Source organism: Gopherus evgoodei, chromosome 20 (assembly GCF_007399415.2).
Source record: "Gopherus evgoodei ecotype Sinaloan lineage chromosome 20, rGopEvg1_v1.p, whole genome shotgun sequence".
Taxonomy (NCBI): Eukaryota; Metazoa; Chordata; order Testudines; family Testudinidae; genus Gopherus; species Gopherus evgoodei.
Window position 1 is genome coordinate 9,595,855 of NC_044341.1, and position 277,996 is coordinate 9,873,850.

General features: G+C 51.6%; 11 protein-coding genes and 1 long non-coding RNA gene across 23 annotated transcripts; 7 read left to right on the plus strand and 5 right to left on the minus strand.

The window, feature by feature from the left end:
• Window positions 1-9,234: 9,234 nt before the first annotated feature.
• PDIK1L (PDLIM1 interacting kinase 1 like) lies at window positions 9,235-19,547 on the plus strand. Of its 3 annotated transcripts, none has more exons than XM_030539158.1 (4): window positions 9,235-9,322; window positions 11,891-12,192; window positions 14,841-15,140; window positions 19,416-19,547. In XM_030539158.1, exons 2-4 carry the CDS (start codon window positions 11,908-11,910, stop codon window positions 19,452-19,454), a joined length of 624 nt encoding a protein of 207 aa, XP_030395018.1. In that variant the 5' UTR covers window positions 9,235-9,322; window positions 11,891-11,907; the 3' UTR covers window positions 19,455-19,547. The 3 variants fall into 3 exon arrangements, with proteins under 3 accessions (XP_030395018.1, XP_030395017.1, XP_030395016.1); XM_030539157.1 differs by lacking the exon at window positions 19,416-19,547 and adding an exon at window positions 15,859-18,793; XM_030539156.1 differs by lacking the exon at window positions 19,416-19,547 and having other exon boundaries at window positions 14,841-18,793.
• A 12,730-nt stretch (window positions 19,548-32,277) lies between these two features.
• Window positions 32,278-43,360, plus strand: FAM110D (family with sequence similarity 110 member D). 3 transcript variants are annotated; one of them, XM_030539390.1, is made up of 2 exons: window positions 32,278-32,397; window positions 39,131-43,360. In XM_030539390.1, the coding sequence occupies exon 2, from the start codon at window positions 39,435-39,437 to the stop codon at window positions 40,500-40,502; it is 1,068 nt and encodes a 355-aa protein (XP_030395250.1). In that variant the 5' UTR covers window positions 32,278-32,397; window positions 39,131-39,434; the 3' UTR covers window positions 40,503-43,360. The 3 variants fall into 3 exon arrangements, with proteins under 3 accessions (XP_030395250.1, XP_030395249.1, XP_030395252.1); XM_030539389.1 differs by lacking the exon at window positions 32,278-32,397 and adding an exon at window positions 33,875-33,930; XM_030539392.1 differs by lacking the exon at window positions 32,278-32,397 and adding an exon at window positions 34,650-34,703.
• Window positions 43,361-46,068: 2,708 nt separating this feature from the next.
• Window positions 46,069-53,435, minus strand: C20H1orf232 (chromosome 20 C1orf232 homolog). Its single transcript, XM_030539134.1, has 4 exons — window positions 52,991-53,435; window positions 50,723-50,809; window positions 48,600-48,697; window positions 46,069-47,182 (listed from the first exon to the last, which is right to left on the minus strand). The coding sequence occupies exons 1-4, from the start codon at window positions 53,075-53,077 to the stop codon at window positions 46,882-46,884; spliced, it is 573 nt and encodes a 190-aa protein (XP_030394994.1). The 5' UTR covers window positions 53,078-53,435; the 3' UTR covers window positions 46,069-46,881.
• Window positions 53,436-59,129: 5,694 nt separating this feature from the next.
• ZNF593 (zinc finger protein 593) lies at window positions 59,130-60,577 on the plus strand. Its single transcript, XM_030538872.1, has 3 exons — window positions 59,130-59,355; window positions 59,855-59,917; window positions 60,370-60,577. Exons 1-3 carry the CDS (start codon window positions 59,159-59,161, stop codon window positions 60,497-60,499), a joined length of 390 nt encoding a protein of 129 aa, XP_030394732.1. The 5' UTR covers window positions 59,130-59,158; the 3' UTR covers window positions 60,500-60,577.
• A 12,342-nt stretch (window positions 60,578-72,919) lies between these two features.
• On the plus strand, window positions 72,920-98,300 carry CNKSR1 (connector enhancer of kinase suppressor of Ras 1). Its single transcript, XM_030538871.1, has 21 exons — window positions 72,920-74,032; window positions 74,923-75,080; window positions 75,376-75,578; window positions 76,366-76,450; window positions 81,009-81,050; window positions 81,191-81,310; window positions 81,407-81,466; window positions 81,983-82,051; window positions 84,269-84,397; window positions 84,862-84,947; window positions 87,159-87,274; window positions 88,459-88,640; window positions 89,304-89,334; window positions 91,141-91,313; window positions 92,480-92,553; window positions 93,178-93,249; window positions 93,652-93,725; window positions 94,928-94,992; window positions 95,235-95,364; window positions 95,958-96,139; window positions 96,228-98,300. Exons 1-21 carry the CDS (start codon window positions 73,981-73,983, stop codon window positions 96,435-96,437), a joined length of 2,313 nt encoding a protein of 770 aa, XP_030394731.1. The 5' UTR covers window positions 72,920-73,980; the 3' UTR covers window positions 96,438-98,300.
• A 1,477-nt stretch (window positions 98,301-99,777) lies between these two features.
• Window positions 99,778-100,377, minus strand: LOC115637777 (claudin-15-like). Its single transcript, XM_030539372.1, has one exon. It carries the CDS (start codon window positions 100,375-100,377, stop codon window positions 99,778-99,780), a length of 600 nt encoding a protein of 199 aa, XP_030395232.1.
• A 1,731-nt stretch (window positions 100,378-102,108) lies between these two features.
• CEP85 (centrosomal protein 85) lies at window positions 102,109-123,136 on the plus strand. 6 transcript variants are annotated; one of them, XM_030539054.1, is made up of 14 exons: window positions 102,109-102,192; window positions 104,319-104,391; window positions 105,413-105,565; window positions 108,580-109,298; window positions 110,849-110,982; window positions 111,831-111,948; window positions 112,391-112,576; window positions 113,979-114,131; window positions 114,383-114,537; window positions 115,181-115,301; window positions 115,809-115,859; window positions 115,950-116,057; window positions 119,473-119,698; window positions 120,285-123,136. In XM_030539054.1, exons 2-14 carry the CDS (start codon window positions 104,337-104,339, stop codon window positions 120,446-120,448), a joined length of 2,343 nt encoding a protein of 780 aa, XP_030394914.1. In that variant the 5' UTR covers window positions 102,109-102,192; window positions 104,319-104,336; the 3' UTR covers window positions 120,449-123,136. The 6 variants fall into 6 exon arrangements, with proteins under 6 accessions (XP_030394914.1, XP_030394916.1, XP_030394915.1 ...); XM_030539056.1 differs by having other exon boundaries at window positions 102,118-102,204; XM_030539055.1 differs by having other exon boundaries at window positions 102,126-102,227; window positions 104,317-104,391.
• Window positions 123,137-127,697: 4,561 nt separating this feature from the next.
• Window positions 127,698-131,261, plus strand: SH3BGRL3 (SH3 domain binding glutamate rich protein like 3). The gene is made up of 3 exons (XM_030539154.1): window positions 127,698-127,816; window positions 129,341-129,508; window positions 130,323-131,261. Exons 1-3 carry the CDS (start codon window positions 127,769-127,771, stop codon window positions 130,386-130,388), a joined length of 282 nt encoding a protein of 93 aa, XP_030395014.1. The 5' UTR covers window positions 127,698-127,768; the 3' UTR covers window positions 130,389-131,261.
• Window positions 131,262-132,690: 1,429 nt separating this feature from the next.
• Window positions 132,691-154,683, minus strand: UBXN11 (UBX domain protein 11). Of its 2 annotated transcripts, XM_030539311.1 has the most exons (15): window positions 154,626-154,683; window positions 153,231-153,322; window positions 151,517-151,554; window positions 150,721-150,831; window positions 150,198-150,298; window positions 149,298-149,352; window positions 146,917-146,993; window positions 145,306-145,420; window positions 142,478-142,695; window positions 142,107-142,184; window positions 139,468-139,588; window positions 138,318-138,421; window positions 136,334-136,404; window positions 134,997-135,143; window positions 132,691-134,141 (listed from the first exon to the last, which is right to left on the minus strand). In XM_030539311.1, the coding sequence occupies exons 2-15, from the start codon at window positions 153,293-153,295 to the stop codon at window positions 133,982-133,984; spliced, it is 1,461 nt and encodes a 486-aa protein (XP_030395171.1). In that variant the 5' UTR covers window positions 153,296-153,322; window positions 154,626-154,683; the 3' UTR covers window positions 132,691-133,981. The 2 variants fall into 2 exon arrangements, with proteins under 2 accessions (XP_030395171.1, XP_030395172.1); XM_030539312.1 differs by lacking the exons at window positions 151,517-151,554; window positions 154,626-154,683 and having other exon boundaries at window positions 153,231-153,316.
• Window positions 154,684-158,264: 3,581 nt separating this feature from the next.
• On the plus strand, window positions 158,265-163,310 carry LOC115637688. Its single transcript, XR_003997325.1, has 2 exons — window positions 158,265-158,437; window positions 162,601-163,310. It is a non-coding gene; the product is annotated as an uncharacterized LOC115637688 (long non-coding RNA).
• A 4,706-nt stretch (window positions 163,311-168,016) lies between these two features.
• On the minus strand, window positions 168,017-199,867 carry CRYBG2 (crystallin beta-gamma domain containing 2). Of its 2 annotated transcripts, XM_030539381.1 has the most exons (22): window positions 199,519-199,867; window positions 198,255-198,342; window positions 191,080-192,272; window positions 181,259-183,671; window positions 179,818-179,865; window positions 179,603-179,721; window positions 178,007-178,163; window positions 177,272-177,411; window positions 176,924-177,050; window positions 176,439-176,474; window positions 175,894-176,030; window positions 175,512-175,638; window positions 174,874-175,016; window positions 174,375-174,501; window positions 173,928-173,960; window positions 173,497-173,609; window positions 172,748-172,877; window positions 172,446-172,585; window positions 170,647-170,770; window positions 169,960-170,118; window positions 169,206-169,365; window positions 168,017-168,747 (listed from the first exon to the last, which is right to left on the minus strand). In XM_030539381.1, exons 2-22 carry the CDS (start codon window positions 198,339-198,341, stop codon window positions 168,659-168,661), a joined length of 5,802 nt encoding a protein of 1,933 aa, XP_030395241.1. In that variant the 5' UTR covers window position 198,342; window positions 199,519-199,867; the 3' UTR covers window positions 168,017-168,658. The 2 variants fall into 2 exon arrangements, with proteins under 2 accessions (XP_030395241.1, XP_030395240.1); XM_030539380.1 differs by having other exon boundaries at window positions 172,446-172,877.
• Window positions 199,868-210,101: 10,234 nt separating this feature from the next.
• ZNF683 (zinc finger protein 683) lies at window positions 210,102-236,410 on the minus strand. The gene is made up of 7 exons (XM_030539373.1): window positions 236,329-236,410; window positions 222,948-223,165; window positions 218,687-218,806; window positions 214,591-214,843; window positions 212,489-213,504; window positions 211,110-211,238; window positions 210,102-210,641 (listed from the first exon to the last, which is right to left on the minus strand). The coding sequence occupies exons 2-7, from the start codon at window positions 223,095-223,097 to the stop codon at window positions 210,102-210,104; spliced, it is 2,208 nt and encodes a 735-aa protein (XP_030395233.1). The 5' UTR covers window positions 223,098-223,165; window positions 236,329-236,410.
• Window positions 236,411-277,996: the final 41,586 nt, after the last annotated feature.

Below are 277,996 nucleotides of genomic sequence, written 5' to 3' on the forward strand. Positions count from 1 at the left end.
TGGCTATTCTCAGTCCTCCCTCCTTAACTGAGGATTTGCAGACTTTTAAAGAGCTCCCCCTGACAGCATGGCCAGGATTAAACTGGACACAGGCAGCGAGAGGAAACATTCGCTGCTTTAATGTTCTCATATGTTGACAAAGCAAGTGTCAAATCACAGTATAATAGACTGTAGTAACATCCCTGCACTAGCTTAATGCAACAGGAACGAAGAGAGCAAAACTGGAAGGTATCTGTTTCTGATATCAGGACAGGATCATCTGTGGCTCTTGGGATCCTCAGCTGCAGGAGCAGCCGCTCTGGGAAGACAATCTCAGCAAAAGCCTCAAGAGAAAGGATGAAAGCCAGAGGAGGCATGACACCCCCAGAAGTACATGCAGGGAGACACTGGCAAAAGAGAATCTGTGGCTAGGGTTCTGTAAGGGTATTGAGATACAGTGACTGTGGGGGACAGCATGAGTGGGTAAAAGAGAAATGCCTGCGCTAGGACAGCATTGCAAAGGAACGTGGCAAGCCAAACCCTTTCAGCAGCATGGGCCAGAGCAGAAGTAGCTCTCAAAGATTCAGTCAGCCTTGTACAACATGGGGATGACACATCAGACAGCCATGATGGCATCACGAGTCTCTCCTGGAGCCCAAGAGTGGAGCAGCGTGACAGAGATGGCAATTACCTGCAATGTCTCGCATAAACTTAACTGAATTAAGTTCAAAATTATTGAATTAATAGATGTATTTTAGGAGATCATTGGATTAAAAATGCAAATGTTTGTTGGAGTGTATGTAACTGGTCTAGGAGACATGACTAATGTGAACCCTGGAAAAGTTATGAGCTTCAAGGAATCTTTTAAACAAAGGGTTAAGACATGAATGAACAATAGTCAAGTAGGTTTCCCAGAAATCTCTAGGAGGAGGAGGAGGCAGTTATGCAAGAACTGAGTCTTTGAAGCTTTGCAAGGAGGTTCGGACCTTTTGTCTGGCTGATTCTCTATTCAAGGTCATGTCAAAGACCCAGTCTGGTTAAAGGAGTGACTCCCAGATTCATGAGCATGTGTGGTCTGTGTGAAAGCTGTCATGACCTTGTGACCAAAGGAAAACCCCGCGGTGGGGTTCAAACAACTGTTTACCACCCAGAGCCCTTGTTGGAGTCAGGGGTTGATCTCTGGTAAGCTTTTCGGCATGTGTGTAGGTTCTTTTATTGTTTTTAATGTTTTTTTCTGAAATGCTTTTGCCTTAAGAATAAATGTGCCCGCTTAGAAAGAGCTGTGTGGTAGCTTAAGTGTGGCAATTACGCTGTTTACCATCTCTGAGGAGGAAAACAAAGCAAGCTGGCATAGGCAGCCAGACTTTGCTGAGGAATTCACTGAGTGAGTAGGGAGCTGGGCAGCCTGCAAACACCCAGCCCAGGAGGGAGAGAGGCGCAGGTCTCCACCTGAGAGAGGCAATGGCTGGGGAGCTGGAAGCCTGAGAGTGGGTGCCCTCACTGGATCACGAGGAGGCGCAGGTACTCTGAATGGAGACAATCAGGTTTAGGCTGTTGGGACGGGAAAGCACCAAGGGACAATCCCAACCTCCGTGCATGCAACAGTGGTAATAGGGGAATGCCATGTGTGATTTCACCTGGATAGCAGGGCCTCCAGGGCTGTGATTCCTCGGGGTGAATTGGACTTGAACACATCCATTACAAAGAGTGGTCACAATCTAACAGTATTGAGAGTATAGTGCAGCCCATAGGAAACGGAGCCCCCATAGTAACTAACCTGAAAAATAACAGATGGTCCCAATTGAAGTTTGTGGTAATGGACGAAAAACCCCACCAACTCCTCCTGGGGAACACAGCAGTACAAGCTGTGGAGCTGAAAGGAAGCTGGGACGGGAAGTGTACCCTACTGTGGAATCTGTGTTCTTACCATGAAGGGAAATTCCAGTGGCACTATTTCATCCCGCATGCCAGGTGCTAAATGTCTACAGAGAAGGAATATCGTAGCACCAGGAGAGGTCAGTACAGCCTGGGTAAGCAGCATGGTAAAGAAGCCGCCAGGCAAATTACACATCTGCACAGAGATAGACTCACAGCCACTGAACTGGGCATGGAAAAGTCTCCATTATACACTGCCCACAATCTGTGATGTGAGGAAGGGGGTTTTGGCACAGAAGCCTGGATAAAAAGGCCAGCATAATAACAACCTTTGAAACACCATTTGATCTCTATAAATGGCTGCGCTTGCCAGCGGGAATAAGTACACCACCAAAGGTGTTGTAGAGAAGAAACTCACCGAAGCCCTGGAAGGGCTGCCTGGAATAAAAATAATTGCAGGTGATCCTCACTGTAGGTGAAGGGAGCAAAGATACCGAAGTGGAACGAGATCATGACAGAAAATGACACGCTTTTCTATAGCAGTGCAGGGACAAGATCATACAACTCAACCCAGAAAAAAATGTGACTCAAACAGTATGAGGCAGCATACAATGGACATCAGCAGATCCCAACAAGATCCAGGCTGGCAGAGACATGCCAGCTCTGTGGACGTGAAAGAGTTACATTCATAGAAATGATATATTTTCTGTCCATACCTGGCTGCAGCAGCAAAACCCATACATCAGCTCCTAAGGCAGGAAGCTAAATGGAACTGAGCAGTTCCCCACAGCAAGCATTTGACACACTGAAACAAAGGATAACAGAGGACCCTGTCTTGAAGTACTATCTGCCAGGAGAGCCACTGATACACCAGTGCGATGTCTCGGAGAAAGGACTGGGCGTGGCTCTTTTCCAGGAGCAGCCGGTCACTGATGCCAGCAGAACCATGTCAGAGGTGAACAGGGATATGCCCAAATACCAAAAGAGCTTCTGGCTGTGGTATTTGGAGTGGAGCTATTCCATCAGTACACCTGTGGCCACCCAAGTGCAATCAGATCACAACCCCCTAGAGACAGTCATGGCAAAGACTCTTCTTTGTGCGCCCAAGAGATTGCAATGCATGTTGATGTGCCTCCAGCGATACCGGGTAGGGATCAGATATTGTCCAGGACAGTTACTGGTGTTAGCTGACACCCTGAGCAGGGCGTATATACCCAGCGTCAGTGAGCTGGGGGTTCAGGATATTGGCTCCATCAACATGCTGCACTATCTCTCAGTTACAACAGGGAAGCCGATGGAAATCAAAGAGGTAATGACATCCAGTCAAGAGAGCAATACTAGCAGGGTGGCCAGAAGACAAAAGCCAGGTACCGATAGGGGCAGAACCATATTTTCAAATTCCCAAGTCTGTGATTGGCACACTTGAAACAGGAGCCCTCAGCTTTCCTTCCCGTTGGTGGGTTATAATCCAACAGTTCCTCCCTGCAGGAGCCAGGCTTGCTCCTTGCACCATTCACCTGCAGCGGCTTCTTCAAGCTTGCTTCAGCTTCCCAAACTTCTGTCCTGGCTAGCTAGAGTGTCACTGGCTCCCACTCAAGCCTCACACTGTCCTAATCTGGCCTCTCCCTTATGTCCCTCGGCCTGGCCTGAGTTAGTCACATGACTTCTGATTGCCCCACAGCCTGTTATATGATGGACCCCAGTCAGTTGTTCTGCAATACTTTAAATACCCTCAAATAGCTAAAACTAAACAAAACGTGTTGACTTGATCTTCCCTTTCAAATGGCAGGAAGGACTTTGGGAATTTAAGGGCCCGTCTGTAATCCAGTTGGCCACTAGATGTCAATACAGTTTCATGCAAGGAGTCTGAGGCACTGAAAGGGAGATTATCCATTTAAAAATCACTGCCTGAATATTTATTTGCTTATTGTTGGTATCAGTAATAATTTACAGCCACAAGCACGTGCTCAACTTTAAGCCCCACTGAAGTGAAACCTCAAAGTGCTGGGTCATACTTTATATGAAGGGTATAGTTACTGTTTATAAAGGGTCAATCAATTATTAATCGATGTTAGAACGACATTTAGACGTGAATAGTACGTATTGGATGGCTGTTAAGCACATTGGTAGACAGTGTTATAGCTGGTTCTAAGCAAGCTATTGACCTCCTGGGCTGTGTAGCAATCTATTACAATTGGCTAAGTGTTTATTAAAATATGGATTGGTCAGTGTACAAACCATTTATAAATGTACCCTTGCAAGCAAGTCTGATACATGAGCACACATAGGTTATGAAGCAACTTGCCACAACATGGTGACATCCATTTTCAGCATCCACTGCCTGACTCTTCCCTGCTCCCACCCCGTCAGTAGAATCATACGCTGCGGTGTCAGATGTGGAGGGATAGAGTGCAGTTTAACTGGATCCTGGAATTATCCCATCCCTACTGCTCATCTCTTCACCTCTCTCTTAATGCCATCAGGGCACTGATGCTTGCTGATAGCTATTACTGTGGACTTAATAGCCAAATTAACAAACCATACAAAATAAACGCTGTCTCAGCTCATCAGACAGGTTTCATCCTATGGCAAAAAAAAATCCAAAGAGAAAGATGTGCCTGCTGTACAACAAAAGCTGACACTCCACCCCCCAATAGATTGTCCATGCTCTGGGGGAGAAATAGACTTTTATATGCTTGGATGCATACATTTCCTCTAGTGGAAACCCCACTAAAGAAAGGGGCTGCGTATGGCATTGAGAAAGCATCTGTGTCTCTGGCAAGCTGCTTTCCTCCCACCTCACAGTATAGGTAGAAGTAATGGGCTGACCACATACAGACAGATGATCCAGCTCAGATAAAACAAGAACCAACCCAGATCAGACCTTTCTTTAATTAATCATATGTGCGACATAGTGGAGTCCAAGCTTTGCTCAGAATAAAATATAACCCTAATCTCTCCTATACACACTGCAGAGGCCATCTACTCCTGCTAGGGCTAGTAATGGCTTTTGTGATCGGTTCGGTCATGGAGACCCCTTTGGGACTGTCACCTGATAAGCTGAGACTACCTCTGAGCCCGTTTTCCCTGACATCTTGGGGCCTCAGTACCCTGTCTTGTTGAGCCAGACATGCAAGCCTGCTGTAACACAGACCCAGGGTCTGAACCACACCCTCAAAGCTGCAAACTTAACTGAAAACCACTCAGCAAGTCTCCAGCACCCAGACACGCAGCTCCCAATGAGATCCAAACCCCAAATAAATCCGTTTTACTCTGTATAAAGCTTATACAGGGTAAACTCATAAATTGTCCACCCTCTATAACACTGATATAGAGATATGCACAGCTGTTTGCTCCCTCAGGTATTAATGACTTAATCTGGGTTAATCAATAAACAAAAGTGATTTTATTAAGTATAAAAAGTAGAATTTAAGTGGTTCCAAGTAATAACAGACAGAACAAAGTAAGTTACTAAGTAAAATAAATCAAACTACGCAAGGCTAACTTAATACACTAAGTGTCAGAGGAGTAGCTGTGTTAGTCTGGATCTGTAAAAGCAGCAAAGAGTCCTGTGGCACCTTATAGACTAACAGACATATTGGAGCATGAGCTTTCGTGGGTGAATACCCACTTTGTCGAGTGCATGACACATGTATTCACTCACGAAAACTCATGCTCCCAATACGTCTGTTAGTCTATAAGGTGCCACAGGAATCTTTGCTGTTTAATACACTAAGGATCTAGTCACAAATACTAACTTCTCACCCTAGATGTTATCTCAGGTACAATCCTTTTCAGACCAACGTTGTAGTTTATGGCCTGGATCCAGCAATCATTCACACCCCTGTAATTACAGTCCTTTGTTCCAGTTTCTTTCAGTCATCTCTTTGAGGTGGAGACAAGGCTGGCTCCAGCTTTTTTGCCACCCCAAGTGGCAAAGGTGGGGGGGGGGGGGGAGAGCCGATCGGTGGCACTTTGGCAGCAGCTCAATTGCGCTGCTTCATTCTTCAGCGGCAATTCGGTGTCAGGTCCTTCGCTCCTCTTCCTCTTCAGCAGCAGCTCAAAGAGGAAGAGAGGGACTGAGAGACTTGCCACCAAAGACCCAGACGTGCTGCTCCTTTTTATTGGCTGCCTCAAGCACCTGATTCCTTCGCTGGTGCCTGGAGCCAGCCCTGGGTGGAGACGCCATCTCTTGAGCCCGCTGAAAACCAAAATGGAGAGGCTTTCACGGCCTTTTATATTCTCTCTCTTCTGGGTGGAAATCCCTTTGTTCTTCTGTGCAAAATCACAGCACCAAGATGGAGTTTGTAGCCACATGGGCAAGTCATATGTTCATGAATGATTTAGTTTTTTGCAGGCCAACGCCGTGGTTTACATGTTAGTTTAAAAGCTCAGATGTGGATTGGTGTCTCCCGAAATCCATTGTTAATTAAGTACTTACAATTACTTGAATAGTCCCGTCACAATACGTTGGCCAAACCTCCCTTATGTGTTTCCTACAACAAACACTTCAAATACAAACATAGAGCCAACTCTGATAATTTCAGATATAAATATGATACACACATATGAATAGGATGAATATATTCAGTAGATCATAACCTTTGCAAAGACAGGTTACATGGCATATCTAGCATAAAGCATATTCCAGTTATGTCATATTTACACTCATAAGCATATTTCCATAAACATATAGAGTGCAACATCACAGCTTTGTTATACCTTTTTTTCAGGAACAGTCCAAAAGGACTGAACGTCTTGGAAACAAATAGAAGATACACTGGGACTGAAGTTCAAATTAGTCCAACCTAGGAAAACCTGCTGGCTTTCTCACGAGCGATCCTTGGCTGTTGTCTTAAAATTACTGCAACCATTATTACTGGCTTTGGAAAGTATCTACCAAGAAAGGTCCAATCTAAGTAGCAAGGCTAGGCTGGTGGACTACTTTTGTTACTAAGTTCAGAAAAGACTATCGCCATTCTCTCTTTTTTAAGTCTACTGTTGAAACCACTTGGGTCATAAACAATGTCATCCAGACATCTGCTACAACAATAGTAGATCTTTGTCCAGCAATAGAAGCTACCCTTGGCTCAATCAGTGATATCCATTGAAAACGTACTGGAAGAAGCAAAGACTTCAGTTCATAAGTTGACTAATGAAGGTACTAATATTGATTCCTTAAGTGAAGAGGACCAAAAGTATTTGTTAAGCCAGGTGAAAAAATACACAGACTTGATTCTTACAAATCTACAATAGCGATTTCTGGATTCTACTCAACCTCCACGTAACTTTTACAGATGCCTGTCTTATAAAACACCTATAGTTGAGTGGAGTGAGGCACTACCAGTAATGGGGCTGCTATGTGATCAGAATAGAGAATTTTGAACACAGAGTGGAATATCATATGATGAACAAATGAAGATTTAACTTCAACCATTTCTTCTTTAAAAAGCAACAAATAGTCCTGTGGCACCTTAAAGACTAACAGATGTATTGGAGCATAAGCTTTCATGGCTGAATACCCACTTCGTCAGACGCATCATCACTAGTATTTCGACCCAATCTTTGTGCTATGTTTCCTGGGATGAAAGAAGTAGGAATTCATCTCTTGCTACTCCCAGTCACAACAGCTACAGTTGACGTGTTCTTTTTCCTCATTGAATAGAATTTTGTATTCTGTAAGAAGTTGCTTTCTGCCTGATCATGAGCATATCATGCAGGACAGGAAGTAACAGACACAGAAGACACCGAAGAGTTGTGCAAAATTACAACAAAAAACCAAGAAGGTTTTAGTGTTTCATAGTAGCCAACTTTAATTTCTGTGATGATTTTAAAACATTAGTTAAATCTAATCAAATGGTCATTAAACATTTTTCAGTTTTTACTATGCTGCTCTACAGCCTACCTTCGTCCTCACAGTCTCAACCCTCATTGGCCCTTGCTCCCCCCCCCATTTCAATTCCTGGGGGAAACACTGGTGCAGCCCCATTCCTGGGGAGAGGCAGGCTTTTGAGAAGCCTCAGATCTGGGCACTTCCACTCTGACTGTTTTTCACAGGCAGGTGCTGGAGAATATTAATGAGGGGTGTAATGAACGCTGATCCCTGCCTGCAAGCCATGTGAAAGTGTTCTAATGAAGCCTGATACCTAACTGTCTGGTGCTATAAAGTCCAGGGGCACTGAACGTTAACCCATTCTGAGATGCGTGCGGTGGTGCTTTTTCTCCTACATTGATCTGGGAGGTATAAGGAAGATGGGACCTCAGCTGCCTGCCACCATCGGTTCTGAACTGTATGTCTTGCAGGTGACATAGTCAGTAAGTGTGTCTTCCTGCTTCCCAGCAGGGAAAAATGCAGACAGTGCCCCTTTAAGGGAAGATACCAATAACCCTGCATCTTCTCGAGAAGAGGGGAGAAGGATCTTACCAGATGATTGCATCCTTCAGCATGCTTGCAGCCCCCTAAAAGGCATGTCCCCATCACACAGTGACAAGGCATAACAAAAGGTGCAATCCTCTTCCCTGCGTGGCAAACAATAAGCTGCAGTCTAAAAGGGCTGCCTTTTCTTTTTAAAAAGGCAAAATAATAGGATTTATTTTTTAAAATGGCAAAGATCTAATTGCAGAAGAGAAAAATGAGAAATACATAAAAATCAGCAGGAAAATCAGCATCTATGAGTGAAAGACACGGTAGGTGTTTGCACAGGGGACGGCAGCAAGCAGGGGCCAGCAGCACCCCCTTGGTGAAGTGGGCTGGGGAGGGCTTGGGATAGAGGGTACAGCCTATGCAATTCAAACCATTACTTCTTAACCGGAACAGAGGTGCTGGTTGGATTTGCAACCGGGCGGGGTGTTGCTAATATATAGCGAGGGAGACTGCGTGATTTCCTCAACCCCCTCGCCCAATGTCTATGACAGCTGTGCTAAGTGGTGTATATTATTCCCCCCCCCCCATTTGATCTGCATCCATGGCACATCATCCCCTCTCCCTCCTTCCTTGCATCCTAACGTGAGCTGCACGAACGCCATATCCACCTCTCGCAAACCAACTCCCCCCAGTCAGGTGCCTTAAGGGGTGCATCCTCGTCTCCCCTAGTCCCTATGCTGCTCTGGGAGCTGCACCAGTGGTGCATCCCTCCTACCACCCCCCGCATCCCTCCCGACACCGATGCATGGAACTGGGGGAACGAGGAGGGATATTCAGCTCCATGCTGCAACCAGAGGCGCGAGCTCCGCGGGAAAGCCCCGCCCAGCGCCCATCCAATGAGAAGCGGCGGCGCGCGCCACAAAGAAGGCGAGGGGGCTCGCCCGCCGCTTCAGCCAATGGCGAAGCGGCAAGGGCAGGGCGCGTGCGGGAGCCGCGTCCCGGCTGCGGCGGGAGCGCGCGGAGGGGGGTGTGTCGGCGCCCAAAGGGTGAGGGGAAGGGAACCCTATAATGGCGGCCGGGCGGCGGGAGCGCGGCGGCGCTGAGGTAACCGCCGGGCGGCCGGCAGGGGAGGGCGGCTGTCCGGGGCGGCGCAGCGAAGGGCAGGCGGCGGCCGAGCGGGCCCGGGGGCTGAGGGGGAGGAGCGCCTGACAGGCGGCCTGAGCAACGCGGCCTCCTGTGGCGGGGGGAGAGGGCAGCCCGAGTCCCACGCTGTCAGGGTGGAAAGGCTGGGGGGAGGGCTCAGGGAGGGGTGGGGGGGCTGAGGCTCAGGAGGGGGCACCTGAGGCGGGAGGAGGGGCTCTGGGGTGAGGCCTCACCTGCCCTGTAGGGGAACGAAAGGGGCTGGTGCCCTGCTGGGGGCTCTGGGGTCTAATTTCCTGCTGCTTCTCCCCTCCCCCCTCCTCCCAGGAATCTTAGGCCAGCGCTGGTTTTGCTGGAGGTCTCCAGGGAGCACCAGAGCACGGGGGGGGGGTTCTGTCATTGGAGGGGAGGGGGGAGCAGAGAGAGTTTCCCACCCTGTCATTTTTCCAGTACTTGAGTTACATGTTGATGAAACACCTGGGCTCGAAACACCAGCGTAAAAATCATTTCACCTGTCAGTCAGTCAGGATACCCTTCCTTTACCTCTCTGATGCTCTCTAGTCATCTGAGTAGAGAATATGTGAAATCTGATATTATGAAACTTGGAGGGGGGGGGGAGGAAGCTTTTTACAAAAAAAGCCAAACAATTAATTTCCAGGGCCTACTCCTATATCCTAAAGACCCCCCCCCCAAAAAAAAAAAAAAAAAAGTACATGATTGGGTGTTTCCTTTGTGGGTCAGCTTTAACCATGTGTTCCTGCTAGCCTCATCTCTGATGGTTGAGTGGGTTAGCACCTATTTAGAATGTCTCTTCTGGGGTGTTAGGTTAGATTATAACATAGGCTGTAACGATATTTGGGAATGTTCTGATGCCATATGAGAGGAGGGACTTGTTGAATCTGGAAATGGCCTTTTTTTTTTTTTTTTGAGAGCAGTGGGAAAGACAGGTGACAGTCTTGATATTTATTTAGCACTGGGAGTGCTTCTGGTACAGTGTACAGTAAACTTATGTTTAAAAGGTAAATTGTGCTCCATGCTCTGTTTGAGCCTGAGATGACCGTGGCTGGGAAATATGTGACTTTCCTTCACAATTATATTCATTTTGTTGGGTTTTTTAATATCAGAATTTGATACTGTTTTTGTGTGCATGTACCTTCCTTTGCGTGTTTTCTAGTTACTTTACCTTAGCATTTAGGCTGCACTATTCTCCATCTGCTTATAACATGATGTTATAGGAGTAGGCTAAATAAATATTACTATCTGAATCTCACATTGTAGTGGCATTTCTGTGGGGAATTTATAGATTTAAATGTAAATCATTCAAGAGCATAAACTCACATAACAAACATGTTGCTGCCAAGTCTCCATATCTTGGCACTGATATGGTCATGACACACATGATATTTGTAATTTATTTTGTGCTGCGAACCTTGTAGATACTTGAAAGTTGCCTGATAATGAAGGTTGCTTCAGAGAAGTAGTCCTTAGTGCATGGTTTACTGCAGTAAATATACTTACTGTGTCACTAACTTTTAAAGATTATTTTATTTCTAATAATCTACCTTGCTATTTTGCCATTTAGTCCATTTATTTTCTCTTTGCAAATCACTCTGCTTGGCCAAACGCCTGGCCAAAGTTTTTCTGTCTGTAATTAGTGTCCCTTTCTGGTTGGCTTGCATTAGTGCAATGCTATTGTATTTTTGGGTGTGTAATCTTGCAAGGAAGATCTTGGGTATATTCCCATGTTTGTTTTTTTGTTTTTGTTTTTAAAATATGAACATACAAATTTTAGTCCAGCCTCTTTCCTTTCTTAATAAAACTACAATTTGACTGTAGAGTGTCTTTTTTTAAAAAATCTTTCCCTATTTAAACTGTCCTTTCATAATAAACTGTTGGAGATGTATTTTAATTTTAAATACAATCTGAACAAACAAAGTACTCCTTTTGCCTCGGTATCAGAAAATCATTTAATAATTAAACTAAAACAGAAAATGCTTACCCATGCTATATGTGACTTTCTACTTAATGCAGTTTGAAACAATGTATAAAATCCCCTAAGTACGGGCTTCAGCCAGGACCTTAGCTGGAAAAATGCTATAATATATGGGGGAAGAAAGCTCAGTGCTCCACTGCAATTGTACACAGGGTTAGAGTAAAAGATGTTGAGAATAAGCAGTTGAGAGAGTATGTGACAGTTCTATCCTGACCTAATACAAGTGAAAGATGATGATGTTGTACCTGAACTGTGAACGTTTTATGATAAAGGCCAGCTAAAATGATAACGCTTGTATATAGTGTATATTATTTGAAAATTCTTCTTAGTCATGGTTTTACTAAACAAGGTTCAGTCTTCTTCATATTGGTGACATCTGAATGTAATGGCTCATTGCAACCTGATTTATATTTGATTAATGAAAATACTGATGATTTTAAGCACAGTGATTAGCCCAAACAATACTGATACAAAGAGAGGAAATGCAGATCAGTCGTCATTCATAGCATTATTATTATTGTTATTGTTTTTGCCCCCAGAATCCTTGACCTTGAAGATGGTGAGTAGCCAGCCAAAGTACGATCTAATACGGGAGGTTGGTCGTGGTAGTTACGGTGTGGTGTATGAAGCAGTCGTCAGGAAGACCTCTGCGCGGGTTGCAGTGAAAAAAATTCGGTGTCATGCTCCAGAGAATGTGGAACTAGCTCTACGTGAGTTCTGGGCACTGAGCAGTATCAAGAGCCAGCATCCAAATGTTATCCATCTGGAGGAGTGCATCTTACAGAAAGATGGTATGGTGCAGAAGATGTCACATGGTTCCAGTTCTTCCCTTTATGTACAGGTACATGAGCCTGGGAGGGGGATGGGAGTAATTTATGGGTATCTAACTGGGCAGGAAGAAGTGGGGAAGGTATAGCCAACTTTTTTTTTTATATGCAGTGTAAACAATGCTAAGAGTTCTCTAGAGCTGTTTGAATACAATGGGTTACTAAACAGAATCCTCTGGATTTTTGGATTTATAGCCATGCAACTCCAGCAGACTTAATGAAAGTCACGCAGCTAAAATCCCATATAGCTCTGACAATAAGGGAATGAAAACAAAATACAATCCAGATACACACTGTTGCATTTTCTGGGTAAAAGCCCTACAGTGGCTCTAATCATGAATGGACATTTCTTAATTTATTAAGACAGACCTCACAAAGATTTCTAAACACCAGCTGTCCTCTGAAGCAAAGATGGTTACTTCCTCTTAGGAAGTCATTGCTTAGGATTCTGCCAGTAACCAGGAAGTTCATTACCAGAGTGAAAGAGAGATTTATTTATTTATTTATTTAAAAAGGGGTGGGGGGCAAATAAACCTTGAGAAAGGTAGCAAAGGTGAGAGGTTATGATAGGAATATATCTGAAAAAGTAAATTCACATATTGTATATAAAAGCACTCTTCAGTGTGTGACTGGCACATCCAGTGAATACTTATCAAATGTTTACTTTATTTATATATTTAATGTGGTAACACATGAGATCAATTGTGTGAGCTGATCAGATATGTAATATTCAGACACTTGTTCCTGTTTTTTGTGTCCAGTGCAGGCCTTCTTTTTTTAAATATTTATCATAATAGTGTTCAATCAGGATTTAGGCCCCATTGTGCTGTACAAACATAGGAAGGCCCCTCACAACTTAGAAGTCTTTTCATTGTCTTTGTTTCATTCATTGGACAATGTTAGACATGACTGCTGGGGAAAATTGTGAAAGTGTCTGGCTCACTGTTAAAGGAACCAGTGTTGTTGACATTTAAACTAAGTGAACTAAAGAAACTTCCTATTTTGGATTGATGGAATAAGGATGATCCACAGGGTACTGCTGGAGTGACAAAGAGCATGGGTTCAAGTTTAATATATTTCTATTTATTATTACTTGTATTATAGCACGTACAGGCCTCAACTAAATCAGAGCTCCTTTGTGCTAGGTCCAAAACCAGAAAATGATACCTGTCCCAGAGAGTTTATAGGTATAGAATTATCTATTGTATTTAGACTTTCAAAGAGGCTTGGGTAACTTTATGGTAAACTTTATAATTATACATGTTAAGATGGGGGCAGTCAAATATCTTGCCCTGTGCCCTACCCAAAAAATAGAACACTACAGAATTGGCCAGATGCAGTATGCAAGTAGTGAAGGGGAGTGCTGCCTTACGAAGCATTTGGGGACAGATACTCAGCTGGTATAAACTGAAGCCAATGGAACTATGACAGTTTAAACTATTTGAGGATCTACCTGTTGGTGTCGTGCCACTGTCAGGGGTAGGATATTGAACTTTGTGGACTAATGGTCTGAACCAAGGTGCTAAATACTAGGAAGACTTGACAGGGATGTATGGAAGAAAAAAATGTACTGCTATGACATATTTCTCTAGAAAGATTCCTCACGACTGCCACAGTTCATCAATTTCGCTGTCATGTGTGGGTAAAATGTGAATATGTAGTTTAAACAGCATTATTTATATTCCTTGCTCAGTCGCTGCTTCTTGCAACCTTAGGAGCACAGCTATATTAACCATGTCACTTTAAAGCTGCCATGTTTTACACTCACTTTTCAGAAGAAAGAGCCTCACTGTGTTGATTCAAAAAGTGTTCCTAGACGGCTATATTAGCAGTTGCTTTGATTTTTGAAAATTCTTTCAAAGTAGCCTTAGTCCAGTGTGTACTGGTAGTATTGTTGTGTGTTAATAACACACATGGTTTGAAATGCTTAGCTTCCAGAATGTGCTGAAAGCCACCTCACATAAGCTGAAGACGCAAATGTACCATTGTGTAATTAGGACTAACAAAGCTGATTAGTTGTTTCGTTAGTTTTCATATAAATCAGTAAATGGAAATTCCTGCTCAAATATATTCCATGCATCTGGGAAAATAGCTAGTTAATAAGTGATTAAAATAACTTCAACAAAAGCAGAAGCCTGTTAGTTTCTTTCGCTGTTTAGCTATGCATATTGATTGTTCTTTGTTAGAATTTATTCATGGATCGTATGTTAGAATTTATTCATGGAGATGGAGTGAAAAGTAAGTTTCAGAGTTCCATTGCATAATATTTCATCAGCAGAGGACAAGTAACTCCTTGGCACTGTATCAATGCTACTTGCTGAAACACTGTATTTGGATTAAAGTTGTTAGAGTGGGTGAATCTAGCTTTGCTCTGGCTGGGACACTGCCCAGATGAGGAGATGATACTTGGGTAGCTTTCAAAATACTGTAATCTGCTCATAGCTATAGGTTCTAAATTGGAATTTGAGCTATGTTTTTCAGGCAGAGAACTAGTAGGATTGTCAAATTCATTGACATTTCAAAATTCATTCTATTTTACATGAAATAGATAAGAATGTAACTTCTCTTTCTCTGTTCGTTTCTTATTTTTTCAGTCAGTAGTTCTCTTTCTGTGAATTATGCTTCCTGAACAGGTATGTGAAATTTCTCTTCCTTGTTGCAGCTTGTAGAGACCTCATTAAAAGGAGAAATAGCCTTTGATCCCAGAAGCGCCTATTACCTTTGGTTCGTGATGGATTTCTGTGATGGAGGAGATATGAATGAGTACCTGCTATCGCGAAAGCCCAGTCGCAAGACCAACACCAGTTTCATGCTTCAACTCAGCAGTGCCCTGGCTTTCCTTCACAAAAATCAGATTATCCATCGTGATCTCAAACCTGACAACATTCTGATCTCACAGAGCAGAATGGATGCTAGTGACTTGGAACCCACTCTGAAAGTAGCTGATTTTGGGTTAAGTAAGGTATGTTCAGCTTCAGGACAGAACCCTGAAGAGCCTGTCAACGTAAATAAATGTTTCCTTTCAACAGCATGTGGGACTGACTTCTACATGGCCCCTGAAGTCTGGGAAGGACATTACACTGCAAAAGCAGACATTTTTGCATTGGGAATTATAATTTGGGCAATGTTAGAAAGGATCACCTTCATAGACACTGAGACTAAGAAAGAACTTTTGGGGAGCTATGTGAAGCAAGGGACAGAGATTGTGCCAGTTGGGGAGGCACTTCTAGAAAACCCCAAAATGGAACTTCTCATCCCTGTAAAGAAAAAATCTATGAATGCCCGTATGAAGCAGCTGATTAAGGAAATGCTGGCTGCCAACCCACAAGACCGTCCTGATGCTTTTGAACTAGAACTCAGATTAGTCAAAATTGCTTTTAAAGACAGCAACTGGGACACGTGACCTCAAATACTCAAACCTCTCAACAGAGCTGCTTCTGTTTTTTAACAATGGTGCAGCCTTTTGTGGCAGCAAAAAAACAAAAGAAGCATGAACTGAGAACTTCAGGGTTTAGTTTTTACCAACTGAATTTCTTTTGATTTGCGTACATTAAAGTAAACTTGAATTGGCCATTTTGTTATAAATACATTTATATGTATATTACTCAAGTGTGGAGGTAAAGATCGTTTATATAAGTTGGCCGAGAAAATTCATGAGTTGAGATGTTCTTGCTTTCCAGAAATATGTTATGGAGTATTGCAGACATTCCAGTTTCCTATACCAGTATTAGGAACTCCCATGGAAGAGGAGGTTTGCATGCTGGTAATGCAAATCCTTGTGCTTTGTAAAGTAAATCTATGTGTATATATTTATGTATATGTGAGTGACTGAGGATGTGAGGTTGCATTCCATACAGAGAAAATGCCACTTTTGTTTAAATTATTTGGTGTGAATCTGGATGGTTGGGATCTGTGAGGAAAACAAACGAAAAGCATACTTCCCTCCCTGCTCCCAAATTAATTGGGTTTTTTTACATTTTTATTTTTATAGCCTATGAACATTAACAAAAAAGGGCCTAAAACTTGACTTTGCAGACAAAAATGCAATGCAAGGGAATCAGAATATTTAAAGGTGCTGAGATGTTTCTTAGCTGAGCATTTACCACCTAGTAAGTTTGTAGCTGAGGGAGTCAAATTACAGATTTATGCAATCATGTGCTAGCTTGTTTGTTAGATCATTAATTATTCAATTTTATTTTGATAACCAAATACTCTAACACCTGAGGCTACAGCTTCCTAACTTGCCTGCACTTGTGCATCTATAATCCAGTAGCAACTACAGCACTTTCGGGATGGTTATTTTATGAACTTGGTTTATGAAAATGTAGATACTTAATAGAGGAATGCAGCAGATAAAATAGTATTCTAAGACTCTTCCCCCTCCCAAAAGAGAGACTGAAACACAATTTTTCTTTGTCCTTTTGTTTGTTACCCAGATCTGTTAGTCACTTGCTCTTCCTTTTTTTCATGGCATTGATACAGTTATGTCACTTAACGTGATCGTGCTGTGGGGCTGATTTAATTAAATGGTGAGCATCTCCATTTTCAAATGTTGGAGAGAAGTCCTAAAATTTAATGTGTGAATGAAATATCGCAGCTTCAGTTGAACCTTTTATGTGGAAAACTTTAACCAATCCTTGCATTGTTTTGCTACATATTAAGAGGTAGTGTTTTATTCCTTTTTATTTTCTTTTTAATCCTGGATGGTAAATCTAAAAGTTTTGAAATAGTACAAGGCTTTTAACCCATCTCCACAAGAACTGATTCATATGTTAATGGAGAACTTCCATGAAGTGTGCATATTCGGGTAGACTAAAACAGCTTTGCAATAGTGTCATGAATGCTCACTAGCTCTGGTTCATGATCTTACTTGCTTACCCTTTAAATTGATCATAATTGGGGGAGGAGACCTGAGACTAAACTTACTCACCCAAATGTCATGTCTAATGGTGAGTAAAATCCTAAAGTTGCAGTGGGCTTGTAAACAACTTTTTTTACAAAACCAAGTTCATGAAATTTTGAAAACTTTCAAAATGAAAAACACTTCTTGTTTGGGTTTAAACAGTCCCCTGGAGTGCTTGCAATCCAAACATTGCACCCTAGTGCTGCTGTGTGAACATCAGAAAGTGAAACTCAACAGTCAGTGTTTACTATCCCCATGAATGAAGTGAAGTCAACACTTTTACCACAAGTGAAAAGTACAGTTTGTCCCTCAAACAAAAAGGGAAGGGACTATGAAGCAGGGTTATTGGTCACTTTACTAAACTTCTAGGAATTTGTAAGAGCCGATTGTATTCTGTCCTTGCACAGTGTAGGGTGATGTAACAGGTTAACAGGGGGCAAGGACCCTGAATTTTATTTTTGAATCACTCTGTCACCATAGGCAAGTTATTTAACTTCTGTGTCTCTCAAGTGAGTATACTTCCATGTTTCAAAGGTGTATTGTATGGCTTATTGGTTCTAAAGCATTTGGAAATCTGAAGATGCTATAGAAATGCAAGGTGGCAATACATTTCAAGAAAAGATATACTGTCATGTTGAGATGTTGATAGAACAAATTGGGCCAGAACCTTAGCTGGTATAAATTGGCATAGATTACAATAGTGCTTTGCTGATTTATGCCAACTGAAAATTGGCCCCAGTCATCTTGAGCAGGCTTATAGTGATATCACTGTCTTTCTTGCATGTGACTTTGTCTATAAAGGTAAGGTTGGGAGTTAAACTTTGTAATTAATAAATGGAACTTATTGGAAGTCATTTGTTCATTCTGTTAATGTTTTATAAGTTGAATCAGTACACCAAAAGCCCCAGATTGCCTTTAAAGACAAGGGCACACCGCAAGGAGGAAGGTAAAACTGTGACTGTGTATGCAGTGTTACTGTACAATGTATTGGTAACATTTCGACATTGAAAAGTTGATGCTTTTTTGAGGGTTATGTAAGATGAAAGATCATGCCCTGCTAGAACTACAAACTCTTGGAGATTTTAAAAATATCAAAGCAGGGATACTAGTTTGTTCACTAATGTACCCTAAAATGTTAGTCTGTCTTGGATTAATATTTAGCACTTACCTTTTTTGTGAATCAGTTAGTCTCCTCTGAAGAGTTTCAAAGGATAACCATGAACCTGCTTCTTAACTTCTGTTGAGAAATTAATTTAAAGCGATAGTTAATGGATCATAAAGTAGAACTGTTGATTTCCCAAAGTGTTTCTTTGCACTAATTGCCACTTTAAAGGCTGAGGGTACCTATAGACCCTCGCATGGTGCTTAGTCTAGTGGTAATGGTGAAGCTGAGTGTTTCAGTGGTGAACACTGAATGCGAGTCCTTGAGGTCTGTGGTTTTTTGTGTGATTGTTAGTTTGTTTTTTTATTATTATTATTTTTGGATCTTTGTAAAACCTTTGATAAATCAAACTATTGTAGCAGCTACAAAGTAATTCACCAGCATGACACAAAGGTCAAGATATTCATCAGCACTTCAGAAAGAAAAGACTTTCTAATCTTTCTTTAAAATTGTAAAATATATTTTATGAAGAATTTATAAAGGGAGAAAATTATTGTGTAATTTATTAAGTTCATGACTGTTTTGAAATAAAATCTGAATTTAAATGAAACCTTTGGAGACTAGTCAGTGTCATTGGGTTATATATTTAACTGTCACCTAAACTAGAGATTTCTTTATCTGTTCAGTCACTTGCTTGCCAGGAAAGGACTATTGAATACTATCAGTTTCTTAGTATGTCATTTTGTTAAATAAATTTAGTGCTTTTATGAAAGGTGCTAGATTGATGTCTTTTAAACCCTGAAGTCTCTTCTCCATTCTTGGCAGAACTCATTTTTTATTCGTTTTTGATAACTTTGACAGATAATCAGTTTAAAAATAAACTGTTTTTTTAAATGTTCACAGCTGTGGGAAGTTATGGAGGGGTCAGACAATAGACATTGAGATTCAAAAAGTTTAAAGCTTTATAACTTTTAAAACACAAATTGTCAAGATCACGTGTCAAAATATACAAAACACTCTAGTAACTTCTTGAGCAAGATTTTTCTTTCTTTGCCTATCTGTAAATTTTTTGTTAATGAAGAAAATATTTTTTTCATGGGTTTGTAGGTGTATGGTGAAATTGATGTCTACCAACATTTACTGATTCAAAATCTAATCCTTCCAAGCCTATCTCTATTCATGGAAGATGAATAGCATCAATAGTAACAAGTTTTCTTTTGGTTTCCCATCAGTGTGCCACAAATCTGACAGCGGGGACTGATGAGACATGAAGATCAACAGCTAATTTTCTTACCAATAGAAATGGGCCATGTCCATTTGGTCCCTGTTCTCTGCTGAGGCTGTTAATGAGGGTCTAAGTCATGGTGGTCTTATGCACAAGTTTTCTTACCATTAAGAATTTATAATGTTAAATATATTTAAAAAAAAATTAATTGGGGGCAGGGGAGGGGTTACACTCAGAGGCTTGCTGTGTGAAAGGGATCACTAATACAAAAGTTTGAGAACCATGCATTAGAATGACCTTTGTACTGTTAACTTATGCTCAAATACACACCAATGGGAGGTTCATCCTAGGGGCATGTCTGTGTTGTGCACTGGAATAGTCAGACTTATTCCAGAACGATGCCACGCACTATTTGGAATGTGTGTGGAAATTGTCACCAGCCCAGCAATGATGTCTTGCAACATTAGCCTCACTGCAAAGGATTGGAGGGAAGCATTAAAGAAAGGTGCTAACTGGCACTTCTCCTTTCTCAGGCATAGCATGTGTGCACTGCAGAATGCCTAGATATGACCTTATTGTTTGAACTAATCTGGTTTTAAGTTGGAGCTGGAAAAAAGCCTCCCCAATCAGAGGGCAGCATCAGTTGCTTAGACAGATACTGGAGCCTGTTAGATGTAATTGACTCTTTTGGGGGAGGCATGTGAAATGACACTGACTCCTTAGCACACTGGAATCCTTGGCTAGGGCTTCTAAGCACTACAGTAATGCTAATAATTATGATAAATCTTCTTTGTGATGAGTGGAAATATTATAAAAATACTTTCCATGATTAATTTAAAAAAAAGTATGAGTGTTCCAGACTGAGTGGATAGTACAACTAGGGTGAGAGGAGTAATGTGTAGAATAGCAAAAGCTGTAAACTTTATAAATTCTATTTCCTTGTCTTCTGACTCCCCTGTCCGTCCACCAAAGAAATCTTTCATCTTTGCCCATGCACCTCAGTCCTGACCTGGGATCCCCCATCTATCCCAGTGGAGAAAATGGACCAGGTTCCCAGCAGTGAAAGACTTGTGTGCTAAAATCAATAAGCTAACGAATTCCTCCCCCTGCTCCTTAAAGTATATATTTTTTGCTACAAGATGAAACTGCTTGATTAAATTCAAGGCAAAAGTAAATTCCTGTCCCACCAATGAAATAGAAAATGTTTTTACTAAACCTACATCAATTCCAAATATGTATTACAGGTTAACGTTTTTAAAACTGAAATTAATTTGAGTGATGGAACTCTCTGGCCCAGTAGTTAGATGCATTGAAGGCCACATTTTTGGTAAGTTAATACAACTACTTTACTTCACTCATTTTGCATTGTGTTAAACTGTAATCTGAGCTTGCTCATTCTGTACGTATTGGCAGGGCGTTTCTCTTTGGTACTGGGGTTGTGAACTTTACTTGTTTTTTGTTTTTGCTTTCTGTGTTCATTTAAATAATGCTCGTCTCTGTGCATCGGCCAATCAGGGCTCCTTCCTAAATTGCAGTGTAATGATAGATGGTTCTTTTGTGGTTTAGATAAAATCCTGTCTGAGGAAACCTACAGTAATTATGCCCCGCCCCTTGGAACATTGCCCTCGTTTAAAGTGCTGCACTTTTTTCCTTCTTAACATTGACTGTTTGTGCAAGCTCAAATGAACCTTGTAATAACAATCTGCATATGAACTTGAGAGGCTTTTGTGTACTGTTTTTCTTTCCTATCAAGGATTGGTGTTCATGATTCTTTTATGCTTGTGTGCGCTAATTAAATGTCTTTCTAAACTGCTACTGGAGAGCTGTAAGAGAGGAGAAAAGGGTAATGAACTTCTACTAGAATACAAAGGATACTGCTTCAAGGTAAACTCTCAAAAGATGTTTAAACACAAACCATTTTAACAGGGCCCCACAGCTTGCAGGAGACACTGCCAAGTAACATGTGCTGTGCCTCATTTTCAGTCATGGAGTGAGCAGCTGATGCAAAGTGCTGGTTATTCTTATAGGTACAGTTCCCACTAGTTATCAAAGAGGGATTTGTTTCACCCCATATTGTATGCCACAAAATGCCTCTGTGTCTGACCTATCTGGTGAATATTTATGAAAATGCATTAGAATAATAATACCCAGCTCTTACAGTGCTTTCCATCCGTAGATCTCCAAAGTGCTCTATGAATGAGATCAATATCATTATCCTCATTTTAGAGATGGGTAAAGTGAAGTACTGAGGTGAAGAGACTTGTCTAAGATCATCCAGCTGGCCAGTGGTAGAGACAGGAATAAGACCATTGGTCTTCAGAGTCCCCGTGCAGTGCTCTGTCCGCTAGGCTGCAGTGCATCCGATTGGCTGGGAAACTGCTGACTAAAACAGAAGATAACTGTAAGGAATATTATTCATGACAAATAGTTGTGCCAATTCTAATATTTACTCAGTACGACTAACATGTTCTGTTAGCTGTAACTTGGAACTTTCAGATGTCCCACTGAGTAATATTGAGCATGGCCACGAGGTGGCACATTATAACCATGATTTTTGCCAGAGCCTCCTTGGGTTTTGAATTGCCTCACATTAGTGTTGATATCTAGCTCGTACCTAGTACTTTTCATCAGATAAAGTATATTTATTTTACTGAAGATGAGAGATTTAAAAAACCCCATTAAATTTACAAAAATAGAAACGCTGGGGGCAGACAGAGCTTACGTTTTTGTTTTCAGTGAGAGCCTGGAGACTGACATTTTCTGTACAGCAGTGTAAGCTTTCCCCCAGGCCACTCCACTTATGTCTCTCCATGTGCCACAGAAAGTTTCTGGGGGAGTCAAGGTAGCATATTCAGTCTATGGCCTCTCTGCTGTTACTGCCACAATGTTCCCACTTGTGATGGTGGCTTATTGATGTGCAGTGGCGTCTCCAGACACCCACGCTCCAAGCACGTGCCTGGGGGGGCAAGCCAGATGGGGTGCCCTGCTGGTGCCTGTGAGGGCGCCAGGCAGCCTTCAGCGGCTTGCCTGCAGGAGGGAGGTCCTGTGGATTCAGTGGCAATTCGGCGGTGGGTACGCCAAATCCGCGGGACCAGCGGACCTCCCGCAGGCAAGCTGCAGAAGCATCAACTTCCTGGACACCATGATCAGCTTCAGCAGTTGGACTCTACAGACAACTACATACAAGAAACCCCCTCATCACCTCACCTACCTTCACAGATCCAGTAACTGCTCCAAGCACACCAAGAAATCTGTTATCTGCAGCCAGCACTCGGATACTATAAAAGAGGCTCTGAGGAGAAAGTCTGGCATGTACACCTTAATACACTTAAAACTGCCATTACTGAACAAGGACACCACCCGAGAAGTAGATCATAGTATGGAATGGATCCCTCTAAATACCTCAAGATAACCTCCTATACCCTTAGTTGTCACCTACCACCCCACACTGGAATCCATACATGGTATCACAATTGCAACTCCTGAAAAGAAATTTCTCTAACCAAGCTCATCATCAGAATCAAGCTCCACCAGATTGGGACTCACCAACTCAAAGTGGCAGCAGAGCCTGCCATAACACATCAGCAAGGTTTTGATCTATCTCCACTGCCCGGAAGATCAATTCTCTTCCTCCCCCCTGCCCCCCCCCCCCCCCCGCACATGCACCTTTCAAGTTCCATGGGACCTATGCATGCCTTTCACAACATGTGACATACCTCATCCAGTGCACTAAATGCCCCAATAACAACTGTGTGTGAAACCAACCTGTATGCTCTTGAATGAACTCGCACAGAAAAATAAGACCAAAACCACCCTATCTTCTATGGGCAAACATTTTTCACCAAATGATCACTCCATATCTAACCTCAGTCCACATTCTCCAAGGAAACCAGCACAACATCTTCAAAAGATGAGCTTGGGGAAAGAGGCGGGGCAGAAGTTAGTCTCGCCAGCAGCAGCCTGCCATGGAAGTCGCGGCAGCCTGTAGCATCGAGCTTCTCTGACCCCACAGGAGAGAGCGGGTGGGGGCAGAGAAAGCCGGGCCTGGGGCCATTGTAAATCCAGTATTGTCACATAGGTGGCGAGTTCCATACCCAGGTGGTTCTCTGGCACCAGCAATATTCAGAGCTCAGGGACCCAGCTCTACCAATATTTAGGGCTGGGGGGGAGACCCAGCCCTACCTGTGGCCCCCCCGGGCCCTGACTTGCTGTCCCCACCCCCCGTTTGCCTTTCCTGGGCTCCAGAGCAGAGAGGCACTGAGACACTGTCTCTTCAGGGCAGCTCCATGTTGCCTCCCTGAAGCAACTGCAGCCACAGAGTGCTAGTGCCCCTCATCTCACTGCCAGGGCAGACTGACTCTGAGCCTGCCCTTCCCCTCAAACCCTTCCCTTTTCCGGCAGGACCCTCCAGCAGCACAGCCGCCCCCCTCCCCCACCGACCCACAGTCACTGCTCCTGCCCCATGCTGGGCAAGGAGGCAGCCCCCTCCCTCAGCCCCAGTGAGGCTACAGTCAGGGGCAACAGCAGGGGAGGAGGTGCACGCAGCACCCCCGGAACCCACCACGGGGGAGGTGGGGGAGATTCCTGGACCTGAGAGAGGCCCTAGGAGCACATGCAGTGACAGTGGTGGGGGTGAATGTGCTGCTGGGGGGCAGGAAAGTGGGGCTTCTCTCCCAGAGCTTGCTGCTGCTGGCAGGGAAGGGCTGGGGGGAGTCGTCCTCTCTGGCCCCTGTCCTGGAGCAGTCTGCCTGCACCCCAAACTCATCCCCAGCCCTGCCCCACCCCAGAGCCCACACCCCAGCCAGAGCTTTCACTCCCACCGCATCCTCAACCATCTATCCAAGTCCTGAGCTCCTTCAGCACCCCAAACACCTTATCCCCAGCCCCAGACAGAGCCCTCACCCCTACACCTCTACTCTTGCCCTGAGCCCCCCCACACTCCAAACCCCTCATCTGTAGCCACAGCCTTCACCCCTGCACCCCACTCCCCTGCACCCCACTCCTCTGCACCCCTCCCTCACCCAAACTCCCTCCCAGAGCTTTGGGCAGGTGGGGGGCAGAGTTTTGGTGGTGCCCAAACTCCATCCCCCCAAATTTCTACAAACCTGCTACTCATGCCCAGGGCTGACCCCTGTGGGATCCTGCTAGGTACACCCACCATGTTTGACAGTGAACCACTGAGGACTTCTCTTTGACTATAGTCTTTCAACCAGTTGTGCACCCACCTTATCGTAATTTCATCTAGACTGCGTTTCCCTAGTTTGCTTGTGAGAATGTCAGGAGAGACTTTCAAAAGCCTGACTAAAAATCAAGATCTATCATGTCTACTGCTTCCCCCTTTGACCCCTCCCCCTGAGTTCTCTTTCCAGCAGCTGATAGGATTTTATACAGCTTCCCATCACTCTCACCCTGCCATTCTTATTTGGCCCACTACAAGCAGAGTCATATGTTCTCTCTCTTGCATTTTGGCTCATACTGTACTCTTCGAGCAGTCAAGCCATTCTATCTGCTAGGAAAAATCTGATATGGCACTTTCGAGTGGCAGGTATATCGACTGTTCAGGAGTCCTTACTAGCAAGTCATCTAACTCTGGTCAGGGAAGGACTCTGAGATGTCATGGTAGTAAAAATACCTGAGCTCTGTTTATGCTCTAGCTTGGTGGTTCTCAACCAGGGGTTCACATACCCCTGGGGGTATGCAGATGTCTTCCAGGGGGTACATCAACTCATCTAGATCAGTGTTTCTCAACCTGGGGTTTGCAGCCCCAGGGGAGTCACAGGGCAGGTTTAGGGGGATTGTGAGTGCAGGGTCAGCATTAGGGATTGGCAAGCAGGATGCCCAGGGCCCCAAGCCAACAGGGGCCCCACGAAGCTAAGTTACATGCTTCAGCCCTGTCTCCTGGGGCTCGGCCTTCAGATAAGTCTCACATGTGAAAACCAGGCTGAAGTACAATGTTTATATTCCAATTGATTTATTTGATAATTATATGGTAAAAGTGGGAAAGTCAGCCATTTTTCAGTAATAGTGTGGCTGTGACACTTGTATTTTTATGTCTGATTTTGTAAGCAAGTAGTTTTTAAGAGAGGTGAAGCTTGATGTACGCAAGACAAATCAGACTCCTGAAAAGGGCACAGTAGTCTGGAAGAGTTGAGAACCAGGTCTAGCTTGCACTATTGCTAGCGCTGGTGGAGAATTACAGGTCAGGATTACAGGTCAGCCCTGAAAGGCCGCCTCACCATGCCCCTTATATAATGTTGCTCTGAACCCTACGGATACACACATGCATCTGTGTTTTTTTTTAAGGGTACACTTTGTAAAATGACAAAATATTCCACCCACAAATATTATAAGCATGTCCTCTCTTGCTCTCTAGAGCAAAACCTTTGTCGCATTATAAGTGCTAGCAGTCTCTCTGGGCAAGAAAAGGTTTGGTGGTGAAGCACTGGAATGGGTCACCTAGGGAGGTGGTGGTAGAGGTTTTTAAGGTCAGGCTTGACAAAGCTCTGGCTGGGATGATTTAGTTGAGGATTGGTCCTGATTTGAGCAGGAGGTTGGCCTAGATGACCTCCTGAGGTCCCTTCCAATCCTGATGTTCTATGAAAGCTTTTGTTAAACATGTAAAATCTTAACTAAGTTACAGGAAGAAAAATTGCATTCATTTTCATCAACGCAGCAAGCTGACAGCTCGCAAGAGAGCCTGTCCTTGGGAAACAAGTGAATTTTCCAATTCTATTCAGAGTCAGAAGATGGCTGTCTTCCAGAGGAGTCAGGATGTCTCACTTTGGGTACGTCTGCCCTGCCGTCTGACACGCGATTGCTGCACAGGTAGACCGACTCATGCTAGTTTCACCCATGCTACCATGGCTGAAAATAGCAGTGTGGGCGTGGCAGCATGAGCTAACAACCTGAGCATGTACCCAGGGTTCTGGGGTGCTGGTACAGCCCATTCTGCAGCCCCTGCAGCTGTGCCTACACAGCTATTGGTAGCTATGCTACTGTGAGTATGTCAACGTGCTGCAGTCACACCTCACATTGCAGTGTAGACATAGCCTGTGTGGCGAGGGACTGTTGCTGGAGATGCTGGAATGACTGGCATCCCGATTGCTTCTGATCACTAAAGATCCCGTCTCACTTTTTGCAGGAATTTGGCTGTAGGCTGGCTGTCCAGGTAAATTTCCATCTCTGGAAAACATTCTCCCTCCTCTCCCTGCAGTCTCGACTGGATGCAGCAACTTTCAGTTCCTCTCCCACATGTTTCTACTCTGTAGCCTTTCAAATTATTTCTTGCCTGATCATCTGGGGTAAACTAGAACTGCATGAAGTCCCTAGTGGTCTTGCTGGACTCTTCCATTCTTCTTCCCTCCTGGTTTATAAGATGCTTTGTCATGGGTTGTAGGTATGTAGATATCCGTGTGTACATATACATACAAACAAGAGAGTCCTTTGCATGTATAGTTGTCAGCATTGCCCACCCCAAATGTTTCATGTGTTGGGCCCACCAAAAAGCATAAGTTTACAAAATAACAAATGTTGGGTTCTCCTGATGTACTCCCTGGCTTTTCAGCTTTTAGAATCCACATTTTCAAGCATTTTTCCTGCCAACGTGAGGGCTGGAGAGCTTGTTTAACCCTCCCTCCCCTGAGATTCTCAAATGATCACCTGACTCCAGGAGCTGGGACTTTAAGGAAAAACTCCACATAGCAAAGCCACATGATAAAACTGCAGGAGTGGGCAAGACTACTCACCACTGCATATTAGGAGATACTTTGTGATGGACGTTTAAGGTAGCTTGCTGCCTCAGAGGTGGCCTCTTGTGAAGGTTTCACAATAACTTGTGTTGCTGCATTGTCAAGCACTTTTGGGTGAAAAGCACACTATATACAGGGATCCCATCGCTCACTTGTGAAAGCAGCCCCCTCTCGATGAAGGAAGATAGCTGTTCTACACTGCAAAGCAATAGTACCTACCTACCCACCCTGTCGGGTAGGAGAGGAAATTCTATGCATCCGATGAAGTGGGCTGTAGCCCACGAAAGCTTTTGCTCAGATAAATTTGTTAGTCTCTAAGGTGTCACAAGTACTCCTGTTCTTTTTGCAGATACAGATTAGTGCAACTGCTGCTCTGAAAAGAGGAACTTGGGATCCAGTCGAAACTGCAAGCGGAATTTGAGATCAGCAAAGTGAGCAAAATTTTCCAAAGCACCGAAGTGAGTTTGGCTGAAAGTGAGGGGGATTTAGGCACTTCTGAAAATTGTTTTCCAATGTGTTTACAGTGGGCTGGAGCCTTACACTGATTTACACAGGCTAACTCCATTGAAGTCAGCGGATCTGTGCTAACTTGCGACCAGCTGAAGATCTGGTTCCATACATATATAGCGTCCTTGGTCAGGGTTTTTCTGGGATGTTAAGGTGTCTGTTGGGGTGATTACCAAGTACTACCACAGAGCATTGATGGGAGCAATTGCAGGGTATTCTTCCTTGGAAAGCGCGTTGTGTTGGTCCCCTCTGGATGGAGGAGGAGGACACCTGAAAGTGGAGGTGATTTTCCTGGAGTCTCTCAGGCAAAGGCAGCACTTATGCTACATTCCAACAAGTGAACTGCAGCCCCTGGACTGCAGAACCTGATAGTCATGCCATGTACGGCCGAGCCAAGCTACCTTTGCTTTACTATAAGAAAGTGAGTGGTGGAGGAGAGAGGCAGTCTGTGCTCAGTAAGCCTGAACCGCCGCTGCTCAGGGCTGGAAACAAGGGCTTCTAGTTCTTTGCGGCTCAGCTGAGCTGAGAATAGAGGCAGCACTTAGGGATTTAATTTAGTAGGGCAGCAAAAGCAGACACACTCCCGAGACTCCAGTCCCGGGAGCTGCTCTCTTCCAGTCTGCTAAGGGAAGCTGGAGCTGGCTGGGATATTGCTGCTGGTAGATGAGGCCTCAGAAACCTGCGCTGTTGCACCTGGAGAGGAATGTTGGCTTATGGACTAGGGCTTTATGGCATGATCCGATTCAGCATGCTTTGTGCATGCTGTTGGCTTTGGTGGGAGCAGCTGGGGGCTATTCCTGCGTGTGCTTTCGTGGGTCTGCCTGCCAGGAAGGCGCAGGCTGCCTTCAGAGGTTTGGTAAAAGGGCCATGCATTAGCAGGAACAACCCCCATCTGCTCGGCTGCTGCTATTACTTACCTCTGTCTTTACCAGAATAGCTGGTGGAATTCCAGCGTGGTAAACAAACTGAGCGTAGTAAATAGTGATTCATGCCGCAGAACTAAAAATAAGAGAGGATGTTTTTAACACTTGGCATTTCCTGCGTGGGACCTTCCTGTCCCAGAAAGTTTGCTGAGGGATTCCTCATTTCCCGCTCTGCATGACCCTCTGACTCCCCCATTCTCACTCTTCACACAACTGTTGACCGACACCTGCAAAGCATGAGAAGGACCAAGCCTGTGGGCCTGGCACTCAGGTGTGAAATAGCTCGCTGGGGTTTTCACACCTCGTCCCATCTGATCTGTGCACAAAAAGCTGGGATCAGCAGTATCTGATTTGCCCTGTTCTCCAGCCCGACCTGCCCAGCTTTCTGCAGTGACAGGAGCAATTTGCTCTTCGCAAGTGCTGTCCACCCCCTCTGGATACCAAAGCACTTTACACACACCAGCTGAGATCACTGCAGCCGGGGATGGGGGTGAATTCATTCCAGAAACACGGACAAGTTAGCAGCCTGATTATTTTTTCCCAGAGGTGCTGGGCACCCTTGGCTCCTACTGCTGTCAATGGGGCTCCACCCCTGTGAAAATCAGCTCCCACGTGGCTTGCCCAAGCCATGCACAGTGACTCTGTGGCAGAGATGTAGGACTCTTGGCTGCCAGGCTTATGTCTCCTTCACTTGTATGGAGAACCACCCAAGTCTGGGGTTAATATTATCTCTGTAAGTACATGGAAAGCGCAGTCTAGCAGTTAGAGCAGGGCCCTGAAAATCACGACCATTGGAGTCTGATTTCTGCTATGGACTTCCCGACTGACCTTGGCCAGGGCCATTGCTCTGGGCAGCAGGTCCCTCAGGAGCAGCAGCAGATTCAATTACTGCATGTTTGGGAAGTGCTATGAGATCCTCTGCTGGAAGGCACTAAAGAAGGGCAGAAAGTTGCTCTCCAGCTCAGCACTTGGTGGTCTCCTGTTGCTACACAAGCAGCTGTAAAAAAGCTCTTAAGAAGAATCATACGGATGGTATTTTCACAGTCCATAAAGGCTCCCACCATCCCCCACAGGGTAGCGTAGCGTCGTTAGCAGGAAGAGCCAGCTCAAAGCTCAGCCATTGCTAGTCACTGTGTGCCCTCCCGATGGCACTCAGATCTCTTCCCTTCCCTGCGAGCTGAGACACTGGCGCCCTGCGTGCAGCTGCCTCTGTCACTTTCCCTGCCGGAAGCAAAGGTCGGACTGCAACTCATGTGTTCTCTTTACCAGTTGCTCCTTTATTATTTCAGAGGGGCTCAACGGAGACTTCCACCCCCGTGATGATGTGCCAGGGGAAGCCAAAGTGAAACACATCCCGTTAGTTTTGCTAAGGCCCCAATTCAGCAAGGCTCCAGAGAATTGGAATTCAGCAGCTGAGTGGTCCCATTGGCTTCAATGGGTCTAATTGTGTCCTTAAAGCTATGCACATGGATAAGTCCCAGGCTGAATTGGGGCCCGATACTCCAGAAGGCCCCAGGGATCCGTGTAGGAGTTGCCTACTGACATGGGAGGTTGTCTTTGATCATTCAGTGCTGAGAGTTTGAACCATCTCCAGCCCTTTCGGGCCTTGTGCATGCTGGGAACAAAATCATTGTCGCTATGACGGTGTCTGAGCAGGGTTGGAACCAGCAGCGTTCTGGCTTGTTTCCTTGAGCCATGCTGGCTAGGCGTTTATCTGCCAGCAGTGGTGCTGATGGTGGAGTTGGCATAGCATGGTTCTCAGAAGATACCCCTGCCCTCAGTCGTCGGGGAAAGCAGACCGAATTTTGCTACCAACACCAGCCTTGTCTGCCGTAAAGCTCCCACCAGAGCTAGCACTGTCCTGCTGGGGCTAGCATCACGTCTGTGACTGTCAGTTGAACTTGCTCTGGGGCTGGAGCCTGTCCACCATGCAAGACCCAGCCACATTGGGACATTTCTTTGATCTGACAAGGACCCCTACCATGAAGCTGTTCCAGTGTAAATGGGCCCTAATGTAGTCTTCCAGTTCACAGGGTCCTTCGGGCCGGGAAGAAGCAGCGGAGACTTGTGTACGACAGGTGCCACAAATAACCAGGCAGAATGGAAGTGAAGTGTCCCGTAGGATAATCCCAAGTGTGAGAAGGGTTCAGAGGCAGTCTTGCCCAGTCACAGCAAGAACAGTGGGAGCTGCCGCGCTTGGGTCAGTGAGAGAGATGTGAAGTGAGCAAGGGGAATGATACAATGCATGCAATAAATGCACCAGGGAGCAGGCTGGACAGATACGGTGGGAAGAGAACAGGGAGCTGGAAATAACTGAACAAGGGCCAGACCTGTAATCATCACTGCTAGTGATTTGCACCAGAGTGGTACCTAAAGGCCCAGCCGTGTTGTCCTGGGTGCTGTCTCCTTGCTCTGTGTCCATACGAGCCCTGATCTCCCGCTCCCAGGCTGCATTTACACTATAGCTATGCACCATGCCAGCATAGCCAGCTCGCGTAGGTGCAGGCTACGGCGACTGGATTTGTCATTGGAGGGACACCGCTTCCCGGAAGGGCGTTAGTTAGGTGGAGGGCAGCCCTCTTCTGTTGACTGGGGTTGTGTTGGCGTAGCTCCGTTAGCCAGACGTGGCTTTTTCACAACCGTGACCGAGGTAGCTATGCCGACAGAACTTTCAAGTGTAGACCAGGCCTAAATACATCCAAAAAACAGGTGAGGGCAGGGAACAGGCAAGGGGGAGCACAAGATAACAATGCGATGATGCTATGGTACTGGGTGAGCTGATGCTGGCTGCTGGCAGTGCCTCTGGCCAGGCATGGGGGAGCTTGGGCTGATCCGTGTTCCTGGCATTGGCTCCCCCTGGGAGCGTGAGATTGATGACGAGGCAGGAAGGAACTGACTCTGCTGGAGAAAGGTGATTGTTGAGCCTTGTACTCTGTTTTGTCTGTGGTATAAACAAACCAGTCTGGGCTGGAGCCCCAGGTGGATTTCCCTTTCCACTTTCCTTCAAGTCACCCTTCCTTTGGCGCCATCGCTTCCAGCAATCATGCTTCGCGGAAACTGGGGGCTGCAGTCACTCGCCATGGGCTGGAGTCGCACTGCGTAGTGACCTGCTGCAACAGCATGCCTGCTCTGTAGGTGTTTCCAGGGCCACCGAGGGCAGGTTCGGGCCCCCCAGCAAGGGCGGACCGGCTAAACAGGGCTGACGAAGCCGGACCCCAGGCCTCCTTCCGGACCGCCAGGCCCCAGTAACTTTTACTGGCTTCCCCCCACTCTCGTCGGCCCTGGATGTTACCAGTGGCCTGCTGAGTCCAGGACAGTGTATGAGCGGGAGCCAATCGCCAAAAAGTGTGTAAGTGTAAAAACACTGTTGCAACTTCTGTTATAAAACAACCCCAGCTTTGATTGTAAACTGACAGAAAATTGAGCGTCTAAGTCAGGGATGAGCCATCTCGGCAGTAAGAGCTGTGGTGCTGCAGGGGTAGGATGTAATGTAATAGTGCCCCAAATGCGCTGGTTTCGATGGGACTGGAATGTTATAAGCAGCTGTGACAGAGCCAAGCTGCAGCCCTGAAAAGGATAGGAGCTAAATGCATCCCCTGGGTGGGATGGCAAGCTAGGCGGGGGGTGATCTCTCCATGGGCTCGATGCCTAATCGCGCTTTTCCATCTCTCGGGTCTATGGTCCTGCCTCTCAAAATGGGTCTGGAGCGTGGAGAACTGAGCCTGGTTTCAAGTCTGAATAAGATGAGAGCAGAAGGAACCAGCTGCCCTGTGTCTGCTTCAGCTCCGCCAGCTGCCCCGAGAAGCGTGTGGTGTGTTGTTTACAGATCTGGTCGGTCTTCCTGCCTCAGTGCTGGGGGGCAGTGGGGGGGCCTTTCCCTGCAGAATGAACAGCCCTCAGGCAGGTCAAAGGGCAGATGTAAAAATAACCCCTGGTGCTCACTTCACCTTCCTGCAACTTATAAACTCCCCAGGAAAGACTAAAGGCACAAACCTTCCACTGGCTGGAGAAGGTTTGGGCAGCTCTTAACCCTTTCGCTGCCAAGGAAATGCACCAGCAGGACTTGTGCTTTCCCTCGGCTGGTTCAGAATCTTGTGTCTAGAACCATTGTAGGGACAGCAGGACACGTCCCTGCTAAGGGACAGTGAGAGGGGAAGTTAACAGAGGATCAGGGCTTGTGGGTGTTAACGGGCCTAATTCCCCTCTGGTGTTGCTTCACTGCAATGTGTGTTTGGGGATGGATCTGGGCCAGGGAGTAAACGCAGCAGATGCAGAGAAGTTCTGGGAACTCTCACCGCTATCCTCCTTGCACTCGTTGCCTGGTACCTGCCAGTCCCAAGGTCTGGTCAGACACAGCCGGATGTCAGCCAGGGGCAGCTCCAGGCCGCAGCATGCCAAGCGCGTGCTTGGGGTGGCATGCCGCGGGGGGCGCTCTGCCGGTCGCCGGGAGGGCGGCAGTCAGGGTGCCTTCGGCGGCATGCCTGCGGAGGGTCCGCTGGTCCCGCGGCTTCAGTGGCAGACCCTCCGCAGGCATGCCTGCGGGAGGTCCACTGGAGCCACGGGACCAGTGACCGGCAGAATGCCCCCCGTGGCATGCCGCCGTGCTTGGGGTGGCAAAATGTCTAGAGCTGCCCCTGGTGTCAGCCCATCAGTGCTCAGCAGGGCTCCCCCGGGGAAGGTGAACTGCAGTCGAATTACTGCTGCTGGGCTGGACCTCAGGCCTCTGAGTAATGAGGTGTAAAATGAGAAACAGCTGCACCTTCCCCCCCCATCTCACTGTCTCATTCCAGATGTGGGACTGGCAGGGAGAGGGCCGAGAGCAAAGCAGCTGTTTGCTGCAAGGGGCTGAGAGTTATCTCCCAGCACAGACAGTGACACCCCCTCCGTTGGTGCAACCTCCCCCCACACATGACTGCCCCAGGCTGCGTGGGGTCAGGAGGGGAGGGGTTAAAGGCCTGGGGGTGGGGAGGAGGGAAGGGGTTAATGCAGGCTGGGTGGGGTGAGGAGGAGAGGGGTTAATGCAGGCTGGGGAGGAGGGAAGGGGTTAATAGAGTCTGGGTGGGGTCAGGAGGAGAGGGGTTAATGCAGGCTGGGTGAGGTCAGGAGAGAAGGGGTTAATACAGGCTGGCTGGGGTCAGGAGGGGAGGGGGTTAATGCAGGCTGGGTGGGGTCAAGAGGGGAGGGGTGAAAGGCCTGGGGGTGAGCAGGAGGGAAGGGGTTAATGCACAGGGAGGGGATGTATATCCAGCAGCCGCTGCCTGCCCTGGCTCAGCTCAGTTCCCTGGGAGCTCTTGGCAGGGCAGGACCAGCTGGTGCTTGCCTGGAGATGCCATAGCCGGGCTGGGTGAGTGCCCTCTTTGCCCTGCCGCTCTGTGCTGAGGCACCACAGCTTGCTGGAGCCCCCGACCCTGCCCTGCCATGGGGCCCCACTGCTCGGCTCAGCAGAATTTCTGCTGCAAGGATGGGGTGGTCCCAGGGCCAGCATTAGGGGGTAGCAAGCAGGGCAATTTCCTGGGGCCCGTGCCACAGGGGGGGCCCATGAAGCTGAGCTGCTTGGGCTTCGGCTTCCTGCCCTGGGTTCCAGCCACTCTAACACCAGCCCTGGGGGGGTACTAACAGGGGGATGGGTGGCTGTGCCAGGCTCTGTGGGCATGGCGTAGTGTCTTGTCCTTTGGGGCAGGCCATGCCCTGCTGTGGGCTCCAATGGGAGCCCTGTTTGCTCTGTGCAGCCCTTGCTAGTGGGTGCCACCTTTGGGCGTCCAGCTCTGGTCCCAAGGGGGCTGGAGGCCTGTGCTGGTTGCTTTTGGGAGCTGAGATCTGGCTGCCCCGTGTTTGAGCTGTCTCTGCCAGGCACGTGCCAGGGAGGTGGGTGAGTGTCTGCCCTGGAACTGCTTATTTAGAGTGCTATGTTTGGGAGGCAGAAGTTCAGCTCTTTGGGCTTTTTATAGCAGGTTCCCCCCTCCCCCCTTGCATCTTAGTGGCCCTGGGATAACATGGGATGGGATCTAAGCTCCCAGGTGGAGAAACTTTGGTCTGGCTTCAGTGCTGTGTTAGGATCCACAGGAGGAAGCCCCCGGGGGGACCCTTCCTGCAGCCTTTACAGCCAGTCTTCCCTTGGTGAGCAGTGCATGGGGTGATCTTTTCAGATGCATGTTTTCCACTCTGGTGCCTGGCAGTGCGGCATCTCGTGCCCTGGCTGCTGCTGTCCCAACTCATGTGGCATGTGTGTGTACGGTTTTCAAGTGCTCAGCTCCTGTTTATAGCCAGTTTTTCAAGGGTATTCAGTCATCCACAAGCTGAGCTCTGCTGAAAATCTGGTCTTTGGTGTCCTAGCCATCTTCCAACTCTGGAACTCTCTCTCTGCCCTGGCAGTTTCACCTACGCAGCATTCTTCTTTTCCTACACCAGCCGTTGGTGTAGTGTTGCTTTGTGCTGGTCAAGACTTGCTGTGTTCCACCCCATAGGTGGGTGCAGTGATTCTTAACTGTCTTTACATACAGGACTTGTGTGGCTTAATCCATGCACGTAAAATGCTTTAAGGATATCCACAAGGTGCTGTATCCAGGCAAAGTGTTGTTGCAGTAGTAGGAACAATCGCATTTTGACTCGGATCTGCTATGATGCTTCTATCTGGAGCATACTGGGGAGAGCTAGTAGAAAACTTTCCTGGCAAAATATGGGGTTGCACTGAAATAAAATTTCCCTGGGGGGGAAAAAACCTGTTCATTTGTCTTGCGATAGCATGTGAGAGGCTTGGTCAATGCACTGGGGCCCATTGTGCTAGCGGCTGTACAAAGTAGGACAAAGATAAGACTGTCTGTCTGCTTTTGGGGGCAGGGACTAAGTATTGAGATGACAGATGGATGCAGGCACCTAGAGCAGCACAAGGGAACCAAAACTGTTGATTTTTTTGTGTGGTTTTGTTTTGTTTTGTTTTTTTAATTGGGAAAATGCAAAAGGAAACGGTTTGAACAAGTGTTTCACTTTGATAGAACACATTTCCTCTCCCAATTTCTCAACTTTCCAACTTTTTATTTCATGAAAATTCTCCCAGTTTTGACTTTTCCTCCTCCTTTGGGATGAAAGCAAATGTGGAAAGTGGGATTTCCTGCAGGCTGGAAATTCAGTTTCCCCAGTGACTCTAACAACCGCTGGGGAGCTGGTCTGTTACCTCCCCTGCTAACTTGATCTCTGCTCTGAGAGCTGGAGTTGAAATTCCTGCACTCAGGACTGATCGAGGCAGTGAACCTTTCCATCAGAAATGCCCCCTGGGAAAGCGGCAGGGAATCCGTGCCTCTATATCGTGCAACCCCTCTTTGTGTGACCAAACTGGGTACGCCAGACCCTGGGCAGCCTCTCCCTGGGTGGCATGAAGTCTCCATGTGAAAGTCTTACTGATCTCCAGCATGTGGGGTCTTTTCCGTGACCGTGCAGGTCAGAGGTGTGTGGTGGGATTAAATGGCAGGAAAGGCAGAAGGAACCAGGCCTCAGCTGGTGGAGGGTTTGGGTGGGTGGATGCTGATCCCTTCCTTACCACAGTATCAGACTCCAGCTGTTGCCTCTTTCTCAGTCCAGACTCTTGCTTCTCGTCTCAGAGGTCTCTGTTAGTTTGGCTCCAGGGAGATCTGGCTCTGCCATAGACTTCCTGCGGGATCTCAGGCAACTTGCCTAACTGCTTCATGCCTCCATTTTCCTGCCTGTAAAATGGGAATGAGACCGACATGCCTCTGGGGGATGTTGAAAAGTTTATTTTGTTCTCATTTGTCATGTGCTTGGAGCTTCTCAGCTGAGAAGGGTGAAGTGTTCCTGTGACAAGTTACCTGGGGGTTTATCCTGCGTGTTCTCTGGCAGGCTGGAGGGGAATTGTGGGGGGCGGGAATCCAGCTCAGAGTGTAGACAGGCTTTTTTTCCAGCAATGGGCAGAGAATGGTGCCTGCCTGGGGCAGGCAGGCTGGTTAACCATTAGCGTCCGATCAGTCACTGCTGGACTGAGGGGCTCTTCAGCGCCATTTGTGTCTCTTCTGTTAAAGGAAACCATCTGCTTGGGGCATTTACAGCTTCTGCATGTGTCTCCAGGCCCCCTGCCCTAGCTGCTGTCAACTTCAGCACCAGATTTACTGCCCTGGTCCCACCCTGGCCCCTCATTAGCCAGCCCCTTAGGCTCAGATCTTGCTTTGTCCCAGTCCTTCCCTGGATGGATGGTCAGTTAGGAGGTGAATAAGAGCCATTATTCCCCGTAGGCTAATAAAGGCTCTCGGATGGTCACGATGCCAGCAGTGACCTCTGGCTGTTCATTTAGGGCCTCCTATGAATTAGGAATTAGTCATGGGGCAAAGCTGGGGGGAATCTTGCCCTTTCTAAGCCCTGTTGGTCGCTGGCTTGTTTGATGTGAATATGAGATGGTTGGGAGCTGAGCCTGCAAAGTTTAATGGTTCTGTGATTGGCCCACCTGCTCCAGGATGAGGCTCTTTGGTTCTGGGACTCTTTATCTTGGGCAACTAGACAGGTGCTTGTTTCTATTACAGTAGCACCTGGAGGCTTTGCACATACACCCAGTCGAGCCAATCCCTGCCCAAAAGAGCTGACAATCTAAACAGTCAAGCCGCATGGGGAAACTGAGGCACAGATACACGGGGGAAGTGATATGCCCAAAGTTACCCTGCAGGTGAGAGCTGGGAGTAGAACCCATGTCTCCCAACTCCTGGTCTGGTGCTCGAGCTGCCTGGCCATATTGCCTCCGTGGGGACTTTAGCCCTCAACAGCCACTGTGGAGTCAGTGTGTCAGTCGGCTGAGACTTGGACGGATTTAAAAAAAGCCTTTTTCTTGTTTTCCTTTCTGAAAAGGGAAACCCATAAGGGAGCCCGTCCCAACCCGGGGCCGCTCAGACGCTGTGATTATTCTGAGCCACACGGAAGGCGAGTGGAGCCAGAAACGCCCTTGTGGCTTTTCCACCTCCTGCCGTCTGGTTCCTCCCCTCCCAGCTGCTCCAACCTGGCTCCCGAAGGTAGCACCGGCAGTGCTGGGGGCTGCCGGGAAGCATGGGTGGCTCTGCGGCACTTAAGGGCCGGATTGTCTTTGTTCTGCTACCGTTGGACACATAAAGATAAGGCTGCTGGCTCCGGTATTTTTTCCTGTTTTAAGTTGCTCTTGGAAGCTCTGCAATAACCCAGGCGACTTCACAGGCTGTTCGGTGCTTTCCTCTTCCTGCAGCGATTAGTCCCACCTACAGGCCTGCTGCTGTCTAGAAAAAGGCCCCTCTCCTATCCTCTCCCAGTCTCTTTGCTGTGCGTCTGAGCTAGCCAGTCAGGTTGGGAGCTGGGCCATGTGCCCTCCTTGGCTCCTACTCGGCCTGAAGCATGGTGGCACTGGCATCCCAGCAGAGATCAGCCTGCGACTTCTCCTTTTCCAGAATCCTGTCTGCTGCCATGCTTCAGAGGATCAGGGGCTGTCACGGCGGGGAGAGGGGGACCTCACACCCATCTGAAAAATGCCCGAGCCCCTCAGCAGCCCGACCCACGCCACTCGGAACTGCACGACGCATCTAGAGGTGGCATAAAAACCCTCCCTGAAACTGCAGCCCTGGCCGGCTGCCCCATTCCTCCAAGGTGCCCCGCTCCCTCTCGTCAGCATCTCAGTTGCGGCCCTATGCGGTAGTTAGGTTTCCTCCTGGGGCCTTGAATGCAGCCACGGACATGGGTGGCTCACAAGGGCATCTAACCCGGCCCCTTTACTGGACAAGAAAATCAAGCTCCTTCCCTGCTTCCAGCTGCCTCCTCTCCTCAGCTCCTTGCCCTTCGCCTGTGCATTCTCCTCCTCTCCCTCTCCTCCATTCCCCTACCCCCATCGTCTTGGGCTCTGGGCTGTCTGGGTGCCCATCTCTGCCATGGTGAGGGGGAGAGGCTCAAACCAGAACCCTCATCTACCCCCATTTTGTGGGGGAGGCATGTCTTCCTCTTGCTCCTGAATCTTTGGTCCATCTCCCATAGAGCCACACAGCAGGCAGCAGCTCTGGGCTGCCCCGTCCCCACTCTCTCTGACTGCGGGGCCTCATCCAAGGGTCCTGCTTTGCTCCATCTCCCGCTGATGCAGCTGAGCTGGACACACTACTGCCCGCTGTGCTGGGTACGGGCCCCTCCTGACTGCCTCCTCCACAGCCATGCGCAGCAGCTGGGCAGCAGGCAGAGTGGAGATGGGGCAGGGCTGTAGCCTGGGTGCCATATTACGCTGGTGGGGAGTGGGGCACCTCTCTGTGCCCACAGTGCCAGAGAGGGGGAGATGGGGTGTGCGTGAATGACCTAGTTGGAGGGCAGCTTCCCCTTGAGATGATGGTTCCTGCTCAAAATGGTCCTTCTCCTGGGGGACACTTGGGTGCTACATTATCCGCATCCCCATTCCCCCACAAACAAACTCCTCCGGAGGTGGGACCAGGTCCTTCCCCAGCCTGGGGATGGATGGCAGCTGCCCATTACCCATGCAGGGCCCTTTGCTGGTGGCGATGGCAACAACTTTCCTATTACTAACCACTTCCCTCCTCTCCTTCCAGAAGCTGAGTGCATCTTCCCTACGGCCACTGAGGACTGGCTCCTGCAGTGGGGCAAGGAGCAGAAAGCTGGCTTCTGGGACTCCTTGTGGATACGGAAGCTGGTGCCGGAGAGCCCCTCTTGCTGTCCTGTCTGGATACAGGTTCCGGCTTCTGGGTGAAGAGCCACATCGGTGTCCTGTGGCCCACTCGAGGGGCTGGCTTTAGAATAGTGTGGATTTGGGGTTTGGGGCTTTCGTGCTATGGTTCCCTTGAGGGGACCCGCATTGCAGGTCGCTGTACCCTGTTCCTGAGAGCCGAGGTGCACATGCACGAGACCATGAGGCCTGTGTCTCCTGCAAGTAGCACATCGCCTCTGGGGCTGCTGAACCGGGGCCCAGAGTATCTCCGCAGGCAGATGGAGGTGGGGAGCGGGGGCCGTACCCCTAGTGCCGTGGAGAGGCTGGAAGCTGACAAAGCCAAGTATGTCAAAACCCAGCAAGTGATCAACAGCCGGCAAGAGCCAGTGCTGCGTAGCTGCCCCCCGCGGCCTTCCCCTCGCAGCAGGAGGCGCCTGACTCTCCACCAGTGTCACGAGATCTGTCAGAGCTCAGAGCTGGGCCGAGACAGTCCCAAGCAGAACGGCCCCAGGAAGCTGCTGCCTTCTCCCCAGTCTCCCGTGGCGCGCAGGGGCAGCAGCAAACGCCTGCTGAGGCCCGACTCGCTCATCATCTACCGGCAGAAACGGGACTGCACGGCCGTCAACACGGAGAACGCCAAGGGCTCCGGCCTGGTCAGGCGGCTCTTCCAGGGGCCTCTGAGAGACAAACTCCCCAGCTCCCCCTCCTCCAGGGGCCTGGGCGATGGGCAGCAGGGGCCGGAGAGAGACGAGACCCCCATGGTGTGGGTGCCGGTGGAGAAGGAGGCTGCTAGAATGCAGAGCCCAGGGGGCGGCATCTTCAGTCCAAACGCGAACCCTGTGGTGCAGCCTCCACGCAGCAGCCAGACGCACCCGCCCAGCCCCGAGTCGGGACCAGGCCCGAAGGAGGCCAAGAGGGAGCTGGGCCGAGGCTGCTCCCTGCCCCTCTCCGAGAAGGAGAGGTTTTTCAACTACTGCGGCTTGGACCGGGATCTGGTGGAGGTGCTGGGCAGGGAGAGGTTTGGACCTGCTGGCTGGGACGTGGCCTCCTCCTTGCTCCTGGGGAGCGCAGGCTCGGCCGGTTCGGAGCATAGCGGGCCGGCCCACTCCAGCGACTGCGAAGCAGGGCCCGATGTGGAGTTGCCAGGCGCACGGTGCTGCTCGACCGTTTCCATTATCGAGCGCAACGCCCGGGTGATCAAGTGGCTCTATGGCTGCCAGAGAGCCTGGGCGATGGCCAGGGAGTCCACGGTCTGAGGGAAGGGCCCTGGCCAGCCTACAGCGGCCCCTTCCCATCTCAAGGGCTGGGGACAGGCGACCTCCACTCCAGCCCAGGTGGTTCCCGGCACTGGTCACGCCCGCCAGTCCTGCCTCCAGCGAAGGCAATGGCAACCCCCCTCCCCGGTCGCTCTCAGTGCGGGCAGGAGGCGGCCTGGGGCATGAACCAGGCAGATCATTCGGCCCCTGGGTGAAGCAGATGCTCGTTGGGGTGAAGGTGCCCTGAGCTGGCTCCTGCCCTGGGTATGTGCAGCTACCCACAAGTACCTTTCTGCACTGGGGCTGCCAACTGGGGACTGTTATGTAAATGGGGGGGGGGCAGGTGCTTCCAGAACTGCATGGCCTAATCCTGCTGAGCTGGGGAGGGGGTGTGGGTGACATTCACCTCTCAGGGCCCATGTGCTCAACAGAGACTTTCCTCTTTTGAATGATATTTTAAAATGTGCCCAGGGAAGGAATTGTGCTGGGGGAGGGGGCTTGGAGCAGCCCCCCCAGGCTGCCCCCCTGCTTCAGCTCCCGCTTGGGACTGGTGCTGGCACCTGAGTGTGGGAGCAATGGACTGGAAGGGGGAGACAAACTGGCCACTCCCTGCATCCCCCTTGACTGGCCCTTTAACCCTTTCTCTGCTGCTATGCTCTCGGCCTGGCCCCTTCACTGATGCAGCCAGCTCTGCGGTGGATGAGGTCGGAAGGGCAGAAAAGGACCCTCTGGCTGCATGGGCTCCTCCCTCACTGAGGGATCCAGGAATGACCAGAGGCGCTGGCGTGATGCTAGCAGACTGGGGGATGTTTAGGTGTATGGCTGCAGCCATGGGACCTGGCTGTACCAGCCCTGGGAGCCCCCCATGCTGTCAAACTTTTTTTTTTTTCCAAGAGAAATTGTTTCATTTTGGCTGGATCTGAAAAGTTCTGAATAAAGCCGGCTGTGTTTTCAATCCTGCCGCGTGTGATCTCTGCCCAACAGCAAGGATATGTCAGAGCTGCATCCTGTCTGCTTTTCTCTGGACTCCCCTCTGCCTTTCCCCCGTGCTCCACGTGGGAGCAGCGTGGCCAAGTGAACTGAGGAGGGCTCTGAGCCATTGACTCTCCTCTTCCCGCTAGAGCCGACAGAGGGGAAGTACCTGGATTGCAGTGGGCCATGCTGGGATCATGGCCATGCTCAGGCTAGGGTACAGAGCATCCCCAGTTCTCCCACCCTCTCCCATCGGCAGAGTTCAGCGTCATTCTGGAGTCTGCTTGCCCGTGGCTGGTGGGCCAGTTCCCTCCTGGGGGTTGCAGGAAGATGCCAACAAGCTCTGCCCTCCTGAGGCCCCTTCCCCCCCCCCCCCACAACAGCAGCCTTTCCTTCAGCAACTTCCACTGGCCCCCATCCCTAGCTTTGGTTCCCCCTCCCAGCCCCCGCAGGGTGGAGCTGAGCTCCCAGGAGCAGGATGATCCTTTCCAGCCTGTGCAGATTCCAGCCTGACAGGAACCTGCCTGAGAATGCTCTGAGGGATGATTTACTCATCCTTTCAGGAGCCCCGATCACCTCCATGACCTGTGCCCTCCTCCTCCAGCTGCACGAGGGCTCTGGCGCCCGCTGTGCTCCAGAAGCTCTGCTGTGATAAATGGCTCCCTTTAATCTGCAGGGGAAGAGGAGTCAGGTTATCTCAGGGGAGTGCTGAACCGACCGACTCCTTTCATGTCCTCTGCTCATCCCCCGCCCTCCACCAGGGCAGTGGCAGCTACCTCCCAGCTGCCTCTTGGGGTCACACCTTCTGCTTGACTTAAAGCGCAAGGTGGGGCTCATGCCGCTAGGACTCTCCCAGCCAGCCCCACCGCTGGCTCTAATAGAAAGGCCTGTAACTGGCCAGGAGGAATGGCTAACAGGAGAGTGGTTCTCTCTGGTGGGCCATGGAAGGGGAGCCCCTTGGGTGTGGGCAGTTAAGAGGCAAGCAGTGCCCTGAGTGGAAAGAGGTGGCGAACCAAGATGGAGCCCCCGCCTCTAGGATGGTGGGTTGAAAGGAACCCCTCTTGTGAATGAGAACTGGAACAGTCCAAAGCGTGTTCTGTGTCTTGGGTTATGAGTTTCTTGGGCCTTGGTATGGTTCATAGCAGCCATGTTTATCCTAAATGTTGCCATAACTAGCTGCCAGGTTGGGAGGCCAAACACTCCACAGCGCTGGCCATCCACGCTTCCAGCTTTGCACTGTGCTTCCTGCTCCCGGTTGGCATGTGACCCATGGTACGGGAGTCCTGTCAACTCCTAGGGCCACATGGCTCGATGCCTGTGGCACTGGGGCCCAGCAGTGCACCAGAGTCGCAGCAATTAATCCGTGTATGGCTTGAGCTGTCCTTTCTTACAGCTGCATGGCACGCACTGTTAGCAAATAACACCTGGATTTACTGATTAAAAATCAGGATCTCACTAGTGTATGAGGAGCTGGGGAGCCCATTCTCTCCACCCCGAAAACGGTCTGGGACAGTCACTGTCTATTCTAACGCCTTTCTGCTTCGTGTTTGGGAGCGGCCTGGCAGCCCTGAATCTGAGATCTTTGAGCTGGCCACCACTCGCCTTCAGACAGTTACATCCTCGCTGGTGCAGCCAAGAGGATCAGATGATGCTTCAAGTTAATCAGCTGGAACTTCTGAACTCTGGTGCTTCTACCTGGCATTCTAGCTACAGCGCTCTTTATACTTACCGAGGCCTCCTTGGAGCGAGGCTAGGCAGGTCTGGCTGGGGAACCACACAGGCCCCCTCTGGCCTCACACTCTATGAATGAAAACTGAGGAGTTCGAGCAGTTCTTTTTAGGGTGCTTTTCTCATGCTGCAGACTTACTGACACCTAGTGGCTTCTCTAGGAAAAACGACCGTGTCAGGGTGACTTTAATAAAAGTTTACCATGTTGATGTTCTTTCTTTTTTGCAGAATTGGGGGAGGAAGGAGGTTGGGGGAGGCTTTATACTGTTAAGGAGAAATTAAAGATGGGGTAGTGAGGATGTAAAATTGGGCCAGGAGCTAATGTCTAGGCTGCAGGATTCATGTGGAATCTATCCCCCTTGCGCTGGGGCCAGCAGTGGGAGTTGAGAGGCGAGGCAAGGGGCTTGCTGGGTCTGGGCTCTGTAAGTGGAGATGGGGCAATACAGAGGGGGTGGAGGTGCTTTTGTAGAACCTCATTGGCCAGCTCCCATGCCAGGAGTTTGGGTGGGATCCCACATCTTCTGAATCTGAAATTGCAGGGGTGGGGCACTACCGGGATCAAGGGTTCCTACCATGTCCCAGGACTAGCAAGAAGGTTAACAAGGCCCCGTGCTACATTAAAGCCACTCCTGCTCCAGGCCCTAGAGATCCCAGCTCCTGCCTGGTCTTTATCCCCCCCACCTTTTTTTTTTAATGCATAAGCAAAACAGACATGAGAAGAATGAAGGCCGGAGAGGCTCTGATTGGTGAGGTGGCTTTCCCTGGCCATATGATCTTCCTCATGTGCTCTGTAAGCCTCGCTCTTTGTGTAGAAAGAAAAAGAAATACTTACACCTCAGTGTCAGATGCAGACAGAAGCACTGCATGGGGCAGGGGGCACATGTGGGGGTTATGTGCCTCCTCCACAATTTCTGCCAGGTTTTATATGTGCTGCCCTGAACACTGCTGCATATCACCAGAACCTTTACGTTGTGTGGCCCACCCCCCTCTGCTGTCAATGGTTCTGAATCATCTCTGGGTGCAGGGAAGCTGAACTCTTCCCCCCAGGAGGACAGGGCTTGTTTGGCCTGTGCATGACTGTAGAGATCTTTGAAAGGCTGCGATGCAACCCAGGCAGGAACTGAATCTGTCTTAAATTTCTCTCGGTAGCCTACTCCCTGATGCCAGACCAGAGACTGAGAGAACCTGGTGGGCGAGTGCCTCGCAGTGTATTGGCCTGCTATGCTGGTCTCTCTCTTTCTTGGGTTCCCCCATTGGAAACTAGCTCAGGAGAGGGGGCTGCATGGGCGGGTTGAGCCTGCCCCTCTAGGTGATCAGTTCTGAGCTGCGGGAGATGGACTATCTCACTGCTAATCCGCTCTGAGATGGGTGGCTCTACACGGCCAACGTGGACTTCAAGGTTGTGTATCTACAGGCCCTGGACATGGTGAACGTTCTCCCTCTGCCAGGCTCCCAGGTAAGTCACCCTCAGGTCAGCTCAGTGCCAGTTTCCATTGAAGCTGTATTGCACGCAGCAGCTTATCCCCTAGGGACTAAGCGGAGAATGATAAACTCTCACTCGGACTCGGGGGGAGGGGGGAGGATCCTCAGTGGGTGTAAATAACCAGAGCTCCACTGATATCGCTAGTGCTATGCCAGTCTCCACAAGCTGAGGATCTGGCCCAGGTTGCCTTGTTTTCCACTAGGGTGTTTCCACTAGGGTGTTTTTCCACTAGACTGTTCAGTAGAGCAAGGGGGCATTTGGCCCTGTTGCTAAATGCTGGCCCCCTGCTCTCAGCTACTCTGCAACCATACTGAGTAAAAATGTGAAGACGTTGCCAGTTGCAAAAGTGTGACTGTCCTGTGCAGTGCAGCCCCCTAGCTTGACTCTGAGCGCCGGAGAGATGCCACAAAGAAATGATCCCAGGTCGAGCCGTGTCCTCGGCTTGTGGAAACGGGGGTTGAGGGAAGGGATCTTTACTTTATACACTTCTACGTATGATAAAGATCAGCTGAAACTCACTGCAAATGACACCGTCAGTGTTAGACAGGCACAGCGGCAGGAAAACACCTCACGCGTGCTCTGCAAATACCCTGGCCAGTCAAACTGCAACCCTCGTCCATGTGTGATGGTGGGTCTGAGACACAGAAATAGAGTTTCATGCAGGGTCGCTTCCCTGCGGCTGGGTGATCCAGGCCTTACAAGGATCTGTGGATCAGTAATTCACAAGCCACCATGAACATCTAATTCCAGAACTCTTCCTGCTGGAGGGTGAGTTCCTGGCACTCCTTAGCCAAACACTAACCCAGAGGCATGAAGAACCTGCTCCTACTTATCCAGCCTTTGGCCAAAGAACGTGTCTGAAAGCCCGGCTGCCCTGGTTACACGAGTTAGGATGGAAGCCACCATGGCCAAGCTTTTTAAAGCGCCTAGTGATCTTTGGTTCTTCATTTTCAGGTATCCGAACTAAGCCACCTTTAAAGAGGGTCTGGCTTTTCCGAGGTGAGTGCTCTGCTCTTTCAACAAACTGGGCCCCTTTAATAGCTCCTAGGCTCGGCACCCACAAGCTCTGCTCACTTCTGAAAGTCTTGGCTTGCCAGGTTTGGGAAATCCCAGTACACAGAACTGCAGCTCCTCAGGCTCTGGGCTTCCTCCCCTGCAGCCATGCAAGGATCACACAGCGCTCTAGGTACATGAATTGCTCTGTCCATGGGGCAGGCCCAGCCCAGTCACTTCACACCATGCCTGGGAGGTAGCAGATAGTCTCTTGCTCACATTTCAAATGTGCAAAGAGCTTACAGGACTTGCCCACAGTCACGCAATTCAAGTCAATAGCAGAGCAGGGACAAGAACCTGGCAGCCCAGGTCCTGCTCTAGCCATTAGGCTGCGAGCATGTTGTATAGTACGGGTAGGGAGTGCTTAGCCCTGTGAGATGTGTCACAGACGGGAGTGATCCCAGAATCTCTCCCTGATGGAGCAAATGGTACAGAACACAAGGGGGGAGCTTAATGGAGACCTCGCTCTGACAACAGCTTCCCTGCAGTGGGAACCTCATCCATACCATGCAAAGAGGCCAGTGCTGCGCCAGGGTCAGCCGGGGGATGTTTTCAGCTGAGTTTCAATGCGTTACCTACATGATTCTTCTGGGCATGATGGGTGCCAGCTGGACCTCCACTGTGTCCCCGAGATGCCCACATGGTACGAGCTACCCCGAGCTCTGCACTCCCAATCCAAGTGCCGCTGTTGGCCCAAGGCGAGGGGAACAAGGCTCCAGGACAGGCTAACCCTGCAGGTCCCTCTTTCAGCATCAGAGCGCTGGATTCCCCATGCCCAGTCACGTTCTCAGGCCCAGCTGGTATCCCAGTGAGCAAAGCCCAGGGCGACCAGTGTCCCTGTGTGAACTGCAGAACTCAGAGAGTGGGAAAGCCGGTGAGACGCTCTAGTCTCTCCACCCCAGGGCAGGCTGGGAGGGATCCCCAGAGGGAGAAGGTATCAGCCGCTGAACAGTCCAGCCCCTTAGCGCACAGGGACAGACTCCAGGGGTGGGAGGCGGGGTACTGCAGCCACGCTGTGGGTGTTCTAGGCTGACGGTGCTGCTGGCTCCTCTGCAGTGAGGGAAAGGGTTAAAATGCTGAGTGTTCTCCTCCCGAGTGAGCGAGGGGCCCTGTGCTGAGGCTGACGGGAAAGGTCCTTCCACTCTAGTTACCCTTGGGGGCATTTTTATTCCTTATCTCAGCCAGTTTGCTGACCAGGAAGCCCCACTTGAAGGTGCCCTCTTCTGGCTCCTGGAGATCGCTGCCGTTGTTGGAATAGGTGGGCTCCTCTCCCGGGGGCTCCCCTGGTGCCCCGCTGAACTCGGCCGCTGGCTCGCTGAACTCAGGCTGGGCCATCTTCTTGTCCAGCGCAGAGGACTGCTGCCACTTGGTGGCAAAGACATCCCAGAACCCTGATGTCATCTTCCCTGCAGGCGGTGACTCTGCTGGCTTTGGTGCCAGGGGGCTGGAAGCAAGAGATGGGGAAATTAGGGGGCAGGGAGCATCTGAGCATAAAGATCCGGACACACGCTGGAGAGGAAAAACAGCCACAGCATGCTGCAGGGGAGAGCATCAAGGAGAGAAAGAGAGAGAGGAGCAGCAAGAGGGAGTCAGGCAGTATTGCAGCATACAAGGAAGAGACTGAGCCTGTATAGGAGAGGCACAGACAGGCACACAAAATGATCCAGGGAGTGGCAGACAGGATGCCAAGTCCTGGTGTCTGGCAGGCTGCTAGAGCACGAGAGAGAGAGGCTGATTTGCACAGATGTGACTGTAGTTTAATAAGAATCCCTGAGCCACAGGCTTCCCTTCAGCAGATGTTACTGAACCAGCCTGGTTGGGAAGGGCGTGGCTTCTCATTAAGGCACGGGGGCTACCTGAACGCAAGCCCCCATTCCTAGGCACAGGGCCAGAACACAAGCATCAGCTCAGCTCTGGGTTTTATAGTCACAGCTGAAGGCATGTGGGCACGGTGATGAACAGCTGGCTGCTGGGCTCAAGGATCACCCTGCCTACGTGACTGGGGGTGCTCAGAACGGGGGTTTTGAACTCTCCTGGCCTGGGAGGATCTGCACATAGAGGACAGGCAGCTTCTTAATGCAAAGCTGCTGGCTCTTGGGGCCGAACCGAGGCTGCCCCGGCAGGAGGCTGGAACGGTCTCCACATAGGCAAAGGAGCACATGGGAACTGGGTCACTTTTCTACAGTGTGACTGAGGCACCTGGTGAATCTCCAGGTCATTTCTTCTCTCTCCTCCTACGCTGGCTCCTGGGCCAGGAAATGCCTCTAGATCTAATCACTTCGCATCCAGGACTGGAATCACCTGGACAGACTTCCACATGGATGTGACCAGGACAAGACAGCAGCAGGGTGTGGTTCTCTTGCCTTCAGCCTTCACCGGCGGCCACCTGAGTGGCCCGTGTATCATGTCCCCTGGCTAGTAGAAGCAGGGGTGGGAAGATAGCCGAGGGGGCTGTTGTAGGACACAGTTTCGGGTTCAGACTCAGCCATGGGATAAGCAGGTGTAGCTCTCACTGATATCAATGGCAGTGGGGTCCATGTACAGCAGGGATGAGTTTAGTCCTAAGCCCTCGCTGGAATCCAGGTCAATGACAACAGGATCATTGTGATCCTGGACTTGAGAGGACCCCTTGCCTGGTTGAGAGCTCAGGTCTCACAGGGCCGTACATGCATCCTTGCTCTGTACCTCACTTGTGCCTCGCTGCCTTCAGTCTCACCCCAAAGCCACCCCTCAGCCTGGTCCTCAGGCCTGTGGCAGACCCTCAGCCCTACCATAAGCTGAGCCATGGCTAGCTGGGCACTGCCTAGAAGGACGGGAGCCCGATGGAGACGTTATGACCCAGACACGAGCGTCAGTCTTACTGGTCAGCGCAGGGCTCGGGGGTCAGCAGCTTGTGCTCATCCTCCCTACTGAACAGAGACGACATGCTCCTCCAGCCTCTGGCGCCAGCCCCCTGGACCTGCAGAGCAGAGAGAGGGAAACCACTGGTCAGTGAAGCTGCCCAGGTCCAGGCAGGAGTGGAGCTAGTGTGGTTTGGCCGAGCTCATGTGGGGCCCTGGGAACATCAACAGGCCCCAAAGCTTTGCTCTACGGGACTGACGCAGCAGGAATGTATTTCCTCTGCCTTCTCCTCCTCCGCACACAGACTAGCCTCAAGGACACACCCCACAAAGCATCACCCTCCTCCTCTGGCAACCTCAGCATCCCCCCCACCCCCAAAAGAGCAGTGCTAGTCTCCACTCCAGCCCCTCGTCCCAAGTTAGGCAGGGGACGGACACCAGATTCAGAAGGGAGGTCTCTGCCCCATTCAGCCTTTTGCATGCCCACTGCCCCCTTGTCTTCCATGCCCCCCTTTGAGTGACCTCACTGGTCATTGTGCAGGTGAGGAACAGCTGGCAGAGACCCCGGAAGCCCACAGGCGAGGGGGCGTTTGCTTTCATCTTTGTTAGGCTGGGTGTAGGCTCTTTGGGGCAGGAACCAGCCTTGTGGTCTGTTTGTACAGCACCTGGTGCCATGAGGCCCGGGTCCAGGACTGGGCAACCTCAGTCATAGAAGGACAGCACAGACATTATGATGGCATATGACAGGGTTCCACACTCACACTGCCTGTCCCCCACGAGACTCAACCACCCCCTCCACATGTTTATGGGCACCTGCCACCCACTGCAGCAAGAAGGCTCCCACGGGGAGTTCTGCCCATCAGGGTGGGAAAGGGGTGAAGGTTTGAGCAGCTCGAGCCGGGATGGCTGGAGACTGATCAGAGCCAATGCGGCTGGGCCAGGGAGGGGATGGCTGACTCTGGAGGGAAGATACAACCAGTGTAACGGATGCCTGGATACAGCTGGGCACCCAGGGCCACAACACAGCACCTAATTTCTAGAGCACTCAGTGCTCTCGGAGTCCCCTGAAGCTGTGATCCGACATGGAAGCAGCCCCCATGCCTGGCCACTGATCAGGGCCTCCAGCAGACAGGCAAAATGCCCCTGAGGGGGATCTGGGCACTCAAATGACGTTTGTTTGTTTTTTTTGTGGTTGTAGATCTGCTGTCCCTTTCTATTATCTGCGACCACTTTGCCTTAGGCCAGACTCTGCACTAGCACTGGTGCTTTGCTGTCTACCTTTGGAGGGGGCTGTTTCTTTAAGGACACGTGTAAGAAAGACCAGGCTACGGTCAAATCAAACGCACCGGTCTCTGCTAATTCACATTCATTAAAGAAATCTGTGGCCAGGGGAACCCTGGTATTAGAGCCAGAGGGCTTGCGTCCTCTTTATAATTGCCTGGTTTGATTTGCCTGCTTTCCCGCAACATGGTATTGCACGTTTAATCCCGCATCCGGCTTTCCCCTCGGAGCACTGCCCTCTCGGCCAGGCGACAGCTCCACTGCCTTCTTCCCAGCGCGGAGCTCTCCTAGCCGAGATGGGGCCCAGGCTGTTTGTACCACACTGTGGTGAGGTGAGCCCCCACGCCCAGGGTTTGGCCTCGCCTCGTTCCACTGCAGTGGGGCCCGCCTGTCCCTTGTCTCCGGGCGTGCACTGCAGTGAAGACAAAGCCCCTGTTACATGCTGCAGCAAGACAAACTGTACTTCAGTGCTGGGCTGCCACAGATCCCTCCAGGATTGGCCGGGAGTCTCCCAGCATTGGCATCAATCTCCCGGTGACTTTTGAAAGCCATCCAGGAGAGTTTCATGGGATATGTTAAGAAAATGACATTATGTTGTGTTGGTGGGGGGAAAAAATCTCCCGGAATAGCTTCAGTCAGAGTTGGCAACCCTACAACGCGGTGGCACTGAGGGGGCGACAGAAAGCCAGGCAAATCTCCAGGGTAGACTGGAACCTACAGAGACTCCTGAAAACAATCCCAGTGAGCAGAGAAGCCCCAGGCTGGTTCGGCTGGAGTGTGGTGACTGGAGCCAGAGGTCTGATGCTAAGAGAGAGCCGGCCGCTCTGGGAGGCAGGTGGAGAGCCTAAGAGGGGAGGCCTTACCCTTCGTGCCAGCTGGGAGATGGGGTTTGATCCCTCCTCCATCAGAACCGAGGCATCTGTGGTTTCCACCAGCTCGGGGTTATCCCCCTGAAACAAACTCACAGCATCAGCCACAAGGCAGCATCTGGAAAGACCGGCTGGCCCTGTCCCTGGGTGAGTGGAATTAGCAACAGGATTTCTCACCCCCTAGGCTCCCCTCCCCCCAGTCATTTTTTCCTCCTCCTCCTCTAGCTGCTGCCTCTGGACTCGGTCTGGTCCATGCACTAACTATTCCCTGTGCAAGGAGCTTCCAGCAGAATTCCTCAGTCGTTTGGCCCTGGTCCTAGCAGGGCTCCTTGTCCTACTGTTTGACCCAGGCTCGGTGTTGTGGCATCTCCTGTCTATTCCCTACTGAACAGAAGCTCCCTTCTGCAGCTCACCTTCTGCAAAGAATCAGGTCAAGCCCTCAAACCAGGGCGGGATCAAAGAATTCGGGGGTCCTACACACTATGGAAATGGGGTCTCCTCACCTGCCTTCACCTAGACAGTTCAGTTCCATTAGAAACTAGCTGTGGGCAAACCAGGCAGCTGCCTAGGGCTTCAGGATCTGTCTAGGGGGGTCTGGGCCAAACCTAAGTGAGTGGTGCTCAATCCTCCCCCACTTCTACCATAACCAATGTTTTTTCCAGTGGTTGGGGAGCCTCTCTGAGACAGGGGCTTTGTGCAAGTACACATTGGCTAATCTGAGCCTGCTTCAAACCACCCTGTGTGACTAGATGGAAGCAGAGAGTCTTGCGTTATCACCTGACTCCAGGAGCTGGCGCTTTAAGAAAAACACCAAAAATCACACCATTTGGCCACACTGAAGATAAAGTGACCAGGCGAGGTCTCTCCATGCCCCATCTGCCATGCTAAAAGAATCGTCTCTGCTCTGAGCTCAGCGACCCCTAGAGCACCGACCCCTCTACCCCTGGTCCTTCTCCCTGCTCTGTAGCAAGCAGTGCTGAGTTGACAGGGGCCAGGGCTCGGTTAGTATTTCGCTGCACTGAAGGACACAAACCCAATCCTGCTTGCCCCACCCCGAGACTCTCCAAATTGCTCGGATCTGATTTTTCTTTTTAACTGAATGATTTGTCAGTACCCAGAATGCAGATCCCAGCAGCCCTGCCAAAAACCGGGGCAGGGTGGGCAAGCCAAGCAGAGCGACTGAAGTGGCTGGCGGCTGCCGGGGCACAAACGCCGGGTGCCAGAAAGTGACTGGCTGCCACAGGCCGCAACAGCCGCAGCAGAGGGAGGAACAGCAGAAGGAGAAGCAGCAGCAGGTAGCGTGGTGGCTGCTGCACTAGCTGTGTCCATAGCAGTAGGGACCCCAACGGCCGTTGTCCTGCCAGAGACTAGACATGGCAGCAGCAGCGGCTGTGCTGTGTGCTGTGACTCTCTGAGTCTGGGAATCAATGAATAAACTCCAACGTGGCTTGGGAAAGGCTAGTGCCAAAGGGATTGAGAGTGTGGAGCTGGGGCTGGGTGGGGATCCTGAGGGCACAGGGTACCAGAGCGGGTGGAGCTGGGGACTGTGTGGGGATCCTGGGGGCTCAGGGTACCAGAGCTGGTGGATCCGGGGGCTGTGTGAGGATCCCAGGGGCGCAGGGTACCAGAGCAGGAGGAGCCACGGGCTTGGTGGGGATCCTGGGGGCTCAGGATACCAGAGCAGATGGAGCCAGGGGCTGTGTAAGGATCCCAGGGGCTCAGGGTACCAGAGCAGGTGGAGCTGGGGGCTGGGCGGGAATCCCGGGGGCTCAGGGTACTAGAATGGATAGAGCCAGGGGCTGTGTGGGGATCCCAGGGGTGCAGGGTACCAGAGCAAATGGAGCCAGGAGTTGTGTGGGGATCCCAGGGGCACAGGATACCAGAACGAGTGGAGCCGGGGACTGTGTGAGGATCTTGGGGGCTCAGAGTGCCAGAGCAGGTGGAGCTGGGGGCTGGGCAGGAATCCCGGGGGCTCAGGGTACCAGAGCAGATGGGGCCAGGAGCTGTGTGGGGATCCAAGGGGCACAGGGTACCAGAGCAGGTGGAACCGAGGACTGTGTGAGGATCCTGGGGGCTCAGAGTGCCAGAGCAGGCAGAGCTGGCTGCTGGGCAGGGATCCTGGGGACGCAGGGTACCAGAGTGTATGGAGCTGGGGGTAGTGCGGGGATCCCGGGGGCTCAGGGAAGAAAAGCTAGGAACCCCTGTTGCCTGCCCCTATGGCCAGCGATAGAGACCGGAGGCCCCTGCCAGGGCCGTCCCTACCTCATCCTTGAACTCCTCCTCCTGCACCTCGCTGCCCAGACTCTGCAGCACTTTGGACTTGTAGACTTTCCAGAATCCCTGAGTCATGGTGGCAGCCAGGAGGTTGGCCCAGTGGCAGCCAGTAGCAGGAGACACCCGGACAAGCAGGTTCCTTGTAGTTTAGGCGGTTCTGTCTGTGTGGTGCCTGGCAGCCTTTGGCTCAGCTCCTGTGCCCAGCATGCCTACGGCAGGGGTGAGGGGCCATTGCACAGCTACACCCGGCGGCTCTGAGGGCTCCGCGGGGAATCGAGGACTTGGCGGGATGCTGGAGAGTGCTGCAAACTCGTACCTGGCACCGGCGGGGGCTTGCTGGGATCTGGTGTCTTCATTAAAATTGCAGGGGCCTCTTTCAACATGCAGTTCAGACCACAAAGAGGAACTTGATCTGGGTCTGACCCAGAATGCCAATGGGTTCCTAGACACAGGGTCAGTGGGCTTGTGGGGAGTTCTCGCCGCCTGATCCTGGAGGGGCTGTCCCCTGTCCTTCAGCTCCCTCCATATCTTGCCCCCAAGAGAAGGTTCTCTCTAGCCCCTCATGCATCCCCTTTGTCTTGTTCCCAAAGGAGGCTCTCTCCTGGGCCACAGCTACCGTCTCCATCCCACTCCTTGAGTCTATGCCTGGCCAGTCAGCATCTATGTCCCTTTGCAATAAAAGTCTGTCTCTTGCCTACCATCTGTTCCCCTGCCCCTGTAGCGTCTTGCAGCTCCCAGGGTGAGGTGCTTGTGCAGCCCCCACCCCCTCCCGGGGCCTGCAGACAGTGTCATCCCAGCTTGGCTGAGCTCTTGCATTACACTTCATTGTTTGTGGCCTGTAACTGATCCCCTCTGAGACAGGGTGCCTGGAACACAGTATCTCAGCAACCAGCTGAAAATAGCGTCCGGCAGCTAAATTATTCCTTAGGAGTCGCCGGCCCTGCAAACCCACCTCTTCTCATTCACGGATTTAGTTTCCCCTCAGGGACCAAAAGCTTTTTGGAGTTGGGTCTATGCAAATTGCTAACGAGGGAGGAGAACTCGAAGCTGGAGTAGCAGCAGAGCAGCTAGCTGCAGTCTATGAGGAAGGGGCTTCTTGCCTGCCACACATGAGATGAAGGGACGTGGAAGCAGATGGCCACTGGTGGTCCAGAGTGGCAAGACCCTGATGTCTGGTATAGGGGTGTCTTTTGTTCTGCCACCCTACCTTAGCTGCACTGTGAATGCCAGAGGTCTGTCTGCCATCACTATGTGCCTGTATGTATTATTGATTCCTAAGCAGAGAGGTAATGTGATCAGAGGTGGCTAGCTGACTGATGGCCACTCCTTTGTTGTGGGTTGACAGATGTATCCAAAAGGCACGACTCTGTAGTTCCTACACTTCATGCCATTAAGACACCCACCTCCAGTGGCGTTTAGTCATGCTGAGAACCCCCCAGCGCAGTGCAGCAGTGACCTCACCCAAAGTGGCAGCCATGCACCTCCCCATTCCAAAGATCACCCTCAGGTTAAAACCCTGCCACCATTTGTGCTGTTTGCCTTTTGAGCCTCACTTTGCTTGGGCAGAGAGAGCAGAACAGGCTGGACCACTGCTTCTCTAGTCAGTATCAGATTCTCCCCTTGCGGGGGAAGTAGAAGGTTGCAGACGCTGCGGGGGAATTTACACACCCCAATCAAACACTATTACCTCAGAAAATCAAAATCCACAACCACATTTCTAGGTTTGCGTGGTGTTTAGATGTTGCTTGTAATTATTAGAACTCAGAGCACTGGCTGTTGGGAGTCTGCAAGGCCAGGAAACAGGAAGGACGGGGGAGGAGTTGAGGAGGCTGAGTGAGAGTTACAGAGGGTGCAGCAGCAGCTTGGTAAAGAGGTTTCCACTGTAAAAATAAAGTCCTGTTGAAGCTTGTTAGGACCTTGCCTGCTTGATACATACAACAGTTTGTTATTTCCTGCCAGACAGGACCCGGTGATGGCTCCATCCCACAAAAGCCTGCTCTTGATTTCACCGAAATGGAAAGCCAAAGTCAGACTCACTGAGTGTGTTTAGCTCTCCCAACGTTTTCTTTTCGGGATTTCAAGATCATTCAATATATGGGTGGAATACTACTACTAACTGCACCTGTCTGTATCACTTTTCATTCAGCCAAGCTGCCTTAAAGAGCTTATTTATAGAGAGCATTCATCCACCATGCAGGCATGCCCACCTCTGGGGTAGGAGGCTACAGCTGTTAATACACAGCAAGGGGCAGGGCACATCATGGTTTCAAGCAGTACCCTGTCTTCCGACAGTGGCCAATGCTTCAGAGGGAATGAACAGAACAGGTAATCATGCCTTTCCTGGACACCGACAAATATATAGCTGGAATTCTTCTGGCTCACCTGTGCATTAGTACTGTTAAAATAGGTATCAGAGTTATAACAATGTGCTTAGTGTTTAGACCAGGGATAGTCAATTATTTTGCCAAGGTCCACATTTCTTGCTTAAGGTACAGTTAAGCTCCGGATTCCAGAGAAACATTTTTCACACTAAGTGCCACTGTTCAATGAACACATACAGTTCTACGTAATATACCCAAGGGCCTATTGCTTATATTTTTAGTGCATTAAATGAAAAATAAAATCAAACCACTGTATAGCCTAAAAATAACCTCCAAGAAAAATGTAATAAATTACATCTGAGACTTTGAGAAAGTACATAGAGAAAATGTCAAATAGATGCAAATATTAGCATTAAAACACTTTCAGACAACTGTTTTTAAGTTTTGAATGTGTTTTGTCAAATAAGATTATTATAGGCATAATATATATATATGTATATATAGAGATAGAAAAACATATTCAAAACTTTTGTGGTTTATTTAATAAGTATCAGAGTATGAAAGAAAATAACACTTAGTACACACAAACTCTTTATCTTTTATGATTCAAGTCTTTCCACATACACACTCACTTACACATGTATTAAAAAGACTCATGAATAATTACTGTGAAATACCTGTTAAAACTGTAGTACTGCTATTGAAAATGTAATTTTATACAGCAGTTCAAATTTAAAATAAAATATGTGTGAATAATGTATAATTATACTAATCGTCATTGGTGGGAAAAGTGATAGGTCCTTTGCTGGACAAGGGCCTTGAAGTTTGGAGTGAGTTCAGTCAATGCAAGATGAAGGCAATTGCACAGATGATTATCAGTCAGAACAGAGCGATATGGGATTTAATCTTGTTCATTGTTGAGAATGCTGATTCACACACATAGGTCGAGCCAAACATAGTCAAAATGTTAAATGCCACCTTCCGCAAGTGTGGATACATGGAGTCCAGCACAAGAATTGTCCAGAAAGTTTCAGCTGTAGTTTCAGCATGCTGCACCCTAAGCACTTCATTCGTTTGTAAATAAGTAAGATCCAGCTATAGTTTCGCTTTCTCAACATCTGGAAAGGATGCTTTTGCTTGATCACACCAAGTGCCATTTGCTTGTACCACAAATGGGTTCCTTACAAACAGGAAGATGTCTTTAATGCTTTCAAATTCTGGGACCCTCTGTGGGAAGTTTTGAGGAAGTCTGTCCAGAGATGATGCCATCTGAGTCACGTCTGCAGAGTCCCGGCAGTTTAGCAGCGTTGGGAAATGCCGCATCTCCCCAGTTTCCAAATCACTTTTGAAGAGACTCCGTTTGTTTTGAAATGAGGCGACGCTGCTGTGGAGATCCACTATGTTGTGATTTTGCCCTGGTAGCTTTAAGTTGAAATCATTTAAGTGGGCTGTCAAATCAACAAGGATGCTTATGCTTGCGGCATCCCTCAAAAATGCATATAGCTCTTCTGTCTTTTTCCCTGGAATGTTATGTACATATTCTTCCATATTAACTCGAATTTCCCATAGCCTTCTTAGTACTTGCCTTCTGCTCAGCCAGCGGATGTCATTATGAACCAACAGGTCATTGTAATCAGCAGATACTTCTGACAGAAAGCTTTTGAACTGTCTGTGTTGCAGTGATGACTTGGACCAAAGGAAGCCGACAAGTTTAATCACCATTGACAATACATTTGCATCCTCATTGCTAAGCTTCGCACAAAGTTCTGTTTGGTGAATTACACAGTGACAGGAAATCAAATTGGGGTTCAGCTCTTGCAGGCATTTCACAAGCCCTCTGTGAGTGTTGATCAATGCAGGAACGTCATCTGTTGCAATTGACACAATCTGAGTTACATCAAGACCTTTATTAGACAAAACAGTTTGAACAGAATTAAAACAAATCTTTGCTGGGCGTGCAACTGTTATACGGTATAAAGGACAACAACTCTTCCCCAAATTTCTCTCCATAAAAAAACGGGCATACAGTGCTAGCTGTGCTGTGTTCCTGATATCATGGGACACTTCCACTGCCATGGAAAATTTTCCCATTTTCAGTTTCATACACAATTGCTTGAAAATGTCTTGTGCCATCATCTCAGTATGCCTAATAGCTGTTGTGTCTGAAAGTGGCAGTTGTCTGAAGGCGTCAACACTGTCTTTCTTCTCCGCAAAACGGACTTCAGCTGCAGTAACCATGTCTGCATCTGCAAAAAGTTTCTTGTGTTTTGTCATTATCTACACATATCTCAGTGATGCTTCAGTTGCCTTTTCCTGAGCACAAGTAGCCTTTGAAATAATATTTGTGCTCAGAAAATATGTATCCTTCAATGAAGCGAGCTTGTCTGATCTTAATTGGGAGCCTAGTGGATACTTGAGGTCCAAATCCACGTGCTTCATTTTGTAGTGCCATTTGAGGTCCCACATTTAACAGTCTCTGTACAAATTAACCATACTGGTTGACCCTTTGGACGTTGTGGCAAAATAAAACAGTAAGCGTCAGTCCACTTTGCTTTAAATGAACGGTTCTCGGTGTCGACTTTCCTTTTCTTCTCTGCCGTGTTTAAACACAGTGCCAGTTGATGTCAAAAGGGATGGAGGTGGGACAACCTTGGCTCACCTTTGCTCCTCCTGCAGTTCACCCCCCTCACACAGGCCAGGGAGAGGAGATGAAGGAGGGAGAGGAGAAGGCACAAGAGCCCTCTCCTTGTCACAGGAGTAGAGGACAGGGAAGCATAAAACTCCCGCAAGCCACCAAACTCTGTCTTCTCCTACCTGCCTCCTGTAAGAATGGGGCCTGCTGGGGCCGGGGAGATTGCAGATCCTACTTCCCACAGCAGCTCTGATTGGCAGAAAAGGAAAAAGCAGCCAATCAGAGGTTGACTGGGCAACAAAATAGCAGATTAAATTTAATGATGATAAATGCAAAGTAATGCACTTTGAGAATCATAATCCCAACTATACATATACAATTATGGGGTCTAAATTAGATGTTACCACTCAAGAGACCTTGGAGTCATTGTGGATAGTTCTGTGAAAACATCCACTCAGTGTGCAGCAGCACTCAAAAAAGTGAACAGAATACTGGGAATAATTAAGAAAGGGATAGATAATAGGACAGAAAATATCATGTCGCCTCTATATAAATTCCTGGTACGTCCACACCTTGCATACTGTGTACAGATGTGGTCAGCCCATCTCAAAAAAGATATATTGAATTTGGACAAGGTTCAGAAGAGGGCAACAAAAATGATTAGGGGTATGGAACAGCTTCCGTATGAGGACAGATTAATAAAACTGGGACTTTTCAGCTTGGAAAACAGATGGCTAAGGGGGTATATGATGAGGGCTATAAAAATCATGACTGGTGTGGAGAAAGTAGATAAAGAGGTGTTATTTACTCCTTCTCATAACACAAGAACTAGGGGTCACCAAATGAATTTAATAGGCAGCAGACACACAAAAGGTCATTATTTCTTGCACAATGCACAGGCAACCTGTGGAATTCCTTGCCAGAAGATGTTGTGAAAGCCAAGACTAAAACAGGGCTCACAGACGGTAGGTCCACCAATGGCTATTAGCCAGGATGGACAGCGATGATCCCTCGCCTCTGTTCGTCTATCCACAGCTCAGCATTCACTCTGGCCCTGTGAATTTCCCGCATGCGCACTGGGCTCGCTCCCCAGACAGCAGGGTGTCGCTCTGTGATGAGGTCACAAGCCCGCGCCGGCCGGAAGCGGAAGCAGGGGAGGACGAGGTTGTTCCGTTTTCTCTCCCAGTCTCTTCCGGGTTCCCCATGGCGCCGCGGAGCTCCCGTCAGACGGGCTCGCACAAGGCGCGCTCCCTGGCCCGCCAGTGGAAAGCGAAGCGGCGGCGCCGGGACCTGGACCAGATCCACGGGGACCTGCGGCCGGACAACGCGGCCCGGCTGCTGCACCAGGAGCCGGACCCGGACATGCCCGGGAGCGCGCAGCACTACTGCCTGCACTGCGCGTGCGTGAGAGTGCGGGGGGGGGGGGATTGCGCGTGAACAGGGGGCTACTGGGGGCGTCCCAGTGGCCCCTCCAGGGACCCCCCCACCCCGGTCCATCTGCCCCTCCTGCTGCGCCTGTCGCGGGGGCGGGCATGGGAGCCCAGCTGCAGTGCATCCACCACAGCGGGCACAGGGGCTGCCCATGGCCTGCGTGGTGTGAGGGGAGTGTTCCCAGGGCCTGCCCTGAAATCAGAGGGCCCAGTCCCCTGAGCTAACTGGGAAAAGGTGCCGGAGCCTGTCTGCCTTCCCCCATGTTTGTACAGCGGGTCCCGGGAGCAAATACTTAACTTCATCAGGCCTCTTTCCCCACCTTCTGATAGAAACAGTGTTTGGTCAATAATGGCCTTCAACTCTGTCTTCAGTCAGAGTCTCCAAAGCCTCCTGTTTAGTTCTTAACTCTTTCATGGAAAGGGCAGGATTGTTTTCAACTGCTTGAACTTCTTTCTTCTCTCCCAACAGGCGATACTTTGTAGATTTGAATAGCATGAAGGAACATTTCAAATCTAAAGTTCACAAAAGAAGGTAATGTAAATTCTGTTATGAGGGCATATTTTTCATAGAAGCCTATTAGTATGAAAAGAAAATCTGATTTATTTGGGGTTCTTATGAATAAGAAACACCTACTCCCTTTCCCCTTCAAAAAGTTACTTGAAAAATCTGTTTTTCCATCTCTTCTTCCCACCTCACCAGTCTTCATGGCTCCTTGAGTCTTCTAAAGATAGTTTAATTCAGCTGGTGTCTGAAAGTGTCCATTTAGTCACAGAACAGGTGGTGTAGCACTGATAGCTTTCCCACTGCTGTTCAATTCGACTCTGAAATTTGAGCACCTGAGACTTAGTCTGGATGTGCCTGGCAATGTCAAATGTGGCTCTAGCTGATGTGGGTTTGTGATAGTTTTTAAAGTGCTCAACTTACAGGGGGAATATTAAAGATCACAACTCATGTGCCTCTTGGGTTTCTTCTTCCTCTTTTAGACTGAAGCAGCTGAGTGAGGAGCCTTATACCCAGGAGGAGGCAGAGAGAGCAGCTGGGATGGGATCCTACATTCCTCCAAAGAAGATAGAAGTACAAACTCAGCCGCTTGAGATGGAGGAATCTGGCTGAATAGGGAGGCCCAGAGGTTGTTCTCTGATCCATTAGAAAGTGCCCTTGATTAAAGCCCCACTTTGTGGCAGCATCTTTTCTGAGTTCAGCAAGTGTCTTTAAAAACACTCACCCTGCAGCAAGGCATAAAAACTCTCAGCTGTTCTCATTAATTTTTCAGCAAGAGCAGACCAGTGGAGACCTTTGGACCCTCTTGCTTTGGCAGATATTGTGCATTATGTTCTCATTGGCAACAGGGACATACAGTGCAGGCAGAGATCCAGGGAAAGGATGAGCTATGTCCTGCTGTGATATTTGACCTGATTGTTACAGCCTTTTCTCTTTGTGTTGGTATTTTAAGCAGTGGATGCAGCTCTTGGCTCAGAGTGTGGCTTCTGTAATCACCCATCTAATTATTTTAACAAACCAGCTGGCAGCTGCTGAATGAGCTGTAGAACATTCCTTGCCAGTTTGATCCAGATCCGGGGGGGGGCGGGGGGGAAGGATAGCTCAGTGGTTTGCTAAACCCAGCTCAATGCTTGAGGGGGCCATTTAAGGATCTGGGGCAAAACTCTGGGGATTGGTCCTGCTTTGAGCAGGGGGTTGGACTGGACACCTCCGGAGGTCTCTTCCATCCCTAATATTCTCTGATTCAGATGAGTTGTAGGGACTCAGTTTGGAAAATGAGCTCAGCTGAAGTGTTAGCAAAAACAGCCCTTTCACCAACTAGCTACCTGGACTGGGGCTAATCCCACCAGCTTGGTTGTTCATTGTGACTGTTTGAATTTAGTTGGTTGAAGTAGCCTATCCTTGTTTGTGGGGTATCTAGAAAAGAGATCTGAGCAGCCTCCATCTTGGTCACTGCTAAATTCCCACTATATTTATTCTTAATTTCCTTTGGCAGATGTTCTCACATCTCAGACAATTTCCTTTCTGCCCTCTTCGTGCGTCTAGTTAACTCTTCCCTGATATGGGAGGATGACTTACTAAGCTGCTTCACTTCTATCAAGAGGCGTCCGCTGAAAGACTGCCACAACCCAGCTGATCCTAACCTCGTCACATTGCTAGGGATGGGTACAAATTGGATATGAAACTCTTTAAAACCCACTGACAGTCATTTGATTGTGGGAGATCTTCCAGCCAGGGAGCTGTTTTGGGTGAGATCAGTCGCCTAAGAGAAGGGACACACTGCTCATAGAGAGGGTAGGCAGAGTCCGCGCTGACCCACTTTACAGGTAGGAGACTAACAAATTCAGCCCTGTTCCACCAGATGTAGGATGATAATGGCTGGTACATGCCAATGTGCTTCCACAGCATAGCTGGGTACTTGGCTTGAGCATCTGTGTTGCATTTTTAGTGAGCCCGTCAAACAGGGAGGTGCTTTCTAGAAAATACATAGCCTGTGTTAGGGTAATCGCTGGATCTGCAGGATGGAATGTGGGGAATCACTATCTGCTGTAAATCCCTGCAAAGCAAGTTCAGCGAATGCCGGCCACTGCAGTGCGTCAGTGAAGATTAAACATCTTCAATTCTTTTTTTTTTCCTCCCAAAGGTGGGGATCCCACCCCAGGTCTTTGTAACATTTTTCTCACCTGACCATGTATACTCTACTGGCCACATGGAGGTGGGCAGGGATTAGACAAGGCAGGTCACTTAATATAAAGGGATTTATTTGACACAGACAAAATTATTTCCTCCATTCTTTCCTCCCCAGGCATAAGGGAAGGTGAAACAGATGATCCAAAATTTAGAAATGTCTTGTATTAATATCTCGCTTTCCCTGTTAGGAGCTTAATCCTAGCAGGCGGGCCACAGCTGGAGAAGTGTTCAGGGAGGTGATGGGTGTGAAGATTAGCCTGATGCTGTCTGAGAAGGTGAAGTGGACCTGTCCCTGGTTGGGGTGGGGGGAAGAGACATGAACTAATCGCTCCATGAAAGTGTCTTCACGCAATTGCTACAATTAAGTAGTTAACGTCCAGACTGGCCGACTTCTTGAAAATCCCCCTTTCTAATCTGTAGTTTAACAGCATGATTTAGGTCCCAGCCATCTCATTGTTTGCGCCCTTATATAACAGCAATCGGCAATGACCTTGTTCCAGCTTGTTTTGCTATCCTATGATGCAGCGCTCCTGGCTGAGCTGGGTTGGGGGAGGAGATGATAAAAGGGCCCAGTCAACCATGTGTAACAGTGTCTCTCGCTGTCAATGCAGCGCATTCCGCCTGTCATACCCCATCGCATTGGTTTAGAGAGGGACAAGCAAGTGCAGCCAGTGAGGTGGAAATTGCTGTCTGGGAACCTCTTGCTGGAAGTCTCGTAAGCCAGGGTGACAGATAAGCTGCCAAGGTGTATCCTGCCCCTGGCCTGGGAGGATGCCTTCTACCCTTTCAGCCTCAGTTCCTACTGTGTATATATGTCCAACCTGTGGGAATGAGTCTTGTCTTCTGCCTTCCACAGGGCCTGAGTCGGATCTCACTTCTGTGTAAAGTGGGACACCTCCCCCTGAAGTTTAGAATCCGGCCTCCCGTAGGTTCCCCAGCCTTCTGTCATGAGCTCTGGTAGAGCTGCAGGGAGATGGTCTAGCCTTTCATTTAGTGGCTTAGGGAAGGGCGGAGCATGGACAGGTGCTGGGGTGGTCAGTGAACAGGGTAGGACTTGGCAATAAAATCCATTGGCCCAAACTGGTGTAACTCCATGAGAAACTCTGCAAGGGGTGTGACAGGTGTGTTTGCTTCACCGACTCAAGGACTCTGGACAGCAACAGTGAGGCTAGGAAAAGTGGGACGGGCCAGAGAGCATGTACCGAGTGCTCCCTTTCAAGCCAGCAGAAAGCAAGTTGGGAGGTGCTTTCTAGCTATCCTTCTAGCCTGGGTCCAGGAGAGCAGCGTGAGGGAAGCCTGTGACTAACCTTTCACTACAGACCAAGGAAGGAGAATGTAGCTGACCCTAGTATGAGAGCAGGACTGGAGCATGATGTCACAGAGCAAAAACCAGAGCCCAAGACCTAGTCCCCACCACCACCTCAGAGCTGCTGGCATCTCCTTAGATCTAGCGCACTCCATCTACATGGCTGAGCCTCACTCTTCTGGTGGGGTTTTAACTGGGTTGGTCATTTGGCGGACGCTGTAATAGGACAGACTTAGCCCCATGATAGCCAGGAATAGAGCCAAGTGATTCACCAGACGGTCTTTAGGTTCGGACTCCAGCCCCCCGGCCAGCTGCGTCTAGGAGAGGAGAAAAGGCAGCTTTTCAGAACAGGCGAGGCAGATTGAGGGGAGAGGAACTTGATCGTCTCAGTGCTTGAAGGACAAGGGAAGCTGGTCTCCCATCAACCCCTGTGGGTTGTGAACTTGAATGGATGGCAGGGGTCTATTCAGTGATCTGCGCCAGTTAGAAATGGCTCCAGTTATATCTGCCATGCATGCTTTCCTTTAGCTAGGGTCTGCCACAGGGGACACCTTTCCTGGTATGCAGACAGCAGGGAACACCAGCTGACCATTCCTGGCTAACGCCCAGTTATGGCCATTCACAGTCACCTCAGGAAATCTTAGAAAGTGTTCTCGGTGCCTGGCTCCCTGAATGACTGGATTTAGTGTGCGAGCGGCAGGTGCTGTCTCTTCTGACCAAGAGGCTGGCTATAAATTCTTCAACTCTGTGGAGTGAACCCTGTTGCTGAACATATCGAGGCATCGCTGCCCCGCTGTGCGGAACCATTGTCTCAGCCCTCGTTAGTGACTGTGCCTCAGATTAACAGCGGATCAGGGTTTCTCTTATGCTCTAGTGGGGGGGGGGGTCTGTTTCTCAGCTGTATTCTCGTTTGGGATGGAGAATCCAGGCCCCTGTGGCCCTGAGAGCAGAGTCTGGGTCTGAAACGCAACCTGCCCATTTTGACAACCAGCTCTTCCAAAAGAGCCACTTTCTATGGTGCAGTGTCAGTGGCAAGGTGGAGGAGAACAGACAAGTTTTCACGGGAGTGGTTCCTTCCCTTTCAAATGGGGGATGATGGGATCAATAACCAACTGCTCTGCAGGTACTGCCAGTGAAGCCACAATAATGCCCTGTGGGGAAGGCATTACCCTGCACTTTACCAGCTGAAATGCTCAGTGCCACCCCTGATCTGGAGCCATTTAGGCAAACGCCCCTCCATTCACTCCTGTGAGCAAAGCAGCAGGGCTCCTAGCCTGATGCTTGCAATCTGAAACCTGCATCCAGCTGGTGGGTGATTGCCACTTTCCGCCCCACGCATGCTTGAAGCCTCCCAAGCCAGGGCTTGCCACCATACACAATGTACCCGTGTACAGCAGGTGCAGTTAGAGTTCAGCGCTGCCCCTAGTCCCACTAGCTCACCGTCGGCAGCGTTGCTTCTCGAAAGCAGAAAGTTCAGCTGCAACCCCACTCTGAGCTATTAACTCCATCCGTAGAGGGTGAGTGAGACTGTCACTGCATCCTACAGCTAGTCGCTGGCAGAAACGGGAATGGGGCCCAGGAATGCTGACTCCCAGTCCCCTGCTCTAACCACTAGCCTGCGTTTCTTGAGCTGCTCTGAGTTGTCTTCTCTTGCTGGAGCAGTGACTAACCAGGGCAAGACAGTGACGGTGCCGTGCCTGCCTGTCTGCGTAAGGCTGCATGCTTGGGATGGACTAAAGGAGGAATTGGCAAACGCCTCATCCCAGCCACTGGTATGGACAGCAGAGAGCAATTCCCTCCCCTGCGTGGTGGTGCATGATCAGTGGTGCAGGAACATTCGCTCTCCGCTCACGTGTCTACACAGAGTGCCCTATGTAAGGCATCACTGCTTAGGTGGCACAGCGTGCCTGGCACACATCGAGCCAGCGTGGACAGCCTGCCTGTTGCCAGACCTGGCTCAGGATAAGCTGATGAGACGGGCAGGGCAGCCTTCTAAGGGTCGGGGGGAACATCTCACATTTTGATTTGCCCCGGCTGGGCAGCGATTGCCACTGAGTCTGGGTGATGGAGCCCAAGCTGCCTCGGCACAGCGGTGAGCCCTGTACCTGTAAGTACCGTTGTTCTCAGAACTATAAGCTGGGGGCTGGGGATGGCTTAGCGGCCTAAACAGCAGGGCTGAGATGTTTAAAATGTCCTGGACCCACAGGCACAAATTACAGCAGGCTCAACTCACTCAGAGGAGTTGGAGGCAGCTTAGTGGGTGTGGGCCCGTCAAATCCTGCCTATTCCATGTGGACATGAACACTCCCCAGGCTCTGTTCAGAAGAGCGGGGAGTTGCTCCAACCTCCTTGATTATAATTTCCCCTGTGTGGCAATCAGCTGCCTCCCTCTCCCCCAGAAGAGGCTCCAGGGATTCCTGTAAGCACTGAGCTATGGGCTACGGAAATGCCAGATGCTGATCTGGGACAGGACAGGGAGGACTGGTGCACTGGATGAGAACTAACTCTCAGCTTCTTGTCTAAAACACCAAGACAGACTGGAGGAGAGAAGCAAAGGGATCACCCTATCAGAGCTACAATACAAAGTGCCCCAGGATTGCTCTGCTTGCTGGACAAGAGAGGGTTCAGGCCCTGGACCTGGACCCCAGGAAGATCAGTGGGGAATAGGGGGAACAGAGACATTGATAAAAGAATCGTGGACTGGCTGGAGCATCCAAGCAAACCGACAGCCCTGCTGAGTGGGAGGTGGGTGTTACCTGAAGCAGGCGGAAGTACCCTGGGGTTAAGTGCCTGAGGCGGATGATCATAGCTCCCAGAAGGAGGAGGGGTGGATGTCAGGTGCTGCCTTCTGCTTGTAGTCAGGCAGCTTCACAGACTTCCCTTGACTGCCTCCGGCTGTAGGAGGAAGATGGGCAAAGCTGAAGATCAGGGAGGCTGTTCAGGAACCGGGTAGCAGAGAACAGTCTCAATCCAGATGAACAGCCGTAAAGATGTGTTCTTTGACCCACGGAAATCACTGAGAAACAGCCTGCCCCCCTCACTCGCCCAACCTGCTCCAAACCAGTGTTTCTCCCCAGCCCAATGGCTGAGCACTCCATCGTTAGGCCGGTATTAGAACCACATAATTAGTGTTTCCCCTTAGATGCTCCTTCCAAGTCCCCAGCACTGGTACTTATACCCTAAGCTGCAGCTAATGGCTTTTTCCCAGGCTAGGGGTGAGAGGAGCATGTGTTTTCCACACCCCATTTTGGGAGGGGAATCCCTATCTAAATCCCCCTTCGCTCTGAACCAGTTCCTGGACCCCAGCCTGTCCTTCCCCCAAGAGAAACAATTTCCTCTCAATGCAATGGGGTTGGCTTTCATTGTTGATCACTTACCTGTGTTAGACTCCAGTCTCTGAGTGCCAGGCAGCAAGACTGCCAGGCAGCTGTGTTGTGGCGCTTTTAAATATTATATACACACACACACACACACACACCCTCTGATGACGATCCCAACCACAGCCAGCCCCGGGAGCAGCTGTCACAAGAGATCAGCGCCCGCTGCTTCGCCGAGCGCATGTGAGAGAGACGCTGAGAGGGAGAGGCATCTGCTGGGCAAGAGAGTGTGTCATACTGTATATATCATTCTGCAATCTCCTCCAGTGCCCGCTAAAGAGGGGCTGAGGCGCCAAACAGGAGGGAAGCAAAGAATCACACTGGGCACAAGAGAACGGCTGGGGGCTTCGCTCGAAGGGTACAGATCTGGAGAGGTGAGGATGGAAACATCTTACACATACCAACGGGGCACCCTTGCCTGGCTGGGATCCAGCTGCCTGTGGGAAAGATAGGTGTAAGATGCAGGATGGACTGGAGCTGTGGTTAAAGCACTGGGCTGGGAACAGGGATCTGGCATGGAGTCTGAACCTTATGGTGAGCTGTTGGGGTGGGATATGCCTGTCCAGGCCCCAGTGCATGGAAACTTTCTGATCACGCCACCAAAGATGAAACTCGTTTTCCGCCCCGCCCCAACCCCCTGCTGCATTCCCCATCAGTTTAGCCAGCTGGAGATTCTCATGAAAACAATCCCAGCAGTAGACTGGGGTCAAATTCACAACAGCAGCAGCCTTAATCTGAGTCAGCATGGGAAATCCAGAAGCACGGTGGCAGATGCTGATAATCCGGCCTTGCTCCCTGGGGAGGAGGGGCAGACAATTGAGGCAGGACAGGAGGAGCTGTGTATGGAAGCCCCGGATTGAAGGAACGTGGAGAGGTCATCTTCCCCTCCAGGCCCAGGAGAGGATGGAGCCTCCAGGTCAAGGTGAGAGTCATTGGTCATGTGCTGGGGTGGGAGATGCGTGTCCAGAACTGGATGAGTATCAAGAATGAATTCCCCTTTGTCAGTGAAGAGAGAAGCAGCTGAAGACTGAAGTCCTCGTCCTTCCAATGGGGCGATGGCTTCCGAGAGAGGAGCAGTCAGCTTCCCAGCATTGAAAGAACATGGGGCGTGAAGGAGACCATCAGACAGCTCCAAGGGCTGTGGGAAAGCGTGAGGAGCACAGTAGAAGCCGGGGTGGGTGGAAGGAAGTGTGCTCTAATGGACTGGACACCACATGGGGCTCAGACAGACTTCGTGTGTGACCATGGGCGAGTCACTCGATCTGCAGAGCCCACATGGTAGTGCCGTGAGCCTTCCTCGCAGAGAGAGCTCCGTCGGTGTCTGCGTCACAACAATCACAACCGCACCTGGCGCTAGCGGCTGCCTGTGGGTCTGGGCAGCAGAAAGGCCAAGGACTGACTGAACTCCCCTCTCACCAGCATAGGAAATATCAGCCACCTGTCTCTGTCCGTACTGCACCTTCCACCAGCATCACCTTCCCTTGAGGGGAACTTCTAATAATAAAATCTAGTACTTCTCATCAAAGGCCGTCAGTGTAATTAGCCCCATTTTACAGATGGGGAAACTGAGGCACAGAAAGATGCCCAAACTCACCCAGCAGCAGAGCTCAGCATAGAACTCACCTCTCTGGGGTCCCAGGCTAATGCTTTAGCTGCTGCTACTCTGAAGAGAAACAAAGAATACAGCCAAAGCCGCCTCTCTGATTAGAAAGATTTGGAAAATGCCGCTGCAGATACTGGAGTGCGGAGCTGGACAATCAGCCAGACGCCCAGCCCCTTCTATCCCTGTCTGATCCTCCCTTTGTATTTGCAAACTACGGATGCAAAACCTGAGCCCAGAACAATTGCTTTAGGCCAGTTCTCAGACAGGGCTCCCAGCCTGCAGTGGTGTGGGTGGGGAAAAGCTCCCTGCTGGAGTCAGCATGGGGAGAAATGTGGGTGTCTCCCCATAACAAGGCAAGGAATGTGCCAGCTAAAGCGGCTGAAAGCAAATTGCCTGTCAGCATGTCCTCAGGAGGCTCCTAGGGTGTGATGCCCTGTAGCGATGGGCTGTCGGCATTTTCTGTCCTAGGGCTAGTTCCTAAGGAGCTGGATCGTTAAAGGTATTTAGGTGCTAAAAATCTGGCCCTAAGGGACTGAGAGCCACAGTTCTAAAGCATCTGTGAAATGGGCTCCCTTTGCCATGGTTTGTATTAGTGGAGCCTAGCGGCCTCGGCCAAGATCAGGGCTTGTTTGTGCTGTGACCCGGAGGAAGAGACGGTCCTGCGCCAAAGAGCTTGCCATTGAAATAGACAAAGGGCAGACAAAAGTGTTGTGAGTCCCATTTGACAGATGGGGAACCCGGAGACATGGAGGGAGGAGGTGACAAGGTCATGCCGGGGAGTCTGTGGCAGAGCTGGGAACCGGAATCCCAGCCCAGGGCCTTACCTACAAGACCATCCTTCTGTTCTGGGGAACACCCACGAGGAACCCCCACCACAAGAGGGTATTTATGGTGATTTCACCCCCTCCTTCGTTCCTCACCTGACTACAAACAAACATCTCCTCCTCCCCCTGCAGATCTCGCCCCACGTGCACGCTACAAACAGTCTGTGCTCTGCCTGGCAGGGTGTCCAGTATCTGCACCACCACCAACCACACTGGAGGGAAGATACTGCTGGCTGAGTGCTCAAGGGGTCTGTAGATGAATTCCTAGAGGAGTCATGTGGCTCTTCCATCCTGGATCCAGTCAGTGACTGGCGCTGGCGGCAACAGCTGGATCCTGCAAAACCTTTGGAGAGCTGAGCTGACTTCAGTGGGGCCTGCTCAGGTGAGGAAGATCAACTTGCCTGGGAGAGGCTTTGCAGGGTCATGTGCATCTCTGTTGGCGCATCTTGCAAGCTGACCTGCCCCTTCGTTCAACAGAGCAGCAACGTTTTCCGAAGGGTAAAAGAACAGAAAAAGTGAGCAACTCTCCCTTCCTCTGTGGGACTCCCGGGCTGGCCTGCAGAGCCCTGAACAGGGCTGTGGAGCTGCTAAGGGGAAAAGCTTCTGCACTTCCCTCATGTAACTAAGAGATCTGGAGACCATCAGGGCAAAGAGCAGAGTGAGTGGGTCGGGGGAGAGGCACTCCTGGGGGCAGGGAACTCACTGGGAGGGTGTGTGCATGTGGGAAAGGGCTTGACAAGATGGGGTGTTCTTGTACTGTGGGGGTGGGGGACGAACTGGAGAACAGAGTTGAGTATTTTGCAGACATGATCTAGGGACTGTCATTGACTTGGCACAGCCAGGTCTAACATGGCTGAAGCCTGTACGCCTGGGAAATAGGCAAGTATTATCTCTATTTATGGAAGGGGAAACTGAGGCACAGAGAGGGTGAGTGATTTCCCCAAGGTCAAAGAGGAAATCATTTTCAGAGCAGGGATTAGCATTCCTAGCACCCAGTCCTATGCTCACATCAGGCCTCTTTCCTGAGCGGAGATCCTGCCTCCGAGGGGGCTGTAGAACAAAGAACCCAGTGAGGATCTGGGGAGGGGTGATAAAGGTGGAGGCTATGTGCATTGCCGAGGAGGGTGTGTGTGGGGGGAGGAATGTGCAGTATCCAGGGTACTAGGAAAGAGGTAACACGCCAGCCCTTCGAACCTGTGCTGCAGAGGGGAGGCTAGACCAAGCGTCACTACTCAGCGCCATGTTGCAGCCCTTCAATTGGAACTCCCAATGCAACTAGGAGACTTGGACTCCGGGGGGCGCTGCTTCCACAGAACCAAACACTGGCCACAGAAATGATTCAGGTCTTTCCCAATGCTTCAGCTAGAGAGTGGATTTAACATTTGTCCTCCACTGTCCTCCGCTGTCATGCTTCACTAGGATTGCAAAACACTTTTCAAGCAGATACAAACATCTCGCAACGCCGTGTGACGTGGGCAAGTATCGTTATCCCTATTGTATAGATGGGGAAACTGAGGCCCAGAGGGGTGAGTTGGCCAAATTCATATTGGTGCCAGGAACAGACGTCGTATCTCCTGGTTGACAAGTCCTAGTGCCCTAACCACTACACCAGGCTACTTCCCCATTCCTCACTGGTGTGTTTGGTTTTAGATAACCTTATATTTTAAAATGCACTGGCCCCAGGATCCTTACAGGACCCCCCTCTTGCTCCTGGGCAGGGAATAGCAGCAAACAGGTTACATTTGTTTCCTTTAGAATCAAGAATTTGACCTGCAAGTGTGAGCAAAGAGTCTGCAAGCCAGGCCCGTCAGAGCTGTCTCCCGCAAAGGGGAATCCAGAATGGTCACGCTAAGTCTGAGCAAGAATCCTTGAGTCTGGGTCATCCTTGGGATTGTCTAGCTTAAACCTGCTTTCCTCACCAGCCACTTCATGGCAGCTTTGTGTTACAGGCAGAACTTCATTGGCCTTTTGTCCATTGAGTGACAAGTTTCTTTTGTGACGGGAAGATTTGGGCCTAAGTTCTCTGAAGTGGCCTCTGATTTTGGACACCTGACGTGAGACTCTTCACGCCTGATGTTCCCATAGTGGGGAGGGGAGGGGAGAGCAGTACTGGGAGGGGGAATGTAATCCATTGCATGTAGGGTGACCAGATGTCCCGATTTTATAGGGACAGTCCCGATTTTGGGGGCTTTTTCTTATATAGGCTCCTATTTCTTATATAGACCCCCATCCCAATTTTTCACATTCGCTGTCTGGTCATCCAGAGACATCGCCGCCGAAATGCTGCTGAATTTCAGCGGCATTTCGGCGGATGCTCAACTGCTGACCATGATGCGGGCGCATTTAGATGCCCCCACGGGCGCCATGGCACCTGCGGGCACCGCATTGGAGACCCCTGGCGTAATCAATTGCACAAATACAAAATGAGAAATGACTGTCTAAGGAGGACCACTGCAGAAAAGGAGGTGGAGATTATAGTGGATCACAAACTAAATAGGATTCAACACTGTAACGCTGTTGCAAAAAAAGCAAACATCATTCTGGGCTGGATGAGCAGGAGTGTTGTAAGCAAGATATGAGAAGTAATGCTTCCGCTCTACGCCACGCTGATAGGGCCTCAACTGGAGTACGGTGTCCTGGTCTGGGCACCGCACTGCACAAATTGGAGAAAGTGCAGAGGAGAGCAACAAAAATTATGGAAGGTCTAGAAAACATGATCTCCATGGAAATATTGACAAAATTGTTTAGTCTGGAGAAGAGAAGACTAAGGGAGGACATCACAGTCACCATGTATGTAAAAGATTGTTATAAAGAGGAGAGTGATGAATTTTTCTCCTTATCTACTGAGGACAGGCCAAGAAATAATGGGCTTAAATTACAGCAAGGGAGGTTTAGGTTGGACATTAGGAAAAACTTCTCAACTGACAGGGTAGTTAAGCACTGGCACAAATTAGCTAGGGAGGTTGTGGAATGTCTGTCACTGGAGGTTTTTAAGAACAGGTTAAACCAGTGATAAACAGACCTCAGAGCCACGGTAGTGGGAATTCATTGTTTCATTTACTATTTATATATATATATAAATAGTAAATGAGGCTTTCACTATGTTATTAACCAAGTGTAGTTGATAAAATAATGATACTGGGTCAGTATCAAAATTATATATATATAATTCTCACAGCAAAATGACTGACCCAGTATCATTATTTTATCAACTACACTTGGTTAATAACATAGTGAAAGCCTCCTGATTGGTTAAGAACTTAGATTGGTTAATAATTAAATCACACGGTGTTTTAATATCGTGTGCTGCAAAGAGCCGCAGGAGACACATTAAAGAGCCACTTGCAGCTTGCGAGCCTCACTGCATTAGACAAATACCTGTCAGGGATGGTCTAGGTCAGTGGTTCTTAACCTGGGGTGCACATGCCCCCTGGGGCTGTGAGATGCCCTTTCTGGGGTGGGGGCGAGACATGCCAGATTCTTTTTAGAAGGTAAATCATCAAAAACACAAATGAAGCACAGGCACGTAAGTTCAACTACTTTGTTTCATCAAACCTATGTATTTATTAACATTATACATTTTTTAACAATTACTATAATATACAAACAAAAAATATATCTAGGTTTAAGGGGTGCGAGAACATATTTTGATTTTTGGTAGGGGGTGCGAGAACATATTTTGAGAACTAAAGGGGTGCAGGCTGCAGTAAAGGTTAAGAACCACTAGTCTAGGTGATAGTCCTGCTTCAGTGCAGGGCATAGGACAAGATGATGAGTCGAGGACCCTTCCAGTCCTACATTTCTAAGATTCTGTGCTCTCCAAGTATTTACCAAGGTGAATCCATTTTAGAGAGAGGGAAGCTGAGGCTAAATGCCGTGCCCATGGTCACGTGCTGAGACAGTGGCTGGGTATAGAATCCAGGAGTTTCTGTTTGCCAGCCTCTGCATGAACCGGTAGGACACGCTCCCGGATGATATGCAGTCAGCAAGGATGGTGTTTGCTTTAATATTTAGAGTGAGCATGCAATGTTTAGCCGCACTATGTTAGTAATAATACTTTGTATTTTTACAACACATTCCATGTAAGAATCTCAAACCACTTTACAGACTTAAACTCCCCCTGGGATGAGCTGGTAGGCCAGTTGTACTTATTCTCATTTTACAAGTGGGGAAACTGAGGCACAGAATGTCACTGGTGAGCATGTCTTACAGGTGTCGGAGCTGCAGAGGCTACCTGTGACAACCCCTGCTCGGGGACCTTGCTTCTTTAGCTCAAGTTGTAGCCGCTCCTGCTTTTAGCTCCGCAAGTCCTCCTTTCCGTGCCAGGCCTGTCAGCCGAGATAGCAGGTGTTGTGTTAGTGACTCGCCTATGATCAGATGTGGAATCTGGTGGAATTCGGAGCTCCTAGCACCCAGTCCTGCCCGATGCCCACTAGGGAACACTCCCTCATTGGCCAGGGCCGCGGTAAACAACCTCCTGTGGGTCTGTGCCTTTAAGAGAGTCAGGAGACAGCCTGGGGGGACTGGGTGTGTAAGCCTGTTGAATCAGTGAGACTGGGGGGCGGCGGGGAGTTGGAGGCTGGGCAGAGCTCTGAGCTGGGTTGCTAAGAGCTTGGAAATCCCCCTGGGGAGGGGAGCAAGGGTCCTCCAGAGGGGGCGGGCCTCTCCCTGCTGAGCGACAGGCAGCTGCACCAACCCCAGAGCCGGCTGGGAGTTACCTGGTGGGGCTGTCTCAGCTCAGGTGTGTCCGGGAGTCCTGCCCCTGGACAGACTTTCCGGGAACAGAGCTGGGCATGGAGCCCATCGGCGCCTGGAGCCCTGGGCAGGTGGTGCAGTGGCTGAGAGGTGAGTGGGGAGGGTCCAGGGCTGGCAGAGTTTGTATGGGGGCTGCTGAAAGCCATTGAACCAAACTGGAACGTAAACCCTGTGTATGATGGAAACCACTTCAGACCAGGGGGTGTGGGAGCACCCCTAGTTCCAGCCCCAATGGCCAGGGGGTGCACTCCAGCCCCTAGGGCGGGCAGGGGGGCTGCCCACTCCCAGGGCAGAGTCTGGGCTGGCAGGAGGAGCTGTGCAAGTGCTGCTGGGAGCAGGAGCGACTGAAACCTGGGGGCTCTGGCCGAGGCGGGTTAGACTCATGCTGGCATGGCGTGGCTGGGCACAGCCCGGATCCCTGCCCTGGGGGAGGAGAGACATTCCTGGGGGAGGATATACAGTCCAATGCAGGGAGGTGCACATACTGGTGGGGGTGGATATGCAGCCCCATGGGGACTTGCCAGTAGGGAGGAAGCAGATCTGGCAGCCAGGGAAGGTAACTGGTGTTACACACTAGGTGGGATGGGGAAGAAGGTAGATCAGAGGCTCTGTTCTTCCAGTCTCTGGACAAGGGGCCAATCAGTGAAACAGAAAGGGGACAAACTCAAAACCTACGCAAGGAAATATTTTTTCACACAGCATGTATCTAGACGGTGGAATCATCGCCACAGGATGCATCTGAGGCCAAAACCTCAGCAAGACTCCAAAGGGGTTTGGATGCATTTGGTGGATAACAAGAGTGTCTGGAGTTAGATGAGTTAATGCTATTCTGGAAGGGCTGTTAAAACTCATGCTTCAGGGCTTAAGCCCTGGTGAAGGCAAGAGGACAGGAAGGCCTGGCAGAGCTGTCAGCAGAGAGGGAATCCAGGCTGAGGTCTGGACATGGGCGATCTGGAAGCAGCTGCGATTTCCCCTTTCAGGCCTGGACAAGGCGCTGCAGCAGTATCCCTTTGAGACGTGGTCCCTGACCGGGAACGATTTGCTGCAGCTGTCCTATCGGCGCTTGGAGGAACTGGGCCTAAGGCGTGTTGGCCATCAGGAGCTCATTCTGGAAGCTGTGGAGCAGCTGTGTGCGCTGGTGAGTGAGTGGCTGTGAGGCTGGAGCAAGGCCCTCTCCCAATCTCCAGCACCTCCTGTGGTGAGCGACGGTGTGAGGGTTCCCTCCTAGTGTCTGACCTGCAGCCTTGCTTCCCAGATGGAGGGAGCTCTGGGATCCAGGGGATGGGTGGGTCGGGGATCCTGCCCCCCACACCCAGCAGTTTCAGGGAGCAGTGCAGGGTTGTGGGATGTCTGCCACCCTCAGCCTTCGTTCTGAGCTGCTCCAGGGCTGGAGCCTCTCTCCTCGGCTTAGTTAGTCTGGATTGTTCTCGCAGAACTACGAGCTGGAGACCACCAGCCTGGGGACACTGACAGAGAAGCTGCAGCAAGTCGCTCGGACCACCCAGACCCTCATCCTGAGCCGCAGGAAGGTGACCGTGTATGATGGAGAGGCCATCGAGACGCCCTCCCCGGACCTCCTGGCCTGCATCGCTGAGCTGATCACGGCGGCCAAGGGGCTCTTCTCCTGGCTCCACAGGTACTTGCTCCCCCCGTCTGCAGAGGCCGGGGAAAGCACGTGGGGAGGCTGGAAGGCCAGGGCCATGTAAGGAGGGATCCCACATGATAAGGAAGGGGATCACTGAATGGCACAGGGAGGAAGCTACAGGACTTCTGTGTCTGTGGGGTTTGCACACACAGTCTTTGCAGAGGCAGAAAGAGACGACGGGCCAGTGCTGCCAGGACTAGATGCAAGGCAGCCAGTGTCTCCCTGGCCAGAGGAGGATGGTCTGTTAGCCCAGAGGGACAAGGCTCCACTCAGTGACTGGGGACGGGAAGGCGGTGCTGTGACCACACTGTTCTTGGTGATGGTGAAAACAGCAGCATGCCAGCCCGGAGCCTTCTGTGCCGAGAAGGGGCACAGCATGGGCAGTGGCTGGACAAGGATTCCCTGCCCATGTGCCTCTTCCCTGGAGGGACCCCCTCTTGCATCCAGAGGGGAGTTCCATCCCCACAGCCTGCTCACTCCTTTGCTGAGGTGGCTCTATGGGGTGTGAACAAGATCGAGATTCCCACCTTGTTCCACGCTGGCCAGGGAGCGCCTGGCAGCTGCCCGCTGCAGGCGATGAGCTCTGTGTCCTATCGCCAGTGCTTGGGCCAACTGGGGCCCCTTCAGAAAGCACCATAAAACCCTGGAAGATTCCTCGCTTGTGTTAAGGCCCTGGCCCAAGGGGAGGACGGTGCCTCAATTAACTTGAGGCTCATTGGGCCCTCTCCTTTCCTGCCTTCCTTTGACCTGACGACTGTCTCACTCCCGCACTTCACAGGTATCTCTTCTCTCACCTGAATGATTACCCAGCCAGCCGGGACATTGTCTCACTCTGCGGAGAGCTGGCCCAGATCCTGCAGAAGGTCAGTAATGAGGGTTTTAAAAATCCCAAGAAACCAAAGCCAGACTGTGGCAGGGTTGGCGTGTTTTGCGTGTTACCCCCTGAGATGTGCAGGGGGCCTGTGGATAAGGGCAACATCTCTTCAGTACTCGTGTCATGCCGGGGTGTCTCATGACCTAGGAAGTGAGAGAAGGAGGGGCAGAAAAGGAGGGCTGTCCAGATACCATGGTGATGAGCACAATGTAAGGACTGACCGACACCCACATGCCACACACACGTTTTTCTCACTAGCAAACGATCAGTGAGATGTTTCCCAAAACTTCATCAGGATCTCCCCCCTCCAGAATGTTCCCCCTTGGCTGACGAATACCCCCATATCCCAGGAGAGTGTGAGCTCCTAGCGGGACTGGGGAATCAATTTCTTTGTTCTTATTTCAATTCAAAACATTTTCTCATAGTCTCAGCAACCCTGCACGCTGTCAATTTAACTATTGTGTTAAAACGGTGTTACTAGCCCCTTGGATTTTAAAGCTTTTCTTTCTCATACTCTTAATTTGTCCCTCGTTGTTTGTGCATCTCCCTCAGTTCCGAGAATGAAAATTGCTCATGTCTGTTGCTCAGAGTCAGTTGCATTTTGGGACAGGCCCCTGCTGCAGTGTTTTGTTACTAACGCTTCTGGCAAATGTTTTTTAATAATGTGTGTTTTCATTACAATTTAAATCTGTACTGGAGACCTTCCTATTGCTCTTATTGTGTCCATATATCTAAACGTTGGGCCATTTCTGAACAGACAAGTGAACCTTGCACTGGTTATATAGTATATATTTTTCAAGGATAAAGTCGAGAGTATTGATAGACCAGCCCATGTCCAATTTGGAGCTTGTCACTTATAGGGAACCCAACTATATCCTTCTGCATTATGATTCTGAGCCGTGCAATATGGTTCATTTCGTAGGCAAACCATTTGTCCTTCTGAAGTGTTTTTACTGGATGTGGGGCACTGCCCCCTCTGGCAGGGATGGGTTAGCAGGTAGCTGAGTCAGATGAATGGATATTGGTGGAAGACTGTTTAAAAGAAGGAACCTGACTGGAGATTATAAACTGTCAGATGATGGAACAGAGAACTATACACTGCCTTTCAATAGCACCTTTCCCCTACAGTTCTCAAAGTGCTTTACAAACCCAAATGAAGCTCTATTAAATAAGTCAGGGTCACCCACACGTGTAGATGGGGAAACTGAGGCACAGAGATTAACTGACTTGCACAATGTGTCAGGGCTAAAATGCCTGAATCCTGGCTCCGAGTTTCCTGCTCTAATCACTAGACTCATGTCTATAAGCAAGTTGCTGCTGGCGGGGGGGAGGGGCTGTCGGAGGGGTGGTATTTGAGTCATGGGAAGGAGTCCTGTTAACTACCTTCATCCTCCAGTCCTCTGTTTGCTAGTCTTCTGCAGTGCTCCTTCATCTTGGATTCGCTGGTTGCGAGATGGTAAAAGCAGACTCAGGTCTCGACATGGCTTCTAGCCAGCAATGCCTTTGTAGTCCACAGTGTTCTGACTCCTCTAACACCTCCTTGGACCCCAGCAGGGCTCTCCAGCTAGAGTAGACGGTTATCAGCAAGAGGTACGAGTGCTGCCAGTTCAAATCCTAGGCATGCATCTTGCCTTCAAGAACCCAATTTAGAGGCAAGTCCATGGGGAGCCTGGGGAGCCCATCAAGGAAGGGTCAGGGAGGGACTGAAGGTTTTAGTGTTGCAAGCACGCTGTGAAGGCTTCCTGGAGCGAGGTCTGGAAGTGGAGAGACCGCATTTTGCCTGGGGCATGTGCGATCTGGTCACCTGAGCCCATGTCGGTATCTATCTCCGGAACGGCCGCGCTTTACAGAAAGGTTATGGCAGTGATTCAAAGCTGGCCAAAGGGGCGCGTGTACCTGAGCTGCCCAGGGAAGGCTCGGTGCCTCTGAGGTGCTGCCTAGGGGGAAGTGGGCAATAGGAGATGAGAGCCATGGGTGGGCGCAGCTGCGATCGGACCCTCGGCTTGGCACAGCTCAGTCAGCTGCAAAGAGGGGAAGGGAAAGAGAAAATGACTGGAGTGTGAGCAGGGAAGGGACCAGGAGATAAACAACATCAAAGGGGGGGTGGGGAACTGTTCTTTATATAACCCTGTGATTCACCCTTTGGGATCAGGTTCCGGGCTGGGGGGAGCTCAGTTGTCCATGAGACTCAGCTGAGCGAAAGTCTCTCTCCTCCCTAACGGGCTGAACCAGAGATTCGGGGGCTGCTGCTCGGCTGAGCCACAGGTACTGGGAGCTAATCGTTCCCTGAAGATCCTGGCCTGCTCAGGGGGGAATGCAGAGTCCAGGACACCGGCAGGAGAGGGCGCGTCTGGAATGGGCTCTGGGGGAGGCTTCTCCGGCTTTGGAAACAGAGTCTGGAAGCGAGGAAGGGAAGGGTAGCTGTGAGGTGGGGGAAGGGAGATTGTGACATGGAGAGAGATGGAAAAGGAGACACAGGGAATCCTTAATGGCTTGTAAATGAAGGGGGTGGGTGGAGGGCAAGGGGACAGGGTCTGGGGGAGCAGGGGCAGGAGAGGGGATGGAGGACAGGGGACAGGGTCTGGGGGAGCTGGGGCAGGAGAGGGGACGGAGGACAGGGGACAGGGTCTGGGAGAGCAGGGGTGGAGGGTCAGAGGAGAGGGTGTGGGGGAGCCGGGGCAGAAGAGGGGGTTGAGGATAGGGGGACAGGGTCTGCGGGCAGAGAACCCGGGGCCAGGGTCTAGGGGAGCGGGGGCAGGAGAGGGGGCGGAAGGCAGGGGGACAGGATCTGGGGGGCGGGGGCCGGAGGAGGGTGGAGGGCCAGGGGACAGGGTCTGGGGCAGGGCCGACTCTAGCAATGTTGCCACCCCAAGCATGGCGGCACGCCGCAGGGGCGCTCTGCCGCTCGCTGGTCCCGCGGCTCCGGTGGATCTCCTGCAGGCGTCTCTGCGGAGGGTCTGCTGGTCCTGAGGCTCCAGTGGACCTCCTGCAGGCGTGCCTGTGGATGCTCCACCAGAGTCGCGGGACCAGCGGACCCTCCGCAGGCACGCCTGCGGGAGGTCCACCGGAGCTGCGTGCCACCCTCCCAGCAACCGGCAGAGCGCCCCCCGCGGCATGCCGCCCCAGGCACGCACTTGACACGCTGTGGCCTGGAGCCGACCCTGGTCTGGGGAAGCAGGAGCCAGAGGTGGTGGGTTTAGGGCTGTGGGGCAGGAAGAAACTGACCCTACTAATAACCTAAAAGTAGAGCCACGATCCACTGGTGCCACGTGCAACAGAGGAGAGCTCAATGCCGCGGCTGCGCTAACTCGCTGTGGTTCACCCCTTCCTCTGCCATGCTAAGCAGAGAGGTCCCTGCCATTGTGCCCTGGGGGGTGGGTTCCTTTCTGATCCCAGATCCAGAGGCTGGTGTAACTCTGTGTGTGAGCAAGAATGGCCTCAGTAAGGCATCTCTCACCCACTGCCCCCATCCCAGCAATGGATTCTTCTCCCTTGGGGAGGGGGCAGAGCCGACTGCCCTGTGGACAGATCCCCCTCTGTGCCTAACCCAGGGGCTGCCCCACATTCTAGCCACCTGGGTTGACAAGTTCATTCTTATTTCCTATCCCCAGAGTGTTTTCCCCACTCCCGTCCCCCAGCCTTCTCCTTTTGTTGGAGTCACTCTGATTTTCTAGTGAAATTCACAAGAAGAGGCTGGATTGTGGCCTCGGGAACTCATCCAAAGCCCCTGGAAGCCAAAAGGAGTCTCTCAAAGGTCTGTCCTTGGAGCGAGGAGTAGCTCCGAGAGCACTGCCAGCTCCCCTGCTCCTGGATCCTTTCTCCATTGCTGTGTGGGGTTGTGTGAGGGCTCAGTACGATCGCCCAGTGACTCCTCAGACAGACTGTGTCGCGGAGTCGTGTGCTGCCTGGGACGCTTGCGCTCTGTTTGTCCCCATCTGGGCTAAATAGCAGAGACTAAAATGACCTCTTGGCAGAGTACCCATCTCTGGGAGCATGAGCACCATCAGCCGACCTGCAGGGGCCAATCCCCCTGTCTGTAGGGGAAGGGGTGGTGGTGCCTCCCCACAGCGCCTGCCCTCAAGGATCCCAGTGTGCTCTCTAGGCCTAGATGTGATCGGCCAGGCCTTCCCTCCCCTAAACACAGGCTTCCCTGCAACATGCAGCCGCTATCTGGGAGGAGCCAGGCGGCGCTGACGGGAATGAGTGAAGAATGGCATCTCCATTGGAGACAGCTGGAGGAGTTGAGGCTGGTGGAATGTAACAACCTGCCCTGGAAGCTGGCCAGGGCGCTGGGGTTAATCCTGCTACTGCTCTTAAAAACCAGGGCTGAGAAGTCTTTCGTGACTGCACAGCCTCAATGTTGCGTCTCACTGGGCGTTGGGAGTGGAGCCACCAGCACCACTACTGCAAGCCTTGGGGCTGTGTTGCGTGATTCCCCCATCCTAGCAGGGTCGTCATGATCTGCTCCTGGCCAGGAAGCATCTCGGGGGGTTACAGCATGTAAAGCTGGATCAGCCTAAATTATTGCATGTCTCTCATTCTTCTAGGACTGCAGAGTGTCTGAGAGAGAGAACCAGATCCTGCTGATTGTAAGTACCGCTCTGTGTGTGTGTGTTCAGTGCAGAAGAGCACATATCGGGGTTTGCCTGAGGTCGCTACTGCCCTTCTGTAGAAAATGTGAGGACCTGGCAGGTTTCCTGAGGAATGAGTCTCTCCTGCTGTCCTTCAGTGCAGGCACCTCACGGGGATCTGTGAGAACATCTCGAGAGGCAGCCCGGCAGCCCTGCTGAACCAGACCGCCATCTTGGAGAGCGTAGACCTTGTGCCCACGGAGCCAGAGGACAGTCTGGTGAGTCTGCTCCTCCGCCACAATTCTCGCCTCTGCCTCTGGCTCACACTGGGGACCCGTTTGACATTTCCAAACTCTGTCTGTCCCTCTCTGCAGGGCATCGAGATCAAATCCACCAACTCCTGCCTCCACTTCATAGCGGGAACCGCCACTGAGGTGAGAGATTTGGGGGAGTGGGAGGGGAAGATGGCTTCTGATTTGGTCTTTCCAGCCTTCAGGTGCAGGGAGATGGCTCAGAACTGGTGTCCCAAACCTTCCTACCCTGGTCCATGAGGAGCAAAATCTAGTTTGGGTATCAGAACTCCCTGGGCTTGTTAAGGTGCTAAACCCTCTTCCTGAACCAGCTCTAGGACATGGGCTGCATTGGACAAGACTTGGCTCAGTCCTTCCAACTCAGCTGACTTGTGGCCATATGTCACGCTAACCTTGGCCAAGGCTTCAGCCGTTGCCTTGGTTCAGTCATCTCCGCCCGCACGCCTGTAATCTTGCGGGAATCGCCCAAAAGATCAGGACTGCAAGTTAATGGTTAATCCCCCTTTTCTGAGCCCCTCTGACTTACATCAGCCTGCTTAACTCTGATTAGGCTCAAGCCACTTGTGCTGCCGCCTTTCTCAGCTTCCCAGCAAGCACGGTTCTGACACCGTTCGGTCTTTTCCTTGCCTTTCGTCCTAGTGTCCAGCTGACCACTGCAGCCAGATCCTGCCAGGGGATGAGATTGTTCAAGTCAATGGGCAGGTGGTGGTAAGTATGGCCCTGTCCTCACTCCCGTTAGCATGCTGGTCTCTTGGGACAGCCAAAATCCTACCAGGAAGGGAGGCCTCTGAATATAGCTGCAATCGTGGCTGATGTGTAAGGTCTGCCCTGGGGAAGAACGTCACACTCGTCAGAGGGTGCTGCATGGCCTCTGGTTGGAGTGGGGGCTTGGGGTTCTAGTCCTGACTCGCTGTGTCACCTTTGGCCAGTCACTTTCGTTCTCTTTGGGTCTGGTGGGGCTCCCCACATGCGAGGCTTTTTCCCAGCAGAAGGTGTGACCCCCGCCCCAAAGGGACCAGGCTAAAATTCACTTCGATTCTGGGCCTCGCGCCCCCCCTCCTGACAAGGGGATTATGCTAGCTCCCCCTTTATAAAGGGCTCCGAGATCCTGGAATGACAATGCAACGTATCCTTACTCATGTTTACTAAGACTGGCTGGTTCCCACTTAACCGCTCTGGACCCTCATGGCTGTAGGCATCTGTATGACCCAGATAGCGCTGGGATGCTAGCATGGCTAGTTTCCTTTATTAGAAAGCCTGGTGCTTAGCTATTTTTTCTCTCCTCCATCCCCTCTTTGCTCTCTGACTCGCCTCCGGCATGGAGGAGAAGCAAACACCACCAAAGCCTGCCTCTCCTCTCCCTCCCCGCTCCCATTCTAAACACAAGCACAAGGGCACACCCAGGAATCGCTGTAAGGAACCTGGGTGTTTCTGCCCTGACTCTCTGTCAAACCACATGCTCGACAGACTGAAACCAGAAGAGAGGGGGAGGAAAGGAGGGTTTCAGGCTCTGTCCTGGGAGAGGCAAACACCCAGCACTTGGCTGAGCTCTCCACGTGCTTACAACCATCAGTTAATTTAGCCTCATAAATCTTGACTGCCCAGCCAAGTGGGGTCAGAATCATTTTCTCCATTTGACAGTGAAGGATCTGGTTAGGTGGGCGACTGTTTGCTCGAGCTGGTTGGAAAGTGGGTCTTTTCCTGTGGGAAGAAAGGTTGACTTTTCAGCAAAAAAATCAAAACCTGAAATAACTGGGTTCAGCAATGGTGCTGTGGTACCTCCTGGGAGTTGTTGTTTGGGTGCTCATGTGCCCATTCTTCTCTAACTGGGCTCCCTGGCTGGACTATAGCTCCCATGATGCACCAGTCTCACTTCTTGGGGAGAGCAGATGGTGCATGATGAGTGTCTCTGGGTGTGATGCAGCATGGGATATGTAGTCTGGCTGGAATGCCCAGCTGATAGAGGAGAACAGGGAGATGAAGCAGCTGGACTACAACTCCCATGAGGCACCACAAAGTCTAGCCAAAATTAAACATTTCAGTATTTGAGCAAAACCTGAACTCTGTATGGGCATTCAGGTTTGCAGCAACAATAAAACCAATTTCTACAGAACTCAGATACTTAGTGTAAAAATTGTTCCATTTAAAACCAGTTTTCATGGTGACAGGTTTCAGAGTAGCAGCTGTGTTAGCCTGTATGAGTAAAAAGAACAGGAGTACTTGTGGCACCTTAGAGACTAACAAATTTGTTTGAGCATAAGCTTTCGTGGGCTCGGATGCATGCAGTGGAAAATACAGTAGGAAGATATATACACAGAGAACGTGGAAAAAATGGGTGTTGCCATACCAGCTATAATGAGACTAATTGAATAAGGTGAACTATTATCAGCAGGAGAAAAAAAAACTGTTGTAGTGATAGTCAAGATGGCCCATTTCAAACAGTTGACAAGAAGCTGTGAGTATCCTGCTGACCCTCTGACAGGGAGGATGGCCAGCTGGCTGGCTGCAGGCTATTAGCTGAATGTCTCTAACTGGCCGGTGGTGCTGCAGAAATGGACAGTGAAACGAGAAAGGTGTGGGTGACTAGCTTACAAAACAGCTTTGATGGCCGGGTGTTTAACTGGTTTGTAGCATTGTTCGTAGCGCACCATGGAGCTGTAATTGAGACAGGTGTCTAAACCCTGACCATTGATTGTACCAGGTGCCTAGGGAGAGAACATCCCCCTTCTGAAATCCTGTGGCTAGTGGTGCTTGCGCTCCAGAGTAATAGTTACCAGACACAAGGTCAAACCGGTGACCTTACCAGCTGACTGAGCCCATGTAACAGAGTAGACTGACCTGTGAAGTTGCCTGTTTCAAACAACCCATTGAGTGCGATTCAGCCTGTGCTGGCGATGAGCATTGATCTGCTAATCCCACACGCAGGTGGGTTGGACTCGAGTGAATCTAGTGAAGAAAATACTCGAAAAGCCAAACCAGGTGACGTTGGTGCTGAAGAAGATTCCACTAACCTCTGTGGGGTCCCCGTGTTCCCCCAGGTCTCCGTGCCATCAGGTAAGCAGGACCCGGTACCCCCACACCCTCAGCATGAGAACTGAACCTTCACTTGCTGTGCTGAATAGGCAGTGACTGGGTAGGAACCCAGTCGCGCTGGGCTCAGCGCATGCGTTCGGAGATGGATCCCAGGGCCCTCTTTGCCTGGTCCCCAGGGCTAGCTGTAGCTGCATCGGTGCCTTTTGGAGGGGGCACCAGTTCCCATCCGCACCCAGTGTGCTCCCAAATCCTCCTTGTGCTGGCTGGAGACTCCTTCCTGGGGCTTCACAGTTCTGCAGCTTCCCTTCATTCCAGTCCTTCTCTCATGTCAATGCTTTTGTGAAGTGCCCAGAGTCTGGTCTTACTCAATGCTGAAGGCATTGTCCCAGCAGCATAGAAGAATGGTAGTAGGGTGACCCTGCTCTGCTGTGTGTCTATTGAGCTCCAGTGGTGCGCAGGATGGAAATTCGCTGACTGTTTTATAGGCACCTGGAAGCTTCTTAGATGCTGCAGAATCTCCTGGCTTGGAAAACAATGACTCTCCAGTAAGCTTGGTCTCTCTGCCTTCCAGGTAAGAGCCCAGAACCTTACTCTGAAGTGGCTTCCTGTTTGCTAGTCTTTCTCTAGGCCTCTCTCATGGTTCTGCGCTTGCCACTGTGTTGGGAGGAGGGACTAGGCATTGTCTGTTACCCACAGAAGGTGGGGCAGGCGGGGACCTCAGAAGTCTAGTCCAGCCCCCTGTGCTGAGGCAGAAGTAAGTAAACCTAGAACCAGCGTTTCTCAGATGTGGCCACCAGGAGCTTTTCTTGTGGCCACAACCTGGGGGTGGAGAGGGGGAAGTAACAGCCCCTCCCTCTCCCTGTTGCTCCTGGATGCACCACCTTGTTGTTGGTTGCTGGGGCCGCCAGCAGGAGTTGGGCCCTGTCCCCCTCTGGAGACACCTGGGGCATAACGCTCGAGGAGCAGGCAGCCGGTGCGTTCCCTACCTTCCCGGGGCGGGCTCAGGCTTTGGGCTTCAGCCCTGGGGTGGTGGGCTGGCAGGCGCTGGCAGTGGGGCTTTGGGCTCCTGGGTGCCAGGCTCTAGCCCCCCACTGCCACCCCCAGCCCCTCATTTTAGGCTTAATTTGTCCCCAGGTTTGGCAGGGCTGAGTAAGTCTACGGTGAAAAGTGATACACCTCTACAGCGATATAACACTGTCCTCAAGAGCCAAAAAATCTTACCACGTTATAGGTGAAACCGCGTTATATCGAACTTGCTTTGATCCACCAGAGTGCGCAGCCGCGCCCTGCCAGAGCACTGCTTTACCGCGTTATATCCGAATTCATGTTTTATCGGGTCGCATTATATCGAGGTAGAGGTGTACTTGTGTGTTTTGTTAATTTCACTTTTCATGACAGACTTACTAGCCAGCAGTAAATCAAGTACAATGATTTGGACGTGGTGTGAGAGTGGCCACCAGCAAGAGTTGGTGGTCACTCTCTGAGGCCATCAAAACATTTGTCCGGAGAACCCCTGACCTAAACTATTCTTGACATGTGTTTTGTCTGACCTGTGCTTGTCTGATGAGGGGGATTCCACAACCTCCCTAGGTAACCTGTTCCAGTGCTTAATTATCCTCCAAGTTAGAAAGCTTTTCCTAATATCTAACCAAAATCTTCCCTGCTACAAACCAAAGCCAATTACTTCTTGTCCTACTCTCAGTGGACTTGGAAAACAATTGAGCATGGTCCTCTTTCTCACAACCTTTCAGGTGTTTGAACTCTGTTATCATGTCCCCATGACTAAACAGGCCCAATTCATAGGTCGTGCAAGTCAAAGACCCTGCTTCTGTAGGTTTGCTCAGGTAGACGGTAGATCTGGTAAGATCACGGTCACCAGAGAAAGGATCCTGTTTTCAGCCTCACATGCTAGGGAAATTTTTAATGTTGTTGTGAATTAATTATAAGCAAAACTATTTGTTTCCTTAAGGATCTTCTGGTGGGAGGGGTGGGGAGGTAGAAAAGATTTAAAAACATCCCTCCTCTCTCCTCCTCATCCCATCCTTCCCCAAATACAAAGGTTCCTGATTCCAGAGAGGAAATGTGGTCTAGTTTTTTGGATCAGACACTGGGAGTTGGGACGCTGGGTTCCATTCCTAGTTCTGTCATAAATTTGCTGTGTGACCTGGGCAAGTCACAGCACCTCCATGCCTCAGTTTCCCCATCTGGAAAAGGAGGAGGAGCTGTCCCTTCCTCACAATGGTGTTGTGGCCTTGCTAGGCAGTGTTTGCCTCATGGATAGAGCCCTGGACTTCAACTCTGGAGACTGGAGTTTTATTCCTGGCTTGGCCACTGGCCAGCTGGGTGACCTTGGACAAATCACTTTTAAAAAAAAAAAAGTCTGTGTCTCAGTTTCCCCATCTGGAAAATGGGCATAATTTATGAAGTGATTTGAGATCTATGGCTGAAAAGCACCATAGAAGCTCTAGGCAGTACTTATTTAATTTTTATCTGGAGTCTCACACTTGTTTTGTCCCACTGACTTTTCCGTGAGGTAACATTTTGTGTGGGAGAGGAAAACGATGCAGAATCAGCTCCTAGATCGCACATGTGGTGCCAAAGGTAAAAATAGCCCACGTGACCAGCACTAACAGGCGATTCTTTGCTGAACTGAACTCTGATGAAACGCTCCCACCCACACACCGCTGGGGCTTGCAGGGCAGAGCGATTCTGCTGAATAGCAAACCTGCTACAGGGTTAGTTTGCTGTCAAGTGCTAGTTAATGGTTTCTCTTCCCCTGAAGCGTGATCGCTGGGCTGGACTCTGCGCTTGATCTCGCCACTGGTGAAGAGGAGGTGTTGGACTCAAGCCACTCCAGAGAGAAGACCAGGGACTTCCTACAGCGGCTCCCCACTGAAGGTAGGAGAGAACAGATGCCCTCCGCATCCTGTGAAAAGCAGCAAGCCCTCCTCTGAAAGGCTTTCCACACTGGGGTGAGCGCTGCTTGTTGCAGGCTAGTGGGATGGGATTGTGGGCAGATACTTGGCTGAGATTCCTGTGCAGAGCAACACCGGGACCAGAGGTGCTGGCTCCGTGGGTGATCTGAGGCTCTAGCACCTGTGGGGGGGGGGGGAGGGAAATAAGGGGTGCTCAGTACCCACCAGTCACAGCTATTCAGCAGGGTCCGGGTGCTGCCAGCAGAGCAGGGAGCAGCTGGTGGAAGGTGCTGGGAGAGGGAGGAGGTGCCTTGGGTTGGGGTGGGAGGGATGGAGAGGAGGCGGGATCTGAGGGCAGAGCGGGGATGGAGCACCCACCTGGGAAAAATTGTCAATGCCTGTGACTGGGACTCCTGTTATAACTGGTCCCTGCCCCAGACATGCTGCCTCCCGTACAGCGCTGTGCACATTGGAGGCCCGCTCTGATCCTCTTCATGCTACTGTAATATAAGTAAGTCAGAAAAGGGACCAAGCCGCCTGGAGTCAGGGCAGGTCTAAAGAGTGCTGCCTACTGCTTAGAACGGAGGCCTGGGTATCTGGTGTCTCTTCCTGGCTTGGCTGCTGACTCACTGTGCGACTTTAAGCAGGTCCCATAACAGCTCTGTGCCTCAGTTTCCCCAGGTGTAAAACAGTGCTGATAGCACCGTCCTTGCAGGGCTTTTCTGAAACTTTAATCAACTAAGGTTCCCAGAGCACCTGGAGATCTCCTGAGAGATTATCCACTGCGTGATGTGTGCAAAGGCGCTCCATGTAGGGCATATGCAGAGCATGTGGTAACACTGGTCCTGGAGCACCAGCTTCCCTGCCGAGCTTGTTTGGTTTGCATGGCCATGGGGTGGGGGATGTGAGTTGAGACTACAGTGATCGGGTAAAATGCGGCATGGACCATACTGTGCTTCACGCCTTAAAGGGTAGGCCCCTTACAAACCTCTGGGCTTGAGCAACTGGAATGGCGCTCGTGTTACAGAATAAAGGCTTTAGTGGGGCTAGCAGGGGATCTGGCCCTAAATTTTTAACCCACTGTCTGACCTCTCCGTGCAAGTGAAATACAAATCACCACGTGGCTCAGAGGTGTTGGCATCCCCCTGATCGGTTTGATCTTGGCAGACGCTTCAGCAGCCCCTGTGTTGGAGAGCGAAGGTTTGGGGGCAGGATTTGAAGGACGCAGCTCCCCCGTTGCTGTTGCGCCAGCCAGACCCAGCACCTTGGACCTCAGATCGAAGGAGTCCCCAGAGAACGGAACTGGGAGCAGAAGTCGGGGACTAGAATCTCCCGCCCTTCCAAAAAAGGTGAGAGGAGAGCAACCGAGCCTAGGCCAGTCTCTTCCTGTGTGTCCGTATAGCGATAACCCCCTGGGACTGAGGTGGCTGAGGCCTCCAGTGCAGCACACAAGACTAATATAAACATGGACGGGGTAGAGAAGGTCACATGGGCTCCTAATGCCGCTGCCCTGTAAGACCAGAAGGAACTCCATTAGAAATTTAACAGGCAACAAATGTAAAACTGAGATGAGAGGGGGGAAAAACCTTTAACTTTGGGTGTGGTTAACTTGTGGAACTCACTGCTGCAGGATGTCTGACACAAATAATTTAACAGGACCCTCAGTTTCATCCTTGCAAATGATAGGCTCAGGGCTGGCCTAACTGCTCCCAGTGAAGTCAGTGAGAGTATACCCTATCCTGCAGTTAACATCACCTGGTGGGCAGGCAGCTGCATGCTGAACTAGCTAGGGCCCTTGGGTGCTCTAAATAAGAAAGCGTTGATCGCCCAGCCATTTCCCACATACCACAGCCAGCCAGCGAGTGCATTGTCTGCTCTCCACCGGCAGGCCAGTGCCGTAGATAACGGCGTCTCCTTCACTTTATCGTCTGCCTCCCAAAAGCCTCGTGAGTTGCTTGCACGGCCAGGATCTTTCTAACCACATGTATCTGGGTCCTTTTCATCCCTTTCAGAGCGGCACCAAGAGTTGCTCCAGGCAGAAAGGTGAGTGGCCTCTTCCCATCCCCCTGTGGGTTTGACAGTCGTGAGCTCCAGGTTAACCAGGGGATCAGAGCGTTTCCTCCCCTTCCACAAAGGTTTGTTTTTCCCCAGGCCCAAGGCGCATTCTTAGGTTGCACATTAACTTGGCCACAGGGCCGGTGGCCCAGGGCAACCCGCCAAAGAGGGCACCGTGCGCAGGTTAGCTGAGTCCCACCTGACCTGCTGTAGCTGGGCTGATCGGGTGAGCAGCAGCATCTGGAGGGGGTGGGGGACCCAGGCTGCAGGGGGGCAGTTGGACGACCAGCCAGGTGACTCCTCCAGAGCAGGGGTGCCCCTCCTCCCTCCTGCTCCGCTGCTGCTCGGGACTGGGAGTGTCCTGTTTGCTGTGCGGGACAAGTCTGATGTCGGGGTGTCCCCCTCCCCCTGCCCATGCACCTGGTCTCAACAGGGTGGGGGTGACAGGGCAGGGGGGAATCTGTCCACGCTGCTGCCCCTGTGGGTCCCAAGACAGCTGCCTATGTCTGAATGAGCTGGAGCGCTTTCTTAAAGAGACCGCGCGCTCATACTCAGGCGCACACACACTGTCCCTCTCACACACTCCAGCAACCGTGCGCGCGGGCTGCCTGCATCCAGGTCACTTTCCACACTGGGGCTGTGCTGTGAGGTGAGCTTCAGGAGCTGCTGCTCTCGTGCCTTCTTCTTACCCAGAGCAGGTGGGGAATGTGACCTGGCTGCAGGGAGCCCTGACGTCGCTCCTCGCTCCCCCCGACACAGCACCCTAGGGGTGTGTGGGGCAGAGGAGCCGCAGTTCTGTGTAGGTGGGAGCAGCAATGCAGCTGCTCCGTGCATCCAGTTCAGTTCCCCCCCAGGGTGCCGGAGGGGAATGCAGGGGTGTTAGGGGTGAAGGGGGCACAGTGCAGGGGTTGGGGGGAAGGGAGTGTGGGGATCCCGGGGATCCCATGAGGGCAATGGGGGGGCACCATACCCATGGGGGCCAGGGCACCAGGGTGCAATTTCCCTAAGGCCGGCCCTGCTTGGCCACACAGCCAGGAGGAAAGAGGGGTCTCGTGGGACGTGGCTCCCCGGCGTTCTGTGCCACGTGAGCATCAGATGCAGAACGTGCTCAGGCTGCATAGACCTGGAAGGAAGGCCCAGATGTAGTGCTTGGGGCTGCAGAAGTGGTGTCTGTGTACCGGGGAGCAGAGCACGGCACAGGCAACCCTGCGTCTGGTGCTGCTCCTCTTGGCTGTGGAGCAGAATCCGAGTGTTTCTGTTCTGAGCCTGGGGCTGGGAGAACCTGCTCCGAACCTTTCTCTTCTCCCCACCCCCCCTTCTTCCCTCCTCTGCTCCTTGGTGAGCTTCTGCCACGGAAGTGAGGGGCTCAGCACTGGGCCGAACCAGGCCCTCTTTCCCCATCTCCTCGCTGCCGGGTGCCAGCAGCTGCAGTCCATAGTGGTGTTGGGTTATGGAAAGGGTCCCTCCAGGGTCTAGGCTGAGAACCACCAAGCTTATTTCCTTTGTGACCAGAGGCAGACGGGGATGAATGGCTGGTGCATTAACGAGTGTGGGCACCCAGGGCCCAGGCTCCCCGTTGTCATGCACCAAAAAGGAGGGATTTTCCCCACTACCTACAGGGCTCTTCCGTGTCTCTGCTGTTCCCTAGCAGTGAGAGGGTGCAGAGGGGTGGGGATGGGGGAGAAGCAGCTCCCAGGCCCCACTGACAGGACATGGTTGCGGCAAGATCCATGGGCAGCTGGTGGCTCCTCTGTTGGAGAGAGCTCCCTTGCCCCGTCTCCTCTTTCCTTGCAGGAGTGGCTACCAGGCTGAGCCGCCGGCGGGTGTCCTGTCGGGAGCTGGGCAAGGTGGACTGCGATGGCTGGCTCCTGAAGAAGAAAGACCACGTGGGATTCATGTCCCAGAAATGGAAACGCTTCTGGTTTGTGCTGAAGGGCCACGTTCTCTACTGGTACAACCAGCCCAGTGTGAGTGCGTCCCACAAGCTCTGCTGGGGATTAGTGGAAAGGGGCAGGTAGGGGGGTAAGCAGAGGTGCCGTGTACTCAGGGGGCTTATGGTGGGAGGGAAGGGGGTGTTGGCTGCTGTATTCCGGAGATCCTGAGACAAATCTACAGGGACTGTGTAAAGTGAGACAAGTTTGACTTTGCTGTGCTCAGAGCCCAGTGGACTCCCCCAGGCCTAGGTCAGCCCAGCCACTGGAATCGGAAGTCAGCTTAAGAAGTTTAGAGTGGAGGGTAAAGATTTCTGTCCCTCTCCCTCCCGTTAGCAGTGGTCCTCGCTGCACCTTCTCTCCTGGCCCAGTTGGTGCATGTCCCCAAATGAGACTCCTCTACACTCAGATAACTCAATGAATCAAATTCAGGGGTGACGTGTAAGAGGGGTGGGTGGGTGTAACAGCCCCACAGAGAGAGCTGGAAGAAGGTGGATCCTGCACCTGGTTTGTGGGCTTTTCCCCACCTTCTGACTCCACCAACCCCATTTATAAGGAGGACCCTGATCTCCTCTGTAAAGCGCATTTAGGCCTATGTGCGGAAAGGCTAGATGAGAAGAACTGGGGATTATTATTTTATTGTTATAATCAGAGAAGATCAGGGTTGGAAGGGACCCCCTGCTCAAAACAAGACAAACCCCAGACCCCTAAATGGCCCCCTCAAGGATTGAACTCACAACCCTGGGTTTAGCAGGCCAATGCTCAAACCACTGAGCTATCCCTCCCCCCCAGGAGGTCCCCAAGGACAGCCTGATGTTCTCGGAGTAAGCCGCACGTTGTTGATTTACCTTCTTTGCACAAGTATTGGGGTAGCCGTGTTAGTCTGTATCCGCAAAAACAACAAGGAGTCCAGTGGCACCTTAAATCTATTAGTCTTTATTTGGGCATAAGCTTTCTTGGGTAAAAAAACACTCTTCTTCATGGAGACATCTGAAGAAGTGGGTTTTTTACCCACGAAAGCTTATGCCCAACTAAATCCATTAGTCTTTAAGGTGCCACTGGACTCCTTGTTCTTCTTGGTACAGTGGCTCTCTTGGCCACAAAGTCCCGCGTGATGCCCCAAAACCCAATGAATCTTGCTTCTAAATGCCAACAGCATCAAAGCCCCCTGTGTGTGACATGCCCCTTGTTTCACCGCCCAGGATGAGAAAGCCGTAGGCCTGATCAACGTGTCGACCTATGACCTGGAAAGCACCCGGGAGCAGAAAAAGAAATAGTGAGTGTGTGAGATGCTGGACAGAGACCTCAGCTTCGGGAGAGGAGAGTGAATTTAACCTGGGAGAGGAGGACCCTGAAGCACCCAGGAGCTGCCTGCTGCTGGGGATGGTGTGGGAGCATACTCCGTAGGGTAGCGCATCCATCAGAGTGCTTGGCGCTAAGCGGACTAGCTGTACGCAACGGTGCAGGAGCTCTGTGTGGGGAGATGCTCCCAGCTGCTCCAGTCCCCGCCTCTCCAGCAGGAGGCACTGAATAACGGTGCAGGGGAAACAAGCAGCCCTCCCCCAGCAGGCGGCGCTGTAGGGCGTGGTGCAGGAGCGCCATCTACCAGGTGGAAATGTAGAGAACTGCCTAGAGGGAAAGGCTCTGTCCAGACTGCTCATTGTGGATGGGTTTGAATTTGATTAATTTCGGAGGAAGGGGAGGGTAATTTAAAAATCCCAAACAAAAGGCTCTGCAAGTTAAGGGTGAACATGTGTTTCAGCAGAGCCCAGCTAGCCCTGGGGGAGGCTGGAAATGGAGCTAAGAATTGGACACTAGCTTCACTCTGAAGAGTTACAGCTGCCCGCTAATACTGGAGGAATTTGTGGAAAATGTAGCCACGTCCTTGTTCTTCTTTCAGTGTCTTCCAGCTCTGCCATGAGAAGTACAAACCTTTCATCTTCGCAGCAGAGACTCTGGCTGATCTGAGCATGTAAGTAGCAGGATTTGACATTGCTAAGTAAATACCCTGTGGTGATCCATGACTGGCTACGAAACCTTCTCCTTGCTCGCTAAATTACCTGGATGCAGTTAAGCTCCAGAATTCTAGGGAGGGGCTGAACCAGCCTGAATCTACAGTCCCTGTGGTCACTGGAGGCTGTGTCCAAATGGCAGGTACGATTCAGTGAAGGCAGACTGTGATTTGTGGAACCTGCCCTGAGGGTTCGGGCTGCCAGGAAGGGAGGTGGCTGTGGAAGAGGGCTGGATCTCTGATTCCCAAAAGCATTGGTCTGAGATGGCTTTCCCCACGCGTGAGGTGGTTCGTGTGATGGAAGGGGCAGTGCCTGGGAGGGGATCTCTTTGGCGACTGTACGTGATCTGTTTGTCTTCCCAGGTGGGTGAGTGGTTTGATCGCTGCCAAAACCAAATACAAGCTTGCCCAGGAATCGCTCCCGCACAGAGAAGAAGGTAGAAACCAGGCACCTTGCGAACCAGTTATTATGTGCCACGTCCCTACAGGGTGACTCGATGAGCCCCTCCCAGCATCCTCCTGACTCCAGCGGGCTCCACTCCCGTATCTACATAAACTGGGGCAGGATAGTTAGCTGGGAGGGGGGCCAGTGCTGCAAGTGGTCTGAAAGTGTATGTGTGGGGGGGTCTCTTGTAATCTGGGAGCAGCCGTTTCAGGAAGACAATGCTTAAAATGCACCCCTCAGGACACTGCTCTCCTTATAATTGGCTGGGTCTGTGACCTCCCCCACTGTGCGCCCCCCCCCCCACCCCCGGACAGGTGCACATAGACATTTAAAGTACTGGTGGGGAACCAAAGCTCTTGGACGTTGGAGCCCAGTAGTCCTCATTAGGGGGAGAGAGGAAAGTCAGTTGCCTCTGGCTTGGGGGTCTGAAGCATGGGCCCCGTGGCACAGAGCGTCTCTTCTCCAGAGTTCTGTGTTCAGCTGGTGAAGGCCCAACTGCACGGTGAGTGAGATCTGAAAGGAGGGGCACACACGAGTGATTCACGTGAGAGACCTGAAATGTGGCAGGATCCATCGCACTGGCACTGGGACTTTTATAACCTCAGCGCAGTGACTGCCGACGCACATGCCTTTTGACAAAAGCGAGGGGACCCCAACTTTGTGTGCAGCGTAGGACCTGTGAGACTAAATGAGGGACACCCCTGAAAAAGGTGGTGAGTCTGGGGTAGAGGGGTCAAGGAAAAGGGTTCCGCTCTGCACTGACTGCAGGTACCACCCCCTTAAGACCAAGAATCCAAAGGTATGGGCAGGCCAGGCTCCAGTCCAGCTCCCAGTCTCTTCTTTCCTGGCCTGGGAGGAGCTTGCTGCGCTGTATGATGAGGAGGGGGTGAAGATGAGAATCCTGTTGCTGAGCCAGTCAACAAGTGGCAGCAGGGCTGGAGCGAGGTTGGGTGAGGAGACGCAGTGAGGCCTAATGGTTAGATGACCAACTTGGGGACCAAGAGGCCTTGCCCCACCTTCCCACTCTGTGAGGATCATCCCCAGCTGGTAGGTTGGGCCCCTTCTTCTCACTAAAGTGCTGTGAGATCCTTGGATGGAAGGAGCTGGAGAAGGGCAGCGTGCTGTACAGGAGCGAAGGTCCGTGGCTGGTTCGGGCTTTCCTGCTGATAGTCCCCTCTGTGCTTCTCCTGCCAGACTGCTACAGTGAGACGGAAGCTGAGGATCCTGATGATGATGCTCCCAGGCCTGGATCTGATCTGGTGAGTGTCTTCGGGGAGGAGGGCGGATCCTACAGCCCAGCTGGGCAGAGCCCTGGCCCTGTGTGATGGGACATGGGGTCAGCTCTTGGCCCTCCCTTTGCGGATGCTGGCGGGCGGTGCTGCGTCGCGGGTGTCAAACGCAGCTCGGCAAAGGGTGAGAAGATCGTGGCTCTTCCCAACCTCCTCGGGAGCTGGGATTCCTTGCTGTCGGGGGAGGTCTCTGAACAAATGTTCTTCCTCAGCTGCCGAAGAGAAGGGAGCTGCTAACCACTCTGGAGGGAGCCCAGCCCGGTGCTGCAATGGGGAGCCCCGACTCCATGGGCCCCCTGGGGAGCCCCGTCCCTGGCAGTGGCAGGCCCTGCTCGCCCCTGGGTAAGTGCTAGCGCTGCTGTTCTGAGACCAGGCCTGGATTGGGGCCGCTGAGCATCACCTGCGCTCAGTGTGGCCCTCTGGTGACTGGTCCAGGTATAGCAGTTAATGAATCCTCTGGGCTGTGTTACACGAGTGGGTCCTTTCTGGGGCAGGTGGGCATTGGATAGGGGGGTGCTGAATGGAGGGTGGGGGAAGGGTTGTGTCAGGGATTTTCCTTTGTTGTGAAGAATCTCCTATGACCCTCCCCATCCCCTTTCTGTTCAGCCTGCCCCCGGGATCTGGTCTGGTGTGTCCCAGTACGATTGGTGTTAGAATGTCCAAAGGGCCATAGCTCATGCCATTCTGTGAGCTAGCCACTGTGTCTGGGGCCTGTCGTATTTCTCCGGCGCCTTCTGTGGAAGTTTTCTTAACCCTCCTGACCACAGAGTACCAGGTTCCTGAACTGGCTGTAGTGTTGGGGCCTGATCTGCTTGGGGCCATCCTGGCAGCAGGCTCCACCTACTCCCCACAAGCCCATCGCCCTGGCACGGAGGCTGTTCCAGCCCCACTCTAACTCTATCTGCTGTGTGTTATGTCCCCCCCTCCGCATGCAGACTCCCCTGGCAAAGAACTGGAGTCCCTGATTAAGTGTCTGAAGCAAGGTGGGGTGTCTCTCATCGGCACGCGCCAGCTCCTGACCCACGAGCAGTACCGCAGATCCTTCATCAAGCGCAACAAGAACCCCCAGATCAACGAGAGAGTTCACCTGGTCCGAGCCCTGCAAAGCACGCTCAAAGTAGGTGAAACGTTCAAGCCCTCTCGCCGTGTAATGCCTTCTGATGCACAAGCACTGAGCAGCCGGGAATATTCTTGTTCTTTTGCAGGCAAAGGTGGCTGAGCTCCAGATCCTCGATCAGCTCCTGAACGACTCGGAACTGACCTCGGAGAAATTCAGACACTGGAAAGAAGAGAATCAGGAGTTATACCAGGAAATCCACCAGTGGTGGGTGCCCAGGCCAAGCCAGGCTGAAGGTCTAGAAGCAGAACCTGGCGCTGAATCCAGTCCACAGGAAGCTGCCGGTGCGACGCCATAACACATGGGAACGGGGGAGATCCTGGGCAATAACTTTCCTTTCATAAACCTCCAGCGCAGGGAATAACACGTCCCTCTCTCATTCCGGAGAGAGATTCCTGTCGTCTCTGTCCCAATAAGAAACGCGATGCTCTGAGAGCAAGGAGGAGTGGTGCTCGCTCACAGCACGCAATGCGTCAATTTAACTGGAATGTGGGATGCGTTTTAAGGACAGCGTTTAAGGCTCTCCCCTGAGAGCAGGATTTTATGCAGGGAACTACTTTTGACAAAGCCTTGTAATTCTGAGGACCGAGGGAGGAATTCTCAGAATGGATCCTCGGTTGAGTCTAGAGAGAATTGCTTGTTTTAAAAGAACTGCTGTTTCCATTTCCCAGTGATGCTTAATGAATATGCATCCATCTACTTCATTGAGTAACTGAACCCAGCGCTGTGAGGCCAGAACGGTCTCTCTGGAGATAATTCTGAGATTGGGATATTCAACGTGTTGATGCCTTGGCATTTCTCATCACTCGACATCCATCCAGAGCCGCATCAGAACCAAGAGCCCGTGTGATGGGTAGAAGAATCTTTTATGGATAGAAGGATCAGAGAAGTGCTGCCTGGCCCCCTCTGGCTCTGCTTGCAGTGGTAGATATTCATTTGATAAAGAGAGAAGCTGGTTTTCATATACATACAATTAATGTGTAACAGTATTTGTTAGTGGACAGAGTTAGACTCTTAAGTGCCATTCTCTGCTCTGCTGCTAACTCCCAAGTGTGGCCTTGGGTGATTTGCCTTAGTTTCCCTGTATTTAAAAGGGGATAAGACTGATCTGCCTCCATAAAGCTGCTGTGTAGTTTGATTCATGTGGCCAAAACTCTTTGAGATCCTCTGCTGCAAGGCCGTGTTACAGATGTCGGCTGTCAGTCCGTTTAGCCAGGGTAAAGATCTGATCCAGCTCCCCTCAAAGGTGATGGATGTGTTGCTGTTGAGTGAGCTCTGCTTTGTTCTGGACCTGTCTACACTGCATTGGAAAACAAGCCTCCCCACCAACCTCCCCAGATGTGTGCTAGCAGGGCTTATGCTACTGCTCTAAAACTAGCGGTGTAGATGTCGCTTTTAATGTTGCGACTTGGGCTCTCGTGCCTTCATCCCCCAGTTGTCAGAGCCGAAGTGCCAGCCCGAGCCGCAGTGTCCACACGGCTATTTTTGCAGCACTAGCACAAGTCTGAGGAGGCGGGTTGGGAGGCTCACTCCTGATGCAGCGTGGACAGGTTGACACCAGCTGGTTCGCTGCAGCCCTGCCAGTAATTTTCAGTAAAATATGCAGCTGTTTTCTAGCATTTTAACTTTCCATTTTTGTTTTGTTTATGCAAGTGCCTGATCCCAAGTCCCCTTCCTTTGCTGACAAATCAGTTCAGGGCCCGTTCTAGACAACCTTGACTCTTACAGGAACCAGGGTTTGCTCTAATGAAATGTACCCACCCTGTCCCCCTACACATGAACCTGAAGCTGCCTCTGGCTAATGGCAGTGAGTTAGCAGGGCATTTCCTTGGCAGCTTAGGGCAGGAGAAGGTTGAGCCTCCATCATCTCATTATCTTCAGCAGCTGCCAGGGCTGGAGTCCAATTCGAAGCCTGGTGAGAGTCTTCCTCTTGCTTGCAATAGGCTTTGGTGCCTGAGCTTGCCTGCACCCTAAAGTTACCATCCTCGCTGCTTGGTTCTGCTGCCCCAGCTTTCTGGACAGCCAGAACTGGCTCACCGCGCATGAAGCTATTCCCTTGCTCACCCCCTCTCTGTAATTCAGGGGTCGGGATAGCTCAGTGGTTTGAGCATTTGCCTACTCAACCCAGGGTTGTGAGTTCAGTCCTTGAGGGGGCCACTTAGGGATCTGGGGCAAAATCAGTACTTGGTCCTGCTAGTGAAGGCAGGGGGCTGGACTCAATGACCTTTCAAGGTTCCCTTCCAGTTCTAGGAGATAAGTATTATAATATACCTCCAGTCTCAGCTAGCTTGGGGGCTTGTTCCTGTTGGGAAGGGGGAAATCCCTTATGAGCTTTTGGGAAAGGAAAGTAGACATTGTTATATTTTTCTATTGTCAAAGCTGTTTTAATTTTTTCTAAGCACTCTCCCCTGCCAGAGTTGTGTACAGTGGAGGATTAGGTTTTTTGTATGATCAAACCACTTCTCTGTTCCATCCTCAATCTCTCTGCATCTGGCCACTTCTAGCTGGAATAGACAGGGGTTGTTTGAAGCAGGCAAGGTTGGTTTTCTTGGGGCATGAATAAAATTGGGTTGATGATAGGTCCAGCTTTGCCTCCTTTTCTTGGATTTTAAGTTTCGGAATAGCAGCCTGTCTCTAAAATGCAGGGAGTAGCTAGCTCCAGAGAGACAAGATCCCACCCCCTACTTCAGCCCACCCCAAACCTCTCTTTGCAATAGTCTCTCTCTATCCCTCTTTCCTTGCTTTCATCTCACTTCAGGGGCTGCCCTCTCCTGCCCTGAGGGATATTCAGCCCCTCTCGGGAGGAAATGAGATGACCTCAAAGAGAGGGACTGTGCCAGGGTGCTGTGGAGGTGGGTGATATCATCATGTGCTGTGTTTATCTGAGCACTTCCATGGCCCAAGATCAGAGAGCAGAGCCCCATAGCCCAGGGAGAGCAGCTGAGCACTGCTGGCTTCTGCCTGAGGGCCGGAAGCATTTGCATGTCTCCTTCCTACCCTCCCGCAGCAGGCACCATCCCACCCCTATCAAATTTGTGCTCAGAGTCCCAACTCTGCTCCCAGCTGTGCTCCTCCCTTATCAATCTCCCTCAGCTGGATCACCTCTGGGCCAGCCTCCACTGCCAGTTCTCCACCCCAGGACTGCCCTCACGATGCTGCCCCCTGCCCCTTACAGATGTGACACAGCTGGAAGCGTGCACTCCCCTTCTGCTGCACCCTCCCTTAGCCCCTTCCCTGGGTTGGCGGGGTGGGGGGCAGTTTTCAAGTAGCATCAGGGACACAAACCTACAGACTGGTAAAACCACAAAGCTGGCAGGGCCCCTGAGACACTTCATTAGGGAAACGATCATCAGCCCATCTTTAAAATTGGCTTGACTGTGTGTGTGTGGGGCGGGGGGAGCGTGATTTTCCCTGCCTGGCCAGCCCGTATATCCCTGTTACCAGCAATGCCAGTCCTGCGGGGTTGAAGATGTGCAGCTTGACCCTAGCGCAGCAACGTAAAGACACAGTCATGCTCAAGCAGCTACAGCAGGAGACCCACGTGGACTCAGTACACAAGGAAAAGACAGTTGTAATCCCCCAGAGACCAGTGCCCAACTCCCTGTTTCCTCTCCCAGCGCTAGCCTGGGAGTCCCTCCTCAGTAATCCACCTCGTAAGGAGCAGCCACATTCCCTGTGCTGCTTTCCTCCTTCCTTTGGAAATTGACGGCCAGGCAGATCCCAGCCAAGATCTCAGCTACTCCGCCACTCCAGCCAAGGTAGAGACAGGTCCCAAGCCGGAACTTGTCCCCCGCAGGGGTCTGGGGGTTGGCCATGTTCTCTAGGACTTTGTAAGCCATGTAGGATGTGGCACATAGATACATGGCTCCGGAGAGAACCAGCAGGAGTCCAGCAGTTCCCGTAAGCTTGGGGTTGGGCGAGTCTGTCCACCAGCGAACCCCCACATGGCCTAGAGAGTAGCTTAGGACCCCTGTAAGCACTGAGATGACAGTGAGTGCTCTCAGCATCTGCATGGGCCAGGAGATGGCAGTCTCCTGGGGGATGGCTTGGCACGCCCTGCCCGGCACGCTGATCACCTCCACGCAGCTTTCCCACAGACCGTCACTGAAGGAAACGTCCCGCGGGAAGCCGGGCCGCCTGGAGAATTCTCTCCACCGCGGGGTCACCGTGGCTGCCAGCAGCAAGACCCATCCCATGGGAGCCACCACCAGTCCAAGCACCATGGAGCCAGTTGCCATGGTCTGATGAGAAAGGGCCCTGGTCTCTTAGCCTCTTCAAGGGGGCTCCCTCGGGCTGGGATGCGGAGTCGGGCAGAGACGTTGTGCAATCGGGAAGGCGTTTTCTGGAGTGCGCCCAGCCTGGAGCAGAAAGGGGAAAGTCGTCACTCGTCTCCAGGTCGCTCTCGGGCTGGGCTGGAGGCTGCTGGATCCCAGGTGAAGCCGTTGGTTATGGTTCTATTGTCCGCATCACCTTGACTTTGTAAATCCTCTGTCGCGAACACATCTTCCTCCTAACATTTCAAGCCTGTTGATTAAATGTTAAGTGACTCCCCCATTCCCATGCCGCCTGGTTACACATTAACGTTGCCCCTCGTTCTGCTCTGGGCCTAGTGCGTGGCTAGACATAACAAAAGGCTCTAATCATTAGTATGCACGAGGAAGGGCCCCAGTGAGCAATGCTCTATTGACCTCCACCAGGGGTAACTGCACGGAGAGCGCCTTAAGTTTATGCTGCGTGGATCGCATCAGCCCCAACATGACGCCTCTGACTGTACCAGGGATGAACTTGGCCCAATAGCTTCGTGAAGGGCAAAGAGGTTGGAGGCTTGGGGTGGGGGAAGGGTGTGAGAGAGAAACGGAGAGGGGTGATGAACGCCAGCATTTGCGTTGTGCAAGAGGGCACGTGTCTGGGTGGAGGATGGTTTTAGGAGAAGGGGTGTGTGGAAAGGGGACCTGGGAGAGATTGGGTGGTGGGACAGGGGCGTTGAGTGTGTTGGGTTGGCTGGGAGTGTACAGGAAGGGGAGCTCTGGAAGACTGATGGACGTCACGGGAGGGGAGACTAGAATCACTGTGCAGGTGTCAGTGAATTGGCGGCTGCAGGCTCCAGGTTCTCATTGCTATGGAAATGTGCCTTATAAAAGATGCCGGGTGGCTCCATCCTGTGCACTGTGCCGTACACAATGTACTGCACACACTGCCCTTTACACTGTATCTAGGCAGTGGTCTAACATCCTTCCTCAGCTACCCCAGCATGAACCTAGTGTAACTCCAGAGAGGTCATGGCCATTACTGTAGATTTCCCCCCGCATGACAGAAGTTGGTGCAACAGAAACTGAATCAGCCCAAGTGGGTTCCAGGCCTGGCTCTGCAATGGGCCTTTTCCCCCTGCTCTGCTCTTCTAGCCTCATGTATTTAAAGGAGCAAGGTGCCAATGCTGGTCTTCCCAAGGGTCCTTATTTCTACTTCTCAGACGTTGCCAGGTGTGGGAAGGCTGCTGAGCAGAGGGCAGGAAACTGGTGCTCTGTGGTATGAACAGTGGCTCTGAAGCTGGAAACGCTCAGAGCTTCCCTCACCCCCTGTACAGGTCTGCTGGGGAGAAAGCACGTGGCGTGCAAGGGGGCGGGGCCTATTGAGGGGGCGGGGCAGAGGCTGGGGGTGGGACCTGGGGTCTGAGAGGAGAAGGGGCAGGGACGGGCTAGGGGTAGGGGAGGATTGGGAAGGGGCGGGGCAATGGGGCGCCAGCCCTAGGCCACGCCTCCTTTCCTTACGGGTCGCTGTGGCAGACATTTCTCCCTCATGCGCTGCCGTTATTCCGCGCCCCCAGCGGCAAGGCGGAGCTCATGTCTCTTGGGCGGGGAGCGGATCCTGCGGGCCAATGGCGAGGGACGGGGAGGGCACGAGGCGGAGCCGACGCTCCGGATAGGCTCGGCTCGGCGTGGGGGCGTGGCTATCGAGCCTGGTGCCCACGCCCCCGGCCCGGCTGTAACGGTCGCTGACGCGTTCGCGCCGCGAGACAGGGAGGCGGGGGGAGCTGGAGAGCCGCGCGGAGCCAGGTGAGGGGGCGGGTAAGCTCCCTGTGTCCCCCCCCCCCGGTAACTGACATCCCCCCGGCCAGCGTGAGCCCCCCTGCCCCTCCCCCGGGGCCCGCTCCCCCCCACGCCTAGCTCCGACCCTGCCCCTGGCTACGCCCCCGGGGGCTGGAGCCCCGATCCCCGCCGCTCTCCCCGGGGATTGACCCCTCCCACATTGCCCCGCTCCCCCCCCGCCCGCTACCTGCGCGAGGTGCTGCCCCCTCCCCGGGGTGAACCTGCCCGCCCCGGGGAAGGGCGCCGGCTGGCGGCTCGAGGCCGCCGGTGTAAGGCAGTAGCCGCCGTGCTGCCCCGCGCGGGGTGGGGGCGAGACAGGCTGGGGGACGTCACGGTTGTTTCCATCACGTCGTATCTCCTGCACTCTTCAGCGTGAGGCAGGACCTGGGCTGCTCCGCTCTGCTCTGGCTAGCGGCTGCTGGGCTGCTAGAGACTGGCCTAATGTCGGTCAGCTGCGTTAAAGAACCAGAGACTCTGGTCAAAACGCACTGGAGCCCTGCCAAATTCACCAGCGTGAAAAAACCTGTCTCAGATGTGAAATCAGACTCTGTCTGCGAAATTGGAGGGGAGGGGCTGGGCTGGGGTGCCCAGCGGGGGCTCCTACCATTTCTCCAGCTACTAATCCAGTCCGGGCTGGGGAGGGACGAGATTTACTCTTCCCCTGCACAGCCACTTCTGGGTACCTGGCCTGGGTAGCAGCCCCAGGGCTTCCTGCAGCTGCAGGAGATTGCCAGAGGTGGAGATAAGTCTGATCTCCCCTTTGCTGCTAGGAGTGCCCTGCAGCTGGGGGAGATTCCCTGAGGGGGGGGGGTCTGATCACCCACCCCTCTCCCAGAGCAGGTGTGCAGGGGAAGAGCAAGTCCTGTCCCTCCCCAACTTACAGCTAAGAGCCCCCAGCTGGGGTGTTCCCAGCAGCACAGAGGAGATCAGACCCATCTCTGGGAGCTGGCTGCAGGAAGCCCTGGGGCTGCTGACAGCACAGAAGTGAGGGTAGCAATCCCATGGCACCCCCCACACCCCATTCCTCCCTCACACTGAACAGATTTGTGACCCCTCCATGACCCCCTTTCTGGTCAGGATCCTCCATGATTACAACACTGAAGTATCAGTTGTAAACATCTGAAAAGATTAAATTGACTAATTTTCAAATCCTATGACTGTGAAATTGACCAGAATGGACCTTGAATTTGGTAGAGCCATACACATAATCCATTAACCTGAGTTAACCACCAAGTTTTGTTTCTCTTTGCTCAGAATGGAACTCCACTTCTCTTTTCTTCTCCTCATATCTCATTGCATTCCCTACTGTCTCACCATGTGATTGCTGCCAAATCATTAGCTCTTTGTTTTCAAAATAGAAATATTTTCCATGAGGACTTTGGATAGCAAAATTTACGTTAATTAAGTAGGGCCTGCAAGGAGTGGATAATAGGGAGTTACTATTTCACAGGGTTGAAGGAACTGAGAGCTTGAATTTGATAACAAAGAAGTTTGCAAATGCTAGATATTATAGTCATGCTCTGGGCAGGAGATTCATGTGTTTGAGATGATTTCATATGTAATAAAGTCAACCAAAGCTCTGGATAGAGCAGTGCTCGTCGCTGATGGTGTAACATCCCTTATGACTGACTGACCAGGTTTCTGGGTGTAGCTGCATAAAGTAATCTTCAGAGGGGCAGAAATGAACTGGCTAAGTGCTGAGATTTGTAAAAGGAAATTTTGAATCATTATAGATATAGAACAAATACCTAGCTACCATGGTGGCTGATGTCCTATAAATAATCGAGATAGTATAACACATGGCCAGGTTTTATGCTGAGCACTTTGAGTGTTACAAACCAGAACATTTTCCATTTCTGAAGAGTGTGTTAATTCAGAATAATTGCACTTCTTGAAGTGTTAACTGCTGTTCTATACTGGAAAAGAGGTGCTAATTAAATGTGAAACACAGTATTAAAGAGAAATGTTTCCTTTAGCAAAGAGTAGCTGTAGTATTTATGTCAGTGTAGGATTTGTATACTTGCTTGGCCAGTGGCAAAAATGGATTGGATTATGCTGATTTAAAATATGGTTCTGTTTTTTTAATTTTATAGTTGACTGGAATAGCTGTGATGGCCACCCTTGAGAAATGCCCAGACCTGAGGTTCCAGCAGACCAGTCCAACAGGTTTGAATTATGAATTGTTTTCCTTAAAAGTCATACTCCTGTCATATCCTGGTGGGAGATTCCTTATGAAACCCAGGAGGTGGCTTATTTACCAAAAGCTTTTTATGAAAAATAAAATCTTAAAACATTTATTTGATCTGTTAATATCCTGTGCCTGCAGAACAATTGCCTGAGTGTCCGGGGACAGATAGTCACTTACACGTACACCAACCTCTCTTAAAATACAGCAAAGGGGGAGTTCATAGTGTGATAATATTGCAATGCATCTTTCCCATCACCAGTATTATCTCTGTACTTCTGTATGCAAACACTGTCACTCTGCCGCCTCTTCAGTGTCGGAGCACATGCATAGTGATACCAGTGAGATATGCATTGCATTCTTATCTTCCATAGTGGTGTCCTTTCGTCCCTTGCTGACTTGGTTTAGGTCCTCTGTGCCTATTGCTAGAAGATTTGCCATAAGGAAAGAGATTTCACAAGCAGCAACATTTTAGAGGAATCAAACAAAGAACAATTCATATCCACACAGTAAGGAAATGTGTGAATACAGCTTAATCCTGATTCTCAAGCAGTTGACTTGCTGATCATTCTGGAGAGATCCACTTCTGTTTTTTTTAATGAATTTAAATTAAACTGGAAGAATGATTTTGTAACCAAAAGTTCAAACTCCATTTGATAAATTAAATTGGCTTGTTGGTAAAATTAATTTCTAACATTTCCTCCGTTCACCCCAGCAGGGGCAAGGATAAGGATGGGTTTAACAAGTCTCTTCCATTTGCAGTCTCCTATAAATAAATCTGAAACTTGATTTCTTTGAAATCAGTTGCAAAGTCATCTTGTTCATTTATTACCTTTCAGTCTCCTTCACTGGCAAATATCTCTGAGCAGGTGGAACAGGCTGGGGATATTTTCCCCTCAGTGTAGAATCTAAAGGTTGATCTTTTGGGAACACACTCTCAGTGTAATACCGATAGGTAGTGCTCTGAATTATATATATGCCCACAGTGTGACTCTTTTCCAGACTCTAATACAGGTCAAAAGAGCTGTTCTTTGGAGACCAACTGGAAAACCCCAACTCTGTCTGTGAAGTTCCAGAGTCGCTTTGGTCACTGTTCAAGTATGGCTGACAGTGGGGATACAGCAATCGGGGCCTCCTGCTCAGACAGCACAGAGGGTGAGTCTGAATGTCTGATCCTTGCAGTAACACTGCAGAATTTTTTCTAGTTCTTCTTACAACATAAACCAAGTGTCAAGAACCTCCCGATACAGAAACAGCCCTAGCATATGAAATGGAGGGGAAGATGACACATTCTGCAGTGAGAATATTATACACTTTCACACTTAGCCATCAGTTTTGTAACCTAAAATGTAAACAAATGTATATTGTTTGAGAGACTCATTATCTTATCTAAATCTTGAAAGGTGATGAGCCAAACTGCATTACGATTTCTAGCTTCAACTGTAGTTACAAGTTTGTCAATTAAAATGACTTTTGACAGAGGTAGATTAATAATCTTGAAGATGCACAAGGATTTTGAGCACCTTGAGCTGTTGACCTTCAGCCTCTGCTTCATATTAATATACTTTCCAATAGAAAGCGTGTGAGGATCTCACTCTCCACAATATGCTGGACAAAACTATTGCCTCAATATTCCTCTTTACCTGTATCTTGTAAGAATTATAGTCAGTTTATTAAAATGGATAGAGACTGGTATATTTTGGCTCTTGAGCTGCAAACAGAACAAGGGAATTTTTGTATAATAGTTCTCGGTGATATCTAGACTTGACTATTTTGATTGTGTAGTGAGATGCGTTCTGCGAGGTCACTTTGCATATTGCATCCAGTCCTAACTAGGGGATTGTTAGCTTGGAGTTCTTGCAGCACAAGGCTTCCCAAGAAGGCCATGACTTTAAGAGCATGGGGGACTGACATTGATATCAATGGGGCAATAATCATGTTTTTGCTTTTTAATGGGGGAGAGAAACTGTTGTCATTGACTTTTAACTATGAGTGGATCCACTTTTTGTCCTTCTGTTGTTTGAATTCAGGCTTCTACGCTTCCACAGCATCATGCTGGCTTTTTTAATTGTATGCAAGTAATGTACTCTACAGCAATATAGGAAACTGCATCTTCCCTCGTGCTAGATGAGACAAACTCTTGTGTGTGTGGTCTGAGGCAGTAGTGAGGCTTGCGTAGGACAGTGGTTCTCAACCAGGGGTATGCAGAGCTCTTCCAGGAGGTACATCAGTGCATCTAGATCTTTGCCTAGTTTTATAACAGGCTACATAAAAAGCACTAGTGAAGACAGTACAAACTAAAATGTCATACAGACAGAATGAGAAAGTAAGCAATTTTTCAGTAATAGTGTGCTGTGATACATTTTGTATTTGATGTCTGAGTTTGTTAGCAAGTAGTTTTTTAAGTGGAGGTGAAACTTGGGGTATGCAAGAGAAATCAGACTCCTGGAAGGGGTACAAGAGCCTGGAAAGGTTGAGAACCACTGGCGTAGGACACTGCTTGTTAACCTGAAGCTTCTTTCAGTCACAAATAAGGAGGGTTTACTTGTATTGCTCTTTAGAAGGAACACGGCTTGTTCACTTTCCCATTCTTCCTCGGGTGTATGGTACCTTTTGAAACTTGCCATATTTTCTAACAACACAAGAATCAAGATCAAGGTGCTCTTAAATAATTTTTTCAAAGTATTGTATGCCTGCACCTTGAGGTTCCCCTTCTAGTTTTTCTCAGCACAGGAAAATTTCCAGTTGCACTCAAAGTGGGGTGGTATTGTCGATAAAACCACAAACATATAGCAAGACAATGTCCCTTCTCCGAAGAGCTCAGATTGAGCTTGCTATACTGATAGTTAGTAGAATCATACTTTGACTTTTAAAATCAGCGCACCTGTTGTAAGATGCCACTGACTGTGGTGACCATTCCCACGCTTCAAGGGACTGATTCATTCCCAGTGGAGTCCACTGCTAGTGGCTGGAACTCAATAGCTCCTGACCATGATGCTGCAATTTAAGTTTAGGAGACTTAAGAGAAGAAATCGGCACTGACTCTCCTTGGTCTGTTTGAAACATGTTTTCTTGTCTATTTGGAGGGCTGTTTCCTCTTTGAAGGAGTCGTAGGTGGAGCTGATATCTGCAGGGGTTTCCTCCTCCCCATTTGTTAACATTGAGAGATGACGTTCCCTCATATTCACATCTTTTATGTAGCTTGAGACATTTGACAGGGTCCTGCATAGTTCCTCATTCCAGTTACTTTAAAATTGTGACTTCATTCCTTCTCATAGCAACACTCTGATGTTAAAAACATGTGGGAATGCGAGCTCGCTGTCCCAAAGCTAGGCTGGAGAAATAGCACATCGGGATGGGCTTTATGCCAATGCACTGAGAAAACAGGCTAGCCCGAGGAAACATGAAATTGGTGCCCGAATATTTGAGGAAGAGGAAAAATCAACACATTGGAAAAGAAGGCTCTTCAGTGTTTGCCCAGTTGAGCTCCTGTTGTTGCTCTATTGAAACCTGAGAGTTACTAAGAATAACTTCAGACTTCCATGCAGTCAGGTTTGGTAGCTGCGTGAGATGACGGATCTGCACTTTGTCTCATTTCCTGTGACTGTGGGACAGAGCCATTACTTTGAGTTCTAGGAACGGCTGGTTTTGTTGCCATGTTCCAGGGGAGTTCTAAGGTCAAGGGCTCTGTGCTGTGTGTTGCAGTTTATCATGGGCTTAGCAAAGGCTCCTATTGCTTTTGGTTACAGTGCAGAGTCGCTGTGCTGTGGGACGAGCAGAATGTTACCAAGGTCTCAGTTTTCAGTTCTTGAGTAAGTTTCAGCTTTTTACTCAATTTCAGGATTTATTTCTAAGTGACTAGATGGATACGTTTATCAATGAAGTTTTGATTAAAGAATTTGAATGCCAAAATGTAATGATCTAGGATGAATGATAGCAGTTGTTGCCCTTTTGCAGTTTACTCTGGCAGATAAATATCATGGGACTCCTGGAACTTTTAATAAAGGAAAAAACAATTGTGCAAGTGTGCCCTTGTCCTGCTGCTGTGTATGGTCTCCCCCAGCCCCTCAACCGTAGGAAACGTTCCTAGCAGGATAAGAAAAGGTGACAATTGTCTTGTAATTGAAAAGTGTTGCTTTAATTCTAACTCCCTGAAATTCTTTCCCTAGAATTTTGCAATTCCAGTAGCAGTTCCTCGTTTCAGCCCATCAAAACCCAAGTGACCATCCCTACAGCCCATGTCATGCCTTCTACGTTGGGTACTTCACCCTCCATGCTCTACTCAGCAGGTGAGCCAAGCTCTTTGCAGAATGCACCAGTTTCATCCAAACCAGCCGTCCCAAGATCGTCCACTGAAAATGGAGGGCTGACGAGAAGTGGAGATTTTACTGCTGCGAAATCCTCTCAAGTGGATCTCTTGCATCTCTACGGGACTTCTGGGGAAAATGGTTTTGAGCAGTCCTGGTTTCCTATTTCTGATCATCTGAGAGCAGAAGACACTCGAAAATTTGACACGCCTGCCGTCGAGCCGACCCTTAATCAGTCTGTTTTGCTGGATACGCTGTACGCTGACTCGGCCCACAAGTTCCAGGATCCAAGCTTGATTTCCACTTACAAAGGAAAGGAGTCTTACAAAGTGCTGCCGGAGACTAAACCAGTAACAGCGGGCAGTCAAGCCTGTGAGCCACAAAACGGTCCATGGCCCACTGGGAGCAGACTGATGCCATTAGGATTTCAGCCCAATAACGTCTTTTCGAAACCAATGGCGGCTCAGTCTCAGGTGTGGAGGCAGGAGCCTTGCACTTTGCATCCACATCAGAGGGTCTGTGAACTCACTGCCTGGAGGCAGCAGCTGGACAACATACGGTTGCAGGTAGAACAGATGCAGGTAGAAAAAGATCCACTTACAAAAAACCCTTTGAAATCGCTTTCTCCTTCCCTCTCCACCTCTCTCGGAGTTATATGTAATGTAACCACAATTCCTGACTAATGCAGTAAGGGGGGGGCAGGGGGGAGTCTTGTGCTTCTATTACACATTTTTATACAAGTTATCTCAAAACTATCTACATATACATGTCATTCCTCACATCACTGAAATGTGGCAACCATGTAATCATTTTTTCCTATCAGGGGCCACTGATCCACAGAAAAAATCAGTGGTGGGCCACACGCAGCCCTGTTGGGGAATATGGAGGCTCGGGGCTCCCCCCCACAGTGGGCAGGCCAGCGCTCGAGGCTCCAGCCCAGGGAGGGGGAGGGCACAGAGGCTCAGGGCTTCCTCTAGGTTCCTGGGTGGGGCCATAAATGAGGGGTTCAGGGTGTGGGAGGGAGCTCTGGGCTGGGACAGAGGGTTTGGGTGCGGGAGGAGGTGAGGGCTCCAGCTGGGGGTGTGGGCTGTAGTGTTGGGCCTATGGTGCAGGAGGGGGCTCCAGGCAGGGACCAAGAGGTTTGGAGTGCAGGCTGGGGCAGAGGTTTGGGGTGCAGGCCAGGGTACAGGGTCTGGGAGGAAGTTAGGGTGCAGGGGGGGTTCCGACCTGGGGCAGGGGGTTCGCGGTGCAGACTCTGGGTGGTGATTACCTCAGGTGGTGCAGTCAGGCTAAGGCAGGTTCCTTGCCTGCTGGGGCTAGGGATCTCTGCATGGTGCCTGCTGCCCTCATGCACCGCCCCTGCAGCTCCCAATAGCCGTGGTTCCTGGCCAATGGGAGCTGCAGAGCCAGCGCTGGTGGCAGCATGCGGAGCTTCCCTGATTGCCCCTTCTCCCAGGTGCCACAGGGACATGCCGGGAGCTGCGTGAAGCCGACTGGACTTCTGGCAACCTAGCAAGCCAGTGCTTGTGGCTCCAGCCCTGCAGGAGGGCACCGCAGCTCAAGGCTTCAGGCCTGCGGCACAGAGACTTGCTGCTGGCCGGATGAAATGAAGCAGCAGGCCGGATACGGCCTGCGGGCTGTGATGTGTAGCATTTCTGTGTTACAACAGTTTAAATCAGGTGGTGATTACCCTTTCCAATGGGAAGTGCAGGGGAAATGTATGCAGATAGAAGGCGGTGGTTATCAGTATTTCAACTAGAAGACTAACCTCGCTCCTTATATAGACTTATGGAACAATTAAGTAGATTTTTATAAAAATATCAGTCTTTCACTGGAGGGGAGCCATTTGTTTAGTGAGCAGTTGGTGGGTAGCAATATTAGAAACTAATGGCCTCAAGTGACACAGCACAGTGGTCTAAAATTATTCAATAAACTCATTGCCTGAGCTCAGCCAAAATTACTTGTTCCCAGAGCCCAGACACAGGCTGGAATAGCTCCATACTAGATGAACTTTCTGCGTGCTCACATGCCAGATGAGCACACAGGGTACAAAATAGCCCCAGCAATGTTGCAATTACCTTCTGTGAAACCTAAGCTTCACCTTCCTTCTCTTTCTCTCTCTCTTTTCCAGTTACAGAATGGAGCTGCTTGCCACCAACCTTCAATGTATGCTACCTCACTGCACTCCACTGATCCAGCCCAATGGGTCAGTATCCTGAACACCAGTGAGAATTTACTTAAGGAAAAAGAGATCCTCATTGACAGGTAGGAGGTATTTCAGGAGAGAGCAATAAGGGGGAAAAAAAGAAATGTTATCCTGTGGGTTTTTACTGACACTAACAAATAACATAGTAATTGTAAGAAAACATTTGAAGAAATGCCCTTTTCTTCCATGAGATTTCAGAACGATTCCCATGGAAGTGAATAGTGAGGAAGTGAGACAGGTGATTCCTTAGCAGCAGTGGCTAACTTAGAGAATCTGCAAAGGATTTTTAAAAACTGCGTTTGTGCTTTTTCCCTGCTTTGTGATGGAGAAAGAAGAGCTAAAAGGTTTTAAAATGTGTTCTCCTGTTTGTTTACATGAGATGCATTTGGAATGCCAAGTCTGCTCTTCCTAGTTTTGCTGGAGGGGCCTCTATGGGATCTCAGGGATGTTTATTTTGGGCTGGTGAGTCTTCAACAAATCTCTCCTTTCTCCAAAGTGCTTATTGACTATTGATGTCAGGTGCTAACACACACGAAGTTTTAAACATTTGGACTAAAAGTCCCTACCCACGTCATTTGCTCAGCTTGACTCTTCTGACATGTGCAATTTCACCAGTAAATTCTCCAGTCACTGTAGACACTTGCAGGGCAGACAAAACTTGAATTTTTAATGTGAAAAACAAGCATGTTTTTGACAAAAACGCTTTCAAGTCTTTAAAAATTGCTATTCCTTTGCAGGCTATTTTTAAGCTATGTAGTTGTGGTTTTTGTCATGATGGCCGGCCCTGACTGAGGAGAAGTGTGTTTTTTGACTGTATTGGGTTTACATAGCTGGCAGAGTGCATTGTCCTCTGGGCTAGGGCAACAACTATGGGGTATGTTTGAGAAGGATTTTTTTTTTTTTGCAGGCAGAGGCAGCACATCTCCCAGTTGGAGCAGAAAGTGCGGGAGAGTGAGCTGCAGGTTCACAGTGCTCTGCTTAGCTGTACTGCCCCCTATGGAGATATTTGCATGTTGAGAATGCAGGTAAGTAGGAACAGCAAGAAGTCCGTGGAAAATAGCATGCACTAAACCCACTTGCTGCAGGGTGCTTGTTTTAGCAGGTTATTTCTGCATAGGAGGGGTGGGCAAGGTAACAGTCCATTCCAGGTGTGTGTTCTGGTGCCAATTCATCTGGCCCACCTGGTTTTTTCTGTGGTCTTGACATTTAGAGCCTTTGATTTCTGAAGAAACCGCAGTGGTCATGCTACTAATGTCGGTGGCCAACAGCACCAGCCAAGCAGTGTGGGAGCTGATTTTGCAGGTGCATAAGAGGTGCTGTAAAGATCTTTGGGAGCTGCGAAGGGTGGATAATACATCAGAGTTGTAACCGCTGTTCTGGAGAACAGGGTCTGTTATGTTTTTAACAGGTGGGTTTAGTGGACAATGGGAACCCTTATGCTGGTTGCTGGGTGTCCTTTGTTGGCAGGAGCTGCAGCGGGAGAACTCGTTCCTGAGAGCACAGTTTACTGAGAAGACTGAATCCCTCAGTAAGGAAAAGATTGAACTGGAGAAGAAGCTGGCTGCTTCAGAGGTGGATGTGAAACTGATCCGGGAGACACTGAAGGAGACCGTGCAGAAGCATGTGGAGGAATTGAAGAAACAAGAAGAGAGGGTATGACTGTCGGTGCTCTAGAAATGTGGCAATACATTCCCCCTCCCCCCCCAGGGGGGTGTTGGCCCAGTGACTGGCATTGGCCCGAGGAGCCATTCCTGGCACCACTACCTGTTGTGTGGAGCCATTGGGCCTGCTCTCTTCTCTCACAGCCCCCAAGCAAAGAGAAACCTCAGCCACTATCAGGCTGTAGTTGGGAGCAACTTGCTTTCAAAAGGAAGCAAAGAAACACCTGGAGGGACCTTTCTTTTGCCCCTTAATTTTCTTCAGTGTATATCACTGTATCATCAGTGACTTGTCTAGACCCCCTCTTAATTATAATTAGCAAATCAATATAATTAGGGCTTCATTGTGAAGGAGAATTTAAGGGTTAGTACAAGAAATAGGTTGGACTCCCTCTTTTGACATAAGTCCTTCCCCTGCTCGAGGTAAAGTCTGACTTATGGATCCACGTTTGTGTCACATGGATCACACTTGGCACTTAAACACGCTGAAACGATCTGTTCAATGGGGAATGATTCTTGCCTTAATTAATAAAATGTTGTGTTTTGAGGCTAAACTGTTACTTATTTTTCTTGTGCATTCTGGAATATAAATGTCACCCCCTGAGTAGAACTGCCTGTTCCATTCTTGCCTAGTATCTTCTCTTGTTCTTCTCAGTCCTATTCGTCCTTACTACATTTACAGGGAACGATCCTATTTACAGTTCTAAAAACAAATGATGCATAGATCTGCAGTTTGTGGGGAGTGGGTTTAGGCGAGCCCAATAGCTTTCCTAAAGTGGGAAACTTTCTTACATTGTTGCACTAGAGGTTTGTTCAGTCAAAGTGGCATCTCGGGTTCCTCTGATTATTTGACGAGAGCTCAGAGGACAAGAGCACCCACACATTGCAACACTAAGAACCTTATGTGCAACTTGCTAAGAGTCTGAGGGCTGTTTAAATTGTGTGTGTGTGTGTATGTATCTAAAGCCAAGCAATGTGATGTCATTAATTTATTTTTATATTTCAGAATTTTAACTGTATTGTTAATTGTGTGCAGCATCTTATAAGTGTGTGTGTGAAGCGCTAGATAACTTTTAAAATCCAAGCGTATTTTCTCATCCTTTCTTTGAGTACAGAAACTGTTCCTTGTTTGGGTTCACGAGCAATAAAAACCTGCAATTACAGAGGGTGGCTTAGGAGCTCCTGTGCTGACCAGATAGCTAGCATATAACTTCCAATGGATGAAGTTCACTTTCGGATAACAGTGAAAAGAAAAGCTGCTGAGATGCGGCAATTTGATATCTTGGTGATGGGTGCTGCAGAAATGCTTCGTTAGACAAGCTGGAGAGAGGGGCAGACACACACGCATGGAAATTATAACATAAGCAAATCAAACCTTCAAATGTCTCTTCATGCAGATAAAGGGAAGAGACAAACATATTAACAGTCTGAAAAAGAAATGCCAAAAGGAGTCTGAGCAAAACCGGGAGAGACAGCAGAGAATTGAGACCCTGGAGCGCTACCTGGCTGATCTGCCAACACTAGAGGATCATCAGAAACAGAATCAGCAGGTAAAATGACATCCTCTGTATAGGGCTGAGTTTGAGGCATTAGCCTGAATGCCACAATTTACTGCTGCCAATTATCCACACACTAGGCTAGTAGAATTGCAATCTGTCCTTCTGAGAGAGAGAGATGTTCTGAGCTATGGCTGTAAATTGCCACGTCGGTAGTAGAAATCCCTGTCAAGTACTAGGCCTACTGTGGCACCTGGCAAAGGATCTCTAGACTTGCTAGTGCTGAGCACTGTTCTCTGTTCCAGTTAAAGGAATCGGAACTGAAGAGTTCTGCTCTGCGGGAAACCGTGACAGCGCTGAAAGGAGAGCTTGGAGATGTCCGGGCTGCCTGCAGAGAGCAGGAGATGCAGCTAGAAACACACAAACGCAAAGAACTGGAGCTGCTTTCCACTGTGCACAGGTAAAGCCCCAAAGATGAAGGCGAGCCTGACTTCTGCCTAGGAGCAAAGGCCGATAGCTCTAGAATCCTGAGTACAGAGAACAGAGAAGTGGAATACGCTAGAGCGCGTCTTTCTGCTGCGGCGTAGTTCTGAACGGGGCTTGTGTTGAGTCTCTGGATATTGTGCTCAAATGTAAATTCTAGATAAAATTGAATGACCATAACTTGTGGCTGTTCCAAAATGGAGGTATGGCTCAGGGAAATGCATGACGCCTTTCTGCTCCAGGTCATCATAGGCTACTGGAGCTATGTGAAACCAGCTTGTGGACTCGGACCAGTTCCCACTGGATATGTGTCTATATCTCACATGCTACAATTGAGCATCCCATTGTGACAGCCTCAGCAAAGAGGGCAATGGTTGACTGGGTCATGGAGGCTGATCACCCTCCCCACTCCCCCCCCCCCGCTATTCCTTAGAAGTAAATCACCTCAAGTCACATGGAGAAACACTGACAGGGCAGTGGAAAAAGCTTTTCCCATGTGTATCTGTTCTGTGGCAGAGGACATCAGTTTCTCCTATTGTCTCTTTTAAAAGAGAACCACTGCCACATTACGTTGAAATTTCTTATATTTGCTGGTTCATTTGATGAGCTGTTTATCTCAGCTTGCAGGATAGGGTGCAGCAGTGTGTGAAGAGTGCAGGCAGAGGATCACCTGTCCAGGAAGTGGAGAAACAGAAATCAGAAAATGATTCTCTGCAGAAAGACTGTGATTGTCTCAGGAAGGTAACTGAATATACAACTCAGACATGGGTGAGACTACCCCACACTAACTCGGATTTCTCTCCTTCCTTGGACTGTTCCACATCAGGCATTAAAACAAGGGTTCGAGTTTAACATTCAAACTCTTATCATGCACTTTACAAGTGCTATGCGCTAGTAGTTCTCAGCACGCCAAGCCTGGAGGGGTCTGATAGCCATTCTTGGTGTGAATACTATACAATTCTGTAGTAGTCACTTAAACATGAAAGTGACGAGAAACTGAAGAATCCAGAAAAGGAAGGAGGTGGGGAGGGGGAACCCCAAGAATGCAGCTTCTCCAGTCTTAGTACATAATTGCTATTCCTACTAGCACCTTCCACTAGGGAATCTCAAGCACTTTACAAACCAGGTTGTAATTTAAAGTGATTAAAATTGATTTGTAGCTGTTTGATCAAAGGAAGAATCCCAAGTGGTATTACTGAGTATGTTTGATCATGTTCAGCTCTTAAATGCATCTGCTTTTGATTTCAGATTGTGGAAAAACAGCAGAAGAAGATGGAACAGTTGTCTTCACGAATAAAGGTGAGAGGTGTGAATGCTGAAGATCTGGGAACTCTAGAGCATCGATTATACGATATGTTGAACTAACTTCTCTCCCTGGGTCTGCTCCAGAGCCTGGAAGAACAGGTGTCTCAGGAAGAGGGGACAAGTCAAGCTCTGAAGGAGGAGGCGACACGAAGAGAAAACGCACTGCAGCAGCTACGCACAGCTGTGAAAGAGGTCAGAATTGGAGTTTGTGTATGAACACGGTAGCTGAATGAACAATGGAACTGTCTTGTAGGAAGTGGAGTTGCAGGTTCCTCCTTCACTGCATCTTGTCAGAGTCTGCTAGCTGCCCTGACTATGCTCTAGGAAAGGGGTTCCCTTTGTCTCTATTTTAGAACCATGAGTTCTCTTTTTCATCCATCTCTCCACCCAGTTGTTGCTTTTGTAATGCCTGAGATCTGGCTGTGCCCAGCGGCTTATCTCCCCAACTCCCAGTTTAGTGTGGATTGTAATTGTAGTTACTGACATGGCCACCAGGGTGCAGTAAAGAAGCCTTATTCACCGCAGCTAGGTACCAGCACTTCATAAGCCCTGAGTGAAAGATTCTAGGTTGAGTTCCAGCTGATGTCTTAAAGCAGGCCTGCACAACTCGTAAAGCGGCGAGGGCCACATTACTCCAAAGAAAACAGCTGAGGGCTGAAACACCCGGCCCAGCGGAAACACTCCGCCCCAGCACCGCCCAGCCCTGCAGAAACAAACCCTCCTTTCCCAGTGCCGCCCCACCAAAACAGCTGTGGGCCAAAAAGGAAGGTTGGGGGTGGGGAGGTGATACTTGATTTAAAATCAACCAGGGGCTCCCAGCTGAAGAGCTGGCTGGGAGCCCTCAGGGTCAAATTAAAGGGCCCGGGGCTCCAGCGGCTGCGGGAACCCAGAGCTTTGTGGGGCTGGGGCAGGGATTTAAAGGACCCAAAGCTCCTGCTGCTGAGGGGAGCTCGAGCCCTTTAAATCCCAGCCCCAGTGCATCCGCTGGAGCCGCTGCCGGGATTCAAAGGGCTCTGGGCTGCCCGTGGCGGCAGGGAGCCCTGAGCCCTTTAAATCTCAGCCATGGCCGAGAATCTCTGCGGGCAGCTCAGAGCCCTTTGAATCCCGGCCGTGGCTGAGATTTAAAGGGCTCTGGGCTCCCCATGGCTGTGGGGAGCCCAGAGCCTTTGAATCCCATCCGCAGCTGGCAGGGCTGGCTTTAGGAAGGGCGGGGCCCCGGCAGGAATGACTGAAAGAAAAAAAAAACGTTAAAAAAAAAAAAAAAAAAAAAAAGCCTTTCATTTCTTAGCAACCGGTTCCCTATAAAAAGTTCTGCCACAGTATATATTTTTTGTACCAGTAGGGTTACCATATGTCCGTATTTTCCTCCTGGATGGCGATTTAAGATCCAAAAAGCCTGACGTGTCCAGGAAAGTATAGATGTATGTTAACCCTACCTAAAGTTCTTTTTTAAAAAGATGTGTCTGAACTAGAAATGAGCTCTGCCACTCCCTGAGGGTGTGCTAGGGTACACGTGTGGGTCCCAGCTGCTCCCTGCCCACCTCATTGAAGCAGGCACCAGTAGACATGGGGCTGGTTGGAGGAAGGGTCTGGCTGCAGGCTGGGCAAGGGATGTGGGGCAGGCTGGAGACGGCGTGTGGGATGGGCTGGTTGGCTTCAGGCAGGGCCACAAGGGGGGTGCGGCATGGGTTGGCAGGACTGGCTGGCTTCAGGCAGGGGGGTGTGGCAGGGGTTGGCTGGAGACAGGGAAGGGGGTGCAGGGTGGCTGGAGACAGAGGTTGGTGCAGGGCTGAAGGCAAGGCAGTGGCTGAGGGGCTGGCTGGAGACGGGCTGGCTGTAGGCAGCGGGTACAGGGCTGGCTGCAGACAGGAATTGGTGCAGGCAGGGCAGGAGGTGCGGCAGGGGTTGGCTGCGGGCAACTGGTGCAGGTACAGGGGGTACAGCCCATCCTGTATGGTGAGTGCCCCCTCCTCCTGCCTCCCCCACCAGGGTAGCAGTAGCAGCCCTTGGCTCAGGAGCTATTTAAAGGGCCTGGGGCTCCCCTGCTTCCACTGCCCCAGCCCTGTAAATAGCTGCAGGAGCCCTGGGGAAGTGGTGGGGCTCCAGGGGCTATTTAAAGGACCAGGGCAGCAAAGGCATCCGGAGAGCCTCCCCCCCACTACCCCAGGGCTCTGGGGGCTATTTAAAGAGCCCACAGCTCCCCTGCTTCTACCACCCCAGCCCTGTAAGTAGCCGAGGGAGCCCTGGGGAAGCGGTGTGGCTTCAGCAACTATTTAAGGATGGGGGTGGCAGAGGCAGCTGGAGCCCCGGCCCTTTAAATAGCACCCAGAGCCCCCTGCTACCCCAGGGCTCTGGGGGTATTTAAAGGGCCCAGGGCTCCCCTTCTACTGCCCCAGCCCTTTAAACAGCCACGGGAAACCTGGGGAAGTGGTGGGGCTCCGGTGGCTATTTAAAAGGCCGGGGCGGTAGAAGCGACGGGAACCCCGGACTTTTTAAATAGCCCCCAGAGCCCCACAGCCCTACCCTAGGACTCCAGCAGTGGTGCTCTGGTGGCAATTTAAAGGGCCTGAGAGCCACAGGCCTTTTAAATTCCCCCTGGGGAAGCTGGGCCACCCCGCTACAGTGCACTGGCTTTTGCCAGTACACCGTACTGGGGCTTGGGCATGTGGCCCTCTTAGGGGTGGGCTGATTCAGGGGAATTGGTTGAATTGGCCTAAAGCCAGCCCCGGTGGCTGAGATTTAAAGAGCTCTGAGCTCCCCGCCACTGCAGGCAGCGCAGAGCCCTATGAATCCCGGCCACGGCTGAGATTTAAATGGCTCTGAGCTCCCCGCCACTGCAGGCAGCGCAGAGCCCCATGAATCCCGGCCGCGGCTGAGATTTAAATGGCTCTGAGCTCCCCACTGCTGCGGGCAGCTCAGAGCCTCTTGAATCCCGGCCGCAGCTGAGATTTAAAGAGCTCTGAGCTCCCCGCCGCTGCAGGCAGCTCAGAGCCTTTTGAATCCCGCCGCGGGCCGCACAGTGAGCCTCTGCGGGCCGCATGTTGTGCAGGCCTATCTTAAAGTGACCCAGGTACTGAGTGTGTCTCCTGAAGGAGAATTCACCCTGCATCAAGCTGGGCAAAGAGAAGTGGGAAAGAGCACAGGCATCTGTTGGAAGCCACTGCATTATTATCCAGACTTAAGGCGCCAGGGAGCTAGTGGGATAAGGCGCTTTCTGTCCTGTTGATTTTTATATTCTTCCCTTTTGAGAGAAGCTGGCTCCTATTTAAAAAAAACCTGGTGGTGTGGTGTTTGGGCCCAAAATTTGACCTTTAAACTGTTCGAGTTGGGTTTGAATCCAGAGGGATTCTTAATATAAACCCATCCTTCTGGTCACCACCACCACCAAGTATCTACACTGCTAAAAGTATATACCCCTGCTGGCAAGACACAAAGTTCCAATCCTGTGAAAAGAAAACCTCCTGATTCAGAGAGCAGTGTCTGTACAGTACACAAACGTATAAATGCAACAACGGTCTGTAAGACCTGCTCCAGCTGAGGGGCCATTAGAATCAGAGGCTTAGCTGACATAGTTAGGACTTAGCTAACGTTACTTTTCTTTGTTCAGCTTTCAGTGCAGAACCAGGATCTGATTGAGAAGAATTTGACCCTACAGGAGCACCTCCAGCAGGTAGAGATGAACCAACCGCTTCCTGCTGGGACAGCACATCTCGCCCATGAGTTACATAGTGAACTGGCCAGCTGCCTACAGGATTTGCAGTCTGTCTACAGCATTGTGACTCAAAGAGCACAGGGCAAGGATCCCAACCTTTCCCTGCTCCTGGGCATTCACTGTAAGTATACGAGGGAGTGATGGAATCTCCGAGTGTGGGGCGGCCTTTGGTTCATGCACTGGGTGGAATAGAATAATTTGTTTATATCCGTGGTCCCCAAATGTTTTTTTCAGGGTCAGACTCCCCATCTCCACCCGAACTGGGGCAGGAAGCAGGGCTGGGAGCAGAGTTCTGGCTAGGGCAGGGGTCAAGGCAGAGTAGGGCTAGGTGGTGCTCCCTCCTTGTCCCCAGGCTGAGCCTGTCTACTGCTCCCCACGCCGCCTGAACATTTCTCCACGCCCCCTGGGGGAGGGGGCACCCTACAGTTTGGGGACATCTGATTTATACTGTAGATAGAATGTTCACCTCTTGGGTTTAAGAACAATGAAAAGTCTGAAAAGCCAGCCTGCCTCTCTGCTCTGTCGTTCTATTCAGATCTCTGATTCACAGGCTTTAAAGATTTGAATTCCTTGTCCGTATCTATTTGGTGTTAACTAATGCCATGTACTGTGGATAATTTTGTCTGGCGTAAATTGATATATTTGCTAATGCATGGCTCCTGTTCAGGACTGTGTGTCTGATGTGATTTCATTCTCTAACTATACAGCTGTGCAATCTTCAGTTAAGGAGAAGGATGACTTGCTGAACCCAGACGTGCTTGCAAAGAAACTGATGGAGGTGAAACAGCTTCACAAAGAGATCGAGGACTTACGGACTGCAATATCTGACAGATATGCACAAGATATGGGGGACAACTGCATCACGCAGTGATGGATCAGCTCTCCCCAGGATAGCATAGGAACAACTGGAAATGAACACTTGAAAACCCGAGGAGATTAGAGCCCATGTAATGGAAAAAACTATCAAGCACCTTATCTCGCTTCCAAGGTACTAAGATGCTGGTGCTTATCCACAAGAGGAAATCGGGGATTCTGATGTCAAGGTCATTCAGATGCTGATTGCCTAACTGGAACTATTTAGGATCTTTGGTGTTCATCAGACTTTGCAGCAACTTGGATCCTTTGGAAGGTGTTATGTTGGATTTGGTGCAGTTGCTGATTCGATCTGGTGGGTGAGTTACTAGTTATCTTCCAAGTATGTCAAATACTGAACATGGAAACACAAGGATTCAAACTGACATGAAAAGGAAGCAGATGCCATGGCCTCTGTCCTTTCTGGTAAATAAACAATCCAAGCAGATTCCTTCTGAATATTCTGGCCTTACTGATTGCACAAAAGTGTTCAGAGGAAGTCTGTGGCGTTCATAGACAAGCTGCTGTGCCATAGCACTGTTCAGTTGTACCTAGAAGTACAGTGTTGCAGGCTTATCCGCAACAACCATGTATATGGCTCTGGCCCGGATAAATAGTGTGTGGTCATTCGGGTAACCAGGTCTGCATTGCTCAGGTATAGGCTACTGAAAGATGTCAGTTGCCAACAGGCTGGAAAAAAGGTGATGCTAAAACTGGGTTCTGAAAATGCTAGTCTTGATGAGGCCTTAGGATTTTATCCCTTTAACGATGCTCTGAATGTGGACTGCTACTGAAGTGCCTTAATCCTCTAGAGAAATTTCCTGCCTACTTAACTTCATCCCTAATTCATCGGCTGGTGGGGTGGGGGAACTCGTCTTTCTCCTCGCTGCCTTTATAGCCATAAGCCAATCCCTGCAGCAGCGTTAGGCATACGTACACTCTGCCTGGCAGGACAGCTCACTGCAAGCAGCAGAGAGCCTTTGCAGGCCTGCAGCAGTGTTCTTGCACAAACACTTGCTGCCTCCCTGTAGATGTTTAGTGGGAGAAATGACAATCTGATGTTCAGAATCATTGCATGGGGATCCTCAGTGTGCTGCTGTCTGGGATGTGAACAGCGTTTCCCCAAAAGACCTGCAGGGTGGTGACCCCCTTATATGTCTGCAGTGCAGTCACAGGGAGCCATTGCCACTCCCGTAGACACACCTGCTAGATTACAGCTAGCTCAGGACCAGAGCAGTGAAATTGCAGCAAGATACGCTCAAGCCGCAAGTAATTACCCAGGATTCCATGTTTGCACGTACAGCCTGCACGGCCGCAGCTTTACTGCTCCAGTTCCTGAACTAACTAGATTAAAGCTTGCTTGGTTTTGTGTCTGTGAGCTGCAACCGCACCCTGTGAGTGTAGTGATGTCAAAATAAGCAAATGAAAATTCTTTTCCATTATATTTTGTCAGCTCTCAGTCTTAGGGGTGACTCTGAAGTACTAAACGTCTGCTTAGTTGGAAAAGCACCAAGAGGCTAATGAAACCCGCTGGCTGGTTCAGAAGCTAAGTCAGTTCAGTCAGATGAAAACCCTGCTGACATGTTAACATTTGGCTGGTGTAGGTTTTCATCCTTCTTTTGGTGCTGATCCCCAGTTCTGTGAAGATGCTGTTCCTGGTGCTTTTTTGTCAGACTTCATTGAAACCAATAAAATCTATTTTCGAAATCTGGCCAGCACAGTGTGTGTTTGTTCTGGAAACCACCTGACTAATATGCTACCCATGGCTAAGATCAGAAAGTATCTGATGGGTGGCTTGTTAGCTGGTGTATTCCCTTCCTGGAGCATCTGGTGTGATACCTGGTGGTGTAGCATGGATCACTGTTATAATCATGACATCTCTCCACAGGTGCTGCCTCCAGCCAGCTCCCTTGCTGAGTCACTTAGACAGGTGGGCCAAGATAATTCCTTGAAGTCAGTTGCCCAGACTATTGAGAAATACTATGGGCATGACAGGGCCAGCAGCACCAAACATGAATGTTGCTGGGTAACTGGAAATGTTGGTGACCAGAGCTGCTGTTAGCCTGCCAGGGAACCTGCATTTAGCCCCTGACTTCTAAAGCAACCTCACCCACCTTTCCATTTATACCCACAAAACACATGCAGGGAAGAAGAGAGGGAGATAGCTGCATGTCCCCAGCGGCACCCACAGAATGATGGGTGTAAAACCAGAGTCTAGGTCTTAAGAAATGAAGAAGGGTTAAGAAATGAAACCCTTATGTATTTACGCTGATACAGAGCAGGGCACTGCATTTCTGTGCTTGGGGAAAGAGGTGATAGGCTCCTATGTGTCATGGCGCTTGGGTAGCATATTACTGTGCCTGTGAGAGAGAGAACGAGCTTCATTTTAATCCTTTTGCAAAGGTTTGTATTTAAAAAAAAGTTCTTTGCACACCTTATTGTTAAAGTAACTTCAGTTATAGCAGGTATCCACCAGCTTTGGTGGCTAGAGCGCCCAAGACCCAGGTATCCAAAATAACCATGTACTGTGGTTAGTCTCGTTGCTTACACAGGACGTGTTTAAATAGTTGCCTTCTGCCTTGGGCCTGGTGTTTTCTTGTACAGTTAAGCACAGGTATATTTATATGAATATTTGTCTTTCGCAGTTGTTTGTACTGACTATTTTGATTATAAAATAAAGCTGCTTTGTTCCTGTTGTGCAGAGCAATTCGGTGTATGACTTTCCTTCTCAAGGATGTGGCAGAGGCAGATGGGATTTGACAGTATTTCATAACACCGCATTGTTCCTAATGACGCTTGTGCTTTGTTGAACTGAAACCACTTTCATTACGGCTATAAACTGTGACTTCGGAATCAAGCCCCATATTCTGCTTCATCTGTGTGTCACTCCAGTTGCAACTAGAGTTGCTCTACTGAAATCAATGGGAGTTTCGCTGCCATGCAATGATGAATCAAGTCCTAGGATTCTTCACTGCACAGAGTTACAAATCCAAGCTACTGTTTACAGTAAAACCTTAGATGTAGGGCTATGAAGGAAACTGAGGGCAATGGAAAGCAGAACAACTCTCACCAGTAACCAAATAACACATCAACATATGTTGCAGAAGACTTTTTTTTAGAAGTTCCTACTCTGTTTGTATAGGGAAGTACAAGCTGACCATGCAGCACTTAAGATCCAAATAGCAGCTCAAACTGGGCATAGAACTGTGCCTTCCTTTTAATCACGTGCCTCCAGGAGGACAGAGTTTGATTGCAACTGCTAGTATTTTTCGTTAAAGTACTGCAGTGCTTACTACCTCCCTTCTGTGGCATTCTGAGCTAGGTAATGGCATACCCTGAGTGCTCAGATGTGTGTGCCAGTAGCTTCGCTGTGCTAGTTTGCAGGATGCCCACTGCCTTCATGAGGGGCGAGGCATGAGGCCAGAATGCCGTACAACTTAACGGGAGCCTGCTTGAGTGATTACAACAGAAAGCTGTGGCTGGGGGCCTCTGCCTCCCAAGGATACTTTTCCTAGACAAGCATTGGGAATGGCTGATAGCAGAGGAGGTTATAGGGATTTGGGGAGGGTGGGTGCTAACTGAGCGAGTAATCTGGGCACAAGGCACAAGTTGGTGCCTTGTTCCAGGTTCCCTGTGGCTCCCAGTTCCCTATTCAAAGGTTAAAATTACTTGAGTGAGATGAAAATTCAACAAATATAATAAATGTTTCAGTGTGATTACAAATTTCAATTAGTAACTACTTCATCAGGGAGCTGGGCTTTGACTGGCTGTATGTGACCAAGTAAGTCTCAGATCACCCAGTGGCCAGACTGTTCTGAAAGAGCTAGGACGTGCCACTTCCTGACGCAAAGCTTCCTTTTTGTGCGCCCTCAGACCACTTCCACAGTGGGTTTGGCTCTCTGATAAGGAGCTGGGTTGTGGCTGGCTGTACGTGACAATGTCTCAGTTCGCCCCCAAAGGACACATCCCTGTGGCAGTTGTTTTGAGATGGAGAGGCCGCTCCCAGAGCTGTGAGCTTTTATTTCTGGTCTGACCTGTATTACCCTTGTTTTTATTTTGTTTTTCTTGGTTGTAAACAGCAGCAGCTTGGTTTTGGGAATTTCAGTGGAATCTGGAGAACTTGACCTGTGACTACAGTATCTCCCTCTCCTTTCTTTTTTTACTTCCAAGCTTCCATTACCAAATGCCAGCTCTTAGATTGATCAAGGTTATGGACACCTATAAAATGGTTCCCAGCGTTGTATCTCAACAGCCTTGTAGCTAGAATGACAACCCATTATATAGGTATATCTCAAAATTATATCTCCTAGAACTGGAAGGGACCTTGAAAGGTCATTGAGTCCAGCCCCCTGCCTTCACTAGCAGGACCAAGTACTGATTTTGCCCCAGATCCCTAAGTGCTCCCCCTCAAGGATTGAGCTCACAACCCTGGGTTTAGCAGGCAAATGCTCAGACCACTGAGCTAGTCCTCCCCCCCCCACCTACTGTTTATGCAAATAATTTTGACTTCTATTGAACTGATCAATATTTGAAACATTTTAAATATTAATACTATACTCAAGTTACATGGAAAAGGACTACAGCCAGGGCAACTTTTCTGGCGTAGGGGCATTTCATTGTTGGCTGAATAGTCAGTGAATGGTATGTGAAAAGATGCAGATCACCACTTTTGAGATGCATCCATCCAAATGCATCTTGTTTTCTTTCAAATTACTTGTTGTGCACAGAAATCTGACAGAAATAACTGAGCATCAAATTTTTGAATCTTTCAGTGCTCGGACTTAGCTACACATGTGATGAGTAAGAGTCACCGTGAATGAAAGGACATGTACTCAGTTGATGTGATCCTTTGCCCTGGATCACTTTGACTCTGAAATTGTAAGAGAAGTTACCATTGTAACAGAAATATTAATTGAGCATTTGGGGCTGTTGTGCATAGTGCTGATCGCTGGTGCCACCTAGACGTAAGCACCCTCAGGATTTGTATTGCTTCCGCAGAACTTCATGAAGAAACTTCTCTTCTGTGCATCGACTTGCTGCGTAATTTGGTGTCTGTCTCTCCATGCAGAGGTTTTTATGGTCTGTAAATCTTAACGTAAGCAACTACAGTGCCTGAATTCCCATATGGAGGGGGAAACCTTGATAAAGGTGTATGTGTAGCTGGGCTACTAAAAGGGTTTCACAGATTCAGAGGGAACCACTGGATCACGTAGTCTGACTTCTTCTATACCACTATAGAACTTCATCCAGTTACCTGTGTACTGAGCCCAGCCACAACTTGTTTGACTAAAATCCATCTAGAATGGCATCTACTCTCGATTTGAAGCCAGCAAGAGAAGGAGCATCCACCCCTTCCCTTGGGAGTTTGTTCCAAGGGTTAATCAACTTCACTGTTAAAAAATTAGGCACTGTTGGTTTGTTTTTTAATTTGAATTTGTCTGGTTTCAGCTTCCAGCCACTGGTTTTTGGTCTGCCTTTTTCTGTTAGCTTAAAGAGCTCATAAATACCCACTGTTTCTCCCCTTGAAGGTATCTGCACACCATAATCAAGTCACATCTCCGTGTTCTTTCTGATAAGCGGTAAACAGCTTGAGCTCTTTGAGGAGATAGCATTTTTGTCAGTCTTTGAATAATTTTTGTAGTTCTGCTCTGTGTCTTCTCCAATTTTTCAATATCCTTTTTAAAACATAGACCCCAGAACTAGATGCAATATCCCCTCAGCAGGGCCTTAAACAGAGGCAAAATCACCTCCCTCCTCCTATTCATTTTTCTTGTTTATACCCCCTAGGGTTACATTAGTCGTTGTTGCTGCAACATCATCACCCTGGGCGCTCAGGTTCAGAGGCTTGTCCGCTTCATTAATGACTGGGATAATGGAGTGGCGTGTACATACATAACACTTACAGATGATGCCAAACTGGGAGAGGTTGCAAGTACTTTTGGAGGATGTTCAAAATGACCTCGACCGATGGGAGAATTGGTCTGGATTTCACAAGATAAAATTCATAAAGACAAGGGCAAAGGATGTTACTGGCAAAGGAAAAAATCAACTGCACAATCAGAAACTGGGAAATAACTGGCTAGCCGGTAGGACTGCAGGAAAGGAGCTGGGATTATAGTTGATCACAAATTATATGAGCCAATAAGATGATGCAGGTATAAAAAAGGCAATATTGTTCTGGGGTGTATTAACAGGAGTGTTGTATGTAAAACTGAGGACGTAAATATTCCTCTCCGCTGGGTGTGGCTGAGGCCTCATCTAGCAGACCGAGTCCAGTTTGTGTGCTGCACTTTAAGAAAGATGGGGACAATGAGAAAGAGTGCAGAGAAGAGTAAACAAACTTATAAAAGTTTAGTAAACCTGATCTGTGAGGCCCGGTTAAAAAAAACAGGCATGTTCAGTCAGGAGAAAGAAGATTAAGAGGGGATCTGATAAGTCTTCAGGTATGTTAAGGGCTGTTACAGAGAGGAGAGGGAGCAATTGTTCTCCCTGAAAGAAAGAGAAGAAACCAGCTTAATCTGCAGCAAGGGAGATGATTTGTGGATAAATATTATAAAATACTTTCTAAAGGCGAGTTAGGTACTGGACTAGGTTAGCATGAGGTTGTGAAATCTCTGTCAATGGAGGTTTTTAAGAACAGGTTAGGCAAACACCTGTCTGGGATAGTCTAGGTTGGCTTGGTCCTGTCTCAGCGTGGGGGGGATGGATTAAATGACCTTTCAAGTCCCTGCCAGCCCTTCCTTTCTGTGAGTCTTCAGAAACGTGATGGGCACGAGTACTGCTGGTCTTTTTGCAGTCACAGGGCTGTGCCACCTGGGGGGGCCCCAAGGCTTATTTTGCCACGTCCACACGCAGAACCCCCCTCACAAGGAACGAGTCCTGTCAAGGTGGAGCCCGGTCCAGCCCATTCATTTGATGCCATTTCTGAACATTTCCCCTCTCGCGGATACAGGGGGAGAGGATTTTGGCCCGGGACTATGGAACTGGGAGCCAGCAACGCCAGGCTCGGGGGCGCGGGCCTCTGCCCAGCGCTGCTCTGCGGGCTCCTTTACCTGGGCGAGCAGCGGGGGGCACCAGGCTGGCGCTGGAGAGCAGAGGGGCAGAGAGCGGGGCAGGGGGGCGAGGGGCCGCCTGGGGCCGGCGCCCGGGACACCCGGCCAAGGCTGGGGCCGCCCGTCTGCAGGGAGCCGGGCCCCGCGGCTCGGCTCGGCTCGGCTCGGCCCCGGGCAGGAGGGAGGGGAAAAGCCGCCGCCCGCCCCATTGGTCCCCGCAGTCACATGCTGGGCGGAGGCAGCAGCCAGCGGAGACGCGGAGAGGGAGCGGCCGCGAGTCCAGCACCATGTCCGGCCTCAAAGTCTACAGCACCTCGGTGACCGGCTCCAGGGAGGTGAGCGGGAGCGGGGCCGGGGCCGGGGCCGGCAGCGGGGAGGGGCCCGGCTGCAGCGTCTCCCCCGGGGCTGCCCGGCCCCGCCGCAGAGGGGCTCGCATCGCGGGGCGGGGCGGGGCGGGGCTGCGGCACCTTCCCCTTCCCCTTCCCCTTCCCCTTGAGCGGATACGCTCCGGCTTTTGTTCTGGGGGGCCGGGACTCGCTCTTCTCCCGCCCCCCGCTGTGATATTTGCACACACCCCAACGCTACACCCCATTGTAACCCCTCCACCCCGCTGTGATTTCTGCACCCCCATTGTACATCCCAATGCTACACCCCCTCATTGTAACCTCCCCACCCCGCTGTGATATCTGCACCCCTTATCATAGACCCCAACTCTGCACCCCCATTGCACACCCTAACCCCCACCCTGCTGTGATATCTGCACCCCCCCATTGCTACACCCCCTCATTGTAAACCCCCCACCCCATTGTGATATCTGCACCCCCCATTGCAAGCCCCCCCACCCCACTGTGATATCTGCAGCACTCATCATAGACCTCAACTCTGCACCCCCCATTGCACACCCTAACCCCCCGGCTGATATCTGCATCCCCATTGCACCCCCCAATGCTACACCCCCCATTGCACGTCCTACCCCTGCCCCACCGTGCTGTGATATCTGCACCCCCTATTGCACACCCCAACTCTGCACCCCCATTGCACTCCCTAACCCCCCATCCTGCTGTGATATCTGCACCCCCTATTGTACCCCCTACCCCCTCACGTGATATCTGCATCCCCCCATTGTACACCCCAACTCTGCCCCCTATTACACACCCTAACCCCCCCTACCCTGCTATGATATCTGCACCCCCTGTTGCACACCCCAGCTCTACACCCCCCATTGTAAACCCCCCTCATTATACCTGTGGGGCCAGGTCCATCTCCCAGATCCTGCCATGATCCCTGTATCCCCCTCCCAGATCCTGCTGTGATCGCTGTACTCCTCTGTTATACACCCTAACCCCCACTCCTCCCACATCCTGCTATAATCACTGCACCCCCCATTATACACCCAAACTTCCCATGGGGCCGGGTCCGTCTCCCAGCTCCTCCTGTGATCGCTGCACCCCTCCTCACCCCATTACACACCTTATGGGGCCGGGTCCCTCTCCCATATTCTGCTGTGGTTCCCCATGGGCTGGGTCCTTCTACCTGATCCAGCTGTGATTCTCTCCTCCCAAACCCATGGGCCAGGTGTCTCCAGCTGGGATTAATTCCCCTCCCTGCCACTCCCAATAGGGCTCAGACATTGCTATCCCTGTCCAGGGGTGACTGACTTCTTCCCTAGATGCCCTATTTCCTGTGGGGTGTGGTCCATATCCAGCCATGACTCAGTCTCTCTCACAATTCCTGCCCCGAGTCACCATTCTGCACACACCCGGTTTGTGTATGTGCTTCTGGAAACTTAAAAATCTTCAAACATTTAGCCTGTCAGACACAGGGGAAAGTGTAACCTGCCTTCTCCATCTGCATTTCAGATCAAGTCCCAGCAGAGTGAAGTGACCAGGATCCTGGATGGGAAAAATATCAAGTATGAACTGGTGGATATCTCCCAGGATAATGCCCTGCGGGAGGAAATGAGGACCAGGTCAGGCAATCCCAAAGCCATTCCACCCCAGATATTCAACGGAGACCATTACTGTGGGGTAAGGCTCAGAATCCATGTAGATGGGCTATAGGGACCTCAGAACCCAGAGGGTTGGTATTGACCAGTGTGTCTCAAACTTTTGTGCTGGTGACCCCTTTCACATAGAAGCCTCTGAGTGCGATCGCCCCTTTATAAATTACACTTTTTTATCTATATTTAACACCATTATAAATGCTGGAGGCAAAGTGGAGTTTGGGGTGGAGGCTGACAGCTCATGATCCCCCATGTAACAACCTCAAGACTGCCTGAGGGGTCCTGACCCCCAGTTTGAGAACCCCTGGGATTCACCTGGATCTCCCAGCTTGGGTGTGCAAATGACGAGATGTGCCATGTGGGAAGAGATGTCGACGTGGTGCTGCAGGCCCTTGTCTTTAAGTTTAAAGGGCATATGGCCATGAGAAGGCTAACGAGCAAACGGCATTGTGCGGCTGTCATAAGGGGCCCTGGCGTTATGGGGGGTACTGCTGGACCTTACCATTGCCTTGCAGAAGCCTTCTGCGTATGGTCCTGTCACTGCACCGTTGGCTGCAGTCATCAGTTTTGAAAAGTGCCAACGCATTTGCTCTTGCGCAACACGTTCTGGAGGAGTTTGAGAGGTGAAACTGATTCCGCTGGGTACTGAGTTGAACCCACCCTACTTGCTTGCCCTGACCCTGAAGGGAAAGGCAACTGAGCTGAGACTTCCTCCCTCCCAGCACTTGTTCTGTTTGTGCACCTGGCTGTGCGGAGCAGGGTGCCCGCCTGAGCTGTGTGCCCCTGGTTTTGTTCCCTTCCCTGTTCTGAGCTTGGTTTGTTGCATTTTCTACCTGCAGGACTATGAGTTGTTTGTGGAGGCGGTGGAACAGAACACCCTGCAGGAGTTCCTCAAGTTAGCCTGAGCTTTCCTTTCCCATCCGGGACTTGAACTCTGCATTCCCAACCAACTGCCTCTCTGATCACCTTAACTTCTAGGCTGTCAGTGCCACCCCGGCATCATGATCTATCTCCTGCCACAGGGAAATCCATGACCAAAAACCTCTCCTCCTTGCAGCTGCCTGCGATTTCTTCCTGCCTAACCCCCATATTGTCTGACAGGGCCCCAGAGCAGCTCTGAGATCACTGCACGTTCCTTCGAACGCTGCGGGGCCTTGCTCACAATGCAGCCGCTGGTGCCTCTGTAGAAGGGAAGTCACCTGAAGTAAAGCCATTAGCTAGTCCTGCGCCCCTCTCCTCTGAACGAGTCTTGTGCTGTAGAAGGGAAGGGTGTGGGATTGTGTGCTTCCTCTTTTGTCCTAGCACCAGGTGCAGCTCTGTGCGAACACAGCAGCCTGCGCTTCCTTCCTCTCATTCTGACTGTAGACATGCTGACAGCTAAGGGGGGGGTTGTTGTTTAAACTCAATGCAGAAGCACTGCACAAGAATAGGCTTTGAATTCCCTCATCAGCCAGAGAGAGGGAGGATGAAAACACACAAACTTCTTCAATAGAGGGCCGAGTTTCTCTTGAAGAGGCTCTGAGGGTAGGTGGTGAGGGCAGATCTCCTATTAAGGGACCCATACAGTTCCATTAGCACATTCCTGTACTGATGTGATGTGAATGCTCCCTTTAGGAGGGCTCGGGCTGCTCCAGAATGTCTCACGCTCCAGCCTTCCTGTCTTCCTTTTTGAGCTGCTTTCTGCAACCTGGACCAAGTGCATTTTGTTTTCCTGCCAAAAAGCATCTTTCTAACCACTGTTGTTCTTCTGAGATGCTATTAAATGTTACTAAGCCTTTCCTGCTGGCTTTGGTTTCTTTATTTTGATGCTAGATTGGGCATCATCCTACTTACCAATTCTGAGTGATGTCCCGCTCCGGAGGAGCTTAGTCAGTTTGTGCTCATTGCGTTGGCCTGGCACAAAGATCTGAACTCTAGAACGCCAGGACGGGCTTAAAGAACTTGCATGGATGCCTTTACAATGCTGGAGCCTCTTCCAGAATTGCTCCCAGTCCCCCTCTAAACACTAGTGAAATGTACATGGCCAGGAGGTGGCAAGCTGCTAAGAGGAAAACACTGCCTAACTAGATGAGCAAAGGCCTTAAAAGTTACAGGGGATCCTCCCTATCTGTGCAAGGGGGAGAGGACTTGTTTCCGTCCTCTCACTGAACTTCCTGTAGTTTCAGGACCATGCAAGAAATGAGCTGGGTGGGGTGAGTGGCAGCTAAGAGGCATTTTGATGCAGGATTCTCTGGTGCCAGCCTTTTACCTTTCTAGTGCACTGTTGGCTGACCAAGGCTTTAGCACTTACCCAAACATTCAATTGAAAGTTGATGGATGAGAAACTGCACAGCTTAGAAGTGTTTGAACCCGTGAGAATGCTGTGTGTTCAGCAGAGCCTAGTAAGAGGGGAAGTTGCCCAAGGGCCCTCTGCACTGCCCAAAGGTGCAGCCTCTTCAGCCACAAATCAGCGGACAGCTTTGTCATTTGTCACATGGAACAGTTAGAAGCAGGGCTTTGGAGCTGTGCTCTGGCTCTGCTCCAGGCAAAACCTGCTGCTCCATGCTCCAGCTCCAGGCTCTGCTCTAAAGCCCTGCTGAGAAGGCTTTCCAGGACAGGAGAGGGTGAGGCTACCATATGAACATGGATTAGGGCTCCATCCTTTCACAGGGAAAGGTGGGGAATGTGCATAAAGGAGCAGAGCTGCCCCGAGGATTCAGAGGGCCTGGGCAAAAGTGGGGAGTGGACATAAAAAAATGTGCCACCTTCTGCTGCCCTTGTACTCACCGGGCGGTGCCCCAAGTCTGCGGCAGGTTCTTTCATTCACTCCGCGTCTTCAGCAGCACTGAAAGACCCCACTGCCAAAAATGCTGCTGAAGACCTGGAGCAAATGAATGTCACGTTTGGTGGCGGGGGGGGGCCCAAGACGCAGACCTCCACTGGGTGAGTGAAAATTAAAAAGGTGCCTCTAGCCAGGGAAGGGATTCTTGGCCCAGGGCTTGCGGGGCCCCTGCAGGGCAATTGCCCCTCTTGCCCCAACCTCTGGCAGCCCTGTAAACCAGTCCAGAGATTGTGTACTCTGTCCTTTAGTGAACTAGGTGATACAGAAGGGGGCTTGGGTCCTTAACTCTCAGGCCTGGGCTCCTCTTGTCTTGTACTTTGCACACATGGAAGTGATACGCCAAGTGAAGAACAGCGTGACTCATCTGATTGATTGGCTAGTACTTTGCCCAGGGGATAAATGACAACCCCGTACAAAGCCTGAGAACTGGGCCCTAACACAGGACAGAAATGGGGGGGTAGGTCTCATGTGACAGCACTTGCTTGCTGCAGGGCCCAGCGACTGGGGGGAAGGCAGAGGTTGCACTCGGGATCAGGCTCAGCCATACAGATCTGTAGGCTGTTAAGACTGGACGCTTGGGTCTGTTTAAAGGAAGACGTGTTTGATGTAGAGGAAATGTAAGGCTTGGCACCTCCTCGCTGGAGTGGCGCTGGCTGCGGCTCACTGCTGCAAATGACTCAGAGCCTGATTCCACTCAGTCCAGTGTGACCCTATTGACTTTAATAGTTAAGCTTGTTTGTACACCACCGTGAGATCAGACTCTAGCCCTAACGAAGAGAGCAGCTGCATGTGGAAACTGCACCGTAACCGAGCTGGGAGGACCCTTCCAGCATTTCACCTATGCTGTATATAAACTTACTTCTTGAAGGCTGTCTACGCCGCAATAAAAGACCAGGGTATGGCCCTGTCTGGCCTGGCTCAGCTGCCTAAAGATTGCAGTGTAGACATTCAGGCTTGGGCTGGAGCCTGGGCTCTGGAACCCCGCAAAGGGGTGGGGGGGTCTCAGTGCCCCAGCTCCAGGCCACACTTGATCATCGATGCTGCAAGTTGCAGCCCCACGTCCCGAGCCCAACTCAATTGATGTGGGCTCTGAGATTGGTGCCAGTGTTTTTTATTGCAGTGTAGACATAAGGAACCTGCAGATGAGGGCACAGGTGTTGAACTGAACTCACTGCAACCTCTGAGGAGCAAAAAGCTCATGTGACCTTCAGCAAAGGTGGAGAGAAACACAGCTTGGATACAAGTCCCCCAAGGAAATATTTACACAGGTAGGCTGCCATGTGATGAGGCCACAGGCCCAGAAGGCCCTAACTGCAGCCCCCAGAGGCTGCTAGGATCCAGACTGGCAGGGTGTGTGGCCTTGTGTCATCACAGTTCTCTCACCAACAGTGCAGGGAGGGGCGAGATCTCCAGGGCTATTTCTCCCCCTTGCTTTGCCTACAGGAGGTGGTAGGCCCAGGTAACAATGCAGTTCAACTGAATCTGGAAAGACCACCGCACCCTCCTTCCCCCTTGAGTAAGGGAGAGGTTGCAGCTTATCAGATTGTGCAAGGCTGTTCCTTCCTCGTGCCTTATCGTAGAGCCCATGATGGAGAAGTGGATGGGTGGGGAGGAAAGCAAATTGCTTCATGTGAAGTAGCAGTTGCAAGGCCAACTGCCTCATTTGAAGCTACTAAACTATCTGTGGCCCTGTCCCTCCTTGGCCAAAGAGAGCTTTTCCCGCAGTAGAAGGGAGGCGTTGGGAATCAGTCCACACTCCTGCAGGGTCATGAAGTTGTCAGCATACACTCTCTGGGGAAAGGTGCTGATGATCTCATACGGCTGTGGTTCTCCACCCCTAGGAAAGAACAGTACAATCTTTCCTGTGAGCCGTGCTCCAAAAGATTCCACAGAGCTGCTGAAAATCAGCCAGTTTCAGGGTTACACAAGAGCAGAGAGCTAGAGCATTTAAGAGGAACAGAGCTGTTTCCAGCTGAGATGGAAAACCCAGCCCGTAGAAGGCTGTTCCAGACTGCAGCATCCCCAGAGGGGAAAGCTCTTACAACTGAATAGTGGTGAGATCACCAGGCACACATCGAGCTTAGGCCAGGCAGGGCTACATCCTGTGAAGGGAGCAGGGACAGGAGAGAGAAGGTGCCTCTGGTAGGCCAGAGTTGCTTCCAGGATGTTAAGAACAAGGACAGTTTTGCAGTGGATTGTGAGAAGGGCGTGACAATAGTCAAGGTGAGGGGTGCTGAGGAGTGGGTGTGCGGAGCAGAGGCAAACAATGACATGCCCAGGTACCGCTGCAGGAGGTAAGGAGAAGATGGGAACTACTGAAATAGAACAGCCAGAAACATGGAAGACTATGGAGATGTCAGCTCCCTGCAGGAGATGGGATTTTAAATCTATACACATTCCCAAACCATGGGCCTGATCCTGACTCCTCTCTGGAGGTGCTGAGTGTGACAAGCACCTTCAACTCCCACTAACATCACTGTATACTGAGGGGGCTCAGCACCTGGCAGGCAGAGGCACTGTGATCCTGTACCTGCCAGACTTACATTGTAGAGTATTCTTCAGGCGGCTCAATTCCAGGGATCAAGTGAGATTTGGAAATGCCACTGGCCCAGTTTTCACTGTGGCCTGACTCAGTGGAGTGGAGGAGTTGAACTGGCTCACAGAAACCCCTCTTTCCTCTCCCTATATCTACCTGCTCTGGGCGAGGTGCCGGCGCAGGTCTCCTATGGTCTCTGTGAAGAGCATTTTTACAATGTACGTCTGCTCCCCATTCTCAGATTTTATCCGGAGAGTGGAGATGTTGGGGGCTGGAGGCTGGCCCTGTTCGTCTGCCTTCAACCTGAAGGCCATAAAAGCCAGTTAGACAAGAAACAGCAATTTCATATAGAGACAGATCAGTCAATGCTAAGTGGGCTAGGCTGGACAGGGCATCAGGAGAAAAGAAAAGTGCTGGGACAGAGAATGGTATCTTAAAAATCTACTGAAATGTCTACACAAGCTGGTAAAACCATTGTCAGTCTGGGGTGTGAAAAAAACCCATCCCCCTGACTTGACATAAGTTTCACAGACAGAAGCGCCGCTGTGGACAGTGCTACGTTGGTGGGAGATGCTCTCCCATCGCACATTGGGCGTGTTTAATTAAATCGATGAGAGAGCTCCCTCCCGTCGGCATATAGTGGCTGCACTGCTGGAAGGTCTCCTGTATAGCTTCATCTCTGCAGGGTAGATGTATCCTTAGCAGCTCTCTGAACCCTGACTGATTGTGGGCAAATAGGCCAAAATGGCCTACAAAGTGCTACTTGCCTTTGAAATAGCTAAATGTGGAAAGACAACCCCACCCACCTATCCCTTTGCATGAGGAAGAGGCGGTCACCTATCTGATCATGCAAGGCTGCTCTTTCACGTTCTGAGATAAGCTGGTGCCCTTTTTTGCTCCTTATTATGGATCAAAGCTGCCTGGTAGGGCTGTTTATTTGCTTTTTTAAATACAAAATTCTGCTTGGTTTATGGTGACATTAGAAATTCAGGTCTTGTCTAGCCTGGAAGACACTCTGGCTACGGGAGAACTAGAGAAACTGTGACCCCATTTGCTCATCTCTTCTCTGGAGGCACTTTCCCATCCAGAGGGTGAAAATTGAGAGAATTTATAGTGAGGCTGGTTCAAACTCCTTGGGTTTTGCTTGTTCTTGTGACCACCCCTTTAATACCCAGGGCTAGCTAACATTTTGAATAAAGGAAGCCTTTGTTGAAGATGTCAGGACTCACCATAAACATCTCAAGGGCTCCCAAAACCAGGAAAGATCAAACCTGGCCTTCCTACTATTTCTAAGGTAAAAACCAAGCAGAAAACACTCCAGTGGTTTTGCTTTAACATACACAAATGAACCCTCCCTTTCCAGGCCCTCTTTAGTCATCAGAAAGCAGCAAAAATGGGCAAAAACATTAAACAAATCTTTGCAGGTTGCTGATGGCTAGTGGACGGACAGGAGAGACTGACAGCACATTGGCCGAGGAACCACTGCCCTTTACCTCTCCTTCATTGCTTTAAGGCTGGGCGTCTCCACCAGGATCACTTCATTGCTACGTGTCCCATCAGAGCCCTGAAACCAAACAGGGAAACCTCAGATACTATCTGCCCAGCTTTCCTGGGTTAATATATGGGGGACAGTCCCCCTGTTTTCTGACCTTCCTCCTGAGCCCACCAGCTACAAGGCCAACGGCTTCTCCATCCTACTTCTCATTCCCACACAGCATCACAAAACCTCTCACCTGCTGCTGCTCCCAGCCGGCTTGGCACGGTGTCAGGCAGGCAGGTTTCTCCAGCAAATGGTAAATATGGCTTCTAAACTTTGTACCTAGTTAAACTATTTATTTTTTAAAAAAATCTGCCTACGCTGGTCCTGGTGTTGGCTGTGGCTTCTTCTAATCTAACAACTGAGTTCCACATTAATTGATTAGTTTGTTTTAAGCCAATGAAACTAGATTGGTCTATTTCCTTGTAAATGTTCTGTATGGGCATAAAGTTTAATTATCATAATTAAATTTATCTGAGAAAAGTACTTGCTCCCCTTCAAGCAAAATGACAGGGTCTAGATCTAACACCCGAGACAGTAACTTAACTTAAATATTTACTCAATCATCAGATGGGTTAATAATAATTCCCCCCCCCGGGAGAAACAGTTCCAAAAGGGGGTGAAAGCGCCTGGTGAAAACACATCTAATGCTTTCTGCTGGAGTCTTTTCTGAATCCAGGAGGTTGAAGATTTTTGGAGAGAAAGGGCCCAATCTGATTTTATTTGCACCTATGTAAGGTTGTTGGCTCCCACAGAGTTACAGCTGATTCATGCCAGTGTAACTGCAGACTCAGGAAATGTCTATACTACGAACAGCTCAACTACAGCACTGTAGTTATTCCGTTGTAGCATCACAGCGTAGACGCTTCCTACAGCAACAGAAAGTTTTTCCCATCACTGTAGGTAATCCACCCCCCTGAGCCGTGTGTTCTTCCATCAACCAAACTGTGGGCTTGGCTACACTGGAGAGTTGCAGCGCTGGTGGTGGGTTTACAGCGCTGCAACTTAGTAACTGTCCACACCTGCAAGGCACATCCAGCGCTGCAACTCCTTGGCTGCAGCACTGACTGTACACCTGGTCTGCTTGGGGTGTAACGATTGCAGCGCTGGGGATGCAGCGCTGCTGATCAAGTGTGGCCACCAAAAGCGCTGTTATTGGCCTCCAGGGTATTAGGAGGTATCCCAGAATTCCTGTCCACAACAAACCAGAAGAATGGCTGAACTCCGAGCTCCCCCGAGCTGCTTATCTAAAAAACAAACTCAGCTCCTGTTTGCTGGAGCGAGCGAGAGGAGGCAGGCAAGGGAATTGCTTTGGAAGGTTCACAGCTGTTTGCTTGAAGAGAGAAGTCACACAGCAGAGGGGGAGGAGGGAGTCCGTGTTGAGCAGCTGCTTATGTGGTCTGAAGGCTATTTAGGAGTGCATAATTTGCATTTAGTGAATAAGAGAGGGGTGGGTGAAGGGCTCAAAACTTTTAAATTGATTGCAGGTTGGTGATGTGTATGTTCCAGTTCTTAGAACTTGCTAGGCAGGGAGCTGACAGATCCAAAAATCCACTCTCTCTCTCTTCCCCACGTTCCCCCTCATCCCCCTCTTTTGAAAAGCACGTTGCAGCCACTTGAATGCTGGGATAGCTGCCCACAATGCACCACTCCCAACAGTGCTGCAAATGCTGCAAATGTGGCCACACCGCAGCGCTGGTAGCTGTCAGTGTGGCCACACTGCAGCGCTTTCCCTACACAGCTGTACGAAGACAGCTGTAACTTCCAGTGCTGTACAACTGTAAGTGTAGCCATACCCTGTGTCTGCGCCGGGGGTTAGATCAGCTTAACTACTGAGCTCAGAGGTGTTCTTCAAACCCAGAAGAGATGTAGTTAGATTGACCGAAATTTTAAACATAGCCTAGCTATTAGGCTCAGTGTGGTCAGGGGCTCTGTCATACCTGCAGAGTTCCTTTGATTGGCCCTCGGATATCAATCACTTGTCCCTCTCGGATCAAGGATTTAGGAAGTTGGTTCAGAAACTGCTCCAGTGAGAGCTTGGGACCTGCCACGAGTGGGTGGGGGGAGGGCGGGGAGGAGAGACAGGGAGAGGGAGGGGAAGTGGGAAGGGGAATCCTATATGTATCACATCACACCAAGCAATTATATGAATACTAGAATGTTCCACTTCTTGGGCTCATCAGAATTATACTTTGGACAGTTCCCTTTTAGAAATGGGTTATTAGAAGCACCCATAAGGCATGTGATCCAAATTCCATAGTATATGAGAAGCTCTTCCCGGCTAATAAATAACAAGGTGATATACAATTGTTGATAGGAAATGCATATGCATAGATTATTATATATTGCCATATATGGTTGTCCAGGAACATACATAACTATATACGACTACTCCCACTATACATCTACATGTCGGAACATATGTGACCAGACCTTCCAAGATCTAGTCAGAGCAGTTTATTTTTCAATCTGTGTGAGTAATTTTGGCAACTGTTGGAGATTTCTGGAATGCAGAAGGAAAACAAGGAACCTGTGAGCTGTTCCTATATAAAGCGTCTTTCCCCCATGGCTTGGAGATGTGCTGTGACATGTCGGAGATGGAGAAGATGAGGCTGGCATCTTGGGGGGGAAGATGTCCACTTACATAAGTAACTTGCAGTAGAACGATTGTTTGTTTGAAGGCCCAGTCCCCGAAGGCCGTCACCCACACCATTCTTCTGAATGTCTCCAGTGGGTGATGTTGGAAAAACCTCTGCTGAGTTTCATGTGGAAAGTCGGTGGGTTTCATGCACATTCTGGGAAAACTGCGCAAACTGTTGTATTTTATGAATGGCAAGTCTCAGGACTGTTTGCTTCTGTGATCACCGTGAAACTGACTATTGTGACAGCTGGCTCTCAGCTACTGCAGCAGCACATGAAGCACATGCATAAGACATCTCAGAAATGTCACCAGGCAACTCAGAGACTCTCAGCATTAACTCCTTGGTAACTGGATGACTGTTGCCAGGCTTCACCGGGGCTTTATTTATGCTCTATTTTGGGGCTAAGTAGGGGACCGCCAGGGATTAGCAGGAATGGCAAAAGACTCACCTGGGATCTCACTGGTTTCCTTTACCTCACTTGACCTCGAATGGCCAACTACCTGCCCCTGGCCAGGAAAGTTATCTGGTAGCTGCCTCTCCCGAAAGAAAACGTCTCTCCTGTCAGTGACCTGTTAAATTAAGGCAAGCTGCCATTAGCAAGTCTGTCTGCCTGCAGCCCCCAACTCTCACTGCACCAGAGCACACTAAAGGGTAAGCAGCAAGAACAAAACAAGAACAAACAACTAATAGAGACAGCTAAGTTCCTCCTGAGGGGGGTTCTAATATATAGAAACCTCGATAAAGGAAGCTGTCTGAAGATCCTTTTAGACCCTCCAGAAAAATAACCCATGCCTGTGTCCCTTCAAGTCTAAAACCCTTCTAGTTAGCAGTCCAATGTCACATCCAGACCCTAAGATAAGACAGATGATCACTCCACCTTGCACACATTAGTACAGTGCTTTGATCCTGCTTTGTGCCTCAGTTTCCCCATCTATGAAAATTGATCCTCAGATGAGAGGTGACGTGAAATTGCAAAGTATTATTTTTTAAATCGATAGGCACACCTAGGGGTGTGCCTTGATCTGTGCTAACGGAAGAGGGGATGTGCAATCAGCCAGGACCACCAGATCTCTCTCTGAAACCAAAGAAGCAAAAGCACGATAATCAGCCCACCACAGTCCCCAGTCCCACGCAGCTCAGCAAAACACAATTGTCAGAGAAGCACATGGCCACTTTGGTACAGCCACACTGCAATAAAACCCCTGTGGCTCATGGGCCTCAGGCTGCAGGGCTATAAAACTGCTGTGTAGATGTTTGGACTTGGCCTGGGGCCCAGGGTCTAGGACCCTGTGAGGAGAGGAGGGTCCCAGAGCCCAGGCTTCAGCCTGAGCCTGAACATCTGCACCATAACCTGAGGCTTGCAAGCCCAAGTGAGCAGACACAGACCAGCCACAGGTATTTTACTGCAGTGTAGATGTACTCTAAGTCCTGACTGGGTGTCTTCCACTCCCCCATGACTCTCTAACCCCCACAGCAATAGGCCCAACATTTTCACACCGGGTGCCTAAAGTCAGGCACCTACACAGAAGTAGCCTGATTTCCAAGGGGCGGGGCTGATCACATACGGCTCCATGGGATTTGTCTGCCTAATTTTAGGCACTTATATTTGAAGATCTGGATTATAATCTCCTCTTTAGCTGCCTCCTGTGGCGTGTCATTCCATATTCTTTATGAAAATATGCTTATGATGTGAATATGACAGAACAGAGATATACTTTGTGCAAGGCAGCTCATGTGAGGGATCATTGGAAAGGTTATGATTTACTGAATGCAATTATCCTATTCGTAAGCCTGCCTCATTTCTGTATCTGAAATTAGGAATATTGACTATGTATCTGTATTTCAACTATGGGTGATGCCCACTGCTACACTTCAGGTACAACAGTGGAAAAAGTAGACTGTGCTGATGGCCCATCAACATGGACAATGGACTATAAAAGAGTTTAGTCTTCCTGTGAACCTGTGGGTCAGTCTGTGAAGAATGGCTACAAGGACCCAACAGAGGCATGTCACCATGTCACCTGATACTGGAACCCATCTTGAATTCTGTACTTTTCCATGAGGAGCTGAGGTGGGGATGGGGGAGGGGTGTCAGACAAGGAAACAAAGGACTCCGTCCTTATGCAAATCCTATTTAAAGGTAGGGAGTGAGGTAATCCAGGTCCTCAGTTCTCCCCTGCTACCCTACCCAAGATGACTGCTGGAAACAACTAAGATTGAACTGGGGGAAAGAACTGGGCCCAGGCTGGAAGGGCGTCTGGCCTGTGAAGAAGATTATTAGAACCACATTTACGGTGAGAACTTACACATAACCAGTTTCTTTCGTATATTAAGCTTAGTTTGCGTGCTCTGTTTTATTTTCTTAGTTATCTGCCTTGTTCTGTCTGCTACCTCCTTAACTACTTAAATACACCCATTATAGTTAATACATTTATTTCTGGTTTACAATATAACCCAGTTGATGTGATTTCTAACGCGGGGGGGGGGGAGTGGCACACACCCTCCTCCACATTGAAGGAAGAGGTGAATGTCATATAAATTGGGGTTTGTACTCCAAGTGGGGGTGGACAGGTGGGTGCTGTGGCAAGCCCCTTAAGATGAGCCTTCTCAGAGCAGATCTCTGTCTCTCTGTGCTGCTGGGTGCAGCCCTGCCCATGTGCTTGGCTGGAAAAGGCTGGGGAGCCCAGCCCAGCAAGACCAGGTAAAAAGGGGCCCAGGCTGGCAGAATAATCTGACCCAGCCCACCAAGTGACACCCCAGGGGGTTCAACCATCACACCCCCTTTGACAGCTTTCTAGTGATGCAGAAATGTTGCCCTCACTGTCTCTTTCTAACCCAAGATTCAGTGAAGCAGACAAACCGTTCAGTTCCAGTGCAGAAAGGCCTAGCCATTTCCTGTAACGGCTGTTGCAGGTGCATGCCCCACCTCAAAAGTCTAGCTACACATGGGCTGAGTTTAGAAACATCAAACTACGTTTCGCATCAAGAAAGGCCTGCAGAGTGGAGCAAACAATAAGATAGAAGCAGTTTGCTTGGAGAGAGGGATTTCTCCTAAATGGAAGATGGCAGGGGCTTTGCATTGCTTACCTGAAACGGAACGCCATCTGGGTAGTGCGTCTGTAGCTCTGAGGGAAAATAGCCATCCATGATATCCTGAAGACATTGCTGAAACAAAGCATGAATGCTTAAAAACCAGGCCTCAGGCTCCATAGTACCTCACTGCTGATACATTCCACCCGCATCAGACCTGGAGACCTACAAAGGCACCACAGGATCTCTGACGGGGACAGACTGGCAGATTCTCTAACAACCATCATTCCTCACAAAGCCCTGTGGGGGGGCAGATCGGACTAGAGTGACCCCACAAGCCTCAGCCTTTCCCCATTTCCACCCTCGGCCTTTGCTGAGGGAATAGTTAGATGGCAATAACTTGACTTCCTCCAGGAATTGGTCCATACCTGCGTGGACGGCTCCTCGTACGACCGGAAGGGTCCATTGAACATGACTATCCCATTCTGATAAAAAGTGAGGGCTATCAATTGGGGTTGCCTCAGTCTAGCACCTCCTGCTGTGTGCTCAATTTGAGACACACCTTCCCCAGCCAGCATGTTTAAATCTTTCAGGTTTTCCAAAATTAAATCAAAATTGATCGGGTTCTTGGAAACAGTTGAGTCACCTACAAAAAGGAAAGCAGAGTTATCGTGGGGGAGGAGCCTGCAGCCAGGAATGTTGAATCCATGCGTCTCCCTGCATAAGCATGTTAAAGGTGCCGCCCAAACCCTACCATTTGGGGCCTGCCTTCACTTTGTGCTATCACGTCAGAATGGCAGTGTTTCACTTCCACACTGCGCAGGGGTGTGTAACACCACAGTGGAGAACTAGTTCCCTTGTTACCAACTTATGAAACTGCATCATCAGCCAACGCCACAGCCTGCACTCCTTGAAGGCCCTGATTATTTTGATGGTTATAATGTACTTAGCATCGTTCCCTGCTTGGTGCTGTACGATACAAAGAGGGAGGTGAGGTGCCTGTCCCAAAAAGCTTACAACCTGGGTTAGACCAGCAGTTGACTTCCGCACAGGCTCCTGCAGGGAACACAGATGGGATGCCAGCTGACTGACTGATCTCAGAGGCAGGCAGATTGCTCTTTCTAAACAACCCCTTCGCCTGCCGGTGGATTACTGGCGAGAGGGAGGTCTTTTGGGTGCTTGAGAAAGAGATGCCAGATTTATGGGCTGGAGCAGGAGAGATGTGCAGATGACAATGGGAGAAGTATATGAGGAAAGGAAGCGCGTGCAGAGATGTTGACTGGGATGAGGTCTTTGCTATTTTCAATTCTGCTTTTGACACATCCTTCAAAGGATAAAAATGGCATCAATAAGCAGAAATAATCTCTGTAAATGCATCAATCTGCCAATAAGGCCAAGTGAACTGACACGCTAGCTTCTGTGCATTACGCCCACTTCTATTTAGAGATCATCTCCCTTACTTACTTCAAGGGGTGGTGAAAATTAATCAGCTGGTGTTTTTCACAGCACTTTGAAGGTGAGGCTGCTACAAGTCCCAAGTAATTCTCATAATTCTCTTTTAACACTTAACATGAGGCCATCACTAAATACTATAGGATTCAACACAATGCAACCGGCTCCCAACAAAACCACTCACTTGGCTGCTGGAGGAAGGGAACAATAGTGTGTTTTGATGGGGTCAGGCAATAGGGGCAAATAAATGCATCAGATACATACAGAAAGGGCCGGATTTTGATCTCACACCCATTTTATGCCTGAGATCAGAATCAGGCTCCAAACATTCAAAGTATGGGGACTGCTTCTGAAGATTTTCCTCCTGATAGCTGGCCCATCAGCTCCCGAAAATAAATGGGCTTTATAAAACATATGCAGTTACTAAACTATGTTCCTGGTGCCGCTTGTGTTACATTGCAAGTCTCCTTTCTGCTGAAATGGGTTAGGATGTAGACCCCAAGATCACCATGAGGAAATCATAACATGGAAGGACCTTAGCATTTGATAGTCTGCAGGACCTATCATACCCAACCCACATCCACAGCTATCTGTAAAACATGAGACTTTCATCCCCACATCAAGTTGTACTAATTTTCACTGGGTATTGTCACCCCTGCTGTAAGCTGCTTCCACACTGTGCTCTGGCCACACAAAATCCTCCCCCTCACTGCATTTTCTATCATTTAATGATAGGGTTTTCCAGTCCCACTGATTTGCAATACCTGTGCACCTATGACACTTATGAGCTTTAGAAAATCCCATGCTACAGTTTTTTGTGTCTCTCTAAAGCAAAGAGGTTGATTTGGGGGTTCAGATCCCAGAAGCCATCATTCCTAACAGGCCCCCTTCCATGGGCGGCATGTGAACCGCCAGCTGGAATAGGCTAGCACCTAGCTCTGCCCCTTCCGTCTGAAGTCCAACCCCTTCTGCCCCCCAACCAGAGCTTTACCCCCACCCCCTGCAGCCCCCAACCCAGGCTAGCGTCCCCAGCCCCGGAGCACCGAGTGGGCGGCACAATCCCAGCCCCAATCTGAGCCGGGGCCACACCACAGGGATGGGGAACCAGCAGGAGGGGGCCTGGCAGCACAGCATGGGTGGGGACATGCCTGGCTGTTTAGGGAGGCTACGCCCCCTTCTCAAGAGTCTCAGCAGAGAGGCCAAGGGCTGCATGTCAATGACACCAAGCTCCCCTCTTAGCCCTAGGGGAGGTCTCTCCAGGTCAGAGTTGAAGCACATTGGGAGGGGAGTGCAGCATGGGGCAAGCCTGACATGCTACTGCCCACGCAGTGCCTGTTCTCCAGATAACCGTGGGGAGGTTTTCAAAGGGCAGCTAGGTGACTGAAGTCAAAGAGTGTTAGGTGCCTATCTCCCATTAGTGCCTTTGAAAATCTCCTCCGTTATGTCCAGAGATGTTAATAGAGTTCATGTAAAAGGCACTAAAACACTCACCTCTAAACTAAAAAGCCAAACACATGAATCAAACAGGTTTTTGGACTAGGCATTTCAGATGGAAAGGCGCAGCTTAGCTGGGTGTGACCCTGGAAAGATGTTATGTAAATAATAAGAATTGAATAAATGACTTATGGGTAGGAGGTCTCTGCACAAGTCCTGGCACGATGGAGCAGTCCAAGCAGAGTCACAAAGGCCTATCGTGCCATGAATCTGATTGATTAATAAATCCCTAATTATCTGTTTTTCCAATCTGGAGAATAGCATGCCTTTTTTAAATACCCCTGAGGGGCAAAGGGCATTGCTGGTTTACCTGGTTTCCAGAGACCTCTTGATGGCTGATTTTCCTGCTTCTCCAATGATTTCAACTCTTCCAGCTGTTCATTCCTCTCTCCAACCCAAATCAATCCATAATCATTCAGAAACCGCTGCATGGGGAAGGGGAGAAGAGGATGAACTAGCTTGAGAAGCATGGGACTATAAAAGGCCAGAAATTGGAGCTGTAAAATGTGTGTTGCCTTGAACGAGTTTGACCTTGTTACAAGGTGCAGGGGTGAGAAAACTCACTGAGCAGGAAGAGTAGCACGTCATGGACTCCAAAAGTTGTATGTATCCACAGTGATCAATCTTTCAGTACTCTGTCTATTATGTCTTTGATCACTGCAAAGACTTCAATTCTACTGAGTCAGCCAGTTAATTGGAACAGCAAACAGACTGAAACAAAACTAAAGCCATAGAGATCAAAAGGAGGAGACTTAAGTGTTTTTGTATAAGAGCTATTAAAAATGCCTGCAGTCTAGCCAGGTAGCAATAATAACGATGTGCTATATTTACTTAGCACTTTTCTCCCAAGGATCTCAAAGTACATCACAAACATTAATTTATTAAGCCCCATAACTAAATGTGAGTTAAGGCAGGACAACTACCTGCATTTTACACACTGGAAAACAGAAACAGAGAGGTTAGAAAACTTGTTCAAGGCCACACAGTGAAATTAGTGGCAGCCCTGGGAACCCAGAAGCCCCAACTCCCAGTTCCCTGCTCTAATCACCAGGTTAAAGTTTCAGTCATATCAATTCTGCATTATAGAGGGAAGTGTTGAGGTTCCATATCAAACAGCTGAGCACGTATCAAGAGCCACTGACTCTGGGCTTGGGAGGTCACTTAACCTCTCTGTGACACAGCTTTCCCGTCTGTAAAATGGCGATAGTCATAGAGCAGCTTTGGGATCCTTGGATGAAAAGAGTTAAAATGCAAAGTAGTAATAGTATTAATGAACGTTCCACACACTGCAATTTGGATAAATAATTCTTCACTTCCTGTCCTACAATCTTGTGTAGTGTTGCTGTGAACTGTTCAAAGGCTACTGTATTCCACCCTAGAAAGGACTGCAGATCACAGGTGAATGAAGTGCTCCACAGAGTGACGGATTCTCCAACACTTGAAGTCTTCAGATCAAGACTAGATATCTTTCTAGAAGATATGCTTTAGCCAAACAAGTTATTGAGCTCCTTGCAGGAATAGCTGGGTAAAATGTAATGGCTGATGGTATACAGGAGGTCAGAAAGACTAGATAATCTAATAGTCCCTTCTAGTTTTACAATCTAAGAATCTATGTACAGTTCCCTGGGTTTCTTCAGAATGAGCAGTGCTACAATTAGCAAGCTGCTAATTATTATTGTGGGTTACATCATATATCAAAACAGATTCAAAAGGGGAGAAAGGAAAAGGAGTGGGAAGGGGATTAGGGAATGTCCCTCATCTGCCATTTAACCTGTTCCTTCTGTACTGAGGCTGTAATAATAAGCAGTGATATTGAAACTGGCAGCTTAGTAAGAACCAAACATTTATAGACTGAATGAACAGGAAGCCAATTCCAGGGGAGCGTAAGGTGAGGCCAAGGGGGTCCATCTATGAATCTCACCTCCATTTCCCAGACCTGATTCTGCAGCTGGAGACACTTCACCTCCAGCTCCTCTATTCTGCTTGACTCCGGGGAATCTGCAGAGGAAAAACAGAGACATGAGGTGTTTTATTTTTGCTCTAAAAAGCTTCAGACAAGAGCAGAGATAACCAGTGCCAGGGAGCACAAGGATCCTCAGCACCCTGTCTACAAATAACTGCACTCAAATCGACAAGGCACAGAAGCTGAACACAACTCTTTGCCCACTGTCCTCTGACTGTTCAACTGGGGTCACCTCCAAAAAGGTGTGGATGGATAAAAAGACACCTTTGGCAGTTACTTATGGGCAACACTGATGAATTTCTATGCTGCACAGAAGGAGCTGATATGTAAATAGTGCTGTTTGCAGTGATACAGTGGGAGTGACTCAGCTGACCCAGTTCATATCTATGAATCTATTCAGAAGTCAGCAACCCGGTGAATTTAGATCTACTCTGCTGCGCTGGATAGACAGAACACCACATGATGGGGTATACAAACCCTGTCTGTGGCTTGACAAGGTGGATATACCCTACTCCCTGAGTAAAGAAATCACTACAATGACTGGGGGAAGGCAGCAGTGCACATAGCCATAGGCAGGAAAACAGATGCCTAGGGAACTTTTACTCTGAAAAACTTAGGTGCCGAGTGAGTTTAGGCCCCTACAGGGTTAAGCAGGAATTCTGTGAATTACAGTGGAGCTAAACCAGGACTTAGGCACCTACACCCCAATGAAGGCACCCACATCTGGAGTTTAAGCACCTACCTATCTTTGTGGATCCCACCCAGTGTGTCTGTGCTCAGCTTGAGGGAACTATTGCTCTCCTCCCAGCCTTGCTTCTTCTCAACACTCCTAAGAACCACGTGGTTATGTGGCCATCTTCTGCTTGGGTTTTCAGTATTGTGGGAACACTTTAGCACAGTGAAAGCAGGTCAGAGTGTGCCATTTGAGTGCTGCACCGGAAACCAGCAGCTTAAAAGTCAGCCGTAGGTGCATGCATGAATTGAAAACCTGCCGGCAAGTGAAGCAGTGAGTGTGTAATTCAGTTGTCCTTGGGGGAGTACTGGAACTGGGCTTTCCCAAGGAAAGGACTGTACTGAAGTCCCCAGCAGCACCTCCCAGTACTGGAAAAGAACCCAGGCCATGGCTACACTAGAGAGTTGCAACACTGGTGAGGGGGTTACAGCGCTGCAACTTAGGATGTGGCCACACTTGCAAAGCACGGCCAGCGCTGCAACTCTCTGGTTGCAGCGCTGGCTGTACACCCGGTCGAGCCTCGGGTGTAGCGATTCCAGCGCTGGTGATCCAGCAAGTGTGGACCCCACCAGCGCTTTTATTGACCTCCGGGGTATAAGGAGGTATCCCAGAATTCCTGTCCACAACAAACTGGAAGAAAGGGAGAGCTCGGAGTTCAGCCAAACTGCTTATTTAAAAAACAAACACAGCTCCTGTTTGCTGAGCGAGCTGAGGCAGGCAGGGGAATTACTTTGGAATGTTCACAGCTGTTTGCTTGAAGAGAGAAACAGCACGCTCACACGGCAGAGGGGGAGGGGGAAGTCCATGTTGAGCAGATGCTTATCTGGTCTGACGGCTATTTAGGAGTACATAATTCGCATTAATGAATGAGAGAGGGGTGGGGGAAGGAGGTCAGAATTTTTAAAATGATTGAAGTTAGGCACGGTGTGTCTTCCAGTCCTTAGAACTTGCAAGGCAGGGAGCTGAGAACAGTGTCAACTCCAAAAATCCATTGTCTGTCTGTCTCCTCCACGCTCCCTGCCACATTCCACGCCACCCCCCTCTTTTGAAAAGCACATTGCAGCCACTTGAATGCTGGGATAGCTGTCCACAATGCACCACTCCCAACAGCGCTGCAAATGCTGCAAATGTGGCCACACTGCAGCGCTGGTAGCTGTCAGTGTGGCCACACTGCAGCGCTGGCCCTACACAGCTGTACGAACACAGCTGTAACTACCAGTGCTGCAGAACTGTAAGTGTAGCCATGGCCCCAGTCTGAGCTTAAGGCTGTGTCTACACTGCCATTTTCAGCACTAAAACTTCAGTCATTCAAGGGTGTGAAAAAACACCACCCTGAGCAACAAACGTTTTAGCGCTGAAAAGCGTCAGTCTAGACAGCACTTTATCACCAGGAGCCGCACTCCCGGCAACAAAAACTACCCCCCCTCGTTCACGGTGGAGTTTTTTTAATCGCCGGGAGAACTCTCCCCCATGATAAAATGTGACTACACTGCCCACTTCACAGCGCTGCCGTGGCAGCACTATAACATGGGTAATGTAAACATACCCTAAGAGAATGTAAGCCACACACAGGAAGCAGAAGGGTGCCAAGGACAGAACAGCTTACCTTTTCCTTTCTGAAGGATCTGCACCTGCTTCTCAAGTTCAACAATCTTTCTAGCCTGAAGATCCCAGAAAAAAAGGCAAAATAATGATTCCACTTGGTTCTGTTCCTCTGAGGATCTCAAAGCACTTTCCACATACCAACTGATTTAGCCACTCTGCTCCCAGAAGCCAGGTAGGTTAACTACACCCATCTTATGGATGGGCAAAGTAAGGTCTAGAAAGGGTGTGACCTGTCCCAAGATCACATAGGGCTAAACTGTGGCGTTACCAGGAGTAGGCCAGGACCAAGTCACCCTGCCTGCCCATCCATTTCCCACCTGCATGAGATGGGGAGTAGTGACCCCATGATGGCAGCTCCTCTGCTCACACACAGTCCAGTTATGCAGGTTGTGCTCATGCTCTCTTACCCCCCCGAGGGTGCAGCTCAAAGTGAAGCCAGTGGCGAGTACACAGCAAATCTGGGGTTAGAACTCAGATGTCCTGATCTACTAGCCACTAGAAACACTATTTACCCTAAAGTGTTTATAACACCGACAGGATACTATCCATCCCCATTTCCATCATGTGTGTGCTTCAGAGAGACCTCTGGCCTTCCAATCAAAATGGAAGGAAGAAAAGAAACATCCAAAGCAGAAGAGTCAATGGCATTAGGTGTTAGGGCTCATTTTTCCCTAGGATCACTGCAGCCTCAGTACTGCAGGGGCTGTCCCTTACTGCAGTGTGGTAACAGCAATTGAGCCTCTACAGTGGGTGGTCTTTGTAATGAGTAAGATACAGGCCTAGTAGTTGCCTTGTCTAAAGAACAATTACACCGTTTTAGCCCAAACTAGGTGTGATCGTGATTCTGGCTAACGTGGCCAGACCCGTTCAGACAGGGCCCAAACGAGGTGGGCATTTTTACCTTCAGCTGGATTTCTTGTGCTTGGCTCTTTGCTTTTTGTTCCAACAAAGCAATTTTTTGCATCATGGAGGACATGAGCTCCATGTCAGTCGGAGCTGCTCCTATAAGCACAAGCACAACACATCACCCAAAAAAGCACCTTCAGAATTACAATCTTAATTTGATCAAGGGGAATGCTTATGATCATCCAGCGCCATATTATATGGGTGGAAGGCATCGTGTAGGAATCCTGGATTAGCCTGGATTCGCAGGCATGAATGGACGCCCTGAGGGCACCGTGTATAAATCCTGCAAGTCCCTGGCGGAAGTGACTGGGGTAGATATGGACCGTGCGGCAGACACTGTGTATGCATCCCTGGATCACCAACAGGCACACTGTGTAAGTGTTCAGGGATGTGAAATGAGCACCAGACTCTGTAGCTGGATTCACTAATCAAGCACCATCTGTGGATCATTAAGGTTACAGTCCCTGATGCCAGCACTGTGTCTGGCTCAGCAGCTCGTGTCCTTTCAGAGACATTACCATGGGTACTTGTTTTTGTTGCTGTTCCTTTTGAGCAGGAAGGGGGAATGTCTTGCACTGGAAACTTTGTTCTAGGAGACTGGATGTCATTCAGCAGCTCAGCTTCATCCTCTGTAAATTGAAGCGGCAAAAAAGCATCAGAGGGAGGGCCAGGTCCACTTTTTAGATGAAGCCTCACCAAAATCTTGTGAAGAATATGCTGGGGTGTATCATTAGGGAAGGAGAGGGTTGGGGAAAGAGGTGTGACACAATCCCACTCGCCCACCCAAAGGCTTCCAAAGTGATGATTATTAAGCATCAAGGGTGTGCTCGGCACAATACGATACTCAAAGGACAGTACAGTCCATACCCTGAGGAGCTTACACTTTAAACAGACAGACAAAAAACTGTACTGGGAGACAGAGACCATGGTGCAAATTTAGAGTATCTTTTTCTGGGGGTGAGAGAGGCGAGTGGTGGATTGAGTTTACTGTCCAGAATTAGTGTTTGTGAGCCTCACAGAAGAAGGGAGTTTCAAAGAGGGATTTGGAAGAAGCAGTTTGCTCTGTGATAGAGAGGGTCTTCTGTGCCTATCCAGCACAGCATGGAAGAATGAGGGAACCAGCTTGATTTGGAACTGTTAAACTCTCTAAAATGATTTACATGTTCTAACGAATCCTGGGGATGGGAAAACTACTTCCTATTAATCTATCAGACACACATGTGGAAAGGAGAGAGAAACCAAGGACAAGAAAATGGCTAGCACGTAACACTTCAATGCAAAAACACATACAGGGAAGAGAAAGGCCTTACTCACCGTTGTAGGCACTCAGTTTAAATGGCACTGTCCTCTTCCTACACATAAGAACAGGGAATACAGAAAACAAACAGCAGACAGATTAATTATCTGCTGGCTGGCCTGGGTAATTTGTTTTAGGGATAACAGACTTGTAAATTACATCAAAAATGTTTTTAAAATACAACTACCTCCACTTTCTGGCCAGTTCACCACACAGATACAAACCAAACAAGTTCCCTCTTGCTTTGTGTGGTGAGTGAGCTCACACACAAGCAACAAATTCAGAGCAGCCTAGCAGCAATTAAGATCACATGAAGCCACAACTAGTGTTAGCTGCTTCACACTAGGGAAAAGCACAAGAAAGGCAAACAACAAACCTGGCCAACCAGGCTATATGGAATTGTACAATACTCCTCCAGGCCCCAGTTGGGGATCAGCTTGCACCGCAAAGCCACAGAACAGGGGTGGGCAAACTTTTTGGCCCAAGGGCCACATCTGGGTGGAGAAATTGCAAGCAGGGCCATGAATGTAGGGCTGGGCCAGAGGTTGGGGTGCAGAAGTGCAGGGTGCAGAAGGATGGGGTGCAGGAGGGGGCTCAGGGCAGGGAGTTGGGGTGCAGGGAGGGGTGCAGAGTGCAGGAGGGGGCTCAGGGAAGGGGGTTGGGGATGCAGGAGCGGTGTGGGGTGCAGCAGAGGGCTCAGTACAGGGGGTTGGGGGCTCAAGGCAGGGGGCTGGGGTGCAGGAGGGAGTGCAGAGTGTGGGAGGGGGTACAGTGTGCAGGAGAGAGCTCAGGGTAAGGGGTTGGGGTGTAGGACAGGTGCAGCGTGCTTGAAGGGTCTCAGGGCAGAGCGGTGGGGTGCATGAGGGGTTCTGAGTGCGGGCTCCAGCCCGGCACTGCTTACCTTGAGTGGCTCCAGGGTTGCAGCAGCATGCCAGGAGGACTAAGACAGGCTCCCTGCCTGCCCTGGCCCCGCACCGCTCCCGCAAGCGGTCAGCACCCCATCCCTGCAGGCCCTGGAGGAGAGGGGGGGCAGAGGGCTCCACATGCTGCCCTCACCTGCGGGTAACTCCCCCGCAGCTCCCATTGGCTCTGGTTCTCTATTCCCGGCCAACAGAAACGTGGGGAGCCCTCTACCTCATCACTTCTCCTAGGGGCCGCAGGGATATGGTGCTGGCCACTTCTGGGAGCAGCGCAGGGCCAGGGCAGGCAGGGAGCCTGCCTTAGTCCTGCTGGGCCACAGGGCTGGCAATCCCACAGGCCAGATCTGGCCCACAAGCTGTAGTTTGTCCACCCCTGCCATAGAACCAAGAGCCCCAGCAAGGTTATTCTTGCTAGTATAACTGCACAGACTATTCTGATTCATATAGGGCCCCACCATAGAATGGTGGCTCACAGCTGAATTTGGGATGGCACAATACTAGATTTTAGGGCCCAATTCTGCAAGGTGCTGAGTGATGCCAGAGTGTGGTCCTGACCACCCTTAAATCCTACTGACTTCAATGGGAGCTGAAGGGACCCAGCATCTTGAAAGATCAAGACCAAAGAAGGACCCTCCCAGTTTACACCAGGCAGCACACACAGCTGTGAAGTATATAGTGTAGTGTGAGAGTTTGCTGGTCGTGAGTCATTTGTCATTTATGCCTTGATTATAATGTTAGGAGAAGCAGCCGGTATCAATAATCAAGGATGGCAACAGGACAAAGCAAGGAAAAGCCTTTGTGTCTCATTTACCCTGGCCTCTGTAGCTGCAAGGGGACTCTGCGGTGCTTTCCCAGGGAGGAAAGAGGAGAACTCATGGTTTATACCTTAGACAGCTCTAAAACCTAGGGAACAAAGACAGTGTTACAATTCCAGGCTGCAGGATGAAACGGAGTGAAATGCTTTGGAACACAAGATTGAGGCACGCTGTGAAAAGCAGATGACCCCAGGATGTATTTTATCATCACACATTGTAGAGGTTTCCCTCAGAGCAGGCTGGTCTTAGGGCAGACCACGGAGTTAAAAGCATGACCCTTCATCTTTCATACAGAGCAGGGAGCCTCGCAGAGAATTCAGGTCCAGCCACACTGCTTGGAGCAAAAGTGCATGTCATGCTGGAGTCTCTTCTGCCTGCAGGGTCCCACAGGATATGTTTATACAGCATCGAAAAAACCACCGCTGGCCTGTACCAGTTGACTCGGAGCTCATGAGGCTTGGGCTGTGGGGCTTCTTCATTGCTGTGTAAACTTCTGACCTCAGGCTGGAGCCCACGCTCTGGGACTCTCCCAGCCTGCAGGGTCCTACAGCCCAGGCTCCAGCCCAAACCTGGGAATCTACACAGCAATGAAACAGCCCTGCAGCCCCAGCCCTGCAAGCCCAAGCTGGCTGGCATGGGCCAGCAGCAGGTTTTTCTTTGCTGCTTAGACAAACCCACAGAAATGACATCAAGCACTTCACTGTGGGCCCTGTGGCCTCCAGGTGAAAAACCACAATCTGCTCCATTTCATGCCAGTTGGGTGCAGCCCTCAGGCAAAGGCTGCCCCTTTCCGTGGGTTGCTCTGGTGGGACAAACTCATGCATCGTGACCTTCTGTCGCAGCACAAAGAGACATACTGATTTTGCCTCAAAAAGTCAGTTCACCATGTCAAGCCACCCTCATGTCATAACGGAAAGTGATGTCATGAGGCATCACTGTGCACCGCGATAACATCACAAGTCACCACAGTGCAGTGCAATGCAGTGATGCCAGGAGGCAGCCTCACGCAATGCTATGACATCACAAGTCATATTTGTGTAAGCACAACGACATCACAAACGGCCACAGTGCAATGCGATGACTTCAGGAGGCGTCCCCGTGCAACAGGGTGACCTCACACAGTGCTGGCCTGTAAACACAGTGACATCACAAGGCGTCCCCGTGCAACAGGGTGACCTCACAATGTGCCACCAAGTGACCCCAATGACCTCATCAGGCGTCACCACGCAACCCAACGGCTTTGGGTCCCTCCCTGGGCAACGTCGCGCCCCCGCCACTGAGGGCCCCGCGGAGCCGCCGTGGTGGCCCCTCAGGCTCCCAGCCCCCACGGGCGAGAGGGGCCGAGGGCCTGGCCCGGGGGAGAGGCCGCCTCGGGCTTGCAACGGACTCACCCTCCCCCTGTCGGGCTCGGCCCACGCGACGCCATCTTGTTTGTGCAGGTTGCCCCGGTTACCGCCGGGCGAGCTGATTGGCTCCGCGAAGGTCCCGTGGCTCGACCCCGTCTGAAAAGACTACTAGTCCCAGCATGCAACGCTCGGGCGTTCTGCATCCGCCCCCGCATCCTCGTGGGTCTGAGCAAGGGGTGGGGGGAGAGGCAGGGAATTGACCCCTCCCAACCTTAAAGGGCCCCTCGCGGGACACGGCTGGGGCTGGGCGCTTGCCCCCCTTAAAGGGCAATAGCTGAGGGATCTCCCGGCCCAGGAGAGAGGTGGGGCTGGGGAGTTACTCCCCTGAATGGGAATGCCCCCCCAGGGGACAGAAGAGGAGCTAGGGGGCTTAACCCCCCTTAAAGGAGCACCCCTGAGAGATACCCTGATGGGATATAGGGGAATGGATGAGGCATTAACCTCCCATGTTAATGAGGCCAAGCCCAGGGATCCCCATCCCCAAGGACTGTGGCAGGGTCCCCACCTGGAAACCCCCAGAGAGGGCCCCCACTTGTGTGCCTGCTGTGACTCCCCACAGCCGGCCCCGGGCTCCTGGCTATTCCCTCGTCACCCTATGGGCTGCGGCCTGCAGCATGTGCTAGCCCAGGGCACGCACTGCTCCACCAGGCACTCCTTCCCACTCCCTACACTCACCCTGTGCCCACAGGATGTCTCATAGGATAGCTGCATGCTGTTCTGTGGAGAGGCTTTCCCTCACGGAGTAGTATCTGAGCCTCAAGTATGTCAGAGGGTTAATCTTCACAATCCACCCTGATGCAGGGAAGTAATACTTTCTCCACTGTACAGATGATGAAACAGGCACTAAGAGGGAAAGCAACTTGCCCAAAGTCACGCCGCATGTCAGAACCCAGATCACCTCTGGTCTGGTCCTGTGCTTTAACCACAAGACTCAGAATTGTCAACTCTTGCAGTGTTCTTGGGAGTCTCACAATTTCGGTATTTTCTTTAAAGCCTCAGCTCCTGGAGTAATGTTATTACATGAGAATCTCAACGTTCATTTAAACAAAATATAGAGATTACAGACCTTGTGATTGTGGAGAAAAGGTGAACCCTAAAAAGCTACAAAACCAGAATGCAAATAAAAAGGATGCAAAATTGATTGTTCTAAAACTCCCATGATTTTTTAAGTCAGTCTCATGATTTTGGGTGGCCTGACTCAAGATTTATGAATGTAGGGGTTGACAATGCTTTTTTGTTGCTATTTCATGGGTTGCTGTTGTTCCATTTCCCCACATCTCCCACCAGTAAGGGTCAGATTTTACTCATGAGCTGTAAGTAAGAAATTATTCTTTTTTAGAATCTGTTAAAAAAAACAAAACACAGCTGACAGTTTTCAACGTTATGAACTGATCATTTAAGGTTTATGTCAATGGATTTGTACTCCCACCCTTACCCACAAAAAGATCCATGAGGGTCATGAAGATATCTTTTTAGTTGTATTTTCATAATTCTTTTCCCCTCTCACTTTTTTTTTGACTGTTTCTTTCTTCCTGTGTTCCTTCTCTGATCTCTCGTACCACCCCGCTTGTTTTGTCTGTGTAACATTAGAAAAACTCTATAAACAAAATGTTTGAAATATCCAAGATGGCTGTTTGGTTGTCATCATGGTGCTTCTGGGGAACCCATATGTATTTTTTAGAAAAAGATCTTCCACTGAAGCTATGCCAACAATTGACAACAGCTAAGGATCTGGCCTGCTGAATTTGAAATATATGCTGAAAATTACCACACGCTTCTTTCACGGTCTGGTAGCCTCAACCAACAAACTTTCATTTTTACTCTTCTGCTTACCGAAACCGTTAAGAAAGATCTAAAACAGCTAAGCAGAAGCTTCAGCATTTTCTGTTTCTTTCAGATATTGTATGTTAAATCTTTCCCTTTCCAGAATCTGATACATTTCATACGCACAAAGAAATCCAATGGGTCCATTTTATCCAAAATATTTTGGTCAATTACTTTTTTCAAACTGCCTTAAAAAGGCACAAAATAGGCTGGGCCTAATTCTTCTTTCACAGACACCAGTGTGAATCGGGAGTAAAACCACTTAAGGCAGTGGAGTTACCCGGTGTGAAACTGGTGTAAACGCAGGATGAAGGTCACCAGCTTTGACTAGATGTTACTGAAGTTTAAAAGGAAATGTTACTATGCTCTGTCTAATCTGATCTATCACCTTTCTAGATATGATGCCCCTTCCTGTGGTATCTGTTGCTCAGTACAACAGTCCAAATTCATGAGGTAGGAAATGCTTTTCATCATGAGCAAGCTTCAAAATATATTTTTAATGTGTTTAAGAGAGATGGGGCCGAACTGTCCCTCACCCCAGATCAAAGCGCTGCTGAACTTTATGGGCTCGCAATCTACATCTCAATTTTCCACTTTTTGTTTGAAAAATAAGAGGGCTAGTTAATAAACCTGAAATTCAGGCCAGCTGAGCTGAAAGTTTGGCTGATGTTTGCAAACATCTCAGTGAGCCTGAGCTGATTTATGATTTTGTCACCCGAGGCCTAGGAGATATGAGGTAGTTTTGAATGTTTTGAGGTTTCTAGAAAACCTTGAGCATGAGAGTGGGAGAACCAACACTTCAGTATAGATTCAGTCCTGTCCTCTCCAAGCCATAATGGCTGAGTTGTCAGCCCCATGTGGCCCTGTGCTTTGGGGACCATGCACTTCTTGGAATGTAGGGAAAAAAGAAGACTGACAAACTGGCCTGAAGAGCCCTGTGATCTGGGATCCCTGCAGAACCCCTATCCCAGATGCCAAACTCCTCTGCTGCTCCTACTTGCTGTATAAAGAGAGCACAGTTGCCAACTTTAACACGATAACTAGGCCCCTCAACTTTCACAATAAGTCAAAGATCAAGCTAATCCCATTTCAAAACAAGGCCAAAACAAGCCAGTCCCTACGAGCCCCAACACTCTATGTGTCTAGATCCCCCTAGCGTGAAGTCTGGGACTGTGGTGGGCCCGCTGTGCACCCCTAACGCTTTGCCCCCCTTACCCCTGTTTGCCTCCCCCGCCCCTGCTTGCCAGGAGCAGATAAAAAAAAAGAAGCTACAAGCTACAAGCCAAAAACTAGTCAACAAGCAATTCACAAGCCAATTAAGCCAAGAACAAGCCCAATTTCTGTATTTTTTCAAGGGTTTGGTATGTTGGCAGGAGAGTCAACCCAAGCCCTCCAGATGCCAAAAGCCTCTTAACCACCCCCCTGATAAGCAGCACCACCATGCTCCCCAGGAACAAACCCAGCTAGCTGCCAATGGCGTCTCCAAATCCAGATGTGCAAGTTAGCAATGTCTGCCTGAGTGTCTCGTACATGAACCCCATGGCTAGTTTTGATTGTGGTTGATGAATTGCCCATGCTGAGAAGCTGTGATTTTATCAATGCTACTATCCTGGGTTTTTTGGGATGTGGGGGGACCTTGGGGGTGTCATCATCAGAATGAATGTTGTACATTTTTAGGACCACTTCACTGTGACAGTAAATCCACTCTGACCAGCACCCCAAGTAAGGTGTGGCATGGAGGCTTCGAGGGATTTGATTGGTGAGAGCTCTCTGCTTTTCAACAGACAAAATTAAAGCTTCTGTTTCTGTGCTGGTGGGGGCAGAAGAGGACGCTTCCTTGCACAAGTTGCATCTCACTCACAGAGAGCACAGTTGGAATTTGGTGGAGGTTTAACATGAAGACTGTCCTGCTCGTCACTGCTCTTCTCCTGATGAATTTGATGACTGTAATCTGTCAGGGTTCATCTGTAACGGTAAGACCAGCCCAAATGGTCCAGGTGGATATCAAATTCCACCAAAACCACATTTGGGTCAGCTGAACCCTAATCAGCGAAATAGGACTAGGTTCTGGGGCAACTAATCCGGATCTGTTTGTCTCTGTCATCCTATTTTATTGTATCTTTCTAATCTATAGTTTACCTTAATCTAATTCAATCTGGTTTTTATACCACGCTCACCCCCATAGTATATGAGCATCACATGAGTTTTAAAAAGACAATTTATTTACCAATGTTGTTTATATCTTAATTTCTCTCCCTCCAACCCCACCCATAGATGTTATTTATTATTTGTCTTACCGTAGCACTGCATGCTATGCCCATTGTGCTAGGCGCGGTACAAACAATCTTCTATCTTTGGTACGTCTCTGTCCCTCATTTGCATCTGAGTGTCTCACCATCTTTAACGTATTTATCCTCACAACACCCCTGTGAAGAAGGCAGGTGCTATTATCTCCATATTGATCCCCAATCTCTCCCTTTGCCGGTCCCCTGCATCTGTAAACTAAACAATCCCAGGCCTTTCAATCTCTCCTCACATGGAGGGAGGTCTCTAGACCCACTCTGTTCATGTATCTTTCTAGCGACAGGGTGATCCACCCTGCACGCTGGGAGTGCTCTCCAGCTGAGGATGTTCCACTGAATATTTCAAGTCTGTTATCATTTTGAGGATTACTATCTATTTCATTCTTTTAATACGCTAGGCATTGTTTGGATTTTTGTTGTTCTCTCCCCCGCCTTTCCCGCTCCCAGCGATCGCTGCAGCGTGTACATAGCAGCTGTTTCAGTCAAGCTGTCCCCAGCAAGGCTTGGTTTTTTTTTCCTCTCTGGTTATGTGGAACCCAGCGTCTGAAGTTGTTCCTTTCACATTTGTAATCTGCCATCCTGCTGCCCATTCCCGTAAATTGGCTAGGTGCCCCTGGAGTTCCACACAGATTTTGCCAGTCTTGCCTAAATAATTTGGTATCACCCACCAGTTTTGCCACTTCCTTGCTCAATCCCTTCTCCAGATCACTAGTAACTATGTTAAACTGTGGCCTCCCAGAGCCTGGATCAATTAATTTTTCAGGCATGCTGCGAAGCCAATGTCTTCTTGTAGGCTGCTAAGGAGGTTGGGGGGTTATAGGCAGAGGGGCTGCGGAGCAGGGGCTCATGTTACGGCTGAATAAAAGGATTGGTGTTTTTCTTTGGTGGGAGATTCTCTCAATGGTATTTGAATGATTGGAAATTTCAAATTAAATACTGTATGGCTCCATGTGAGATATTTAACAATGAATTTAAAATCCTGAGAGGTGCCTATTGGGGTGACTAGGTGGTGGATAAACTGAATAAATCAATAGGCTGCAAGCGCAAATCTCAGGCTCAGCTGCTCATTTTGTCTAAGACTACCTCAATCCTGTAGTTTTTCGCACATTGACAGATCCTTGCAGCCGCCCAGAGCCCTGCTGACTTCACCAGTTCTCAGTGTGGGTACAGGCTTTGAGCCCTAGTGTTTGTGTGTGTAGGTTAGGGAAGGGCAAACTACGGCCCACGGGCGGGATTCGGTCTGCAAGCCGTTTTAAGGCAGCCCACAAGCCGCACCACGTGGCTCGGCCCTGCTCCAGCACTCCAGCCGGGGCGCAGGGTCAGGGGCTGTACCACGTGGCTCCCGGAAGCTGCAGCATGGCCCTGCTCCGGCTCCTATGTGCTCCAATGGGAGCTGGAGAAGGGACATGCCACTGCTTCTGGGACCCGCTTGAGGTAAGTGCTGCTCGGAGCCTGCACCCCCTGAGCCTCTCCCCATGCCCCAACCCCCTACCCCAGCTGTGATCCCCCTCCCACTTTCCAAGCCCCTCGATCCCAGCCCAGAGCACGCTCCTGCACCCCAAACCTCTCATCCCTAGCCCAGTCCCAGAGCCTGCACCCCCAGCCGGAACCTGCACCCCTTCCCGCACCCCTGCCCCAGTCCTGATCTCCCTCCCATCCTCCGAACCCTTCGGTCCCAGCTCACAGCACCCTCCTACGTCCCAAACTCCTTATCCCCAGCCCCACCCCAGAGTCCTCACTCCCTCCCAAACCCAACCCCAAATTTGTGAGCATTCATGGCCCGCCATACAATTTCTATTCCCTGATGTGGCCCTCAGGCCAAAAAGTTTGCCCACCCCTGTGCTAGATACTCTGGTAATGGAACTAGATGAGTACCTAAGTGAGACAGAATTCATTCTTCAGGACATAAGTCAACCATTAATTAACGGGGGTTGAGAAGAAACTTTCTCTATGGACAGGTCATTCTATATCTGCCCAGTGCAGGGTTTCTTGTACCTTCCTCTGAAGCAGCTGGGACTGGCCACTGTTAGAGACAGGAGCCTTGGCTAAATTGCCCCTAGTCTGATAGAGTCAGGTAGTTTTGATGTTCCCTTTTGGAAAAGCAGGCCCTTCCTTTTCCATTGTTTTCCCAGTGCTCAGGTTCTGCTCGCTGTGATTTTTTTTCCCAACCATTGTTCTCCATGGCTGAGCTCAGTGTTCCCAGCCTGCCTCAGCAGGGGAGGCTGGACTAGATGGCCTCTTAAGGTTCTTCCAGCCCCACTTTTCTATGATCACTGGGTCTCCACCTGTGTCATAGTCTAGTTCCACAGCCACTGCAGTTGCTGGAGTCCCCACTGACCTCTGGGTGGCAGATAAATGAGTTCCTCGTCCACTCCCCCCCAAACACACTTTCCAAGAGTGTTTTGCTGGATGAGGTATGAGAACAAACAACCCATGACCGATGGTAATCATGTCATTTACTGTACTGCTGGGAGGCGCACAGGCAGACATGGAATAAGAACCTATAGAAAATAATAAATAAATATAATTGGACAAAATGCAGAAAGAACTAAATTCTTTTTCAGTTGCACTGGTTCAAATCTAGAGTGGCTCCAGAGAGGATGACCTGCCCCAGGTTTGCACCAATGTAACCAAAAGGCAAAACTGGCTCAGAAAAGATCGGTGAGGCTCCCATAGAGTGGGCTGGTCTGACAGGAAAGTGGCAGAAGCTCCTACAATCGAGTCACTGCTGAGTAGATTGTGCAAAGCTCCTGAGTGACCCAGCAGGTCTCATCTGTTTCTCCTTTCTATAGTTGCTCTTCTCTGTCTCTCTGGATTTCCTCCTCAGTCAGTGCACTGGTCTGCAAAAGGAGAGCTGTACATAACAGGAAGCTGGTTTCAGGGCTGGAATTGTTTTGTTCACACAATGTCATGCATGCACTGGAAACCACAGCCTTGAGGTCTTGGCTGCACTGTAGGGGAGGCTTGCAGGTCCTCAGCAAGATATCTGCTCCATTGGTTGGAACAGACCACCCTTCTTGAGCCAAACTGGCCTAGCTAGAATTCTGCTGGGACATCTTCTAGCCACAGAGAGAGCAGAGTGGGTCTAGGCAACACGGCTTAGTAGCCTGAGCACATGGCGAGGATGGGGGAGGGGGCGTTTCTGAGCCCCTCACAGCCACTTGGTAGCAGTGAGAAAGTCACTTCCCCTGTGTGCCTTAATTCTCTCCTCTGTGATACAGGGATAATGACACTTATGTACCTATGGTGAGGACTGATTGGTTACAGTTTGTAAAGCAGCGGAATGGGGAGAGGAAGATACTGACGATTCTTGAACACTGTCCCTTAGAGAGCTGAGAATAGTGGTACTCTGCCCGCAGCCTCAGACTACATCCCCTACCAAGGGAACTGCATATCTGTACTACATTTAAAATTCCCTTCCCTCTTGACTGGGCAGGGTCCCAGAGTCACAACCTGGGGCTGGATTTTAAAATGGGATGGATGCTGTTATGACCATTAACAACACGTGCAAGCTGAGATCGGGATAAACGACCCTCATGCTTCAAGACATAAGCTGATTGCTCAGTGGGGTCAGGAAGGAGCTCCCACAATTGCTCACATTCATTAAGGTTCTTTGTCCCTTCCTCTGAAGTATCAGGCACTGCTCAGGGCCAGAGACAGGATACTGGGTTATATGGACCAATTGGTTAGCGCCATTATGGCAAATCCCACATTTATATCTTGATCTGAATGAGGAAGGTCCAAGCATCCTCACAGCTACTCAGCATGGGGCTGCCCAGGAATGACACAGAGCCACTGCCTTACTCTAATAATCGTTCTGGTTGTTCTTCCAGAAAAACTCGACAGGTAAATCCAGTTCTAACCTGGGCACACCCTGCTGTGTCCCAGTTTCTCTTTTGCTGGTGTTTGCCTTGGCAGCAATTTACCTCCTCCGAGCAAAATGAGCCCCCGCACTTCACTCCCCAGAGAGATGCCAATGCTGCCTTCTGCCTGTCACCACCTCAGCCTCTCCTGCTGGGCACCCCGCTGCAGCCTGCCAGTCCTCAGAACCCAGCTAGCATAACTGCTCCAGTTGAAATCTTCCTGCAACACACCCACTGCACCCTTCTCGTTGCTGCCATCGGCTTCTTTCCTCGTTTCCCATCAGAGCCATTCATTCCACCAACTGCGATGGAATCCTGGCAGCAGAGTCCAGCTTCGCATGGAGGTTCCCATTAGGATCACATTGGAGAGGCAGAGCATGTCTCACCACACCACCTGAGGAGACTTGCCATTGATTGAGCAGCTCCTGTGCAGAATGGGCCTCCCCAAGGAAAAGAGACTGAGATTGCAGCAAAGGGTGTATTCTGTTGCATGCTTGTGTATGTATTGCACTAATCTGAAGTTCCCCAGGCCTAGCCATTGGAAGACAGATCCCCATTCCATGAAAACAAGTTCTGATGCTTTGAGAAATTAATGTGAATATAAATTCTTTGTGGTCTTTCTGATCTCTACAGAGTGGCAGCCAACTCAACCTAATAAAATGAAAGACAGGCTTCCTTACTGCCGAGTGTGTGTCATCATCTTCTTTTAGCTGAATCAAATTCCTCTAGACGAGTGGGGTTTCAAACTTTTATGCTGCGTTGCCCTTTCCAAATAATGTTGTCTCCCACATAGCCCCACATCTGAGATAGGGTCATACTAGTCCTATGGTTAGATTGCCAAGTCTTACTAAATAAAATGCATTGTCCACCATTACAGGATTTTTCTCACATACCCCCTGACAAGAGCTCGTGTACCCCTAGGAGTCTGCATACCCCAGTTTGAAAACCACTGCTCTAGACACACGGGGCCAGAGATGTAGCTGAGGTCACTCTGAGTTCAGTGAAATTACAGCAGGCATGAATTTGGCCTGAGTGTTCTTCAGTTGCCCATTTCACCCTCACATCAATACCCTCTGGACATGGTGACAGTGCAGACTCAGCCAGAGAGGTTAAAACCTTATCTATACATAACCCTGCACCAATCTACTTAAAATCACAAATTAAACACAGACAACCCCTTCTACGGCCACACGTATCAGTTTAAAGCTGGCACCTGTACCTTTACTGATGCAAGCTAGAGCAATACAAGCCAGACTTAAATGAACTCTCCACACAGGGCTTGGACTCACGTAACTAAACGGGTTTAAAATCACACCTTTAGTTAAACTTGTGCCTTTATGTGACAACCAGGCCTTGACACAAACACATTGTTGCTGCTCTCCCAGCCCTTTGGAATAGAGAACATTGAAAAAGAAACTTAGGCTGAAGATCACATGAGAGGGAAAAGGGACATTAGACCGGTGGACTAAGGAAACATTCAAACCTTGTCTACACCCAACCACATTAATATTCCCTAGCTCCTATGTCCAAGGCCCGTGCTTTAATCTGTTAGGCCACCCTGCCTAACGTTTAGTTCAGCTGCTTCCATCCACCCCCGCGTGTCCCTCACTAAATTGGTTTAAGGATGACTTATTGTGGTTTAGCTTCAGTTCGATTCCTGACTGATGTACGCTAAGCCAAAAAAAGCCACTCTTCTCCGTGAAAGAAGCGTGTCCACCCAGGGGCTGTCCCAGTTCAGCGAATTGGTTTAAACCCCATACCTTTAGGGAAACCAGCCCAACCTTCTCACCTAGCCATGGCCAGAAGAGAGTTTTTCAAGGTCGTTTAGTTAAAGAAGTGCACATTTTGTATGTAAATCAGCCCTAAATCCCAGCCTGGACTGCAGAAACTGGACTAGACTGGAAAACTCCCTGCCTTACAGGCGGGCCCGACACAAACCCACCTCCAAACACCCCTGACTGTGAGGACAGTTCAGCCCTGGCTTTCCATCAGCCGTCTACAGCATGGGCTCATCTTCAGTTCGAAACAGGATGGTGCTGACGCCCACTGCTCTCCTAAATATACCATTTCCTATGTAACGACTGCATGCAGGCACGTGTGAAAAGTTGCAGCACCGCTTGAGCGGCCTCAGGCCACAAAAATAGAGCGGGGTTTCCTGGCTGCAAAGTGTAACAATGGCTCTTTCATCCCAGGGCTCAGCACACTGGGAGTGTGTGTGGGAGAGAGGGTAATGTGTGAATTTCTCAAGCCATTCATCAAAGCCAACTTTACCTCATGGATGTTTTAAAAGCATTTCCCCCCCCCTGGTTTAGTTGCTGAGGGTTTGAGTGCACAAGGAGCTGTATCTGCCTAGGTCCTCCGATCATGTGGATCCTCCTGGTATCTGCATATGGCATGTGGTTAGGAGAGGCCCCCACCAAATGGCAGGTGGCTGGGGCACTGTGTTTGCATTTGCAGAGGATGGGCTGAGCCCCGCACACACGGCAGAAGCTTGATGCTCTGTTGAGTTTCCAAACTATTCAAATCAATTCGCAGCTCACTCGAAATCTAGCATAAGCTAGGGACTGAACAGTGACCCAGGATCACCTCACTGACCGTTGAGAGTCCCAGCTCCTCGCAAGATGGGGCCACCCATCTCCAGTGATACAGTGAAGCAGGCCTTTAGGAACCTGTTAGCGCATCATCTCAGGGATTTACATGACTTCCGCTGCTCAGCTGGATGCTGCGCTGTGCACTCAAGTCCATTCACATGCCTCAGAGTTTAGGGTCAGTCTTCAACTGGTGTAAACAGCACAGCTGTACTCAGCTACGTTGATTTACACCAGCTGAGGGTCTGGCTCGTAGGGACTGCACATCAGACAAGGTCATTGGCCTTTCAATCCTGACCCATGTAGTGACTAAGAAGTGATGTTTCAGTGGAAAGTAAACTGAACAAATAAAGCACCAATCCAGTTACTGCAGTTGGGGAGAAATTGCTTCCTGACTCAAACCAGCAGCAAACAGCTTGTGCCCTGGAGCATGAAGTTTGTTTACATCTGGTTGAGCTCACAGAACTAAAATGCTAACCTTGGCCACAAAATTATCCAGCCCTTTTGTGTGTTTGACTCTATGGCCTCTGACAAGGGCAATACTGCAGCTAACAAATGAAACTCCCTTCCCAGCCCCATAGCACCCACACTGTGCCGTGCACACCTCTTTCCTTTCACCCACCTGATCAACAGCGCCATTGTACAACATGCTTAGTGAACAAAGAGTGGCCTCTAGGGGTCACGAAGGAGTACAGCAGCCATAAAGAAACTACACATCCATGAGAAAGGCGCCTTAACTTCAGATGTCATTTTAACTCGATACTGTGAAGCAGGTTCAAAAGGCTGTGTAGACACTCTTATTTCAGTTGGAAAGTGGCTTATTTTGATCTCACCCTCATCAGTGTAAGCTAAACCAAAGTAAGCCTGGTTAAAACACGAGTGTCCACACAGCCTTTGCACTAAGTCACTTTAAAAGTCACGTCTTTAGTTAGACTGGCGCAACTCTGCATCTAGACATGTCCTAAAAGGCGTTAGCTTGGAGAGCAATCAGGAACTGTACGGGTGTAGCTAGAGAAATTCAGACCCAAAATTCGGATCTGGGTCCAGATGTGGAACAACCCAGAGCTCCAGCTCCAATAGGAGCCAGGAAGGCTGGATTTCGCTCACCTCTAGTGGTAATAAGGCTGATGATGGAGGTGAGAATTCTGCATTAATACAATAAAACAGGGCAGGAGAGGATTATTCTACAACCCATCCAGGATTGCAGACCTACACTTTGTCTTACAAGCTGCCGCTTTCTTTTCGGTATTCTTCTGACCCAAGAACAAGAGTTTATTTATTAACTCAACAAGCATCTGTTACCCTCAGAATAAACTCTCCCATCTCTGGTGGGCGGGGGGGGGAACATACTCACGTGACTGCGTGTAATACTTTCCCTTCCACCATGTTTGTCTGCTCTGTTTCTGATTGTAAAGTAAAATGGGGATACTGCTACTGACCTCCTTTATAAAGTGCTTTGAGATCTATAGATGAAAAGCACTATATAAGAGCTAGGTATTAGTATTATTGTTATAGATAAAGTGAAATTTTATACAAGCATAGAAATTAAGGGGGAAAAGACCCTTCCCTGCCCCATACAGCCCATCTCTCTCCTGGTTACCGCAGGATTGTGCCCTGCAGGCCTTTTCTAGTGCTGTGTGTGGCCCAGAGCATGAATGAATATGAAAGAGAGAGTGTGTGTTTGTATAATACAAGGAGAGTCTTGAGCAGTGAAAGCCACAGATCTGCAGCTGATTCAGGAATTACACAGGTCAAGGGAGACTGAAGATGGAGTCAGAGAAGGTTGCAGCGGTCAGGCTCAATGTCTAATGCTGTTGATGCAGGTTTGGGTGCAGACCTGCAGACCAGCTGAATGAAAATGCTACTCCAATGACAGTAGAGGAGACTGCATTGCAGCCTGTTGGGGGTTGGCGGTCGAAGCTTCATCAGAGATCTGCTGTGAAGTTCTACTAGGTGACATGCTAGAGGGCGGGTCAAGATCACCTGATGTTGGGATGGCAACTAAACAAGTGCAGGGCAACAGCTAAGTCTCTGAATAGACCAGGGTCATTCAAGGGGCTCGGCCAGAACTACTGAATGGACAGAGAGGCGTCACCCTGTGCAAAATCTGAGATCTTCACAGTGCTTCGTATGACATGGACGCCTTATTGACAGGCAAGCTCATTCTCTGCACTTAATAAATAGTGTTCGGAGGAGAGCACATGCAGGATCATACACAGCACACTGGAAGCACGGGTCAGTGCTCAGCATAGGAGCAGGAGAGCGGATTTTTATTCCTAGCTCTGTCTGTTGTGGGACCTTGGGGAAGACATTTCAAGTCTGTACAACTCAGTTGCCCCAAATGTAAACTGGGAGCTACTAACTCCACATGGGGTGGTGTTAATTTATTAATGTTTATAAAGTGCTTTAAGATGCTCAGCTGGGAAATACTCCCCAACGATGGATGCTAGCTGGAAATGCAATTAATGATGTACCCTGCAATTGCCACTCTGAACACAAGAGGGCGTGCGCGGTGGCTGCGCCCATGTTAAGGCGTGTAGCTGGTTGTGTGTACAATGATCCCTCCCTTGTGTGAAAGGCCCTAGTGCAGGGGTTCTCAAACTTGTGTATGGGTGACCCCTTTCACATAGCAAGCATATGAGTGTGACCCCCCCCCTTATAAATTGAAAACCACATTTTTTTATATTTAACACCATTATAAATGCTGGAGGCGAAGCGGGGTTTGGGGTGGAGGCTGACAGCTCATGACCCCCCAAGTAATAACCTTGCGACCCCCTGAGGGGTTATGACCCCCAGTTTGAGAACCCCTGCCCTAGTGTCTCACGTCCATCCATTGAGCGGCATCTCAGAGACCAACTCAACGAGTATGTTAGCGCGCGACTGGTGGTACAAACCAAGCACCCAGCCAGAGAGCTGGTGTTAGAAAAAGGATTGTATCTGACGCACACATAAATACAGGGGCTTAGGAAGCCATGACAGGGCAGGAGTCTGCGTTTCAGTCTTTGCTGTACAGCCCAAATCAGTCGCACCAGAGCCGGCTTGGAGCCTGAGGACTCCAGATGGCCCATTGCTCGCACTCACAACATGTGTGCACACGGGTACCGCATGGCACTACACGGGTGATTCGCTATAGTTTAGGTGGGTCCTGATGAGCCCCTGAATGCTGAAACAGGATAGTCAGTGCCACCTTCACTCCCAGGTAATCCCTGGAATTGACAAAGGGTTGAACTGGAGTAGTCACAACCCTAGAATGGCCAGCGGGCAGAGGAGAGGCTGCAGAGACGTGCCCGTCCAGGCTCCATTCCAGGGCAGGGGATACTTTCTGGTAGGAGCACCTCTGAATCAGTTTGCAGGGAACCCTGATAACCCAGAAAGACCATGGGAAGAGCTGGGGGCACTTGGTGACACCTCCAACAGGATCCAGGCCTGAATGTAAGCTCTTAGAGCACTTGTATGTCCCAGATCTGCGTGGGTCTTTCCTCAGCCACGTCCCAGAGGATGGCGTGATCTCGGTCATACAGTCTGCCCCCTGCACAGAGAGAGGGGAGAGTTTGATGGGGAAAAGATAGGAGGTATTTTCTCTCTCCCTTTTCCCGGCCCTCAACTCCACTCCCTTCTCCCCATAGTCCTGCCAATCTCCCAGCTAGGACCCAGTGCTTTTAGTCATTATTTACAGGAGCTGGGTAATTGCCTCTCCGGTAGCTCAGTACCCTTATTTTGCCCCTTGGGCTCTGCCACTCGGCCATGCAGCCTCTCCTCTGACCAGTCTCCAGTGGGGAAGTAAAAAGCCTCAGCTTTTCCCCCTCTACCCCACCCTTCAAAGAAACAGTTTTCCACCCAAAAACATTCATAGCAGTCAAATGATCCATCCCCAGTGGGCAGGGCTGTCTCTGCCACAGCCCGGGGATTTTGGGAGTGGATTTGAGGACCTGAGACACTGCCCTCCCTGCCCCTCGAATTCAGAAAGTGGGCAGGCCCATGCCTCACCTTTCACATCCAGGATCATGTCCTCAAACATCTGGCTACAGATCCGCCCGAAAGAATCGATTCTCCAGGTCTGGCGGGGAACTCGGCTCTCAGCCCACAGCACCACCTTGGCGCCTTTCTCGCCCAGACCAATCACCTGCAGGCTCATGGTGGGGGCAACCTGAAACCAGCAACAGTCAAACCAGTCAGCCCCTCTGCTACCTCCCACGCCCGACTGGCCCTCGCAATGAGGGACAGGCAAAGTCCAGTGCAAAGTGCCAGGGACATTCCTCCCTGCGATACCAAGTGCAGAACCGATGAAGGGGGACGTCAGTGCTGGGGGAGCCTTTTTCCAGGGGCACGCACTGCTCTCTGCTGGCTGCCTGCACCATAGTGGGCTAGGGAGTAACCCCAGAAACTGAGTCCACAGGTGTGACGTCCTGCCCGGCATGAGGAGAACCATGGATCCATTGCAACGCACCTCCCTGGGGAGCCATGATCCAGCGGGACCAGCCCCAAACGGTCCCTCCAGCTCTGGGGGCAGGGTAATAATTGAGAGATGAACAAGGCTGCCATGGTAACCACTCACGGCTGTATGCACATACGGACACCGTGGCCATCAGCGGGGATTGAACCTGGGACGTGGGGTATGGATCTGGGGTTCTGCTTTGGGCCCATCTCAGGCTGCCTACAACCCGTGCTATCCAGGGCTGGCGACATCCCCATGAGTCCCCTCCGAGTCTCCAGTCACCCACACGCAGGGGCCAGTCCTAACCTGGTTTTTGATGAGCCCCTCCTCGTAGTACCAGATGGAGCTGCTCTGGTCACTCAGGTCCGAGACCACCACGCGTCCTGCTTTCATGTCCTCAACGTCGTCTGGGACAGAGAGGAAGAACTGCAGCTCTGCGTTTTTTATCCGGAAGTAGATCCGTCTCTGGAAGGAGAGAAACCATGAGCTCCTGCTGCCCCATTTCACAGCATCGCTCACCATAGCCACCCTCCTCCCGGTACAGTTACATGGCTTGGGTCTGTTCATAAGTGAGTGTAAAGAATGAGCCAGTATAAGGAGAAGCTAGCTAGTGTCCCTGTGCATCACTGCCCTCTACTGGGCTGAATCAGAACTGCTCCAAAATGTGTCATAGGCTCTATAGTACTAACAGCTAATGGAGAGCCTCTCTTAGCTCAAGGGGAAAAGTGCTGGGCTTTAGGTGCAGGAAGAGCTGAGTTTTGTTCCTGCCGCTAATCTGAAGTTCTGACCATGGCATAAACCATGGAGAATAAATGTACTGACTCAGCTCAGTAGGAACAGAGTGGGTTGCGCTGGTGATACATGGCTGTCAGCATCTCTCCTGTTACTCCCCCATTGAGAACGTGAGCTAGGAAAGAGCACGGGACTTCCTGTCGGTTCTTCCTTGCCTCCAGCACACACAGCAGTGAGGGAGGTTTGGTGCCCAGCACTCACCTGCCTGATGGGGTAGAGAGAGCCTACATGCTGAAGCCCGCTGTAGGTCAGCCAGTTGGTGATCTCCGTACAGTCCAGCAGCCACTGGCGGCCTCGGAAGTTGCTGTGTTCACACAGCACCCATCTGGGGGGAGGGGAGAGGGAGCAACGACATTCTGGTACCTTCCCCGTGCAGAAGACTGCTCCAAAGAGTGCACAGGCCAGGAGGGGCATCACCCTAGTGCAGGGGATCTCACACTTCATTGCACCACGACCCCCTTCTGACAACAGAAATTACTGCACCACCCCAGGTGGGGGGGACGAAGCCTGAGCCCTGCCACCCCACGGGCTTCAGCTCCAGGCAGGGGGCCTGTAACCTGAGCCCTGCCCCCCAGGGTGCCCTCAGGCTCAGGCTTCAGCCCTGGGCAGTGGGGCGAGGCTTCAGCTTCGGCCCCAGGTCCCAGGAAGTCTAAGCCAGCCCGTGGCGACCCCATTAGAACAGAGTTGAGACCCACTTTGGGGTCCCGACCCACAGTTTGAGAACCGCTGCCCTAGAGACCCCACCAAACTGTATGGTAGTTACATGCTGGATTGGATAGCGGCGTGGACAGGATTAGAGTCGGGACTCCTGGTTTTATTCCCCAGGTCTTAGAGGGAGCACAGTCTAATGGCTACAGGACGGGATTGGAAATTAGGGCTCCTGGGTCCAGCTGTGAGATCGGTGTGTGACCTGGGGCAAGAAGCTCGACTTCCCTCTTACGAGCTATTTTTCTATAACTAAATGCACGGATTGACAGCAGTGAACCTGCTTTCAGCACTCAGCCTCGGGGAGCTAAGCCCGTCTGAAAAGGCGTCTCCAAGAATATTTCATTCCATCTTTAATTCAAGGCCAGCCTGCTCCGAGTTAACACCCAGAGGGTGCTACCTGGGGAAATTGCCAGGCCTGTGTGTTTCAGGTTATTCTTTAACCTTCACCTTCTTCCACATCTGGGGCAGGGCTTAGCCACCTGGGAGTGTTTGTTAACCTATTGTTTCAGCCTGGAAACTGCACAGCCTGGCTTCCTGCCAGTGCAGGGGCAGAGCCAAAACACACCTGCATAGCTGACAGTCTGATTGGCTGGCATCCCAGTGGGGTGGGACCCCGGGTCAGATGGGGAGAAGCAAACAGAACGAGTCTGTCCTGGTTCTGGCTCTGCCGCTGTTCCTTAGCAGCGCCTGTCTCTGGGGAGGAGCCTCAGAGGGGCACTGAGTCCTTTCCCACAGCACATTGTGAAGGGGAGACCTGGGAGAGGCTTCCCCAGCCTGGCTGGCCTGGGGCAGCTGTGACCAGGCTCATAGTGTCAGCTGTGGGCTGGGCTCTGGGTGCTGGCATAGGTTGGGTTTGACTGTCCCAGTCTCAGGAGCTGGTCACAGCCGTCAGGAGGGAGGCAGGGCTTTCCCTGCGGCTCTGAGCACGGTGTGGAGTGGTTCCCTCAGTGTCTGGACACTTCCTTCTGTGTGACACGGCTCCGAAGAGAATCACTGTTGGTCACTGTCCTGGGTACGTGTCAGGCATCACAGAAGGGTGGCTACCGTTCCCTATTGCAGCGGGGGTGACGGAAATCCAAGGTGGGTCACAACTGAGCAGTACCCAGGACGTGTGGTGGGGTACAGCACTGCTGGTCGTGATGGATGTGCACCTAGTGGGCGGAAGGTCACTGCCGGGCACTCTTCCTGGTTTATCCAGGTGGATCACTATTTCTGGATGTCAGAGGGGGCCCCTGGGAGGTCGCTGGCCCCTCTTCTTGGTGTGTGCTGCTGAAGGAAGTTTGTTCACTTACATCCCGCCTTTCACGCGCACAGACAGCACATGGTTATTGAAGCCCTCAGCCTGCAGGCTCCGCACCTCGCTGGTCAGCTCTATCTCCTTCCCTTCGAAACACTCCAGCCCATGCAGGAAGATTGAGGGCTCCGAGAAAAACTGCAGGGAAAAGAGAAAGGAATGGAGGCAGCGAAGCGGCAGGATGGGGCAGGCAGGGAGAATGCACATGGCGATACACATCCAAACGGGCAGACGCTGGGGGCAAAGACAAGAAACTGAGAATGGGGAGGAAGCAGCGGCATTGGGATTTGAAATACTTACAATTGGGACCTTCTGCAGTGACCGGATGGCCGTGGATGAGACGCAGCCCATGGCAGTGAGCGTCGGATACTCACCATCCGATAGAACGTGCTGTTCCCCCTCGAACTCCCAGCGGTCGTAGAGAATCCAGCTGGAAGTGAGATGCACCCACAGGGATGATTCTGTCCCCAGGCGCCTTCAGTGCAGGCAGGGAGCTGGGGGGCAGTCTCCCAGGGCTCTTCCCAAACCCTCCTCCAGTGCCACGCTCATGTACCAGTGAGCGGCACCCGCTGCAGCCCACTCCAAACACAGGGAACCTCACCCCCTCCTCCCCTCCTCTTCCCCAGCACACAGATCTGCCACGCCTCTGTCAAACCTGCAAGACACCTGCATTCCTCCTTAACCTACCAGCCCCCACGCCCTTCCCTCCTTGGAGCTGGCAGTTCCCTGCAACTCCCGTCCAGATCCTCCCCACCCCAACCCTCAAAAGCCCACGTGCTTCCCAGCCCCCTTGCCAAACACACAGGGCCCAGCCTCCCCAAATCTGGAACTGAGGACCCTACTCTTCAACTCCCCGAATGGCCCGCTGGGGCAGAGCCCTCAGGTATTCCTGGCATGATCTCCCACCTTCCCAATCACCTCGTCAGAGCTCTGGGAGGTTCGTGCAGCCGCCAGCGTTTCGACACCAGCTCGGCCGCCCCTGCTTAGTAACTAGGGTGCGTGGCTCAGAGCATGTATAGCAGCTCTGGCTGGGCTGAAGGATGCGTTACCTGCCTCCATGGACCCTGCAGGACTGGGGAGCGAAGGCCTCCGGCAGGGACACCTGATCGTCCTCAAAGGAGACATGATCACCCAGGTAATCGGGATCTGAGAACAGCTGGATCTGGAGAACCCAAGGAGCGAAACTGAATGAACTGGGCCTGCGCCAGCAGAGTATGGGGTTGGAGGGGGGACATTTAATGGAGATGGGACCCGGGGAAGGATACGTGCCACTCCTCCAGCAGGCAGCTCATGGCACCTCGCGAGGCAGCATCCACCAGCAGCTCAAGCTTGTGCGTCCAACCCAGCACCAAACCAGCGCCCACTCCCACTGACATCCCCTTACCAGAGGCACCCAGACCCCAGGGGATGGGCACGGCAGAAAGGCCTAGGCTGGAGAGAGACAGGTTACACCCCCATCCCCAAGGATCCCATCTCTTACCCTGGAGACAAAATGCAGACTGTGCTGCCCAACCTGGAAGAAAACAAGCCACACCAGTTACTATCTCCCCTTGCCTGCGCCAGGAGCGCATGCCCCACACCAGCTCCCTTCACGCCCTGGGGGGCTTCCCATGATGTGCTGTGGAGCAAAGGGCCCCAATTCGGAGCAGCTCTGTCCCCACACCAAGCACGGGACAGGCAATATGCTGGGAGGATTGCCCCGGGGCCATCTCCCCTCGCTGGCCGCTCCCTCTGTAGCAGGAAGGTGGATGGCAATAGAGAATAAAGCCCAAAGAACATAGATTGAAGGACTTCTTTCCTTAATACCCCTTGGCCATAGGGCAAGGGCAAGGCAGGGTGGGACTCTTGCCCAGAGGGGCAGGCAATTGGGGCAATGTGGGCTTCCTCGCAGGAGGCAGGCATATGGGGAGACACAGGGCTTCCTCACCTGGAGGACAGGTTGCACAGAGGCGATCCGGCCGGCACTGGCTCCCCAGTCCTCACAGTTCCGATACACTCCTTTCTCCAGGATGTACTGCTCGCCTGAGAAATTTGTGTTCTCATAGGCCACCCACCTGGCCAGAGAAATGGAACAGGATGACTTGGAGTGTTCCCCAACAGCATCTCCCGGGGACGAGTGGCCGGTTCAGCAGCATCTGTGAGCACTCTGGCTCTCAATGCACCCTGCCAATCGTGCAGTGTTGCATGTGGGGGAGTATTACTTCCTGACCCCAGTGGTGAACAGCCCTGAAGCATGTGGATTCCTACCCCCAGTCCTTAGCACAAATGTTCCTGCAGGTCACTAAGTTACCCAGCACTGGATTTGCCAAGACCCTAAACTCCTTTTCCCTCTTCTATACTGAAGCTGTCTCCCTTGTTCCCTGTTACAGCACTGTCCCCGCCCCCACACAGTCCAGCCTCACCCCGCCCTTCCCCAGGGCGCTCACACTCCACTCAGCACATGGATGGACTGGGTTGTGATTCCATAGCCAGCCAGCTCCACGTTGGGCAGCGCTTCGCTTAGCTCCACACTGGGCCCATCCTGGAAGTCCAAGGCCTTGAAAAGCACCAGCGCCGGGTCCGAGAAGTCCTGTGGGAAGAGGGGAACCCTCTCTTAGTCTGTGTCTGCCTGAGTTCCTCCCTGTGTGTCACTGCTTGGCAGTGGGTGCCACTGGGGCATGGTGGGATCCCTCTGCAAACACAATCTGGGTCCCTAGTGGTGCTGGATGCTGCAGGTGACAGAGAATGGGCTAACCACTTGCTCACTGGTTCAAATCCAGCCTGAACAGTTGTTACCAGCCGGTGCCCTGTGTGTAATGAGTTTGGTGGGTCTTCTGAGCCCCAGCGGGACAGGTGTCCACAGCACAAAAACAGCTGGCACTGACTGGCACCATCCTGGACAGTGGCCTCAAGAGGGCGAGGGCTGGATAGATAAAGGCGCTGAACTCCTCTGGCACTCTCAGCTGAGGCACGTGGGTGGGTGGGCGGGCAGCGTGGGAGAGCCTGCCCTGCCCAGGCTGGCATGAGTAAAGGAGATGGCAATCCTGTCAGACACCCTGCCGGCCCCACCGCCAGCTCCTCTCACCGTCCGGATCAGCCGTAAGGACACCAGCTCGTCACTGTAGCCTCCCCACTGCGTCCAGTCATGGTATTCGCCTTCCTCCAGCAGATACTGGTGGCCCCGGAACCCCTCCTTCTCATAGCCAACCCAGCTGAGGAAATGGAGACAGACAAGCAGTCCCATCATGCACCTTCTGGACCCACACTCACCCTCAGGCTATCGAGATGCTTTTCCTATTGCTAGGGGGACCCCTTTCCTCTTTGTGTATAGGGGGCACCTCCCCCAGAACAGCTCCTGGGCTTGGACACCTCTGGGCTCCTTCTTCACCTGGGACTTTGGCCACCAGGGCACTTTGCAATGACGATAATCCCACCCTCCGGTCCCTGCAGTTCCTCCATACGCTCACCAGCCCCCCAGGATGCGCAGAGACCCCACCGTGGACATCACAGGGCCCTGGCTGTTCTCCTCTTTCTTCAGAGCATAGATGTCTCGGTTCACTTCGCAGCTGTGGCCCTGGAAACATGCCTTCTCGTAGATCACTGCCTGGAGAGACACAGGAAACACATGGCGATGGAGGAACCTCAGATCCAGACCTAGTGACTCCTGCTGGGATAGGCTGGGATCAGAGTAGCTGGGAGCTTCCCCACAGCCTGCGCTCCTGCCCCATTCCCTACAGTGCCCCCTACTGGAAGAGGCTGGAGTAGCAGGAGCACTGCCACATCCAATCTTCTGACACTATTCTCTATAGTCACTCCTCCTAGCAACAGCTGAGAGTGGGTTGTGAGCAGTCCCCTAGCCCATCTCTTGGAGTGTTCCCCAACAGCACCTCCCGGGGGGAGTGGCCGGTTCAGCAGCAGCTGTGAGCACTCTGGACACCCTTCCCTTTGGGAACTGACCCTTTCACCTGATCAGTTTTAGGGCCTGGGCTCAGCAAGTCCCTTCTTCTCTTACCTTGGGCTCTCCAGGTTTTTCTACAGCAGGGCAGCCCTGAAACAAGAGGAAACCAGAATGAGAATTGCCCAGCAGAGAGAGAGTGAAGCAGGGCACGGATTCAAGGCTAAGGCTAAGGGCTAATGAAGTAAAATCTGACTGATTTATAGTCTTGTCAGGAAGGAGGGGGCAGTGTGTGAGCTTCACTTGTCTTCTGGCCTGATGAGACACCTGCCCTGTGCAGCCCTTGGGATTCAGAGTGTTCCTGCTTCGTTCCAGTCACCACAGTGCACTGGCCATTTCACTAGGTCCCAGACACCTTTCTGAAAATGCAGCTCAGGACAAACGATCTCCATCAGGGGAGTTTCAAATTCCAACAGTGGTGGCCCTCCCTTATAAGATATACTTGATCCTGATACAAGGTTGTGTATCTTAGAAGGGACAGAGTGATTAGCTGGTAGCATCCCCCAATGGGAAGGTGGGAGGCTCCAGTGCAGAGCACTCACCAGTTTAATAGGATGCATAGAGCAGACGGAAGGGTCCTTCGCACCCCAGGCTTTTAAATTGGGATACCCGCCAGGCTCCAAAACATAGGGGTCGTCATCAAAGAAAGGTTTGGAGTAAATGAGCCACCTGGAGGACAGTGAGAAAACAATTACATACGGACAAGCCTTGGGCCTGATTCATTGCTCTCAGAACTCAGTGTGAATCTTTCTACTGACTGCAAAGGGCACTGGATCAGGCTCCTTCTCTGGTTTTCGTCTCCCCTGCAACTCCCCGGGTCGCACTGGGAAGCCGAAGCAGGAAGAGAGGAACCCCACCCAGATCCCAGCACCACAGTGCGCATGGCTTACAGGCCAGAGTGGACAATGATGGAAGAGGCCTTCAAGGGCTTGCCACGGACCCGGGTGTCTTCTGAGGAATCCGTGAACTTCACTTTTGTGCCTTCTCCATTCTCCTCAGTAAACAAACTGATCTCGGGGATCCGGTAATCCTGAAACAGCAGACAGCAGCCTGCTAGCCAGCAGGGACCAAAGTACCATTCATCTCTCCCCAAGCTTGTACTAAGAACCATCCCAGGGAAACCTACCCCGGCCTCCAATCAGGTGCCAGCTGCTTCACACTCTAATTTAGATCCCAAAGGACAAGCTAAGATCAACTTCCCTCACGGGCTTTTTCTCAGGTTGCGGAGCAGGAGTTTGACATTTTAGATTCTCCTTCAAATGGACCCGAAAGCCCTAGAGATTCCAAGAATCTGCCTTGTAAAAACAATCTACTGCTCCGTCCCTGACGTTATTCTTATTATTGGCGTCATTGTTGTCTATGTTGACCTCCTACAACGAACGCTTCCATGGACAACGATCTCATCATCACTCCACTCTATTGGCAGTGCCCCACTGCATAGCCCTCCCTCGCACTCTGCTCCCGCACCAGCTGCATGCAGGCCCTCCTGCTGGAAGACAGAGATGGGCTTGTGCCACAAATTTCCCCAACTTTACTGAACATCCCATTGCTTTGGAGGAGGTGAAGAGTTTTCTAAGAGGATCAAAGCCACCTGGAGACCAGCCTCGATGCAGTCCCGCACTTACCCTCACCACCCTCTTGAAGGAGCCGATGCGGAAGGGCGCGTTCTCAGGCGCCTCCCCGTCTTTCCCATAGGCTGTCCATGGATTGTTGATCTCCACATCCCCCTCGGCCAGCACACACTTCCGCCCGTGGAACCGCGGCTTCTCGTACATCACCCAGCTAGAGGGAGCAAAGCACACGGGAGGGGGGTCTTGCACTGAGAGCACTGCACGGTAACCCTGCTGCCTGCCAGCACAGCCTCTGACCCTGTGCCCATCTTGGGAGTCCAGCACCACTTGCCTGCCCACTGGGACCCTGATGGGGCAAAGGGAACCCTAGTGCTCATGTGGCGTCCCAGTGGTGTCAGTGGGACTCTGCGTAGGAGAAAGGGTCTTACCTATGAGAATGACTTTGCAGCATCAGGGCCTTGGACAGTAACCCAGGGTCAACACACAGCAGGGAGCAAACCAGGCGAATAACCAGGCAGCCCCAATTAAACAGTGAGCTGATAACCGAAAGACTGTTAAATTCCCAGCAGAATGGGGGAGCTGGGATAATAATCAGAGGGATGAGTGCAAGCCTAAGCTGAGCCAAATGAGGCACTGTTTAAACTCCCCGTCATGCGGTTCCCCGAGAGTGACCAGAGCCCTGGATTCAGTCTTTGGGAGGGCATGTTACCAGTGTGGCACTAGTTTCTAACCACCAAAATTAGGGCCCCGTCGTGTTAGGTGCTGGGCACGCCCTGCCCCAAGGAGCTCACAATCTAAATAGACCCAGCCATCAAAGGTAGGAGAAAGGAAGGATTATTATCCCTGCTGGTAAAACGAGGCACAGAGATTTCTTTCCCAAGATCTCACTGAGAACAGTGGCGGAGCCAGGAATGGACCCCTCATCTCCTGAGTCCCAGCTCAGTGCCTTAGCCTCCCCCTCCAGCTCTGGAGAGTTGCCCAAATGTGGGGATTTGGGTTCTTGTGCAAGCTGAGCTAGGCAGCTTCCTGCGGGTCACAGACTCATAGACTTTAAGGCTGGGGGCACCATCGGGATCATCCAGTCTGACCTGCACATGGCAGGCAACAGAACCTCCCCCACCCATTCCTGTAGTAGGTCCCTGGCCTCTGGTTGAGTTACTGAAGTCCTCAAACTTGATTCAAGTTGCTGAGAATCCACCAGTTACTCGAGTTCAAACCAGCAAGCGACCCATGGCCCACACTGCAGAGGAAAGCAAAAACCCCCAGGGGTCTCAGCCAATCTGATTTGGGAGAAAATTCCTTCCTGATCCCAAATACACCAACCAGTTAGATCCTGACCTGCCACCAGCCAGACACCTGGGAAAGAATTCTGTGTGGTAACTCAGAGCCCTCCCCATCTCTGGCCGTTGGAGATATTTGCTACTAGCAGTTGCAGATGAGTCATGTGCTATTGCAGGCAACATTATTGTACCATCCCCTCCATAAACTCATCAAGCTCAGCCTTAAAACCAGTTAGGTTTTTTGCCCCCGCTGCTCCTTTTTCGGTGCTATCACTCCCCCGGTAGCACTGCAGGGCTCTGTATCCTCCATCCTTAGCCCTTGTGTCTGCATGAGCTCATGCTAGAGCAAAGCAGCCAGTGGCACGCTTACCACCCTCGGACCACCTGGATGGAGATAGTGTGGGAGAGCTCCCAGGACGTAGCATCGGCGACGTCGCCCCAGATCTCCCTCTTCTGGCCCACAAAGCCCGACTCGGAGAACAGAATGATCTGGAGAGAAATGACACCACTGCTAACCTCACTTGCCTGCCCTTCCCCTGCGCATGGCTGATGGCCCCACCCCAGCCCTGCCTACAGCGTCAGTACCTTCCCAGGTCTCCCGTTGAGCTTCGGGGAGGGGTTCTTTGCCTCTTGCTGGAAAAAAAGAAAAGGAAAACTGAATAAGAAGTGGAAGGAAATGGCACTTGGAGAAGGCTCCCTTGGTCCCATCTCGTCCTCTCTGGTCTGCCCCAAGATTCCTTCCTTCCTAGGGTGACCAGATGTCCCAATTATATAGCGACGGTCCCGATTTTTGGAGCTTTTTCTTACATAGGCACCTACTACCCCCCACTCCCATCCCGATTTTTCACACTTGCTGTCTGGTCACTCTATTTCTTCCACACACCTGGCATCCCATCATCTCTGTTCATCAATTACCTCACCCACTTCTCTCTATCTATCCAGCCCCATCCTACACAGCCATCTCTCTAGCTGTCCTCAGACACCTCCAGCTGGCTAGCTCTGTCTCTCTTATCCATAGCTTTCTATCTATCCAACCCCACACACCTCTGTCTGCCTACCCCTTATACACAGCCTCTTATCTAAACAGCTCCATTCTCATCTATCTAGTCCTTACATATGCATTCCCTGTGCATAGCCATCTACCTACCTAATCCCAAACACACCCATCCATCCCTCATCCGATATAATCCAGCTCTACCATGCAATCATATCAGCTCATCTCTCACTCCCGCTGCTCAATGTCTCTCTCTGGGCCACTCCAGAGTCCGTTACTCACCTTACTCCACGAGCAGAAGGCAATGGAGCTACTCGTGGAGTAAGGCACTGCACAGTTTGAGGAAGGGGTGTCAGAATCGGCCCTTCTCTCCATCCCAGAGCAGCTCGTTCTCAGCTGGGTCGCCCTGTGTGGGGCATGATGCCAGCATCAATCCTGCCTACACCCGAGATCCTCATCCTGATGGGCGTCTGCACTCCCGCCTCCTATTCTCAACACTGCTCCGCATTCTCCCCAGGGCTCCAAAAGGGTGCAGGTCCCGGGGTCTGCCGGAGTGGAACTCCCTCACATCAGCTCCCCCCCAACCAACACTGCAAAGCTTTCGCCCCCCTTCAAAGGCCGACCTCACAACAATCACGAATATTACAATGGCCAGACCCTGCTGTCCTTACTCACAGGGGAGTTTTGCCTGAGTAAGGACTTCCCGAGTTGACCCATTATTGATGATGTTATTAGTACTGTTCATTACGATTATCAGCACTCTGCTTTGGGAATCCAGATCCCACCAGCACCATCAGTTTCCTTGTAACTTTTCCCCATCAGCTGTGGAACGCAAGCTGCAGGGTGAGAGCAGTGCAACGGGACCAAGGGAGTTTCTAGGACCTGGAACCCCTGGTGAGTTTTGATTCCCCTACCACCAGATGAGGTGCTCAGTGGTGTGGCATTATTGGGACTGGGGCGAGGACAAGCTGAGCCAGCTTCCTGCTCAGAGCTCTTGAGACTCACCCGACTGCATAGTGTGGATTTACTCACCCCAGCTGCAGGGTGCCCCAGCAACGGGGGAGGAGTATTTTTCTGCTCAGCCTCCACGAAGAGCAGAGGAATCTGGCCAGTGTTTTTGTCTGTGCCTGGTGCCTTCTGAGGGTCCAGAGAGAGGACTCTTGTCATCTCCTGGAGTCCAGCGGGGGAAGGCTCAGAGGTCAGCTGTTCGCAGGGTTTCAACTGTGGTCCATTGGGTGGCATCCAGCTCTGCCTGCTGGCATTTAGCAGAGCCGGGTCAATTGGCGTGGGTGAGCTCCTTCCTTCTCGCTCCTTCTCCAGAGCTTTGAGTGGGGGCGTCACAGAGGAGACGTACCGTCTGTAGAGGAGGCTGCTGTTCAAGCGGGAGTAGGGCTTGTCTTCTGTGGGGACTGCCTTCTGCTCCTGGAGCTCTTTCAGCAGGGAGGCGCCTTTGAGGATGTTAGCGTTGAAAAGGATGCTCTGATTCCTGGAAGCCTTCTCATCCCCTGGGGGCTGCCTCAACTTCCCCAGGAGAGACAGCGTCTTCTCTTCTATTTCAGCTGACATGTTTTCCCAGGGGTAAACTTTCCTGGGCTCCTCTTTGGCCTGTGGCTTCTCATCCTTACTGAGATACGGGTTCTCTATCTCCTCTTCCTCCTCCCCAGAGGGATCCACATTCTCCTGTTTCGGTCCATTCTCCTCCAGCTGCTTCCATTCCGTCCGACCAAAAAGCTCGCTGAGGGCCTCCGGGAAGGGAACCTGGGACTTGGGAGCGATGTGATACTCATCAATGGGTGGCAGGGTGGCGTATTTTCCACGCGAGGAACAGCGCGACAGCCGGGAGATCTTGGGAGGCTTTCGGATTTCGGAGGGCTCCATGTTGCGGAGGGTGTCCACCAAAAGTTCCATGTCCACAGACAGGTCGGGGTCCTCCTCTGTCATCTCCTGGTGACTCCCCGTTGGCTGGGCATGGCTCAAGGCTTCAGGGGAGGCCTTGGTCTCTTCGGATGAAACGTTTGGCTCTTGGGCAGATCCCTCAGAGTTCCGAGCTGGTTCATCCCCCTCTCCCCTGACCTTAGCCTGGGAGGCCAACAGCTGCACTCTAGAAGGCTCTGGATTGCCACTTTCGGCTTGGGTGCTATTTCCAGGTTCGCCAGCAGCCTTAGATGTGTTCTTTGTCCCGGGTGCAGCTAAAACAGCCCCCTCAGTGTTTGGCACGCTGCTTTCCATTTCTGACCCAGCTGTGGCTGTGCCACCCGGACCTGGCAGGCTGCATTCAGTTTCAGATCTGCTCACAGCAAAGGGACTGGTCTGCATCTGGGGCTCAGTTATGCTGGTGCTAAAGGCGCCCAGTATGCCCCTATCTCCTTGGGATTCACTCACATCAGTGCTGCCAGCTTGCATCATGCAGTTTTCTCCCGGCGATCCAGCTGCAGAGCTACTAGCAGCCTCACCAAGGGCCATCAGGCTTCCACCAGCACATTGCCAGCAGCTTTCGCTTGGGGATCCAGGGACAGACGTGCCGCTCCCTCGTGTGAATTCGCTTACACTGGTGCTCTCAACGGTAGGCACAATGACTTCTCTTCCGGATCTAAACCCAACAGTGCTTCCGGCTTTGAGCATGAGGATTTCTCTTTCGGATCTAAATACAGTCGTGCTGCCAGCATTTGGGAAGTGCCATTGCCTTTGGGAACTGGTCACAGGAGTGATGCCAAAAGCACTGGGCCCGTGGCTTTCTCTTGGGGAACAAATGGGCGTATTGGTGCCAACCGCACTGGGTGTGTGGCTTTCTCTTGGGGACCCAGTGGGTGTAGTGGTGCTACGAGCACTGGGCGTGTGGCTTTCTCTTGGGGACCCAGTGGGTGTAGTGGTGCTACGAGCACTGGGCTTGTGGCTTTCTCTTGGGGACCCAGTGGGTATGGCGGTGCTGGCAACGCGGGACAGGTGGCCATCCCTCTGGGATTCAGTGACCGTAGTGCTATCAGCAGCCTGCTTTCCCCTTTCTGTCGGCCTCGTCTCCTTTTGAACCGGCGAATAGATCTGTGAGAACACGGGAGTGTGTTCAGAGAAATCCTTCTGCGGGCCGGGAGATCGGGAGCAGCTGCTGTCTGTTGGAGAAGGCAAGTCTACAGATTCCCTGCCTATTGTCCCCTTTTCCCAGGCCTCCAGCAGCATCGCCACCCGGGAGGAGCTGGCAGCAGCCTCTAACCTCCGCGACAGCAGAGAGACCTTGCGGATGCAGGGCTTGGCCTCTTCCTCGGGCTGATCAGCAGGCGCTTTCTTCCAGCTGAACCAGGTGCTCTGAGTCGACTTTCCCGGCTTGGGGTGATGGGCGCAGGCGCTACCACCGACCTTCTTCATCTCGTCTAGCCCCGTCCCAGCGTCACAGGCTCTCTCTGACTGGGCCTCCTCACCCTCTCTGCACAGCCCGAAGGAGCTGGGGGCGCTGCAGGGGGAGGAGAGAAGAGACACAAGAAGCTGTCAGTGCTCTGGCAAGGCCCAGAGCTGTCTGCTTTGGCTCTGTTCTCGCTCGCCAGCACTGAGAGCCCATCATACACCCACACTGAGCAGCCGCCATCTTGTAGAAGTCACAACCCGAACCGAGTTCCTCCCCCTTTAATTAACTAACCTCAGATCAGCCCCACCCCGGAATTACGGACCACTCCAGTCACAGCCTTTTTTCCATGCCCTGGATTTTCTACCCGGCTTGTCCTTGTGACTCAACATTTTCTGGGGAGTCCTGATAGGAGGTGGTTACAGCGCAAGGCAGGCTTGGCTTAATAGTTGGCGTCACACAGAAACTGCTCCAGAGGGCATGGGCCCATACGTATAGAGGTAATTGCAGCTGCCCACTGCCCCTGGGTCTCAGGGATGGATCGCACCCCAGAATCTGGGTCATAGGCCTGTTATGCAGTGAGAGTTTGTACATCAGGCTGGGCCTCAATGGAAATCAGGTGGAGCCCATTACACGTCGCTGCCTCCCACTGGAGGAGCAGCTGCCCTAGGAGCCAGCCAAACATCAGAGCAGTCGTTGTGTTCCAGAACCAAGGTGCTGAGCGACACCTGTAAAAAACAGCTGGAAAACGTTCAACCTGCGTTTCCTGTGGGAGGGTGGAACAGAGCCAGCCCGGCCTGCCCTACCTGGCAGAGCAAAGTGCCCATAATTTTCAGGGTGAGTCACCTGGGTGTCTGGGCCAAGCCAAGCCAGCGACTGTGCAAACAAAGGAGTCAGAAACCAACCAGCCAGGATACTCCCCTCCCTCTGAGGAAGCAGGAGTGGAGTGGCCTTTCCTCTGTTCTCTTACCTCCCCTGGGAAAGGGCTGGCTCGCTGCGAGTTCCAGCTGTAGATTCCTCTAGAAGAAGGGAAGCGTTTTTATGAATATTGGGACAAACTCAGCGTTTACTCATGCCAAACGCCTGAGGAAGTAAACGGATGTGTCCCTGTGTTAGTACTTCTTGGCAGCAGAGGGATCACCAGACGGGAGGGCCATCTAGCCCTTGGGCCTGTCTCTGACAGTGGTGGCACCAGATGTTTTGGAGACAGGTGTAGGAAGAACCCCACAGTAACACACACACATTCTGTCCGATCCTGTTCTGTAATACTTAGAGATTGGTGTAAGCCCAAAACATTGCTGTCATTTACTAGGATGCAGGATAGTCATATAAATGCCAGTCCCACATTGAATCTTGCTAAGCTCTTGGCCCTGTTAAGTCCATGGCTCTTTATGGACATGCAGGAAGAGTGAACGACAGGATTAGACGTTCTCCCACCTGCCCACTGCAGAGATAATGTCCTCCGAGCTAAGCGCTGTCTTCTGATGGGGAGACTCTGTTATTACGGAGTGTGGCGTCCCCAGAATAGTTTTATTATGCTCCTCAGTTTACAAATAAGCAGCTGACAAGGCATCACAATCAGGCACCTCCTGCATGACTGAGCCAGAAGCATTTAACATCCTTGGCTTCTCATAGTGTTTCTCCATAATGAGTTTGTTCAATGTCGCTGGGTCAGACTGGGGGTCGGAGCTATCCTGCGCCTTCCTTGGTTGTACAGGAATGGGGCCAATGGATCCGGGGGCAGAGGCAGGAAAAGGGGATGCCGCCCAAAAGAAATCTCTGAATCAGGAGGGCCAGCAGGAGGCTGGCCCTTCAGACCCCCTGCCACAAGAGGAGAGCACTACCCTGAAGTCAACGGGCTATGGGGCTGAGGCCCTGTCTACACAGGAATTTCAGCCAGTGCTGACCCCTTGTGCAGACACAATTTTCCCTGGTGCAGTTTTCCCCGGGGTAAGACAAGGTCCAGATTCAGGCTCCCCCATTCTTGAAGGCATTTGGTTCTGAGTGTTTGAGTCCACCCTGTATTGACTGGTCCTCCTGTGCCTACCACCCTCTGTGCTCCACCTAATCACAGCCAGCATCCTGGCACCACTTCTTTGGGGTGGGCTTCCCATGCCATACTGCCTTTGCCTGAGCACCCAGACTGGTCCCTCTCTCTCTCTATCTACATCCCTCCGTGCATTCCTCCTCTCTCAGCCCTTTCCCCAAAGCAGCAGCCAGGGAGACTTCGATTACACTGCGAGAATCAAAGGGACAGAGGGTAGAATCCTACCTCGGGTGCAGTCTGCCATGCTGCCCCCGCCCCTCCATGCCAAGGATGAACCCCCGAAGCCCTGGAGGCTATTCAACTCCTTTTCTCATTCCGATCGCTCTCCAGAAGTCCCACTCCCTTCATGTGATGGGTGGAATTTTCAGAGCTGCCTAAACGCTTTCGGAGCACAGGTCCCCTCCTACGTTAATAACAAGGGAAACGTCATGTCTCACCTTGGGAAAGACAAGGTGCCCTTTTTAGTGTAACCTGCCTCCCACCTTGCCTAACATCATCCTGACCTGCCTCACGGCTCATCATAATTAACCTAGATTGCAAGCAGCTCGGGGCAGGGACCGTACAGCAAAGTCCTACTTTCTGAGAATCAGTATGTGCCTGTCCCTGCCCCGCTTCGGACAGCCACCCCTCCTCCTCATTAGGATCTCTGACTCTGTGGCTCTCTGATCAGCTGTGGTTTACTTCCCTTTGGTTCACTCTCTAGGCAGGTTTCCTTTTCATATTCACCCCTCGCTAAGGCCCCACAGTTGCGCTGATTTAACTAAGTCGCTTTAGGAACTGATGCCGTCAAATCAGTGCAGCCCTTTGAAATTGGTCGAAGAGGCCCTGATATCGATTTAGTTTAAGTCAGTACGGCCTTGTCTACACATACAAATGGTCCTGCTTTAGCAACACTGGGATTGTTAAAGAGGTACAACTGCCTTCTAGACTGGACAGTTATACTGAAATAAAGGGGCTTACACTGGTATAACTAGGACAATTATATCAGTAAAAATTCATCCCCGTAACCATACAAAACCTGTCTGTAGAGCAGGCCTAAGCAATCAATTTAAGTTAAATTGATATGGGAGTCTGATTTTCCCTAGCTAATCAGGTTCCACAAATGAACATCAGTTTCTAAACTGATTCAATTTTGTTTGTAAAAATTAATAATGAAACCCTAGCTCTCATCTAGCACTTTTCATCTGTAGATATCAAAGCACTTGGCAAAGGAGGTCAGTGTCACTATCCTCATTTTACAGATGAGGAAACTGAGGCACAGGGCAGCAAAGTGACTTGCCCTAGGTCACGCGAGTCAGTTGGTGGCAGAGTGCCATTCCAGTGCTCTGTCCAGAAGGTCATACTAACATGTAGCACCTCCCCCGGCCTCCTCTTTCAGAGGGGGTAATTTGTATAGGTGCAAGTCCAGCATTCAGACAGACACGTACCGGAGTGTGGGCAGGAGTCAGAAGCCCGAGCGCTTGAACCAGCTGCTGCAATTAGGCTTTTAATAAAGATTCTTACAATCTGAATACTGATGTTACAGTAACCTGGCCACAGTCAGTTTGGGTGACCCCATAACCATGCAGCCCCTGCATGCTGGCAGGTGACTTCAAGGTGTTCCTTCCCCGCTCTAAGCAAACACTGCTTTTGCCTGAGCTCTTTAACTCTTTGGACGGCTTTTCAACCCAGAACAACCCTTGTCTGCCCCGCTGCCTCAGCAGCAAGCTACAGACAAGCTCAGTTCCCTGCCTCAGATTTCCAAAAGATCTCAGGCCCAGATTGCCACCCACAAGCTGCAGCTGAGCCTGACATCATCAGATTCTTTGGGCCCTGGCCAATCAGGGTCCAGACCAGACTAAGGCATGAGGGTGGGGTTAATCTCCTCAGAGCAATGGCCAGAAGCCATGTGTCCAGTAGAGCAGTGGCCTTCGACCACGTCACCCATCAGGTGCTGCTAACTGTGTCTAAGATATCTAGATGGCCCCTATTCTTCTAAGCACCTCACAATCTTTAATGTGTTTATCCTCACTTGCCCCTGTGAAGCAGGGCAGTGCTATTATCCCCAATGTACAGATGGGGAACTGAGGCACACAGAGGCTCAGTGACTTGCCCAGAGTCACACAGGAAGACTGTGGCTGAGAACTGACCACTGGTTTCTCAAGCCCTACATTAGTGCCTTAACCACTAGACCATCCTTCCACTTCTGAAGATTCCAGTACGGGACCCAGCAGGTCTGGACAGTATCAATTTAAACCAGTTCCATTCACTCCTGTCAACAGGGACCCAAAGTGTGGCACCACCCAGTTGTCCCATCTCACGGGGACTCTCAGATCTGGAGTTCTGCAGCATTTGTTTAGCGACTGTGGGAAACTGCTTGGGGCAATCGCGAGGCAGCGTGGGCTACAGAGCCATCACTGTGCTGATGGCGCTCCGATCGCCATCTGGCCCCAGACGGAGCTCTCTCTGCTCGCCCAGTGTCTGGCAGAGATGGGTGCCTGGAGGCGAGCATCAATCAGATAAGATGGAGCCAATGCTGGCTGGCAAAGGAAGCACTGAGCGGCTGGTTAAGCCTGTGACCACTCCCTCAGCTGCAGACATCTTCCCGTCTATTGCTGAGGTGGCTCCCAATCTTTGGGGTTTGGCAGGTGCCTGCCACAGCTCCTAAATTCCCAAATTGCTTCAGTGGCCAGAGACATTTTCTTTCCCCCACAGCTGGTCAAGGGCTGACACATTCCTTCCTTTGGGATGCAGGCCTCATCGTGGTCCCCTTCAGAACGGACCACCAGCTCTACCTCAAAGGCCACCTGGAAGCTTTGGCTACTGCAGAAAACGTCTGGCGACCTGCCGAGCAAAACGAGCTGGCGAGAGCGCGTCACAGCGGCGCGCCACTTCCCGGTGAAAGTGAAGGTGCTGGTTACAAGGCCCATAATGACACAAAACCAAGTTACCTGAGAAACTGACTCTCCCCCCTGACTCACCCCACCATCGGAAAGCTCGAGCTGTCTGTCCCAGGAAGGAGTCACAGGCTGGGAATTCTCAGCAGCTGCCTCTGGCTTCTGGAATTCATTCCTGCCAGAAAAATGGCTCATCTCGGACCTGGTGACATTTAGCAGAGGTTGAGAGGTGCAGCTTTGTGTCCAGCCCTCCTGCTGACTGATCACAAAGAACCCTGGTAGGTGAGGTAATAGCTTATATTGGACCAACTGAGAGCCCTGGCATTTCACCAACTGACTTAGTTTCTCCAGGTCTGTCCTTTAAAGCTGCAGTACCATGAGATGCATTTACTGACCTCCTTCGTAAAGGGCTTTGAGATTCACTGCTGAAAAGTGCCACGTACGAACTAGGTACTGAAGTCTTTAAACCACGATTTGAGGACTTTGTTAAGTTGGTCAGAGGTTTGTTACAGGAGTGGGTGGGTGAGGTTCTGTGGCCTGCGTTGTGCAGGAGGTCAGACTATGACCATGATGGTCATAGAATCATAGAATCATAGAATATCAGCGTTGGAAGGGACCTCAGGAGGTATCTAATCCAACCCCCTGCTCAAAGCAGGACCAATTCCAACTAAATCATCCCAGCTAGGGCTTTGTCAAGCCTGACCTTAAAAACCTCCAAGGAAGGAGATTCCACCACCTCCCTAGGTAACCCATTCCAGTGCTTCACCACCCTCCTAGTGAAAAAGTTTTTCCTAATATCCAACCTTAACCTCCCCCACTGCAACTTGAGACCATTGCTCCTTGTTCTGTCATGTGCTACCACTGAGAACAGTTTAGATCCATCCACTTTGGAATCCCCTTTCAGCTAGTTGAAGTCCCTTCCAGCCTTAAAGGAATATTGCTATTATTGTTATGATTCCCAATGTGGATAGTTAAATGCTCCTAATCCAAACTGTGTAAAGGCCCCCGAAATACTGGGCACCCTAGAGACACACACAGGGGCGCTGGGGTACAGCAGCGCCCTTTGGCTTGAAGTGGTTTCCATCATACACAGGGTTTGCAGTTTTGGTCAGTGGTTCTCAGTACTCCCACTATAAAAACTGTTCCAAAGCCACTGGACACACACAACAATAAATTGCAACTTCAGCCGTGCCAATCAGCATCAGCTGAAATGGAGGCTTTGTGATGCCGACACTCGAACCTTAGGAACTAGACGGAGACCTGCAGACTCATGTCACCCCGGCCACTGGACAGGCATCAGATGGTAACAAGTTCTAGCCACCACTTACTAGGGCTGGCTTTGAACTGGTGACCTCGAGGAAGAGCCCCAGCTTCTCTTCTGCCTGTTTCTGCTCAGCTGACATTTCATGATGTCGTTGTCTACATTTGGGGGCTTCCCCTGGCCTGAACCCCAATAGTCCATTGATGGAGCCATATTTTCAACAACAGCAAACTCCTGGGACTACCTTGCTCCTACAAAATACACATCTGGATGCACAAAGACTGAGCTGCCCAGGTAACACCACCAGACATCTGGACACGCAGTGATGGGCTGGCTGCCCAGCGGGGCCTAATGGAAATCTGGTCTGCAGCCAGCGCTCCGTGGTCTCTAGGGGACAAAAAAGGGTCATGATCCGTGCTGCCTGGAAGGACTTGGGCCAGAGGATTTGCTGCCAGAGAGACTGGGTTAAGAATTCGGGCAAGGCAGGTTCATTTCAATAACTGGCTCTGATTATTCCCCCGCCTCCTGCTTGGCAGAGGTGCTGTCTGGCTGATTCCATCTCAGGCACAAAGTCACTACAATATTTAAAATAGCCTGAATCAACTAAAATGAGACTCAGAATAAAACCCTCCTGCAGCATGACCCAGACTGCCTCCAATACTCCAGGCTGTTAAAAGCATTTGGGGTGAACAGGCTTTCAACAGGAAAGCCCTGCTTCCGAAAGGAGCATGTATGGGACAGGCGGGTACATCAGCTGAAAGGGGGTTGGATACACGGGTTGAAATGTAGCCGGTTTTTGGTTTTTTTTATGTGATCCAGGTTGTTTCTTTATGCCTCTGGCAGGTGGAATTCTGCTCCCCGGTCCCAGGAGTAAATCCAGAGTAACTCCACTGCTATCAGTGCATTCACTCTGCTTTGACACCCATAGAACTGGGAGCTGAATCCGGCCTTGCAATTTTAGAGCTGAGCCCCCTGATCCAACACCCACCCCACCAGGATTTATACAAGCCCAGAACTTGGGGGGCCCCTTTCACTGGTTTAATAAATGAGTGGCTTGGTTCTCAGAAGGGCTGAGTTCCCATCCCCCTCCATGACATCAGCGGGCACAGGGGCCCTCTGCGAATCTGGCCAGAGGTTCCTCTTCTTGGGTCCCTTCCCAGCTGGTCAGGGCCAATGAATCAGGCAGAGGGAGAGAGAGCTCAGGTGCCAGGGAGGCTGGATGGATACAGCTCCCAGTGTGGCTCCGGTCTCTGCTGAGACATGCCTCCCTCCCCAGTTCTTGCCAACGGGCCTGCGCTGGCCCAGGTTCCTTTCAAAACCTGTTTCCTCACGTACCTGCTGGCCGGGGCTCCTGCCGCGCGGACGGCTCTCCCTTTCACTACCGAGAGATCCCTGCAGTGGGACAGGCTCTGTTCCTGCCAGTCCCGTCTCTGCCTGGGGCTGGGCACTGATCCTTGCAGCGGTGTCACCAGGCACCCTGTGACTGGGTGGACCTGCCCGGTCACCCCAGCAGTACCCTCCCTTTGCAGCATGAAGTTTTGGAATTCCTTGCGTGCTGCCAGCTGGGGAGCCGGTCTGGCTGGTTCCCCATGACATTGCTCATCCATTTTCTGCAACTCAGCAACCTCCTGAGAAACTCCTGCTTCCCCAGCTGGCTTCGCGGCTCCGTGGGAACCCAGTCCATTCCCACATACCCTAGGCAGATCCTCTGCTCTGCTCTTCGCAGCCTCTTCCTGCTCCTTGGTCAGAGTGATCATTACCTTGTAGCAGATCTTCACAGGTCTCTTGGCAGGGGCGGGTTCAACCCCCTGGATAGTCTCCAGAGGCCGTTCTGGGCTTTCTCTGCCTATTGCAGGTTCCTCCATCCTGCTGATCTGATTATAGGAAGGACTGGCAAACGGACAGGTCTCCGGTTCAGAGATAGATTCCCTATGGCCATGGCTCACATGGTCTGGCTGTCCCACTGCCTTAGGGCGGAAGGTCCCTGAGTCTAAATACTCTTGGAAAAGGCTTTCAGCCCATTCTGTCAGAGGCTCTGGGGCTCTGCTGGGTTCCTCCTGGGAGGCTGGATGCTTGTAGTCTTCCCCCTGCATCTTGGGGCTGGCAGGGATGTCCAGGGAGGTGCTGCCAATAGAGACAGATTCTCCCCAGGAGCTCCCATCTTCTTTGTCCAGCAGAGAGCCAAAGGATGTGAAGATTTCCACCTGGCTGGGTGTGGCTGGCTTCAAATTCCCCGTGTCCATGGGCCAAGCAGATGGCTTTGGAGTCTTCTGCTCTCCGGCCAGGTTCCCAGCAGAGCACAAGTCAAGCCGGCCCGCCATATCCAAATCACTGCCAACCGCAGGTCTCTGTAGCCGTGCAAAAGGCCAGGACTGGCCCAGTGAGCTCCCCAGATGACCCGTACCACCAGCGCCAGTGCCTGAGAGCTCCAGCTGGCTGCTTTGCAGCCTCCGCCAGGGCAGGGTCCCAAACGTCCGCAGGAGGCCGTTCCTCCAGAGGTCAGACTCTGAGTAGCTGAGAGCTTGCAGCTGTGGGGGGAAAGAGAGGGAATCATGAGCGCGTGCACGGGCAGGAGGCAGTGGAGGCTGATAAGCAGCCACTAGAGCTCTCCATCCCCACACAGCAGCACATCGGTGCTGGCTAGCAGGAGCACCAGCGAGAGCCCCTGCCCTGAGCGCCATGACTCACGAGGGCAGGATCCTGCACACGACTGGCCTAGAGGCTGGAATTCTGTCCCCCTCCCACCCCCTAATGCTTGGGTTCACCTGGGCTCTCCTGGTTCTAGAATTGATTCACGTCCCTGCCGCTAGGTTAGATCGGAGAAATATGGGAAACTATCGGCCGGACAGGGGCAGCACGGGCAGCCTCGCCCGGCCCTGCCTGTGCAACTCAGCACTGACCCAGACAGGCCTGCCCCGTCTCCACAGTTCATTCAACCCTTAGCCTCCGCTGAGTCTGCAACACAAGATCTAGTTGTGATGTAGCTTTTTCACAGAGCACTGGACTCGCCCCCTATCCTTCCCCGTTTGCTTCACACCAGTGGGGATGACATCTGGTTTCTGGCTGACTTGAAACTGGCAATTGAGAAAAGATTGAGAACCCAGAACCCATCTCCTGAGCCACCCGCTCCCTGATAACTGCATTTCCACAGTGCCTGGGGCTCGCCAGCTCCCGCCTGTGGGTCTTGGAAATGGCAGAGATGCTTAATGACTTCTTTGTTTCGGTCTTCACTGAGAAGTCTGAAGGAATGTCTAGTATAGTGAATGCTTACAGGAAGAGGGTAGGTTTAGAAGATAAAATAAAAAAAGAGCAAGTAAAAAATCACTTAGAAAAGTTAGATGCCTGAAAGTCACCAGGGCCTGATGAAATGCATCCTAGAATATTCAAGGAGTTAATAGAGGAGGTATCTGAGCCTCTAGCTATTATCTTTGGGAAATCATGGGAGACGGGGGAGATTCCAGAAGACTGGAAGGGGGCAAATATAGTGCCCATCTATAAAAAGGGAAATAAAAACAACCCAGGAAACTACAGACCAGTTAGTTTAACTTCTGTGCCAGGGAAGATAATGGAGCAAGTAATTAAAGAAATCATCTGCAAACACTTGGAAGGTGGTAAGGTGATAGGGAATAGCCAGCATGGATTTGTAAAGAACAAATCATGTCAAACTAATCTGATAGCATTCTTTGATAGGATAACGAGCCTTGTGGATAAGGGAGAAGCGGTGGATGTGATATACCTAGACTTTAGTAAGGCATTTGATACGGTCTCGCATGATATTCTTATAGATAAACTAGGAAAGTACAATTTAGATGGGGTTACTATAAGGTGGGTGCATAACTGGCTAGATAACCATACTCAGAGAGTAGTTATTAATGGCTCCCAATCCTGCTGGAAAGGTATAACAAGTGGGGTTCCGCAGGGGTATGTTTTGGGACCGGCTCTGTTCAATATCTTCATCAACGATTTAGATGTTGGCATAGAAAGTACGCTTATTAAGTTTGCAGACGATACCAAACTGGGAGGGATTGCAACTGCTTTGGAGGACAGGGTCAAAATTCAAAATGATCTGGACAAATTGGAGAAATGGTCTGAGGTAAACAGGATGAAGTTCAATAAAGATAAATGCAAAGTGCTCCACTTAGGAAGGAACAATCAGTTTCATACATACAGAATGGGAAGAGACTGTCTAGGAAGGAGTATGGCAGAAAGAGATCTAGGGGTCATAGTGGACCACAAGCTTAATATGAGTCAACAGTGTGATACTGTTGCAAAAAAAGCAAACGTGATTCTGGGATGCATTAACAGCTGTGTTGTAAACAAGACACGAGAAGTCACTCTTCCGCTTTACTCTGCGCTGGTTAGGCCTCAACTGGAGTATTGTGTCCAGTTCTGGGCACCGCATTTCAAGAAAGATGTGGAGAAATTGGAAAGGGTCCAGAGAAGAGCAACAAGAATGATTAAAGGTCTTGAGAACATGACCTATGAAGGAAGGCTGAAGGAACTGGGTTTGTTTAGTTTGGAAAAGAGAAGACTGAGAGGGGACATGATAGCAGTTTTCAGGTATCTAAAAGGGTGTCATCAGGAGGAGGGAGAAAACTTGTTCACCTTAGCTTCTAAGGATAGAACAAGAAGCAATGGACTTAAACTGCAGCAAGGGAGATTTAGGTTGGACATTAGGAAAAAGTTCCTAACTGTCAGAGTAGTTAAACACTGGAATAGATTCCCTAGGGAAGTTGTGGAATCTCCATCTCTGGAGATATTTAAGAGTAGGTTAGATAAATGTCTTTTAGGGATGGTCTAGACAGTATTTGGTCCTGCCATGAGAGCAGAGGACTGGACTCGATGACCTCTCGAGGTCTCTTCCAGTCCTAGAGTCTATGAGTCTTCTTCAACTGTGCATCGTGATCCCTATGCAGACAGCTCCCACATGGGGATCTCTGTTAACAGGGGCAGGTGGGCAGACCTGGATCTCAGCCAGATTCTCCGGCTGGTGAAGGAGGGAAGTGGAAAGTGTGAGCCCAGGAAAGAGCTGGTCTAGCAGTGGCAGGATCAGAGTGTCCTTTACCCTGCTCCCGCAGCATCAAGGCAACACCAAGAAATGAACGAGGACTCAGGCCCGGTAGGGGAGGGGATCCAGGAGGCTGGCCAGTGCCCGTCACTTTGTCTCTGACTGGCAGTTTCACGCAGCTGCCCTGGGAACGGCAGCGTCCATGCAGATCAGCGGTGCCACGTCATCGCAGCAAGAGGAGGGAGGGCCTGGTTCCAGGGACACAAGAGAAAGCCCTTCTCCCAATTGCTGGGGGAGTGGAGGAGACCCCAAGCGCTAGGTGCTCCTGTCACTCAATAAGGCCTGTCCCCATCCCATGGGTTAGGTCTGGGACTCCATGTCCCTGGGCTATGGGAGCTCCTAGTCACTTCAACTCTTGTGGAAAGTCCTAACCTCTGACTCAGCAACTTAGGCGCTGGTCCCTGCGTCACTGGATCAGGTCCAAGTCGCTGTGTCGCTGGATTATAGTAAATCCTGCTCACCAGAGGAGATCCCAGTCCCTGTGCCAATGCGGGAAGCCTGGGCTTCTGATCCAGCAGATAGGAGGTAACTCCTGTGTCCTTGTCTCTGGGGACGTTCTGGCTGGCAGCAGCAGGGATCTGACATGTAGCAGCAGAGTGACCACCAGCCTTACATAATCCCCATTGGCCCCTACACCATACCAAGCAGCTAGTGGTTCGACTTGCCCCAGCTGAGCCAGGCGTTCCTCTGGGGCAAGGCGCTGGCTTCCGAGCAAACAGCCAGAGGGGCTCCACCCTCAGGAGTCACTGGTGCAGCAGAAAGGAGCTAAACTAAGCTATTAGACACAGGCTAGCAGAGCACAGGTGTTCCACAGACACCTGGGGAGATTAGATCCACCACCTTCACACATTCCCTCACCCACCCAATGGGCAGCTTCCAACGAGAACTGCGCTCATACTGGAGGTGACTCACGTGGCCCAGAGCAGGGACACGGGGGGCAGGTTTCTCTCTTTTAATAGACACTGTGTTGTTTTCTGTCCTGTAACTTTCCTAGGCATTCACTGAGCTGATGGGCTGGAGCCAGGCTCCGCGCAAGCTCCCTGCCAACGCCCCTCAGCCCTGATGAACGGGCCGGCGTAGCAGTATCTCTGCTGAAGTCTGAGGATCCCTGCACCATCCCTGAGCAAATTCTTCTCTGGAGTTGCAGACCCCTGCTCTGATGGAATGCAGGGAGCAGAGGAGGGACATGCAGGAACCCCAGAGCAGGTGTGTTTCTAGCAGAGGCCTCAGGATGTTTGCCATGGAAACAGGCCAGATTGTGGATATAATCAATGACTGCCATAGAGTGTTGCTTACTCTCATGATTTTATCACAAAGCTTGTGACATTTGGTGGTGTTCTTAAAGCCCCAGCTCCTTGAGTCAGGTGATCACATGAGATTCTCCACTTCCATTAAAACAAAAGTAAGTTCCTAGTCCTTATGACTGCTGAGAAAAGCCCTTAAGCACGGACAGAGGGCCCATAAAAAGAACCCATCATTTATTGGTTTTTTAAAATCTCATGAGAGTTTAAGCCCATCTCATGATTCTGGGAGGCTGACGTACAACTTTTGGACACTTGCGATTAGCAATACTGGCTCCACTCTCTGGCTGTGCTCCATACCAGCTGCAGTTACCAAACTACTTCCAGTTCAGATCTTCCCCTGATGGTATCTGCTCACTTGCTTGCATTGGAATCACAAACACACACAGAAGGAACATCATGGTGAGGGGGTTGCGAGCCCCATTCAATGATGGGAAAAATCCCTTCTTCTTACAGCAAAGCACAGCCTATCATAGAATATCAGGGTTGGAAGGGACCTCAGGAGGTATCTAGTCCAACCCCCTGCTCAAAGCAGGACCAACTCCCAACTAAATCATCCCAGCCAAGGCTTTGTCAAGCCTGACCTTAAAAGCCTCTAAGGAAGGAGATTCCACCTCCCTAGGGAACCCATCCCAGTGCTCAGTTCCTGCCGCAGGGCCAGGCTAGGTGTCTTGCAGATATTATTCACCATGATGAATGGACAGACAGGTGAGACACAGGGAAACACAGACACACAGAGCTGGAGAAAATATACAGATGTGCATATGCTTTCCCCAGTTAGGAGAGCTCCTCCCTCCCCAAAGCTGTCCCAGCTCAATGGCTTTCAGTGGGGTTTAGTGATGGGTCCATGTGTTTCCCCCCAGACCTCCCTGTTTATGGCTTTCAAATGCCAGCAGGGTCAAAGCGTGGACATAATTACATGGGAAACAGGAAATCCCAAGGCACTGCTCTTACTGTCATGTAGCACTCCTGAGCTCCCAGGAGAGGGCACCCACACCCCACGGGAAATGGCCCTCGGCCTGCTGCTTCTGCAGATGTCAGTGAGATCAGCAGGAAGGAAGAAAGGCCCCAAGAGCAAAGATACCGTGAATCCCAAGGGGGTCTGGTAACCAGAGTAAGGGACGGGTGGGGAGCCAGGACTGCTGGGTTCTGTTCCTGATTCTCCCCTGCCTTGCGCCTTGTGTCACCAATGTGCTCCTGTGCAGAGCGAATGTTAGACACAACCCGGTAACAATAGTGTAAATGATACCACGCGACTTGGGAGAATCTGGCCCCCAGGGTCGCTGACCCTGGTAAGACATTTCCCTTCCCCGTGCCTTAGTTTCCCCATCTGTCACCAGGGAAATGAGACTGTCCCACCTCCATGGGGACGGGCTGGGGCATCACTCATTAACGTTTGTGATGCGCTTTGAGAGCCTGGAGCATCTGTCTCTCTTGAAGTGCAAAACATCATTCATCAGTGATGCCCCATGCACACATGCCTCACTGCACTGACCCTCGCCTGCGGAAAGCAGCCAGACAAGCCTCTGGGATATTCCCCTCCCTGGATGGAGGAGGCCTCTGATGGGAGAGGCACAGAAGGATGCAGTTCTGAAAGCAGGGTCTCGCCTCCTGGGGATTTCAAGCAGTATTATCCCCATTTACAGGTGGGGAAACTGAGGCACACAATGATTCAGCAACTTGTCCAAAGTCCCAGAGCAGGTGAGTGGCAGAGCCAGGAAAAGAACCCAAGTCCCTGGATCCCCTCTTTAATCACTAGACCACACAGCTGGAGAACCTGTCTCCTTAAACCTCACATGTGCCGGGGTGGCCGGCCCCAACAGCAGGGCCAGCCTCAGACACATTCAGTGGAGCAGACTGGCCATGGCCTTGCGGTCTGAGAGGTCCGGTGCCCTGGGTCCCTGCTGCCAGTAGCACAAAGGGCCGAGCGACCCCATGGTTATGAGTTGGAGAATCGGGCAGGCCTCTGGGTATCAGTTACCAAAGGAAGGAGAGTGCTACAGCAACTGAGCCGCCGGCTCAGCTCAGGGGATGCTCACAGGCCCCTCCGGAGCTCCATCTGCCCAGGAGCTGAGCAAGCCCACACGCCCCAGGCCAGACACAGGTCCTTTCCACAGCCATTCACACCAGAGAGGCCTCACCTTCGAAGATGCCTTCTGGGGCCCGCTGGGATGGGGGGGCTCCTCGCTGCATCTTCCCCCAGCTGAGATCTTGTCCTCCTCAGCCATCCTAGAGTGAAGTGCAAAGTCCATGGGAGACATTTGTGCTAGTGACAGGCCCAGAGCCCGATCTGCCAGATCTTGGGGAAAGCTCTGAATCCAAACTGCCTGGCTCAGACCCCTCTCCAGATGGAAAGAGGGGACTACCCGGGCTTTTCTGTTGTCTCCCAACGATCTCAGCCCATCATGAGAAGAACCATCTCAGAAGTCAGAACCCTCCAGTCTATGAGCACAGGCTCCCGTGATGCTATCTTGAGGGACTTTGCCTCCCAGTTCCCCATCCCATAGCGTATGGGATGCGGAATGCACCTTGTTTGGACTGGGTGTACTAGGGTAGGGAGTTGGCCTTGTGAATCTACAGCCCATTCTGAAGGGTACAGGCCAGACACCTTGACTTTGAGGTTCACATGGACAGAACACCATCGATTCAAGCTATGTACAGACCAGATACTGCAAACACAGATCATGCTGACTGTAAGGTATATATGGACCAGGCAGTGGGACTGTGTCCCTTGTGTATGGACCAGATACCCCGACTGTGAGATGCACGTGGACAGGGTGTATTGACTGCCGGGTGTGTGTATTGACTGGATGGGCACTGAATAGATTCTGAAACCACCAGGTTGTATATGGTCTGGACTTGGTGACTACAAGCTTGGACCCTAGCAGGCCAGAGAGCGACCCGTTCACACAAAGGAGACACAGGCAAGAATTCAGGCCCCTTCCTCAAGGGCGCCAGCCTAGGGGCTGCTCCTGCTTCCTTAGGGGCCGGGACTGAAAGACAGACCCAGATCCTAGTCTCCTGTCGAGCCTCCCCAGGCTGACTCGGCAGCGGGCCTGCTTCCTGAAAGGGCTCCTGTAAACACACCAAGAGCAAAGGAGACACAAGCTGTATAGCCACCACTCAGGACATCTCTGGGTGAGGAGGGTGCGAGGGGCATAAACATTCACAGCCGAACACACAACATGCCCCAGCGCGCACACACGTAAACACACACCTGTGTGCGTTACAATCACAACATGCACATGGACAAACGTGCCCACCAGATGCAACAGGCCTTATTAGGCACAGCAAAAACACACCTCTCCAGGCATGCCTGTCACAGTCACTCACATGCATGCACAAACCCACCCGTTGCACTGATGGGCAACCCCCCCCCCAAATGCCCACCTCCGGGGGTCTCACCTCTGCAAAGACCCCTGCAACTTGCTCCTCTTCTCTTTCCTCCTGCCCTTCCCTTTCCCATCCTGGTGGGCTGCAGCTCCTGGGGCGCTGGGGCCATCCCTGATGCCCTCCTTCCGCTGCAGCTCCGTCAGGCTGATCTCACTTCTGGAGAAAAGCCAGGCGAGTCGCCTCCTGATGCCCCCTTTCTTGGCTCTGGGGGGGGTCCCACTGTGGGGAGCCTGCCTGGTCTTCAGCCCTGAGAGACATTAGCAACCGGAGGGCTAGAGGCCAGTGGAGGGCCCCCCACTCACCCAGCTGCCAGGGACAGACAAGCCTTCCCTCGCTCCTTTCTTAGCCAGGAGCCTGTCGGCGTCCGACCCACCTGGGAGAATCCGTGTGTGTGTGCTGGGGAGGGAGCGGGGAGTAACACCTGCTGCGGCAGTGCTGACAGATCCTGCCGTGCCCAGCTCGGCCCCGGGAGGACTGTGGGGCCCAGGCAGAGGGCCTGTTTCCCAGGGTTGTTACCTGGCATTGGCAATTCGAGCCCGGTCACATGAGCATGACCGCAGCCTGGAGACAGGTGTGCAACGTAACCGCCCAGGGAAAGCAGGAAAGCTTCCAGCCAAGGCCTCGGACGGGGGGGCGGGGGGGGGGGCAGGAGGGTGCCAGGTGTGGGGCTGGAATTTGAGACTCAGTGGCTCTGGGAAAGGATCCGACCTGCTGCGTGTTTGTTTAGAGAACAAACAAGGCAGATCTCAGCAGCCTGGGTCCTTGGCGAAAGTCACCCAGGCACTGATTCAGTCAACAACAAACAGTGAGACAGCAAGCGACCGAGTGTGGGACCGAGGGCCCCGGGGAACTGCAGCCTGGCCCATAGATTCACCGTCAACACACCCCCAAGTTCCACCTTTCGGAGGCTGATCCAGGCCCCTCCAAAGGCTGAGGGCTGGATCAGGCCCAAATCTACAAAACAGGCCAGGGGAGATCGAGTGAGTGGTCTCACGGATTTTTTACATCCTTTACTTGGGTAGAGGAGTCCCCTCTAAGGAGCCCCCTTCCCCTGCATTATCAGGAGGGGAAGGGGGGTACATTTGATCATCGCCCCCATTTCCCAGGTTTTGGGGTGACTTCCCAAGTTTAGTCTGAGATGCAGGACCTGAGAGGGGGTAAGGGAACCCTGGCTCCCAGCCCCACTCTCATTCCACTAGCCCTGTCTTCCAAACAGCCTATCTCTTATGAAGTTGCAGAGCCTTATAACATCTTCAGTCCACTGCTTCGCCATATGCCTCCCGGGGGTGGGGAGTGGTGCCCTAGATAAAGTCTGAGGAGGGGTCTTTGGGGCATTGTTAATAATAAATAATAACTTACATTTATATAATTTACCTGAAGGTGCCTAAAACACTTTATATACTGATCACTTCATCCAACGTTAGAATGCAGCCTCCTCTGGGGAGAGCACAGCAGCTGTTTAGCAACACTGCACAACAGTTTAGGACAGGAAGTGAGGAGGAATACTGTATCCTTTCCAAATCCTAGGGGGATTTCGGGCAGCAGATTGCAGTTCTCTGACTTGGAATTTAGCCACAACAATGGAGTTAACAACTCCACGCAGGGAAAAAGTGCCTGGCCATAGCTATGCAAAAGATGGCTCCTCCCGCAGCACTGCACCCGCTCATGGAGGATGGGGCACTGGCTCAGCACCCACTCACAGGAAACAGACTCACCAACTTCAGTGTCTGCTGCCATGTGGGTCTCCCATCCAGGGGCTGAAACCCAACCCAAGCCTCCTTAGCACATGGCACCGGAGCGGGTCACACCCCAGGCTGATGCTATTGCACACTCACTGTATGGAACGACGATGTGGAAATTACCCCATGGGTGCAAACCATTGGATCTCAAAAATGGGGGTGGGGGTGAGGACTGGCAGCACAGGAGCCCCAGAAAATGAGAGCTAACAGGCCCCGGTTAAGGAAATCCAGCTCCCCGGGGCCCCTCTAGTGCACACCACCCCTTTGCCAAAGCTCTGCCCCAGTTGGAGTGGGAGCAAGGCCCTGGGAGGCCTGTGGAGCCCAGGCAGAGGGACCAGTTACCAGGGCTGTTACCTTGAGCCCTAGGACAGGGGTCCCCTAGGGACACTCCACACGAGAGCCATTGGCCGAGCTTGTAGGGAGTTTACTACCATGTCACTGTCGGGAGGCTGGGCTTTCCCACCCCTGCACTCCCCTGTGCATAGGCTGGGGTCTGCCCTAAAGGTGGAGGATTTATCTCCCACCCACCTGAGCAGAAGACTCTGCATAGCATACCAGGGCCCTGCCAACTTCAGGGCTGTGGGTGTGGTAGCAAACAGCCCATTGAGATGACTGGTGCAGCTCAGCCTTCTCAGAGCTCTTGGTTCAGGCTCTCTGCAGACTCAGGAAGCCACCACTGCACTGGTTATATTCATATCACAGCTTCAAGTTTTTCTTCGCCTCCATGAGGAATGGACCTGCCACTGCAGCCACCAGACTGGTCTGGCACTACTGACCTGAGTCACCTTCAGCAACGCAGATGGGAAAGACACTGTTGGTCAGTGCAGGTCCTCTGACCCTCTAAGAGCCTTGCTAACCTCTCTGGACTCATCCCTGCTGCAAGTCCTGGGATGGGGCTTGTGAGCCATGGCCTCAATCTGTCACCGGGTCCCTGAATTCTGTCCCAGCAGCCTGAAGAGGGGCTAAGAGTCCAGCTGAGAGAGGGAAGGAGCCAGAAAACATCAGGAGACCAGGCTGGGGCTGGGATGGAGGCCAGGCTCCATACACCCCAAAGGCAGGACTCAGTGGGGGCTGAATTAGGTTGAGGACGGACTCCTGATGGAGGCACTCCCAGCGCTACTGCTTGGGACTTTCAAAACCAGGCTGCCTCCTGCCCCTCAGAGCCAGATCACCCCGGGGCTCTGCTGTACGCGTGGGCAATACAAGGGCATCACAGTGTCTGCGGTCGGATCACTATAGCCCCATGAGACAAGCACAACGGGCAGCATTTTCTAAATCACTGAAAATCCCTGGCGCTCCCACAAGTGAGTGACTATGGCACTTTAGAAAACCCTTCCCAGCACCAGCCCGAAGCGCTCAGAGCTGGGCTGAGGCTGAGAGCGAAGGACCAGCTGGGGGTCGCCTTCCCCTGAGCCGGGGAAAAATAAGGTGCGAGAAGTCTCTGGAGATGGGGCAGGCCAGCAGGGTGTGGACACCCAAAGCCCCGTGAACTAACGGGAAGTGAATCAGAACCGGTGCAGGGACTGTAAAATGGAGCTGAACCCAGCCTGGCTGCAGCAGCTGGCATGTTCTAAGGTGAGACCCACAGCAGCTAACACAAAGTAAAGGCAGGGTGTGGCTGTGAAACCCACCTAACTCAGCGTACTGTGCAGGGGGGGCAGCTGTGCCTCCCTCCCACAGGCCGAGCACTGGGCACATTTTTAAAGGGACTGAACAAAGACAGTCACAGGACTGCAGGCTGGGAACTTGCCACTGCTCTGGACTACAACCCAACAGAGCGTGAGAGTGGGAAACCCCACTAACCAAACAGGGCCTACGGGCAAGGCGGAGCACGGCTCCAACCCATAATACTGTGATTAACCCAGTTAACCCCATGATGACCACTTGACTACAGGCAGATTGCCATGGGCTTTCACCAGTGCGGGCTGGGCTCTGAAATGGTCCTGTGGTCTCACTTTATTTCGGTGGCTCTACCTGGAGGCTGGCAACCTCTCTCTCCACCGCAGAGGGTTGGGGTGTGGGAGGGGGTGCAGGGTCCTGGAGGCCCCTAGGCACATGGGCAGCCAGGGAAGCTCCACACACTGCCCTCGTACCAGCAGGTGCCGCTCCTGCAGCTCCCATTGGCCGTGGCTCCCAGCCAATGGGAGCTGCAGAGCTGGCACTGAGGCCTTAGCCCTGGGTCCCCACTGCACCACTGACCAGACTGACCTGACTGGAGCCACCAGGGTCCCTTTTCCCCCAGACATTCCGGTCGAAAACCAGATGCCTGGCAACTCTATTGACAACCCCAGGGCTGCAGCTGAAGCCTGAGCAATGTAGCTTTGCGGGGGTCCCTGTGGCGTGGGGCCCCAGGCACTTGCCCTACTTGCTAACCCCTAACGCCGGCCCTGGCTTTTCTATGCAGACAACCAGTACTTGTGGCACAGGTGGGCAGTGGAATTTTACATCATGCTGGGGAGCTCAGAAAGAAAAAGGTTGAGAACCCCTGCTCCAGACCACGGCAGGGAGATCTGTACCGCACCAGAGCCAGGCCAGCCGCAGCAAATCCACCCTCCATGTGAAAGACTGAGCAGATGCCAATGTCAGAGACGACTCCTTCTCCACGCCCCGCTCGCTGCCCTGGCCTTCCCTGTTGGCCTGTGTCTGCCCTGGCGCTGGCCGCCCTCCCAGCACTGATGTATTCAGTAGTCGCTCCGCCACCGTCTCCTCCCCGCTCCGTTCTGCACTGGCTCTGAATCTGAACGCACTGCCTCCAGGTCACAAGCGTTGCGGATACAACCGCAAAGGCTGAACCCAACAGTTCTCACGTGAACCACAAGGAGGCACTGGGGGAATGTCCTTCAAGCTCCCTCCTGTAGTGAAATGCTAAGCAATGAGCTATGTGCTGACTGTGGGCTCCCCGCTTCAATCCCCAGGCTGCCCCCCTGACTAATCCAGAGGGCCTGGGAACTCAAACCTGAACTCTGCTCCGCCAGATCAGGTCTGAAGTTCGCCCACCAGGGGGCACTCCAGCTGCGGCTGAAGGAAGGGGAGCTGCAGGATGATGTATTAATTTAGATGAAACAACAGGCTAAAGCTGTCAGCCTCACCCCCTCACTATCCAACCTTACACGTTAAGCAAGGCCCAGGGGTTGGTAGTCAGAGCCCTCTGCCTGCTCAGCCCCTGGGCAGACACAACATTAACAATCCTTCTAACCTTTGATTAAAGATACCGAAAAGGAGGAAAAAACAGTTCAAAGCTTTTGGAAGGTAAAGCGTTAAACTTCAGTAAGACGTGCATTTCCGCCCATCCCTTGTGCCCTTTGCTGAGAGCCGGTTTTAGGAGACAAACCCCTCTGGTGTCTGACAGTCTCACATGCTAGCTCCCCTGGGCTGACACATCTCAGCTGCTGCTGAGGCTGAGCTGAGGACGCATGGAACCCTGCCAGGTGTCTTTCCCTTCTCCCAGCCTCGCTGGTTTCTTCTTCATCTCAGGAGGAAGCTTGTTCCTCGAAACACTCTGCTCAGCTCTCTGCAGAGTTTTCACATCGGCAGCTGGCGGGCAGCCGTCCGAGCAGGCAGAACTCTCAGCGCGCTGCACCCGGGCAGGTGTGGGAATCAGGGGCCTTTCCCCACTGAACAGGCAGCTTGGAGGAGCCTTGTGAGCCCTGCTCCATGACTCAGCTAGGGAAGGAGTCCCACCAGCCTGGCCTGCAGTCCCCACTTCCAGCCCCAGCTCTGTAACACAGGGAGGGATATAGCTGGTGGGGACGTCACACTCTTCTTAACCTGAGAGCACAGATGAAGCCATCCAGACCAGCCCCTGCCTAGACCAAGGGAAATAAATGGCTTGTCTACCTCTCACTATCCCCATTTTAGAGGTGGGAAAACTGAGGCACGGAGCACTGATATGACTTGTCCAAGGTGACACAGGAACTGAGCCCAAATGTCCTGGCTCTGAGGCCTCCTGCTTAACCACAAGACCATCCTTCCTCTGGGCCTAATCCTGAAAGGTGCTGAGCAACCTTAGCTCCCAAGGAAGTCTGAGAGTACCTCAGAACCTCTTCACCCCACAGGACTAGGCCACAAGAGAGGACACCGGCCTGATCCTGCTCCCGCTCCCATTGAAGTCCATGGCAAAACTCCTGTTGGTTTCAAAAGGGCAGGATCGGGCCCTGAGTGCTTCGTACTGTCACTGGGGAATGATGGGTTAATTCACTCCCGAGTCTGCAGCCTTGAGCGAGTTCTAGGAAGGCCTCAGGCCCTGTCCTTAGCCAGCTGGGTACCTGCCTGCCCGCCCACCCTGTGCGCCATGCGGTGGGGATTAGTCACCCGGCCTGCTGGTAAATTAGGGGATTTCTCAGAGCGCAGCAAAGGCGAGAGCTCGAGGCTGCTGCTTCCTTCAGCTCTTCCTGTTGAAGTGACAGGCAGAGGGGCTGAGAGGCCAGCCCAGCCTTGCACACGGTATCTTCCCCCTCAGCCAGGGCTGGGGTGGATCGTGGGGGGAAGTCATCAAAACATGAGTCACGCACCCACAAGACTCTTCAGACAGCAGCTGCCGGATGGCGAGAGCGGCCTCCGGGGTAGAGATGCTGGTGGGGGGGACGTGTGTTATACAAAGGGGTGTCACAGCCTGCATACAGCACGGGGAGCCTGTGAGCTGGGGAGACACCTCCACTTCACAGGGGAAACCCATGGAAAAAACATTTCATCCCCCATCAGGAACCTCCTGCTTCGGTTGGAGCCTGAGGCTGGGACTGCAATAGCTGTGAGCTCCCTCACAGCCACTGCTCCTGCCCCATTCCCTACAGCGCCACCTGCTGGAGCAGCTGGGACTGGAATAGCTGTTTGCTCCCCCACAGCCAATGATCCTGCCCCATTCCCTACAGCGCCCCCTGCTGGGAGTGGCTGGGACTGGAATAGATGTGAGCTCCCCCACATCCAATGATCCTGCCCCATTCCCTACAGTGCCCCCTGCTGGAGCAGTTGGGACTGGAATAGCTGTGAGCTCCCCCACAGCCAATGATCCTGCCCCATTCCCTACAGCGCCCCCTGCTGGGAGTGGCTGGGACTGGAATAGATGTGAGCTCCCCCACATCCAATGATCCTGCCCCATTCCCTACAGTGCCCCCTGCTGGAGCAGTTGGGACTGGAATAGCTGTGAGCTCCCCCACAGCCAATGATCCTGCCCCATTCCCTACAGCGCCCCCTGCTGGGAGCGCCTGGGACTGGAATAGCTGTGAGCCCCCCCAACAGCCACTGCTCCTGCTCCATTCCCTACAGCGCCCCCTGCTGGAGCAGCTGGGCCTGGAATAGCTGTGAGCTCCCCGACAGCCAATGATCCTGCCCCATTCCCTACAGCGTCCCCTGCTGGGAGAGCCTGGGACTGCAATAGCTGTGAGCTCCCCCACAGCCACTGCTCCTGCCCCATTCCCTACAGTGCCCCCTGCTGGGAGAGTCTGGGATTGGACTAGCTGTGAGCTCCCCCACAGCCACTGCTCCTGCCCCATTCCCTACAGCGCCCCCTGCTGGGACTGAAGTAGCTGGGGCACTCCCCCCACAACAACCAGAGCTTTTGCCCTGCTCCCTACAGAGCCTCCTGGAATAGGCAAGTATGTGGTAGTGTCGTGGTGTCACCTTTGTTGCAGCTCCTAGGGGTGAGCACGAAGCTTGTCGCTGAGGTTCACATCCTGCTCCCTGTGCAGCCCAGAAGCAGCCAGTCACGTGACTGATTCCTGGGCACCGTCTCGCGGATGATGTGCTCGTACCAGCTGGGCAGGAAGAACTCCCTTCCCTGGGCTGCAACGGGGAACCCTGCCGTTTCCCAGGATTGGTGAGGAAACAGGAAGCCAGGTCATGAGCAGAGCACTTCCCCTTGGACTTGAGTGGCAACCTCCCTCGACACCTACTGCACGCAAGACCCCTCACCTCCCCACTTGGTTTGCTCAGTGGTTCTGGAAACACTTCCGAGGGCTGCTCACAGGACCCCCATCTGAGACCCCCAAAACCCTTCACAAACAGATACCCATTGAGTAACCCCACCCCTTTGATGCAGGTGAGCATTGTAACTAATCCCTGGGCAATCAGGAAATTCACATCAACTTTGAGGTCAGAACCGAGATCCCCCTCTTGCTCTAAAAGCACAAGCCCCAGTCATTTGAGCTAAAGAAGAATCCCCAGTAGTTGTCAGCAGTATAGGGTCTATGATACACAGTTGAGCAGGTTTGATCCTAGCCAGCAGAGGGCAGTGGTGCACAGGGACACTAACCAGTCTCCTACATTATGCCCATATTACTGGTGGAAAAATCAAGGCACAGATAGGTAAAGTGACTGGCCCAAGGTCACTCAACGGCATAACCAAGAAAGGAACCCAGGAGATCTGGGTCCCAACCCAGTTCCCTCTTCCAACCTCTCCATCATCGACTGCTTGCTATAGCAGATCAGAACATTGGTCCACCTTAACCAGTATCCTGCCCCTGGCAGCAGTCACAGTCCAATTCTTTAGAGGAAAGGGGTGGTAACCACGCAACACTAAATGCCAGCTAAAAGTAGATTCCTTCCTGACCCTTGCAGCAATCAGCTGGTACTCTGATGTATGGCTGATTGCTGTTGGTCTGCCATGCAACGTGGCATGCTGGAGGCAGTCATCCACGCAGGCCACAGGTCTGTATTGAAGTTGAAGAGGTGCCTGATGGGCTATATTACTGCCCGGTGGCCAGGCCTTGACCACCTGTGGCTGTGAAGAATCTATTGGTCAGTGGTTGGGGATTTTGGAGGAGGAGACCTCTGGCCTGAAGAGAGCTCAGGCATCCCTGTGGAAATACAGCTCCCCAGAACCTACTCCTTGGGTAGCCAAGGCCTCTGCACAGACACATGGAAACCAAAAGGCCCCAGAGAACAGGTTTGTTCCTCAGAGAAATTTGTAAAAGTACAAAGGCAGGAAGTTTTATTGACTAGAAACATCGGAATCACAATCCCCAGCCCTGGCCCCTTCTATGTTCCCGGGCGTTTCCGATCAGCAGACATTTCTGCTGTGGCACCTGAGGTGGGGTCTGTCTGTGGGCTCCAGAGTGGTATGTGACTCGCCCTGGCTTGCAGGCTGTGGAGGGAGCTCAGTGGGTACCAGGGGGCAGGGAGTGGAGGGCCAGGCCTGCAGCTAGGAGGGATATAGAGGACGAAGGGTATCAGGAGGTGCAGAGGCAGGGGGCAGAACGCAAGGGGGATACAGGAGTGAAGAGTAGCGGGTCTAACATGAAACATGCAGGCAGGCTGCTGGCTATGGAGGGTGCTGGAGAAAGGATGCGAAGGAGCTATGGGGTGAGGAGACAGACCGGTGAGTGGGGAGCAGAAAAGTAGTGGGGTGTCCCATGGGGTGATCTAGGCTGGAGGGCCCAACCTATCCCATAGGGCTGGGCAGATATCCCAGGGGGGCTGCACTAGACAGAAATCTAGCCGCTAACAGGTGCAGAACGTGGGCATGGGCTTAATGTCCCCCCACCCCAGGTGCCACCTTCCTGCCCCCAGGATCAGGCCCCCGCTGGCCCCACTTTCTCACGCCCTCCATGGCTGCACTCTACGCCAGCAAATGGCCTGAGACATACACAAAGGCTCCAGCCAGGGCTGCAGCCGGCTGAGAAAGAAATAAAAAAACCAGGGCACAGACAAATGCAAGGGCGGGGGCCCCATCGGGGATACCTGAGAAGGTCACAGACCAGGAAGTGCGTCACAGCCCGAGTCACAGCCCGAGATGGGGAGGGGGGCACATGAGAAGTTAAAGCTCTTTCCATAGGCCAGGCTGGGGTCCCTGGCTCGTACTGAGTGCAGCTCCCTGCCCCCACATGAGGGGCACTGGAGAGATTAAAGCTTTCTATAGACGGGGTGAAGTCTTGCTCCTATACACCCCCACCCCACAGGCAGGGCGGGGGACCTGAGAGGTTAAAGCTCATTCCATAGACCAGAGAGAGGAGCCCCTTGGTTTGTACCTTCGCGTCACTTGGATTGCACCCCCAGGGGCTGTGGGCACGGCCAGACGTGGCACTTGGAGGGTTCATCGCAGATTCCCAGGCTGTGACCCCGGAGGTCAGGAGAGGAGACTGCAGGAGCCCCCTTCAGGCACTGAGGCTGCTTTGGAGCTGGGATGGGCTTGGCGGATCCCAGTTTTTGGTATCTCTATATAAGGCCTGGGGCCTGGAAGCCACTGTGGTGCTGAAGGAAATCAGGTCCCACTGGGATGGCAGAGCTGCCCGGAGCTGATTCCTGGCCAGCCCAGGGTTCCTGCCACCCAAGCCTCCTGGTGGGCGTGGTAGGGAGATAACCCAGACCGGGCAGACCGGGCAGCTCCCAAGTTCTGGGACAGAGTGAGTCTTGGCCTGCACCTTACCCGTGACCTGGAGAGAGATCCAAGGAACCCAGGGAAGGGCTGGGCTGGGCTGGGCTGTCCATGCTTTCCCTAGGTCCCTGCAGGGCATCCTACAGGCCCCTAGGCTGAGGGTGCTGCTATGGGGCTGGAGCTCATTTAAAGCCCAGGTGTCAGCCCCCCCGGTCAGTGCTGAGACTGGGGAGGCCAGTGAGAGAAACAAAGCCCCCTCCGGAGCACTGCCTGCAGAGCAGGAGGTGATACTCACAGCTCCCTGGCACACGCTTCACCCTGCAGACACATCCATGACCCCTATCAAAATCCCAGGCTTCTGTACCCCAGCCCAGGCCCTGGCACCCAGGGCTGGGTTGTGGGACCCGGAGGAGAAGCTACAGAGCCCACGGGAGTCTGTAAGGGCTTCGTCGGTTGCCTAGCTCTGGCCCAGAGGAGGCCAGGAGACCACAGCTAGCCAAAGGCAACCAGTGGGGGGCATCCAGTCCAGTCCCAGCAGAGTGAGCAGCTCAGGCCGGCTGCAGTGGGAAGGCTTCCTGCTTGACAGAGACACTGTAGTGGGGCAGGGGCAGGGGCAGGGGCTGGAGCGGCAGCTGTTTGTGGAGGCCAGGCGAGCAGGGGCCCTTGTCCCTGGGGAGCTGCCCACGCCTGCTTGTCTCCAGCTCCCTCAGGATGAGATTCTCCAGGAGCCCGGGAGCCCGGGCGGGGCCGGCCCCTTCCCCCTCCAGGCGCTCGGTGTCCAGGCTGAAGTCGAAGTGGTCGATCATGGCGTTGAAGTGGCCGAGCTGGGCGGGGGGGCCGGCGGCGCCGGGGGCCAGCGGGCAGTAGCCGCGGCGGTGCAGCGCCAGGCTGAAGGGGTGGATGTAGGTCTTGGGGCAGCTGGGGCAGCGGTGCGGGCGCTTGCGCTCGTGCAGCCGCTTGTGCAGCTTGAGGTGGACGTACTGGGTGAAGCGGCAGTGGCACAAGCGGCACTGGTACGGCCGCTCGCCCGAGTGCAGCCGCAGGTGGGTCTTCAGGTTGCTGGTGCTGCTGAAGCGCTTGTGGCAGACCTGCGGAGGGGTGGACGGACTCGTGTCAGACCCACGGCTGGCCACCTGCCAGCCACCACAGCCCCCGGGCTCAGCCCCCAGCCTGCCCCCAGGCACGGGCCTGCTGCGAGGATCAGCCTTGCTGGGGGCGACTCCAGCCCAGTCAATGGAGCTGGGCTCACTCAGCCCAGGGCAGAACTTGGTCCTGTGCCTTGGGCTCCGTGTCCAGCTGAGTCCTCGTCCCCCTAACAGCCATTATCCACCCTCCCACTGCCCAGCAACCAAGTCCCCACTGGGTCTCTGCCCCCCATGCTGATGCCATTGCCCCTCCTTCGATACCACTTCATCAGGCTGCCCCAATGGACAGTGCCCCACGCTCTCAGATCTCAGAGTCAACCGCCCCCACACCGCCACGAGCTCCGATGGGCCCGGGGGCCCCTTTTCCAGCACCAGGGCCTTTAGCAGGAGGAAGGAGGGAGTGTCACCTACCAGGCATTCGTGAGGCTTCTCGCCTGTATGCACCAGGTGGTGCTTCTGCAGGTGAGCCAGCTGCGTGAAACATTTCTTGCAGATGTGGCACTGGAAAGGTCTCTCGCCACTGTGAACCCGCAGATGGACCTGCAGGGGGCCGGGCAGGGGTGGGGAAAGAAAGAAAGAAAGAAAGAAAGAAAGAAAGAAAGAAAGAAAGAAAGAAAGAAAGAAAGAAAGAAAGAAAGAAAGAAAGAAAGAGCATGGGAGGAGGTCAGGGGTTTGAGAAAAGCGAGAGATCAAAGGAGAAGCAAGAGACATTTCCATTAGGCAATGGAGCCTCTTGCTCCAAAAGGCGACTGTCCCTCTGAGTTGGGCTCCCTTCATCTGGGGGATGGATGAGCAGGGATAATGGGGGAGCCTCCCTGACCAGGAGGGGGGGCCCTTTCCTGGGCTGGCTCTTCCCTCCTGCCTGGAACTTTTGGGGCAAGACAGGGAACATCCTGGCTCCCCACATCCAGGCTGTGCTGTGCTAATGAGAGAGAGAGCCTGGGAAAATTCTCCTGCCATGTGATCCAGGTGCCAGCTCCAGGATAGGGAACCTGCCCCGAGCTGCTGAGATAACACAGGGGAAGAGCAAAGACATCTGAAGGGACTCTAGTGACGTCCTCCCAGACCCCACCCGTATTCATCATGGGCATCCTGATCAGCTTGAGATTGAAGCCCACCCATGAAACACGATCCTGGGTAACCCAACGTCTGGCTATTAACATAATGGAACATCTTCAGCCATAATGATTTGTGACTGGGAGATCTAGAGGGTGGGTGAGACGTGACTCAAAAGCAGTGGGTCTCAAACTTTTGTACTGGTGACCCCTTTCACATAGAAGCCTCTGAGTGTGACCCCCCCCCCCATAAAGTAAAAACACTTTTTTATATATTCAACACCATTATAAGTGCTGGAGGCAAAGCAGGGTTTGGGGTGGAGGCTGACAGCTTGCGACCCCCCCATGTAATAACCTTGTGACTCCCTCAGGGATTCCCAACCCCCACTTTGAGGACCCCTGTTCTAAAGCTGCTGAGAGGGTTTGAGACTGACTGACTAAGGAAGAGGCACAGGAGGGTATTTAGCAAATGAGGAGGTACTTTTCCTCCATAGTACTCAAAGCAGAGGTGAGTCAGTATCATTATACCCATTTGACAGATGGGGAAACTGAGGCACAGAGCAGGGACGTGACTGGCAGGTAGCATCAGGAATACAGCCCGGGTCTCCAGGCTCTCAGACTAGTGCCCTAGCCACTAGACCATGCTGCTTCTGAAGAGGCGATGTGGGTCGGGAGGGGCGAGGCTGCTGCTGACAGAGGAGGGTGGGAGAGTGGCCCGAGGTGGCCCTTTGGTACCTTGAGGTTGGAGAGCTGCCCGAAGCTCTTGGCGCAGATGTTGCACTCGTATTTGATCTTGCCGTTCTGCTTCTTCAGAGGGTAGGGCACGGGCGTGGTGCCCAGGCGGCCAGCCGGTGGGCAGAACTTTGGTGTGCTGAGGTTGAGGGCCTCCAGTGGGTGGGCCAGCAGGGAGGTAGGTTTCTGTTGCTGAACTTCAGAGGTATATGAGGTGCCCCCGGCAGGGGACGAATACTGCTTTGGTCCAAAGTCCAAGCCTGGAAAGGAGAAAGCGCCACTTTGGAGGGAGATTAAAACATCCTGCGGCTTCTGGAGCTCGTGGGCTTCCTGTTTTCCATGAGGTAAGACAGTCGCGTAGAGGCCTGGGGATGGAGATGTCCCATCTCCCCGGGCACGGGCGTATACCTGCGGCTCCTGTGAAGGCAACCCCAAGGGAGGGACTTCCCCCACCCTGCTCATGGGCGGTGCTGGCAGGAAGGGCGCAGCGTGGGGGGGCAGCGCAAACTGGGGGTAGTGGGCAGGGATGGTGCCGCAGGCATAAAGATATGGCTGGGGCAGGTGGCCCGTTGGCAAATACAGAGGGCAGGAGGGGTAGAGGCTGCTGAGGCAGCGCTGCAGCTCCTTGTACAGCGAGGTAGTTGGGCCGTACGGGCAGCAATTGAGGACTGGCTGGTTCCTGGGGCTCGCGGACCCCCTTTGGTGTGGAGGGCTGGACTTCTCGGGCGCCCCTTCTTTGCCAGGGAAATTGGGGAAAGGGCTAAGACCCAGGGACCACTGCTTGGCTTCCAGGGGGAGCTGCCCATCCAACGCCATGTGTCGGCATCCTGCTGGGCTCGAATGCAGGCCACTGTCCAGCGCCTCCACATCAACGCTCTCATCTTCATCGTCCTCTGCCTCCTCCTTGTTCTTTGTGAGCTTAGCTGTGATGTTTGGGTTGGCGGCCGAGCCCCCGTGTGGTGGCTGAGGCCCCGGTGTGGTGGGGGCTTTTGCGGTAGATTTCCAGATACCATCGTGCTCTGGAGAGAAAGAAGCAAGCACACGTTACCACACATGTCTGGGTATTGGCTTTGCCAGGAAGTGTCACTGGCAGGGTAATCCCACCCCCACTCCTTCCATCCAGGCACTGTGAGTGACTGTTGATTTACCTGGCTGTTTATTCATATCCTATCCTAGGCTCCCATTCCAGGCTCCAAGTGCCTGAGACACTTTAAATGCAGACAAGTCCTCAGAGCCCTGCAGCTGAGCCTGCCGTATAGACAGAACCCAGCTCCTGTTCTGAGGCAGTTGAGTTCCATCTGGTGGAAATCCCATCATCGCCAATGGTGATCTCCCAAGACCGCAGGTTGCGGGTGAGATTTCCACCCTCGTGGGACCAGCTGCACCCCCCACGCCTTTCACCAGCGCTAAATTCACTTTTCAGGACAGCTCCTTAGCTGGCCTGGAGCGAGGCCGATGACTAGAGATGGCCAGAGATTACTAGATTACTAGAGATGGACAGGTCAGTTTGGGTGAAATAAGGATTGAACTGGCCCAGACTCAGGCTGAACCCTGATTGGAAGATCAACATTGGTTCAGCGAAAGTTGTCTGTTTCCCTGGAAGCAGCCGTGCATATGCATGGAGAGGAAAGACGGGCTGGAAGCCTGCGCCCTTCAACCTTGCCTGCTCCCCTGTCACTCCATCACCTGGGGGACCAGACCTGCCCCTACTCCTCCCTCCCTTGCAGAAAACTCACCTGCACTTGATGTTCCTCCCCTATTTCACTGGGGATCAGCTGGCACCTGGAGCTCACCTCCACACCCACCCACAATCAAGGTTCAGGGCTGGGCTGGCACCCAGTCTCTGCCCTAGTGAGCTGGTGCTCCTGTGATCAGCTGAGCTCCAGAGCAGAGTATGTGCTATCCATGGGCCTGGCTTAACTGGCAGGAGTTCTGTGCGAACCCAGACATGTGCAGGATAGCAGACACACGTGCACAACCCCACACACCACCCCCTCCTTCGGGGCACAGCCCCCATTACAGCCAGACTCTCTCTGGGGCTGCAGTACATCTCAGATACAGAGGCACACCAGCCACCCCAAGACCCTGCCCCAGACGCTCCTCACCGAGCTCCTCGGCCAGCTCCCCCGGCAGTGGGCTCTGCAAGCGCTCGGCGAACTCGTGGTTGTACCATACCAGGAGCTCGGCACCTGTCACGATGGGCTTCAGGGTGTAGAAGTAAATCTCCAGGCCGTTCTGGCAGGCCACCAGGTTCTGGGCCGGGGCATCAGGGGTGGGGTTGACGTAGCGCATCCAGTTACTGCGGCGAGGGTCACGGGCGTCGATGAAATGGTGAAGCTCACCCCCCGGGGTGTAAATCTGTAGGAGGCAGAAGGGAAGAGACAGTCAGCTCGGAGCTAAATGAGTATCCCCTTCCGGTGCATCTGTCAGGAGGTTTATGCTGCCTCTGGGGCCTCCTGGGTTGTGCCCACTAGGTTTGTCACTGAGGGTGATAGGCTGAGCTGTAGGGCACAGAGTCACCTAGTTTTGTTTAACAGACACGGGATGCTGAGGTAGAGAGGATGGAAGTGACTTGCCCCGTGTCAGGTCCACATGGGAGAGAACCCAGGAGTCCTGGCTCCCAGCTGCAAGTTCAGTGAGCTCTCTCCCAGAGTCAGGAACAGAACCTAGGAGTCCTGACTGTCCCCAGCCCGGAGTTCCATCCACTGGAACACAGCTGCTCCTTTTGCTTTCACACAAAGCCAACCGCTAGCTGCCAGGGGTCAGCCCCAGAGGATCCTCTGCAAAAACGGGTCCAGCTCAAAAAGCTTGTAAGAACCAATGTTCTGAGCACCTCAGCCGTGGACCGTCTGCGCCGTGACCAGCTGCTGAGCGTGATAAGGTCCCAAGTACTTGCCACACCGTCTGTGATCTCTCTCCCTGTGGGGTTCTCATGAGTCACTACCGGAGAACTGGGCACAAGAGGAGCTTTATCCCAGCCCCTGCTGACATCACCCCATGTGGGGAGAGTTTTGGTTTCAAACTCAGCAGCCTCGACCTTCTCCTCTGTGGCCTTTTTGGCACCAGGCTCAGTTCTGCCTCCCGGCAGGAGGGCTTGGGCAGGGGCCCAGAAAGGGCTGGTCCATTCTCCTTGTCGCTCTGGGAGGCAAACAGCTGAGTGCTGCCTGGTGCTTTGAAAAGCAGGAAGAGCTGACAAAGGCCAGAGGGCTAAGTACTGGCTGGCTCGCAGCCATGGGATTATTTCCTTTTAAGAAACAAGAAAAACGAACCAAAGCAAAAAAAAAAAAAAAACCAAACCCAAACACTCCCCAGCAAGCACTGAGGCACGCTGACGGCCACCCGAAATTCCCAGCACAGATGGGGAATGCAGAAAGGGGCTTTTGCTTGCTGTCTGACCAGCAAAAGTTCCCCTCCTCTGGGCACGGGGAGGGGTTACTCTGTGTAAATAACCTAGGGCAGGGTTGTCTAATGGTGAAAGCACAGGACAGGGATGGGGGAAGAGGGATCATTTCCCGAGTTCTGTTGCTGTGCCTGCCAGAGTTGCATCACTTTCCTGCTCCATGCCTCAGTTTCCCCATCTGTAAAGGAGAGCTAGCCATACTGCTCCACCTTGCACCGGGGATTGAGAGACTTAATTTCCTCATGTATGTAAAGTGTTTTGAAGGAAGGTGCAATACAAGAGCAAATGATCACTTAGAGGACGTTGGTCTTGTGGGCACAGGATATGACCCCAGCTCGGGTAGACGTTCCAAGCTAGCTTTAGCCCCAGGGACTGGAGCAGTGAAGTCGTAGTAGCCCTTCAGCACAGGCTGGCCCTGCAAGCAAGGAGCCGAGATTTGTACTGCCGCTGAAGCACACCCGGCTGTGGTTTCATAGCTCCGGAACCAGAGGTAGCTCGGGTGTGGTGGCTGGAGCTGCAGACACATCCTTAACCAGCAGCCCCTGGATGGACTCCAGACCCTGGCCAGCTGAGGGGCTCTGGTCAGGACACACAATGGCACCCAGATGTGACGCATTCTCCTCAGCCACACTGTCTGCCCAACAGCATGCTGGGGCATCGATACAGCAGCTGCTCGCGGAGACACTGCTTCCGGCAACGCTGTTTAGCGTTCCCTGGACTCTTCCCTGGCAGCCATGAGATCCCAGCCTATATGGCTACATGAGCGGAAGGCAGTGCCCCCAAAGGCCCGGCTATGGCACTGGGGGACCAGACTGGGGATGGAGGCAGAGCGCTCTGGAGATAGCAAAACCTTCCCCCAAGGAGGTTCTGTGATGAACTAGGAATGTTCTTAATGTTTTCTCTGAATACTGTGTTGGTGCCTCAGTGTCCCCATGGCAGTTCTTAAGTATCTGGCAGAGCAAAGGGCCAGTGCACCTAAATGCCTGACACTCTGTCTCCTAGCAACTGATGGCCTGGGCCCCTCCTCTGCAAAGGTGCCAACTGAAGGTGTTGGAGACAAAGGGATCAGGTGACCTCCTGGCCCAGGAAAGGGCTGAGCAGAGAGGAGGGGCTGGAAGGGGTGGTTAGTCTGGAGCTGGCTGGGGACAAGGAGTGAAGTGCAGATGTGGGGGGTCTGGTTCACTGCCCCCCAGAATGGACCCGGCTGAGGGGTCCGGTTCGCTGTATCTACAAGCTCTGTTTTAGACCCTGTTCCTGTCATCGAATAAACCTCTGTTTTACTGGCTGGCTGAGAGTCACGTCTGACTGCGAAGTGGGGGTGCAGGATCCTGTGGCTTCCCCAGGACCCCGCTGGGGCAGGCCCGCTGGGGCGGGCTTGCTGTGGGAAGCACACAAAGGGGCAGAGGATGCTGAATGCTCCAAGGAGAGACCCAGGAGCTGAAGCCATGTGAGCTTCTTGCCCTGAACAAGTCTGCTCCAAGGGAGAGGAGGCTCCCCAAAGTCCTGACTGACTTTGTGGGGAGCAGTTCCAGAGCATCGCCCGGGGACTCTGTGACGAACTGGGAAAGTTCTTAATGTTTTCTCTGAGTACTGTGTTGGTGCCTCAGTGTCCCCATGGCAGTTCTTAAGTATCTGGCAGAGCCAAGGGCCAGTGCACCTAAATGCCTGACACTCTGTCTCCTAGCAGCTGGTGGCCTGGGCCCCTCCTCTGCAAAGGTGCCAACTGAAGGTGTTGGAGACAAAGGGATCAGGTGACCTCCTTGCGCGGGAAAGGGGCTGAGGAGAGAGGGGCTGGGAGGGGGTTGTTAGTCTGGAGCTGGCTGGGGTCGAGGGTGGAGGGCAGACCTGAGGGTCTGGCTCACTGCCCCCCAGAATGGACCCAGCCGAGGGGTCCGGTTCGCTGTATTTACAAGCTCTGTTTTAGACCCTGTTCCTGTCATCGAATAAACCTCTGTTTTGCTGGCTGGCTGAGAGTCACGTCTGACTGCAAAGTGGGGGCGCAGAACCCGGTGGCTTCCCCAGGACCCCGCTGGGGTGGACTCGCTGTGGGAAGCGCACGGAGGGGCAGAGGATGCTGAATGCTCCAAGGAGAGACCCAGGAGGTGAAGCTGTGTGAGCTTCTTGCCCTGAACAAGTCTGCTCCAAGGGAGAGGAGGTTCCCCAAAGTCCTGATTGGCTTGGTGGGGAGCAGTTCCAGAGCATCGCCCGGGAGAGGAGGCTCCCCAAAGTCCTGACTGACTTTGTGGGGAGCAGTTCCAGAGCATCGCCCGGGGACTCCGTGACAGGTTCCCTGATTGGAGTGTCTTCCAAAGACTGCGCTAGAGGCAGGTCCACACCGTGCCCAGCTCTGGAAAGATGCCAGTGACTCTCTCTCCCAGGCACTGACCCCCACGCTGAGCCAGCCTGCCCCCAGAGAACCTGGCAGGCGACTGGCAGGAGGCATGGAGTCCTGGTCCAATAGGACAGGCTGGGGCCAGTGAAGCTGAGCAGGGCTTGGGAGGAGCAGAGGGCCTGGCAGAAGCCGGCTGTCTCAGTGCTGGTGACCCAAGCCTTCTAGGGAGGGTGCTGCTTGTCTCCATCCCGGGCACCCTTGGTAGCTGATTGTTAGAGCAGCCTTCCACCCCCGCAGGAAGCCGCCCGCTCTGGCTGGCTGCCAGGAGCAGAGACACGTCTGGGAGGAAGGCTGCACAGATAGCCCTGAGCAGTGGGTGAAAGCCCTCGGAGGGGACGGCCTCGGGGCTGTGGAGAACACACCGACTCCCTCACCCTCCCGGCTGGCCTAGGAGGGAGCTGTTACTCACTCTCCAGAAGTGCTTCCTGTCTGCGTTCTTTGGCACGTTCTCTTTGGTGTACACCTCCCCGACCAGCGGCCCGAAGCGCGTGCCCGGCGGGATGTACTCTCGGCTCAGCACCGCCACCACCTGCAGGGGCACCAGCATGCAGTCAGCACCGGCCAGCCCTCCTCCCATGCCTGGGAAAGGGCTCCAGGGAACATCCCAGAAGCCTCCTTGGATTCTGAATCTTTATGCACTCCTGACACACACATATACCTCGAAACTACCCCCCACCGCGCGCGCGCACACACACACACACACACACACACACACACACACACACACACACACACACACACACACAGAGCCATCCCCCTTTCCCCATGCAATACGCTCCATGCACTCTCCCATCACTGCAGCACAGCTATGGCCCAAGCCCCCCTGCCACCTCCCAACTCCCCTGTGGCAGGTCTCGCCGTCACCTCCAGTGCAACCCAGGTGAGGAGACCAGATTTTGGACAGCACAGTCTGTGGGATTTGTCTGGCGTTAATTAGCCCAGGGCCCTGACACATTAATCCCTAAACGGGATTAGGCAGATGCTTAACGGGGGGGGGCAGAAATCAGGACAGATCAGCCATGTTAGACTGTGAATGAAAGTTCTTTCAATTCCCATCAGAGTGTCAGGAACTGGCTCCTGCTGCCCCTTTCTGGGGCCAGAGCCTCCCAAAGAACCCCAGAGCCCCCCCCAAAACACTCCAGTCTTGCTACACCCAGAGACACCTTCAGTCCTGCCACGACGGGAGACGGCTGCACATGGGGCAGTGTGGCTCTTCCAGCAGGCCCAGAGACGGGCCTGGGCTGGAACAAGCCGGATCTGGCCTCTCCCGGCCCAAAGGCTGGTGACATTCAAGGGCTGGATGCAAACTCTGCCTGTGCGACGGGGCCGAGGAGGAATTCCAGCTGCCAGCAGGCCCACACCGCGAGGGGTTTGGACTGGGATCTGGCCGCTCGCGCCTGTAGCTGGCTCATTGCACAAATGCACCCTCCTGTGCCTCCTCCCGCTGGGCAAGGGCAGGCGCTCGTGGCCTCAGCATCGGCCACCGGCAAACGCAGCGGCCGTGCAAGAGGAGCCTGCAAAGGCAGCTGGCGTGGGGAAAGCTGCCCCTCCAGCCTAGCAAATGGGCAGCATGGGAGTCGAATCCCCTGCCTTTGCCGCACCCTCCCTCTGGCTCATTCCTGACCAGCGTCCTGTTCCTCAGCCCTGTTCCCTTCACCCTCTCCTGGGCTGCCCCTGGGTGCACAGAGCGGGGAGGATTTCCTCCACATTGGAGGGAGATTGTACAGGGGGGGAAGTTTGTCCTCTGCTCTGCTTCCCCATCCCCCATCTCTCCCCTTCCTCCTCCTCCTCCTGCTCCCGATCCAGCAGCGCCCCACCCTCCCTAGCCCCCAGCACATGAGAGCCGGGAAGAGGAGCAGGCATATGTGTTAATCAGAGCGCTCCCCTGGTGGGTTCCCAGCTGCGGACCCATGGATCGGGCAGAGCAGGCAGCGGGGCTGGGGGCAGGGGAGGAGTGGGGGCAGGCTCAGGGGTGGGGGAGCAGCAGGGGTCTGGCTAATGTCTCACCCCGGCTTGTCACTATGGCTCATTGCCCCTTCTTTCCCTCCCCATCCCGCAGCTCCCTCCCCTTCCCCCACCAGCCACGTGCTCGCTGCACAAGTCCCAAGCTTGGTCAGTCACCTCCCTTTAGCCTGGGAACCAGCAGCGCCCACAGCCCATGTGGGCTCCACAGGGTGAGCACGGTTGCAAGGAGGGAGGGGCACCTGCCCAGGCAGGGGGGAGGGTATTGGAAGAGGCCTATTGGGGGCCTGGCCCAGTTCACTCCATGGTAATTTTGCCCTTTGACTTGGTTGGGCCCAAGCTGCGTGAGGCTCCCGTCAGCTTGGCTTGGCATGCCCAGGACTATCACCGGGTGGCAGAGGAACTCCAGCCCATGGGAGCGTCCCACCAGAACCTATCCGAGCCGGGCACATCAGTGCACCTCCTGCCCCAGCTGCGTTAGCAAGTCTGGTGTAATACACTGGGGCCTTTCTCCCACGGGAGATGCAGGAAAACCCCAGCTTTTCCTTGTTCAGATCCCAGTGCAGGCCTGGTTAGCTCACCCTTTCCACCCGGGACAGCCTGACCCCGCAGGAGAACCCCAGCCTGTCCTTGCTCAGATCCGTGTGCAGGCCTGGTTAGCTCACCCTTTCCACCCAGGACAGCCTGACCCCGCAGGAAAACCCCAGCCTGTCCTTGCTCGGATCCCAATGCAGGCCTGGTTAGCTCACCCCTTCCACCCGGGACAGCCTGACCCCGCAGGAGAACCCCAGCCTGTCCTTGCTCGGATCCCAGTGCAGGCCTGGTTAGCTCACCCCTTCCACCCGGGACAGCCTGACCCCGCAGGAGAACCCCAGCCTGTCCTTGCTCGGATCCCAGTGCAGGCCTGGTTAGCTCACCCCTTCCACCCGGGACAGCCTGACCCCGCAGGAGAACCCCAGCCTGTCCTTGCCCGGATCCCAGTGCAGGCCTGGTTAGCTCACCCCTTCCACTCAGGACAGCCTGACCCCGCAGGAGAACCCCAGCCTGTCCTTGCTCGGATCCCAGTGCAGGCCTGGTTAGCTCACCCCTTCCACCCAGGACAGCCTAACCCCGAAGGAAAACCCCAGCCTGACCCAGCTGCTAGGAATGTCCCTGCTCCCTCCCTTTCACTTCCTCTGCTCTCTGCCTTTCCCAGCTCCTCAGAACCTTCACTCCCCCCTTGACTCACACCGTTCCTCCTTTGCATTTCCTTCCTTCCCAGCAGCAGCCCCCCACCCCTCCACCCCCGCCCCCAGAGCAGCCACCCGGCCCATGTTCTCACCAGCACAGGAGATGCCCTTCCCCACCCCAACCCCCTACTCTGCCTGTCCCTAGCTCCAGGCGTGGCCTATGCCCTGGGCTGGCGCTAGGCACCTGGAAATCTGCTACCTCCGACTCCCTGGGAATGGCAGCAGGGTCTAGTGCTCACACCCCAGGGGTGGGAGATGCACTCAGCCCCCCCACCCCCACCCCGGTTTGATAGCTGCCAGGGCCTCCACATGCCCCTGGGCCTTTGTGGGGACAGAGAAAGACAAGGTGGCAAGTTCTCAGGGCATTTCCTGGGTGAAGGCAGAGGGTTAACACTGATAGGGTGACCAGACAGCAAGTGTGAAAAATCAGGACAGGGGGTGGGGGATAATAGGGGACTATATAGGGGAAAAAGACCCAAAAATCGGGACCATCCCTATAAAATCAGGACATCTGGTCACCCTAAACACTGAGGGCACGGGAGCATCAGAGTCAGGGAGCCCGCAAGACATAACCACGCTGCCCACCGCCATGGCGTGCCACCCCACCACCACATGGGCACACTGCCAGCGGCGCAGGTCTAGGGCTCTGAGCACTGTCGGAAGGGAATGACCCCCCGCACACACACCACCAGCTGGGCACCTGCCTCTAGAAGGCCAGGCGGCAGGGAGGAGAGGGCTGGAAGGGAGGGGAAGGTTAATGCCTTGGTGGCTGAGTCTCGATCTCCTGCTTTGATGGGAGGAAGCTGAGCCCAGAGGCTGACACTTGGTGAATACCACAGGCAGATACAGCCCTGGCGGGGCCTGCCTGGGAGCTTCCTCCCTTGCAGTCACACTCAGGAGGCTCAGGCGCCTTTGGCTGTCACCGCACCCGCCCAGCCCCTGCTGCTTTCATCTCTCCCCGCAGGAAGCAGAGAGACGGAAGCCAGCCCGTCTGTGTGCAGGCCTGCTGGTGTGCCCCTGCTGATGGTGTGCGATAGGCGTGCGTGGCAGATTGCAAGTGATGAGCAGGTTCGATCTTGCCGATGACTGTGGTATGTCAGCGTTACATGTGCACACAGGTATGTGTATGTGTGTGAGCAGGAGCACGGGTGTGGATATGTGTGAGCATGAGCATGGGTGTGGATGCATGTGAGCATATGCAGGGGTGTACACATGTTAGTACGTTCGCATGCATGCATATGAGCACGAGCAGGTGTGTATGCACAGTCGCATGTTCACTAGCAGGTCCACGTGTATGTTCATGGGGGGATGTATGTATGTGAGAATGTGCACAAGTGTCTTGCAAGCGTGCAGTTTATCTGCCTAGAGGAATGGGGAGGGGGCACAAAGGCTACCTCAGAGCCCCTCTTCTTGCCCCATTGCCTCTTGCCTGGGCCAGGGCTCCCAGGAACAGCCAAACCCTTGGTGCCTGCGACTCACCTTGTGGCTGCTGTTGCACTGGAAGGCCAAGTTTCGGGGTAAGGAGGCTTGTGCACGAGGGAAGTCGGGGCGCGTGAGCATTTCGCACGGCTGGTCCTTCACGATGTAGGTGCATCGTTCCTGGAAATCCGCCTCTCGCCATTGCAGCATGGCGTGGAGCTCCCCTCGCACTGCCACTCACTCACTCCCCTCTCAGTCTGGCCACAGCATGGGGGAGCCTGGCACAAGGAGGACAAGAGCAAACTGCTCACTCACAGCACTAGGGGCTGGGGCCACGCAGTCACTGGCCGGTGCGGGGGGGTTCACTGTCCCTGGGGGCTCAGATCAGACTCATCAGGAAGCTAGACAGGGGGCTCACGTCACACTCTACATCCAGACCCGAATGCAAAGTGCTGGAATCTCCGGGTGTAAATCAGGAGTAACTCCCCTGACAGCAAAGGAGTTACACTGGGGTAAATCTAGCGTAACTTGATCAGAATCAAGTTCTCCAGCCGAATTACACACTTGCTGTTTTTCTCTCTCTTGCCCCTGGCCCAGCCTGCAATTAACCAGCCTCACCTGCGAGTGGCTCAGTCATCTCCAAGGAACCAAGCTCAGGGATCCCCAGGGACCACACTGGGGTTGGCGGTGGTGAATCTGGGCTATGCAGCATCCTCACCCACTGCTAAATTAACTGGGATGGGTCCCTGTGGCTCAGATCAAGCGTGGTTGCTTAATAGCAGATGCACCTGAAGGGAACCGGCTCAGTGATCTGTGGTGACATAGGATGGATTCTTTCCACCTCTAACATCCCTGCCCCTAAGGCCCTCTACACCCCTGTGTGTTCGCTTCTTTTTAGATCTTCCCCTTCACTCCTAGGGCCAATGGTCACAAAGGAAACGCTAACTGGGATCTCCAGCCAGGGGCTCGTTAGCGCCAGCTAGGGGTGGTCTGCGGTAGCTGGGAAGGGCAGTTTGTGCTGCGCAGCAGGAAGAAAACACAAAAGGCCTGATCCCCCTCTGAGCTCGCAACCTTTTTCCAGCCACTCTGCGCTCATTTTGCCCCAGGGGAATGACTGCATAGGCCACAAGACAATGGAGAATCAGGGCCAAAGAATCTGCAACCTGCAGTGCCAGAACTTGGGCACAGTCCGTCATCCATCCCTTTCTCTATCCCGTGTCCATCCCTGTAGACAAATTCGCTTGGACTGATGCTTTCCCCCCCCACCCCCCCAGCATTCTTACAAGTCTTGCCTAAAAAGACTGCAAAGGACACTGGAAAGTACCCCAATGCCAGCGGGTCACTGACCCACCATGACATCTCACAGCTGCATGGCTAACGCACACCATGACATGCAGACGCCGGGCAGGAGCATTAGCCCCCGGGACTAGGGAGTCTGAAAACAGAAGCTGTGGCTGCAAGCCAATGGAAAGTGCTTGTGGGAACAGAATGCAGGCAGGGAGCACCAATGACAATTTAACAGCCAATGGGCGCAGGGCCGGCATGACACAGCTGCCATCTCTGCCTTTCTAGCTGTGCAGCTTACACCAAGCGTACGGACCATCATCAGTTCTGCACTGGGCAAATGAGAAAAAAAAATTCAGAAAAGGGAGGGGGGCCAGAGGAGTGGAGTCTCCGCCAGGGCAGAGGGGAGGGTGAGTATTTGCTCATAAAAATGAACTCCTCAGATCCATCCCTCCAGCCAGGGCAGGGCTGGTCCATACAGTGAAAATTTTCTTCTGCTGTATCCAGTCTGGTTATAATTGTCTGCAGCTCTGGGGCGTCCCCTCTTCCCTTGGGTGGCTATTCCACACTCTGTCGGGAAGTCCTGTCTGACAGTCCACCTCAATTCTTCTAGTTACAGGCCCTTGTTCTCCGGACTCAGATCAGAGACGGTGATTGTCTCTCACACTCATGCACACAGAAGGGCCAGATGTAGGCACCAAAATAAGGCCCACTGACGCTGGGCTCTTCTGAAAATCCAGCCCAGGCATCAGTGTTGAGAATTTAGAACTAGCTCTGAGCTTTCCAGGAAATCTATCCTCTTGCCAGGCCTTTGAAATAACCACTGGGGGGATAGAACTGATTTTGTTATTTTGGAGTGAGCTTGGGAGCGGACGCTCTTATTGTGGGTAAAAGCATCTCATGTCAATTCAGGCAATGCCAAGTGACGAACTGCATTAGACTAGGTCAACTTGGACCATGTCTAGGCCAAATCAGTGTGTCCAGACTTGCTCTACCAAGTTAAGTGGAGTACTCAGGAAAAGGGGCAGATGGGGAAAATTCCTAAGGAAAGTTGCTCCGAAATAGCCAGATCAATGTCTCTGGGGCAAGCCCGTCCTATCTACCAGATCCTGGGGCTGCCAAAGTCAACTGATTGCAACAGGGAGCAGAACTGAGCCTTTAGTTCTTTTAATCTTTCCAGATAAATGAACCCCTCCGCCTCCTTGGTCATTTTTGTGCCTCTTCTCTGAAGCTGATTCGTTTTACCTGCCTCTTTCCAGTCCCGATGTGCCCAGAGCTGGAGGTGGAATCCCAGCTGTGCTCTCTTACCATGATCCCAAATCTTTGTCCCCTGCAGGCTCCTAGGACACTGGGGAGCGTGGATGGAGCTAGCTGCATCTCCTTTCACATGGCCATTCAGCTTTGCTAGCCTGACACCGACTTCCCAGCCAGTCCCTGCGTCTCCCTGGGACCCCTCCACACTGGCTGGCACGTGACGGAGTCCCGTCGAAGGGAGGAGGTGCAGTAGCTGGTTGGCGGGTCTCAACAACTGAATCTCATAGAGGAGAGCGGGCGGGGGGTGGAACTGGCACTAGGGGGCTGCAGCCAAACAGACAGATGGGCAGCAAGAGCCCCCAGGAAATGACACCAAAAGTGAGGTTTAATTCAGTTTTAGGACATGCTTGTCCCCAGCCTCGAGGCAGAGTCACAATCAAATCGACAACAGGATTTGTCTCTCAAACCAATGTGGACTCACAGCCCAGAGTGCCCCCTTCCCTCCCCCAGCAAACAGCCCCTTCCCAATCAGCCTCGCCGGGAGCATGCCCTAAAGCAGCTGAGTGCCTCTGTTGGACCAAGAGGCCTGTCTAGCCAAGGGCGCTCCTCCGAGCGCTTCCTGACCCTGCATGCCAAGGACTGTCAGATCCAGCATCCCCGCGGACCCCAGCAGGAAGGCAGAGATGGGAACCCAGGACCTCGGTCCTGCCACTCACCTGGCTGGGATGCCTGACTGCAGAGCTGGCTCCAAGTCTCCGTCCCAGGCTGGAAAGGGGCACTTACCTGGGATCACCTCCTCCTCCACCCAGCACAGCTGCGGGCAGCCCTCGCCGGCCCTGCCATGCCCCCCAGCCTCCCGCCTCAGAGGTCCTTCCCCATCTCTTCTGGCCCCAGCTGGTGCACTCTGCTCTCAGATCCCCAGCATTGGGGTAAGCAACTCCTGCAGCAGGATCACGGGCAGCAGCCCTCATTCTGACAACCTGTTTGTGGAACGCGAGCTCTCCCAGGGGCGTCACGTGCCGGGGATTACCGGGGATTAGCCAATGGCATGCAGGGAGATGGCCCCTCTTTCACCCCTGCCAGAAAAAGAGAGTCCTGATGGAGGATTTGGTAGTCCTCCTGTTAGGATGCAAAAAGTAACAGGAGGAGTCACAAAGGGGTGGGGGTGGGGGGATGCAAGTCACCTTGACCCCTGCATGAACTGGTTTAGTGGGTGGGAGCAACACAGGGAGGGGATCAGGAGAGATCCGTGCTGGGGGCACCTGGCCCGCTTTGTGGGACCTCAGATTTGTCCTTTCCTATCAGTGAACTGGCTCCAAGCTGGGAAAGACACAAGGCTTTTCCCAGGGCCGTAGCTACACCCATGGGGGTGAGTTTGTGGGTGTGAGGGAGGTCTTCACAATTCCCCATTTTCACAGCAAAAGAGACTCCACCTGGACGGATCTCCCTCTCGATACAACACAATGGGGTCTCACACAGTTGCCAAGCTGAAATGCTGGGGTTTATTAGGTTTCCTTGGCTTGACTGATTGATTGAATTAACGATCACTGTTAATGATCTAGGCTCGGTTCTGCAGCGAAATTTTCCAAACTGCAGCCCAGCAATACTACAGCAGCCAGCATGCATGCACCTCCGAGGCAAGCTGAGTGCAGAGATCTGGGTATCCCACCCTGTGCGAGCCTCCACAGCAGTTCAGCTGCTGAGATCCAGACCTGGGCTCCCCCTGTCTACATACAGCTCCAGAACCGCTTGAGTGCAGCGATCCAGGTAACCCCACAGGCAAGCGCCTCCATGACAATGTGACCACAGAGATCTAGAACGGGGGTATTCCCACAAGCAAGCACCTCCACAGAAAGCTGCAAACAGCGATCCAGAACTGGAGCACAGACGTGTACAAAGAAATTCCATTGATTTTGTTTGGCAGGCAGCTTCCTGTCACAGATCTTCACCTAACCACAAACAGCCAGCCACCCCCCCGGTGCTCACCCACTAAGGAGAGCAGGTCACTCACGCTCCTGCAAACAGCCTTTGTAACAACCATAGACCATCACTGTTCTGTGCATGCAAGAGAGAGAGAGAGACCTTACCCCAGGATTTCAGCAAACCGCCAGCGACCCCACTCCTTTGATGTGGCAAACACCAGAAAACTGCACAGCACCAGAGTTATTCAGAGCCTTTCTGTTGTTTTACGTCGCTAGGGTATTGAATTTGCTTTCGTGCATTTAACAAACACTACAAATATGGGCCAGGCTTTGGTGGGTGTAAATCAACAGAGCAACTTCTGTGCTGCTTTACACACACTGAGGCTCTGGCCCTGGGTGGGGCGCAGGAGCAACCACTGTTTGGAAGCTCAAAGGAAGCACAGTTCTAGTCCCTGCCAGCAGGAATCACTGCAGGGACTGGGACAGGCGCATGGGCCAGAGGGCAGTTCGCAGCTAGTGCAAGCCAGGCTCACCCAGCAGGGCTCACTGAAGGGTAGTGTGTTAGGAGCACAAGCCAGGAGGAAGCATCCGGCTATTTGCAATGCATAGATGAGCCGTGGTATAATGCAAAGTACATGGCAGAATTTCATTCAATGGCCTTTTGTTCCTCATGGCTGGTGAACAAGGGCGGGAGTGTGCGAAGGGCTGAGGCCTCAGTGCCCCCGGTGCCCAGAGACGTCAGTGGGAGAAGAACCTGACACCACACTGCACAGGATTGAGTCCTGGGCGGCCCGGGCTGCTTTGGACGCTTCCTGCGGGAGGATTTCCAAAGATTTGGTTGTGGGGGGTGCACTGGGAGGAACTATTACCCCAGCTTCTTGTCAAGAAGGAGCAAACTGCAGCAGGGTGAGGCCAGGGGCAGGGCCTCTTCACACCAGCAGTCTCAAGCCGGCAGACCTCACCATCCTTGGGAAGGCTCGGCTGGGACCCTGGCTGGGAGTCTTTCCTCTTCTCCTCCAGCGCCTCCAGTGACAAGTAGCAGGGAGCTGGAAAGTTTGCCTTCTACAGGGAGATTAGAGAAGCTAAATGGGTGTCACTCTGGTAGAAGACGGCCGAGGATACCCACATGATCGCAGCCCAAGTGTATCTGAAGGGTCTAAATGTCGAGGAAGGAGAGGACCCGCCAGGGCCAGCATCCAAGGAGGTGCATCCAAGGGGTCTCGATCCAAACGGACTCCAGTGAAGTCGGTGGGAGTCGTAGGTGCTCAGCACCTCTTCAGCTCAAGACACTGGTGCCTAGTTGAAGCACTCATCTTCGAACAGGTTGGCAAAGGTGTCTCCTCCCAGTCCCCCAACCCCACCAACAGCTTCTGCTACAGAACAGGAAACTCACTCCTCCATGGGGCAGTTGCTGAAATTCAGAGCATCACTTTGAAAGAACAGTTTCCTCTGAGCTGCCAGCTACAGCAAGAGGCCCCATTAGCGCTCTTTGGAGCTGGTTGGTTTGTCAGCTCTGCTCCTATTTGGGCTTGGTTCCTCCTGGGTCAGGAAGGTGGAGAACCTCACCTGGGATACCACGGGCAAAGGAAACCAGTCCCAGGTGAGGCTAAGGAGCAGGATCACATGCCCTGATGTGTTCATGCCACACAGAGCTACATTACAGCTGTGCCAGTGGAGCCTGGACATTAAACAGATACACACACTGCCTGGGGAAGATGGAAAATGCATTGGGAAAACTGGGCCACAGGCGGCTGTGAGCCCAGAGTTCCTGCACAGTGGCTGTGACGGTGTATAAAAGCAACACTGGGCTGCTTCCATCAAAGCATCCCAAAGCACTTAACACTGCAAGCTAGGAAAAGGCTGTTAGAGCCATTTCACTGATGGGTCAACTGAGGCACAGAGAGGTGATGTCACATAATGAGTCGCTGGGACACTGTGGTGATGAGGGGGCAAATAAATGCCCTCTTAGATATATAGATTGGATTAGACTGGATCCAGGAATAGAGTCCAGGAATCCTTGGAATTCCCCAAACCCAGAAATTTCTTCAACCTTGCGAACAGTGAGGGTTGAGATTCATGGGAACTATAATGTTTTCTGAATTTTTCTATTCATTTGGCTAATAGTTTTTGGACAAAATGACTTGGAATGGCCCTTCACTGAAGGGGGTGACCAATGCTTTCTCGTGTCCCTCGATCTGCCCAATGCCAGGCATCATGACACTCAAAACATGGGGAGAGGTTGGCATTGACTCGTGAAAGCAGCGCTTTGAGATGACAGGAACAGGAAAGCGTTTAGAGAATCACCACTGACGGGAAAACCAGAGACAATGCAGCAATGCTGCGTCCTGGAAGGTGAAGGAGACAAAACCATGGTGACAGAGAATGTGTTTGTCAGAGACATCTGGACTGGACAGGGCTACTTCACAAAAGTGAAAGGCAACTCTAGGACCTGGTAAAATTATCCCTCCTCTTCCGAACACCCCTGGGCCTAGGGAGGGGGTGAGCATGGGTCCATGTGGGGTATTTGATGAACAGAGAGTAAGTGACTTCACATAGAGAGCGTGCGGCAAACCCGGCAGCAGAACCCTGGTCCTGCAGGCAGCAGAGCTGATGTTATCTACTCACGCATAGTATGAAAGCACCAGGGCCGTGCACAGCATTCTTAATGGCCAGACTTCTCAGCTTGCTGAGAAGCATTGAAACCTGGTGAGCTGGGCATTGGCTGCAGAATATGGGGTCTAGGCTTGAGCTGGAGCTGAATTTGCCATGACAGGCGAGCACATCTTTACAACACGGAGGCCTGGACTACACTAAAAAGTGTTTGCCAGTATAGTTACGCTGATACATTATACTGACAACTCCTCTTAGTGGAGACACAGCTTATCCTGGCAAAAGCATTCTTTTGGTGACATTGTGTCTACACAGAGGCTTTTGCCAATATAAAAACATCACCCCCCTAACTGACATCAGTAACTGTTTTAATGTAGGACCTAGCCTGGGAGCGAAGGCAGGTTGTGCTCAATACGTATCTGTGGTTGCATTAGGTCCCGATCCTGCAACAAATTCTTCTGCGCCCACGTAGGGCCCCGCTGAAGTCAGTCAGGGGGTCTGCCTGTATGGGATTCAGCACAGGATTAGGGCCTTAGCTATGCAGGGAATGGGTGTATTGTATCAAGCGTGCACGGAATGATCCAGGAGGGAGCCACTCTTAATTTAGCCAGGACGACTCCCTCCCTTTAATCTGGTGAGCCTTCATGCTATTAATTACCAATGTATTAAATTGTGTCTTCATTCACCTCCATGCCCACCAAAAATGGAAGATGTTGGGGAAAAAAATTGAAAAATTTAAGAAATTCCAAAATCAAAAACTTTGTTTCAAAACCCAGGCCAGGTTGCCAAGTGACAGCAATGTCATTACCGATCCCATTGGTACACATTTACAAAATCCAAGCATTTAAAGGGAAAGGAAATGAATAGTCAGGGGCATAAGAAATCTTCCCCCGCCCACGTAACAAACAAACCAAATAGAAACTAATGCATCTTGCATCACAGCTCATGAGTTTCAGCTCTGGTCCAGCACAAATACGTCTCTTTTGCAAGTAATCCCACACTATAACACATGACACAAAACATTTCTGAAAACGAAACGTCAAAATGACATCCCAATATGGGAACATTAATGATACATATTGATCAGCCCCAGATGCAAGCCCACAAATATCCAAAATAGATAATGTTCTATACTTTCCTATTACCCTAGGTACATACCATGAGTGCACTTAAAAAGATCATTCTGGGTTTAACTGTATTCTCAATTCCAGCAATATTCCCTGGGCTGAACATGAGGAACACAGATAGAAATGGTAACATTTCTAGAACTGCAATGAACATTTTTAAGAGCGTCTATTGGATAATTATAGTCTCAGGGGCCATCAATTATATGGAATTGACCAAAACAGTCTCCTGTCAGTTGGTACTCTTATGAGGTAACAATATTTTCCATGTAACAGCATCTTGTAAAAGAAAACACTTATTTACTGAACTCTAGATAACAATAATAATACTTATAAAACCCACAAACAATTCACAGATCAGAGATAAGGTTGTTGTGTTGCAATGAAATATGCATGTCTTTATACGTGATAAAATGATCGTGTCTTCAGCTATCATGAGGCAAGAGTTAAGATTTATGATGTACTTAGCTGTTTGTTTCCTTGCTTTGAAGAGCTTGAGTTTTTAAGTGATATGCTGGGAAATCACCTGGACATCTCTTAGCAACTTTTGCTGGTTTCTAGGAGAAAGGTATTTAGGCTTCGTATAGAGATGGGTCTGAACGAACAGCCAGAGGGATGGTAATACCCTTAAACTTCGAGGCAGCTTTGATCTAGGACTAATTTTGCACCTGGTCCTCCTCCTCCTTTTTTTTTAAACTGGCCAGTTCAAAAACCTGGATCTGCGCAGCCCCTGGGCTTTGGGAAAGTTCTGATCCAGATCTGAACTTTGCATGCCTAACAATCAATGCCCAAGGTGAGCATCCCAAGGCTGCTCTGCACAAGAGGCAGGTAACAGCACCAGGAGAGGGAGCATTCAACAGGAGATTTGGCAAGGGAGACAGAGGCAGAGAGTGAAGGAACGAAAGCAAAGTTGGCAGAGAAAAGAACAAGAGAGACCCCAGGAAAAGGGCATTGCCTACCTGGCCTGGGCAGCTGCTCCTTAACCCTGATTCCAGAGGCTGACAGAAGGAGAGAGCGCCCCAGCCTCTGGGGATTCTCTTTAATGTTATGATTCAGCGGCTGTGCTTGAAGTGAGTTCATTGACAGGAAGCTCTCGTTCAGGGGCTCTTGCTAAATTTGGAGAGGCGAGTCAAAGCAACCTCTGCATCAGCTGCACCATAAGGGAGGAGGAGGCGACAGCTGGGTTCTCTGATAAATGAAGCCCAGGGAAAAGGTCTTCACTCCTCTCTCCTACTGCACCCGCAATCTCTCCTGCCCTTGGGAGCCTTCCTCACCCAGTGGAAGAAAGGACCACCAGCTAGGAATCATTTTTCCCTAGTCCATTCTGTGCTGGGCTCCTCTCCCTAATGCCACCTGCCTGTCAGCCACTCAAGCACTCCCCTCCGGACTCTGCCAGCCCTCTCTTTGCCTTGCAGGTGAGCAAGAGGAGCACCCCAATCCCCAAGTCCCTTAGAAGCACTCTCCTGTGACATCCAGCCCCCGACACTGGCTACTCACAGAACTCCCAGCTTCTGTGCCCCCAAAGGAGCCGGGTACCCCTGCTCCTGCCTGACACACAGCACTATAACAAACCAATAACAGGTTTATTTAAGAATAAAGATTTAACTGGCAACAGGAGAGAGCGCTGGACACAAAAGATTCTGATACAAAATAAAATCGTGCAACCCAAATTAAGGCCGACGTTGATCAATGGTTCCTAGCTAATAAAGTGGGATTTCCCTCCCGCCAGCGTTCAGTCTGTTGCAAAGCTGGCTGGCTTCACAGGAACCAGGATCCAAATTGTCATGAAAACAGCCCCGCTCCAGGAGATGTGTCCTCGGGGAATGGCTGCAGAGGGCCGCTCCCCACTGTGTGTTCTGCTGAAACAGTCTTTACCCATCAACCCGGGGAACCTGTGTGTTGTAACATTTCCACCTCCACTTGGTTTCTATTGCTTGCAGTTGTCGGTTTTGCACTGACTTTTCTGCAATGGGGCAACGGTAAACACTTGAACCTTGCATGATATCACTGGCAAACCAGGGAGAGGTGGCTGCTCCTTCCTGCATGACTAGGCAGTCACCGAGTTGTATTTCTCCCCAGTGACTCCTCTCAACTTTGGGGGCATCAACTTCAGTATAGTCACTTTATGCCTTAACATCACGCCACGATTAGGAACCGTGATAAGTTGCCAGCTTTCAATAGGGACCTTAAATGTTACCCTTTATGGCTAAACAGCCTGGGAGCAATGTATTTGATGAAGTGAGTTTGTTGGGTCTGAGACGAAAAGTTGTCTGCAAAGAACAGGGGAGCTTTGACAAGGGTCTTGGTGTCACACATGGCTGGCCTGAACGTCACAGATCTTAAGCAGCTGTAGCTCCCATTGGCTTCAGTGGGAATAGCGGGTGCTCAAAATCACTGATTTTGGTACCTGAAAGTGGATATATAGGCCCAGCTTTAGGCACCCAATTTGGACATTTGGAGGCCTCAATATCTCCTTGCTTCAGCACCCCCATCGGTAAAATGGGTCCAATAACTCTCTGGCATTGTGAGGCTCAGTATATTGGTGCTTTGAAATCCCACGAGGGGAAGTGCTAGAGAAGGGCAGCATGCAAGTCTGGGTAAAGTCAAAGACTGGGATAAAGCAGATGACAGAGCATTAGATATGTCACCAATGCTCAGGGCCGGCTCTAGCAATTTCGCCGCCCCAAGCACGGCGGCACGCCACGGTGGGTGATCTGCCGCTCACCGGTCCCGTGGCTTCGGTGGAGCTGCCGCAGGCATGTCTGCGGGAGGTCCACCGGAGCCGCAGGACCAGCAGACTGTCCGCAGAAACACCTGCGGGAGGTCCACCGGAGCCGCCTGCCACCTTCCCAGCAACCGGCAGAGCGCTCCCCGCGGCATGCCACCCCAAGCACACACTTGGTGCGCTGTGGCCTGGAGCCGGCCCTGCCAACACTCCATCACAGCATAAAGGAGACTGGGAACCAGGGGTTAACACCCAAGGGATCTGTGTCTAACCCCATTCTTAACTCCACCTCCTCCAAGCAGTCTGCCACTCTGGAATCCTGCAGCTCGACGCAGGGGAAGACAGGTTAGGTTGGACATAAGGAAAAACTTCCTGTCAGGGTGGTTAAGCACTGGAATGAATTGCTTAGGGAAGTTGTGGAATCTCCATCATTGGAGACTTTTAAGAGTAGGCTGGACAAACACCTGTCAGGGATGGTCTAGATAATATTTAGTCCTGTCATGAGCGCAGGGGACTGGACTAGATGACCTCTTGAGGTCCCTTCCAGTCCTATGAGTCTATGACTCCACATTAAGGACCAGATCCTCAACTGATGTAAATCAGCACTGAAGCCAATGGTGCGTGCCTGATTTACACCCGCTGAGGACTTGGCCTGGAATAACATCACTGGTTTGGCTTGTCCGATGCCCAGAGCCATTGAGAAAGGAAAAACTTGCCCCTCGGCTGTCGTCGTCCCATGAGAAACCTCAGAAGAACCAGTCTTGTACCAACGAGTGAGTCACATTCTCTGGGGAAGGCTGTTCCTGGAGGCCAGGGAACCCTGGGCAGATGGGCAAAAGTCCCAGTTCCAAGGAACTCTGTCGAGAAACTAAAGAAGCTGCTGCCTAGAACAGAGAGGGTGCGGCTGATTCTGGGCAACTACCCCAGGGAGGGGAGGGAGGGCTCAAGGGAAGGGAGGCTGCAGTGTGGTTCAGGAAATGACTCCAGAGACTTCAGGGGAAGAGAGGATGTGGCACTAGTTCTGCGCATCAGTGACTTATGGGGCTTGTTGGGTGTTCTTGGAAAGTCCCTTCATCTCTTCACAATGTGCCAGCCTATCCATGGATCGTGTGGGGCTCTTAGCCCTGATACTCAGAGAGGTAGGATTCAGGGGATTCAGTGCCGTGAGTTTGATGGTGTGTTTCCCCAGCTCAGCTCTCTCTCTGGTGTCCTGTCTCCAAATGTGCCAGCCCTGGCTGCTCCAGAGGAAGGTAGAAGAAACTCTACAGTGGGCAGTTCTGGAAGAAAGAGCTCCCCAGGGCAGGTTTCCTTCTGATGAAACATCCCTTGTCTGAATGAGGGCTTATTTCGAGGAGCGGTGTTAGATCGTGTTAAAAACTGCCAAGCCCCTAGGCAAGGCAAGGCAAGATTTGCTTTGGGGTGAGGCTAAGGTATGGCTAAAGCCTAAGCTTTAGGAAGTGTTGGCTTGAAACCCTAGCCCAGGCCAGGCCTGAGCCTTGGGGCCCAGGAGGACATACTGCCTGGAAGCAGAACAGACTCTGGCCCCCGGTTCTGAGTCAGTTTGGCAGTTCCCCTGTTCCTATACCCCTCCTCTCCCCGACTCATTTTGGTGAGAACCCCCTTCCACTCCTTCCCTCTCTGCCTCCAGCCCCATGGGCCCCTCCTGACCCCAGACAAATTGGAAGAGAAATAGGAGCAAATTAAGGTTGTGCAGGGCCTGGGCCAGGGAGGAGGGTGGAGAGATCGTCCCTCCTCGACGCTTCAGAGAGCTGGGACAGCGAGCGAATCGGAGACCTCTGGGCAGGGCTGGCTTTAGGCCAATTCCACCAATTCCCCTGAATCGGGCCCCGCGCTTAAGAGGGCCCTGTGCCCAGTGGCAGGGCCGCCGGGCGGTGGGGGGGCAAGTGATCAAGAATCCCTTCCCTGGTGAGAGGCTCCTTTTTAATTTTTACTCACCCAGCACTGCTCCGGGTCTTCGGCAGCACTTTGGCGGTGGGTCCTTCACTCGCTCCGGGTCTTCGGCAGCACTTCAGCGGCAGGTCCTTCAGTGCCGCTGAAGACCCGGAGCGAGTGAAGGACCCGCCGCCGAAAACTAGGAGAGCCGCCCGGTGAGTACAAGCCCCACATGTTTTTTTACGTGGTTTTTTTTTTTTTTAGTCATCCCTGCCGGGGCCCCATCAGAACTGTTCCAATTGGGCCCCGCACTTGCTAAAGCCGGCCCTGCCTCTGGGCCCAGTGGCCTGAGTCCAAATACGATGGAAGGGGGTGGGGTGGGGTGATCATTCTGCACCTCAGGAGTCTGCGCCGCCACACAGTTAACGATGCGCCACTTCGACCTTGCCCTGAGCTGCCCAGGATCACCGGGACAGGCAGGAAATTCCCAGCGGGAAAGATGAGTAAAGCTGCAGCTCGTCCACACCTGCACTGCATGCTCATCCCATCACAATCATACTCCCCTCTTTACCTGCACAGGATCACATGCACATTCACCCCCCCCCACACACACACACACCCCACGTTACCTGCCTGCATGCGCAGCAGTAAGCAGAAACGTTCCGATTCATTCCAGAGCCGTCGTACCCCCTGCCCTGCCCTTGGGAGTTAGGTTTGTATTTTCCCACCGCTAGGCACACTCAGCGTCCAGTGACAGCGGTTGTAATGGGAAATGCAGAGCTGGGCAGGAGCTCACATGGACCTGTGGTTAATTTCGGAAGGTGACTCACCAGCTGCCTCAGTGACACAGTAACAGGCCGGTTCTTCTTTCCAGCTGGGCAAAATGCAGAAGTCACTGGAGATCCACATAGCCTCTGCCAGCAGCAGCCCTGGACTGCCTCTCTGCCAGGCCCAGATCCATAGAACATGTCGCCAAATCTCGCGATGTCATCAAAAGTCTCATGAGATTTGGTGTTTTTCTTAGCGCCCCAGCGCCTGGAGTCACGTGAATTCATGAGAATAGATCAGTAGGTTTTCAGGGACCATTATGACCCCCTGGTCTGACCAGCATAACACAGGCCAGAGCATCTCAGGTTTCATTTTAATATGTTTCTTCTCCAATAGCTCCTGTCACCCCTCCCCCACAAGAGTTTGTCTGGGCCCTGCCCCCAATTCCTCCAAGAGATCCACTCCCAACAGCTCCAGGTTCCCTCTTCCCCCACAATAGCCCCACCCCAGCTGGGGCACTGACCTCTGCCTCGCTGCTGCTCCATATGGCAAGGAACCGCTTGGGGAGCAGAGAGCAGCCAAACTGTGTGACAGCCCAAACTCTCCTGCTTGCCTGGAGCGTCGTTCAACGTGCGATGTTCTGGCTGGCTGGCGGGAGTGTGTGAGGCCCAGCCTGTGTGTGTGAGTGTCACACGACATGCCTGACGCTCGGCCGAGCTGGGATCTTGGAGCAGGGGCTCATCCGTGTGGGTTTCCACCCAAAGCCACCACCCTATTTATTCAGCTTACACTACAGATGGCAGAGGGCACGTGGGAATGACTAGGGCAGAGACACAGCATCAGAGCAGCTTGTGCCTGTGCCTCCTGCTTCTCCTGGCAGGAACCATGCAGCCAAGGGCTAGAGAGGGAGAGGCCGGGGCGTGTTCCCCGGCCTGGCTCCTGAGTCTCTCTCCTATTGCTGAAAGCAGACGTCACCCCCAAAGTCTGTGGCTAGGGGTGCATGAAAGTGGCTGGCGGGAGCCTCTTGAGAGCTAGGATTAGAGGAAACTGATTTTGTTTTCTGGGGAAGAAGTTTGGAATCTCTCCTGCATTCACCCTGGCCTGGCTCCTCAGAGTGGGGTAGGGTGGGGGTGCAGCCTTCTCCTTTCCCCTCCTATCCTCTGTGTTGCTCCCTTCCCCATCTTACCCCCTCCTCCTCCTGGGGACCTGCAGATTAGATTTTTCACCTATAATATTACCCTCGGTCCACTGACCTTAATCCTTGATAATCCATAACCCAATCCTTCCCCCATAATCACCTTCCATTTATGCCATCAGGCACTAATCCTGCTCTCACTCCCAGCTGGAGCTCACCCCCTTTCTGCCCCCAGTGAAACAGAAGCCCCAGGAGAAGGAGAATACAGTATTTCTGCTAATGCCACGTTAAGACCAATTAGCCGCTTTGTATCAGGAACAAATACGAAGTCAATCAGGGCAGCGGGACAAGGGGGGCAGCGACACAGACGTGCTCTTCCCCCCTGCTGGGGCTGCTTCTCTAGCATAATTCCTCAGCAAAACAGAGCAAGTGAGAGCTCAGAGGCTTGACGGCTCCAGAGAGGAGCTGCACCCATGGGGTGAGATGCAGAGTGCCCAGGGTGAGTCACTGGGAATACAGGAAGTGTGGGCACAGGCTGAGACAGAGCGGGTTGCCCCATCCCATGTTGGACCCTGCAGCCCAGCCAGCTCGCTGCTCCCCACTGGAGCTGCTACCTTTCCCTTACCCCAGACACTGCCTTCTTCCAGTGCACATGTACCATAAAGAGGGAGGGACTAGAGGAGATGACTGGGCATAAAGACTCCTGAGATCTAGTCCCAACTCTGCTGACTCACTGTGTGGCCGTGGCTGAGTCATTTTGCCCCTCCCTGCCTCAGTTTCCCCCTAATACTTAATCCCCTCCCCCAAGGATGTTGTGAGGCTTAATGGCACTTGCTTTGTATGTATATAGTGCCTCTGATCCCAGGGTTTGCAGACTTTATTTCCAGTTGTAGGGAATGTGTGTGGAGGATTATCTACAAGGAGAGTGGCAGTGAAAATTTTGGGAGCCTCTGAGCCGTAAAGTCACCCTTTCTCATCACTCCCTCACAACATCAGAGGGTGCATGCGCACCATGGGGGGGAATTTGGGCAGTATGCCAGGTACATGCTATTTGAGGGTGCATGTAGAGTTAACTCGAGACTTGCTGTGGCAGCCACCCCTGGGGACACGACTGCACTCCCGAATCTCAGCTTTCACATCATAAAATGATATTTCTGGTACAGATGCTTGTAAAGATCACCTGAAAAACATGACCTGGCTGCAACTGATGCAGCACCATCTGCACAAGTCTGCTGACAGCCTGAAATTATAGGTCTGCTATGAAGTGCCCCGTTCAGCGCAATGAAATGTTAACTCTGAAACCTAAAGATGGCCATTGAAATGGCAACATGGTTAACTGTTTCACTGCTGGATGTTTTGTGTCTATCCTACAATCCCAAACTGCCTTCCATGCCTTTCCTGATGCAAACCCCACTCCCACCCCCACTATTCCATACCGAGCTTCCCTCACCAACAGCTGCAATTCAGTTAAACCCTGTCAATGAAAAATATGCAGCAAATGGAGAATGTGGGGACAGCATAAAGGAAGGCCTTGTTTACAAAGACATTTTAACTGCGCTGGATGAGTTAAAGCAAAACATCCCCTGAAGTGCGGATGTAGTTAGCGGAGCTGAAGGTGTTCACATCAGTAACAGAACTAAGTTGTACCACTACAAGGCACCTTCCCGCCAGTAAATCTGTGCGTGTGGCTTAGGCCAGAATATACAACAGAGAGCTGCTGTGCTGCTCGGATTATTCTTTCTGACCCTGAATTCAAGAAAACCCTCCCAGTTTTAATGGAAATGCAGCTGGTGTCGGACGAGGGAGCCTTGCTGCAGAGCTGAGCATCTCCTCCTATCTGTCTGCACATTAGCGTGTCCCTGGTACATGACATTGCTTAGATCCCGCGCTGCTGGACACAGTCGATTAAACAGCCAGCCCCAGAGTCACCGCACACAGAGATGTGGAAGGATTCGGCTTCGTTTTTCCATTCAGGAATTTCCCCTGTCAGCTAAGGGCCTTCGCCATATGAGTCCGGATTCAAATTTACCACATGTGCCAAGCCCAGAGGGAGAGAAATATTAAGCCGCTGCAGCTGGCACCAGGGTCACGGCCTCTGGCTGAGCTGGGAGAGGGACTGGGCATTGACACACATTCCTCGCGGGTTCTAATCCACGTCCTGGCCTGCTGGCAGGTGCAGCCATGCAGGGAGAGGCCCTGCCACCGCACTCTTATTAGGGCTGGTTATGCTAACTGGTTTAATTGCACTGCATAAGCGAAGGGGTGGAACAAGCAATCAAAAAGGTGTCATGGGGAGGAGTTCCTGGGAGGGAACATTTACTAGGTGGATTTGGGCCCGGCCCAGTACAATAATAATAATAAAGAGAGAGATCTGCTTCTCGTTACAGGTCCCGAAGGCTTTCGAATGCTCGGGGGAATTCCTTCCGTCTGCTCCCACTGGCAAAATTCCCACAGACTTTAATGGGAGCTGAGGGTGCTCAGCACTTTACAGGATCAGTCCCTCTAGATCAAGGCTAGAGATGATGACTCTTCTAAACCCCAGGACCAATCTCTCCCACCAAGGGCACCACCATGTAATCCTCACTCCAGCAACTCACCCCCTAGAATGAATGGGGCTGGCCTCCCCTGGGAAGAGGGGGATGAGGGGAGAAGTCATGGGGTGGTCTTGGGAAAGGGGGTCTTTGGCTAGCACTTTACGGGGAGGTTGTTTAAAGATCAATAAAGCCATATGGGTTTAGGGACAAGGTCTGGGTCAATGTTAAAACCCAGTCAATAGCAGAGAACTACAGAAGGATCTTCTCTTTTTTCATATTACCATTTATTCTGTATATTATGGTAGCAACGCCCATGGATCCCCCCTCAGGATTGGGGCCACACTGCACTAGGTGCTGTAGACATACACGGGGGGGGGGACAACCCCCACTTCCAAGAGCATTGACAACTGGAAATGGGGTAGGGATGTGCAGTTTAAACGGCAAGTTCTCATTCCCCAGCTGCATGCAAAGCTGATCCACCAGCCCACACGGCCTCAGCACGACGGGATTTCCAAAGCAGCCTAAGAGTGCCAGTCCGACCCAATGGCAGCTGAGCAACTTCATCCCCAAGGCTTCTTGGAAATCCTCATCCTCTTCCCCTTCTTCCCCCCACCCTCCCTCTGATTTGTCCCACTCGCCAACTGCAGCTTGTCCTATACTTTTGCTGCAAGCTGTTGGGATCAGGATCTGGGAAATACCGAGGATGCTGTGAGATCATCATCATTGTACTATACCTGGCAGTGGGGACAGCCGGGGGGGGGGGGCAGGAATTCTCCAAGCAAAGACGGCAGGATCCAGCCCCAGGCATTTACCTGCTGCTTCCAGAGGAGCCGGGAGCCGGAACATTTAGTAGCTGGACCTGCATGAGACAAACACATTGGGATTTGGCCTCTAGCCCTGGATAAATCTCCCACTCGGACCATTAGCTAAGCAGTTGGCTCATTATGCTTTTCTTTCCCTGAGCTTTGCCAGACTTGCTGCTACCGCGCAGCCCTCTGTTCAGCAGGGATTTCAGTCAGCGACTGGGCTTATCCCATATTAAAAATGATTTCTTAAGTATTCTGACCATCTTCTAATTCCCTGCCCCTTTAATACCATGGAACCCCCTGATCCTGCAGCCCCTCACACATCAGAATGGCTGACACCAGCCAGCACCGGAGAGAGGGGGGGGAGAATCCTCTCAAGCCTGAGGCACGCAGATCCTCCACACTCCCTCTGCCCCAGAGCCAGAGGTGTGGTGGGGGGGCGGTCCCACTAGCTGTGAGAGGGCCTCGAGGCAGGAGAACAGAATCCTGCAAGGGTGTCCCAAGGCACAGGGCTTCTAGCCCCGTCAGCTACAGTGGCATCAAACCAGGATCGACCTCTCCCCACCCCAAAAGCGGTTGCATTTCAGTGATGGGAAGGGAAGTAAGAGTGCAAAAGAGAGGGCCAGAGCCAACACATCACTGAATTCAGGGGGCATCTTTTCATTGACTGCAGTGGGCTTGGGAGGGAAATGGAGAGAAAGTGCATAGTGTGCCTGAGCAGCTGCTTATACACTTGCTAGATATCACTGGGCCTCACCCCATGGTCATAGCTGGGGTTGTCCAGTCACCTCAGCCCCGTCCCTCAGCCAGAGCAGCCATTTCTCTTAGGCACTGAGGCTCAGTGGTGGAAAGAGGAAATATTTATGCCCAGCGCTGCTTGCTGCCCACGCCTTGGGCTAAGCCCAGGCAGTGATTACGTGCCTGTCGTTACATGGGCAGAACAGCAGCCCTGGCACATCTAGCTGGGGGCACGGCCGCACTTGCATTTTTCCAAGGCAGCCAGTAGTTTCGCACCTAACCCAAAGGGGTCCAAAGGCCAAGATGAGCCCCTGGAGAGCACAATTGCATTGTCAACCCAGGCCAGTGCGCCTGCCGTGCAAGGCCATGCTTACACATCCCATTCACAGGCCTAATTGACTCTGATTCACCAAAAAGCCACAAGCCAGGCTCTGGTTTGCTCCCGCCTGCAGACTGGAGCACTGAAGAGCCGAAGTTTGGAAATCATCCTGCTAAAGTTCTCCTCAACATCAGAGAAAGAGGAAGCCAGGTTTATTTTCACTCTGCTCAAAGGCTGCTGCCCCCTCACCCCCCAGCCCAGTCCATGTTGTAAAGGGACCCATTCTAGCAGATTGGGTTGAAAAAGCAGGGCCAGACCCCCAGTTGGTGGCAATCCACACAGCTTCATGGAGCTCACCAGCTGAGCAACAGGATCAGGAGATTCCACCTTTTCCTCAGTTTGCAGCGTTCTGGCTGGGATTTTAAAGGGAATCGAGGGGGGTTGAATATCAATGGGGGTTGGGTGCTTAGGACCCCAATTCTCAAAGGTATTTAGGCACCTAAGTCCCATTGATGTCAATGGAAGGTAGAAGCCTCAACATCTCTGAGGCTCTGGGCCCGCATCCATTAGGCATTTTTTTAAATCCTGGGTGCTACGTGGGCCACAGAGGAGGGCAGCCCCATGCCCTGCCCCACCAGCACGTCCCACTTCTGAGCGCCTCTATGAGAGAAAGTCATTTTTCTTCCACGGCCCAGTCAGCGCTGGGCCGGCCTGCTGAGACAGCCAGGAGGGGGCGGCACTGCGGCACTGCGACGCGAGCACCTATCCAGTGGGAACTGCGCAGAGACCATTTCACACAGGCCTCCCGAAAGGATTGCTAGTTTGAGTGACTCACCTGCACTAGATTTGCACCACTCACCCTGCTCGGGGCTGCATGAAGCTTCAAATGGAGAGAAATAACCTCAGGCTTTCAATGGCGATTAAAGCTATTTGGCAGCAGGGCTGGGTTCTCACCAAATCCGTGTGATGCTGACAACCCCAGGGCAGGGCCAGTCGACCCAGAGAGGGAATCTGACTCGGAGCTAGACCAAAGTCACTAGGATTTGCACAGCGCCAGCAATCCAAAGCAGCCACCAACCCCGCTTAAACAGGTCTCGTTTCACTCTCCGAGCCAAGTGACGAGCACAATACAAATAAACAGAAGAGATGATGAAAAGTGCATCGACACTTTGAAACTCTCCCTTCCCATGATCCCAGGTGTCACTAAAATGGCGGGGGAAGAGAATTTAAAATGAACCAAGTTGACTTTGGTCTGCCTGGGGGCCCTCAAATTCTTCCACTGGAGCAAGTGCCTCCCAGCTGTAAGCTTGGCAAATGACACCGGGCCTAATTCTGATCCCTGGCATAACTCCATGAATTCCAAGGCCAGACAGGATGACTAGTCTGACCCCCCTGTAACACGGGCCATAGACCTGCCCACAGTAATTCCTAGAGCAGATCTTTTAGAAAAACTTCCAATCAGGATCTTGAAATGTTCGGTGATGGAGAATCCCCCACGACCCTGGGTGAGTTGTTCCAATGGTTAATTACCCTCATTGTTAAAAATTTACACATTTCCAGTCTAGATCTGTCTAGCGTCAACTTCTAGCCATTGGATCCTGCTAGACGTTTCTCTGCTAGACTGAAAGAGCCCATTATCAAATATTTGTTCCCTACGCAGGTGCTTTGTGATCAAGTCACCCCTTAACCTTCGCTCCTTGATAAAATCACCTCTCCAAACCAGTTCAAGATTCCTCAGTTTATGGATCCAGCCTGCATTAGCCCTTTTGGACACAGCGTCACACTGCGAACTCATGGTCACCTGACCCCCAAATCTTATTCAGTGACTGCTTCCCAGTATACAATCCCCCATTCTGTACATATGGCCTACATCTCTTCCTCGATGTATACATTTACCTGTATTAAAGCGTATATTGTTTTCCTGTACCCAGTTCACCAAGAGGTCCTGCTCGCTGTGTATTGGAGACTGGTCCTCCTCATTATTTACCACTCCCCCAATCTGTGTGCCATCCGAGACACAGAACACCAGGTCTGATCACTATCTGCCTTTCACCCTGCATTGTCATTTATGCCTGTGCAAAGGGAGTGCAAAGTGCAGGTCACAAGAGCAGCATTGTGCACCCCCTTTGCAGAGGTGAAGTGCAGGGCAACGGACAGGGTTGGTTCTTTTACACCATTGCAACCCCAGGGACTCTAGTAGTGTTACTCCTGATTCATACCAGCATATATGAGATCAGAGTCAGGCCTGCTTTTCTTAACAGCTGTGAGGAGTTAAATGGGAGGGGGAAGCTGGAGGTGGGGAAACTGTTTCTCTCACTGTAATTAACATTTTGGTCTCCGCATCAGTACAATTAGGGCTTTTGCCTGCTATTGATTTTCTTCTTCGGTACAGCAGCTGCTAGACGCTGTTAAATAGCAAACAGACAAGGGAGTAGTGCTGATCTACATTCAACTGCATGTGCAAAACCACCCCAACATCCATGAAAGGCTGGTGTCATTTTGCACATGCAACTGAGGCGGGTTCAAAGGCCTATTTTGCAATTGCGCATCCTGTTAGACACACAACTGAGCTTGCAAAAAAAAAAAAAAATCCCCCTTTCTAAGGGGCCTAATCAAAAAAGGGAAAATTCTGCCACACAAGATGTGGGGGGTGAAGAGAGCGCCAGCCTCCGGGGCGCAAGATGCCAGCTTCCAGGAAAAAGTAAACAGCTCACTGAACTGATCCAACTCAACCCCGGCCTATGTCACAGGGAAGAGGAGATGTGCAGCACATCAGTGCTTTGAGATCCTCGCAATGGAACGCACCGCAGAGGTGCCTAGGACAATTCTGCCAGAAATGAATCAGAAGCTGAAACTGATCACTTCGCAATTCGTCCGCCGACATTAGTCAAACATTTCACTCTGACACAGCCTTTCAGCCATTATTGTCAAGGCAGCTACTGAGTGGGGAGCGTCTAGATCCTCTCTCCATAATCAGAAATCAAAGGGCTGTTTATGAACTCTTTCTGTGAATGCCGGGGAGTCTGCATATATAGGGGATCGGGGCCCTAGAGACATCTCTTTGGACATATAGATTTGTGCCATAACACTGTCCCCCACTTTTCTCAATTGCCACTTACCCGTCCTAGAGTTCTCTGAGCACCTGGAAAGTCTCTTTCCTCCAAAACCAGGAGAACGACTTGGGGCTCAGGTTCTAGTCCCTGCTGCGGCAGGAACTTGGTTCTGATGTCACAAGGTGACCTGCTTTGTACCACTGCGTGACCCTTGAGAGACCAACAGAGGGATGCCAAAGGGCACATGAGATGTCCCTTTGGAAGGTGTGGACAGAGCTCACCACCCCAGCTCCCTGCCTCAGCCTGACACTTCCTGCTCCAAATGTAAATTCACAGAAGGAGCTAGTGGCCCCCGCTGCTGTTACCCTGTGGTCAACTTTCTAACCTCCTCCCTCCTGGCTATTTTTAATCAGCTGCCTTTGATGTGAGGCAACTTCCTGTCTCTGAGCGGGTTTAAGCTAAATGTGGGGCTTTGACGAGCTGGCCTGCCAGGGCTGCAAGAGGAAAACGCAGCAAGTAGCCAGAAATCAGCCCTGGTTGGAAGCCAGCTCTCTGCTGGGGATGGACAAACTGATTTGCATCAAATAGGAACCAACCCAGCATTTCGCCCCAGACCGAACGAAATGCAAACTGAGCTTTGTTTAAAGTTTTGAAATCGGTTCTTTCTGCCTAGCTCTGGGGCTCATCTGACCTCCATCACTATAGTCTCTCGCTGCCTCTTAGTCTGTGATGTATTTATTCTCTCAACACCCCAGGCGGTAGGGCAATGCTGTTACCTCTCTGGGGATGCAAGGTTCAAGGGGAGATGGACGGGTGGGGGGAATCCAAGGCCGGGAGGTGCAGAGACAGACTCCATTAACTTTTAGCATGGGCAACCATATGCTACTTTGCCCCTATCCAGGCTGTCCCAGCAATAGGGTGCTAACAAAGCCAGCAGGGATCCTGGCCGACCTTGGCTTCCTATGCACTGAGCAATGCTCAGGGGAATGATGGGAAGGGAGGCAGGTTGGTACAATCTGAAGGCTGATGAGGCCAGAGTTTGACTCGCCCGCTGTCTTGCTTTCCCCGCTTTTGGGGTGACATCTGACAGGCCTTTCTGATTCTCTGCAGGACATGCTCCCAGCTCTGTCATGGAAGGTGGGAGAAGGGGCTTTTTATCTGGATTTTTTTTAAATTAATCATTAAAACATTTGGCACCCGCTGAACTACCCCTCCCCTCTGAGTGCGACGAATGGACAGCAGAGCGCTCTGACAATGAACAGGAGAGGGTCAACGGGGAGCGAGTGGAGCTTGGAGTCAGCCTGGCTCTGGCCTAAAGGTTACATCAACCCTCCAAGTTGAAAACAACAGCTGCCGATTTTACGGCTGAGCAGGTTTCTGGGTTATCCAGGCCATGTGGGGTCCTTGCAGATCTTGTTAGGGCCCCCGGTTTCATTATCCAAATCCCCAGCGAAGGCAGCGTGTGCCATGATTCCATGAGAGGCCAGCGCCCTGCTCTTTGCGTTCTGATTAGGCCAAGTTAATCTGCAGCAGGAACTCAAACTGGGAAGCCAGGCTCCATGGAGAGCAATTTTGATAGCCGCCACCATGTTCCGCCAGCTGCAAAGCTCACCACCGTCAGAGCAAAAGAATCTGGGATGCCTATGAAGATGGGAGGCATTGTCTGCTGTAATCTCCTTTAGCTTGGAAATGACACCCTTCTCAGCTGGGTGACACCTTATCAGCAAACTTCAGCTTCAGCCCAAACATTTGTTAACCTCAGAGTTGCTTTGATTCAGGGTCAGTGTTATGCAAAAGTGAATCGGGAGGCATGTTGGATCAGCTGATTTAAATTAGCACTGCTCTGATTCTACACTGATTTACCCCAGCTGATAAATCGCAGCTACGATACCCAAATGGATACATCCAGCCCTAGTTTTTACCCCGCAATTTATCCTTAAAGGTGATCTGCACAGGAAAAACAAACAAGAGTTGTGCCTTTTCTCCCCTGAAAGGTTCCCCCTCACCCTCCACCCCACTTGTTTTTTACCTTAACCATTCAAGTTTTGTCTGCCCTGGTTTTCATGGAACACTCTCTAGAGGACTGGTAATATTCTGAAATCACAAACAGAACCACCCAGACAGCTGAGAAACTGAGTAAGAGGAGATTTTCAGACAGATGATTTAAAACCCTTTATTTTCATTGGTTTGGTTCTGCCCTATCTAACTCAAGACACCTGCCAAAGAGCTGGGAGGGAAATTCTCCTTGTGACAATTTGAGGACACCTGTTTCTACAATTAAGAACAGTGCAAGTTCCCAGTCCACTTCTCAGGTCTGCCAGTGGAGACTGTTCGCAAAAACAGAGAAGGCCAAATGCCTGGTACTTTTTTTAAAAGGTAAAAAAAGACAAACAGGAGAAAAAACCTTGTCCGGCTTTCTTTATCCATCATTAACAAACAAACAAGGACACGCCCACAAGCCCTATTTCCTTGGCAGCCATCAGGAAAGGAAGAGAGTGTATGGTTTACACTAAAGGTCTCCTCAGGGCTCACTCATAACTAGAACTGGGCCCAAGTCACTGCAGTGGCATCTGGACTTCAAACACCCCCAGATCCTAGAGTGATGGGATTCAGGGTTTCCAGTCTGCTCAGTCCGCACCCAGAAGCCAGAGAAAACGTTCAGTTTGGATCCAAACTTCTCCAAAGGGTGAGTCACGCCCCTGAGTTTATAGCAACAAGTTGCATGAGCAGAGATTCACAGATCAAACTGCCCGACGGGGCCAGGAGGTTCATCGACTGTGCAACGTGGGCCACAGAATTGCATGAGGAGTTGCTCCTGTTGCACAGGGTTCGTGCTTTCCTTCTACAGAAGCGACACCACCCAGCCCAGTCACCTGGAGCTGAGCTAGAACTTGCATTTCGGAACGACATCCACTTAGAGATGCCGAGCGAGGATCCATTTCCCGCTTCCCTCGGTGAGCTCTGCTTGGACATTGACCACGCGTGTCTTATTTCCATTGCCCCAGTTTAGTGCCAGAATCATAAGGCCCAGCCTTCCTCACAGGCTACGTCTACATCAGACACCCCTGGCAGCGCCATGTAGCTCCACGCCGCAGTGAAAAGCAGGCTGCTGTGTCCACACTGCGGTGCGTTAGCCACGCTCATCAGGGAAAGGTTCTGGCTGGGGCGAGGCAGCAGGCCACTGTGTTGATAAAAAGTGCAGTGTAGACAGGGTAGGCATTGCTTGGGCACGTAGAGAGCGGTGTAGGGTACGTACCCCAGGGTTCAGGTACGTCTTTACCCAACTCACCTAAACCATCTAAATGAGGCTGTGCCAGAATGCACTGAATACAGTGGCTGCTGGACACCATGCCCAGCAGCCTGAAGCAACGCCCATTGAAGTCAGCGGGAGGACTGCCATATCGGCTTTGCATCAGGCCCCAAATGATCAGGGACCCGGGGCCGCCTTTGATCTCCGGGAACAGACAGATGTTGAGAGCTCTGGCCACCCAGGCACGGTCCCAGGCCATGGCCATCTGAGCTGTGAGTTAATCCATCCCTGCTTTGGTCCCATGAGCTGCAGTACACCCAAGGGGCTGGTAAGGGTGCAGCTGCCTGTGACACCCTGGAGGGCCATATCACGCCAGCCTCGCAAGGCAGAGAGAGAGAGAAAAAAAATAAAGGGATGGAGGGAGAGACAGGGCAGGTGGAGTGGGGGAGCAATCTGCCAGGGCCGAGGGGTGAGACAGGTGCTGTTCCCTCTTTCATGTTCCTCTTCCATTCTCCTACACACAGAAACAGGGCAGCACCTGGAGCCAAGCCCATCACTCTGCTGCACGGGCCAGTGCTGCAGAGCATGCTAGGACAGGGCTCCATTCTGCCACCCCCATTCCACAGCAAGATTCAGGACACCCACCCCGAGCCCCAGCTAGCGGAGACCCAGCCAGGATCCCCTCCCAGAAAGCAGTGTGGGGAAGGGCAGGGTGGCTAGTTCACAGCCCTTACTCTCATCTAGGTTTAACAAGGGATCTCCTAATTCCCCCTTGAGTCACCACCGGTAATCGAGGTCCCACCATAGGAACGTCACTGGGACCTGCCGATGCACAAGGCAGAAAAGACTCCTGGAGAGGTGCCGGTTCTGCGGTTAACAGGCGTATGGGGGCTGCTGCAACACCCCCCGACTTGAAGTGGTTTTCATGATATACAGGATTTGCAGTTCGGGTCAATGGCTCATAGCATCTGTACTGTAAAAATTGTTCCAGCCCCTGTGAACAGGAGCGAGGACTTGTTTGTGCCAGGGAAGCTGAGGGCCTGTGACTCAAACACACCCAGGGAACAGACCTGTGGAGGACAGAGATGCCACTTTGTTACCCACTCACTTTTCTGACCATCGCTGCCTTGTCCGGAGTGTTGAAACCAGCCCCGGGCTGAACACCTCGTGTGCAGCCCAAAATAAACAGAAAGGGGTTTTTCGACACACGTCAGCTCAGTGAGCAAACCTTTCGCTTTTTGCCTCCCCGACAGCAGCACGACACTGAATCTGCTCAAGGGGGAGGCTGAGGACGTGGCGGGAGCCCAGCTCTGCATGGCTGTTTGTGCATGCATGTGAAACTGGTAGGGTAAACAGAGTGCTTCTGCTTCAAGGAACTGAGAGCTTCCCTGCCACGTCCCTGCTCTCGACTGTCACTATTGTTTGTGATTTAGTCAGCACTGGGAAGAGGAACTAAGAGACGCCGGAGGCCAGATCCTCAGCTGGTGCAGTCACTTGGAGTCAATGCAGCTCCCCTGGGTTGAGGATCCAGCCCAGAGCCATTCTGGGCACAATGAGCATTAAATGTTACCGGATCTGGTAACATTTGTACAGGTGCGAATCACAACACAAGGTGCCAAGCAAGGGAGAATCAGCCACTCTCAGTTACTGGGGTGGCTTGTCAGGGCCACAGGCAGCTGAGCACAAGTTAGGGCACCCCCACGACCCCTCTACACTGATCCAGGGACCAAAGCAGCCCCCTCATCAGTCCCAGAATAGGGGACCCCCCTCTCCAGTCCTGCGTGGAGTTCATCTCAGGTACAGCGATGACTCCCACCCACTGATTCCTTCAGAACAGCATCCCAGCGGCTAGCAATGGACTTGCGGGTTCGCTGATGGAGCCCATATATTCTGGGCTTGTGTATCTGTGCTTCATTCCTACAGGGTAGATGGGCTCTCCAGCTGCCTTCCCTGAGTACAACAGAGGGCTCCGGGCCCCAGGGTCACTCCAGCACCTTCTGCCAGCACTACACAGCATTCAACCCTTGAAATAAATTGTTACCAAGAGTCTCCCTCTTCTAGGAGCTGCTGGGAGAGCCTGACTAAGTGAGGGACAACTGCTGCTCAGGAACAGGGTGGGGGGACGGGTAGAGGAAGATAAACTAGCTGCAAGTCTCAGAGCTTGTGTCAATAAATGATTATTTAAGCCAGGCTAAATGTGTCTCCACCCGGGGGGTTGCATCGGTTTCAAATCTATCTAAACCAGACAACTTTTCTCCTCCAGGCAAGGCCAGCAGCAACAGGTTTGGGTCTGAATTCTGCCCAAACCCACAGCTGTTTGGAGTGGGCCTCAACCCACTATGGACGCAAGAGCCAGATGCAATGAGATCCAGCGCACAGGGGATGTTCAGAGACGGGATTTTCGCTCCCAAGGACAGTGGTTGAGGGACGCGGGGAAATTGGTCAGCGCTGAAGTTCGAACCCAGATCCCAGCTCCCCGGATTGAACTGGGCTCTGTCTCTGCCATCAATGGAATGAGAAAAAAAGGAAGGAAAGGGAACATTTGAAGAGAAAGGAAAACTACAGCAAGAGAGAAAATGAGCTAGCAGAGGCAACTGGGGGTGGGGAGGGGTGAGAGGGAGGTTGGACAGTGAAGTGCTCCAGGCATCTCATCAAAACTGCCTGGCACTTCTGCAGCCTTTGCCTTCTCATGCGCCTTTTCTTTTGTTATCTGCATGAAACAGGAACAGGGTCTGCTGGGTCTCGTGGGACCTGCCAGTCCCTCGTGGGAAACTGTTCCCTTAGACACTGCTGAGTCAACTCTTCCCCTTTTCTCTTGGATATGACTCAGGCTGTTGCCATGCAGCGGTCTGGGTAAGGCTGAAGTGTCTTTTTCACCTCCAAGTCGCTGGTTCAAATCCAGCACAGGTTGGTAGGGCCCAAAAACGGTCACTATCCGAAAGCATTCAATGTCCCCCACCAACTCCCCTGCTGACGTATCCCCTTTGTTGCATGGCCTTCTGGATGCCAATTCCACAGCTTCCCAAAGCAGAGACTTAGCAAGGCCTTCTGGAAGCCCAGCTGAATTGTGGGAGAAGTGATGGCCACACTGGGGGAGGAGTAATTGAAGGCTGGGGCCTTTATGCCAGCGCTTTCTGCCTGTGTTGGCTCTGGGCTGGGGAGCGATATGCTCTGACCCAATGGAGGAGTGCATGCATGCCGTGGAGTGGTGGGAACGGTTCTGTGCACGGAGGCGAGGGGCTGCCAAGGCTGGTTGTTGCACCAGTGCAGACACGGCCAACTTGAGAAGAGCACGGGGCTCCCCACCAAAGGGAGCGGGACCTCGAGAGGGCAAGGAGAAAGCTGGGGAGCTAATGAGGAACGCAAGAGCTGGAGGCAGAGAGAGAGATGGATGGGTGGAGGAGAGCAGGGCAGAGGAGATCGGTGAGAAAGGCAAGCGCACAGAACCGCAGTGGGAACTCACCACTTCCTCCACTTCAAAAGGAGAGCGGCGGGTGTGCTTCCCCCACCCGCGTTCCCCGCATGGAGAGAGACCAGACTCAGCGCTTTGCTCGAGCACCGGAAGGACGGCTCGCATCTGACTTTGGGCAGCAGTCTGCTGGAGCCTTTGGCAGGACCAGGCATTCCTACTGCACCCGCTGGCCGTGCGGGGTCCTACATTGGCAACACGTCGGGCTCAGGCTGGAATCCCACATGCTCCTCTCTGCTCACCCTCGGCCTGGCTCCCCCAGGACTGTCCCTCTCACACCTAAGGACCAACCACAGAGCTCAAATGCACTGACCCTGGCCACTACCAATTTCCAGATGCCTCGTCCAGTTCTTGCATGTATTCGCACCCAAGGCACATGGCGCGTGTCTCTGAAATAAAGGCCTGCTGGGCCCTAGCCAGGTGGCTTTGTCCTTCTGTTCCCTTGCCTTTCGCAATGCAAAAGGATCCCCAAGCCTTACTGTGCAGGCATCCAGCGGTGAAGGGGTTACACCCCTGGCCTGCACATTTTTGCTCCCCGTGAGTCACAGAGAGCTGGAGCAGCTGCAGAAACAGCTCCAAGCCCAACCTGCACAGAGCCCTGCAGCACTACCTGGTCTGTGGTTTACACCTTCAGTGCAACCTGCATTCACTCTCTTATCTCCCCTCCTGCCCCCTGCCAGGCTGCAAGAGGTGGTAGAGAAGAGAAACCAAAGTCAGAAGGTAAAGGAGATGCTTTCTCCAGAGAGACAAACCAAATGGCAGAAAGCCTCAGCATCTCCTCTCCAAAATTTCACACCTCCCCTACCAGAACGAGATGGCTCAAGATAGGCGGATGCCCTCAGCAGCAGCAGCTCAAGAGCTTCATCGAACGCAAGCTGCAAAAGAACACAGGGTGAGACGCACAGTGTCCCTCGCCAGAGAGAAATGGTGTCAAGTAACATCACTGGATCTAAAATGCTACAGAGAAATTTAGGACCAAGCTGTAACCCTTTGGCAAAGGATGTGGTGGATTCCCCATTATCTGACATCTTTAAATCGAGCTGGGTTCTCTTCCGATCTGCTCTAATTTAACCACAAGTTATTGGGCTCAATGCAGAAAGCGGTGACTGAAATTTTTTGGCCTGCGCTTTGCAGGAGGTCAGACTATGATCACCATGGTCCCTAAAATTGATAGGGCCATTTGTAGTTGCACATGCTAAGGCCAAGTCACTTTTATGCTTCAGGGTGCATCTCGAGCATCCACGATGGTCAGGAAGGAATTCGTCCCATATGTTTATCATTGTACAATTGGTTAATGGCCTGATTTTCACAGGGGCTGAGCAAGCACAGTATTGGCCACTGTCAGAGGCAGAATAAAAGGCTGGGTGGGTGAGGGTTCTGATCTAGCAGGTGTTCCTAAACAGAGCAGTGTCATAATTTGACAGTAGAGTCCACCCAATAAAACTAAGTTGATGCTGGAAAGCACAGGCAGAGGGACCCAGCTCAGTGGGGATCAGATGGTGTTTGTTAATCATCAGAGTGGCATTACTTGCCACCACCAACCTATTAGGGAGCTAGCTGACTAGAACATACCTTCCCCTAGAGGAGAAGTGTGCTGCCTTTCAGCCTAAGTGCATCATTAGTTACTCTCTAATGTGAGCAGGTCACAAGGACATAAGAGTGGCCACACTGGGTCAGACCAAAGGTCCATCTAGCCCAGTATCCTGTCTTCCAACAGTGGCCAATGCCAGGAGCCCCAGAGGGAATGAACAGAACAGGTAATCATCAGGATCCATCCCCTGTCGCCCATTCCCAGTTTCTGGCAAACAGAGGCTAGGGACACCATCCATGCCCATCCTGGCTAATAGCCCTTGATGGACCTATCCTCCATGAACGTATCTAGTTCTTTTTTTAACCCTCTTACAGGCTTGGTCTTCACAGCATCCTCTGGCAAGGAGTTCCACAGGTTGACTGTGTGTTGTGTGAAGAACTTCCTTTTGTTTGTTTGTAACTTGCTGCCTATTAATTTCATTGGGTGACCCCTAGTTGTTTGTTATGAAAAGGAGTAAATAGCACTTCCTTATTTACTTTCTCCACACCAGTCATGATTTTATAGACCTCTATCATATCCCCCCTTAGTTGTCTCTTTTCCAAGATGAAAAGTCCCAGTCTTATTAATCTCTCCTCATACAGCAGCCATTCCATCCCCCTAATCATTTGTTGCCCTTTTCTGAACCTTTTCCAATTCCAATTTTTTTTTTTAAATGGGGCCATCACATCTGCACACAGTATTCAAGATTTGTGTGTACCATGGATTTATATGGAGGCAACATGATATTTTCTGTCTTCTTATCGATCCCTTTCTTAATGATTCCCAACATTCCGTTCACTTTTTTGACCTGCCGCTGCACATTGAGTGGATGTTTTCAGAAAAGTCAGGCCAGAGGCCGCTGAGATCGGAACATGGCAAGGCCTGATGGGTCAATACAAACTCTCGGTAGTTTCCAGGGCTTGCTCATGTATGAGATGGAGAGCCCAGACACATCCTGCAAGGTTCCCACCTAGGAGGAAGGAACTCCGATCCCAAGCAACTCATTCCCAGGCCAGCAGGGCCTAGGAACAGTTGCAGAGGCAGCATGCACTGTGCTGGGGGAGGTGTGACCTCGTGGCTTGTCTGGCCAACGCATGGAGTGGGGCAGGTGCATAGTCCTGCCGCCCATCTCCTGCCCTGGTCAGTTCTTTCAAGGGTCTGGAGAAGATGTGTCAATTCTGACACAAGGGCCAACCCCACCTCCACCCCATTCATACTGGGCTTCCAGCTGGCGCTTTGCTCCTTTCCCAGCCCTGCTCTTTGGGCCAGCAGAGAGCAGATACAATCAGGGCGCCAGACAGATTCCTTACAGGCCGCCTCTCCCTACCTCTCAGAGCTTGGCCTCCAAGTCTTGTTCTAGCCCATTAGAGACACAGGATCCACTCGCCACGTTGGGATGTCGCTCTAGGCCAGCTGTGGAACCTCCTGCAGCTTGGAGGAGCATGCAGGGCTGGGGTCTGGGCTGTTACCCGGGCTGTTACCCATCTATGAGGGAAAGCCCCGCAACAGAGCCCTGCACAATGAGCTGGGACGGGCAGGTGGCACTGCTTCCTTAGAAGCACCAGCACTGGTTACAGTGGTGGGCAGGCCGCGGACCAGCTGGAGCGCTTAAGCAGGGGCTGAAGTCAGGTCAAGGGGTAGCCCGTGCAGCAGCGCTTTGATGAATTGGGGCCTCGTGCTCCCCATCCCGGGCCATGTAACTGGTTAATCAAAATGCCCTTTGCACTTTCATGAGCCCCCCAGGCTGTCACACGGGCTCTCTGCTCTGGTCGCGCTTCCTACCGCGCGAAGAGCTGTGTGTGGAGGAGGCTGCACTCCTGGCTTTGCACACAGCCTCAACTTTCACTTTGGGCCCAGCGCGCCCTGAGGTTGTGTGGTTTCTCTCACCGGGGTTTCTCTTGCTGACACAAGCGCATCATCCCACCCCAGCGACTGCAGGGCAGGGGGAAGTGGGGGAAGGAGGCTGGGGCAGTGGGGGCGGATAGGAAAAGAATATGTGACCTGTGAAAATGAGACTGTCTCTGCAGCCAGCGAGGTGAGTGGCCGTGTGCGAGGGCGCCTTTCAGAAACTCCCCCAGCCCTTCCCTAAGCAGTCTCAATTCTCTCTCTCTCTCAGGGTTTCCAGGAAGGGCCCCAGCAGTTTAAAATAAAACCATGGGGTTTCTAAGAAATGGCTCCAGGGGCCAGCCACTCATCAGCCACGGGGACAAGAGAGAAATACCAGTGACCCTGTCATTTCTCACTGTGGTGCTGCTGGGAGATCAGCCCATGGGACAGGCCTGCTCTGGGGGCACAGACACCCCCCATGCCTCCAGACACTCTCCTCCATGGGGGTGGCATGATTATTATTATTAGCGGAGCTGAAGTGCAAACAAAACTCAGGACTGATCTCAGCAGCAGCTCCCAACCACCCCCTAATGCCATCAGTTACCCAGATGGAAATCTGGAATGGCCATTGGGCTTACACCAGAGTATCTGAAAGCGGAGTTTGCCTAGGCAGGCTACATTTACTTAGCTCATAAGCTCTTTGGCACTGGGACCATCTTTTTGTTCTGTGTTTGTATAGGGCCTAGCGCAGTGAGGTCGTGGTTTGTGACTGGGTGCTACTGCAATACACAGTCAGCAGTAATGCTCCACCAATACATCTAAAGCACTTTACAAAGCATGTCAGCATCACTATCTCCATTTTACAGATGGGGAGACTGAGGCACAGAGAAGGGAAGTGACTTGCCCAAGGCCACCCAGCAGACCAGCTGCAGCGTTGGGAATAGACACATGGTCTCCCGACTCGAGTCCCGTTCCAGTGCACTATCCACTAGGCAGTGCTGCCTCCTTTACTCCCAGTAGCTCTGTCAATATAAAAGCTCACAAGAACGACTGCACTGATAAGATTTCTGGCATTGTGAGGCCAACATTTCGGGAGAGTTTGTCTCCATCTAATCTGGACCCAGATCTGAACAGTATCCCTTCAGCCTGCCTCTTCTCTCATAGCCTGGCCTACCCCAAGCAGCACCCGGCCACCCACTCTTGCGGGGAGACAGGAATAGCTGCCAGGCTCCATCCTCCTGCCTGTAGGACGGTCAGTACACAGCAGGGAACCATCCCGCGCTGGTGGAGAGATGGTTTAGAGATGACCGAAATGGATCTTTTCCACCTAGCAGAAGGGATTTTGGCTACCGTGGGAGCAGCACAGGACAAGAGCCAAAAAGGTTGAAACACTTATACGGCCTTGAGAAAAACAGAACAGGAGTCCTTGTGACACCTTAGAGACTAACACATTTATTTGAGTGAAAGCTTATTCGCAAATAAATTTGTACATCTAAGGTGCCACAAGGACTCCTGTTCTTTTTGCGGATACAGACTAACCCGGCTGCTACTCTGAAACCTGCCTTGAGAGAGGGGCCTTTGGTTGGAGACAGTGGGTGCACTGCGAAATTACAGGGGAGCGGTGCCCCCTGCTGGTAAAAATCCAAGCGCACAGTCAAACCCAACCCAGTACCCAAACTCCCAGCCGTGTTGCACTAGCTGCAGATTCCAGTGTTAAAAGAGCCTCCGGGGACAAACACACAAAACTGTTTGGAAGCCCCTCGGAGCTGCGAGAAATATGAATACAAATAAAACTGAAAAATAGGCCACACCGCAGAAGGAAAATCCCCTGAGCTTGTGCTTAGCTGTACCCTGCTGTAGCGACACTGGACATCAGTCCAGGGTAATGAGTTTGCAAGTCTCAGCCCTCTTACCCCACTGAATATGGGTAAGGACTCCAGTCCCCAGATAACAGCACTATAGAGTCGTGTGGGGGAAATCAAGAGAACCAGCTGGACCTAGGTGTGCCTGCGGGTTTGTTGTCCTTTACCCAAGAAAGTTTAGCAAAATGGCATCCTCTGGTTTCCACCGACAGGCTAATCTTGCTGAGGCCGCAGGACTCTCATATGGCTCAGGAGGCACTGAAACCCTGCACCTTTGGAGGCACACGCAAACCAACCCGACAATGCACAGCAGATGTTCCTTTAAAAAAGAAATCAAAGCCTCACACAAAACCAAAGGCCCAGTTGTGACCCTCTGAGGAACTGGTGTGAATCCAGACTAAGTCCTTTGACTACAGTGCAAGTGTGAACACAATCTGACCCTAGCCCACAGATATTGCATATGGACAGCTGGAGAGCAGGCTGGCTGCAATGGGAGTAGGACAACAATAGGTATGCAAGGAGAAAGCAAACGTTAAAAAGCTTCTGGCGTCCAGTGACTGGCTCCCAAGTGAAGCACAAAAATATATACAACACATGTGAGTACTCTCGAAGGATCATGTGTTTTAAGTATTGGGCTGCTAAGAGTTAAATTATGACTTCATATGAATGTGAGAGTGACCCCTCTTGTCTATTACAGGCCACACATCCATGACACACTGTCTACGTATCTGAAACACACATGCCCTTTGAGCATGGGACCACACCCCCTTCCCCACTTACCGATGGGCTCTGAAATCTTCGGACAACGAGGCCAGTCCTGCACTGTGGCCATCAATGGGAGCATTGGCACTGACTGCAGTGGGGACGGGACCAGACCCAAGCCTATTTTATGCTATGCAGAAGAGCATTGCTGATGAATACAAGGGGCCTAAATTAGCTGCAACTCACAATGTTTTGTCTTCAGCCGGTTACAGGGCACCGCAAGCCAGACTCAGACATTTCCGGAGCTTCTCTCGCCAGCCTGTGCCCCACCCCGGGCCGTTGGCAGCTCTTCCAAGCTGTAGCATTCAAAAGCTGGAATGCCCCGTGCAATGCTGGGCAGGCTCAGGCAGCATTTACAGTGCTGCCTGGTGCCCCAGGGCAAGCTAGCCACAGGTGCATGGAGGCCTATAACGCAGTCCAAATTAGAGCTAGAATCCTACTGGCTCCCAGAGCTTAAGTCACGAGTTCTCCCTGCATGCTCTGGTATAGATGTCCCATCCCAACTCTCAGAAGGATCATGAGGGTCCTTGTAAGGGAGTGGACTCAACCCTGAAGCACCTCCTGCTGGTCATCCATGGGAATTAGTTCTTCCAGCATCCTGGAGTGCCCCCTACAGGCTGGTTATCCACCTTATCGCTGCCCCCCCCCGTCTCTCCCAGGACCGTGGTGCCCCTTTCTCTGGGTTGCTGCCCCCCTGGCAGTACCCCCACACTCTGGGTCTCCCCACCAGGGGAACCCCAACCTACTAACCCCACCCCATCCCAGTGTAAGGCTATTGCCAGTCACCATCTAGCCCCACTCCCTGGGGCAGACTGCAGTAAACGCCACTCATCACAGGCAAGGTTGAGTTGGACCTGCTGCCTCTCTCTATAGCTGGGCTGCCCCTCTGCAACCCTGGTACTGGTCTGAGGCCCTCAGCTAGGCCCACAGCCTGGGGCTTTCCTAGGCCAGAGCTCCCCAGCTCCTCTAGCCTTCCCCAGCCCTGCTCCATGCCTAGTGCCCTGCTCAGCTCCCTAGCAGCCAGGCCCTTCTCTCTCTACAAGTAGAGAGAGTCCTGAACTTCTGGCTGCCCTGGCCTTCTTATAAGGCCCAGTTAGTCTGTTTGGGACGTGGTCCCAGCTGCAGCCACTTCCCCCAATCAGCCGGCGCTTTGCTCCCATCCCCAGCCCTAACCCTCTGCAGGGCTTTTCCAACTCCTTCCCGCTACAGTCCCTTAAACCTTTCCTTAAGCCAAGGCTCCCAAGGCAGCTCATCCAAACCCCTCGCTCCCCAGTTCCTTGGCTCGAGAGAGCAGCTGCACAGACCGGGAGCTGTAACAAGCCCGCTAGGTTGGCCGTTAAGACATAGGTGTGGGACTCAGGAGACCAAGGTTTCTTCCCGGCCCTGCTACTGACCTGCTGCGTGATCTTGGGTAAGATGCTTCCCCTTTCCTGTGTCCCTGGTTCCTTAGCTGTATGATGGGGGTTAGTGGTGCCAACCCACCTGCCAGGGGCGCTGCAGGAACGTACTAATGCTTCTGACTTGCTTTGGGAGACCACACAGATGAGCCATCTCATTGTCATTATTGTTACTAAAAAGAGGGTGGCTGTGGGCAGGCTCCCTGCCTCCAGCTACATGGGGTGTGAGGAAAGCAGAATCCCAGGGAGGTGACGGACCTTATCCCGGACACTTGCCCCTGTCAGTAGCTGGAATGCCATGGGGAGGGCAGGCTTTGATCCCAGCTAGTTAAGGAGGCAGGGGATATTTAGCATCTCATTGGCAGGCATCAGCCAGTCAAAAGGGAATATTTCAATCCCCTCCAGGGGCCAGAGCGACTGCTGGACAAACAGAAGCCACACGCACCTGAACAAACCTCCACCCTGGCCCTTTCGCTCTCTCCTTAAAGTGCCACTTGGAAGTTGTGGTGGGGGAGGAAATATCGTTTATCGGACCAGCTACTGTTGGTGAGAGAGATGAGCTGTTGAGCTTACACAGAGTTCTCGCGTTCGTCTCGCTCACCAAGAGAAGTTGGCCGGATAGAAGATATTCCCTCCCCCACTAGGTCTCTCAAATATCCTGGGACTAACACAGCTCCATCAATGCTGCCTGCATGGAAGGCCGTCACCAAGCAGCAAAGGGCTAATTCTCCTCCTCCAAAGGGGCCACACACCCACTTTCCCGCTGGTTCTGCAGCCATCAGCCAGGGCAGTTTTAAGGCTCAGGTTCCTCTAATTTACGGCATGTCAATTTTGCTCCACCGAGCCAAGGGAAACTGTACAGAGGGGGAAGGGAGACAGCAGCTCACTAGAGAGGGACGTTGCATGGAGAGAGAACTGTTCACCTGCTGGCTGTACAGGGAGGGGTCTATGCAGTACTAGGCCTGGGAAGTACACTGCATAGTGGAACGTGCAAAGGGGGTAATATCTGGCTCAAGAAGGGGGTGCATACATGGAAACTGAATAAATGATCCCACATGTCACAGTTCAGGGCAACTGCACCTGTCTTCCCACTCCAGGGTCCACCAAGGGCACCTACTTAAAGGTTTCCAGCTCCCAGCCATCACCTCTCTTGGGTGGAGACCCGCATCTCGCTCCCACCAGACCAAGGTTTTTCTAGGCTACACGGTTCCCTGCCTACACTGTAATATCCCCAACAAGCCAGACTGCATTAGAGCCTGGTGCCTGCCCTTTGCTTTCTCTCCAGAGGCTATGCCCATTGTAATGCCCCAGGTATAGGCTACCACACAGCTCTTTCTAAGCAAGCACCTTTATTCTTCAGGTGAAAGCATTACAGAAAGAACAGCTTTAAAACACTAAAAGAACCCACACACATGCTAAAAAGCTCCTGTTCAGTGCAGAGGGATAGGTCTAGTGAGCAGCCGGACTCACACCCTCCCCACCTCAGCTCAGATAACAGCCCTGTGCTCCCTGTACAAGTACAAAGACTTGCAGATCCAGACTGGAAGGACAGAAGAGGGAATTCCGTTCAAAACACTGTCTGCATACCTCAGTTCATTCTGTTCCCTCTTCCTCTCCTCTTTACTTCACCCTCCCTCCACTAGCCTTCCTCCCTATTTCTTCTCCTTGCAGACCTTTTCCTTTCCCCACTCCTTCTCTTTCTCCTGTAAGAAAGTATTGCCTGTTCTAAGGTGATGTATTAAGCATCTGCCTTTGATCTCAGGCTGGACAGAGCAGATTCATGTGAGCAGGTGGCCTTCTCCCTCTGCTCCAAGCATGATTACCAGATAATAGCAGGTCAGAATTTATTCCTTCTCAGGGTTTGGGCTTACTCATAAAAGGAGCTCAAAATAAAGTAATGCACAGCTTCTCTCCAGGTTGGGTTGATCCTCCCTCAGGACTGCTCAGCGCACACCCTAGATCCTCTCTTCCCAGAGAAACCTTCTTATATCCAAGTGGGGCAATGAGCCACCTGCAATGGTGAGTCAGAAGAATAAATGTAACAGTTTTCAGCAGGATCATCCTGTGCGGACAAGGTAGGGTCTTCAGGCAGCCTGTTACAGATGGAGTAGCCCCATGATTGTTTGGTGACAGCAAGTCTAGACTGTAAGGTCTTCAGGGTAAGGACTGTCTCTTTGATGTGTGTTTGTACAGCACCTGGCATAATGGGGCCCTGGTTCCTGATTGGGGCCTCTTGCTACTGCTGTAGTACAAATAAAATCATCATGATAAAAGTCTAATGAATGGGAACCTGCAAGGACTGGTTGGGGTCATGAATGGTCCTAACAGACCTTCTCCACCAACTTTCTCGCTAAGCATCATCTGGATTTGTCAGCCAACTAATCCCCCTCCTCACAGGGTTGTTCCAAGTGGTGCAGTAATCAGAGGGCAGTCACCTTGAATGAGATGACACGTGTTCAAGAGGCTGGGGGTAAAGAGTGCAGCCGGAGGGGTGGGGCAGCTGGAGGGGTTGGGAGGATGAGTGGTAACAGGTCATGTCTCAAGACAGGTGGGTCATGTGCCTAAATTGGGCCTTCTGGGGCAGAGATAAGGACAGAGGCCTGAGGAGGAACCAGGGGAGGCCAGACTCCAGGCAGGGAGCCTGGGAGTTGCAACTGGATAGAGAACAGGAAGACAGAACTTCAGGGAGGAGAGGCTGGGCCAGGCCAGGCCAGAGACTGGGCCAAGGACTCTTTGTTTGATATTTTGTTTTGGATCTGGCTGTCTCCCGCCCAGGGACGGACCTTTTGTTAATGTGATGAGTTAGCAGAGGGCCAAGTCCCAGCAGCAGACTTTCTTGTGAAGCCCTTAGAAGGGGGAAAAGTGAGGCAGAGGCACCCGCTGGGACATCTCATGCCAGAAGGGCTCATCCGGGGGCTGATCCTGCTACACTCGGCACCTGGAATAAAGATGGTGCTTGCTGCATGGCATGATGCCAGCCCCGCAGAGGGCAGGAGGCAAGGCTTGGATGAACAGCAGCGACGCCAGCCCCCGCCCCACATGGAGGAGCAGGCAGGGTTCGGGGGTGCTGGGCTCAGGCCAGCCCCATGCGGAGAGTGGGGAAGCTCATCCAAGCCCCACACAGTGTCCTTGGAACACCCTACCTTGGTACCCCCAATGCCTCTGCCCCTCCCCTCCCTCCAGGATAAAGGATACCCATCCCCAAGGGCTAGAATCGCCATTTTGCTGACCATCAAGCTGACACAGGCGGCCATGTTCATTGTTACTCTAGCTTCTGTGCCAGAAATCCTATGGCTCCAACATGGCTTCCCCCACCAAGCCTCCTGTAAGCAATTTTCTCTCCTGTGGTGCCTGGGTTTCATGCTCACTGTGAGGGGAACTGGGGCTGGAGTATGGGGGTGGGGGGAGGTGAAGGAAAGATTGCGAGCCACGCTTGCGAGCTGCCTGGGTAAATGGCAGGCAACTTGCAGGCATGCTCTGGGACAGCTGCGGCCAACACAGAGGTTGTGCTGCAAGGAATCCCTCCTCCAGCTATTGATTGCCTTTATCAGTTAGCAGGGATACGTTTGGGACAGAAATCCTGATCGATCCCTGCTTGCCTCCCAATCAATCAGCCTTCACTGGCCAAGAGGCATGGGATTCAACGGGCATGCACAGCAATCAGGAACAGGGTGGGTGGTTTGTTCCTCCCCAGCCTGTCCTACCTATGAAGAAGTTGTACAAAGAAAGAGAAAAGAGGTCATGTTTCTATACCACATTGCTAGCTTCCCAGTCCTACCTGGGCCACTGCCCCACCCCCATCCACCAACACCGCCCTCGATTGCAATGGGTCCATCTCCTAGGAAAGGTCATTGGTGATCACGGCAGGATAGGACACGCCTGGCTGGTCGGCCGGGGACGGGGGTTGAGCTGTAGAATCTCCAAAATCAAATGAATGAGGGAAAATTCATAACAGCTGCATGAAGTGGCCGTCTAGGTCGGGGTTCTGAAAATTCATTGCACTGCGACCCCCTTCTGACAACAAAAATTACTACACAACCCCAGAAGCGGGGACCAAAGCCTGAGCCCTGCCCAGGGGTGAAAGTAACTTACAGGACTAGGGAGTCCTGAACAGGGGTGTGGCCTCAACCAGAAGAGGCGTGGCCTCAACTGGAAGAGGCATGGCCTTTAAACATCCCTTTAAATCAAGATTTAAAGGCCCAGGGGTTCCAGCTGCGGCTGGGAGTCCCTGGGCCTTTAAATCACCCCTGGAGCTACCGGCTGCAGAGGTGGCTGGGAGCACTTTCACCTCTGGCCCTGCCATCCCAGCGGGGGGTGGGGAGGGGGAAGGGGCAAGCCAAAGCCCAGGGGCTTCAGCCCCAGGCAAGGGGCCTGTAACCTAGCCCTGCTGTGATAGGGCTCAGGTTTCAGCTTTGGCTCTGGGCCCCAGCAACTCTAAGCCAGCCCTGGTGAGCCTGTTAAAATGGGGTCCTGACCCACAGTTTGAGAACCACTGATCTAGGTGAATCGGCAGAGTGGGAGCAGGTCCTTGGGCCAACCAGAAAAGAAAGGAAGCGTTTGCGAGGGGGCGGAAGGGGAATTTGAGTTGGGAGCCAGTGGGTGTGGGGGGGTAAAGCGACAGGCTTCTGACTGAGTGCCACATCCAGAAGACTGTATGGAGACACACCTGTGTCTCTGGTGGATCGATACATCAACTCCAAACCATTTCCCCTGACGGTGGGAGGAGGTGTCCACCTGACAGTTCCTCAATCACTGCCGAAGCTCATTAGAGTCACTGACCGGTGCCCTGGTCACTCAGGGGCTCCCATGGGATAGGGGAAGTGAGACCATGGCCTCCAATATTGATCTCCTTGCAGCCAAAGGTCATCAGTGGGCATGCAAAGATCAGGGGAGGTGGTGAGGGGAGCAACGTCAGGAACTACCTGGCGGAGGGAGCAGTCCAGAGTCTGTGCATGGAACACAGCATGAATGTACAGCTTTTGAGGGCAGGGCTGGTTGGAATATAGGTGAATTAACCAGTGCAGTTCTTCAGAGAAACCAGGACAAACCACAACTTGTCAGCCTCCCTCCGCAGCTTTTTCAGCTTAGACCCCTGACTACACCAGGCGGCAGTGTATTAGGGAGGCAGCATGGACCGGTGCACTGAACTGGAAGTCCGGAGCTCTGCCGCTCACATGCTGGGTGACCTTGGGCAAGCCACGTCCCTACCTCTTGCCTCAGTTTCCCCATCTGTAAAATGCAGCTAATGATACAGACTTGCACTTTGAGATCTGTGTGGATAAAAAGCGTGATCTAAGCACCACATATTATTCTGACTAGTGTGTGAGTCTGAAGGGGAGCATGCTGTTGTTCATTAGTACACTGCTTGATCTTATATATGGATTGAGAGAAGCCTATATTTTTGTGGATGTACCATTGTGTTTGTGAGTGCATTTTTGTGGGTGTTTTCCACTGGCTGTCACAGAGGAAGATGTTAAAGACACCAAATAGCATTTTTGACCTATGAACCTTTCAAAGAACATGACGTTAGTCACAATTTGGGCAAAACCCGTGATTTGTCACCAGCCACATACACTATTGTTACGCACTGCTGGACAACAGCCTTGCCACTGATCCTGCTGGGATGCAGCCCCCGCTACTTGCTATTTTTCGGTACCTGCCCTGCTGTTAGCTACAGTTAGAGATCTTCCGAGTCAGACCTGACCCACTGTCAACCACCGTTAAGTGAAAGCTGGTGAAAGAAACCAGATTGCTCATCATGGGCACTGGCAATACAAACTTCCCTCTCTAGTCACCAAATCTATCTATGTTCTTCTACCGCGCTCATCAAGGCCACCTGGGGAGGGCAGCCCAGGGGACAGTTTGCCCTGGGTCCCCCTTTTGAGAGAGCCCCCAAACCTGAGCGGCACTGTGACACCAAACATTGGGTCGCAACACCACTCAACGAAATTTGTCCCACAGCCCCTCCATCGCGAGCCTGATGGGGGAGGACAGCAGGGCCAAACTTGAGTGACACTGAGACCCTGCACACCAGGCTGCAACGCCAGCAGCAGGGAGCCAGGCCTAGCTGCGTGGGGCAAGAGCCACTGCTGTCCTCTCCTCCCCTCCGCACTCCCACCCCCCTACACACACACTTAGCCTTCCCTCAGTGGTCAGTTTTTTGGAAGAGTGGGGGATTCGGTTTCAGATTTACCCTAGGCCCCCCAAAACCTCTGGGAAGCCCTGCCCATCACTGGCCATGATACCCCTCCCCAGGTGCTGCCTCTCAGAGGTGAGAGGTGTCATAGGCTGGCTGCTAAGAAAACCAACAGAGGGGCCAGTGAAACGCCAGCACCAATAGTGACTTTTGTGATATGGACACACTCTCCCGCCGGGAACTGGACTGAGACCCACCAGCCCATTGGGGCACTGAACAGTCCATCGAATGGCAACAATCTCTGGTCAAACAGAGAAGCTAATGATGAAAGGCTCCAAATAGCATCTTCAAGTCCCTAGAATTCCCTCCAGCCCGTTAGCTGCCATCACCCACCAGAGGGGGTAGCTGTAGCTTTGACAATAGCTCCGTGCCACTCCAGCTGCCAGACACCACCCTCACCGGTGGCTGTGAACTGGCACCAGGAATGTCCTCAGACGCAACTAGACACTGAACCTTGCAGTGGTTATACGGGAGTGGGGAGTCCGAGGCAGAAGATTGAGAGACTGTCAGGGTGAGGGCTAAAGGTCAGCTGGGGTCAGAAAGTCCATTTCAAAGAGGTCACTGTCCACTTCTTTCAATCTAATGAAGCCATTATTTGTGCAAGTGACCGCTTTGCTTCCCAGCCCCTTGGAGCCGGGCAGCGCGCAGGGACCAGCACTGAAAGAACAGGAAGGAGCCCCCTTCCCTTGACATTTGCTATTCACCAGCCCAAGAAAACAACTACCCCACACACGAAAGTCTTACTGGGGGCCGGGCTCAATCCTATTAACCAAGGGCTGTGTCCAAAGCTCCTGCGGCTTCATAGCTGGATATTAAAAGGAAACTGCAGTGGGCTATAAAGAGACCCTCATCACTGTGTCAAATTAAGAAGAGTGAGACTCTAAGGCCTCGTCTACATGACAGCATATGCGCCGACTCTGTGGGTGCTTTGGGGTCAAAACACCCACAGGGAAAAATTGATGGGTGTTTAGCACCCACTGGCAGCTCCCTGCCCCCCCACCCCAGCTCACCTCCACCTCTGCTCCGCCTCCGCCTCCTCCCCTGAGCAGTCCTGCTTCTTTCCTCTCCCTCCCAGCGCTTGTGCCGTGAAACAGCTGGGAACAGCAGCACGTTTGGGAGAGGAGGCGGGGCAGGGATTTGGGGTGGATTCCAATAGGGGCAGGGAGGGGGTGGGGTCAAGGCAGGGCTGGGGGCGGGACCGGGGGCACAAACACCCACCAGCGCCAACAAAAGTTGGTGCCTGTGCACGACAGAGTTAGGTCAACGCAAGGCAGCTTACATCCACCTTGCTACGGACCTGTACGTCTACCCTAAAATTTCAATCTGGCTGACGTAACCACCCCGCTATGGCAATTTAATAATAACCCCACCTCCGCGAGCGACGTCGAGTCCATGTCGACGTAGTTAGGTGGATGCAGTGTCCGTGCAGCCCCTGCGGGGCTTACATGGACTGTTACTGGCTTTCAGGAGCCATCCCAAAGTGCCCTGCACCGACAGTACAATCGGTACAAGGGTGCTTGGTGCGGATGGGCCCCACCGACACAAGGAACAAAGCATTGACACGCATAAGCGATGTAATTACTGGGGCAGTTCTATGCTGATGTAAGTTAGGTTGACTTAATTTCGAAGTGTAGATGTGCCCTGAGATCATGCCAGGATGGTGGGAGCAATTCTGTCCCCACTGAAGTCAATGAGAATTTTGCCACTGACTGCAACCAGGCAGGATTTCATGTCCTTACGCATAGTTACAAGAAGAAATACCCAGGCTGACAGCCCGCTAACAACGTCTGAGACACAGGAAATGTGTCTGAATGCAGGAAAGCATGAACAGGCTTCCGCACCGGTGCAATGGCTAATGATATTTTGCGGGGAGAATGGAGTAATATATTTGATGCCTCCCTCACAATTTTGCTGAACGCACCTTACTAAATCTTTGGAAATCTTCTGCTATCCCTGCACAGTCAAGGGATACCCTGTATATCTAGAGTCTCAGACTCCATCAGCAGGCTGGATTCCTTGCTGGGATGTAGCGTTAATACATCAGTTCCCAAACCGAGAGATGCCAGCCCCACATGCAGCAATGGAGCTGACGAAACAGTGACAGGCACTTCTAAGGACTGGTGTGAGAATTCTGATTTTGTAGACTCTGAGTGCCCAATCCTGCAAGCAGCCGCACTCTAGGATGACCAGATGTCCCGATTGTATAAGGACAGTCTTGATATTTGGGGCTTTTTCTTACATAGGCTCCTATTACCCCCCACACCCTCTGTCCAGATTTTTCACACTTGCTGTCTGGTCATCCTGCCGCACTCGAAGATGAATTAACCTGTGGAGTTCTTCAGGGAGCCCCAGTGAATTCAGCTGCGTATGTAAGTGTGCATTTCTGGGATCAGGGTTTGGAACCAGTGGTGACATTTTTCCTTTCCAACATTGGTAGAAAAAATGGAAGAAGAGAAGCTAAAGACACACGTTCCACCACCCCCGCTGCATGCAGTTCTTTTAATTGTTTTAATGACTGTCACTCCTTGACAAGAAAAGGAGTGTGAAAAAGAGAGAGCTGGAAAAGGAGAGTAGGAAGGACAAGATGCACCGAGGTTTGAGAAAGAGAAAGAGAGAAAAGAGAACTTCCTCCCCTGATGTTTTTCTTTCATTTGGAATATGACGCAACTCACAAAATAGCAGCAGAAAATAAATCCATGCTTCAGACATGTCTCCTGATGACCAGAAGAGGTCGCTGTGTCCGGCATAGCTCTCACGCAATCATCTCCCCATGGGGAAATGCAAGTTGTTAGAGTCCACTAGGTATTTACAGGGCCAGGCAAGCATGTTGGGGGGAGGAGGAGGCAAAGGAAATCAGTGTGTTCACACTCTTTCATGGCTGAGATGTGATGGCATTCCTCAAACGGCGACTGTGCAAGAGAGCCTGGGGGGTAGTGCAAGTGGGTGTGTCAGCATCAGTGTGAGTGTGCGTATGTGAATATGTGTGGGTGTGAGAGAGAAATGAATGTGTGTGCATGAGAGGGTGTGAAAATGCATGTGTGTGGTTCCCTGGTCTATCGATTTCTTTCTCACCAGCGGACGTTTTCGGCCTCATGCAGCTTTCACGTGGGATCTCCTGATTGTGCTCTCTCAGTCTGAGACAAGTGGGATTTTCCTGCACCAATAACTGTCTCTGGCTGAGGCCTGAGCCTGTCCTCATTGAAGTCAATGGCAATGCTGATTACAATGGGAGCAGCATGGCCTTGTGACTGGCGGGAGGGTGAGGTTTGGTTTCTACTGTGCACCATCTTTGAATTTTAGCACAGATTCCTAAAGGAAAACCCTAATTCCTTAAAAGCGCAAATCCCTCCCTTATGTCCTGCGGGATGTCAGCAGAGCAACAGACTCTTGTGCACAACTCTGGACAGAATCATGCACCAGATCCAGCCTCTAGTGTCTACTTGCCAATCCTTGTTCTGCATCATAGACTTGACTTTCTCATAATATTAGCCTAGGCTAGGCTTCCACCACCCCCATCCAGAATTCAGACAATGAACATTGAACTGCTAACTCATTTTTTTCCCCCTGGGAAATCCCACACTGAGCTTTTATTAGTATGATTCAGACCATTGTATGTCCATTGACTAGCGGGCTTGTTACAACACCATCTGAGCACCTAACGTGTTTATCTGCACGATGCCCTGGTGAGGTAGGGTGGTGCTATTATCCCTGTCTTACAGATGGGGAACCACGGTCCACAGAGACCATGTGACTTGCCCAAGGTCACACAGGAAGTCTATGGCCAAGCGCAGAATTGAACTCCCGTGTCCTGAGTCCCAGTTTAGCAGCCTACCACTGGGCCAGCCTTCCTCCTGTTGCATACCAGCACACCACTGGCAAATCTGCAGACACAGCCATTGCCGCGGGGGCCCCCTGTAGCTTTTGCAAGAATCTGCTCAGCTGGGACTGCATATCACTGAGTTGAGGTTGCCTATGGCCTAAGGTTTAGGAGCCACACATATGTTGCACACGTATAGGGGTAGAGTACCCAACCACTGAAGTCGATGGGAGATGCCAGCATTCCATACCTCACAATCAGGCCATCAACAGCTGTTCAGCTGTGATGGGTCCAGGCCACAGCATTCAGATCCCTCTCTGGATTCTGATCGATCTCCAGTTTGGGGTGTTCTGATGGGCAGCTGTTGTTCTGCCTGTGTAGCCGGAGAGGGACTATTTGCTAAATCTGGATTTCGATCTGAGTTCTGAGTTTCATTCCCTGCCTGGTGCCAGGTTTCGGTTTGGGTCTCTCTCTGCTTTAACATAAGGGGAAGTTCTCACTAGAGCTCCCCAAACCCCGTCCCACTGGATGTCTACAGTCCACTGCTCTGCTCTGAGGTTAGTTACTTCCTGTAGGGAAGCTGAACATGGCATCTGATGCAGAAGGGGAGGAGAACCATGATCCTCATGATAATGCTTTGACTGTATGAAGCACCCTTTAGAGCTCAGTGAATGAAGCTTTGAAACATCCCAGCAAAGGAGGCCTTCTCAGCCCTGTTTAACAGAGCTGGAAACTGAGGCACGGATTGGTTAAAAGCCTGATTTCCACAGGTGACATGTCCAAGGTCACACAGTGAATAGTGTCAGAGACAATAGCAGAACCCAGGAACCCGGACTCCCAAATGATTGATCTAACCACTAAGCCACAGTCTCCTTTAAAGACTCTTGGGTGGGGGCGGTGATCCAGAAAAGAACTTCCTAGCAGACCCTGTAAAGCAGCCGTAGAGAAGATACAATGTCAGCTGTGGAGGTGTCTGCTGGGCTCCGGGACCAGGGAAGAAGCTGGAGCAGGTGGAATCAGGTAACTCCAGGACATGGTTTGCAACACACAGCCCCAGGAGGCTGTGACAGGCACTTGGCCAGTCCGAAGACAGCTCTTACAGTTCCGCTGCGCACTTCATGCATGGCCTGGATGTTGCAGAAAAACAGGCTCCATTGAAGTCTATTGTCTTCCTCTTTAATGAGGCCACAAGACTGGCCTGCAGGGCAGTGCGATTTGACCACAGCAGCTGCTAAACAGGGCCTTGGCTGCCAGACCAGATACCACATCCCTATCCCTGGCAGCTTGGGCCAATTGAGTTGTCAAGACCAGAAAAGATGCCAGGTGACGTTCGCCTGAATCACGCCGCGTGGCCTGTGCACATGGATTTAATTCCCGTCTCCAACTGCTGAGATCCTGCAGGGCAACTAACCGAAGAGCTAGATGTGACAAAGGGAAGTAGCAGGTTCTCTACTGTGATGCCCAAGCTGGCTTCCCCCGAGCAAATGCCAGCCTCATCCAAGCCTTTGTCCAAGGAGACAGGGCACTTCCTGCCTTCGGTAAGACACCTGCTGCTCAGAATGACAGGACAGTGAGACAGGAATGGGATTCAGGGATATGGCTAAATTCTCCTCTTACAGTTGTTTCAATTCCATGTTAATTTGTTTGGCTCATGGGGTATAAATATGCCCATGGCCGCAGGAGAGGGAAAGGGCTGAAGGGTGAGGCTTGTAGAGCATCATCCTTTGTTTACTCTCAGTGTTCTGGCCTGGCTGGTCACCTAGGTAACTAGAGAAGCGAAAAGGCTGGGGTGCTGAAAAGGTACATTACATTGGAGAGGCAGCATCGCGATCCACCTTTCTCTCAGCACCTTCATCCAGGCATTTCTGCTGCTGGGAGTACCATCGGCCTCGACGAACATAGCGAACAAGGGGGCAGCAGGGAGAGATGTGCCACCGGGGCTCTTATTAGGAGAATAGAGAGTCAGGGACTGAGGAAGGGAGGCTTTCGTAGGAAACTTTCCCCTCTGAGAAATCAGAGTAACTAGGGATAATAACCAAATCAGCCAAAGCTCTTCCATTTGGCTTCACCAGGACAAAGCACCTCTTGCTATAAGCCATAGCCTCCAGGCACTCTCCTGCCAGGGGAGTCAACCAGGCAAGAGTGAGACACTTAGATCGATAGAGTCCTCTTTCTACATGAGAAGGTCTAAGGAATGCAACTTTCCAGCAGGGGCGGCGCCAGGCCCCAGCACGCCAAGCAGGTGTTTGGGGCGGCAAGCCGTGCGTGGCGCTTTGCCGGTTGCCCTGAGGGTGGCAGGCAGGCTGCCTCTGGCGGTTTGCCTATGGAGGATCCGCTGGTCCTGCAGCTTCTGTGGACCTCCAGCAGGCGTGCCTGCAGAGGGTTTGCTGGTCCCGCAGCTTCAGAGGACCTGCCACCTGCATGACGGGGATCACTTATGGTGACTGGTGAGATAATGTCCATCGGTGCTTTGAAGGAATGAAGTGCTGTATAGAGTCCTATTCCTCTCCCACTGAAGTAAATTATACAATTTGAATTGATTGAATTCAACAGCTGCAAGATCTGGCCCTAGGTGCTAAGCATACTTATTACCTTAGGTTATATATTGAGAAGGTCAGTAGCTGTTGAACGCACATATCATTCCAGCAGCTGAGGAGCTAAATTGAAGCTGTGGGGGGTATGGCTTGATAATTAAACTGAAATTAATTAGAGGAAATTAACTGATTATATTGTTGTTGAGCTCTCTTGCAGTTTTTATATTTTTAAAGGCAAATTGTTGGTATAGTTCATTCTACTGCAGGGGTTGGCAACCTTTCAGAAGTAGTGTGCCGAGTCTTCATTTATTCACTCTGATTTAAGGTTTTGTGTGCCGGTAATTTTAATGTTTTTAGAAGGTCTCTTTCTATAAGTCTATACTATATAACTAAACTAAATTGTTGCTGTATGTAAAGTAAATAAGGTTTTTAAAATGTTTAAGAAGCTTCATTTAAAATTAAATTAAAATGCAGAGCCCCCCAGAGCGGTGGCCAGGACCCAGGCATTGTGAGTGCCACTGAAAATCGGCTCGTGTGCCGCCTTTGGCATGCGTGCCATAGGATGCCTACCCCTGTTCTACTGTATCCTAGGTGTAAGCGAAGAATTCATCAGGAATATTCACATCAGGACAGCCTGGCTCAGGAGATTGCTAATGAGAGATGGAGCCTTTCACCTCTAGGTCACAGGTTCATACTGAGCCTAGGTAAGTAGTAACCAAAAGTCATTACCATCTGATAGCTGCTCAGTGGACTATGTGAAATGAATTGTGGGGCTCATTTGAGTTCCCAGTGGACAAGCATGCACATCACACACACAACAATACTCATTCCAATTGGCACTAATTGTTATCCTTGCTGGTAATGACAGCAGAGAGGCTGAGGATTGAATTGGTGTGGAGACAAATCTTCTTGGTCCTAGAGATGGTACCTCACGGCCCTGATTCAACAAAAGCATTTAAGCATATGCTTACCCTCCAGCACGTGCTTTGCTCATTTGGGTTCCGTGTTGAGGATAGGACAGGGAGTGGGGGATGCAAAGGAAAATTGCCCCATCTGATTGTGGGGCCTATTTTATAGATACAAAGGGGACCTCATCTCCCAAGGCTTTTCATCTGCCACTTTCCACAAGCGGTAAAACCATGCTATTTGGGGATGGCTTAGGTGTCATTGGGAAGTGTGACAGACCCAAAACAGTGGGGTATAGGAGTCTGTTTTAGTTTTCTATAGTTTTCTGTTCCCAGAGTGACTAGAGCAGGGGCTGCACTGGAGTAATCAGGAACCTGCTAGAACCAATTAAGGCAGACAGGCTGATTAGAACACCTGCAGCCAATCACGGCAGGCTAATCAGGGCACCTGGGTTTAAAAAGGAGCTCACTCCAGTCAGGGAAGGGGGAGTCAGAGGAAAGGAAGTGTGTGTGAGGAGCTGGGAGCAAGAGGCGCAAGGAGCAGAGAGTGAGAGGGTGTGCTGCTGGAGGACTAAGGAGTACAAGCGTTATCAGACACCAGAAGGAAGGTCCTGTGTTGAGGATAAAGAAGGTGTTTGGAGGAGGCCAGGGGGAATTAGTCCAGGGAGTTGTAGCTGTCATGCAGCTGTTATAGGAGGCACTATAGACAGCTGCAATCCACAGGGCCCTGGGCTGGAACCCGGAGTAGAGGGTGGGCCCGGGTTCCCCCCAAACCTCCCAACTCCTGATCAGACACAGGAGGAGTTGACCCAGACTGTGGGGAAGATCACTGAGGTGAGCAAATCTGCCAATAAGCACAGGACCCACCAAGGTAGAGGAGGAACTTTGTCACAGAAGCTAATGTTCAGAGCTCTCGCAGAAATCTGCTGAGCCATATTCTGATCTCATTAACACCTGTACAAATCAAGTGTCATTCAGCTGATGTCAGTGGAGTTACTTTGAATGTATATCATGTGCATGAAACCAGAATAAGCAAATTATAAAATATTTACTGTCAAGAGAGAGGTTTCTCTCAAGACATTACAAAGGCTTTACTAACAGTTCCAAGGCAGACAGACACATAGAGTCAAGCCAGGTACAAGGATAATGATGTACAAGGCACCAAGGATGGGGAAATTAAGTTCCAAGGTTAGAATGTAGAGGCTGGATCCTGCCAGGGGCTGAGCTCCCTGACCCTTTACCAGCCCTTCACTTAAGCATGCAAGTGTTTCCTTTGAAGTCAACAGGGCCACCCAGAGGATTCAGGGAGCCTGGGGTCTTCGGTGGTGGTGGGGCCCCTGCTGCCAAATTGCTGCCGAAGACCCAGCACTTCGGCGGCTGGTCCCGGGGCGGAAAGACTCCCCCGCCGTGTGTCTTCGGGGCACTTTGGCAGTGGGTCCCGGGGCAGAAGGACCCCCCACCACTGAACTGCCACTGAAGACCCAGTGAAGAAGACGCTCCAGGGGCCCCGGCCCTGTGAGAGTTTTCCGGGGCCCCCAGAACGAGTGAAGGACCCTGCTCCAGGGGTCCTGAAAAACTCTTGTGGGGGCCCCTGTGGGGCCTGGGGAAAATTGCCACACTTGCTCCCCCCCCCAGTGGCCCTGGACATCAGTGTAAAGGTTAAAGTTAAGCACATGCTTAAAGCACTTTCTTGGAGATGAGTCAGAGCACTGGGCATTATGCAAGATTAAGCCATAGGAGGCAATAATGAGTTTGATCATTTAGAAAGGTTAATGAATGTATATTTATATTCAAGGTTGCTTTCTATCAGAGACAAAAGGGGGCTGTGAAAAGGAAGGGGTTACACAGACAGCATGCAGTACCAGTGAGCCATTCCTTCAGGAGCTCTGAGAAAGCCAGTTCTGTCTTGTCTATGTAAGTTCCTATGCTGATGTCCATCACCCTGGTGTGAGCACCAAGCTTAGGTTCAGGTTAAGTTGCTCTTCATTTAATTATTGATGACGTTTATTACAGTAGTGTCTAGAGGCCACCCAAGATCCCAGGGTTGGCACTGTACAGATACAGAGTTAGTGACAGTCTAAGCAGAGAGACTAACAGACAAAAGGATATGACAGACAAGCAGAGAGTTCTCCACTCAATGGCAACCCATCAGAGGTACAGACCCCTTCGCCCAGTGTCTAGTCTATTAACTGTCATGTCTGGAGGTGCCAGGGCTCTGAACTGCCAAGTCCAGAGGTGCCAGGGCTCAGCCCTGACACAAATTAAGCACTGCCTGGAAGGTTTCAGCAATCCTCCTGCTGAGTTGTGCTCTGTGGTCCAGTGCAGTAGGTTGCTGTCCTGCCTGGCCCCATCACAAGAAGGCTTGGCGTGGCTTCCAAGATGAGCAGTGGAAGCTGTTAGTAAAGAATGACTACAGGGGCTTCCTGGGCTCCCTGAGGCCCTGCCCAGCCTCCAGCACTGATTTCTTGGGCAGTCCCTGAGCCAGCCTTCACTCTGATATGTTTATATATTTTTGTCCGGCACAGATTGGCCCATCTCCCCCATGCTAGGAGGATGAATGCTCTGACCATCAGGTGTCGCCTCCCCATGGCAGGTCAGTAGATCCCCTTGTACTTTATAGTTTCTCTCCCAATCACTGTAGCTATTGTTCCTTGATCCGTGTCAGCTACAAGTTACAAATGCAACAACATGCCAGGGAGCAAAACGACTCTATAGCTTAAGTAGCTGGTGTCAGTCTCTCCCTGTACCTAGGATACACTTATTCCTGATAGTGATGGGGGAATGAGAGAAGAGAACATAAGGGTCAGAACCATCCCTGCCTAAATCCATTTACTTTGACTGAGTTACACGAGGGCTGTTTCTGAATGGTCCTTCATTTTCATACTGAAGAATGGGTCCTTCTTATCATAGTGTCAAGGGGCATATTTCCCCCCTAACTAGACCCTGGACAAATCAAAAGAGTCACGGGCATTTTTCCCCTCTGGAAGTTTTTTTGCATCACAAATCTACTGTCATAAAAGCAGCCTCCTGAATCACTGCTGGGAAGGTTTGATCAGTTCCCTAGAACAGCATTTCCCTACCTGCGTATCTGCTCTGGGAAGATGCATCTGAAAGGCTGCAAGGTGAGACACATGGTGCTGGTTCTTATGAACATGCCTTGTGCATCCTGCAAATTAAATACACCTCTTACTTTGCGAGTCGTGCCTAACTAGGTATCCATTAATTGGGTAATATTTATTAATAACCCAGATTATTAAAATATTATAACAGTGATGCAACAGAACAATTATTTAAAATCGTAACACTTGTTCAGCTGTCCTAATATCTCGAGTCACATTACATGATATTCCATCCAAAAATTGAAAATAAGTGGATAATGGGGGGGGGGATTATTCAGGCCTTTTTTCCATTATTTTAGATTGTCTCAAAAATATTGAGCAGTACCAGTAGTATCAAAATACACTCCACAGACTCCAGCCACTGCCTAAAACCAAAGACGCCAGTTAACACCTAAAGAAAGCTTTGCCTTGGCTGCAAAAATGGAACTACGGTATTAGAAATAACAATCAGGGCAAGATTTAAAGATAACTACGTTGAGATTAAAGAACAGGAGGACTTGTGGCACATTAGAGACTTACAAATTTATTTGAGCATAAGCTTTTGTGGGCTATAGCCCACTCCATCGGATGCACAGAATGGAACACATAGTAAGGAGATATATATACACATACAGAGAACATGAAAAGATGGGAGTTGCCCAACCAACTCTAAGAGGCTAATGAATTAAGATGAGGAATTATCAGCAGGAGAAAAACAACTTTTGTAGTGATAATGACAAGAAGGTGTGAGAATACTTAACATGGGGAAATAGATTCAATGTGAGATTATGGCAACGCAACTGGACTGTGGTTTCCCTCATAATTATGGACATGCCAGATAAAAGAGGGGCGGGGCATGGAACGTTTAACAAGTTAGATTCAGTTTAAGGGAAAAAAACTGAATAATTTTTCGTGTGTGTTTCTGGGTTTGTCTTGAAAATGAAATCCCCGCTCAGAACCCTGGACAGAGTGAGGCCGATCTGCCTTTCAGCACCAGAGACAGCGACAGGCCTCCCATACCCACCAAGTCAGCACCCTGGACAGAGCCTAGCGCTTCCAGTTTGAGCCTGAATTCTCTTTCTCCACCGATCCTAGTCTAGGATGCTGGCCCGCCCGGAGCACGGGGCTACCGGAGGGGTTGGTTGGTAGCCCACAGACAGATACGGTGCTGAGCCGGAAGCACTGTTTTAAAGCCTCCCCACTTTTCCCTTCCAGCAGGGTGAGCGTCGGCTCAGAAAGCAATTGTCAAATCGGTGAAGTTGAATGTGAACCGGAGGCAGAGAGTGATTGCAGAGCCCAGAGAGCCGCCAGATGTTGTCTTGGCCAAACTCGCCAGCAGGATCCCTTCGGGAAAGGAAAGCGGGGGCAGCTTTAGGAGCAGCACCTCACCCAGGAGTTCGAGTGACGTGGGGAGAGGAGAAATCCCCAGGAACCGGGGTGGCGGGGCCGGGCTGCCCAATGGAGCGAGTAACTCAAGGCAGCAGGGGTCAGCGGGGCTCTCAGAGTCCCCCTCCCCGGGGAGTCCCTCCAGCCTGGGCCGAGGGAGGAGCGGGGAGCGCTCGGCGCTAGCCTCGGAGACCCAGCCCCAGGCGCTCAATTGCGGGGTGTCCCGGCCCCTCCGAACCGGGAGTGAAATTCTCGCAGCTTGTCCTGCTCTCCGCGGCCCCCCCCCCCCCCCGCGGTCAGTCTCTCCGCGGTCCCTACAAACCCCGCTGCTGAGCGCGGCTGGGCCTCCTGCCCGCTCCCGCTGTGGGTCTGATCCCTCTTCTCAGCCGGCGCTTGGGGGCCTCTTTCGGAGAGAGAAGGGCGGGTGGAGGTTCCCCCGATCCCCTTCCCCGCTTTCCCTGAACGGATCGCAGCTGGTTCGGGGCGAGGAAAGGCCGATGGCTCTGAGCTGATCAGTGCCCGGGGCAGGACTGGCTTTTCTTACACACCGCGCAGCTAAGCGCTGCTTCCCTAAAGCGGAGCCACTTCGCTGTTCTGCGAGTCTCCGCTTAGCGCCCATTCCCCAAGCGGGCGTTTTTCGTGAACGAACTGATGGGAAATCTCCAGCCAACCCGGCTCCTCGCCGTTTGAAAATTAAAAATAACAATCCCCATAAAAGTGACCTGGTGAGAGTTTGGGTTTCCTGGCCGCCAGGAACGACCACTCCTCGGTGCCAATCGTTTGTAATTTACAATTCATTACTATTTATTGGGGGAAGGGAAAACGCTAATTCTAGTTTGGGAGTCCCTCTTCCTACCCCGAAAACAAGCAA

Excerpts from the sequence above, each read along its gene's own strand:
- PDIK1L (XM_030539156.1), top strand. The coding sequence starts at position 11,908 with ATGGTGAGTAGCCAGCCAAAGTACGATCTAATACGGGAGGTTGGTCGT. Across the intron at positions 12,193-14,840 it reads GTTCTTCCCTTTATGTACAG|CTTGTAGAGACCTCATTAAA; the intron begins GTACATGAGCCT and ends TCCTTGTTGCAG.
- FAM110D (XM_030539390.1), top strand. The coding sequence starts at position 39,435 with ATGCACGAGACCATGAGGCCTGTGTCTCCTGCAAGTAGCACATCGCCT.
- C20H1orf232 (XM_030539134.1), bottom strand. The coding sequence starts at position 53,077 with ATGACTCAGGGATTCTGGAAAGTCTACAAGTCCAAAGTGCTGCAGAGT. Across the intron at positions 50,810-52,990 it reads AGGAGGAGTTCAAGGATGAG|GGGGATAACCCCGAGCTGGT; the intron begins GTAGGGACGGCC and ends AGTTTGTTTCAG. Across the intron at positions 48,698-50,722 it reads TCTCCCAGCTGGCACGAAGG|GTCCAGGGGGCTGGCGCCAG; the intron begins GTAAGGCCTCCC and ends TCTGCTCTGCAG.
- ZNF593 (XM_030538872.1), top strand. The coding sequence starts at position 59,159 with ATGGCGCCGCGGAGCTCCCGTCAGACGGGCTCGCACAAGGCGCGCTCC. Across the intron at positions 59,356-59,854 it reads CACTACTGCCTGCACTGCGC|GCGATACTTTGTAGATTTGA; the intron begins GTGCGTGAGAGT and ends CTCTCCCAACAG. Across the intron at positions 59,918-60,369 it reads TCTAAAGTTCACAAAAGAAG|ACTGAAGCAGCTGAGTGAGG; the intron begins GTAATGTAAATT and ends TTCCTCTTTTAG.
- CNKSR1 (XM_030538871.1), top strand. The coding sequence starts at position 73,981 with ATGGAGCCCATCGGCGCCTGGAGCCCTGGGCAGGTGGTGCAGTGGCTG. Across the intron at positions 88,641-89,303 it reads CTCCCGCCCTTCCAAAAAAG|AGCGGCACCAAGAGTTGCTC; the intron begins GTGAGAGGAGAG and ends CATCCCTTTCAG. Across the intron at positions 91,314-92,479 it reads ACTGGTACAACCAGCCCAGT|GATGAGAAAGCCGTAGGCCT; the intron begins GTGAGTGCGTCC and ends TTCACCGCCCAG.
- LOC115637777 (XM_030539372.1), bottom strand. The coding sequence starts at position 100,377 with ATGGCAACTGGCTCCATGGTGCTTGGACTGGTGGTGGCTCCCATGGGA.
- CEP85 (XM_030539051.1), top strand. The coding sequence starts at position 103,907 with ATGAACTGGCTAAGTGCTGAG. Across the intron at positions 104,392-105,412 it reads CCAGCAGACCAGTCCAACAG|ACTCTAATACAGGTCAAAAG; the intron begins GTTTGAATTATG and ends ACTCTTTTCCAG. Across the intron at positions 115,860-115,949 it reads AGTTGTCTTCACGAATAAAG|AGCCTGGAAGAACAGGTGTC; the intron begins GTGAGAGGTGTG and ends GGTCTGCTCCAG.
- SH3BGRL3 (XM_030539154.1), top strand. The coding sequence starts at position 127,769 with ATGTCCGGCCTCAAAGTCTACAGCACCTCGGTGACCGGCTCCAGGGAG. Across the intron at positions 127,817-129,340 it reads CGGTGACCGGCTCCAGGGAG|ATCAAGTCCCAGCAGAGTGA; the intron begins GTGAGCGGGAGC and ends TCTGCATTTCAG. Across the intron at positions 129,509-130,322 it reads ACGGAGACCATTACTGTGGG|GACTATGAGTTGTTTGTGGA; the intron begins GTAAGGCTCAGA and ends TTCTACCTGCAG.
- UBXN11 (XM_030539311.1), bottom strand. The coding sequence starts at position 153,295 with ATGAGTTCTCCTCTTTCCTCCCTGGGAAAGCACCGCAGAGTCCCCTTG. Across the intron at positions 149,353-150,197 it reads CACAAGAAATCCAGCTGAAG|GCTAGAAAGATTGTTGAACT; the intron begins GTAAAAATGCCC and ends TGGGATCTTCAG. Across the intron at positions 135,144-136,333 it reads CTTAAAGCAATGAAGGAGAG|GTTGAAGGCAGACGAACAGG; the intron begins GTAAAGGGCAGT and ends TATGGCCTTCAG.
- CRYBG2 (XM_030539380.1), bottom strand. The coding sequence starts at position 198,341 with ATGGCTGAGGAGGACAAGATCTCAGCTGGGGGAAGATGCAGCGAGGAG. Across the intron at positions 178,164-179,602 it reads ATCCAGGTGGTCCGAGGGTG|CTGGGTGATGTACGAGAAGC; the intron begins GTAAGCGTGCCA and ends TGCTCCCTCTAG. Across the intron at positions 170,771-172,445 it reads GTGCGCGTGAAAGGCGGGAT|ATGGGTGCTGTGTGAACACA; the intron begins GTAAGTGAACAA and ends CCCTCCCCCCAG.
- ZNF683 (XM_030539373.1), bottom strand. The coding sequence starts at position 223,097 with ATGCTGCAATGGCGAGAGGCGGATTTCCAGGAACGATGCACCTACATC. Across the intron at positions 211,239-212,488 it reads GGCAGCTCTCCAACCTCAAG|GTCCATCTGCGGGTTCACAG; the intron begins GTACCAAAGGGC and ends GGCCCCCTGCAG. Across the intron at positions 210,642-211,109 it reads AGAAGCCTCACGAATGCCTG|GTCTGCCACAAGCGCTTCAG; the intron begins GTAGGTGACACT and ends ACCCCTCCGCAG.